Below are 267,564 nucleotides of genomic sequence, written 5' to 3'. Positions count from 1 at the left end.
GCAGCTTTGTTATGAAATTTTCCCTTTTCCTTTTGCAAACAGTTATAAGCTATAAGCACTTTAAATCAGATAACTTGCAGAGTTTGATTTTCAATCACAGCTCAATACCCTGAATAATCAATACCCTCAGAATGAATGGGACTCATACTCTCGCACCCTCCAGTTGCTCCCATTCCCTGGTCTAATGCTTTAGAAACCTGAGTTCTCCAACCTATCAAAGTGGAGCAGAATAAACGGCACCTGACATTAAGTTAAAAGTTGGCTAATCTAAATCTACACTATGTGAGTGTACATAAGAAAGCTTGTCAGTGTTGGTCAGTGCAGGTTTTTAACTCACCACACTGGCAAATACGCCTGACCCCCAAAACCACATCTGAATTAAGTGTCATTTCTGACAACGGACTCTCTCCAGCATTCCCTATCCTCCTTCATATGATTGTCAATTCTATTCTTACAAAAGAAAGTGACGGTCAAAGGTAGTCATGTACTGTTATTATTGCTCTGTTGGAGTTACAGACTGTAACAACCATGTTGTTAGCAATAGCTTTACTAGCACATAATAATATTCTTAGATAACATTGCACCCAGTGCTTTTTTTCTTTAAAAAAGTTTAGGAGTACTCTCATTTTGACTCAAGAAAATCACCATTTTATAGTTCGAATCGGGGAAAATAAATGCAGTAAATGGGCAAAAGTACAAAGATTCACAAAATGTTTAGGGGTATGCACCCCCCTGCATCCCCCCAGAAAAAGCACTGATTGCCACCATATAGCACAGAAATCCAATGTGGTGTTCAGGACAGAGTGCCAGTCTTGGATCAAGCAGAGCTGGGTTTAAATCCCTGTTCAGTCATGAACTTCACTGGGTGAACTTGAGAGTTGCTATCTTTCAATTTAAGTATTTCAGTGGGTTGTCATGAGAGGGAACATTGTGGGGAGGGGTGGACTGTGACACTACCCAGAGATCCTGGAGAAAGGGCAGAACAAATGATGACAATCAACAAAAGAATGATGTGGCAGATAAAAAAAGAACAAAAGTATTGTCTGTGTGGCATTAGCTCTCATGGACCAGAACCAGGAGTGGTTCATCTGGTGAGGTGGAGTCGCAATAATAGTCTCCTAGCAGTGCTGGTGCTGCTGCCATTGATCAGGAAGGGGAAAGGCTAGGCAGTGGCAAGGTTGGGGTCAATCTGGCTCTCCAACTGGTGCCCACACAGAGACATAACATGATGGCTGCCTCACCTTTCTGGTATTTATGCACAATAAATCTTAAATAAAATTTATGCACAATAAATCTTAAATAAAAATAACATTATTGGTTTCCAAAAAACACAATTTGAAAGAAGGAATAAATGCTAGTTATTGTGATAGATTTCTCTCTCTCATATTTTTTAACAGTTGTTATTGTTGGTTTTTGTTTTTTGCAAAAGTTTTAAATAAACCAACTATCTAATCTATAACTGTCCAATCAATAACCCTGTTAAATCAAAGGATTTTCAGACAATTTAATCCCATGAAAGTCAATAAAATTGGCTGAAATTCTACTACTCTGCCGTATATGTCTTATGAATCGGGGTATACACATCTCAGAGAAACAAGAGTCCCTAAGTACTCAGTCACCTCTGCGAACGATTTCTTTCCTTCCTTCTTTCTCATGGCACTAATTACAACAACACCCTGGAGAAAAAGGTCAATAGCTAATATTTAAATATCCAGCAAATATACTCATAATGTTCTTTTCTTAAAGCTTAGAAGATCTTTTCAGGGACTTACTTGTTTGCTACCTGTAATATAAATTAAGGTTGGTTGTTTTGTGAAACTATCAGTCTTTGGGTGAAAACACTGTCCTGAAACAAAAGATAATATCAAATAACTGGATTGTTGATTTTTAAGAAAAGCAAATGAAAATGAATTTTAAGTGTAAGACAGTAACAACCAATTGAATAATTACCAAGGGCAAAGAAAGAAAGGGCAAATTAACTAATAAACCATAGCTAATTAAATATGGCCCAGAGGCTCTTAGTACAATCCTGAGGGCCTCTGTAATCTTTAAAAAATATCAATTTTACATTTAAAAATATATCCCTGCAGCCATAAGGTTTTTAAATCTCAAGGCATGGTTGGGGGGTAATTTTTTAAAATCTAGTACAAGGCTATATATTTAGGACATATTCTGTAGTGCCCCATGTGGTTGGACAGAACTGTGGATTCTGAAGGACAGCTGTGTTTTGTTTCATATATTGCTTTGGGAAGTATAAATTCAGTAGATTCATATTAAAATGTGAACTGAATGAATTTCTCCCCAATCACAACCACTGGATTCTATCTATCCCTATACACATTCGCAAATTTGTCATATAATTCTTATATGTGCTGAAAAACAAAAAGCAATATATCATAAGACTTATCTTCTCATTCACTACACCAGTTTTGGGACATAAATAACTCCTTTGCCATTTGATTATCACATGGCATTTGGCTTCTATACTTTCCAGGAGGGGAGATTGATAACATTCTGTGAAACTATTTGTGGCATATGATGCATTCTAGAAAAAGTCTAGCCAGGAACTGCTCCTTAAATAAAAATAAGAAATTATAAGTAGCGAGCCATATTCAAAAGCCCACTCAGATCTGTGCTTTTAATTTGTTCAAGGAGTTATGATGAAAGATAATTTCTTTTTAAGAGCTTACTGAATGGTTTTGCTAACGCATGATGTAATTAAGAAAAAATAAAGCCCTCTTCAATTTCCCTTTTTATATTAACTGATGTGCTTAGCTTAGCACACCCAAAGCATGGGAATCAAAACACTGAAGCCTATGTTCATTCCTCAAAAGCTCAACTCTGACTGAACTGTATTCATGTGCTATTAGTCCGGTACTATGATGAGGAAACAAAGCTCTGAATATATATTAGGCTTATTCGTGCTAATTTCCTGACACATTGAAACAGAAAGTGTAAATGGTACTGATGTGAGAGAGAATGTAAATGCACCTAGAGACTAATCTCAAGGACAGCAAACAGGCTGAAGTAGCAGTGAGATTTATGTTACTGGTAATTAGTCCTGAAGGCTGGTTCACAATCAACTCAGCCCAACCATTCCAAGTAGCCATGGATGCCCTTGGCTCTCCTGTCAGTTCAGCACCTGTGAAACAGGAATTAAAACACCCACAGCTTTTAGTCTTTCAGGAGTGAATACACAAAGGAATGTACAGTTCCGAGTACTTTTAAGTGCCATTTGAAATTATTATAAATAAGAGCAGATTATTATATCAGGAAGATTTAGCAGAAAAGAGTGAATTGTTAGGACTTTTGCCAGTAGATAAGGCACATGCCTATTATTCATAAACCACAACCACATACTGTATTACAATTGCCATTTCTAAAGGTGTGTCCCTTGTTAGCCTTGGAAGTGTATACTCTAAATTGTATGGTTGAGGCCTTAGAAATTTTGCATTTTGACAACACAGTCCATGGGTTGAGTGAGCTTAATATTACAAAATACCTGGTACCAGTGGATTTCCTCTTATGGGCAGAAAAGCTTGTGGGGTGGTGACTTTGAGTGGAATAATACATAGAAGGTCATAGGGTAAGCAGGGCACTGTTATACAGTGGTTCCGCTCCTTCCTCCTGGGTCTTGTCCAGAAAATGTTGTCAGGGAATGAATGTTCAGACCCCTGGGCTCTCACTTGTGGGGTGCCTCAAGGCTCTGTCCTCTCCCATGCTTTTTAACATCTATATGAAACCGCTGGAAGAGATCATCAGGGGGTTTGGGCTGGGTGTTCATCAGTATGCAGATGATACCCAGCTCTACCTCTCTTTTAAACTAGAGCCAGTGAAGGTGGTGAAGGTCCTGTGTGAGTGTCTGGAGGCAGTTGGAAGATGGGTGGCGGTTAACAGATTGAGGTTGACTCCTGACACTACAGAAGTATAGTTTTTGGGGGGGACAAGGGATGGGCAGGTGTGGAGGACTCCCTGGTCCTGAATGGGGTAGCTGTGCCCCTGAAGGACTAGGTACGTGCCTGGGAATCATTTTGAACTCATAGCTATCCATGGAGGTGCAAGTCAATTCTGTGTCCAGGGCAGCAGTCTACCAGCTCCATCTGGTACGCAGGCTGAGACTCTACCTGCCCACAGACTGTCTCTCCAGAGTGGTGTATGCTCTAGTTATCTCCCGCTTGGACTACTGCAATGTGCTCTACATGGGGCTACCTTTGAAGGCAGTGGCGGAGAAACCCTCTCAGGCACCCAGGGTGGCTCATGTGCGGCACCCCATGCAGACTGCGCATGTGCAGCATCCCGCGTGTGGACACTCCATACCGAATGCCACACATGCGCAGTCCGTATGGGCTGCCGCTCATGCGCGGCAGCCGTATGGATGGCACGCGAGAGCAGCAGATGCCGCACCCTCGGCCACTCTACACCTGGGGGGAGGCAGGGGCCACCTTGTCCCCCCTCCCAGAGTGGCACCCGGGGCGCTCCACCCCCTCTACCCCTTCCTACGCCACTGTTTGAAGGTGACCCAGAAACTACAACTAATCCAGAATGCGGCAGCTAGACTGGTGACTGGAAGTGGCCGCTGAGACCATATGACACCGGTCCTGAAAGACCTACATTGATTCCCAGTATGTTTCTGAGCACAAGTCAAAGTATTGGTGCTGACCTTTAATGCCTAAATGGCCTCGGCCCAGTATACTTGAAGGAGCATCTCCACCCCCATCGTTCAACCCAGACACTGTGGTCCAACTCCGAGAGGTGAAGTTACAGGGGAACGGGCAGAGGGCCTTCTTGGTAGTGGCTTCCGTGCTGTGAAATGCCCTCCCATCAGATGTCAAGGAAATAAACAACTATCTGACATTTTGAAGGCACCCCTGTATCGAGAAGTTTTTTATGTCTGATATTTTACAATTTTTTATGTGATATAAGCCACACAGAGTGGCTGGGGAATAAATAATATTAAATTGTTGTTGTTGTTGTTGTTGTTGTTGTTGTTATTTCTTAATCTCACAACTTGTTTTTGTTTAAAAAGAACATACAAAAAAAGATTGTTGCACACATTGGCATATAATGTTTCAGCCTCAGAAATGAATGTCTTCTGTACTCTCATTCATGTTATATTGTTTCTTTATTTTAAAAACATATTTAATACTACCTTTTGGCCCTAACAAGTGCTCCCAATGTGGTCTACAAGAAATGACAAAAGTAGTATAAACAGCAACAGGTTTAAAACATAACATTGAAAACAAAGACGAACATTGTTAAAATATTCAATCTCAAATTGAAATTGAAAGCCAGGCAGAATAAAAATGCTTTTGCTGTCCATTGGTCTAATCTTCCTAAGGAGGGAATTCTGCTACCACAGAAAATGTAATTTTAATGTTGTCCATGTGTCATAAGAACCTTCTTCCCTCAATCATGCAGTGCAGCTCATCATGTTAGGGTTAAATTTAAGGAGCACCTTTGTAATTTTGCACTAAAATAATGGGTGACTTGGTAATATGAGTCGGATTTGCCAAATTTGGAATCTAGTGTTGATTTCATGGGGCTTTCATACAGAGCTGGATGTCACATATTATGATCATCCATCTAAATATACGGGAATGGTTTCAGTACATGGCAATGGTAAATTTGCAGAACTGTAATGTGCATTCTTGCCCTTAATGATAGCAATCTGATTTTGCATTCCTCCTCAAGCCTTACTGTTTAACCAGGCTTTCTTTGACTTCTTTTCATCCTGCTGTCCAGTGATCAGCCATTTAAAAAGTGGACATGAATGAACAGTGATATGCAAATTAGCAGGTAGGGCATCTAAGGTTACTACCTGTTTTTTAGTGTGTGTGTGTAGGATCTTAGCTGCTACTCATTAATATATTATATAGCTCATTCAAACATATGTTTATTTAACTGACAACTGAAAGAAAGACACCCACAACAAGCTAAACTGCAAAAGAACACTAGTTAGGAACTCTGTCAGAAAAAGATTACAGTCCACTTTGTTTAAAGCAGAGGCAGGAAACATGGTTTGGGTGATGGTAGTTGTGTGGGATAACCAGCCTCATATCACCAACATCCTTAAGAAACAATGCCTTAGGAGGAACGGCTTAGGGAGCTGGGTATCTTTAGCCTGGAGAAGAGAAGGTTAAGGGGTGATATGATAGCCATGTTCAAATATATCAAAGGATGTCATATAGAGGAGGGAGAAAGGTTGTTTTCTGCTGCTCCAGAGAAGCGGACACAGAGCAATGGATTCAAACTACAAGAAATAAGATTCCACCTAAACATTAGGAAGAACTTCCTGACAGTGAGAGCTGTTCGGCAGTGGAATTTGCTACCAAGGAGTGTGGTAGAGTCTCCTTCTTTGGAGGTCTTTAAGCAGAGGCTTGACAGCCATCTGTCAGGAATGCTTTGATGGTGTTTCCTGCTTGGCAGGGGGTTGGACTGGATGGCCCTTGTGGTCTCTTCCAACTCTATGATTCTATGAATTAATACATGAGGGGTTAAAACCATAGAGTAAGCTCCCAAGGTGGCATAGGTCACCTTGGGAGGATCTAGGTAATCAAGCCGTCCCCGCTCCCCGGCCCCAGTCTACCAAAGAAGCTCAACGTGTGAGGAGGTCTGAATTGGTTGCTGCAGCTCAGACCACATGACACTTACAAGCCACTGTTGAGATCCTATAATTATAATTTAGGAACTTTCACCTAACCACACTGTAACTAAGCCAACTTGCTTCTGCAACTTTTTCTGAATGCTGTATGAAAAAGCGCACAAATCTGACCTTTGGAAAGTTTGCAAGTAAACTATTTTTAACTTACCATACGTGTGGTCTTTTTCTATGTTGGGGGAAGAGGGGAACTTTGGAAGGAATTCAGGTGGGCATATTTTAAAGGTCCAACATCCTATATTTCCAAGCTTTACTTTGCTGCATATTTTGTGATTTTAAATCTTTGCTGGGGTTCTCTCACCAAAGAGTACTTTGCCTCAGACTTGAATCTTGGCATCCAGGAAGGAATTCTCTTTTTTTAACCTATATTTCCCCCCCTTGTACCAACACATTGTAGCTCACAACATCTGGAGGGCACCACGTTGCCCACCCCTGCTTTAAAGTGTGGCACAAATGTTATTTTCTCTGGGATAATCACACAGATTGTTAGGAGACAGACAGGAATAATATTTCAGTATTCCTCACATTTGTAATTCACCTTATGTTTAAAATTGAAAGTTTGCCTAGAAACAGGGAAAATGTGATGTGTGGAGTGGCTCACATGTTCTATAATCTGGGCGTGGTGGCTTTAGCCCTTTTAGCCCTACTTACATAGCTGGATGTCTAGATGTGTGCGTTCTTTTAAGACTGTCTGTAATGAGTTCACTTTCTGTTTTTGAAACAGTATCATGCAAGATTTCCAAGTGCCCCCTGGTGGAAAATTCTAAATCATAGTGTTTTGGTTATCACTTTTAAAGTGATCAGTATTTATGACTATCACCTAAAGCTTATTTAAAATGTTTTTATATTATTCAATAAAATGTCCGTTGTTACTCCAAAAATAGTTTTGTGAGTTTGGGAGCGGGTTAGGCTGTATGCCAGAGTCCCTCCTAATTCCTGAATCTAGCAAGGATTCAGTTGTTGGAATAGCCAGGCTATCTTCTTGGTAATGGTTGCCTAAGTATGGTTTGTTACAGTGCTTTAAAAAAATAATGTTTAGGGGTACTCTCATTTTCCTACTCATACTGAAATACTGCCCCTCAATGAGGTCAAACTTAGATTCACAAAATGTTTAGGGGTATGTGTACCGCTGCGTCCCCCCAGAAAAAAGCACTGGTTTGTTAAGGTAACAAAGGAAGCAGTTATGTGCTAGATAGCAATTAGGTGGGCCTCCCCTTCTTCAACTAGTTGATAGTTAGGAAGACAGAAGCAAAAGTCAAGTTGTGTGTTTGTGTGAGAGAGCTAGAAGCAGGCTGTAGGCTGAAGCCTGAGATGAAGAGCCATGCTTGATTTCTGCTGCAATCCAAGGCTGTGGTCATAGGAGAAGAAAGACCTTCTGAGGTGTTAATGCTGTGAGCCCTTCCTCTATCATAGGCTCAGGTTGCATATAAGTGTAAATAAACCATATATCACAAAGACACCACAGTCTCCACTGTCCCTCATTCTGGGGAAACTGAACCCTGGGTTAGCACCGGGAATCTTGCACCAGTTGGAGATTGGGGTGGCATGCAACAATATGAACAAAAATAAATACAGATATAATTGAACTGAAACAAGCATTAAATGTCTGTCATTGATTGGCATTTGAAGGCAGAAGAACTTTCTAGCTCTATTTAACCCCTCCTAGTAAAACTTTTGCAAATGAGCTTTCGCTAGTGGAGATTCAGTTTTCGCCCAATTTGAGGAGAGTGACTCTGTGTGGTCAGCCACATCTTGCCTATTTCCATCCACAAAACACCTGAAGTGCCTCCTTGCCGATGTACTTACTGCTGAGAGGGTGAGAGGGAATTGTGTTTCCCCTTGAATCTGCAATGAAGCAATTGTTCAAGTTCTTTCCCACAGACTGCAACTGGATGTATTCCTTGTGCCACCTACATTATGTGAGTTGTGTGGTCATGCTGAGCAGTGTGTTCTGTACTTAGGGTACAGGACACACCAGTCAGAGGACTTCAGAATGGATTCAAAGGCATCATGAGTAATCAGACTCCAGCTAGCTGTTCCAAGGGTTGTCCCTTTACGTTTACGTTTACCTTTACCTGCTTTCTAATTTTACTAGAAGCTTAGCTTCTAAGGTGAGCACCTGTCCTATCTGACATAGGACAGCCCACTATTTGAAGAAGTATTCTATTTGAAAGGGTGTCCAGTCCAAGTCCAGTTGAAGATGGGAGGTCAGGGGCCCCAAAGTTGCCCATCAACAGTTAGCACCTGGGCAGCAGATTGATCAGGCACACAGGTCATAAAGCTACTAGTCAGGAAGCGTACTTTATCTCTAGTGTCAGAGGCAGTGTGTCTCTGAATACCAGTTGCCAGGGATTCAAAGTGGGAGAAGGCTATTACACTCATGTCCTCCTTATGGGCTTCTCACAGGCATCTGGTTAGCCATCTTCCTTTTCTTCCTTCCACCACTCATAATAATCAATAATCAGGATACTGAAGGGCCCCCCCTCTCTCTCTATATATATCTATCAGGGCTTCTTCATCACTTCCTACCCACTTAAATCCTCAACTACCTGGCCACCTCTTGTCCTAACAGGCTTATCCTTTTCCTTTTCTCTTAAAATAATACAATCATAGGACTGTAGAGTTGGAGGGACATTTAGTCCAACCCCCTGCAATACTGGAATCTCAGCTAAAGCGTCCATGACAGATGGCTATCCAAACTCAGCTTAAAAACCTCCAAGGAATGAGAGTTCACCGTTTTCTGAGGTAGTCTGTTCCACTGTTGAACTGCTCTTACTGTCAGAAAGTTATTCCTGATGTTTAGTCGAAATCTCCTTTTTTGTAACTTGAAGTCATTGGTTCAGGTCCTGCCCAACAGAGCAGGAGAAAACAAGCTTGCTCCATCTTCCATGTGACAGCCCTTAAGATATTTAAAGATGGCTATCATATCTCCTCTCAGTCTCCTCATTTCCAGGCTAATACCCAGTTCCCTCAACCGTTCCTCATAAAGCTTGGTTTCCCAACCCTTGGTCATCTTGGTTGCCCTCCTCTGCACACGTTCCAGCTTGTCAATAACCTTCTTAAATTGTGGTGCCCAGAACTGGACACAGTATTCCAGGTGTGGTCTGACCAAGGCAGAATAGAATGGTACTCTTATTTCCCTTGATCTGGACACTATACTTCTGTTGATGCAGCCTAGAATGGTATGTGAAATTATTAAAATACAACTTCTCTTTAACTGTGAAATAGCTTCATATTCACTAATTTACCGACGAACATGCCTTTTTTTAGTTTTGAAGGAAAACATTGTTGTGAACAAAAATATAGCTAACTCTAAGACTTTTTTTCAGCTGTGTAGCTGCTGTGAATTAAAGAAAAATAAGCTATGTCTATTTCTATTCCTTTTTGGCATTATCATGTAATTACAATTTGTTTTACAGCATAGATTTTGAGACTGCTAGCAACGCACAACGTTAACCAAATGCTGCCCAGCAATTCATCATTACTGTAGTGTGATTTTGACCTGCACTACTTATAACATATTTACAACACATTTGTGTCTTGTTTCTTGCACCACACTATTTTTTATTGCTGCTTTATTCACATGGAAGTATTTCAAGGTGGAGCAGTATGCTGGTAAATCTATTGTACTGAGAAAGCAATACCTGACCCAAATATTTATCTAGTATTTCTATCAGATATTCAGATATATGTGAGAGGTCAGGGCAAAGCTAATCAATTAGGTCTAGTCCTATCAAATTTCAGTGGATAAAATGTAGGTACTGGGCATTATCCTCTCTCTCTCTCTCTCTCTCTCTCACACACACACACACACACACACAGAGAGAGAGAGAGAGAGAGAGAGAGAGAGAGAGAGAGAGAGAGAGAGACGTAGTCCAAAATCTGAGCACTGCCTAGCATGGCCTAACAGAACAGTTGGTCCACCACCACAGCCCAGATGTGCACACTGGCTGGGTGAAAGGCATATGAAAATATCTGTTCCAGTCTGCAACTGGCATGACAATGGGTGCAGATTGGGCCTGATACCAACAAGTACCAGGCATTCCTGGTCCCCAGAATGCCCCATTTTCAGACTTTCTGCTGGCTGCTGCAACCAAGGATCCTGCCAGCAGTACTTCTACCTGCCTGCAGGCAGGAAGAAAGGGGGAGCTCTGCACTAGCAGTTTCACAGGCATCACTCCCCTGGCATAGTTTGGTGAGGGCTGACAGGGCAGGATGGAGGGACACCAACACCCAATCCAACCCCCTCAATTGAATTGCACTCTAAATAAGGTCCCAGGTGGTCCATGTACAAATTCCTTTTGGATAAAAAGGAACCATGCTGGTCAAATTAATCAAGTTTTTCTTAAGACCAGCTAGAGTATGAATCTGTTGTAGAGTCACCATACCAACTTGAACCACAAGATCCCAACAGCTTTTATCTTGGTGACTGGGTGGTGCCACTACTACTATCAAGAGGTATTCATCATGATCAATTGGTTTGAAAATCTAGACATAGACTGAGTGGGTTGCTAGTTTCTTAAAATCCTCTAGAATACTTTTTGTTCCTACTGGCTAGTTTGATGTGACACAGAACAATAGCTAGTGTTTTTGAATGGACCATCAAGAAAGTAAGGTCAGGGGAGAAAAGCCAGTTTGCAACTGCTGTTGAAGCTGCTGACAAACTTTTCCTTGCAGACCTCTGGAATAAATCAAGATGAAGCAGAAGTAGAAATAATAACTGGTCCTTCCTGGAAGCTGGACAGTATTCTTAGAAAGGAATTGATCAAATGATTAATAAACTCTTTTGAACACAAGGTATATCAGGCATACCAAATACTACAAACAATTAAATTGATTAAACAAAAGTATTTATTGGGGGTGGGGGAAGAGAATGATCAAAATACTTCAGAATAAAAAAAAATACTAAATTGCCCTGAGATTTCTTAAATGGCACGTACCAATGACTGATATTGGCAAGAGCCCAAAACCAGAAGCATCAGAAAGCCTAGATCTATCAGTATACAATGACATGGCATTCTAATAGGTGCCCTACTTCCGCAGAGTTGTAGATCATTGTGACCCTAAATCTTACTAGGTAACAATTTGTCCAAGGGAAGGGAACCAAGTTAAATTATTTCATACCCAGATCACTGAAACTGATCTACTGAGATTTTATTACCTGCCAGAGACTACAAATCCCTGAGCTGCACCAGAAATTGGCGGTCCCACCATATAAGTTGATTTGTCAGAGTGCTGGACAATGGAATCTTCAGGGACAACAGCAAACCCCTTCCCTAACTGTTGGGTCTGTGCTTCTATTGCACCAATAAACCTGGTGTGTTATATTGTGAAAACTAAATCCCAAGCCTTTTCATATATCCACGTTTCAGTGATGCATGTGAGGTCAATGTGCTTATCCTGTATGATAGCCTGGATGCTTCCCTGTTTCTTTGCCTGGCTTTCAGCAACAACACCTAGAGAGACCAAATGGGTTGACGACGGGACAATCAAAGGGACCCTGGCTGAAAGACTAGAAGCAGTAATAGCCTTCCAACTGCCTAACCTCTCTTCTCATTACCTGGTGTGTCAATCTCCCACTCCCTCTGCCACTGTCATTCAGGATAACACTTCATTGCATCTGGTGCAGTTCACTGTAGTCCATAATAGTTTATGCATTAATAAACCAAAGTTAGTCTTTAAGGTACCAAATGTATCTTGGTCTTTGCTGCAACAAACTAACATGGCTACCTCTCTCTGGAAACTCTTAACTGTGGCATCCAAGCACATTACAAACTAGGCAAGAGCGGGGAAACACTGCACCAAAATAACCCAAACCCCAAGGGACCAAAATGGAATGAAACTGCTGAATGGTGTTATCTGGAGATTTGGAGTGCAATGACAGCAATAAGCAGACGACATATAACTCTATCTCACTTTTCATCTCAGTGGATATTTCATAGGGGTGCTGAACGGGTACGTAATTGTAGCAATGAATTGAATGGAAGCAAAAAAAAAAAAAAAAAAAAACCCTGAGGATTAATCCAGATAATGCAGAGATACTATTTTTGTGGGAGTTGATCAGTTGGAATAAGTGGTGTTGAATCAATATTGGAGGGTATCCATTGTGGCTGCAGGTAGACCCAGCAGGGCATGTTGCAGCCGTGGGAAAGCTTGGCAGAGCCTGTTGTGGCCGCAGGTCGACCTGACAGGGCCCATCATGGCCGTGGGAAGGCTAAATGGGCCACAGAATATTGAGGGGGCTGCCCCCTGCATGAAAATTGGGGGGGGGGGCTCATACCCTCACCCCCCCCCCAGATGGTGCACCTGGTGTGTGTGTTACTTTGCTATGGGATTCTTCATTTATTTAGTTTTCTTCAATGGAATGGTTGCTGTTTGCTGTTTAATGAAATGTAATTTTGTGTTTTAAACTTTGTTTTTGTGATTTTGGATGTGATAGCTTACCTAGAAGCTGTGACACAGGTGACACACACATCTGATAAAATGAAGATACAATAAAGGTCATAATTTTCTGAATGTCTGACATTTTCCATGGGCTTCCTAAAACTGCTTTAACACTCATCATGTTTCTGATATTTACTATTCCATAAACAGCGTTCTACCTGTTTTATAATCCTTCCCCATAGTTTATACATGGAATGATCAGATGTCTAGTACTGTCAGTCTACTTTTGCAGGCATTGCAGGTATTGCAATGAATGACAAAGCTCATGTATCTTTGACCTAACGTTGTTTAAATTCAGCTGCTGAGAAAATGTTACCACAGTGCATTTGATATGCTGCAATTGAATTAGATATGCTGCAATCTTCATACTGTGGTGGTGTAAGAGTGGTAGACTCGTAATCTGGGGAACTGGGTTCGTGTCTCCGCTCCTTCACATGCAGCTGCTGGGTGACCTTGGGCTAGTCACACTTCTCTGAAGTCTCTCAGCCCCACTCACCTCACAGAGTGTTTGTTGTGGGGGAGGAAGGGAAAGGAGAATGTTAGCCACTTTGAGACTCCTTCGGGTAGTGAAAAGCGGGATATCAAATCCAAACTCTTCTTCTTCTTCTTCTTTTTAAACCATACTTCATGTTCTACAGAAGATTGTAAAAAAAAAGGGGGGGGTAAAGGTAAAGGACCCCTGGACAGTTAAGTCCAGTCAAAGGTGACGATGGGGTTGCAACACTCATCTCTCTTTTCAGGCTGAGGGAGCAGGCGTTTGCCCACAGACACCGTTCCGGGTCATGTGGCCAGCATGACTATACCACTTCTGGTGCAATGGGACACTGCGACAGAAACCAGAGCGCACAGAAACACCATTTAGCTTCACGCTACAGTGATACCTATTTATCTACTTGCACTGCTGTGCTTTTGAACTGCTTGGTTGGCAGAAGCTGGGACAGAGCAACCAGAGCTTGCCCCATCATGCAGATTTGAACCGCCGACCGTCTGATCAGCAAGCCCAAGAAGCTCAGTGGTTTAGACCATGGCGCCACCCACTCCCACACAGAAGATTGTAATGCTAGTCAAAAGTGGTGGATGAACTGGACATTAGGAAATGATGTTCAGCAGTAAAACCTAAGTCTGGTGGCTTAATTTCTTATACCTAGAACCTAAGCAAATTTTGTTGGAAGGAAATGCCATTGATTTCAGTAGAATTTTATTTCTAATACAATGTAGTTAGTTATAACTGTTGCTTTCTTATCTGTGGAAATGGAGGAAAGTAGGTATGATGATGATGATGATGATGATGATGCACTTTCAGGTGTCTTAAGTACTTCACACGTATGATCTAGTTGTACTTCTAAAATAACCTTGTAAGGTAAATCAGTATTATTCCACTTATTGGACATGTGGGGCAGGGACTGAAGCTGATGATGCATGGCTTGTCTGAAGTTATTGAATGAGTTCAAGGCAGACATGTGATTCAAACTAAGAACTTCATGATTTATTTCAGTATTTTAGCCACTAAGCTTTCATAAACAAAAGACATTGAATAGGAGTAATGCAACTGCATTACAACACCTTTTGCCACATTTACTTTTTCTGTGATAATCTGGAATAACATAGGAATAAGCCTTACAACAAAATCAAGGTAAAGGACCTTACCTGCTTGTTTTTCTCACTTGGATTAACTTCTTCCATTGGCAAGTCCTTATCAATAATGAAAACAGCTTTACAAAACAGGCCATCTGAAAACTTATATCTGGCTACAATATTCCTCCTCCCTCCAAGTAGCATTGCTCTGCTGTTCAATTTTGAAATGGATCATAGTGACAATGAATACAGCATCACTCACAGATATAATGTTCCTGTTTTTCTCCCGCCCCCCACACTGTTCTGTGACCTCACGCCTGTGTCAAAAATAAAATGATAACAGTGTAATGTAGCAGTGTTGAGAAGCTTCCAGTTAGAAATCATTCTTGGTAACAGTTCCATCAAAACACTGTAGATTGGCAGCCAAATCTATTTTGCGGCTATAGAAATCACACCGTACTGTACTAACAGTGGTTGAAATGGTACCTTATTTACAGAGAAATACGTTTCAAATGGTGGGTGGCACCACACTTTCTAGAAAACAAAGAAGGATTAACTTTCTGTTTCACTGGAAGGTGCAGGATAGAGAGAATAATTGCTTCAGTCACATGCGAAAGGATGCAGCTCTTCCAGAGAAATGTGCCACTCAATTGGATGGTGATTATAACTTAATAATTTTTCTCTTGTTGAGTACATTTGCCGGGACTCTGTATTTTCCCTTCTGATTCCTTAGGTTGCTGACTTTGCAGCTGAAATGAAATGACAATAAAAGTGTTCCCAGACCAATCTAAAATTCATGTAGGCCGACTTTGTATGTTATGTAGTAATTTTCATCTTAGCTGGATATAATTACAGTGGTGTTAGAGGGGAGGAAACACATGGCTCCTATTTTTAGGAGTTTAGCATAACCTCTACTTTGACCTTCAGAGTCCACAAGGGGCGGACAACAACAAAATGTTTCAGTGTATTCCTGATGCATAAAGGATAACACCAAGAACAAAATGCCTTCTCTTTCTGGGGTGTTACTTCATATGCCAAAGATACTGTTCACTCTACATGCAAGTCAATGGAATATGAGACATCCACATAAGGAAATGGGAGAGAAATGGAGCAAAGACAGTGGAGGAAGAGCCACAGATATAATGACCTTCCACCATCACCTCCCTTACGATCCTTGACTTGGCTCTCAGCTAGCTTCTGTGGGACATTCTTACAGTCAAACCAACAATTCATGTTTTGCCAAATACAGTAGGCAGATGAAGGAGCTGAGGCTCACAGAACTTACCAGAAAAAATTGCTAGAGAGAACTCTGCGAGATCACTTTGTCTGCCTTGGGAGGAAGCTGTAACACTATAGTGGTACTCCATGTTACGCACGCGATCTGTTCTGGATCGCGCTATGTAACATGGGCGTGCGCAACATGAATGCCCCCCAAAACCCAGAAGTAGCGCGATTTGAGCGCTTCTGCGCATGCACGGAGTGTGCAGAAGCGTTCTGCACATCTGGGGGTCACCCATGGGTCGTGCGCGCTCCGAAAACGCTTCCGGGTTGTGGGCGTTCTTAATTTGAACGTCCGTAACCTGGGGTGTGTGCAACCCGGGGTATGACTTACATACTTCCTGCCTGCCTGAACATCTCTCTTTTTTCTTCATCATGCCTCCAAGCTGACCATATGTGCTTGTTTGAGCTCTGCAGCTCAGACACCATTTGAATTTAGATGTTATACTTTTGTAACTTAGGTAGTAGTTATAACCTGCCTTCATTTTGCTACTGTAACTGCTGCTTCAAGACTGTCCTAGATTATGTAAGTAAATGCTACTTTTACTTCTTCACAAAACAAAGTGTGTGTGGTTGTTATTTTTAAGAAGGATAAAAGGGGCAATACCGGAGAAAACCCAGTCTGCCTTAAAGAACCCTGGATTATTGTTTCTAGAAGGAAAAGAACTTCCAAGTTTAAAGCTGCAGAGGATGGTACTCTGCTGATCTCACTCCTGTGAGCAAGGAAGTATAATAACTAAATAATATATCCTCTCCTAGTGCCTACAGCCTCTAGAATATTGACAGGATTCCACAGTGTAATTGTTGAAGCTCAGATCTTGTCAGATGTAGCTGCAGCACATATATTTAGTTAAAACCCCCCACAAAAAAACCAGGGCCTAACTACTGCATATTTAATTATGTTAAATACAATGCCTCTCCAAAAGGAAGCAATGATAGCTCCAGCAAGCAAGGAGCCCATTTCTTTCCAGCTGGCTTTTCTCAACCAGAATGGGCAAGATTCCATGGCACAACTGGCCACTCACTTCCTGCCAAATGTGATCTCTGCATTAGCTGATGGCTTAATGATCTATCCTCACTACATCACAGGCTAGCAAAATCTTTTTATAGCATCCCTTTGGAGGGAGAGGACCAGTGCAGCTGAAACAGAGGATTGCACTGGGGAACATTTTTTTTTTCCATTTTCTGTTGCATGAGATTTTTCAACTGTTCTTATATGTTCTTTCAATGCTGATTTCAAATCTGAAGTCAGTTTTGCTCTGTAAGCTCTAGGGTGTTTTTTTTTTTTTTGCAATTCATGTTTTTCACTTTCCACCATAAACTTCATTTTTCACAATGCAAGAATTCAATATTTTATTAAACATATAGCCAAAGTAGTACAATATGAGTATAAATGTAAGTGACTTATATAGCATTGCAACTGACATGTATAGCATTGAAAATATCTAGGTACAGTTGGAGGCATGCAAAAAAATTTATTCCCTTGGGATACACATATCTACAAGCTGTTGTTATTCAGGTAAGAATTTGCACTTGCAGCTATTGCATTTGTGGACTTGCACAGGGGATTCTCGTTTGATGGTCCAACAGTAGTCTGACATCATAGTTTTGTCCCATCACCCTTGATAATGCTCTTCCATTGTCCTCAGGTGTTGATGGAAGCGCTCTCCATGTTCATCACTGACTGCTCCAAGGTTTTGGGGGAATTGATCTAGGTGACTGTTCAAGAAATGGAGCTTCACACTCATATTGCACCCAAGATTGTGGAAAGCCAACCACATTTTTTCAACCACAACCTCATAGTAGTCTGCTTATTTGTTGCCAAGGAAGTTTTTGATAACTGCCACGAAAGACTGCCACGCTTTCTTCTCTTTGCCATTCATCTTCCTAACAAATTCCTCATCTCGAACAAGGGCAATAGTTTGAGGTCCATCAAACACACCTGCTTTGATCTTCTCAAAAGACAAAGCGGGAAAAGCTGCAACTATATGTAGAAAACATTTACCTTCAGTATTTAATGCCTTCACGAACTGTTTCATCAAGCCATATTTTTCTATGTCTCCTATGTCGCTTTTCAAACTCCTAATTAATTCTTTTAAATCCATCTCAGAATCAAATCCAGAATTCCTCCTTCCATGTCACAATCAACATGGAAGGAAGAATTCTGGATTTGTTTCTGAGATGGATTTAAAAGAATTAATTTGGAGTTTGAAAAGCGACCTAGGAGACATGGAAAAATATGGCTTGATGGGACAAAACTTTGCAATGGGACAAAACTATGATGTCAGACTACTGTTGGACCATCAAACGAGAATCCCCTGTGCAAGTCCACAAACACAAGAGCTGCAAGCGCAAATTCTTACCTGAATAACAACAGTTTGTAGATATGTGTATCCCAAGGGAATACATTTTTTTTGCATACCTCCAACTGTACATAGATATACATGTCATTTTCAATGCTATACATGTCAGCTGCCATGCTATATAAGTCACATTTATACTCATATTGTACTACTTTGGCTATGTGTTTAATAAAATATTGAATTCTTGCATTGTGAAAAACGAAGATTATGGTGGAAAGTGAATTCACTTTTTAACATGAATTGCAAAAAAAAACTAGAGCTTAGAATCATAGAATCATAGAGTTGGAAGAGACCACAAGGGTCATCCAGTCCAACCCCCCTGCCTAGCAGGAAAAACCATCAAAGCATTCCTGACAGATGGCTGTCAAGCCTCCGCTTAAACACCTCCAAAGAAAGAGACTCCACCACACTCCTTGGCAGCAAATTCTACTGTCGGACAGCTCTTACTGTCAGGAAGTTCTTCCTAATGTTTAGGTGGAATCTTCTTTCTTGTAGTTTGAATCCGTTGCCCTGTGTCCGCTTCTCTGGAGCAGCAGAAAACAACCTTTCTCCCTCCTCTATATGACATCCTTTGATATATTTGAACATGGCTATCATATCACCCCTTAACCTTCTCTTCTCCAGGCTAAACATACCCAGCTCCCTAAGCCGTTCCTCATAAGGCATCGTTTCCAGGCCTTTGACCATTTTGGTTGCCCTCCTCTGGACACAGAGCAAAACTGACTTCAGATTTGAAATCAGCACGTTGAAATTAGGTTAGAACAACTGCAGGTGTCAATGCAACCAAAATTTTGTTCCCCAGTGTTGTCATCTCTTTCCCTCTTATTGGCCTTAAATACAAGGAGTTGGGGGTGGTACCTCACTATGTGAATGCAACCATGGCTAAACAGCTTTCCTGAATTGGAAATATCAGTCAATTCTTAATGAGAAACAATTTTTTTTTAAAAAAAAAAAATGCCACTCCATTGATAGTCATTCTTCAGTTATCTCTACAGTACTCTTCTTTTGCACAAGGCTTCTGTGACTTTCCTGGTTACAGGATGTAGAAGACAGCCACACAGATCATGGTACTTAAATGAAAAATCAGACTATAATGTTTATTTATAATAGCAACACATTGACTACTGATCCTGAACATGAAATCCTCAAAAATTATGAGCGCTCCAAGGTTCCTAGGTTGAATTTAAAGAATAGAATATGAACCAAAACTGTATCAAACTGTAGTGGAAACTCGCGGAAGATCTTTGTAATCATGAGGAGTCAGGTGGCATATCCTCCTCCCTTTTCCATCCTCAGTCTTGAAATTAGCAAAGTAAAGTTGCTGGTGAGGAAGATACAATTAGTTGAGAACACCTTCAGCTGCCAATGACCTTAGCCAAGCCACACCCAGGTGCCTGACCAGTCAGGAATGGTACCTGATAGCCAGGTGGAATCAATCAAACCTATTAAGTTAACTATATAAACAAAGGAATGGAGGGGACCGATTGGGCTTTGCCACAGACCAGGTGCTGTGGGTTTCCTGGCGTGAGGGGTCTCTCTTGCCGCTCCTTTGGGGCCCTGGGCGGCAGAAGGGGAGATTGTGCTTGGGTTTTTATCACGTATGCTACATTTGTCTGCTGCTGATTGTATCTAGGAATAAAAGCATATTTGTACTTCTTCCATTGGTGTGTTCATTGGATCCAGATCCCAAAAGAACCCTGCTCCTTGGCAGGACACAAACCTTTATTTGTTCCCAAACTCGAAAATAACACAACACACTATTTTATTTTTATTTTTTAAAACTAATATTCAAATGTGAGTGCATTTATATCCAGCTTTTCAGCCCTAGAAAAGGGCACCAAAGTGGCTTACAAAAAATACAATTACACAATTGAAATACAAGAATTAAGCAAAAAAAAAAAATACTGTTGAGAGAGCAAAACAAAACCACTAAAAATACATCCAACCAACAGGAGGACAAAAGTAATTTTGTTTATTTCAAAGTTTTTCTTGAATGCAACTTTTTGAAAAAGTCAAATTACTAGTCCAGAATAAGGTTCAGTTAAAAAAAAAGAGAGAGAGAGAGTGAGAGAGAGCAATTTTAGTGGTGTGTTCAGTCACAAAGCAGAATGAATCATAAACATACAAAAAGGAAATCTGGGAAGATTTTTGATTAGGCTGTCTGCTAAGTACAGTACTGATTAAATTTAAACAAACAAACAAACAAACATACAAAGCCTCTAAGCCCTTTTGAGGATGTCTTGAATGAAGTGTGAGAATTTATGGGGAAAACCTACCACATTGTTAGAATAAAAGGTACCGGTAATTTTAATTCCCTATTCCAGTATAACACCTGCACCAGAAAAATAATAAATAAGTGTGCTTTCATGCTTTATCATGATTAAAAAATATTTCTTAAAAAGTGAGCTGTATTTATACAGAGAGGCTGTATTTATGTTGCAGAATCCCAGACAATATAGAATGAAACCATCAAATGTTAAAGTTCTGAAGGAGATAATAGATCCACGAAAGCAACAAAGAAATCTTGAAGAGAGGATTGTGTGTGCATGAGCTAGATAATGAGTTTGCTTTTTAAATTTTGTGTGTTTTCACAGCACATTTCATGTTTTAACATCGAGTAATAATCTGGGATCAACAAAACATTTTCTCAATGTTCCCTGTTCATTTTACTCCCCACTTCCTATGTACCAACATCTTGTATAAGTTGTAGGTTTTCCTGACTGGTGTGTTTAATAATGTGATAATAAGATAGTAATGAAGTATCATCATATTCCAAATCAAGTTTTTATTTGCTCATTAGCCAGTTAGGCCATTCACATACACAGACAATAAACTTAACAAAATAAATGCATACAAAATACATTAAATACTAAATTATAATTAAAATTTTTACCATTACAATAACTCTTTGACTTATATTAACATATATTATTATATGAAATAGTAAGTGAATTGGGTATCATAATATTAATCATTGAATATTGCCTGTGTGTTAAGATAATATTTGGAAGCCCTTTTTCAGGTGTCTCCAACATCACAGGTATGGTGAGACTGTGTCTCTCACCTGGCCTCCAATCAGCTGAGTGACAAGCATGCCAGGATGGAGAGGAACAGAGGTATATAGTGTTGATGACACAATGCAAAACACACTGACTGAGATGATCTGGCACTCCTGCCACTGTGTTTGCACCACACTGACCTCACCACCATGCCCCTCCCCAACTCCATCCAGACTGGAACATCTTCAACCACTGATGAAGCTGGTAATTACATAAAAGTGGCATACACCCTATACTTTTAAATACAGACCTTACCAAATGATCCTCAGGAAGTCAGGTAAGATTTTAGTATGTGATGTTGTATTGTGTTTTTACTGAGGCAACCCAGTCAGATGGGTGGCATAACAACAACAACAAACAACAACAACAACAACAACAACAACAACAACAACAACAACAACAACAACAACAACAACAACCTATGTGGTCATTTGGGATTCGAGTGGCACTGTGGTCTAAACCACTGAGCCTAGGGCTTGCCAATCGGAAGGTCAGCAGTTTGCTCGGTCCCAGCTCCTGCCAACCTAGCAGTTTGAAAGCATGTCAAAGTGCAAGTAAATAGGTACTGCTCTGGCGGGAAGGTAAACGGTGTCCATGTGCTGTTCTTGTTTTACCAGAAGTGGCTTAGTCATGCTGGCCACATGACCCGGAAAAACTGTCTGTGGACAAACATCCGCTCCCTTGGACAGTAAAGCGAGATGAGCGATGCAACCCAAGAGTTGTTTGTGACTGGACTTAACTGTCAGGGGTCCTTTACTTTTACCCTTTTTTTAATGTGGTCATCATCTGAACACTAAGCCAAACGTGTTGTTCTTCTCACACTCCAAAGCATATTGAGCTCTAGGACTTTCCACATCCTCATTGAGTAGCTTTGCCTCACATTTTCTCCCTTACAAAAATAATTTTCATCTTAGGCATGAAGTGTCCCAAACGGATACTGAAGAGTCCCACTGATACCAGAAGAATTTACTTGTGAGGAAAATGTCCATAGTTTTTGGTTGCATGGGGAAGCTCCTTCCTAGTGCAAGAATTGCAACTCTAAACAGCTTTACGGGAAAGGCAGGAACTGAACTATCTTCGGAGTTCCCTCCCAGCACTTGCCAGGTGAGCAACATCCTTGTACCAGAAGGGACATCCTAATGGAGACCTCCCTACAACACACATCAGATGGCATTCCCCCCCCCCACACACACTGTCAACAGCAAGTGTGCATTAGCTCTTGGAGAGGGATAACTGAGCACGGGTCCATTTGAAGGCAGGACTGGTCCACGTGCTTTGTTTTTGCAAAGGTAACCGCTAGCGGCAACAGCAAAGGATGCCTTGGCTGTACAGTACGGAGGCGGCGGCGGCAGCCCTTCATGCCTGCGGGCCACAGAGGGGTCCACGGGGGCCAGATTCCCGTCAGATGCATCGTCTTGTCCCCCTCTCTCAGTCATCAACGACAACAAAAGTGGCAAGGAGGAGGAGGAGGACGGCGGAGCAGCGGAGCTGAGAGCTTGCAGGTTGCTAAGGGGGCGGCTGCGGCTGCGGGAGGAGCCCTACAAGTTAACAAGAATCCACTCGGGACTCTTGGCTCACCGGACTCCGAGTGGGGGGAGCTGCCTCCCCCCCCCCACACACACACGCACACTGCCAGTCTCCTGCAGCTGGCCTTCTCGCTCATTTGTTGCTCCAATAAGCAATAATTAGGTCCTAAGCTAATGACGTGTCAGCTGATCTGATGGGGGGGAGGTGGAAGGTGGCGGGGGGACTTAGGGGAGAGAGAGGGAGGGAGGGAGGCTAAGCTAGGCTAGACCAGGAGAAATCTCCATGGAAACGCTCCCCTCGCACGCCCCTCCCCCTTCCCCCCACCTGGCTGTGGCAGGGAGGGTGGTGGAGCGGCCTCCTCCTCCTTCCGCCGGCTCCCCTGCGCCACCTTGCCGCCCGCTGCTCGGGCCAGCCCCGCCTGCCTGCGCGGCGCTCTCCAACCTGCCGCCTGCCGCCCGCAGCATGCGCGCGGCCCGGCATCCCTAAATGGGACAATTCTGTCCGTCACGTCGCCGCTCCGCCGTCTCCACAGAAACTTTTGTCCCGCTGGCCAATCAGCGGAGGGCGGCCAAGGAGCGGGGAGGGGAGGCGGGGAGCCGACGCGGGAGAGAGGGCTTCCGCGAGGAGCTTTTGCTCACGCTCGGCTCGCGCTGCCGGCTGTCAGTCCCGGTTCCTGCGCCGCGAGACCTTCTAGTAGAGCCGCTGAGCAGAGAGAGCGGCTGGCAGCGAGGGAGGCGGGGGAGGGAGAGAGAGAGACTGAGGGAGGGAGAGGGGTGGGGGAGGAGGGGGGAAGAGGAGGAGGAGGCGGGAGAGGCAGGCGGGCACTGTCCATTTCGCAAGTGCTTGCCTGGGACAAGGCTGAGGCGCGGCGCGCGCGCAAGGTGCCAGGCGGCCCATTCATTTACCTTACGGCGCCTTTCGGGTGGAGGGAGAGCCGTTCGGTGCCTTCCCCTCACCACCCCCCCCCCACGGCAACTAGCCATAGGAGGGTCTGAGAAAGGGAGCTGGGATTGGCGTGTGAGGTGACCAGAGAGAGAGAGAGAGGAGCCAGGACTGGACGGGTCCGGGAGCCATGAGAGAGAAGACGCGCGCAGAGAGACAGAGTGGGAGTGTGTCTGGGCTCGCGCGGCGGAGAGGAGGAGGCGGAGGCGGAGGAGGGGAACTCCCTTTCCCGGGCGGCGAATAGGTGTCGGATGGAGCAGCTGCCGCCTGCCTTCGCCAGCTCGGAGGGTCGTCGTCGCGAGGCGCTGGCAACTGGGCTCCCGAGGAGGAGAGGGGGCTCGGCGGCGCGGCCCACAGGCAGCGCGGGTTTCAAGGGGTAACGGAAACCGGGGCCAAGGCAGGGACAATAATTGATGCTGCTCTGAGCAGGGAGGGAAGCAGGCGGCGGCGGCGGCGTGGAAACGGGCGGCGCTGGTCCTCCATCAAGCATCCGGACGCCAAACTTCCCCGAAATCCTCGCAGCCGGGGGAGACCACCAGATACCTTCGGTTGGACGAGTCGCTAAATAGGCGAAAAACCGTTTTTACATGCGCAGCCCCACCGACGACCGCCATCCGCTGGCCAACATCCTCCCAGGACTCAGCTCGCCCTCCTTTGGTCCCAAGACTAATTTTTGTACCTTCAGAAGGGTCGAGGTTATTATCATCATTATTCTTTTACTCGGTTTAGTGGGATTTCCCCACCCCCCAAAAATAGCTAAATAAAGCCTGCGAGGATGATCTGTCAAGATTTCTCTCCGTGATGCACCCTGGATTTGTTAGGCAGGAAAGAACTTTCTATCCCACCAGCAGCTTCCCACCCAAAGCATGGAGCCCTAAGATGGAATAAAGGAGAGCAGAAGAAGAGAGACCCGTTTGCCCTTCAGCGTTTTCCTCCATCCTGCGTGGAGAGGCTGCTTGTGGGAGAAGCAGGGTCCTCCCGGACAGACACAGGAAGGCAGCCCAGGGTTGGCTGGCTGGGGTGGAGGGTGGGCTTTTCTCTCTGCCCCCCCCCCTCCAACCTGCACCATCCAGGCTGAAGCGGATGCCCGGGAGAGAAGAATCCGACTCCATGATCTGTCCTTTCGCTCTCCCTTTCCTTTTTTCTTCGCGGAGCTAGGGTCCATGTCTTCGGGGCCATAAAGGCGCAACCCTCGGGGGTTGTTGGAGACGTTGGGATAGTCCTGCCGGCCACAAGATTAAAGGGACGGATCACGTACTGGGGAAGGAAGGGGAAGCAAGACCTGGTCGCCTGGTGGATGTGGGGAGGGTGGGTGGCGGTTGGGATGATCAAGTTGAAAAATGATCAGGACTGCTGAGCCACTCTGGAATTGATCGCCCAGCCCCTCATCCACCCCGATCGCTCCTCCAGCAAAGAAAGGGGGGAAGGAGACCCCCCCCAACAGACACACACGCGCACACCCCAACCACCCCTCAGCCCTCTCTAGGGTGTGATTGTCGCGGGACCTCCTTCTCCTGGTTGCATCTTCCTCCTCCATGAGCCCGGGGTGAACAGGTGCCCCGGTCCGCTTTGGGGGTGTGTGTCTCGCCAGAGGACGATGGAGAGCGGCGACCGGGACATGTACCGCCAGTTCCAGGACTGGTGCCTCCGGACTTACGGGGACTCTGGCAAAACCAAGACGGTGACCCGCAAGAAATACGAGCGGATTGTCCAGCTGCTGAACGGCTCCGAGAGCAGCTCCACGGATAACGCCAAATTCAAATTCTGGGTCAAATCCAAAGGCTTCCAGCTCGGCCATCCGGACGAGGTCAGCGGGGCTGGCGCTGGTGGCGGCGGCGGAGGGAAGCAAGTGCTCTACGTGCCGGTCAAGACCACGGTGAGTCGAGAAATTGCCTGCCTTGTTTGGGAGCCGCACCGGGGAGGGAGAGTGGCTAGCAGCAGCAGCAGCTGCCGCCCCATCGCGGCCACCCGTGGGCTCCGGCTGCTCGCCTCCCTCCGCCCCCTCCTCCTTCCAATCGCCCCCCCCCAATCTCCAGCCAGCGTTGCCTTTGCCTGGCACCTTCTGCACGGCTCTGGGCTTTGTGCGCCTCCCTTCCCTTTCCCTGCACGGCCAACACACCCTGAGCGCGATCGCCCTCCTGCCTTTCCCTTGCCATGATTCCCTTTCTGTCGTTGTTGGGGGCGGCCTCTTCCCTTCGCCTCCCGGGGCTGAGAGGGGGCGTCGTGTGGGTGGGGGCTGTTGGTGGGGGGGGGGCGGCGTGTCCTACGCCTCCGCGCTTCCCATCTGAGACGAGTTCCGAGCGAGAAAGCACCGCGAGTCCTTCTTGGCACAAAGCGGGGCGGCCCTTGGCTTGGGGCTTTCCCTGGGATAGCAGCTTGTGTTTCCCCCCTTCATTGTTAGCCCATATCCCTCTGAGCATCGGGGAGATGTGCTCGGCTCACTGCAGAAAGCGGAGGGCAGGCAGGGGGGAATCAACAAAAGAGCTGTAGGCTTTTGCACATGACCAAATGGGGGAATTGGTTAGTCTCTCTCTCCCCCCCCCACCCTCCCCGCTTGTTCAAGTCTCACTTGATGCCAGCCCAGAAGTATTGTGACTGTGAGCCTTCCAGAGGTTGGAGGCTGAAAAGCTAGCTGCAGATCTCACAGCAGAAGTGCTATTATGCTGGGTTGTGGTAGTAGTGGTGGCGGCAGGAGCAACAGAATTTCCTGGTTCAGAAGATGGGAACTGTTGGTTACAAGTAGGTTTGCATTCTCCTCTCCTTCCTTTAGTTTTTCTTGATTTCCAAGCTTTACCTTTTACTCTGGTTTGTGGAAGTGTGTGCAATAGCAAAAACGTTACCATTGGCATTCAGAGTGATTGAAACACATTTTTGTTGTTTGACTAAGAAAAAGTGTCCTGGCTCTCCTTTTTCTTTTTCTTTTTTTTGACACAGTGGAAGATTTTGTAGAATGTATTTAAGACGTGGGTGTAGAATGCTAGGATTCCATGTGCTTTTTAAATCACCAGCAGCAAATCAAGATACAGTATTTGTATGCCAGTGGCCATGGTTAATGAAATAAGTATGAAATAATACTAAATAACTGTCTTAAAGTAATGGTAAATAATTTATACAGTGTTTCTTATTTTATGGTTTCTGGATTTCAGCTACCTATTGGGATTACTTTGTAAAAGTTTTGTACCTTTGGGACACTCCACTGAGCACTCCTGCATAAATCCATTTATTTCAAAAGTGGATTTTATCCACTATAAACCTGCATCCAAACTATTTACTATGGTTCAAGTACCTAATCCCATAAAAATAAAGTATAACCAAATTTCAAGAAAAGCTCTACTAATATACTTTTGTATCTATGCTGATTAATTCAATTAACGCTGATTAACTGGAATAGGGTTGTGGGAAGTATCCTTTATGTCTCATAGCATCTTTCTTGGAAAGCTACAGGTAAACTCATGTTTGAAGGAAGATGGAATTTATGGATACCCATAGAAAAATTAGTTTCGCTGTAAAGATAAAGCACTATTCTGGGACTTTATGGCTTTATTCCTATGCACACTTATCTGGGAGTAAGTACCACTGAATTCAACAGAGTTTACTTCTGAGTAGGTATATATAGGATTGCATTATATAAATGACATACATTTGCATTAACTAAGTCCATATTTGTGCTGTTTCTAAAGGGTTTTGCATATCCTCACTCTTTTGGCTCATGCTTCTTTCACAATTTGATGCCCATAATTTTTCTTGATATACTCACCTACTAAATATAGTTTCACCTAAGCATTTGTCTGCTTGACTCAGAAAAGCACAGAACAATCCTACTCAATCCTTTACTCAAGAGTTCAGTGAAACCTTCTCCCAGGTAAGTGTGTGTAGGTTTGCAGCAACAATGTAGGAAATGATCACCTCTACAACAGTGCAATAATGGGGGAACAAAACTATAAAAAGGACCATCAAATTTCTATATTACATTAAATGGCCCAAATCCAATGCAGGTTGGTATATGCCCATGTATGTCTGTGCACTGGACTGTGCCCAGTACACACTACTCTGTACTGTCAGTGGCACAATGGGTCAGTGTGTCTGGCTGTTAACCAGAAGGTTGGTGGTTTGAACCCACCCAGGGACAGCTGTGGGCAAGATTCCTGCATTGCGGGGGGTTGGGCTAGATGACCCTCAGGGTCCATCCCTTCCAACTCCACAATTCTATGATTCAAATCTAACAGCATTCCTTGCACTGGTAAAATATTCAATCTTGAGTGCATGCAAATATTTAGTTTCCTAAATCTGCTCCATAACAGAAATTTCAAACAGCATGCAAACTACATATCCCCATTCACAAGGATGCATCAATTGTTTAAGGACAACTTCAGATTTTTTCTAATGTGCACTTAGTGCTCAAAGTGGAAGTGAAGTGAAGTGGAATAGTTTCATTTCAAATTATGCCAGACTCAATAACATCCATTGGAAGAAATGAGGTGGTTTGGAGGCAGCCTGAAAAGATGTGGGATAGCATCTTACTCCATTTGAAGCTGGATACATATCAATGGTTGGCTTTGGAAGTGTTTTCAGTTTCACTTTGCTATTAACATTTATGTGAAGTCATTCAAGTTTACTCACTGGCACCATGGACAGAAGCTTCACTCTGTTTCCTAGCATTTCATTCATCCCAACATATCCAGTGACCATAGAAGAGTTTAATCACATACTATCACTCCTTGTTAACTCTTCTGTCTGACTGCTGCATACACTTGACAATGTTGTCACATATATCTGCTGCTACAGTGCACAGAGAAGTAACTTCCATACTATATAATAATAAAAAACTTTTCCCACTACCAGAAAAGTCATTGTAGTGTACAGTATTTCATTTAAAAAATCAAACACCATTGATAATTCTGGTCAGTACAGAATTAACAGTTGCACAAAATAACATTTTTAACATCAAAGCAATTGGCTTGATGAAAAATTAATATGCAAACCACCTTCATTGTCCAGAATTATTCTCTCCTTGAAGCTTTAAGGTTTGTTACTCAGCTTTGCTGTCAGGCAGAGAGATTTGCTCCTGAAGGTTCTGTAATCCACTGCTGCTGGTAATTAGACATCATTACTGCTGCATTAAAGGGAAAGAGAGAAGGGGAGAGGACAGGCTGGGGCTAATTAACTACTTGATTTTAATGAAAGAAAGAGAGACTGATAGCAGGTGGGAGTTTGCACCGGAACAGACCAGACAAGCAACACAGACTTCATTGAAGCAAGAATAACTTGCAGGCTTACAGTAGCAGTGCCCTTATCTGTTTATTAAATGGCATGGACAGCGAATGAAATACAAAGGCCTGAACATATATTATATCTAGTTTGCTGTTGCATATGGGTGAACACCTCAGGCTCCCAGGGCCTCATTCAATTTCAACAGCATGCAGAGAAAGGGAATATTTAGCTTGTTGAATGCTGATTTAATTTATTTCAGTATCTCAGTCTTCTGGAGAGCAAAAGGAGCAAATCAGCCTCCCTGTTTTCACATCCCTCTGTGGTGTAGGAGATGCACTCTTGGTCACCAGGCAACAACATCCTGCAATACGGCCATTTTAGGTCTACAGTGGGACAACACACAGTGGAGTATTTATATGTGCAGCTCAATGAATAATATACTGTACCTCTGCTAACTCTTCCCACTGTTGTTCTTTTGTCATCTGCTCTCTTTCATTAAGCCCAAACTGCAGTTTATGAGAACAGTGAAATGATGCCTAATCAAGAGGCTTTACTTGAAAGCATAAGACAGAGAAATATGCCAAATGGCTGACAATAATTAGTTTAAAGTTTTTATACTTGATATTCACAGTCACTTAGGAACACATAACACTCTCCTTAGTGTGACTGGTGACTGAAATTCTACAGATAATTTTGTGAACAGCTTCTATGAGATTTCTGACTAAATTAGTATTTATGTTTGAAAATAAAAATGGAAAGAATGAAAAACATCAGTGATGTTATGTGGTAATGGTACAAATTATAGTATCCAGCTTGAAATCAAATGTTCTCATGTGTACAGAATGATGTGCCAAGGATGTGAATTCAAGTCTATGGTCTAGAGCAGGCATAGCCAAACTTGGCCCTCTAGCTGTTTTGGGACTACAACTCCCATCATCCCTAGCTAACAGGACCAGCGGTCAGGGATGATGGGAATTGTAGTCCCAAAACAGCTGGAGGGCCAAGTTTGGCCATGCCTGCTAGAGTTCAAACATTTGTGAATTAGTTAGGGGTGGGGCCCAGAAATCAGCAGTTAAGGATAAGCAATGAGGGCCAGGTGAAATACTATATGAAATATATCCCTATTTGAGAGAAATATGTGTATCCTGCTATCTTTTGTGTAAGTAACTATGTGGATGTTATGCCGCTAGTTCAGAAGTGTGTGCTGATGAAGGTCTAATTAATGGATTCCACAGACCAATATTTTGGTTACCCTAACATAAAAGTTGTTGGGGTTTAAATTACACTTTAAAAGGAAATTAAGTTGCATATGATTCAGTGGTCCACTCCTGACTTGCTGCATCAGTTTGCAACTGCTTAGGATGTGTGAAAAATTATGCCAGTACAACTACACAAGAGTTGTGGTGATATTATGATGCTATTGCAGACACACCATCTGCAGAAATGCATAGAACTGGACTGCTAGCCATGCTCCTTTAAAAAAAATGTATCTTTATTATAAACTCTCCCCTTTAACTTGCAGTGATAGTGGTAAAAAGCCAAGAAGTTTGTGAAATACTTATTAAGAAAACTATTTAACATGCCACAAGTGTCAGCACAACAATACAATTGTGGAAATGTTATTGAAGGTTTGTAAATATGCATCTTGGGGTTCCTATTATTTTTCAGCAATAGATCAGTAGTAAAATAGAGGCACAGTTCCAGGTCAATTTCTGGCATATCCTGTCAGGGATGGGAAAGACTCCAGTCTGAATCTTTAGAAAGCTGCTATCAGTGCACAAGGCAACTTCCTAATAATTACCACTCTCTTTCTGAGTTCTTAATAATAATAATAATAATAATAATAATAATAATAATAATAATAATTTATTTGGACCCCACCCATCTGGCTGGGTTTCCCCAGCCACTCTGGGTGGCTTCCAACAGATATTGGGATACATTAAAATGTCGCAGATTAAAAACTTCCCTGAACAGGGCTGCCTTCAGATGTCTTCTGAATGTAAGGTAGTTGCTTATCTCTTTGACATGAGATGGGAGGGTGTTCCACAGGGCGGGCACCACTACTGAGAAGGCCCTCTGCCTTCTAATGTGCGTTAGAAGAATCAATCCTCATGACAAGAGTAAAATGTGCCTATGTGCTACTTGTTAACTAAAAAAGTTAAAGCATTAGGATATAGCTACTCTGTGTTCTGCAAACCCTCTATATAAAAGTTATACTTTTATCTCAAAATTCTATGGAATAATAATTTCACGTTGGCTATGCTTTATATCTTTATGTCAAACTTGTTCAGTTATGTAAAACTCTTCTAAATATTGACATGGCTTATTAACTGCTGATTTTTAATGTAGATTTTTACAAATAAGAAAAATCCTTCATTACATGGCTAAATTATAGCCACAAAACTATTTCTGGCAGTACTTAAAAAATAGGGTAACTGCAATATTTTAGGATGTACAGGTAGCTTTTCAAAGAATGTTAGAAAACAAGGATAGACTTTTTGTAAATACATGTATATACTAAATTCCTCTTCAAAGGTTAGAAATTAGCAGTGAAAGTGAGTAGGAATGGTCAGAGTACAAACCAATATGAAGATGTGGAAATACAGTCAATATTTGCCACTGAACTTAGAGCTTAAGTGGGTTCTGGAGAGAAAACACAATACATTTACCCCATGAAGAATGTGTATATTGCATTTAGCAATTAAATGACTGGCAGCAGAACAGAAGTGTGCATACATGTGTATATATTTTTTGTTTTTATCTACATGCATTTTTACATGTGTTTTTATTTACACACACACACACCCCACACACATTGGTGTATTTATTCAGCTAAGTTTTACTCAAAGCAGGCCCATTGAAATTAATGAACATGACTAAATTAGCCCTATTAATTTCAATGGGAGTACTCTGAGCAAAACTTAGTTGAGTACCACCTAGTATGCCAATGAATACTAGCTGCACTTGGATCCATAAGTATCTAGTTGGCCATTGTGAGAACAGGATGGACTAGATGGGCCTTTAGCTTGATCCAGCAGCCAGACTCTTCTTATGTCCTTCATAAGAAGCACTTTACTAGTGTATATATTTCAATGTGCAAATCACCATCAAAGCATAACTTCTGGACTATACTTGAGACACTCAGTGGCTCTGGGTCTCCAGTGTAGTGACCAGCAAAGGGAGGGGAAATACTAGAGGCAGGGCTGTGGTTATACTGGTGGTGGGTTCTCTCAGCTAATCTGCTCTCAGTGCCCATTTGGAATTTCCCATCAAAAACAAACCCCTGCCTCCAGTGGTTCCAGTAATCCCAGACTTTGAGAATCAAACTGCTCATGTCTTTGGTTAGAAGTGTGATGAAATGTTGGGAACTGAGGAGTGGAAAAGGTAGAGCTATACTCACTGCCGGAGGAACAGGAGTGCGGAGGGAGCAGACCGCCCCGGCACCACTATTCCAGTAGGGTGCCATCGCGATGGCCCCCCTGGACACACGCTGCACGCCCCCCCCCCACATACTGGGCACCATACCCCCACAGGCAGCACGTCATGCCCCCAGAATGCACACCACGCCTTCATGGGTGGTGTGCCACGCTCCCAGGATGCATACCACGCCCCAGGGGTGCTCACCACACTCCCCGGGGGGCACCAGCCATGCCCCCGTCTGCTCTCCACTCCTGGTAGCAGAGCATGCAGCTTCACCACTGGCTATACTTCCCTTGCAGGAGGCAGAGCTGATCCTTGCGGCTCAGCTCATTCCTTCTGCCTCCATTCACATGAGAAGAATTGCTCTTGCCATGGAGGGAGGCAAGGAAGGTGATAGATTTCTGAATGCACAGCCTGTGAAACCCTCTTCAGATGTTCAAGTTGTCACATGATTGCAGTCATGTAAGGCGGGGGCAGGATCACACTCACTTGCCTTGCCCCCTCAGCACATCCTCAATGGCCTGGCCCTGCTACTGTCCATGTGTTGGGACTAAAGTCAAGTCAGCTATATGCATGTAGATTCTCTGAATTATTTAGAACCTTGATTGCATGGGCTTCTAAATCCCATGGGGAGGCTACACATGCACATCAGGCTCTCTACTTCAGACTTTCAGCTTTAGTGTGTGGACAAGCAATGCAGCCAGGCCACTGACGCTACAGGGATAAGGCTAGCAGGCATACCACCAACATTATGGCCCATGCAATTGTAATCACATTGGAAGAGAGCTTCCTTTCACTTCGGCTCAAATGTGTGTAAGCATGTGCTCCACACCCAAAGCACCATAAACCACCAGTTCCTGTTCTCTCAACCTGTAGACAGAGACGGTCCTTACTATTCCAGGATTCCCTTTCACTTTCTCACTGAATAATAAGGCAGTGGCATTCCTAGCATCATTCACCATACTTTTCTTCCCAAGGGGCACAGGCCTAAGCAGAAAATATGGCTTGAGGGAGTGAGCAACAAGTTGGTGATCAGTGAAAAGGTTAAGCAGAAGGAAAACAGCCTAGAGACAGCAGTCCTGTGCTACTGATGACATCATCACCAGAACAAACAAGTGAAATTATTCATCTCTGTGCTTTGGTTTACCTTTTTTCCTTCTCCTTGTATTCATTTTGCCATACCTAGTTACTTGTAAAAACTTGTTAAAATAAGCAGATTTGTGCAAGAACACCACACATCTACAGTGGTTACTCTTCCAAATGAAAGGAACTTTATCAAAACCAGTATTGCTCAAGGAAGAGGAAGTGAGTGTGGAGTTATATCTCTTCTACTTAAACTGAACTAGTGTTCTGTCAGTGCAGAAAGTTGTGCTTTTGTGTCTATATTATGGTCCCAAATTAATCAATTGTGCAAACTGAGTTCTTATGGGTCCTGTTCTCTGTGATCACCTGTGAATTCTGTTCATTGACTTACTGACCCAAATATTTATTCTCTCTCCGCCCATGCTTTTCTACATACTGCCACCAAAGAAAGCCAATATTTAATTTTTCTACAGAACACCCACAATTATCCACAAATCACTTGTTCTAGATCATCATCAGTGTTTACAGAGGTTTAGTGATACTGTAGGCCAGGAATGACTAATTTATGGCCCCCAGGCCATATCCAGCCCCCAAAGCCTTTTGTTACTCCCTGCTTCACAATTTGGTGGTGGTAGCAATGACAGGTCCCCCACCACAACCACCTGATTCTCTGCTGCTTCCTCATTGTGGAGCACCTCTGCAGCATTCAGCAAACACTTCCTGAAGGGCTTGAGAGAGATTTGGATACAGATCTTTCCCTCCCTGGGAGCCAGTGTGGTGTACTAGTTAAGAGCGGTAGACTCGTAATCTGGGTAACCGGGTTCGTAATCTGGTAACTGGGTAATCTGGGTAACTGGGTAATCTGGGTAATGAGCGTCTCTGCTCCTCCACATGCAGCTGCTGGATGACCTTGGGCTAGTCACACTTCTTTGAAGTCTCTCAGCCCCACTCACCTCACAGAGTGTTTGTTGTGGGGGAGGAAGGGAAAGGAGAATGTTAGCCGCTTTGAGACTCTCTTGGGTAGTGATAAAGTGGGATATCAAATCCAAACTTTCTTCTTCTTCTTCTTCTTCTTCTTCTTCTTCTTCTTCTTCTTCTTCCTCCCCCATGCTCACCAGATTCATCCGTTGTATGTAATGTACCTTTCTCTGTATGTACATGTGTGTTACCTAGTATGTATGCAATATACATGTGATTATCCTGCTGGGATAGCTCAGTTGGTAGAGCATGAGACTCTTAATCTCAGGGTTGTGGGTTTGAGCCCCATGTTGGGCAAGAGATTCCTGCATTGCAGGGGGTTGGACTAGATGAACTTCATGGTCCCTTCCTACTCTACAATTATATGATTCTATTGTTCTATGTGTGCTTGATCTGCTGTTTATGTGATGTGTATGCAAAATGTGTGGGGGTATGTATGGCATGCCAACTGTGAGGTGGCCACACTCAATTTTTGACCATCCATCAAGTTAGAAGGTAGCAATGTAGCCACTTCTCTTGCAGGTGGAGGTGAGGTAGGGAAATTCAGGTGCTTGGGTACCTAGAAAATTGATGATAGTACAAGAATGTTGTAAAACTTACTTGATCTTTCTTAAAACTTTAGGCTGAGTTTCTAAAATATTGTGCTGGTTCCTGGGGATTTTGAATGACTTTTGTAGCTATCTTTTTAGAGTTGATTCCACACTACAACCCTTGAGCACTGTTGAAGGGCTCCTTTTCTACAACTGCTGTTTGCTGGGCTCATTTGGAGCAGCAACACTACCAGGGAAAGGATTCTACCTGCCTCCACCACTGCTTCACCTACTTGCTGCAGAGTGCCAATTTCCCTCCCCACTGTTAGGAATGTAGGAAACTGCCTTATACCAAGGTAGACCAACATCTAGCCAGTATTGTCCCATGCTGACTGGCAATGGCTTTACAGGGTTTGAAAACAAAGTCAAGGTGGCTCATGAATAAAGTCCATACAGTACTTGCTTTAAGGCCATTTTGCACAGGGACTGGCTGCACTACAGCAGGAGTGCCACCTTGGCCCTGTGGGTGCCCGGGGTGTGGGAGTTATGCAGCGTACATGGCCCTGGCACCAAAAATTGTGGGTGCTTGGCCCCTTCATGGGGAATTTTGTGGGTGCTAGGGTTCCCAGGGAGTTGGCACTTGTGTTCCCAGTCAGGAACTCCATAGCACAGCAAATCTCAACTAGGGTTGGTGTCACCATTGATCAGTTGATCAGTGCTGACAGCAAGGCTTGCTTGCCAAGAAACAATTAGAGGTTCCCAATTTTTCTGTGGAAAAGCCATGTGTCTACCTGCCTCACACCTGATATCACAAATGATGTCAGACATGGGGGAGATGGCTGTGGTTTGGGGGAAATGGCCTCATAGTCAAACTGGGGCCTGTATCAGGTCCAATTTGGCCCAGAGGCTGGAGGTTCCCCACCTCTGGTATCAGGGATGGAGCAAGGGGCAGGGGGGTGGTCCGCCCCGGGTACCGCCTGGGGGGTGACACTCAGGGCGGCACCCCACCCCCGCGATCAGCGCCGCCGGCACACAGCAAGTTTTAAGGCTGCAGCGCCTGTGCTGCTGTTCGCGCACTGCACCCTTAAAACTTGCCGTGCCACCGCACCGAAGGGGGCCAGCCGCTCGCGCCCGCCATCCACCCAAGATGCCGGGCACGAGCGGCTGGCACCCCTTCCGCCGCCGCCGGAAGTTAGTGGAGACAGAAATAAATGTTGAAATTTCAGAAAGAGCTTTTACAACTTTTCAAGTCCTTCTTCGTTCTCAATACACCCATGCAATAGCACAGCAGTTAAGAGAATGAGCTGAGAACTGCATGCCCTTGATTCACTTTAACTCAACTGAATTCAACGGGTTGGAAAATAGTAGTCCTTCATCCTCATGCCTAGATTATGAGACCTACTGTACACGAGTATTGCAGTGATTACTGGGAATGTATTGATGTTTAAAAAGTCAAGGAAAAAAATCCATATAAACACAAATGGGCCTCCTGCCATCTATCTATCACTGCATTTAATTGTTATTACTGTGGATTTAGGTGCTTAATGTTTGGAAGTTAGTAATAAAATGTGTCTGCCATTACAGAATAAGAATTTCTATTTGGTACATCAAAACAAAATTTTGCATAATTTGCTTTGCATTTCGAGAGACATATTAAATCTAATACAGATAGAACATGGCTGTGAAACAGGAATACATAACCAACAAAGAGCCTCGGGTAATAGCCCAAAGACACTGAACCCTGCACAGCTACTGGCTGTTAAGAGTTCTAGCTTCAGCATACTGAAACAAGATCTTCCTAGAAATTAGTTCAGCAATTTCAATGCTATATAAAATGCTTGTGAACATTATAACTTCTCACTAAGTTTAGAAGCAGATGGAACTGTTGGTGGAAAGGGGTGCAGAGAAGGCTAGAGACAGCACCAACACAATGATACTCAAACGAATGTGTGAATGCTATAGATTAGACAGAGTGGGACATGAATGGAGTGTGTGAATAGTGTGAAATGGTTTGTGAGTGAGAGAATGAATAGTGAATGGACCCAATAGATGTTACAAACAAAAGCCTTATCTGCAAATGTATATAGGTTCATATCTCTTCTGCCTTTAGCTTCAGACAATGTAGTCCAAACCATGCCAACTCAGAAGTCAGTCCTAATGATTTCAATGAGCCTATTGTAAGACAAGGGGTGTTACATATATTATCATACATGTGCACACACAGTAATAATAGTTGTCCCTTAATACAAAGCAAATGCCAGGATACAAATCAACAGGCAGTAAGACCAGTCTTTCAATAGTGCTAGCTGAATGCTAATTGTTAAATCATTGCCTGGGGGGACATATTAAGTTGCAACTAACGAGATGTAATCTAAACTGTCTATGAGGGATTTTTTTTTAAAAAAAAATCTAAATCTAGAATACAGTAAATTAAACACACTACTTATTATATGATCCCATAAGGTCCAGTCCGCCCACAGCAATCTGTAGCAGTATTTCATCTTTCCCTTAGCAAAACTTTAGATGACTTAAGAAAACTGTAACAGAGTAATCAAATTATTTTATTTCTGGGTTATTATTGAAGGCTGGGGCCAGAGATTAGTGAGGATGAGAAGAGAGGGAGCTGAAAGTGGTAGGACAGAGCCATGATTGTTCATAGTATGTAGACAATTAATTTTATTCTGATCAAGCTGGGTATTCATGTTTTTTATAGTGCTTCCAAAACCTGAAAACCTCTTTGACAACTGACAATAGCAAAGCAAGAGATATGCTGTGTATACCAGAGGTGGATTTAGGGTTCTGCCACACTGGGTGCTGAACATAGTGGGTACCACAGGGCATCATAATTATGACATGATGAATTGAGCCAAACAGAAGGTGAGAGGCGAGAGGGCACCAAATTTTGGCCTCACGTAGGGCACCACTGAAATTTGAAAAACCAAATACTGAATAAAGAAATAACTATTCTGGTCAAATCATAGACATGGTGATCCCAAAGCAGAATCTTGAATGAAGCAAAATATTTAATCCCAAACATAACCCACAAGTATAGGCATTTACATGGATTGAGGCAAGATCAAATGCTTGCTCATCAAACTTAGGGGTCAGGCAAAGCTTGCATGTTGTCTTTGTCTATGGAGTTTTCTTGGCAGAGATACTGGAGTGGCTTGCCAGTTCCTTCTCCAGGTGGATCATGTTTAGTCAAAACTCTCCACTATGACCTGTCCATCTTGGGTGGCCCTGCACAGCATAGCTCATAGTTTCTCTGAGTTATTCAAGCCCCTTTGCCACAACACGGCAGTGATCCATGAAGGAGACCATAAAGAAGGCTGATCGCCGAAGAATTGATGCTTTTGAATTATGGTGCTGGAGGAGACTCTTGAGAGTCCCATGGACTGCAAGAAGATCAAACCTATCCATTCTTAAGGAAATCAGCCCTGAGTGCTTACTGGAAGGACTGATCCTGAAGCTGAGGCTCCAATACTTTGGCCACCTCATGAGAATAGAAGACTCCCTGGAAAAGACCCTGATGCTGGGAAAGATTGAGGGCACAAGGAGAAGGGGACAACAGAAGACGAGATGGTTGGACGGTGTTCTTGAGGCTACCAACATGAGTTTGACCAAACTGTGGGAGGCAGTGAAAGACAGGCGTGCCTGGCGTGCTCTGGTGCATGGCGTCACGAAGAGTCGGACACGCCTGAACAACTGAACAACAACGAAAGCTTGCATAGTGCTCAGGACCATAATACCTCAAGAACTGTCTCTCACCATATAAAGCAACCTGGACTCAGTGATCATCATATGAGGCCCTTCTTCCTCCATGACAGGTCTGGAGGGTGGCAACACAAGAACAGGCCTTTTCTGCAGTGGCTCCCTGTTTGTGAAACGCTCTCCCAAGGGGGTTTGTCTGGCACCTTCATAATACATCTTTAGGCACCACACAGAAATGTTTCTCTTCAACCAGGCCTTTGGCTGACTTTGGCTGACTATCTCTCTCACCCTGATCTGGCCACAGTGATCCATGCGACGGTCACCTCCAGACTTGATTATTGTAACTCGCTCTACACAGGGCTGCCGCTGAAGCTGACCCAGAAACTCCAGCGGGTGCAGAATGCCGCAGCGAGGCTCCTCACAGGGTCTTTGCCACGGGACCACATTCATCCAGTGCTCTATCAGCTGCACGGCTCCCGGTGGAGTACAGGGTCAGGTTTAAGGTGCTGGTTTTGACCTTTAAAGCCCTATGTGGCTTAGGACCCTCGTACCTAAGGGACCGCCTCTCCTGGTATGTCCCAGGTAGGACCTTGAGGTCCTCACATAATAACTTTTTGGAAGTCCCAAGCCACAAGGATGCTAGGTTGGCTTCAACTAGGGCCAGGGCCTTCACAGTACTGGCCCCGACCTGGTGGAACGGTCTGTCACAAGAGACCAGGGCCCTGCGGGATTTGGCATCTTTCCGCAGGGCCTAAAAGATGGAGCTGTTCCACCTGGCCTTTGGGTTGGTTTCAGTTTAACCCTGATGTTTCATTCTTTTGGTGTGATTGGTGGGCTACTTAAAAATGAGGCTGCAGTCTAAATTAAATTTTAAATTGTATTTTAATCTGTATTTTAATGAATTGTTTTATGTTTTTGTTGTGATTTTATTGGTGTTAGCCGCCCTGAGCCCGGTTTGGCAGGGAAGGGCGGGGTATAAATAAAATTATTATTATTATTATTATTATTATTATTATTATTATTATTATTATTATTCTAATATTCTATGGCTTTTTAAATGTGTTTGTGGGAGGTGGGGGTTATTGCTTTGTTTTAGCTATTTATTTTGTGCTTCTATCCTGTGTTTTTTTTTAATCTTCTGAGCTGCCCTGAGTTCTTCAGATGAAGGGCGGAATATAAAATTAATTAATTGTATGGTCTGGTCTGGATGTAATGGTAATCTGGGGTTCAGGAACCTGCGGCCCTCCAAACATTGTTTGACTCCAACTCCCATGAGCCTCAGTCAGCATGGGCCTATTGGACGATTGGAGTTGGAGTCCAATAACATTTGGAGGGTCACAGGCTCCCTGCCCCCTATATTAAATCAGAGTTAATATGCATAGACCTGATCCCTTCTCCTCCTCTGGTGCTCTGTGCTGGTGCTGCTGGGACTGTGAGAAGGAAATCAGAAGCAGCCGCTTCCATTTTCAATCAACCAGTTTGTCATTTTGTCTGAACCAGGAAGTGTGGATAGTTTTCATCATCAGCCACTGTTTGATGTATGTTTGTTTCAACAAGCCCTAATTATAACTAACCATAGTTTGTCTGAATCTGGATGAAGCAACAAACTGCAGTTAGTTGAAAACAGTATTGGATGTGGCATCAAGATGGCAGCTTCCCGCACTGCAGATTGTATGCCTGGGAAATGTGAGAAGTCTTATCTTCCCACCCCCACCCAACACATAGAGATTAGTGTCATATTGGGCAACAACCCACAGTTTAGACTGTGCCCCTTGCAATGATAGTGCTGACATCTCAGATCTACTCTTTGGACTACCAGGCAACAGCACAAGGAATGACACAAATGACTTTTCTCAAATTATCCTTCTGGAATTGTTCATACAGGCACACATAAGTAATCCTTCCCTCCTCCTTCATCTGTACCAGCTTGATTAGGGACTGTGTGGAACAACTCCAATAATATATTTGCTGCAGAGACTGAAGGCAAGAACAGATTTCCCATTTCCCAGACTGCCCAGCGGCACTCCGGGGCCAGGAAAACCCCGGAGCCGGAAGGAGGAGGAAAGGAGAAGGAGAAGGAGAAGGAAGAGAGAGAAAGAGGAAGGAGAAAAAAGAGGGGAGCCCCGACCTTGCTGTGCTGCTGTCGCTGGCTGTCGCAGCTGAGGAGGAGAGGTAGGAGAGCACCAGGAGGGCAAGGACGCGTGGCCGAGCCCAGGCCCGACCCAAGCCTACTCCATGGTGATTAGTGCTCCAAGAGAGCAGGTCAGAGCCCAGAGGAAGGTTGCGCGACAGAGGAGACCACAGAAGAGAAGATATTACTTCTTTTTAAAAAGCAAAAACTTTTTTTTTTACTCTTTAAAAAAAGAAGTGTCCCCGGATTCTTTGAAAAAGAAATCTGCCTGCCTGCCTGCCTACTATTGGTTTTGCAAGTGGGAGACAATTCTCTCTCCACCCTCAGTCAATAAGCCATATGCTGTAACAACAACAACAACAACAACAACAACAACAACAATCCCAAAGGGCTTTCAACACTATAGTTCAGATAATTTGTTGGACCTCCAATTTCTATATGATTTATCTTGCAAAAAAATTGCCTGTCTCCCACATCTCACCTGTTCTGCCTAAAACATTAAAATAAATATGTAGAAAAATATCTCACACACCCTGAGCTTAGCATACACCTTGGGGGAGATTCACAACAGGATGAATCAAAAGGCTTATTGCTGGCAGCTTAGAAGGGGGCCATATGCTGTGCTTGGATGCTCTAGTAGTTTCCCTAGGCCAGCCTGACCCACTGCAAGCCTCCCAGGGGCCTTGGCAAAACAAAAGAAAAAAAGATGGCAAAAACGAGATCTGGAATACTCTCCTATATGAAGTGTGCAGCGGAATGAACGAGAAAGAAAGCAGCCTTAGTGGCGCTTGGAGGCACAAATTGACACAAACCTGGCCAGGCATCGTTTCATCCACGAGGAATTAGGGCCGGCTTGCGATGCTGTGCAGCACACTGACTCGGGAGTAAGTCCCGTTGGCCGGAGTCAAGAACGAAAAATACTGCACAGGATCGGACTGTAGGGAGTTCGCATACCGCAGGGCGGGGGTGTGTGGGGGGGGTGGAAGATGCCCATGCCACCGGGGGGTGCGCGTGTCTCTCTGTGTGACAGCACTGTGTGCCTTTGCCCCCTTGGCACCCAAAATGCCACCTCGATGCCCTTTATTAGATGCGACTGCCCCTTCTTCCTGCCCGACGCTCCCTTTTCCCTCAAGGCCAAGCTGTAGCTCTGGTACCCGCAGGGTCCGTGGCGTTGCCAGGCTCCTCATCGCCCAACTGTAGCATCTTTCCCGGCACGATGAACAGAAGCACCCTGGGCGGAGAGGGAGGGAGGAAGGAAGGACCGAGAACAGACGCTCCTCATCCGCCTCCCTCCGCCACCGCACCCCCTCCCGCCCTCGCCTCTCCCGCCGCGTGTGCGTGTGGCGCGGCAGCGGGTCTGCGAGGAGTAGTCCCCAGCCGCGTGCAGGGCAGCAAGGCTCTGGGGCTGGGACGGCGCGAGGAGGATGGCGGAGGACAGGCGCTGGCCCGGCTGCCTCCTCCCCTCCCCCTGACTTCGCAGCCGCTCCCTCTGATTCCGGGCATGGAATGGCACCTGACTCGGGGCATTGGGAGAAGGGGCGGCATGGGAAGGATTGGGGTGGGGGGTTAGTGGCAGGGTGTGTGTGTACACACGCTGGCGAAGGGGGGCAGCTTTCTCCCCCTTGCCTTCATTCTCTCCCTCTCCCTTCCCGTTCCTATAGTAACCCTGAAATACCTCCAGGACACACATAGCTGGCTCCGAGGCTCCTCTCCGGATTGGTGGAGGCGAGGGGGGGGGATGGGGAAGAGAGCCGAAGCGAGGCGAGCAGGAAGAAGCGCGCGCGGCGCTGGGGCAGGCCCGGCAGCAGAAGGCAGAGCGCGCCCCCTCCCCCTCCGCCCGCCGAGTTCCCATGGCGACTGGGTCGGCGAGCTGCAGGAGCCAGCTGAGCGGCACCTGGATGGGCAGCGAGCGAGCCGGAGCCAAGCCGCCACAGGCGCTGGCTGACAGGAAACACGCCCACGTGCCGACCCAAAACACCGAACAGAACAGGCCAGCACGCGGTCGCCCCCCTCCTTAATTTTTCGCTCTCTCTCGTGCTCCCCCCCCCCAACTGGTGATGTTGACACATCTCAAACCAGAGAATGGCTCTGAAACTGGATGAACTGACTCAACCAGGGTTTGTGGCACAAACAGAGCACAAGCCGACAGAATCTGCGCTGCGTCACAATGCATGCTTGGGCAGCATGGAACGCTCTGACAATCGTTGTGGGGGGGGGCGGGCGGGGAGGCGGGACAACGAATCATAGAACTGTAGAGTTGGAAGGGAGCACGAGCATCATCTAGTCCAATCCCCTGCAATGCAGGAATCTTTTGCCCCACGTGGAGCTCGAGCCCACGACCCTGAGATCAAGTGCCTCATGCCCTACCGACTGAGCCATCCCACGTGTTCCTTGTCCCATATGCTGGTTGTACATGTGTGTAATTCACAAACATCTGTATGCCCAGCAAAACACAAACACCTCATGGGATAACCTGCTTGTGGAGACCTACATGGAAAGGCAGGTATGGACATGGACATTTGGTGCTCAGAGGCAATGATGTACCAGAGTACCAGATGATGGGAGCAAACAGCAGGAATTGCATGTCATCTTCATGTACCGCTTGTGAGCTTCTAGGCATCTAGCAGGTTGCTGTTGAAAATGGAATGCTGAAGGAAACTGTTTCACATCATGTTATCCTCATATTCAGAGATTATGCTGGTTTCTCCACCCTTGATGATGTGCAACCCAACCCCCAACATTGACATATGGACAGTATCTGAGCAGGGAATCTGACACATGTAGAATTCTGTGTGCATGCACTCTGGAACCATGTGGCATTAGAGTTCCAGTTTGTGTAGAAGCTTACATGCTTCTACATGTGTAGAAGCTCTATGTCAGGAGTGAAGAACCGGCAGGCCTCCAGATGTTGGACTACAACTCATCAATCTTGATCATTGGTCATGTTTGCTGGAGCCACTGGGCATAGGAGTTTGACAGCATTTCATTTAAAAGATTGCAGGTTCCCCACAATTGCTCTCCATGCATTTGCTTCCTTCAGGTGCTCATGCTCAATGTGTGAACCTTGGGGTTTGGAGCATGTGGATAACTTGGGAAGGGGTTAGGGTTGGGGGGTCTGTGGTCTAATTCAGCAAAGTGCAATATGTGAAATGGCTCTTATTCTAACACAAAATGATGCTGGTACAGACTGTGTTGGGCATACACATATCTATTGATGTAGAGATATAAACTACATGTGTCAGCGGGAAATCCCCTCAATATACTCTCATATGCATTGACCCTGACATGTCACCACCCAGAAAGGCACTGGAACACAAACACAGAGAGAAAACATGCCCACTTTTTCATTGGAGTCCACTCTATCTTACTAATGTGATACAAACAAACATGACTTCGTGCTACTTCTCTCATTCTTTTGCACACTGAGAATTCTAACAGCAACCCTTCCTCACAGCTGTCGGTTAAGGCTCCAAGCTACTGTTAAACTGACTTTCTCCAGACCAGACACACACATCCAATACATTACCAATGTATGTCACGATACAAAATGTAATAACACATTACACGATACCTATTAAAACTTAATTCAAATAAACAAGATTTCTTCCCACATCCAAAGTAATGCCTTCAAATTACGATAAACAGAATTTCAACCAAATGTTAGGAAGAGCATCCTGATTTTGAGCTATTTGATAATGGAACAGGTTGCCCTGAAAAGTGGTGGACTCTTTTTCTTCCTAGGAGGTTTCTAAGCAGAGGCTGGAGGGGCTAGGCTACTGATTAGCAGTAAAGTTCTTGCATCAGCAATGGATTGGACCAGATGGTCTTTGAGGTCCCTTCTAACACTACGATTCTGTAAACACAGAAGAGACTTGATACTATTCACACCAAAGTTTTCTCACTGTCTTAGTGTTGTTAACTTTTTTTATGTAGATGTACACACATCAAAAATGCAGATCTATATGTTGGTACTGCTGATACATAGACAAACACACAGAATACTGAACAAAGTGAAATATCTTCTCAAAGTTAAAGCATTTAGAATGAATAAAAAAGGAGTTTCGGTCACTTCTGTTGCACTGGAAGTGCTTGATTTGTGACATAAAAAGTGCTAGGGCAAGTTTGCTTTTTATTTTAACCTGTGAACTGGAAGACCCCACCAAACTAAGATGTGTGTGGGAAGTTGTGGTTAATCAATAGTAAGGAAATAGCATTTTACACCTGCACAAACTACTATTCCTTATTAGATCATCTGCTGAAAACAGCTCCAAGACTCAATCTTAGTGTAGCATGACCCAAATTCAGTTTATAGTCTGAGCACAACCTCGGACACTATCCACAAAACTGCCAATTTATTTATTTTTACTGGGAGCACAAGGTTATTATGAAGGCAAGTCCAAGATCTCTCTATTAATTCAGAATCTACTGTGCTCTGACAGGAGAGCTGAACTATAGAATTGCATACCAGAAAAAGATGGCCCCAAGTACCATAGCAGCTACTTCAATAATTATTAGTCATCTTAATATGGCAACTATTCTATACATGCCTATACAAAAGTAAGTTCCATTAAGTTTAGTGGGGCTCACTCTCAGGTTAAGTGGGTATATGATTGCACCATAAGCCATTATTATTATTATTATTATTATTATTATTATTATTATTATTATTCCCATGTGGTATGTCAGAATCTCAGTTTCATACTACTTTTACTGCTACTCTCACTATCACCACCGATTTAATACTTTTACTCTAAAGTGCTATTTGTATAAGCCTAATCGCTTCAGTTAGAATTGCACTAAAGGATAAGGCTTCCCACCAGCAATGGTTCTGATAGAGATTGTTCCTATCTCTCAGATTTCAGTGTCCATCTTATAATTTCATCAATCACATACCTAATAGCTTGAGGAACAAGATTTGTTCCCATAGTTCTTAGACATTTCAACAACATGTGCTTTTAAAGTTTGGCTGGAAACAGGTGTGATTGACATTACTGTGACAATTCTGATATCACTGGACTGCTTGTTAACCTATACCTATTGAGATTCCAACCATATTTTCATTTATTTGTTTGTTTATAATAAAAAATCGATTTTATGACACATTTCCAAGTTGATTTACAGTGTTAAAATAGGAGTATTAAAGCATGAGATTCTTTATCACATGACTGTGGGTTTGTACCCCACATTGGACAAAAGATTCCTGGAATGCAGAGGGTTGAACTAGATGACCCCCGAGGTCCCTTCCAGCTCTACAGTTCTATGATTCTTTTCTATGTCTGTAACCCCCTCCCAAAAAGGCCCACAAGTAGGTATGTGTTAAAACAGGGGGATGACGACGACTTCTGACTTGTGAATCCCAGTTTGACCCATGGAGCTGTTTTCCACAAGCCCCCCCACACCACACACCTGATATCCTAAATGATGTCAACTGCAGAACAGGTAAGGAGGCAGCTGCAAAGGAACAGCTGGAAGCATGAAACATACCTCTGGTTGTCCCTTGGCAAACAGGGCTTGTATTTGGAACATTTTAAATCTGGCACCAAATGCAAGCCCCACTTGGATTGGTTTCACTCTGGAGCACTCAGCCAGAGCTCCTGAAGAGTAGCTGATCCCTCCTGAAAGCAGAACATGAAGACAGTGCCAGTCAGCTGGGACCACAGAGGGCAGTCCCTATTATTTCCTCCCTATATGTGGGAGGAGACTAGCAGCACCTCCTATTCACTGAGAGGCCGCTGTAGAAGTGGAACTGGGGGCTGCTGAGGAGGAGGCAGATCTGGCTCCAAGGAACACATTGCAGTCATTGCTGCAGCAGCAAGCAAGCAATGCAGTCCTTGGAGGCTGGATCTGCTGTCCCTGTGGATCTTGCCACCTGAGGCATTTTCCCCACATTGCTTCATGTGGTAACCATTTTCCCCACTGTCCTTCAGGTAACCATGTCCTAAGCCACAAAGAACTTTAAAGATAAGTACAGTATAAGGACTATGAATTGTTCTTAGAAATTGTTTGGAAGCCAGTGCAGCTCCTTAAGCACATGCAAGGTATGTCCCCTATGTTACATCCCAGTTAGTATCCCAGCAAAAGGAGAGAGACAGCAAAAATCCATCTGAAAGTCAAACTAGGCATTCCACTGTTCAAAGAACCAATAATTGCATGAATTAGGTATCCCCCCTCCCCCCCAAAAAAATGTAAATTGCAGGTGTGAGAGGTCAGGAGAAGCCACCCCAGGATTCTGGAAGAGCTGGCATCTTTAATCCTTTGCCCTCCTGCTATAATCCCAATCTGGATTGGGTCCTCTAAATCAATTTACATTGAAAGGAATGCTTCCATGGGTACAACTGGAGCTTTTTATCCAATGCAAGGAGCAGGTGCAGGAGGTCAGCTATGGCTTGGGACCACAGCAAAAGGAGGAAAGGCTAAAAAACAGAAAACAAAACTCAGCCTCCATCAGGGTCCCTAAGAAAGTATTTTCCCATCTTCCCTCCACATAAGCATTGCAACTTTCTCATGCTGATGACAAGGACTTGGGGGCCTGCCAGGTGACAGCAATCAATGAAGGCAGGAGTGTGAAAATCCAGTTCAATAGCTGTAGAGTGATAAACAGTATCTGGAAGAACAGACCATTGATGTCATAATCACATCAGCCAACAGGGAGATGTTTTCAATATGCTTAGCCAAAAAGAACAAATCCCCCTATGAGTAATCGAGGGGCCAAGCAAGGGAAGTAGATTCACCTGAAAAACTTTCTTTTAAAGGTACTTCTATATGTAGTCCCTTACAGCCTTCAATTCTGGCACTTTATATCCCAGATTCTGTCCACTGGGAGAATAGTAGGATCTGTTGGGAGATAAGGGTCCTGGGTTTGAAATCTTGATGCTTCATTGATAGAATGTCAGCTTATGCATAGGCAAAAAAGATGGCAAAAGAAGACAAAGATTTTGTAATGTTTGCATATATTTTTATGGTTCAAATAGAATTACATTGTATTTCACCATTGTAGGGAAGACTATGACCTATGTGCCTGCTCAGTCTGCTGTCCAGGTGTTTACTGTTGATGGACAACTTCAAGACCCCTGCTCTGCTTATACTGTAGTTCTTTATCTTTAAACTAGAGTTGGACCAGACACCCCTTCAAACAGAGGACTCCTTCAGGCAGAGAACTGTCATCTATAAAGTAAACCACATGGCCACACTAGCAGTTTTCGGGTAGTGCAACCGGTTTGGCCACACTGGGTGCTGTGCTGCATGGGGAGCCACAACAATGCTGTAGAACAGAGTGTGAGAGGTGGGGGTGTCAAACTTTAGCAGTGTACTGAAATTTGAGAGCCCCCAATCTGCCACTGACACTAGGCGAACACAGACCTTAGAGTGTTAAAGTGGTCCTGAGTGTGGAGACAAGCTTTAGGGCAAAGGCTATGAGGTGGCTTCTTCCAGAACTTCAGGGCGTGTGGCTGGGCAGCATTTCATTATATATGTTCTGAAACAGGGGTAAGCACTTGGGCAGGTGGGGTTTGTCCATATGTACAGCTGTCAGCCACTCATTTTATTCAATGCATCATTCTAAGAATCACAGGGCCCTGGACCATATTGATGCCCTCACCCACCATACTGACGCCCCATTAACACTGGACTTGTCCCTAATACATAAGCACATTGTGTCCCACTTGTGACTGCCACCCTATACATGAAATAAGTCTATACATGAAATAAGGATTAAGGATCAGCAAAGACTGTGGCAAGTTTAAAGTAGTAATGCTAGCTCAAGGAAATTACAGGCCCCTAAGGGAGAGATGAGCACTGTTACATCCTCCCCTCCTCTACAGACAATTTGCTCTCTTCCCATAGAGAGTATTCCACTCATTCACTTCCACAGTCCTTAATCCCTCTAATGTGCTGGTCCAGGGTTTAGATCAGTTAGCCCTTCAAACATCCATTGATCTCATTGATGATTAGGTGTTAAAGAATCATGCTATTGACCTACTCTTGTTCCTGGATCGAAACATTAACAAAGTTGTGTGGAGGAAATTGCAAGGAACTGGCTCCCACATTGCAGTGGTTAATGCATCCATTTGCTTTATGTCGCAATCTCATGCAGTTAGTTAGGAAATAAGCCTCACAGAAGAGAATTAGGCATACTCCCAAGTAAACATGTAGAGGACTGGGTTGTTGATAGACTGCAAAACATTTAAAGCAAGGTGTAGGTTGGAGTATATATGGCTTACCTTGCATGTGTTTTATCTTGTGGCACTGTATTTAAATGGCATTCAGAAAAGCATTACACTTCCACACCCATTCCCTTGCTGATCTGTGGATCTTCATCACAGTGACAGGAAAACTCCCTCAAAGAAATTTCAGTAGAAATGTCCAACTCCCTCTACTGGAAGTTTCTTGTAGGATAACAGAGAAAAGGTAAACTCTGCTGTTATGCATCTTGTAATAAGATCAACTGAGTGCTCCAGTGCAAAATCAGATGAAACAGCCCTATGAAGCCCTTTCTTGTACACTACTTAAAATTACTTTTCTTTGGTAGAACATTTTCTTACATTTCCTTATCACCAATGCAGCTTGGGTAAACTAATAAAACAGTATTTGGGCAAATATTTTTTAAGCGAACATACACATTGACAAACTAAGTTGCACATTGTATTTACAGTAATGCTGCAGGTTAGTTAACTGCCTACTTACAAACACACCCCTTTCTTTATTCAATCAGCATAATTTTTTGTTTGTTTGAATGAATGAATAAATGAATGAATGAATAAATAAATAAATAAATATCTGTATCGCTTTACAGTATTTAAAAGAGACTTCTTCTGAAGCTGGCCTAATGTGGTATCATTCAGAACTGGAGGTCACAAAGTTACCAACTTTCAACACCATCTATTGAAAATATTTAATTATTTCCTTGTGAAGGTGGTGTCTTTCCTTGCCATTACATACACCACCTGCTTAGTGCCACCTGCCCAGGGTCTAAAGTATTATTTTGGGTGGCAGGTGTGGGTCATTAAAAAGATGCAGTATTTTCACACTGTGCAGACAAAGTGTTCAAAGAGATAAACAGTGGAGGCTGGTCTATTAGAATGTCTGGGGCACTGCCCCAACAATCTCAGGCTGCCCCCAGCCAGTCCCACCTGCTTGCTTCTTCTTACATTCAGTCCAGTGTGTGGAACTGTTTTCCTGCTTCCTCATTTTTAGTCTTAGTGTTACCCTTGTACAACTCAATAGGGAGGAGAATGAGGACAAAACTAGACTAAGTTGGCTCTGCCTGTCATTGGTTGTGGTTGCATCAGTCAGTGGCTTTGACTGCACTCATTGTTGACTTGCTGCCTTATGCCCCACCAGTCCCAATGGACAGCACCCACCACTGCAAACAGCATTTGCTAATATTGATGGTTTGTTATGAATTTGAGTTACAACCGATGGCCTTCAACTTTTCAAGAGCTAGCACCCATTTGGAAACCCAAAATGTTATCTCCAAACTGGGCAGGGTTCCGAGCTCCTCTTCCCCTGATGAGCACATGCTGTTCAGCTCTTCCTCCTGCCTCCAGGTCAATAGGAGGAGTTGAAAGAGCACACTAGCAGTGTGCACTGAGTACTCAGGTAAGAAGAGGATATTGCATGTTTTCAGGGTTGCCTCCTTGAAAATGTATGGATTGAGGTGTGGGATGAGGACCCAGAATCCTGGACAATACTTGTGGTGGTACTAATTTGCCCTGCAACAAGTGAAAGAAAACACAGGACAAACTAAAGTGTGGATATGCCCCCCAGTCGTGCCAAAGCTTTGAAACTACATTGTCCTCAGAGAGGTCATTCCCAGCCCAACTTGGAGATCCCAAGGATTCCACTTGGGACATGCAGAGCATGTGCTCTATCACTAAGTTATGCTCATTCCCCAGTTTAGCATCCAGTTTTGGCTCCTGCTACTTTAATTTGTTTTATATAATATTTTAATCTTGGACAGTTGTTTGCATTATTTTCATTTATCTTCTTAGTTGCTTTGGATACTGAGTGTAGAAAGGTGGGAAAGTAAAAAATAAAATTCAAATTATAAACAGTCAGATTCAGTCACTTCTGGAGCAGGGTGCTCTAGCCAGTATCAGCCTGCAACCAGAACACTGGCAGGGCTTTGTTTGACAAAGGAGTTCTCTGAACCTTCTCCTCCAAAGGAGTTCTCTGATGCTCTATTTTTTCCACCAGAAACTACTTCTTAAAGCCTCACATACATATGATGCATAGTGCACACTGTATAAATCATATCAGATATGTGAGGGGTGTCTAGCTTCAGAGTTTCTGACAACATGTGTTAGAGAAGGACAGCACCAAAGTTCCTAATAGCATCTTTGTTAGCAACATAGCAATATATATCAATATATATCAATACTGATTACATTAACTATGAAAAACCATAGCTTTTCCATGCAAAATGCCCAAGGTGACTAGCAATAATAAAACTATGAAATTACAGCTTCACTCACTCACTCTCTCATACACACACAAAACACTAGCCAGTTAAGAATGAAAGCCAATGCTGTTGGCATCCATCTGTCTTGGGAGGCAATGGAAGAGTGTGCCTTTAGGGGGTGAAGTCAGTGCAGCAGGGTACAGAATATATAACTCAACAGGCCAAAGGCCTGCTGAAATAATGTCTGCTCATGTAAGTGGACTGCCATCAAAGAGGGACAGAAATGGCAGAGCCTGTGCACAGCCACAGAGAAGGTTCTCTCTAGCATCTATACCAAATGCACATCTGATGTGGGCCGAATGCAGGAGAGCTTCTCCCGAACCTTTTAATAGGTGGGTTGGTTCATACTGGAGAGAATGGTCCTTCAGGTAACCTGTCCTAAGTATTTAGGCTTTGCTGTTTATTGCTTGTTAATGTGTCTAAATATGCTGTGGGCAAGAGGGGAAAGATTTGAGATTCCATGTCTTTTAAAAAATGGCTATTGGGGTGCCTACTTTGACGCTCTATTTTTTCCTTCTGCACCTTACAATCAGGATTTTGTCCAGGATGTGCTGTGATTTGCCAGTGATTCCTGTTTGTCAGCATAGTCCCATTCAATTTGCAGCTGAGTGCAAATCACCACAACTGATCCATGTTGTATCAATGGCAAAAAAAGAAGTGTGTTGGGGGTGGGCTTGAGAGGGCCAGGATCAAAGATGTACAAAGTAGACAAAAGGTCATCAAGGGCTTTTTGCTTGCCTGGAGCTTCAACTGCCATTGGTACAGAACTGCTGGACCTAATGAACTGCCCTTTGCTTTCTTTGAGACTGCTAGCATAGGTGCCAATTAAGAGTTTGTTACTGCAATGGTTTTGGGAAAGAGACGGTTGTCCACTGGGAACAGAATGGAGACAATGAACCTGTTTACAACAAACTGCTGTACAGCTGCTGCATTTCAGAATCATAGATGTAGACGATTAGGTCATCTAGTGCTGACATTACAAGATTGATGCCTGCAGCACAGTCACAAGTTGGAAGAGAAAGAGAATCAGCTCAAACCTGTCATGTAGAAGTTTGAGACCTGACTTGCTATTGCCACAATCTGGTTCAGAAAGTTGAAGTTATTTAGCTATGGTACTGGATCAGAGGAGAGAATCTGATACCAGTAACAGAGAGTCAGTGCCAATGCATTAATTTAAAATGTAATTTATTGTCTATGATAGGAGACAAGAGGACCAGTGCCTCAGTCAAAGGTCTTCTGCACTGCCAATTTGACAAGCAGCTGTATCCCTCTCTCAAACTTCTGATAACTTTTGAATAAAGAATGAACTAGCTGAATTGAGGGTGCGCACATCTTGGTAGGGTTTTTTTTTTTTTTAGCAGTTTGTATATTTTGTTCCTACTTTTGGTGTGGCCATCTTCTAACCCTTTTCTTTTAATAAAACATTTCAATATTACCTTAAACTTTTATTTATATTGATTACTCTGTGCAAAACTTTTATGTATTTTAAATTCTTTTTTCACATTGTTATTTTTCTAAATTGTTAAATGCTTTTCTGGAATGTTTGTCACTGCTTTCTTTTTAGCTCACATGGTTTCTGTGTTTTCGCTTTCAAAAATTTCATTTTTCATTTCTCCTTATTTAAGTTCCTATATTTGTTTTATTACATTTGTAATTATAACCGTTACTTTTCTAATTTATCATCCTATATATATATGGTTTTGTACCTGCCAGTGGTTGTGAGGTGCTGGTTTTTAAATTAAAGTGTTCTCACAATCTGAGAAAGAAATCCTGACTAGTGTGACCAGTTTTCTAGCATTCCTCACCATAATCATATAATGCAGTGTTTTTCAACCTTTTTTGGGCAAAGGCACACTTGTTTCATGAAAAAAATCACGAGGCACACCACCATTAGAAAATGTTAAAAAAAAATTAACTCTGTGCCTATATTGACTATATATAAAGTAATTTTTTAATTTTTCCCACGGCACACCAGGCAACATCTCGCGGCACACTAATGTGCCGCGGAACAGTGGTTGAAAAACACTGGTATAATGTACAGTGGTGCCTCGCAAGACGAAATTAATTCGTTCCACGAGTCGTTTTGTATTGCAAAAATTTCGTCTTGCGAAGCACGGTTTCCCATAGGAATGCATTGAAATTTAATTCCCATAGGAACGCATTGAAATTTTCGTCTTGCAAAGCATGACCATAGAAAAATTCGTCTTGCGAATCACCTAAAAAAATCGCAAAACCCTTTCGTCTAGCGAGTTTTTCGTTGCACGAGGCATTCGTCTTGCGAGGTACCACTGTATCTGTTTTTATTCAGGCATGATATGCAGAGAAAACTGCAGGGCAAACAGTGTTGTCATAACAAGGAAACAAGGTCTGTAGTCTGAAAATAAAATATATTATTTTCCCTAATTCTGTCAGGTCATCAAGTCAAGTCCCAGTTTAGAAGGTCTCTGATTGAACCAAGGATGAAAACAGGTGATGCTATCTAACTGGAGAACCTCAAGGCTGTAATCTGGATGTACAGGTCTAGTTTATCTAACTGCCACAGGCGAAGAGACAGATCATGAGTTGTCAAACGCCATTGATTTCCCAGGGTACTTTGATTCATACCTACTGAAGATCTAACAGTAAATGCATAGTTCTATCTATGTGTTATCTTTGGGGATGGGTTATACTAATATAAATCTGATAAAATCCTAGACTTATCACATTTATTATACAGTTCTGATTCCTGTGGAGAGTTATCACTTCACAAGTTTCTCACCTCATTCAGCATATATAGGAGAAATAAAATCCTAGTTAATGATGGTTTGATGTTTTGTATTCCCAGCTGGATCAGCTTTGGTATCAATACAGAGGCAGACAAACATATCCTTTGGCAAACCTGCTTGACTTTTAAAAACTGCAATAAGCGATAATTTATAATTTTAATTTTAGTTTTGTGTACTATGTTACCTATACCTTGAGAATTCAGTCCATCAAAGTGCAAATAATTTTAAATGACACTTTGATTGTGGAAAGGTGAGATTGTTAATTCTGCAGATCAGTGTAATGATTTTGTGTGTCAATATGCTTACCTGCACAATGCTATGGATGTTTATTCAGAAGTAAGTCCCACTAGGTTCAATGGTGCATACTCTGGGAAACTGTGACTAGGATTATGACCACAATAAAGTTATTAAATGCTTTATCTAATAACAAATACATCATCTTTTCGTGCTCAGTGCAATGATCCTGCCATTGTGTTTCCTGCCAATGGTGTTTCCTGCTTGGCAGGGGGTTGGACTGGATGGCCCTTGTGGTCTCTTCCAACTCTATGATTCTATATGAAAATATTATCTTCTAATATAGAGAAAACATGCTTGCCATTTATATTTTGCAGTGTAAACATTATATGGATGGATTAGTGAGCTTTCTGGTGCTCTTATGCTGCAGCTGACTATTTTTTAAATATGTAACTTCAGACCTGAAAATATTATGACACATAAGAATTCTGAAATTAACAGTCCAATTTAACCCTTAAAAGCAATACATGATTTTTTAAAGAATATAGTTTGAAACCCTACAAATGTTTCCAAAATGACATTTATGTATGATGATAGAGAATTTTCAAGAGACCTATTTTCAAACAGACATGTAAGGAGTAGATAGCATTATTGCTTCTTTTTAATTTTATTTTATATATTTTTTGAAGCAAGGGAAAATGAATATACATTATTTTCACAACTTTTTTGGTTCCAGCACTTTACTGAAAATGCTGATGGGTTACAAAACCAAGATGGCATACTGAAAATTTTCACGTCCATAGTTAGACTAGTTTTTGTCTACTCTGGATGGAATAACACAGAATCATAAAAAAAAACACAGAGCTGGGGGAGACTTCATAGGTTATCAGATTCAGCTTGTAGTAGCATATTGTAATTAAGGATGAGCAGATCCCCTTCCCCCAATCACTGGTGGAGGAAGAGGAGTGGGGGGGGAGCGCACCGCCCCCGGTAGCACAATCCTTGTGGGGTGCCATCATGGCTGCCCCCCACCCACATTGGGCGCCACGCCTCTGCAGGCGGTGCACCACACCCCCAGGACATGTGTCATACACACCAGCCCCACCCCTGCCTGCTCTCCGCCACTGCCCCCATTTCCAGTTAGTTGGGTTGGCTTTGCTCTATAAATGTCACTCTGCCTGCCTTTTGGTTTAGCTTGTAAAATTTCAAAAATTAATTTCAGATTTGACACATGGGTAATATGCTGTAGTTTTCTATTGTTGGATAAGTGACCAAAAGTAATGGTAAGATGTCCTCCAATTCATCTTTTTGTCTTAGGGAATAATTCACCTAACTATACAACCAGTGGTTTTTTTTCTGGGGGGGAGTCAGGGGTACACATATCCCTAAACATTTTGTGAATCTAAGTTTGGCCTCATTGCCTCCTGCAGTTTTCGTCAAATTCATGTTGGTAGTTAAGGACTGTCTACTGAATAGTTCTTCTTCTTCTTCTTCTACTACTACTACTACTACTACTACACTATTTAAGATGTTTAAATTGGCCTGCTTCACACCTCAAGTTAATCTATAGTTAATGTTTAATGGGGTGTATGGGGTGTTAGGGGAGGGGTATATGTCATTCTCCTTCTGGGATAGTTTGTCCATCTTTGGTCCCCACCCTGCACTCAGCTCTCAGCTGTGTCTCCTAGAAGCTGTCAGCATGTGACAGTGGTCACACACTGGGAAATGGATTCGACTGGATGGCTAAAGTAGACGAGGGTAGTTGATAGGTCTCAAACCCTTGGGGAGTTAGGAACTTTCCCTGCATGCAGACAGGCTCCAGTGGATTGAGCAAACAAGACCCAGAGTGGGTCCACTGGCCAAGATGGTGGTTTCTGCATGTGCTGCAGAGGGGAGTGAGGCCCAGATGGGGCTTGTCAACCTTGGAAGGTAGCCCATCTAGAAGAAGGAAAACTCTGGCCCTAAACCTCTGCTATCTTGCAGGACATCTTCAGAATAAGAAAAGGATAAGGAGTAAACCCTACTCAAATATGGAGTGGATTGCTAAAGTGATTAGCTGATGTCTTGTACGCCTCCTTCTGGCAACTCCCACAGCCAAGCTGGCACCAAACATATTTCACTGCTTTCCTTTGGACTCCATCAGCAAGGCCAAGATGGGGGGTGCTATTGTCTGGGCAGCCCAGGACCTCCATACACACTGCTCAGACTTGCACCCTGGGGACGTCACTTTGGTGCTGCTAATGCAGCAGTTTGACTTCACTGGAGGTGCACACCATTGTCTCTTGAGACAAGGATGCCAACAACAATGATTAAGGGTATACAAAGCCATTGTCTATTATCAATAGATGTTATCTTCTCTTTGTAGTGTATGAATGGATTTTTAAATTAATTTTAGATCAGTCCAGCATATGGTTATATAGGTTTACGAGACCCAGTGGCCAGATTTTAAATTCATATGCTTTGAAGTAAATCCAACTGACTTTGATGGATCATATTTTGTAGTACATAAACCATACCAGGCACAAGGGTAGCCCCACACGCAGTAGTCTAATTGGGAGGTTACTGATGTATGGACCCCTACAGCAAGGCTATCCCTGTCTAGGAACAGTCAAAGTTGTCACACCAGCCAGTTAGCAATGTGCACTCCAAGCCACTCACGTCACCTGGGTCTCTAGTGATAGTGGTGGATCTAGGAACAACACCAAACCATACACTTGCTCCTTTGGAAAGAGTGCAATGACATACAGGGCAAGTATGCAAGCCAATTCCTCTACCTGGGAACCACTGATTCATAGGGTGTGTCTGTATTGTCAAGATTTAGTTACAGTTGATTAGCCCTTATCTAGCCCATGATTACTTCCAGGCACTGATCATGGATTAGATAAAAGCAGTGCTTTTTTCTGGGGGTACGCAGGGGTATGCATATCCCTAAACATTTTGTGAATCTAAGTTTGGCCTCATTGAGGGGCAGTATTTCAATATGAGTAGGAAAATGAGAGTACCCTTAAACATATTATTTTTTTTTAGAAAAAAAGCGCTGGATAAAGGACAATGGTTTGGAAAAGTTACTTATTCCATTTCTTTAATGAAGTAAGTACATGCATTTGTGTGTGGGGGGGGGGCAGGGAGCACAAACTTTGCTCACTTTCTGTACATGTATTAGCCAAACACATAAAAATTTCCTTATCTGGAACCGTCCATAGGGCTGGACAGCTAGAATTTAGCATATATGTGTAAGGAATGACTGAATAAGAGAGCATCCACAAAGAATATTGTCAAATGGGACCATTGTTTGAAGGTATGCACCTTCATCCTTGCATGTTAGCCAGCGCTGTGAAATATGGATGAGATCTGCACAAGCGTATTTAAGTCACAGAAAAACAAGTTGTTTCTTTCCTAGTTGGTTAGCAATGATGTGAACATCAGTTGCAAGGTTTTGAGATGTAGGTGGCACTGTTAACTATGGAATCTATAAAGTCAAATTCTCTCACACAGTAAAAGCAACTAGTGAATACTTATAAACACTGCTTTAGTGAGACTACTCAGTGGAAAAAGTAGGCTAGATAGGTACTGTGAATGTACAGGTACATCAACAGTCTGTTCAAAATGAGAGTAAGTGAAGGAGGTTTGCTGAACATTGTGTTTATGCATTTATGAACTTGATTTTTAAGAAAGATTAAGCCAGGGCTTAATTTGTGATTAATGACAAAGAGTCCTCCCACACCAAGGATTTGGGAAGAGGGCTTCCAGATCAGAGGGTGGTGTTTCTATATTGATCTAAGCTCCAGTATCTACCTGAGAGTTATCTACCTGGGATTCTAGGTTACCTCTGGCTCATTTTGTATAAACACAGATTCATGTATCTTTACCTCTTTAACTTTCCACTGACATCAACTCAGAATGCTTTCAAAAACCTAGCAACATGAATTTCAGGCATAGGCATAAAATAGACAGGATGAAGATTGCTGGTTTATTAAAGGGATACCATGTACATAAGGGAATACTGATACATTGGGATCTTAAAAGGTGCTTGTTGACAGTTTCTAAAGACTCAAGAGACATTGTTGCCGACAGCAGCCTCTAAGTGGCTTTCATCTCAAGCCAAATCCCCTAAACTTCCATCCCACAAACCCAGTCCTGCTACAGCCGATAATCTGTCCCTGTACCCCCAAAGCTAGGGTTGCCATACACCTGGATTTTCCTGGATATATCTGGAATACTGCAGTTGACAGTAGTGTCCACACAGGAATGAAGAAAATGTCAGGGAAAATGTATGGCAGCCGTGTCGGCAGTGCGATTGTGTCCAAAAAGCTCAACAATTCTGGGCAAAACTGGAAAAAGCTCAACAAACGGTATTGGTATCCATACCTCAATTATTTCCCTCAGCTATTCCTCACAACTTCCCCCCTGCAGCCCCTCAGCCATCAAAATCCCAACTGCCTCCCTCTCACTGACAGTTAACTCTCAATTGATTGGAACCTCCAACCAATCAGGGACAGGCCCAGAATTACAAAAGCCATCCTGGCTTCTGTTTTGATCCCAGAATGTCCTGGGAATATTTCCCCTGCGACCCAAACCACTGCCAAGCTTGGGGAGGAGGATGAGCCTCTCTGTGGCCACTGCTACCAGCCTCCTCCCTTGGGTTGCTCGTATTGGCTGTTGGAGAGCAGACAAGGCGGGGAGGCTGCTGCCACTGAGGCCTGGCCCCACATGACGTACCAGCTCTGAGGGGCAGGCAGAGGGCTGGCTTGTCCTGTGCAAGAAGAAAGGGGGAGCAGAACGGAGTACAAGGAGTCTTGATATTCTTAAAAAAATATTATTGGTGTGTGTTTTTCTTTTTGTAAATCTACCAAAGAAATCAAATAAAATTGAGAGTAAGGGGTTTTTCTCAGGACGGTGGGGGGCGTGCATGCTGTGTCCCATTGGTGGTGTGGTGGTGGTGTGGTGGTGACACTCACCTTTCTTCTGACAGGAAATTCTCTTCCGGTAGGGGACAATAAAAATGGGGGGTTGAGGAGGGTCAGTTGTTGGGGGAGTGAGAAATGTCCCTATTTTCATCTGAGGAATGTTGGAGGGTATGAGACCACATTATTATTTCAAACATAAATATATGTGCAGCATTTCTGCATACAAACGCTAGATGAAACCTTCTAACTCCTCTTCCTTGTGAGAATGTGGTTATACATAGGCATACTTTACATTTATTCTGGTCAGAAGTTAAGATGCAGTCTCTTTTCTTTAACTATATCTTTTCATAACCAGAATGATATTACAAATAGGGTACTGGGTGTTTTTTTTTTACAAATTTGTGGCCAGAGCTCATTGTAACTGAAGCAATTATTTTTCCACTTAAGAATTAGTGAAAATGTTTATAACATAGTTTTAAAAATGCTTTCTTGATTTTGTATCAACCTCATGGAAGTTTGAAGTGCTTTAAATGACATGGAAATCACCATCAGTGAAAAGCTAAGATAACCCAAATTATCCATTTTTGAAGGTTTTCCTCCCCACTTGGAATCTTATTCAGAGAATTCTTTATTTATTGTGCAATTATAATGTTGCTGTCATTGATTGAGCTGCTAAGTATTACTCTTGGATGGGGATCTTTAGATGTCAGTGCCAAGGGTCTTTATCTAATCAACTCTAAGTAACAGGATGTGTTTTCCTGGTAGTTTAATCTATTCATCTTGTGCTCCCTATCATTTTTTCCCCTAGGATGGAGTTGGCGTAGATGAGAAACTGTCTTTAAGACAGGTAGCTGTTGTTGAAGATTTCTTTGACATAATCTACTCCATGCATGTGGAAACGGGGCCCAATGGAGAACAAATCAGAAAACATGCAGGACAAAAAAGAACTTATAAAGCAGTAAGTAAACAACCTTATAAAACAAAAGCACTTGTGCAACTCTAATCTGTTATCAAGATTACTTTGCTAGAACTGTAATTTGTCTTCTACTCTTAGCAAACCATGTATTCCTAATAACATATGTTTCTATTAAAACATTTTACAAAAGCTATAAATATGCTCTAATATCTCTGGCTACTTACCAATTTGTGTTGTTTGTGGACAAACGCCGGTTCCCTTGGCCTGAAGTGAGATGAGAGCTGCAACCCATAGTCACCTTTGACCAGGGCCGGTGCTAGGGTTTATTGCGCCCTAGGCGAGATCACCTTCTGGAACCCCCCCGGCCAATCCCTAGCACCGGCCCTGCGGAGAAGCCCGATTTTGGGCAGCTCCTCCCTCCCCGCCACTTTGCCACTGGCGGAGGGGGGCAGAGAAGCCCGATTTCGGGCTGCTCCCCCAGGCTCCTCCGCCACTTTGCTGCTGGCGGAGCAGCACTGGGCGGCAGCAGGGGGCGGGGGGCAGGCTGGCCAGCGCCCCCTCCATTTTGGCACCCTGGGCAACTGCCTAGTTTGCCTAAATGGACGCGCTGGCCCTGCCTTTGACTGGACTTAGCCATCCAGGGGTCCTTTACCTTTACCTACCTACCACTTTTAGGGGGAAATTATATAGGCTACATTATGTTATGTCCAAATAGTGTGTGAGTTACCTGACTTTGCTTCTGTGGTGGAAATTATGAGGACATACCAGGATCAAAGCAGATTAAAAATAATTGGCTAAATATATTTCAGTATTGTTTCTTATACATTCTCATGTGTTCAGGAAGGCATTATATGTCATGTCTGTGTAAGTGATTGAGAAATAAATATATATGATGCTCATACAAACCTATGTGCTTACATCTAACTGATTCCTATGGGTTTTAAACTTTATTTTTATTGAAGTTTTTGAAACAAAACTTATTTGTGGTAGCAGTTAACCAAGAATATATATGGCAAAATCCTTTCTCCTTTTACTGATGAAGTAAACGAGGTTCAAATAATCTCCCTTGTTTTAAATAATATAGAGGAAAATAATCTTAAATTAAGATAATGGGGTTACATTTTCAGTGCATGGTTCTTTCATTTTCCAACTAGCAAAGGACCTGTTCAGAAGGTGGCCTGTGACCCTTACTGAACTTCATTCCTGAAGGTCTAGCTTTAATGCTTCAGCTTTCCTCTTCCCAATCACAGTCTCTTTCTTGAACTCTGTTCTCCCTACCTACCTCACGCCCACACTCTGATGCCTCTGAATGATGTATTGTTACATCACAATGGGGCTTTGTAGGCAAGGGTGAATAATAGGCTGCCCTTGGCTTAAAAGCTGTCTAGAGTCTGACCAGCCTGAGGCCAAACAAGCTGAATGCTTAGGCAAAATACTAGGCTCTGAACATCAATCCTCCCCAATTCCCCATCATCAGCTGTCAAACAAACAAAGGAGGAACAGCAAACAGCAGCAGAACAATATGGCAGCAGTTGTGCTGGAGAGGAAGAGGCAGGAATTGGTCAGAAGACCTGAATCCAGAAGAGCAGAGGGAGACAAAGCCATGAAGCAAGGTAGAGAGTATCCTTTTTAATCTTAACCACCTGAACTGGAGCTCCCCAGTAATGATGTGCTGATCACCAGGTGTTGTGGAGACTTGTGGTTACATGGGACTTTTCAAGACCCAACGACCAGCTCATCAGTGGTACTTGGGAAGCCCCATGCATAGCACTTCACAAGACCTGATGATGATTGAGTGCATAAGCTCATATAATGCCACACCATGATTTGGTTTCAATTGTGAACAAGCTCAGCATGAATTCTAGTTCTCCTATAAGTGTCACAAGGCAAATACAGCAGTTGTTCCACATTATGTTGTACACACTTTCCCGCCCATAGATACCATTATAGGTGCTGGTCTTTAGTCTCAGCCCCTCAGTACCTTCTGATGTGATTCTGTGCTTACAAGTATTGTGTAAAATGGGGGAACTACTTGGGAGAGGAATCTATATGTCATAAGAGTACAGTCACTTCAAAGGTGTTACTCCTGTAGGGCAGTTTGCGGTCAAACAGATGATTCATAGTGGATGCTGCTTGTGACAGGTAAGTTGTTGTATGCCATCTTTCCTGGCATCTAGCAATTTACTTGCTATATTCAACAGCATAGCTTTTCTGTTTGTGCAGCCAAAGTATGAATAACCTGCCTTCTTTTTCACAATACCATCTAAAGCACTTCTGTAAAAATTGTATTTGACAGGTTCAAAATTGTTTCATATGAAAAAGCAGTTCTTAAGAAAACAAAAAAAGCTTCAGTTTTGTGGATACGGTCTTTTGCATAATCCTTACAAAGTCATGAAAAGCTAAAACCTCGTTTAATATCCACCTACATGCTTTATTCTTGTTACTTGCTAATTGCAGATTTTGAAATCTACAAATATTAAACTTCTGTCATTTAGTTGCTCCTCCCAAGAAGAGTCGACTCCTTTCAATATATTTGTGAGGTTGCTGCAAGGAGAAAATGAGGACCAGTGTGCACATTTTTGAAGGAACTTTTTTTCCCTTTTCGTTTTTGAGAATACACAGTGCATTCAAAAACCACAGTGCCTTTCCTGTAAACATGTGTGGTGCTGAAGCTAAAGATATTTGCAGCTTAGCTATGGCTGTTGAATGGAAACTGTTCTAAATTGCTCCAGTTGGCTGTTATCATATGCTAAGCTGTTTATATGGTGTCACTCACTGCATATTAGGGACATGTTCTCCAAATGAACACAAATGTTACAAGATAATATCTTGTTCTGGTATGGATAAATAACTCCAACTGCAAGATGAGCTGCTTCTTATGGTCAGGTTTACCATGCAATAGCAATTACCATATGTACCACTTTAAAGTGGCAGAAGAATTTTAAAGATAAGGAAAGATATACCCTTATTCTGGGACAAGTTTCCTTAATGGATCACCTTGCCCCATATGTGTCTATTCAACCACTTCAATCTACAGAACTTGCACTTCTACAAGTGCCACAGAATGTTGGGTCATGTGACAAAGACGCATGAGAGCAGGAACAGCTGTTGGAGTCTTAACTGCCATAACTGCCATTCTAGTCTGTAACTGTCTTTCATTGCTGTATGAGTTACTTACCTTGACTGTGGTGACTAGTTTCTCTCAGTGTGCCAGTATAGAGAAGATCCTGTATTCTATATGTGATCTATTTTTAAGAAGAAGTTTATTTTAAGCTTAATAAAAGTTTTTTATTTGTTTCAATGAAAACTCTGCTTAAATAATTCCCGCTGCACGTCAGGTTATGGTGCCCAGAGTTTTATGGATGGCGAATTGCTAAAGCTGGAGAATCAGGGTGCTGTCGGTGAGGACCTCGAGGGGATTGACAGTCCAGTGGTGAGGCCGCGTACCGAAGAAACAGACCCAGTGCAGCAAGGAGCAGAAGCCATGTCCATTCAGCAAACTCTGCAGTTTATTAATCTTGGCAACACTGCCCAGAAAGAACGTCTGAATGATAAAAACTATTTGACTTGGGCTCTCAAGCTTGAATTAGTTTTAAAACGTGATAAACTTTGGCACTGTGTAAAAGATGGTTTGAATCCACAACCCTCTGAGAGAGAACGTGATGAAGATGATAGAGCCAGAGCGCAAATTTTGTTGGCTCCAGGGGAACCACAGGTTCTGCATATTGCATATTTAGACTCTGTCGAACAATATTGGGATTGTCTACGTCAGATATACCTGTCTGACAGAGCTGGTTCAATAATTGGACTAACTAGGAGACTGTACAGAACTGTGCTACCTGAAGGTGGGTGTTTAACCACACGCCTCCAGACTTTGCGCATGTTATTCCTCCAGTTGCAAAGGAGAGGTAAAAGTTTTCCAGACCTGGATCAAGTCTATATCCTGCTATCCAGTCTTCCACCAAGTTTTAATATTGTGATAGCCTCTCTTGAAAGCATGAGGCAAGAAGATTTATCAATGGCGTATGTAACAACCTGTCTACAGGAGGAAGCTGAAAAGCGTGTGGAAAAGCTGAGTGAAAAGGCTGACCGGGGGAGTTCCAGTCGCACTGCCAGCCAGAGACCCAGATTCTCAGGAGGAGATGGGATCAAAGAACGCTCCACGGATCATGCCATGTTGGCAAAGAAATGTTTTCGGTGTAACAATTTTGAACACATGAAGAAAGATTGTCATGTGAAAATCCTAGCAAGAGTGAGTGGTTCACGTGAGACAGAAAAGCGGACGCATTTCGTCTCGGCCACCGCAACAAAAGAAAAGAACATTTTTCCACACAGCTACATTTTGGACTCTGGTTTTGCCAGAATCATAATGAACAGCCCTGGCTGTTTTACAACACTCAGCAAATTACCAAAAGGCAAGGACAGCATTAGTCTTGCTGATGGACGGCATTGTCCAGTTTCAGGTATAGGTACAGTATATCTACCATGTCTAGATACAGAATTGAGCGATGTGTTGTTTGTTGAAAAATTAGAATTTTCTTTATTGTCAATTTCATGCCTTACAAAGGTTGGTTTTGCATTTATTTTTGAGGGTGATGAGTGTTTTATTAAGAAGCAGGGCAAGGTAATTATTTCTACAAAAATGGTGGATGGTTTGTACTATTTACAGCATTCTCCACCCAGTGATGGGGTCACTAATATATCTAAAGCTGGAGAAAATGATGTGTTGATAACTGAACTATGTCAGCAAAACTCCAATTGCCCGCATAAAAACTGCATCCATGCTTTGCACAGAAAAAATGGGGCATGCAAGTTTCAAATATCTGGTGAACATGCAAGAAATATGTAAAGGTTTAAAGGTTAAACCTTTGTGCAGCACATACCTTGATTGTGCTATTTGCAAGCAAGCAAAATCAAAGTTGCAACCAATACCAGGTAGAAGTGATAGAATTTCTACACATGTTCTGCAACTTGTTCATTCTGATTTAATTGGTCCTTTCCCAGAGAGTGAGGGAGGATCTAGATATGGTCTAATTATTGTGGATGATAAAACAAGTTATTCATAGCTATATTTGTTAAGAAACAAATCAGAATGTGCTGATGTTTTTAAGTCCTGGAAGGTATGGGCAGAAAAACGTTTTCAAAGGCCAGTTATTCAACTCCAAAGTGACCGAGGAGGTGAATATTTAAGTAATCATTTCCAGGCAAGGCTTAAACGCCATGGAATAACGCATCGTCTCACATGTTCAAATGGTCCTTGGTCAAATGGAATTGCTGAGAGACGCATGGGTATCATACAAATTGTTAAGGACAGCTTGTTAACAGATGCTGGATTGCAAAAGGATGCAAAGCTTTGGGCAGAAGCTCTCCTGTCTGCAAATTTTTTAGTGAATCGTACTTTCACTACTGCCACGGGTGATATTCCATACAGAATGCTTTTTGGGAAGGGACCAGATTGTGCAGGTTTACATGTGTGGGGGAATTGGGCTTTTGTTCATATCCCCAAGTCTCTAAGACATAAAGGTGACCTAAAACTAGAAAGCTGCCCTACGTTTCATCGGCTATCAGGGTTATTCCAGCAGACATTATCATTTTGCTTTGGGCCATCGCCGAGTACTAATTTCACAAAATGCTGAATTTGCTGAACAGGATAGGTGGGAACAGGTTCATGCCAATCCTAGTATTTTAGTTCCTCTATCAGCACAAGCACAGGAGCCTCTCAGGCAGCCAGCTGCTGAGGAAAGGCTAGAAAGTGGGGGAAATTTGCTCTCAGGCACTGACATTTTGCAAAGTGCCACAAGCAGTGAATCAGAGGAACAACAAAATGATGAGCTGGAGGAGCAACAAGAGGAGGAAAGTCTAGTGGTTATCCCTAGGAGGTCCACAAGGACTACCAAGGGTATTCCCCCTGATAAATTGACTTTTGGTGCAACAAAAGTGTGTTATGTTAATTGTTCAGAGCCACAGGATTTTGCTCAAGTTCTGAAACTACCTTCTAAGGAACAAACCCAGTGGTTTGATGTCATGAAGGAAGAGTTAGAATCATTCAAAGAAAATAAGGTTTACACACTAGCCAAATTGCCACCAGGTGAAAAGTTAATTTCTAGCAGGTGGGTCTTTAAAAGGAAGACTCAGGTATCAGGTGATACACATTTTAAAGCTAGACTGGTAGCAAAAGGTTTTGCACAAAAGCCAGGAATTCACTATGATGAGCTTTTTGCGCCCACTGCCAAGGCAGAATCAGTGAGGCTTGTTTTGTCAGTTGCAGCTGACAAGAAATTGAAAGTGAGTCATTATGATATTACTTCTGCATATCTAAATGCTCCTCTGGACCATTTACATGCAACAACCTCCAGGGTTTGAGGAAGGGAATGATTTAGTATGGAAATTAGACAAAGCTGTCTATGGTCTTAAGCAAAGTGCTAAATGCTGGAATGATTGTATAAACACACAATTCTTAAATCTTGAATTTAAAATAAGTATTGCTGATCCTTGCTTGTATACAAAAGGATCAGGTGATGATTACATATTGGTTTTGATTTTTGTAGATGATTTGATGGTGGCAGGTAGTTCCACAGGCAAAATTAAAAATATAGCAAATCAGTTGGGGAAACATTTCCAAGTGTATAAATAAGTTTGTTTTTTATGTTTATGCTACTGCTCTCTAGACCTTTGGAGGAGTGTCATGTGACAAAGACGCATGAGAGCAGGAACAGCTGTTGGAGTCTAACTGCCATTCTAGTCTGCAATTGTCTTTCAGTGCTGTGTGAATTACTTACCTTGACTGTAGTGACTAGTTTCTCTCAGAGTGTGTGCCAGCATAGAGAAGATCCTGTATTCTATATGTGATCTATTTTTAAGAAGTTTATTTTAAGCTTAATAAAAGTTTTTTATTTGTTTCAATGAAAACTCTGCTTAAATAATTCCCGCTGTGCGTCAGTTTGTACCACATTTGTGAAGAGTTTATCTTTAGTGTAGCAACACCTGTGCTTTGGAATTCCCTACTTATTGACATTGGCATATGCCCTCACTATATTGTTTTAGATGCCTACTGAAAACTTTTTTATTTCAGCAAACCTACTCAGACATGTAATTTAGCCACCAATATTTGCCTTGAAAAGTGCTACTAATTTTTCTGTGTTTTAATTATAATTATTTTATTTATATATTTTAATAGGTTTGTGCATATTAACTGTATTTTGTCTATAATATTACTATGTATGCTGTTTAGAGAGTGTTTTGATTAAGCAGTTTATAAACCTTCCTAAATTTAAATATTTGGGGGTTTGGGAAAATAATACTGTCTTTATTTAGTTTCTTATGCTCCCCGTGAATTGATACAACATCTTAGCTTGATGACCTAAGACTAGGTTCTATATTTCTTTTGGTGAAACGCATTAAATTGTAGGGGGTTTTTTGTTTTGTTTTTTTGCAAAATTTGGCTTTCCCTGTTGAAGGCATTGACACTCGTAACTGTTCTGAATATAGGCTACACATACAGCTAATTGTTTCCTTCCTGTTGTGAGCAGGAACATGATCATTGATCTCCAGGTCTTACCCAATATACAAAATGAAAAGGGTAACATTCCTAGAAAACCAAGAATAAAAGAAACAGAAAATAAAACAACACGTGTTCTCTTGAGTCCTTTTCAGTATAAGATTTCCTCAAATTAAGAAATAAGAAATAGTCACTATTCATGCCCAGAGTGAAAGAACAAAGGAAGGCCTTAGTTGAAAAGATCACGCCAGTAATTAAGAAATACAAAGTTAACAGTACATAGGTAGTTTAAAAACAAAACAAAACAAGATACTGTATTGAGATTGGATAATCAACAGAATAACCAATTGGACCAACCTTCCATGAAGGCCTCTGGGTTTCTCATGCTCATGGTTGTCAATCCTTTGTAGGTTCAATTGTCGTGGGGAAAAAATAATATATGTTCTATACTTCAGCCAGACCATGATCTTTAGTAGGGAGCTCATTACCTTGCCACACACTGGCAAAAACTGTTTTCGCTGCTGCTAATAAATATATAACAAGAAACATGCTGCTTGCAGTGCAAAAACATTTTCAGATTTATGCAATAAGGTCCCTATCAGATCTTCTGGGATAGGATGGCCCACAGTTTTATAAACTTCAGTCAAAAGAAGTTTTCAGATGTACTTTCTCACATTCCTACATACAGTACATCTCTTTTTTGTTTTGTTTAGTTTTTTAGTCATGTCCGACTCTTCATGACCCCATGGACACCAGGCACTCCTGTCTTCCACTGCCTCCCACAGTTTCGTCAAATTCATGTTGGTAGTTTCGAGAACATAGTCCAACCATCTCGTCTCCTTCTCCTTGTACCCTCAATCTTTCCCAACATCAGGGTCTTTTCCAGGGAGTCTTCTCTTCTCTTCTCTTCTCATGATGTGGCCAAAGTATTGGAGCCTCAGCTTCAGGATCTGTCCTTCCAGTGAGCACTCAGGGCTGACTTCCTTAAGAATGGATAGGTTTGATTTTCTTGCAGTCCATGGGACTCTCAAGAGTCTTCTCCAGCACTTCGAGAGTCCCATGGACTGCAAGATGATCAAACCTATCCATATTTCTTTAGCCACATCCTTTTCAACACATTTCCTAGGTCTGAAATGTGTATGAGAGTCTGTAGGTTATAAAATACCACATGTTCACACCTTTTAATTCAAGTTCTCTAAAGATTAGACAAAAAGAATTAGAAGGCTTAGCCATCCAAATGCATTTCCATGGGTCTTGCATAATTTTTGCCATAATATCATTTCCCCAATGCTGTAAATAAACCACTGTATCTTTCAGCAATGAGTGAAGATTGTATATATGCTAAGAACCAAACATCTTGAGGGCTGCATACCTGTATGAAGGGATATAGTCAGACTGGAGAGGATTTTGAAGACTGCAGTAAAAATGACACCATAACCGAGAAGCATGGCACCAAAGAATAGAATAAAAAGAGTGCACATGCTTTAAACAGCACACTATAGAAGATAAACACAAGTTTACTGAAGGCAGTATGAGTAGTCGGACAATAAGCAATGGGTTCAAGTTGCAGCAGAGCAAATTTAAAGCAGCTATCAGGAGCTATTTGCCCAATTTTTATAATGGCTTGATAGTGGTTCAAGTTGCCTTGTGGAGCTGTGGAATTTCCTTCCTCCTCCTTAGTTTTTTTTTTTTTTTTTTTTTTTGGTTGCTGAATCAAGTGAAAACATTTTCAGCATGATTGTCCTTTATATGTACAACATACACTCCTCTTTCAGTACACCATGAGAGATATATGCCCTCTTATTTTCTCCAGGTCAACAATATTATAAATAAAATATTGTAGCAGCATTGGTTATGGATAAGAAAAGGCTTAATTTGAAAGTACCAGTATGTTAGTGCAGTCTACAATGTATCCAAATAAACCACTTGAAGCCAGTTGAGTACACAAAGGACACTGCTGTTCTTAGTACAGTTGTAGACTACAGAATGCATTTGGGGAAGCATGCTTTTCTAAGGAAAAGCACAACATGTCTTTATAGGCATCCACTTCCATGGCATGCTAGCCTCCTGCAGTGGAATCCCTGTATGCTTGGAGAGGGCCGGGGGGGGGGGGAGAGAGAGAGAGAGAGAGAGAGAGAGAGAGATGCAGGCATGACCTTGCCTCTGCTCCCATTTTCCTCCCACCACTCTCTTTTCTGGTGACTAGCACTGCTAGCAAGACTCAACAAGCACATCTTGTACAACTGTACCTGCTGTGTTGAGTGTGGGTGGAGAGTTGAGAAATGTCACTTCAATTCTTGTTACGTATCCATATCAGAATGATCCAGGGTTTGTTAGGTTGGTTGAAACAAAGCAGGTTATGTCCAGACATACTCATGCTGAAGACATACTCAAATTCCACTGGCTGCCTCTGTAGCAAGCAAATATGCTATGCTATGGAGAAAGTAGTTAGTGAAGGATAGCAAAACAGCCTCTCTTGTACCGTTCTCAGAGAATCAGGTGTAATTGTTCTGCCATGGAGGAAAATGTAATGTGCATTTGTGAAATGTGAGATCACATTTCAATGAATTGGATGAGAATCAATTCAGAGACTTAGTTCTATTGCTATCCTACTTGTGTGGATTGAGAACCCAACAGGAATGTTCCATTAAAATAAATGAAGCATTCTCTTCCAAAATCCAGACTGTTAATGAATCCAAAGGTATGCTCCATTAATTTCGGTGCAGCCAAATTCTGAAAAGTGCTGCTAAAGAATGTATAAGGGTTCTAATTATTTTCTCTATTTTAAATATTCACTCATTTAGTCTTCCTGGCAGCAGCTTGGCAGCATCTAGTGTAATTGTTACTTGCTGCAAAGTGTGGAACTCGCAGAGTGAATGGGTGCATGACTTCTACCTGCCTTCCTTCTGTCTGAGTGCCACAGCATCAGGATGGCAATTGCTTGCTTGATGGGTGGCAGGGGCAGGGGGGCTCTCTGCTGGAGTGGGGTCCAACCATGGTGGATGGGTGCCTTCCTGGCTGCTATCTCCCCATTGCTATGCCAACAGCAGCTTCAAGAATGGTGAATGAGATTGTCAATGCTGCTGGGTGAAAAGTGACAGTCTCCAGTTTTGAACTTTTACAGTGGAATATATAAAGAGGTTTGTGTAACACTCTTATTTTATGAGAAAAAGCACTCCCTCCAACAGGGGCATTATGAGGTACTTAAAAAGACACTGCATGAGTTTGCATAATATTTGCATAGTTTAAATTATATGTCTAGATGAAAATTTAGGCTGGCTTTCAGAAAGGATAAAAAGGATAGAGATGAGGGAGAAATTTGACTCAGTGAATATTTAAAGCCAAGCCTACTTAATTCATACTTTCATGGAATATGGAAACTGAAACATAGCCTTTCTTTGAAATTCACATTTCCCTGAATTTAGCAATGCAGTTTTCCAATCAACTAATGTGTACAAAAATGAATATACTAGGGTAAATGTATACATTATGCATTTAAAAGTACATGTTAGCTAAAAGAGCACACAAAAATGCATTACATTGGGCAAAAAGCTTTGCAAAAAATGTATATATCAGAAAAAATGCATAAAACAAGTCTATTACAAGAAATTCACACTAAAATACAGATTAATTTTCATGAAGATATTATTATTATTATTATTATTATTATTAACTAACAAATGTGGAAATGTGGAGAATCCTAGACTGGAAAAATGAGAAACCAAGAGAATCTGAAATTGACATCTTTGCCTATTGCTAGTCAAGCCCTACTTTGAGGTATGGTGTACCAACATGACTTTCTTGTTCTGGTACACTGTACGTTTATTGAGCCCTCCACCTGAAACACAATTGACAAGAACTGCTGCTTTTGAATATATTAAAAGTAAAATAAATGCCTCTGGGAAAATTAAGATGATGGGTGGGTATGGGATTTCAGTGGCAGTATGTTGCGACATGCTCAGTTATAATGTTTTTAAAGAATTGTTTTAAGTATACATTTTAAAAAGAGGGAAAGGGCCAGGAGTTCTGGGGCCTGGCACAAAAGATGCAGGCCTGGGGCTCACTAGGTCATCCTCTAACAATGCCCCTGCCCTCCAGTTTTCACAGGTGAAAATCTATGCATCCTGTTCACCCTCTATTCCCATACCAAAGATCACTTTGCAAGCCCCACACCTTCCCCCATTACACACTGTGAAAATCTGTACTTCACCTGCTACATTCTTTATCCAACTGTCCATCTCATTGCTTTAAAAGCCATGGTGGTGAGGGTTCCCTTGGTTAAAGAGTCAACCTACTAACTATGAACTGCTTCTGCAACCATGGATCCTTATATAACCGAACAACAGCATCCACTCACAAGACGAAGGTATCTGAAGGCTTGGAAGAACCCCAAATTTTGCTTAAGTACAAAAAAAAATCTTTAGGAAAACAAACTTTTAAAAGTATCAACTCCAAAGGTAGCCCCATGAGGAATGAGCACAAATAATGTTGTTTATTGGGGTGCAAAATGGTAGGAAGGGGGAAATGGATTGGCCTATGCTAGAAGAAGGCATGGCTGGCTGTAATTCAGAACGGGAGTACTCCACATGCCAATATTCTTTTGAAGATCCACAAGTAGGCTATAAAACGTAATTGCCCGGCATTATGCTATTAAAAGTTCAAAGTATGCTGTGTGAAATCACACTGTGCATTGCATGATGGCACCTTAGTGTTCATTTGTTGTTCAGTCGTTCAGTCGTGTCCGACTCTTTGTGACCCCATGGACCAGAGCATGCCAGGCACCCCTATCCTCCACTGCCTCCCGCAGTTTGGCCAAACTCACAGCAGTCGCTTCAAGAACACTGTCCAACCATCTCATCCTCTGTCATCACCTTCTCCTTGTGCCCTTAGTGTTCATACAAATCCATTTAAATGAATGTGTGCTAGAGACTCCCACACAGCAGTTTTAACTTTAGACACTTGTACGTGTGTGTGTGTGTGTGTGTGTGTTCTTGTTCTGAACCCTGAAGAATGATATCACTAGCAAGTCATTTCCCCAAGATCTGAACAAGGGGCCCTTGCAGATTGGTGTTTTATTGCAAGTATATTCTGCCACATGCTCTTGCCACAATAATAGTGCATCAGTGGTGGACTTATTCTGCTTTATTAGTTATTAACTTCCCCAGGGACACTACATTATTGCTGTCTAGAGGGGCTATAGCACAAAAAGTGGGACAAAATTAAAGTGGAACATTTGTGCTATTAAAATTACAATATTTCAGCAGAAAGTTACGGGATATGCAATAAATGAAAAAGAAGCAGTGTGACCACCCCAGAAACCGTTACAGGTGCAGACAGTATTGAAAGTATATGGCACCCTGACCCCATAGCATCATGACCACAGATCACCACGAATGCTCACTAAAGAAGATGTCTGGAAGGGTCCAAGCTATCCCCAGTGGTTTTCTAGGGGTAGCTTCCAGAAAGCCCCCTATTAAATTGAAATAATTCAACCAAAACTGAATGCTTTGTGAACAGCCAGTTTATCAACATATCCTTATTTGATAAGCAGACAGATTAAATTGCTGCGGTTTTTTTTTTTAAAATGTGTAGCGCATGCTTTTATTGTACTTCCAGCAATTATGATATGTACACTTTATTCAGAAATACAATGATGAATTCTGTTATATCGTGTTCAATCAACTTATATGATGTCTATATTTTGCTATTCATTTCAGATTTCAGAGACCTATGCCTTTCTACCAAGAGAAGCGGTGACACGATTTCTAATGAGCTGCTCTGAGTGCCAGAAAAGAATGCATTTAAACCCAGATGGAGCAGATCACAAAGGTAACTTTAGTGTCAAATAGTGGGATGTAAAGTAATTTTATTCATAATGCCCATTTATATTTCCTTGGTTTAAATGAAGACTCATAAAACATTGTACACTAGAACAGTTCAACAAGTCATATTATCTCATTCACTTAAGTCAGAATATAGTAGTCTTCTGCATTCTCTCAAATGGTTATGTGTAATACCATGTTCCTGCTAAAAAGGTAATTTTACCTGAGGGAAACATTCTCCCCCCTCATCCTTTTTGTGTGTCCACTTTTGTGTGTCCAAGGAGGAGATAGCGGCATGAATAGTCACAATGTTTTGGATTTATAAACTCAAAATATTTATCTAAAAAGATGCATGTACCTTCTGTTAGGGTAGCATGATGGAGCAACTTAAAATACCAAAGATAATAAGGACTACAGGGACCTGAGATGCCAGCAAATGAAGCTTGTACCACCCCTAATGTAAAGGCCTTCACGTGCTCTCATGAATGTTGATGCCCCTTGGCAGGGTGAAGATCAGACTAATGTAGTTTCTTACTCATTTTCATTTGCTGCTGCTCATTTAACAGGGGGATTGTTTCATAAATTGTTTATGTGACTTCATGGACATTTTTTTTGAGAAGCAACTTGTGGGGTGTGGGTGTGGGTGTGGGTGTGGAATGTCCAGGAAGGCAAGATAGAAATTATTTTAATAAACAAATAAATAAAAGTAAAAATAAGGGCTCATTTAAGGTACCAAGGAGCCCTATACTGAATGTATATTTTGAGACAAAGGACAATACCCCCTTCTTAATCTTCTATATAAATATTATTATTATTATTATTATTATTATTATTATTATTATTATTATGCACACACACACAAACCTATACATAGTACTACTGCCATTAGAATTCCAACTAAAATAAACATTTTAAAGCAATGAGGCAATTCCTCCTCAGGAGAAATTTTGAGGGAAGCCCCAAGAGATTTGATAAATGAGCAAATTTTCTCAGAAGCCTTTTCTCATCCTTGAACGACACAGGAAGCATTCCTTGCCCCTATCCATTCCATCACACTGGATTTGATCTTTGGTGCTGGCATAGATGTGATCATGCTCCCCTCTGTGGAAGTGCCATGGTCTGATCACTACGCTCTGAGAGCCAAGATTGACTTTCCGCTCCTCCCCTGCTCGGGTGGCGAGCCTATTTTGGCTCGCCTGCGAAGGCTGATGGATCCAGATAGATTCCGTCAGGCTTTGCGGGACCCTGCCCCCCCTGGCGACTCATTAGATGACCTTGTCGAAGACTGGAATAACCGACTCTTGACGGCCATTGATGAGATCGCACCTAAGCGCCCTCTGCGACCCCGCCGAAACCGGACCCCTTGGTTTACTGAGGAGCTCCGGAAAATGAAGCGGGAGCTCAGACGGCTAGAGCGAGTATGGCAGCGTGCTCGCGACGGAGCCTCAAGAACATCTTATAGGATGTTTATGAAAACCTATGAGATGGCAATGAAGGCGGCAAAGAAGTCTTACTTCTCAGCTTCCATTGCATCTGCTAGCTCTCGCCCAGCACAACTCTTTAGAATAATTAGGTCTTTAACAACCCTAGAGGGACAACCAAATTTAAATACAAATTCGACTCATAGCTGTGAGGCATTTGCGAGCTTTTTTGCGGACAAAGTCTTGCTGCTCCGCCGTGACCTCCCTGCCAATTTGGATACAATAATGGAACTGGAGGCCCCTCGACTGTCCTCGGGTCCAGTATTGGACCACTTTGATCGGATACTCCCTGCCGATGTAGACAGATTCCTCCAAGCTGGAAGGCCCACCACTTGCCCCCTTGACCCGTGCCCGTCTTGGCTGATTAGAGCGTGTCCAGACGAGGTACGGGCCCCTCTGGGTGAGATCATAAATTTGTCCCTTGGCACGGGGACTTTCCCACAGGAATTGAAGGAGGCAGTGGTGCGTCCGCTCTTAAAGAAAACATCCTTAGATCCTTTAGATCTATCCAATTACCGCCCAGTTTCGAATCTTCCGTACCTGGGTAAGGTAATTGAGAGAGCGGTTGCTGAACAGCTTGGCGGATTTCTGGATGAAACATTGGCTCTGGATCCGTTTCAGTCCGGCTTCCGCCCTGGTTATGGGACCGAGACAGCCTTGGTGGCGCTAACAGATGATCTTCGTAGACAGCTGGATCGAGGCGGTTCGGGCTTGCTGATTCTTTTAGATTTGTCAGCAGCCTTCGATATGGTCGACCACGATCTTTTAGACCACCGCCTTGCCGACGTGGGGATTCAGGGCACAGTCCGACAATGGCTGCGCTCCTTTATCTCAGGTCGGGGACAGAGAGTGGTGCTAGGGAGGGAATTGTCGCCGCGACACTCCTTGGTGTGTGGAGTTCCGCAGGGCACAATCCTTTCCCCGATGCTTTTTAATATCTTTATGCGCCCTCTTGCCCAGATTGTCCGGAGTTTCGGGCTGGGCTGTCATCAATATGCTGATGACACCCAGCTTTTTCTGTTGATGGACGGCCGCCCTGACTCGGTCCCAGACACACTGGCCAGGTGCTTGGAGGCTGTGGCTGCATGGATGCGTGGGAGCCGGTTGAAGTTAAACCCTTCGAAGACAGAGGTCCTCTGGCTGGGTCGGGACGACATGGGGTTGGGAGGCCAACTCCCATCTCTTGCGGGGGCCCAACTAGTGCCAGCGCCTTCCGTCAAGAGTTTGGGCGTAACCTTTGATGCCTCTCTTTCTATGGAGGCACAGGTTGCAATCACAGCAAAGGTGGCATTTTTTCATCTCCGCCGTATTAAGCAGTTGGCCCCCTACCTCTCTCGCCCTGATCTGGCCACAGTGATCCATGCGACGGTCACCTCCAGACTTGACTATTGTAACTCGCTCTACGCGGGGCTGCCCCTAAAGCTGACCCAGAAACTCCAGCGGGTGCAGAATGCCGCGGCGAGGCTCCTTACCGGGTCTTTGCCGCGGGACCACATTCATCCAGTGCTTTACCAGCTGCACTGGCTCCCGGTGGAGTACAGGATCAGGTTTAAAGTGCTGGTTTTGACCTTTAAAGCCCTATGCGGTTTGGGACCCTCGTATTTAAGGGACCGCCTCTCCTGGTATGTCCCATGTAGGACCTTAAGGTCCTCAAGTGATAATCTTTTGGAGGTCCCGAGCAACAAAGACGTTAGGTTGGCCTCAACTAGGGCCAGGGCCTTCTCAATATTGGCCCCGACTTGGTGGAACAGCCTATCACGGGAGACCAGGGCCCTGCGGGATTTGCCATCTTTCCGCAGGGCCTGCAAGACGGAGCTGTTCCACCTGGCCTTTGGGTTGGTTTCTGTTTAATGTTTATGCTTCATCTTTTATTGGTGGGTTATTTTGAAATTGAGACCTGCAGTTTTAATTGAATTTTAAATTTGTATTTTAATCTGTTATTTTAAATTGATCGTTTTTATGTTTTTGTTGTGATTTTAATTGATGTTAGCCGCCCTGAGCCCGGTTCTCTGGCTGGGAAGGGCGGGGTATAAATAAAATTATTATTATTATTATTATTATTATTATTATTATTATTATTATTATTATCCAGTCTTACCCTTTGCTGGACTTATTCTCTAGCACAAAATGCTCGTTAAATCAGGCCTTTCTGTTATTCTGGCACATAATATGGTGACCTTGCAGATGCTAAAGGTATCTGGATTGACTTGTAGCTGGATGAAACAATGCCTAAAAACCCCGTGCTTGCTGCTTTGAATATAAATATAATAAGTAAGTGCTAAAATCCACCAAAACATGGTCACGTAGGACTTTTGCAGGAGACCCAGTTCACACATCATGACGGCTGTAAAGCAGTGTTCCTTGATGAAACACACCCAGAATAGAAAGTACTATATATCATTTATTTGTAATTATTTTGTTTATAGAAAACTCCATAACCATAAAAGCATACATAATCTATGTTTATTCTTACAGATAATGGGAAGCCCCCAACTTTGGTTACCAGCATGATTGATTACAACATGCCAATCACAATGGCCTACATGAAGCACATGAAGCTACAGTTATTAAATTCCCAGCAAGATGAGGTAAATATCTAAGACTAATTCACAGTAACAGTAGTGGTGGACTATGTTCATCTACGGTTACCTTATTACATTAGCAATTTGTTTAGTTTACTATTAAGAGTAATTTTTAAAGCTACAACTTCATTTGCTCTAATGACACAGGAGGAATGGAAAACATTCACTTAATCATAGGTTTGAAATCATACCTTGCTATTTATAGTTTATGATTCTACATAGAGTATGTGACATATTCAATCTTGAGAGCTGATCATATGGGGTTTTCTACAGTTCTGTTTCCCCATGTTCAAATAATGAGAGAGAAGGGGAAAGGTAGTTGGGAAGGACATTCTTCTCGATTGTTCACTTCACTCCCTTCTTGGGCTTGACTTGACCTGCTTTTTCTTAACAATACTCAAGTTTGGAAGAGCTATTTTGTTGGCTCATGTTAATGTTTATTCTTCAAATATTTTAGATGACAAATTTTCAAGAGTTCAGTTTTAAGGCAGAAGTGGGAGGTCAGGAAGGCAATTGTGGCCCTTCGGGATTCTCCATCTGATCCTTGGGATTCTCAGCATGTCTTCCGAATGTGGGGCTTAGCTCTCTCCAGACAAACCATGACCTCTAGCCAAGATTTGTCCAACTTTGGCATTTCTGGGAGAGCTAAACCACAAGCCCACATTCAGATGACCAACTAGCTAAACCATGACTTAACTCAGCACAGTGCAGCAGCAGCAGAACTAGAACAGATACAAAGCAGCTGTGACCTCCTCTCCAAGCATACATATTTACTCATTCATGCTAAGTCATGGTTTGGCTTAATATTATGTATAGTGAAACCGTAAAAGCTATTGCTGGAGGCAGTACAGAAGCCTGGGAAGGGTATGAGAGAGCATGTACATTTGGGAGTTATTATCAACAAAGTCTAACAAAAATTTCTGTAGATGTCTTAAGAACTAGTATGCTTAGGTCTTGAACCTAGTTTGTTCAATTCACATGGTTTGTTAGTGTGTATGTTAGTGTGCATGTGTTTAAATGATCCCTGCCAAATAAAACACTTTAGTGCAGCTTCAAAAGTGAATCGCTACTTAAATTTACAGCAAAACCCTTGAGTCTGGGCTTATGCAAGTGGGATTTCAGAATATGCTTAAAGCTAAGCATGCTTAATAGCTTTTCTGAGTAGGGGTTTTCTGAGTGGGATAAGCAGAAGAAATATAACAAAGAGTTGATCTGGTTATCTGGGAGAATTAAAGGAAAACTGATCTAGTATTTTTGCCTTTTCTCTGTTTTACATTAAACCACCTGACAATTTTGTAGAATAATTAGATGGATAGGGTCACTTGTAGCTTAGACAGGGTCTCAAAGGTCATGTAAGATACTTGCAGCTATTAAGATCATATTGAATTACCGGTATGTAATGTTTTCTGTTCAGTTTCATGTTTGCAAACTAGTTGATGAAAGGCTTAAGCTGAAATCCTGTACCTGCTTACCTAAGAATAAGTCACATTGAACTTAATAAGACCAGCTTCAGTGTAGATGTGTCTAGGATTGTGCTACATGTGAAAGAAAGGCAAAGTAGACTGGCATCTTCTAATACCACTACCTTTCCTTCTATTTAATATGTTCAGGCTTTGAGTGCAATTGCTTATGTAGTTAAAATGGCACCTTTCACAGACAACAGGGAGGTACCAGCAGCTTCCCAGGATGTGGGAGAAGTGCAGAAGTAAACAAAAATATCTGAAGTAAAAACTTGAATGGGGGGATCTCAAGAATAGCCACAAAATACTGATGGTCAGAAACCTTGGTGGATTGATCCACACAGACTTTGCACTGCCTCGCCCCCCACTCCTCTCCATCCTCGAATACTGGAATTCTCCATCCTGGAATCCATCCTAGAACTCAGCCAGAGGGAGGTCAGGTGAGCAGCACAGGCCAACCATACTGGCTATCCCTGCTCTATTTCCTTCCCTTCCTACCAGTAGCAGACAATGTGATGCCCTCCAGATGCTGGACTCCAGGTCTCATCAGCCAAAGCAAGCATAGTGATTCATCAGAGAGAGCACCCTGTTGGCGACCCCTAGGGCAGATCACTGTGGAGGAGTGCTGATTAACTGGACCAGTAAACAGGAACCGAATAATAATAACAAGACTCCATACTGCCACTGTTAGCTGCAGGTCCTATTTCTCAATTCTACTGGCTAAGCTCCTGCATCCTATCATCATAGAGTACATTTAACAACTGAATACTGCTGGTGGAAGAGGGGAGTATCAGAGAAATGTGACTCTGAGTAGAATACAGTTGACTGGACACCAGTAACCAGTAGCTGTTTTATGCAAGAACTTCTGACCTTACTCACTGTCTAGCAGGAACAATCATCCGGTATGTGAAGAGAAAAAAGTCAACTCTTTATTTAAAAATATGCCGCCATTCTGAACAAGGCTAGTTTCAGGTTTCAAGGGGCCTCTGGTAAACTGGTAGGTTGCCTCCAATATTAGTGGGGCTCCAGATATGGGCTTACTTGAAAACAGCTACAAGCCACTTCCCTCTGTGAGTAGTGAGTATAGTAGTGTCCAATGTAGGTGTCTTTTTCATGGATGGGGTGATTGGGAGTGGAGCATGGCCACACCATTTTGTGATCCTTTCTCCTTTTTTTTGCTCGTTAGATGTGGCAGCCATTACACCAGCCCCCAAGTCATTTTGTGTCATGCCATGCCCCAATAGCAGCCCTTCCCCCCTCCCAAATGTGCACGCTGGCCCAGAAGGCTTTTGTGCGTACAGAGCCCGTTAACAGCTCAGTGTAAATTAGGCTAATCTTTAGGAATTTTGTCCCCTTTGCCAGGTTGCAAACATCTGTAATCGTGTAAAATACTGTTACTGATGAATCAGTTTCCTTGGGCTTGATTCAGAAAGGGCATACTTAAAAATGAATAAATTTGTCCTTGGTTCAAATTGGACTGAAAAAATTGTTCCTTTGGATTGGGGGGCTCTGGGTTTGGCATGCTCCCAATAGTGTTATTGGGGATTGACAAGGCCTTCACACCCCGGAGGAATATAACAAGCACTGCAGGCCTCCACAATCTCCAGATGAGTCCCAATCCACTCCCTTCCTTTCTTCCCCACCCACCACAATTTACTTGGTAGATGCAACAAAGGTCTACTGTTGTGACCTTGATTGCAGCAATAGCTGCATGATCCCTGGAGTAACACCTTGATGGGGTTTCTGGGTCCCTAGTAAGGAGTCATTAGCTTAAAGAAACTTTGGCCTCCAGGAATCTTGTTGAACATGTTTTTGGACTCCAGTTTTCTTGGGCCCAGAACATTTCACTGTGCTGCTGCAGAGCCTAAGAAAGGCGGCGGTGGTGGTGGCGGTGGCGGCAGCGGCGGCGGCGGCAGCAGCAGCAGCAGCAGCAGCAGCAACCCTTCTCATCACTGTTGATACTGCCACAACATAGGTTTCAGTGGGAAAGTGAAGAGGACTGTGGCAATAAGCAGGGCTGGTTCCAGGCGCCAAGCCTTTACTAATTATGAGCAGAGCCCAACTTTTTTTTAGAGGTTTAAGTTCAGCTCATAGTTAGCCGGGAAGTTCTTAACAAGGGAAATTTGGACTCCAAACTTTGCCGTTATGAATTTTGGGTGGGATAAGCATCTTGATAACCACATTAATTTTGGAAGGACTTATTTCACATAGGGAAGCAGAATTCCTCTTGGAAGCTCTCATATACTGAAAGAGTGCAACATGTCATTATGCAGTGCAAAGAGAGTTGTTCGGTACAGAGACATTATCTGGAACTGTTCTATTTTGCCTTTTTAAACTCAGTGATTATCAATCATAGTATCTCAGTTACTTATAGAAACTCTGCTTCTCTTCACTCAAATTCCCATGTCCTTCTCTGCAGCAGCTGTAATCCTGAGTCTATTTACACTCATCAATTGGATTTAAGCACATGTAACTGGGCACAACAGTCAGTTAATTACTCTTGTATAGATCTTTTAGTTTAATAACAAAGAATCAAAGCATTCTAGGTTGTCAGTTCTAGGCTGAACAACACCAAGTAATTGCTTGGTAAGCCCTAATCTATATGAACACTGTGCCTGAAAATTATCTTGACATTTGTTAATATGCTTGTGATACAGAATTTTATATTTTCAGGATGAAAGCTCTATAGAAAGTGATGAATTTGATCTGAGTGACTCCACCAGGATGTCTGCTGTGAACTCTGACCTCAGTTCAAATCTCGAAGAAAGAATTCAAAGTCCGCAGAATCTCCAGGGCCAGCAAGATGGTAAGCTTACTTTTCAGCAAATGAAGCTGAGTTTTGTTGATCAGTTCCTTTTTTCTTTTGTTCATTGTCAATGATGTGGGGTAAACAAAGCCATTTCTGCTAGTATTCATTCATTATGATGCTTCTGATCTGTACACATTTATTGTGTCTGTAGACAACTTTAAGTACTGTTTTGTGTCTAAATGACTCACTTGGCTCACTTTTGTGCCACTTCCCAAAGATGCAAAAATATTCAGCCTTATATATAACATATATTATGAAGAGACAATGGCATCTCCAAATGTGCACACCTTTAGTTTCTTTCACAAAAGTAAATTACCATTCATTTTTATGGGAAAATATGAAGTACTGCACATGGAGACATTGCAGTACATGGAGGCAAAACTAGCCATACATAGAGGCACTGAATGTACATCAAGGAATCTGTGGTTTTCCAGATGTTGTTGAACTACAACACCTGTCAGCCCCAACCAGCATGGCCAATGGTCAGGGGTGATGGGAGTGAGGGTCTAACAAAATAATGAGGGCCATAGATTCCCCACAGCCTGTTGCATATACCCATGAGTCCTCAAGGTCACTGAAAAATATAGGTCTCCCTTCTAAACACTAGCGAAAAATAAAGAAGCAGGACTTCAGCAAAAAAAAAAAGGCTTGTAGTAGCAGAGATGTCAGACAGAGGACTTTCAGTCTTGCTTCTGACATAGAGTCTGCTTTAGTAGCGATGGTATCCACAATATACTGACAACAATTTTATTAGTCTTTTTCGTGTAAAATTGAGGTTGGCATGGAGTGGATTAGGGTTCATTTTAAGTAAATGGAAGCAATTGTGGTTCCAAGTCTGTGATCTAAGGGAGATGAGTGTCCAAATTGGAGGCAAGATCTTGCCCCCCCCCTCCCAGTACTAAAATATAGCAGTCCAGCATCTGACTACCATGCTGCCCTTGACTACATCTATTACCCTTTTGAACTTTATTTATCCTGCATCCTAGCAACATCCCATATCAGAGATAGGCCAAGACCTGAGAACTATATGAATGAATGGGAAGCTAGTATATGTGTGCCCCCTTCACCTATCACACTGAATGTGTATGGAGGGAAACAAGTGAGGTCATTTGTGTTTCAGGTTCTCTGTAATGCAAAGAAAGCCCTACATGCAAACTCTTTTATGAATGTAGCATCCATGCAGAAATTCAGCTGAATACATGAAGGTTGGGAAGGATAACAGCATGTGCCATCCCACTCCCTAACTCAATGCACTTAATGCAATGCATGGGAATGGCTATTAAATGCAAGGATGCAGTGAAACCTTGTAATAAAGCCTAAGACTACTTCTCTAAGTATGAAGGTTTAAATTCTTTGCTGTTGTACAGAGAACAGTGTAACACAATTTGTTAAGACCAGCGTACAGATGCACTCCACTAGAATTCTTTGTTCCATTTCCTAGTGTTCACTTAAAGCTGCCATCAATGTTTTTCAGTGCCATAGCTCTGTCAGTGCACCCTTCTATACTTCTGCCCCTCTAGGTGGCAGGCACACAATATGCCCACTTCAAGAATCTACTTAAATCTTTGACTATTCTTTGACATGGGTGGCGCTGTGGTATAAACTTAGGAGCTTAGGGCTTGCTGATCAGAAGGTTGGTGGTTCGAATCCCCACGATGGGGTGAGCTCCCATTGCTTGGTCCCTGCTCCTGCCAACCTAGCAGTTCGAAAGCATGTCAAAGTGCAAGTAGATAAATAGGCACCGCTCCGGCAGGAAGGTAAACGGCATTTCCATGCGCTGCTGTGGTTCACCAGAAGCAGCTTAGTCATGCTGGCCACATGACCCGGAAGCTGTCTGTGGACAAATGCCGTCTCCCTCGGCCTATAGAGTGAGATGAGTGCCGCAACCCCAGAGTCATCCACAACTGGACCTAATGGTCAGGGATCCATTTACCTTTATTCTCCTTGTGGCTTCCTATCCTGCTGCCCTAAACTAATTCATTCTGATATAATTCTCTGTCACTTACTCACAAGCTGCATTCCAGCCTAGCAGCTGGGGCTCTGTTTCTCTTTTCTGTTATACCTTGGGGGATTCCAGCTCACAATATTAGTGTGTCATACCCACTAGGGCTACCTGAAAGTAAAAGCTAAAAGTAGGTTCAGTAAAATTCCTTGTCTGAAAACAAAGTTCTTTACTATATTGTTTTTAAATGGAAAGTTACTAGACTTGCTATATAAGGTTGTTTTTTTTAAAAACACACACACACAAAAACCCCTGTGCTTTGAGAGGACAATTCCCTATCCAAGGGCTCATTTCTTAAAATATAACACTTTCTGAGAGGATTAAGATTAAGAAGTGGGACCTAGCTGTGCTTGCAAGAATAACAATTGTGCATCTCTTCCTAGTGATGCAGAGATTTTTGTTGTTGTTGACTCACCTGGTCTGTGGGTGCGGCGGTGGCAGCAGGAGGCCTGATTAGCTAAAGTGGTACCTCAGGTTAAGAACAGTTTCAGGTTAAGAACGGACCTCCAGAACGAATTAAGTTCTTAAGTTCTGACTACTTGTTATGGCAGGCACAGCTTATTAACTCCTTGGAACCCACAAAAGATGTTGGGATGATTCTTAAATTCAGGGGATGAACAAAGGGCAGTAGCCCTGCGAATAACTAGAAGTAGAAAATTCAGTCAGAGGTTCCTATTGTTATCTGAGTTCCAAAGAAAGCCATAAAATTGAAAAGTGATCATACTGGATTCTAGACCTTTCAGGAGAAATCCTAATGGTACTGAAGTCACCAGTAGCATGAGACCCGTGATGCACCTATGATTAGAGCAGAATGGTAACATGTGCTGCTTGTTATAAAGAATCACTAATACCCCAAATCTAAACATATCTGTGTGCATGAAAATGCTATTACGTGTATGAAAGCGTGTTTAAGGCTGGGTATATGCAGTTCCTAGATACCTAGTTTTAGGAAGTAATCCAATTGTAATAAATGAATGAGTGCCATATGAATTGTGATATAACAGTTTGATCAGCACAAAGCACCATTCTTACACAGCTTTGGGGGTTCTTATGCATCAGATAAAAACTCTTCTCCATTGAACTGAAGAAAACCTCAAAACCTGAGATCTACACAAGTGTTCTATACAAATCAGGTACATTTCAGATTTCCTATTATCTGCTGCAGTTGTATTTGTGACTGCATAAGTAGTGCAAGCACTAAAAATTGAGCAGGGCGGGGGGGGGGGAGAGGAACCTACCTAAATAACATGTCTTACACTGACAACAAACTATGGTGTGTGTCAGAATTTAAGATAGTTACTTAGGCTTTCTGCTGCTTCTGTTGCATTAAAATTTGCGGGCCAGACAATCTAGTTTATGAAGTGCCTTGGCTAAAGTAAGCTGGCAGAATAATGTAGAGAATCTCCCTGCTTCTATTGTGCAGCACCAGCTCTGAGAATAAAAATACATTCTCTGCCTCCATGATTGTCAGTCTGCCACCTTTCACAAGCACTGAATTCTTTTGTCAATAAAGAAAAAGAAATTGAACATTTACATCTGCATGTTTCAGAATAAGCCTTAGGGCTGAACTGAAAATTAATTGAAGTGTTATCTTTTTCATGGCAACATCACAAAAGTTTCTTCATACTGGGAGTAAATAATATCACTGTGTCGAAGAAAATTAATGCCTTTGTCACCTGTGAATAATTTAAGTGAAGCTGGCATATATCATTACTTCACTGACTTAAATTATATTCAGTTTTTTCAAAGAAATGAGTAGTGTCCATTGAGCTTTCTGAGGTGCAGTGTGAGTTTCACAAATTAATATCAACTGTAAAAGAAAACATTAAATAACTATCGCCTACCAACACAATTGTAGCACATGTTGCAGACACTTTAACTATTTCTTTGTGGCTAATATAAGGGAGTTTCAGTGACAGTGGAATGCTTGTTCAGCTGAAGACAGATAAAGTATTACTGATAAAGCATTAGATATTGAAGTCATCGGATAGCCTGCAACATTTCTAGCTGGTGACAAAACACTAAGGATTGTCTGTAAGGAAGAGTGAATTCTTCTTTGAATCAGGTCAGTTGCCATAGCAGGAATAGATGCTTGTCCTTAGAGATAAGTAGGACTCCTGAGATGCAGTTTGCTATCCTCTGGCCTTTAGTATATAGAAATTTCACTCCAACCTCAACAGAAAAGCTTATGGTAGAAAGGAGATCTGCTGATACTTCCTTTCTTTTGAGGTTCCCATATTCTTACACTGTGCTCACATGTGCTCCTTCTTACATTTCTTCCCTTTTTACTTTTATGCCATTATTTCCAAGGGTTGCATTCCCCAGCTCTTCCAAGTTTGCAAGGATGGTACTTTCAAGGCCAATAAACAAGTACTTTGACTGCCACTTGAAACAGCAAGTTGAAGTTCTTATTCACAAGAAAAATGTCCCTTGCAATCTCTAAACATAAAGTATAAGAAGCATTGCTTGGATGTTTTTACCTCTTTAACAAAGTACTGACTTCCCCAGAACAAAATCAGAAGTGGATCCCTCATCAGGGATACCACATAAGCAGACTGGTAGAGTCAACCAAACAGGCAGCACCAGCTTGTTCTATTATATCCTGTAACATATCCTAAGAAAAACAGACAGCAGAGTCAGATACTCTGGATAGGGGTTTAATTCAGCCTGCACCTAGCCTGTTGTGGGAAGTGAATTACGAAAATGGGTATTGTGATAGATGGCATTATGTGACACCGCTCAGATATTCAGTTATCATGTTAATTTCTAACATTTTCATTTGTCTACACATTATCTTGCCCAGATCTGGAAATTTCTGTTCTTGGGCAGGCTTTGGTGCTGCTTCCGATCCGTTACTGTTACGGCTCCCAAGTTGCTAGTTCTTTAGATTCTGCTCAGAGGTTATACAGCCAAGTGTGCATAGCCTTGGGGCTCAGGGAACCTGCCCATTCACTCTCCATGCAATCAGTGTATGTGGGGAAAAATAAGCTAGATAGAAAAGCAGAAGATCATGTGTCAAGATCCTAGTAGCTAATGAGTTTTGGACAAAAACACCTGAGATCAAAGGTCTAGTTGATCATGAAGCTTACGGACAGATAATTGAGAATTCACTTTCAGTCAAGCCTGCCCCACAGAGATTTTGTGATGCTGCAATTAGCATGGGGAGCACTGCCCTTCCCTGCTGAGCTTCAGGTGGTGTAAAAGTCTAATAAAACAAATAAATGTAGGGTAATTTTTTAGATGATCTTCTTGATATATCAATACCTAGATCGGCTGCTGCTCCATGCAGTTTGAAAAGTCATAAAAATAAAAATAAAACATACACGGAAAAAGCTAATACAGTAATCATACACTTTATAAATGCACATACTTGTTGATCCCTTTTCCAATTGGTTTGGGATTTTTTTTGGTGGGGAGGAGGGAGGTGTGCTTGTTTATGTTTTCCTTTCCTCTGTAATTTGCTTTCAGTAAATGAAAATGTTATTAGACAGGAATTATGTATTTAGCAAATGCAATGCTGAGTTGTGACTGGTCCAACGTGAAGAGGGAACAATCACATTTTCCACACCGCTATCCCAGCTGCACAACTGTCACTTTCTATTACTCCTGCCCTGAACAATTGAATGTGGCTTATAATGACAATAATTGCTTCAAAATTGTTTGTCATGTTTGACTTGTTAGCAACAAACTACCAAAGGTTGGTTACAATCAACTTCTTCTATATTACTGCATAATTACCTAAGTGAATATTTTAACCAATAATACCCCAGAATGAAAATTATCTTCCCCTCTGTAAACAACACAGAAATATTTTTGACACTTCAGCGCAATCACTTTCCTCTTTTTACATTAGCTAGGCTTAAATGAGTGACTTTATCCCTATTGTCCAGACCTAATGCAATAGCATGTGTTACCAAAGCTAGCAAAATGCAGCTAAAAGAAGGTTTTGTGTTCATACTCTCATCAATTTCATTCACTGTAGATCCAGAACCAGCAGTTGGTGAGCCAAGGGCTCCAGGAGCTTGGAAGGCACCTTCACTAGTCTAACCCATTTGTGGCTGCAACCTGTTAAACACGTGCAGACACAGAGGGCTGAAGACTGGGGAGGGGAGAAATCTAAGGTAATGTAATTACCTAATATTTAGAGACTGCAGGTAGCACTGTGGTCTAAACCACAGAGCCTAGGGCTTGGTGATCAGAAGGCTGGCGGTTCGAATCCCCGCAACGGGGTGAGCTCCCGTTGCTCGGTCCCAGCTCCTTCCAACCTAGCAGTTTGAAAGCACGTCAAAGTGCAAGTAGATAAATAGGTACCACTCTGGCGGGAAGGTAAACGGCGTTTCCGTGTGCTGCTCTGGTTCGCCATAAGTGGCTTAGTCATGCTGGCCACATAACCTGGAAGCTGTACGCCAGCTCTCTCGGCCAGTAAAGCGAGATGAGCGCCGCAGCCCCAGAGTTGTCCGCGACTGGACATAACAGTCAGGGATCCTTTTACCTTTTACCTTTGAAGAAAAAATAGTAGGCAGTCACAGTGACCCACCACCACCAAGCCAAAAAACTTGTCCTAGCTGTGCATCAAACTTCTCTCATGTTGCTGGGGGATATCCTTGGCTGCAGAGGACATTTCCATAAGAAATACAGATTGTTCTAAGCAACTGTAGAATGTGAAGTCATAAAAATCCATTCTCAAGTCACAGTTTGAGTGTAGCTCTCACCTGCTTGTCTTATAGTTGAAGTTTAAGGAGCTGTGAACAGTTTTAGCAATACACTTCTCCAGTTCAAAGGGAGGAATTCAACCTTGCACTCTTCTAACCTTTCATCTGCATAAGCACGAGGGGCGTAGCAAGGTAAATTGGTACTGGGGGCAAAAAAAAATTTGTCACCCCCCAGAGGCATAGGAAGGTCACCCCCCCCAATTGATTTCCCCCCCCCCCGCAAAAATGGTCTTACATTATTTCATATTTTCTTACAAAGAAATAATAACAAGTAATAATAATAATAAACTTTTATTTATATCCCACCCTCCCCGGCCAAAGTTGGGCTCAGGGTGGCTAACATCAGATACATAACATTGGTATAAAATCAAACAATAATTAAATTACCTCCTAAAAACATCTCAAAATCAAATTAAAGTCTAATTAGATGGCTTTCCACAGGGTTAGGGTTTGGAACAGTAAGTGCTCCACTGAACTGAAATTTCAGCCATCATGACATGGGAAACAACCAAGTAAACAGCTATTTTGGTGGAGGAGGGTCAAGATATTAACCGATATGCATGAAATTTCATGTATAGCTATATAATCCCTAGTATAGTAAGATAAGACCTTTGGAGCAAGCATTTAAAAAAGTTCTTTTTATGACCCGCCCTAGTAGGGCAGTAATTGTTCCTTGATAATTTGTCACCTCCTCCATTATGGAACCTGGGGCGGACCGCCCCCTATGCCCCCCTTGCTACACCCCTGATAAGCATTTCTACTTGCCAGACTGAATGGCTCCACTTTCCTACCCCTGTGCAGTTCTGAGAGTTCAACTGGCCCAACAGAGTGGGTTTGAGGGAGGCATAAGGGCATGCAGGGGGAGGAACCCTGTTGTACTAGCAGGAGCTCTAAGCTGTTTAATGCAAACAAGGACGCTACAGGGAAAACAAAAAGGGAAATGTGGCACCATCAAGCTTCAGTAGCTTTAAAAACAAAATAATGCAAATGGCACTGAAATAGCATAAATGTTTGCTAAAATGAGTATTTTGTGAAAAACTTGCTGGACTCTTGAATGTGCTACTTTTGAGGTGAACATTGAAATTAGAGGATATTCTGCATAATGCTAGAGGAATGTGAGGAGGTGATAAGCTGTGATCTCACTGACTATCCATGAAACAACTAAATGTACATCTTGCTGCTGCAAAATTTTCACGGTATAAATATTAAACACAAGTTAGCTGTGGTGTCTTTTATCTTGCATGGAACAGCTTGTACAAACTTCCCTATGTTCTACAGAGGAGTTCACTCATAGGTGCACATGTTCCTGCAGGGACCTTTCCTGCTGCCTGGAGTGTCCCATCCCTTTCTCCCTTCCCCTGCTGAAATTAAGCTTGAAAGAAGTGCTCTACTTTAGCCAATAGAATACGTTGTGATGTGTGTTTCATTGCGGTGTGTGTGCTCATGATAGTTCCTCTGGTTTGCAAATGAGAACAACATCAGAGGTCTCATTCTCTATATGTAATGTCCACTCAGAGTCATACCTAGGATGAAATCATGTTTGCCTCCACAGAAAAGAGAAACAGAACACTGAAATCAAGGGTGTGATTGCAAGAATCTCCTTCATGGAGAACCACACACAACATTCAGGGACACTAGCCACCCTCTTCAGAACTGACTCAAAGTCACCTGCTGAAAGTGATTGGCAGTAGAATCTACAAAATTCAGTAGGAAGTAGTTTAGATGGCTTTTTAGAAATAGATAACCCATCTATAATCATGTCCTATAGATTTTTAAAAACAATTAAATGATGACATCAAAATGGATCTAGTAAATAGTTCAGTGCTACATTCCACAGAATTTTCTGTCTTGACTATGGATTCTATAACAGGAATGCTGACGCAGCTTTATCTACCACACTGGAGACAATGCTATAATAGCATTATTAGAAACGACAGGTCATTAAAAAAACAAAACAAAAAACTGAACTCTCTTGTGTTGTATTTCCACTGTGCAAACTTGAAGGGTATGACCCAAACTGACAGGCTGCATGTTGACCACTGATCTATGCAATCCACAATCATTACATTTCAAATCTGTCTAAATTGAAAATGAGAAAATAAGTTGACTGCACTTGTCTTGAGTAAGAAGAGGCGTCTGTAGGTTGTTTCCATGGAGCTATCTGCTTCTTGTTTTCATCTCTGTATGAAGGACTGTTACTCACCTGCCATTTTCTATCGTAGAAACCGGGGGGGGGGGGGGGGACGGACGGACACAAATGCACACCATTCGGAATAGATGTGAGGCATGTGCTTTTTGAAAGCTCCAAGGAATAGTTGTGTTCAATGATATTACAGAGAAATAGGTATGCTTTACTTTTGTCAGATATACTAATGTTTATATAAATTTACGGAACAGGACAATCACTTGCAAAACAACTGGGAAACATGGCCCCTGATCCACACTTACAGCACTATGTATGTGCTGTGCGCACCTACCAGCCCAGCCCGTTCTTGCCAATGTCAGCTTGGGCAGTTGCTTGGAGAATCAAAGCCTGAAGCCTCTCACCCCTCATCCCAGACAGCTTGATTTAATTCTCCACTCCAGAAGGCTATTATTTCTGCCAAAGCTGAAAAATTGAGGGTATCGTTTCACCAAATATTCTCCATTAGCCTATGTGGGAGTGGGAATTATTCAATATTTTATTGGGGAAGGGCAGCACAACAATAATGGCACAGCTTCTTTCCTTTAGCAGCCTGACCACCATTTTGCACCCCTCACAGTGCCCCGAGGCCTTGCATTATTAAGAGGCATTGTGTATTAGAGGCAGAGACTATTCAAATAATAGCCCCTCCCCCCCAAAAAAAATTGTCCTCCATTTCAAGAAGGGGCAAAAAATATTCTCAGATTTTCACTCCAGAAAAATCTCTTTTGAGAAATTTTGGGCCAGTTCTGAATTCTCATTTTTCACATCTGTAGCTTTGGTGATGTTCTAGAAATTCGGTTCTAGGAAACGACTTTATGACTACTAATGCTAGTGTTGAGCTATTTCAGAAAAGATACACCAACGTGAGTAATTATTGAAATGATCTTTCAATATGATATTTCTGAATGAGTTCTTCCTTTTCTTTGTAAACCTAGCAGCCTTTCTTACATAAAATAGTAAAAAGATAGAAATCAACATTTATATTAATAGCCACTAGAGGTCTGCTGATATCAAAACTTAGGCAATGTGAATTTATTTCTGCAAAGTGAACTCTAAAGTATTCTTATACATATTTTGGTTTTCCCCCTTAGCATTACTCATAATCAGAGGTGTTAACAAGGACTTGTGTTTTTTTGATAAGTTGACTAATTTAAGATGTAGACTTTTGTTTCAACTTTTGCTTCTCTGTGAATTAGAGCACATGGGTGCTTTCCCTTTCTCACACTGATGTTTGTGGCAATGCTTATATTCCATCACTAGGTGCCATTATAATGCTATTTGATTTGGTTCAAAATTTGGCTCCTCAAACACAAGCCCTGTTTCTGCTTAAGACATTCACACATACAGTTTAATGTCTGCCTACAACCTACATGTGTACAAGTACACGTGCATAGGACTCTTTCCTAACAGACACACCATTCTGTGTTTTCAAAATTCCTGATCATTGTGGATAAAACCCTGTTTGCAAACAGGTGTATGAGAGATAATTCTGAAGGCTGGGTACTCTTCTCCAGCTTGCATTTTCAGGGCTTGTAAAGTTCATTTCCTCTTTGAGACAGTTTTTACATGCCCCTGAGGTTACTATACCAGCATCTCTACTTTTATGCAAGTGTTATAATGAACCTGTAAAGAGATCTGACAGGCTTCTACACTAGGCACACTTCATAGGCTAGATCCTAGATACACTAGATACACTTTGTGCTTGTGCTTTATGTGCACATAAAAGGTAAAGGTAAAGGACCCCTGACAGTTAAGTCCAGTTGCGAACGACTCTGGGATTGCGGCTCTCATCTCGCTTTACTGGCCGAGGGAGCCAACGTTTGTCCGCACACAATTTTTCCAGGTCATGTGGCTAGCATGACTAAGCCACTTATGGCGAAACCAGAGCAGTGCCCGGAAACGCAGTTTACCTTCCCATTGGAGCGGTACCTATTTATCTACTTGCACTTTGACGTGCTTTCGAACTGCTAGGTTGGCAGGAGCTGGGACCGAACAATGGGAGCTCATGCCGTTGCTGGGATTTGAACCGCCGACCTTCCGATTGGCAAGCCCTAGGCTCAGTGATTTACACCACAGCGCCACCCGCATCCCCTTATGTGCACATACATGCAGCAAAAAAATTCATGCCCAGTGTAATTATCTACATTTCCTTGATTTGTAGGTTTTGAGGCAGCCCTCACTCCTATATAATTGTGAAACACAGGGAGAGGGAGAGGGAGAAGGGTGGGGCAGCTCTATCATTAGACAAAATGAGGTGACCACCACAGGTGGCAGGTGCTACGGGGAAGCTGTGGCAGTGCTCTGACTGTTCCTCCTATGTCCATTTCCTCCTACAGTCGTACCTTAGTTGCCGAACGCTTTGAAAGTGAGTGTTCCGGTTCTCAAATGATTTTTTTGAAACCGAACGTCCAGTGCAGCTTCCGATTGGCTACAGGACGCTCCTGCAGCTAATCAGAAGCCACGCCTTGGTTTTCAAATGGTTCCAGGAGTCAAATGGACTCCCGGAACACATTCTTTTTGAGGACTGTGTATGTTGCATGCCTGTCCTATTACCAGCACAAACTGTAATATATATTTAGGACCCACTCTATTCTTTTGATTATAACTGGTTTTAACAGATTTTAATATTGGATTTTTCATTTTTGTAGCCCAGCCTGATATGTTACGGTGAAGGGTCTGTAAGGAATCTGAACAACAACAATTGTCAGCCCAGACACATTCTGTACCTGTAAAGGGGCACCATTGTGTCCTTAGTCCCAAATGTCTTCCACTTGCCCCAGGGTCAACAAATGGAGCATAAATACAATTGCCATCCTATGAACTCAAGAAGAAAGCCAATGGTCCTGGATTCTTGGGTTAGCTAGACTGCAGGTTAACAGGGCTCAAGGATTAATGCAGAAATCTCTGTTGGTTTTGTTTGCACTAAGTTCCTGGAGAAACTAAGAGAAAGAAACATTAGGGCTATAAAAGAAGTGACAACAGAGTTCTCACACTTTGCTGTAATACTGAGTGTTGGCCATAGCCTATTAACATAATTTTATTTAAAACATTTCCCCACCACTATGATAGCGTAATAACATGTTTGTATAACTGTGGAGTATTCCAACTTGATTGAGTGCCCCACGTTATATTGTTCCTCTTATGCTAAAGGATGGCAAGGTTAAGACAGTATGATTACTGTCCTCCAGGACGTTAATGAAGAGAGGGAATATTTCCACTCAAGAGCCAATTTCAGAGAGTGATATATTACCTAAATGTATTTTCATGTAGATTCTTGAGAACACCAGCTATTACACTATTATATACTTTTACTATACCATTAAATAGCAATTTTCATGTAAAATTTTGGACAAGTTTGATGCAAAATTTTGGATAATTGATAGCATATTTTCTGTAAATCAAAATTGCACTGATTTCCTCACTTTTAGTTCCGCTTGAGGTGCCATTCAGCTTTCATATGGCAATTTTCTATATCTGAAGCAAAGGTCAGATGGAACACTTCCACTGATGTTACTTTATAAAACATAGTGAAAGTGAGCTATATCCAGCAGATTATATCTAGCTATGTCTTTTTCTATTATATTTGTGAAAACAGCACCACACCTGACTTCTTCTACAATTTCAACTATTTATTGCTTTCAACTTACTGATAAAAACCCATAGCAGAATACCTGGCTGAAGGGTCCAGCTTAATGCAGAACTGACCCTGGCTAGTAGTCCATCTTGGCCCATGATTTTTTTGCCCCGTGAGGGGATAATGCTACAAAAATAAAACTGTTTCTTGCTGTTCACTCACATGGGCTGTAGCAACCCGGGGACTCTTAGGATTGGCTCTTAAAGAGTCTGTACACATTTTCTTTCTATAGATATTATACTGAAGTAAAAATTCAAAGGAGCTGAAGGCATGCTGCAACTTTAACTGTGTTGTTGTTCAGTTGTAAGCAGAAGTGGGCAGGCTGTGTTTTCCCACATCAGGTTGTTCTCCAGCTCCCATCAGTCCTAGCCAACATGGTTAGTGGTCAGGAATGATTTTCATACAGTTTTAAAAAAACTGCCAACTCATACTGTCTTTCATGATTCCAATATTACTATTGCCTCAAATCCTTATTTTAATATACTTACACTCAAGGACAGGCGATTGGCAGGTGCATTTGCTAAATTCTGCTTATTATGCCCTCTAACACCACACAGTTGTTTTTTTTTACACAGCCAGGTGTTCAGAAACCTGCTGCATTATTCCAAGGCCTGTACTCTCCCCCCCCCCGAGAGAGAGAGAGGGTTTTATTCCTGTTCCAAGTAACATTTTTACAGATAGTTTCATTTGTTGAGACATTAGTGTTACATTAGGAAGAAAAGGGGGAGAGAGGTGTAGGGGGGAAAGGTGAGTGGGGGTGGGGTCGGCTGGCGATGTTTCTATTTTACTTAATATATGTGTGTGGTTTTGTGTTAGCGTCACCTGTGCAGGTTCTCTGCTATTCGCTTGTGCTCCTTTGGTGGTGAGAGAGGTTGCAGGTGGCCTAGGGCAGTGTTTTTCAACCACTGTTCCGCGGCACACTAGTGTGCCGCGAGATGTTGCCTGGTGTGCCGTGGGAAAAATTGTGTTTATTTGATTCCTATTCAAGAGAATTACTTTATATATAGTCAATATAGGCACAGAGTTAATTTTTTTAACATTTTCTAATGGTGGTGTGCCTCGTGATTTTTTTCATAAAACAAGTGTGCCCTTGCCCAAAAAAGGTTGAAAAACACTGGCCTAGGGTGTGGTTGTTAGTTTGTGATTGGCTGTGGTGAGCTTTGTTTTCATGTGTGAGTGGGGTGGGTGGGTGTTTTGGATCAGGTTAGTCATATTGATTTGTATGCTGTTGGTGGGTTCTTGTCGTCTTGTTGGGCTGTGTATGTGATAAAGGGGAGCCATACCAGGGTGAAGCCGTCTTCTTCTATTTGTCTCTGTGTCAGTTTCAGTTTATTGGTTAATTTTTCTAGTAGGGCTGTTTCCCATACTATTTGGTACCATTGGTCCATGCTTACTCCTGACAGATCTCGCCAGTGTCTTGTTATGATGTTTCTGGCTGCCGAAAGTAGGTGGGTTATGAGTTCTTTGTGATGTAAATGGGCGTTATTGTCTTGGAAGATGTTTAGGAGGTCCAATTCTGGGGTGATTTCTACTATTTGCTTAGTTATTTTACACAGGCATGCACTTTTTCCTGACTTAAATTTTTCACCATCTTTCTTCCCATTTTCCTGTTCACTCGGTGGGAAAGTCTCTGAAGTATTCTCATGCTGGCTAGGCAATTTACTGCAAAGTTTGAGATAGGATACAAAATAGAAGCTCTCAGCAAATGTTTCCTCCTGTTCCAGGTAGCTACATTATGAGGATTTGCTGAGCTAGGATTAATAGTTGCCTCCATCTTGACAAATTTTTTTTCTGGGTATTTAATCATTTGTAAAAACAAAAGCAACTTCTGGATTTATATTAATTATACAGTATCGTACAGTGGTGCCCCGCTAGAAGAAAATAATTCGTTCTGTGAATATTTTTGTCTGGCGGTTTTTTCGTCTAGCGAAGTGGCAATGCAAACCGTGGTTTTCGCTAGACGAAAAAAAAAATTCGTCTTGCGAGGCAGCCCCATAGACAAATTCGTCTTGCGGGGCAGCCTTCCGCTAGACGAATGCCTTTGTCTAGCGAGTTTTTCGTCTAGTGAGGCATTCATCTAGTGGGGCACCACTGTATCAGGATAAATAATCTATTCCAATGGATAATGTTAGTTAGGAGATTCACTCAAGTGATTTCATCTTCTCTCAAGTTGAATAAAACCATCTATTTCCCCCAGCTATCTACAGTCAAGCTTGAAATGTCAAGCATTAGACAAATAGGCAAACCAAATGCAGGCTCTGGCATCTTTCTCAGGACTTTTAAGTCTCTCTCTTTTCAGCTCTCTGTCATAAATTTTTCACCCCACACCATTCAAGAAGAATTATTTTTGTTTGAATTGTCCCTGGCCTTTCAAAGCTGCTTATAAATGCAGCTTTTGCATTAGAGACAGCCCTGTGGCATGGGATACCAGTAACAGAGGGACCCCCGTTTTCCAACTGCTCTGTCACAAGTTGCTGCATATAAACTAATTTGCTAATGGAGAATGGACTGTCACTGACAGCATTTATGAAGTCTTTAACTGATCCTCAACACATGGCCAGTAAACACAGCAGTAATACAATCTTCTGTTCATCAGTCATATATACAAACATATTGGCCACAGAAAATTAGCATCACTTCCTGGCAAATATTTATCAATGGATTATTTGAGGGATAACTGCAGCCTCATTTAAAGGGGGATATATGCAAATGAAAAAATCTGCTATTTTCTTTGCAGTTGTTTTCTGCCCAGTTTTAAATTTTACATTATCTTTCTAGAACACTAAATAATACATTCCACTATGAATTTATTTTTGTGGACAATAGAAAGTAAAGTTACACTCACAGCTCAATCCTAAGCATGTCTCCTCAAAAAATAGGTATAGTATTGCACAGTCACCACTGTAATTTTCAGTGGGACTTACTCACCCATTGGTCCAATATATGGGTGTTGCTCCAATACATTTTGCTGCCTGAGGTAAATGATAAGATGTCCACCCCATTGCCCACTCCACTCCAGTTGCAGAGCTGGCTAAATCATGAGTTGAACCTCACTTCAACAGTAGCAACAGGGTAGCAACCTCCACTGCATCTGAAGCAGTAGGCTGGTTTAAGGGGGCCAGGACAGTTTGCAAAGTCTACCCAAGTCTGTCCTCCAAGCAGAGAGGCCACAGAAATTGCAGGCAATTTCCACCTGGCCTGGAACGGGGCCCTGACTCACTCCATCCACAAAAAGCTGAGGCTGCTAAGGAGACCAGATACCACCTTGCTGTGAGTCCTGGAGGACCTGCTCTCTGCCTTCCATCTGAAAGACAAATCAGAAACAGAGAAGTGAGTGATCAGATATGTAGAGTACAGCTTGATTACACAGGCAACCTGATAGGAAAAGGACATGCTATGAATTGAATTGATTTTTTCTTAAAGATTATTATTTTGTTTCCTTTTTGAGAGAGGAAGGTGGAGAGCTGTAGGCCAGCCTTGTTTGGGGGTAAATGAAGTAACAGTAACAAGAAATGCAAGGGAGTGGATGGATTTCATTATTTTTACTTTATTTTCCTTTGTATTTTCAGGACATCCAATCTTAATACTTAGGCAGTGGAGACAGGTGGCGGGAGGGGGAGGGGGAGGAGAAATATTCTGTTTAAAATGTTAGCATTTGTCCTGAACCCATGAAATATAAATCAATATTTTGTTAGCCACCTTGAATATGGTATTTCAGAACAGTGGGGTAAAGTACACCAAATAAGCTAATAAATGGCCCTGTGTCTTTTCCTGTGCTGACAAGGGGGCTCGGCAATCTTGATGGGATTTGCTATCTGGAGCAGAAGAATTCTTACCTGTTCCATAAGCTTTCTACAGACCTTGTTCCACAGTATTATATCAAAATTAACTGACCTCATGGTCAGTGAAGATAACTGATGCTTCAGTTTGCACATGCTCAGCAGTTTCATTGTTACATAACAACAACTCTTGTTGCCATGACAACAACCAAGTTCACAATGTTCACCTTATATTGTCAATAAGACAGGGAGCAGCTTTCCCACTTTTGACTACAATAAAACTCAGAAACGTTGTTTCCATAAATCATGGATACCAGATCAGGGAAAACCACAATGGGCCTTGCACTTGTATTATAAATGGATTCACAGTGTTTTTCTCTTTGTCTGCCTTATGTTCTAATAAGGTTTTCATCTGATAGCATCAGCACAAACATTTTGATGCTACAAAAAACTACATGGCACTCTTTTCCTGTTTCTCCCCCCTTCAAACTGCTGTACCGTTTAACATACAAAAGGGGAAAGCAGGTGGTGTTTCTGCCAAACTATAACCTAATTATAACCAGCAGGCCAAGAGGGAGTTCAGTATCTGTGTTGGTTGAGGCAGGGAGACGAAAGGAGACCCTGTTGTGTGGAAAAGGACAGAGAAAATAATAAGGAGATATTAAGAGATATTAAGAGATTTGAGACTGTGCTGAGAAAAAAATGCTTTTAAAAATTCCTCAAGCTAATTAAATTTAAAAAAACCAAATGCAGGTGCTATAGCTGTTTTGTGAATTATACTAATCTCTTTGAGACAAACTCTGGGAATACAATCAAAGCCAATATTTTTTTTTTAAATGTTGTGTGTATGCCTAGTATGCAGGCATGCCAATTCTCAAATTAAGGCAAATCTAAGAGTTTGGCATAATTTTACTGATGATCTATCAAGGCTCTGAGAGGACAAACTAAGCAGTGTATCCCAAGACGGAGGGATATTTTCGTGTGTGTGTGTGTGTGTGTGTGTTACATTCATTCATGATTCTGCCTTCCTCCATTCTGGAGTTTAGGATGGTGAACAATCAATAGATAAGTGTTCATTTGTTGTTGTTGTTGGCGGCATCTGTCTGTCTCTAGAGACAATGGAGTGTGCCTCCAGGGGTGAAGTCAATCCACTGGAGAATCACAGCACCTGCTGTGACTACAAAGACCAATAACTCATAACTGCTGCCTCCCACCTTGTTTTTGATACACTAGCAGCACCAAGGTGACTTCCCCGGGGTGCAAGCCTGGGCAGTGTGTATGGAGGTCCTGGGTTGCCCAGATGACAAGACCACACTCTCAGCCTTGATGTGGTCCAAAGGAAAGTAGAGCAATACATTTGGCACCAGCTGGGCTGCAGGAGTTGCTGGAAGGAGGCATACAAGATACCAAACAACCATCTCAGGTACTCCACTCTGGATTTGTGTAGGGTACGGATTTTTCCTTGGGGTTAATTCCTGAAGCCTTTCTCATGAATGAGTATAGCCACAAGGCTGTGAAGTTTTAGGATCAGAGTGTTCCTTCTCCCAAATGGGCTACCTTCCCAGGTTGACAAGCCCCATCTGCCCCTCATTTCCCTCGACAGCACATGCAGTAACCACCTTCTTGACCCTTGGACACACTGTTGGTTTCAGCCACTAAATCTGCCAGACTCTGTCTACACATGCAGGGAAAGTCCCTAACTCACTGAGGGTTTGAGACCCATTGGCTACTCTCACCTGGTTTGGCCAACCAGTCAAATACATTTCCCAGGGTGTGACCACTGTTGCACGCTGACAGCTTCTAGGAGCCACAGGTGAGAGCTAAGTGCAAAGTGGGAACCAAAGGTGGACAAACTATCCCAGAAGGAGCATGATGTGTCCCCCACCTGAAGTATTACCTCTCCTCCAACACTCCATACACCCCTAAGTATTCATACAAAATAACAAAACATTTAAGGTATAAAGTCACAACAACAACAATTCAGCAACAAGTACAAGTCACAGAGGGACCTGAATCAAATCCAATGTTTGATTTTTGGAACCTCACATTGCCAGGAGCTTATTTTTATTAATAAGAAACAAAAACTGTTTCAGTGCTAAACTATGGCGGTTCACACAGACTTGCTGTTTTATTTCCATTATGATCACAGTAGCACGTGCAACACACATTAGAAGGCAAGAAAACTTAGTGGCAATTTCAACATTTAGCATTAAATGAGGAGATAAAGGATAGCTAGATGCCATGGTAGAGGGATTGTGCATGATTTACACTTCTGTTTCCTGATCTCATGCAAAGTAGGATCATGCAGAATCCCTTTCATAGACAGAACATGCTATCTTGCCAAGGTGGATATAAACATGTTCCATCATTGGCACAAATCCCAGAAGCAATCTTAGAGGAAGCATCATGCTTCATTAATTACTGCTTTCAGTGAATGCCCAAAGCCACCCAGAAAGGCAACAAACTCTATGGTCACCCATTCTTTAGATGGCTAAAAGCTATTCAAGTCAAATGAAGATGAAAATTCTGCGGAATGTGCTCTGGGAGGCAGGAGCACCAGAAATCAGCTAAGCCATTTTTGAATATTGAACAAGTGAAGATAGTAAAGTGGTCTAAAAGGATCTTTATATTTGGTGGGGACACACACCCAGAACCAGTTTGTTTCTCTGGAAGTTAAGTGTCGGTTACACATACAATATGTGAATGATTGGATTTCTTTTACCCTTGCTGTTGGAAGGCTCTCTTAACCTTTTTTGGTTTGGCTTATAGTAGCTCATGTAAAAAATGAAGCATTTGTTGGCATTTGCTGGCCCTGCCTAGAGAAATTGTTGCAGTTATAGCTGTTATATTGAGGACTTAGTATAAGAGGCAAACTAAAAAAAGAAGGTTATGGAGGAGGCAGGTGCTAAAGGACTGGGCTTGGCATGTGTCTTCATTATTCTTTCACACAGAGAGTCCTTAATTTGGAGAAAAGATGTAGAACTGTATAATGGTTTATAAAGTGGCCACATTTTACTCAGTATATAACACACTGAAAAACAACAATTTTCACTGAAGTACTCTCTAATAACTCAACCATAGTCTTAACTAGTTAATCTCCAAATGACAAAATTCATAGATAATTAGCATCCCAAGCTGTCAGTAAACATGGGAGAATTAAATCCTAGAGGAAGGAGCCCATAGCCCTGGAGGAAGGCTGAGTGCATGTCTCCCTGTCATCTTTTCAGCTCATCCCAGTAGTCCCACTGCTAGAATGTGTTGTCATAGCAACACCATCTCTTGCTTCATGCAGGAAAGATTAGCTCTTACTGTGCAGTGGAGAGAATGTAGGGGAAGTCAAGCTAATCCCTGGGTGCACTGCAAGAAAAAGGTTGGACCTCGCCCGAGGGATGCTGTATCTGCAATGATAGAATTGGCCTGCCACAGACTTTGGTATTTAAGTTGAAGAGCAGAATTCACAGTAAGTGTCAGCTCCTCCTGAGTGGAATATTGAATCAAGGTTTTCTAAGTCTTGTTGAAGAATGTCCCATGACCATGCTCAAACAAAATGACACCAGGCACCTGCATCTGAAATACCAATATATCCACTAGTTAAAGTGGCATTTTCGATAGCAATGTAAAACTTTATTTTATCAACAAGCATAGGGAAAGCAAAAAAAACCTTAGCAATGCTTGCTTAGTAGCAGCAGTGAGCATGTTTTACAAACTGGTGTGAGCATTCAACACACTGAATGCTTCACTGTATCTGTTGAACACTTGGAAATTCCTGAAGTTCATGAAGGCTGAGAAGAAAGTGAGAATGCATGTGAAAAGCTATTTGTGTGTACTGAAGCAATTCCCACTTCTCAAAGTGCTGAACAATTCATTTTGAACATGCAAGTTTATACATTATTTTAGCATTGATTTATTATCTTCCTTGCCATTTTTAAATGAAAAAGGGAGAAAAAAGTACCATAAGATTAAGACAGTGTGACTTATGTGATGTTTTTGTGACATAATGTAAACATTACTGCAGCTCTCCATTATATCAGTGGTAGGAGAAAAAGCAAGTATTTTAATAGTTGGTTTTTAAAAAAATGATTGGTTGGTTGGCTGGATTTCTTATCCACCCTTCACCATAAGATCCCAGGGGAGGTTGCAGAACCTTCATTTTAGTTTAAAAAACCAAATAAAGCCACTAGTCCCCACGTTAACAATTTCCTGGTATGTCATTTAAAAAATAAATTCAGCTCAGTCTAGGCTAAAGAGGTGCCTTATGTTTATCTGGTTTTTTTCGCTATTCCCAGAAACAGTTTTAGTATTTTGGCATTCTGCCATAAACCTTATAGCAAGCTCTGAAATCAATACCCCCCCCCAATTATTTTTCTAAAAAAGATGTGTGTAAACCACCAAGCATTATCCAAGGCTTTGGCACAAACCACCTTGAAAAAAGAAATGTTTTGAGGATTATTATGATGTGTGTGTATTTTGAATTGAAATATTTATGAGCAATACGAGAGACATGAAGGATTTAAAATACAACATCTGGATTATGAGCTGATTTTTGTTTGTAGTGAAAAACACTAATTATATTGTTGCAATGTGCATTATATTGAATTTAAATTCTGTTATAATAGTAAATGAAGATTTAGGCAAGATTGCATGTTTCTTTTTACATTCATTATGAATAATTTACAATATTTATTAAATTCCTTCTATTAAAGGCTAATATTGGCAGTATTAATTAGAATGCCAGTTTAAATTTCTAAAATATATTTTGGAGCAATAAACACATTCCATTTCCATGCAAACAAATTGCACGTGTTCCGTTGATACATTGTCAAGATGCAGTTTGACCTTTGCAGAGAAAGGATCCAATGGTGAATGTTTAAAAGCTTAAGAACTCTCTGAAAGGAAATTAGGCACTGCCATCAATATGTTCCAATAGGTGTTCTTTTTCTGCCTTATGTAATTCACAGAACACAAATGACATGGATAAACATAGGAGGAAGCATTTTCCCCCTTCCACCAGCAGTCACATGCCCATTCAATAGTTTTTTTTGAATAAATAACCTTGTTAAGGTTAGTATTCTATTAAATGGAATGTTCTTTCATCAAGGTGGAAAGAATCTAGAATAGTGGCTTATAATGAAAAAAATGTGAATTTAATAATTTGCCTGCAATGAACACATATTCCTTGTGTAAAGCAAATACTTGCGACTATCTGCTGATTCTTTTAATTGAAGGCAGAGTGATTCTGAGATCTGGCATTTGCAAAGTCAGTTCCAGGTTCTGGAAGGTTCCATGAGGCCCTCAGCGCAGCAGGTCTAGGGTACTTTTGCCAGGGCTGGCTGACTCATCAGGCAAGTTACAGGTAGGTAGCTGTGATGGTCTGCCATAGTCAAAACAAAATTTAAAAAATAATAATTCTTCCAGTAGCACCTTAGAGACCAACTACAGTAAGTTTGTTACTGGTATGAGATTTCGTGTGCATGCACACTTCTTCAGATGTTATCTGGCGAAGTATGCATGCACACGAAAGCTCATACCAATAACAAACTTAGTTGGTCTCTAAGGTGCTACTGGAAGGAATTTTTTATTTTTTAATTTTGTTTCATCAGGCAAGGTGAGGCAACATCCAGTGGGATTCACGGGGGCAGCAGATCCAGCCCCCAAGAAATGCTACTGCAGCTGTGGTGCATACCCTGCAACATTTCTCAGATGAAAATAGGGACGTCACATTCTTTAATGATAATTTTACTATTTATACCCTACATATCTTATTGGGTTGCCCCAGCACTCTGGGCAGCTTCCAACATATATAAAAAACATTAAAAAGCATTAAACATTTTTTTAAAACTTCCCTATACAGGATCCCCTTTAGACGGCTCGGGGGTTAGATAATGCCACACCCTCAAATATTTCTCCAATGAAAATAGGGACATCCTAACGAAAAGCAGGACATTCCTGGGATCAAATCAGAAACTGGGGTGGTTTCTCTAAATCAGGGACGTCCCTAGAAAATAGGGACACTTGTAGGGTATGTGCGATGTGCTCCTTATAGGCCAGATCTACCTTGGCAGCCCCCTTCCATACCACCTCTACAGAAGCCTCTTGGCAAATAGGAGGGACTGCCTGTCCCCCCCCCCCACGCATTCCTGATGTCAGAGGCGGATTTAGGGCACAAAGCCTCAGGGGCACCGCAAAAGGTGCCACAACTATGAAGCAGAATAGAAGGCGAGAGGTGGGGGCACTGGTTTTTGGTGTCATACAGGTTGCTGCTGACATTTGAGACCCTAAGATCTGCCACTGCTGATGGAGATCTTCACTGATCCCTTCTTCCCTAGCCAGGGGGCTTGTGTGGCATTTTGTGGTTCTCCTCAGGTGCCAAAATGTCTTGGGCCAGCTCTGTCAATAGGCTCCTTTCTAGGGTGTGGGCCCTCAGCTGGTGCTTGACTACATTGACTGTTGATGCCTGGGCAATGGAGATCTGTGCTATTTTTATTGAATCCCAATTCTCCTGGCTTTACTGTCTCTATCCAGACTAATCATGCTGCAATAATGTGGTGTTAATGAGATCAGGGCCTATTTATTTTTTTATATAATGAATATCATGCACCTTCAACATAGACTTATGTTCCCAGGGTGGCTAAAAAGAAATGATGATTAAAATTATAAACAACAAGCTAAATTCAGCAACAGCCAATTTAAATAGATGGTAAAACCATACAACTAATTTAAAGAATGCTTTCACAAGCCCTTCTTAAAATCAGAAAGAAAAGTGGCTTTTTTGTATCTAAATGATACTAATGTGGTCTTTAAGTGAGCCACCTTAGGGAGAGCATTGCAAAGGTGAGGAGCCACCACAGAAAAGGCTCTCTCTCCATATTTAGAATACAGCAATTGGTCAGAACAGAGCCAAAACACTTGCAGGCACTTATCTTCCTTGTCCTCAATCCTCAAATGTGCCCATTGTTCACATTGCCACCACAGACAAACTTTTGTGTTATTGAGAGCTGAAGTGTTTGGTTCAATATTTTGTAACTCAGCCAAACACATCAAGCTTTTATTTGATATTCTTATTCAGATTTCTTTTTTAAAGTCACTATTAAGATTCTACTCTACATGAGCAAGAAATTTGTTAACCATATGAAAGTATCATTTATGTTGTCACATACTGTATTACACAACAACAAACTTACCAACAGTTGCAGCTCAGGTACATTAACAGGCAAAGTTTACTTGAAGTAAATAATGAAATGTGCTTTCAATCCAAACTGTCATGTGAAATACACATTCCCATTTGCCAGATAAAATAGATTGTAACATGCAGCTACAGGTTCTATGACTATTTTTGAATTGAGGCCAAAGAATGGTAAATATTCATTGTTTGAATTGAATGAATGGAATGAACAAGTGCTGTTTCAGTAAATTGGGGGACAGGGATAGGTGAAACTGTGAATTTCTAGGATGTGAGTATGAGATAGGGGTAGGGATTGGTTTACCTTGTGATTGAGGGTTTCTTGCCCCATTTTTTTCCCTTTGGCATTCCCCCCCTCTCCAATTAATGCAAAGTCTCATTCCAGCCTCTTACTAGCTCATATTCCTTGAGACCTAGGCTGGAGAGATATCCTTGTCACCCTCTACAAATACAGTATGAGTTTTTTTGGGGAGGGGAAACTGTAACATAAAAAGATGGGGGAAAGACTAATCGGCCTCTCCATAAAACTGTAGGGTAAGTCAGCCTCCTCTAAAATTTCTTAGAAATTCACGCACTGCGCCTAAAAGCTACAGAAACTACTCTTCCATGAGCAGCCAAAGATATTTTGCAAACTGGGGGAGGGGGAGAAAGCACAGCTTTAGAACGTCTCATCTTGTAAAAACAAAACAAAAGCCAGACTATGTCATATGTTATTAAATGGTGATTCATTTTTATTCATATTACATAATTCTGTATACTAAAATTAGTACAGCAAGCAAAGTTAGCTCAGCAAAAGTACGGTTCTGATTTGAATAACTGCTTGATTTCAGAATCTTAACAAGAGCCTGCTTTTTGAAATTAAAACCAATAAAATGAGAGAACGGAAAATCAAGTGGTGTGAATTCCATGCATGTGCCGCCTTTTCTCACTCATTCTTTCTCTGTTGCTACTCTGTTCCACATTATCCTGGTTGCTTAGGACTTTGGCGATATTTTTTAAATTTGTTTTATAATCCACCCAGATTTCATGTGCATATTTTCTATATACAGGTTATAATTAGTGTAATGTTAACATAATCCAGGCTATATAGGACGTTTTATACCTGAATGTTAGTAACTGCTAACTGCTGGTGTCCCTATAGAAACAGCCTTAACTGTTTCTATATTGTGCAGTTAGAAACTGAGTCATGGTTTTTAGTTTTAGGTTTTTTTTAATGTTGCTGTTAGGGTAAAGGGAGTAAGAGACTCTTAATCTCAAAGTTGTGGGTTTGAGCCCCATGCTGGGCAAACGATTCCTGCATTGCAGGGGGTTGGACTAGATGACCCTTGGGATCCCTTCCAATTCTGTGATAGAACCTTGTCAAAACAATCCCAATGCATTTTCATCACTATTCTGTTAAAAGCAACAAAGTGTTCCTAATTTTATGTTGGGACAGTTCGTAAACTACTTTTGCTTTTTGGTCAATAATCAAGCAATTAATAACATAAATACTATTGATATTACAAAGCAATGTGAAAAATATTAGAAGGCTAACAATGACTGGCAGATTGACTTTACATTTTATTTCAGCAGCACAAACAATTGATTAATGGTTAGGAAAACCATATTAAACATATTGATAGAACTCAGAATTCCCAGTTAAGGTCCCAATAATCCTCACAGCCCCAGACTATCCTAAACTAAAGGTTTGGATCCAATCTTATCACATTCTATTTTCTGTAACATAGTAATTCACTTCCTCCACCACCACCCCTTTTATTTTCTTACTGGCTCATCACTGGGCTTACCAACCCAGAATTCCTTTCTTACTCTCCCTTACCTCTCTGGCTTCCCTTGCAGCCCCTTCTCTTTCTTTCTCACCCTTTCTCACTATTTTCTCACCCTCTCCCTCACTTGTAAATCCCTGTTCTGTCCTTCAGTCTATTTCCATGTCTGACCCTCCAGGATCCCACCTTTTATGCAGCTGCTGTGATTATTGCTGTAACCGTCCTAATGCTGTCCTGACACTTCTGGTCTGGCTGGGGTTTTTTATTTGATTGACCTGGGAAAGGATTGGCATGAGAGCCAGAAGTAACCTGCACTTTCTTTTCATACCATGTTTATTTACAGCAATGCCTTCAGAACAAAAAACTTGTTTAAAGGACACAATTTTGTTTAAGATACTATAGTTTCCCATTTCAACCAAACAGGGAAACAATAGTGGAAAACTTTGTGACAAGCCTGGGTATTAAGGGGTAGGCAACCTAAGGCCCGTGGGCCGGATGCAGCCCAATCACTTTCTCAATCCAGCCCACGGACAGTCCAGGAATCAGCGTGTTTTTACATGAGTAGAATGTGTCCTTTTATTTAAATTGCATCTCTGGGTTATTTGTGGGGCATAGGAATTCGTTCACACACACACACCCCATATAGTCCGGCCCACCACATGGTCTGAGGGACGGTGGACTGGCCCACGGCTGAAAAAGGTTTCTGATCCCTGGTTTAAATACTGTAGTCTGCTTTGCTCCAAAGCTGTTAACCCTGGGTTCCCCAGTATGGATGGAACAGGAGACTATAGTTAATGGAAGACTTCCTGGTTTATTCCTGCCATGAAGGGAGGAGCTTTGTGTGAGGCCAAAAGGCTCATCCATAGCTGAGCTATGACCATCCAAACTTTCCCAACAGGATGAATATAAAAGTTCCCTCCTTCAAACTGATGGAATGAGCATTATCCTCTAATACATGGGTAGGCAAATTAAGGCCCTGGGGAGGTGGGGGCGGATCCGGCCCAATCACCTTGTAAATGCGGCCTGCAGATGGTCAGGGAATCAGCGTGTTTTTACATGAGTAGAATGTGTCCTTTTATTTAAAATGCATCTCTGGGTTATTTGTGAGGCCTTCCTGGTGTTTTTACATAGAAGGTGTGTTTTTATTTAAAATGCATCTCCAGGTTATTTGTGGGGCATAGGAATTTGTTCATTCCCCCTCCCCAAAAATATAGTCCAGTCCCCCACAAGGTCTGAGGGACAGTGGACCGGCCCCCTGCTGAAAAAGTTTGCTGACCCCCTGCTCTAATAGAAGCAGTCTTTTCAATGGAGGAAGTATCTTTCCATCAGAGGAAGGGAACTTTCTATTCTAATACTGTATATTTTGCTGGTTTAAATAACTATAGTTCATAATAATTGGAATATGTAAAGATTCCCCCCCCCCCGATATAACTTAAGCAAGTGAGCCATAATGTCACATATAAAGTGGAAAGAGAAGCCCTTCCTTTTCCACCTGCCTAGGTCATTAAAGAATCTGCTTTGGCTGAAATTTCCTTTACTGTTCTGTGATTGTTAATAGTGACTGGTAATCACACAAATATTTTCAGCTGAACTGTTGGAAATGTCGTGTGAGTGGCAGCAGGTTGTAGGGTTTTTTGTAATTTTTTGTTGTTTGGGTATAAAGATAATGTTGATGACATGCCATTGAAAAACTGTAAATCCATGTGTTTCATAGATGATTCAGCTGCAGAGAGTTTTAACGGCAATGAGACTGCAGGACAAAGTTCCAATGCTTCAGGGGGAACACACTGCAGGGAAGTGGCAGAAGCCAACAGTAATGGCAAAGCACCTCTGGAACCGGATGAACAGCCGCTGAATCTAAGTGACAGTCCCTTCTCTGCTCAGCTCACGTCAGAATACAGGTTAGATGACCAAAGCAGTGATGGAAAGAACAAGTACAAGAACATCCTAGTATCTGATCTTAAGATGGAGCAAGAGGCAAAAGAAAATGGAAGCAAGGTAAGATGCTTCCATGTTCACAAGATATTACAAGAACATAGATTAGGAAGAAGAAAAGTCTACTGTAACGGTTCAAGGGCTTTGCAAATTAGGAAATTGGAACAGTTGTTGACACCTAGTTGTTTCTGCTATTTTGTGCTCACACTGTCTATTTCTCATGTGCATATTAGTATACTAACAAATACCAATATTTTATCAACCAGAAATACATTCTGCAAGTTTTTCATTTGTGATTTGAAATACAGTATTTTGAGAAGACCTGTGAAATCTTCCTGTTGGACGAATCACACATGTAGTTCATGATCAGTATGTATTAGTATCCTTATTGTGTCAACAGAGTTGGCACTAAAGCTTTCATTGCCATCTATAAACATGTACGAACATGTCTGAATTGAAACCAACAACTTTGCTTTAAGAAGTTGACATTTCCAAATGACTTTCCCTCCAGCCTCCTTGGTTGTTCCTATTGTATTAGCTGGGAGAGAATAAGGTGACTATGTGTAGATAAAGACAGATCCAGCAGATTAGATAGCTAGCCTGATAGGAAGGCAGTTGTCATGAATGTGTATTGTAAGAAGAATGAAGAGTTGAAGTTAATCTAACAGAATTCTTGCAATTATTGTTTCTGCTGCTATCATTGAAACTCCAGCCTTTTAAAATCTGATACTACACACAGGATTATTATCTTTATACCACTGAAATTGAGTACTGGATCCAGATACTTCCAATGATTTTAATACCAGCAGTAAAATATCATAAATTACCCTGACAGTACTTTGAGTGCCACTGTGTTCTGTTGTTGGTTTGGTTTTGCATTCCCCCACCCAACATGAATAATGTGAGAACTCCATGAGTATTCTGAAATGATCTTGAAATCACTGTAATTTGCTTGATGTAAATATGTTTAGAAATTGAAAAATATATTCTATCTTTTTATTTTAAAAAAGTAGCAGAAAAATGCTTTCAATGCTGGACTTAATCAAGGACTCAATACTCAAAGTGTCAGAAAAATCAAAAGGCTACAATATGCAGACTAATATGAAAATGGGAGAGGGCCTAGTGATGGGCAGAGCACTATCAGGAACTGCATTCATGGGGAAACATGGTCTCTGATACAGTAATCAACAGTATTCAATCCAAACTGCCTGTCTTGGAAGAGCTAGATTTCCCTCCCTCCCAATGAAGATTGTCTTAAACTCTCAGACATGTGGTAAAGTCCCAGGACAGGACGCAATCTCCATAGAAATGCTGAAAGCTGGCCTCAATTCCTCCCTCATGACACACCTCCACGGCCTCCTCTTGCAGTATTGGAAACAAGGATCAGTGCCACAAGACATGTGCAACCCCAGCACTGTGAACCCTCTACAAGAACAAAGGTGACCGCCATGACTGTAACAACTACTGTGTAATCTCTCTGCAGAGTACTGTGAGGAAAGTGTTTGCCCATGTAGTTCTCAACAGATTGCAATTACTCACTGACAGAGTTTATCCTGAGTCACAATGTTCTGAGGTCAGCAGTTGACATGATTTTCTCATTGCGTCAGCTGAAGAAGAAATGCCCAGAGTAAAGATGGCCCTTGTACATTGTCTTCATAGACCGTACAAAGGCCTTTGACCTGGTCAGCTGAAAAAAACTCTTCAAGTGTTCAACAAGATAAGATGCTCACTTCTTGCTCTCCTATGCCTTCAGCTTGATGGGGACAGGGTCTGCTCTGCTGGTACTTCTCCGCACCAAGACAAAAGTCTGTAGGGTTCTAATCCAAGAGATGTTGTTTGCAGATGATACAGTCTGGACAGCACATTCCAAGGAAGCTCCACGGAGACCCATAAACCATTTTATTCATGCCTGCATGGAGTTTGGCCTCACCATCAGCCTGATAAAGATCAACATCCTGGGTCAGGATACCAGCAGCACTCCATTCATCAGCACTGGTGACCTCACACTTGAGGTGATAGAAGATTTTGCCTACCCAGACTCCACCATAACCAGCAACCTCTCTATCAATGCTGAGCTGAATGAGCATATTGGCAAAGCAGCTATAGCAATGACTCACCTCTCCAAAAGGGTGTGGGAACATGTGGTGCTAACAATCAATGCTTTCCATATGCACTGCATCAGGAAGATTTGGGGCATCACATGGCAGGACAGAGTCTCAAACAAATATGTATTCTCCCAAGCCTACATTCCCACAGCATGTTCGTGCTCCTTTCTCAGTGACATCTACACTGACTTGGTCATGTACACAGCATGGAAGATGGCAGGATCCTCAAGGATGCGCTTAACAGGGAGCTGGTACTAGGCCTGTTCTGTCTGCCAACCAACTCTGTGTTACAAATATGTCTGCAAACATGACACGAAGGTTGGAAGCATTAAGCCCACCATGTGGGAATTCCTTGCAGATGATCGCAGTTCCTGGAGAGAGATAGTCAGGCTGCGTGTCAACAGCGGTAACCAGAGAAGCAATGACAGCTGGGAGTAGCACAGAGAGAAGAAATTCTCCAGCAGTTTGACTTTACCCTCAAAGGCACACTCTTCATTTGTCTCTTGAGACAGACAGATGCCAGCAGAAGAGAGGTTCTTCAGTGGGACCCAGGAATTTGTTCAAGTGCATTCGTTCTTTTACTCAGTATCTGTTATGGTTTTCACTTTTAACCCTACACCCCAAAACAAAGATGACATCTATATCTCAGGTCCCACTATGTTCCAAATGTTATTGATCATTAATATTTGGAGATTTAAAATCACCCACTCATAGTTGCTTAACAATTAACGATGGGCTGATGGGAGTTTTACTCCAACAACATCTAGAGAGTTCCATATTGACTACCCCTGGTGTACCCCAAGTGGCTAGAGTTTGAGCAATACTGAATGGTTTGGAATAGCAGCTGAGAAACAAGGGGAGAAAGAAAAACTACACATTCCATTGTATCATAAACCCAAACCTGGGTTTATGCAGTGCATGGTGGAGGATCCAGATGAGGTTCCGGTCACTTATTCAGGAGAATAACCTATAGTAACTTATTGAGGGATCTCCTGGCCAGAGGACACAACCCTACCTCCATTCTCTGATGCTCTAACTGTTCTCTAACAACTTTTCTCCATTACCTCTGTTTCCCCAAGCCTCACAGGTATCAAAGACTACAAAACAATGCAAAGGCCTTTAACCAGCCATCTAGCTCCTCCAGGCAGGCATGACTTACCCCATCAACCCTGCATATCCTGAGGGTAAAGTCAAACTTTCTCAAAGCTACTAACATGAGTTTGCCCAAACTGCAAGAGGCAGTGAAGGATAGGGTTGCCTGGCATGCTCTGGTCCATGGGGTCACGAAGAGTCGGACACGACTGAACAACAACAAAGTCAAACTTCAGTTGACTCTGTCTTCCTGTAGAGACAATTTCTCTTGTAGCTGCATTAGCAAGCAGGGACACTTTGGAGCTGTCTAAGGTCCTGTATGCTTTAATGCCTGCTTTCCCTGTGAGCCTCAAGTACCTGAATAACTGACCATACCTGTATATTTTGTCTGATTTTCTAGAACACAAAACATGGTTCAGAGTTTACAAAGTTAGCACAAACCATAGTTTAATATCATGTCTGATTATGACTATCCATAATTATCCGAAGGAAGCCATGAACAGGATGGCTAGAGTAGAAGAAGAATAAGAGTTTGGATTTGATACCCTGCTTTACCACTACCTGAAGGAGTCTCAAAGTGGCTAACATTCTCCTTTCCCTTCCTCCCCCACAACAAACACTCTGTGAGGTGAATGAGACTGATAGACTTCAGAGAAGTGAGGGTAGCCCAAGGTCACCCAGCAGCTGCATGTGGAGGAGCGGAGACGCGAACCCGGTCCACCAGATTACGAGACTACCACTCTTAACCACTACACTACACTGGCTCAGAGATATATCCCCCACAATATATTCTGATTTGTATTCTCTGGACTTTCAGAGAACTGCAGCACTAACATTCTCTAGAATTACAAAATCCTATTGAGCCAAGCAGGGCTTAGATGGGGCACCAGAAAATGATCCACTTAAGTTGGGGTTTAGGCTTGGTTTCAGCACAGAAACAGCTTTGGTTGCCCTGAATGATGACTTCTGTCTGGAAAGAGATGGGGGGAAATGTATCCTTGTTAATTCTCCTTGACCTCTCAGATACGGACAGCCTAATTTCTGTTGTTTATGCTCTGGGAGCCCTCTGCTACTGTTGTTCCCCAGTGACTGGTATTTAAATGTATTCAGTTACCAGTTGCTAGAAGTGGGAGTGTGTTATTGCACTTATGTGCTGCTTGTGCACTTCCCATAGGCATTGGTTGCCCACTGTGAGAACAGAATGGTGGACTAGATGTGCTTTGGGTTTGATCCAGCAGGGGTGCTCTTATGTTTAGAGGTGTAGTGACACTAATCCTGGAAATAGTATGCGGCCATCATGACTCTTGTCATGTTATACATAGGGCTGCCCCTGAAAACATTTCAAAAACTTTAGCTGGTGCAGAATTCAGTGGTCAGGTTGCTCACCGAGGCAAGACAGTTTGAGCATATTACACTGATCCTGGCATGACCACACTGTTGCCAATTAGTTTCCAGGCCCAATTCAAAGTGCTGGTTTTGACCTATAAATCCTTAAACTGCTCAGGACCACAATACCTCAAGGAACACCTCTCCACATATAAACCAACCCAAACACTGCAATCATCATCTGACGCTCTTCTTCATGTACCTCCTCCATGAGCAGTCCAGATGGTGGCAACACAAGAATGGGACTTTTCTGCAGTGACTTGCCATTTGTGAAATGCTCCCCCAAAGGAGATTCATCTGGCACCTTCAGTATACATCTTCAGGTGTCAGGCAAAAACATTCCTCTTCAACCAAGCCTTTGACTGGATAATAATCTATGCCCTTTTAAATGTCTTTGTGGGAGGGGGTGTTTTTGTTTTGCTTTTGTTTTTATTATGTTCTTTGTGGTTTTATTCTGTATTTTATTGTGTGAACTGCCTTGAAATCTTTGGATGAAGGGTAGTTTACAAATTTATTTAATTAATTATGAAAGCTTCTGTGAAGATAGCCCTATAGTTGAAGTTTAAAAGATATCTACTGCAATTCTTTAATAATTTAGATACTAGATCTTTTCATGCTGACTCTCCATGCAAGTTTTTCCAATTCTCATCTCCCATGTGAGCCTAAAAATGCATTAAGGGAACTCTATTAAAATTAAGGGAACTCTAAAAGACATTCATAAACATTTGATGCTTAGTGAGCACTAAGTCTGATTTTCCTTATGCATGATGGACCAGCTTATTTGGGTGGATTTAAAAAATATCTTACCATATTTGCTTATGAACAATCATAATGATAATAACAAATATAAATAGCATCAACGCTCAGATCTGGGCAGAGGGTATTTTTGGTTGCAGTCTGATATCTTTGCACAGTTTTGAGAATCCAAAGGGGCTATAAAACTTCAGCAACCCTCCAGCTATAAATTGCTCAGATACTGGGAAATCCATGGCAGCTTGGAACAAGTTTCTATATTTCCCAGAAATATCTGGAATGATCCAACTCTCTGCCACCATCTTCAAAATGCAGCAGAGTAGTCTGCTGCCACATCAAACCTCTGCTGTTGGCAGATTGCCTCATTTGCATTTTATTCATGGCTGTACTATAAAAGCAAATACCCAAATTAAAATTTTGCACCCAGGCAATTAAAATCATGCACTAAGCAGAGCCAAATTCTGTGATTCGTAAATTCTGCAAACTGGGTGCATTTACATATTTTCTCTTATTTTGCATAATCTATTCTGCAGTTTTACTTTTCTTTATTGTGTTGTGACTTGTCATGGCAAGCATCCTATCTGTTCAGTAATGCTCCTAGCAATTTGTCACTTGAAATGAAAAGCAAAGCCCAGCTAAAATATGTACTGTGATATTTGGATGTACAGTACTTAAAACAAACGAGAGGAAAAATAAACTTGCTTATTGGAGGTGGTAGGTGGTGGAGAGAACATAACACAGAGAGTTCAAGAAACTATGACCTATGCTGGTCCTAAAGGGAGTGCTAGACATTTGCAAGTGCCTGCAAGGCCTTCAAGAACATACACCCTTTTTGATGGGAATTTGGGGTGATGGAATGGGCCATATTTGGGCAATAAAAAGTTCCTGTAGTTCTTTCAAGCATCTAAATCATCAGATGCATGAAGGAGTCCAAAGGCCAATTCATAATTAATCTGAAAAGTTAGGCTCCAGTCTTGGATATCTATGTCTGTGTTTGAAAGGAAAGCAACTGGATCTGAGAGCACATTTGATGTGGGAGGAAATATGATCCCAATTGCGGAGGCAAATCTGATCAAAAGATAAGAGTTATGACTGATTTCTGAAAGTTCCAGAATCTCCTGAAACAATTTCAAGATACTAAAATGTAGCTTAAGGGACTACATCATAAACGCTACCATTATGCTGAAGGGGCAATCCCAGTTGATGATGCAAAAAAAAGGGGAAAGGAACAGTTTCCGACTACGAACAAGCTTGCCATAATCTGTTTTACTTGCCATAATCTGTTTTCTTAAGCAAAACAATTATGCACATGTGTTCACCTATGAATGGTTTGTGGGGATTAACCCGCTTCCTGTGATCCTATCAATGCATGTTCTTAGATCCCAGTTCCATCTTTGTTAAATAGCTTTTTAGGAATATCTTTTTAGGAATGAGGTCCAATCCCTGTCCTCAAATATACATTGGTCATATTTTTGGCAGTTCGAATCCATGTGACGGGGTGAGCTCCCATTGCTTTGTCCCAGCTTCTGCCAACCTAGCAGTTAGAAAGCATACCAGTGGGAGTAGATAAATAGGTACCACTGTGGCAAGAAGGTAAAAGCCGTTTCCATGCACTCTTGACACTTGTCATGGTGTCCTATGTGCCAGAAGCAGTTTAGTTATGCTGGCCACATGACCCGCAAAAGCTGTCTGTGGACAAACACCGGCTCCCTTGGCCTGAAAGCAGAGATGAGTGTCACATGGCATTGTCAAATTTTACTGGACTTAACTGTCCAGGGGTCCTTCACCTTCACCTTCACCATATTTTAAAAGTGTCATCAGTGTACATGGCACTTTTCTTTATGTATGTAAGCATTGCTGAATCAGACCCAATACTTTTCAAGGCCTGTATTCTCTTTCCCACGCTGTGTGGGTGCTAAAGCCCTCTGCTACTGTTGTTCCCCAGTGACTGGTATTCAAATGTATTCAGTTACCAGTTGCTAGAAGTGGGAGTGTGTTATTACACTTATGTGCTGCTTGTGCACTTCCCATAGGCATTGGTTGCCAATTGTGAGAACAGAATGTTGGACTAGATGTGCTTTGGGTTTGATCCAGCAGGGGTGCTCTTATGTTTAGAGGTGTAGTGACACTGATCCTGGAAATAGTATGTGGCCATCATGACTGGTAGCTATTGATGGCCTCTTTTTGACTAATCTCATTTTAAAGCCACCTGATTTGGTTTCCATCACCCTAACGTGTGGCAGAAAATTCCACACTTCAGCCACTTGCATAGTGGCTACAGGAAACCAGTTCGCAAGAAGATCCTAGGGATGATCTTGTAACCCAGAGACAAACTCTCCAATGTCCTTCTGCTGGCAGTTCCAGAAAACTGGATATTTCAAACATTCTGCCAGTACAAGCTGATCAGCATGCGAAAAGAAACGATCCCCACTCCCTTCCTATTGCACACTATTCTGGAGGGTCTCCGGACCCCACCCAAGATCAATTTCAGGAGGTACAGGGGGGAGGGGAGCCCCATTGCACAGGAATAAGGCCTTGCTGATAGGTTTGTTAGGTGAATCCCATATTTTGGACCCATACCCAAGACTATGAAAGTCAAGACCAGCACTCTGAGTTATGGAGACAGACAGCCAATATAATATTTAAAGTTAGGTGTTAGGTGTTCTGTGTTCAGGCATGCCACCAAATTTTGACCCACCTGGAAGGACCATCTTCAAATAGATCAAAAAATGGTGAATGACATAATGATCAGCAACATGAATGACTATTGTCAGATCCAGGTCTTCCACTAACATGTGCATACAAGCAGCTGCCCTTTCCCTTCATGGTTCACACATTACATTCCTCCATGCAACTTCATTCATTGGGTGGGATCCTAGGACAACAACATGCTTGCTTTTTTTTAATTAAAGATTTTCTTGATTTTACAAAAGTGTGTGCAATGTCGCTCTTCCCTCTCTAATGTCTCAACATGCTTGCTTTTTCAAGCTGTCATCGTCTCACACAGAAATTGGGAACTATTTTCAAGGTTGCTGAATAAAAACTGGTGAGGTACTCCTCACTTTTGCATTCTGCCCATCAGAGATTTTTCTTTCTACAGTCTCGAGTGATAATCCTCTTTTACAGTTATGTTACAAAATACCAATACAAAAACTTTTGAAAAAGAAACCAGAAAGGCAGTACTAAGCAAGGGAAGAAGCTTTTGCTCCCCTCTTGGTACATTTTGCACTCAAGAGTTTCCGATCCTCTTTCTCTTGGGAAACATCAGGTTAAACACAGGGAAAATTTAATCACCTCTGTCAACATAAAGGAATGCTGGGTTATAAATCAGAAAGTTAAACCAGCACCAAAGTCCTTCTCAAACTTGAAAGAATTGCATCAAAATGCCAAAGGGAGTTGAAATCTCAACTCTGTTTCAAAAGGTTTTATCTACTTTAAGCGAAAGTGATGCTAAAGATGACAGAGAAAGAGAGAGAGAGAGCAATTTTTCCTGTTAAATCCTACCATTCTCAAATACTTACAGGCTACGACTGTAAACAAGGGGTGTGTATGATACCAGTAATGCCATTACTGTATCTTGCTCTGTGCACTATTAACAGTGTGAACAAGACATGCATTTTGCTGACCCACCTGAATGCATAAGCTTGTTAGGATTGCAAAGGTGGATCTAGGGGAATGCAACTAGTGTGGTCACACCGGGCACAGAGCTTCTGGGGCATCTGAGGAGGGACCACAACTATGACATACAACAGAAGATGGGGGGTGGCACTGGATTTTAGCATCACACATGACACCACTGAAATTTGAGATGTCAAGGTCCACCACTATGTGATTGTGGACTTTACAAGGAGCAGTTTAACCATTAATCTCAGTTAAAATATGATTTGAGCATTGCTTTATTTGTCTAATTTCCTTTATTAATTTGTGTTCAAATTAGTACTGGGAGAATTCCAAAACTATGCATACATTCATATCTATTTTTTAAACTACCAATTGAATTATTTAACTGAGAGTGGATATATATTTTCTTTCCTGGCCTCTCCTATGAAAGGAGTTAAGCTACCCACACCCCTTATAAAGACAGTTTTCCAAACTGTTAAGTACCATATTCCAATTAAAACAAACCACAAAATTAATAGAGCAGCAAGATAAAAATGATTCATAGCCCTTGGTGATATGTTTGAGAGATGAAGTCTGCAGTAAATCCCATTGAGCTCAGAGGGACTTGCTTCAGAGTAAACATGCTCTTAAAATTGTGCTGCATATTACTACACAGAGACTGTGTCTTTTAGGAGATTATACAAATTTGTCTGTTAACATAACATTTTTTTCCAGTACCCATCAGTAATTGGCAGTTGCAATTAATTATGTGTCAACCAAAAAGCTTCCCCCACCCCTATTTAAAAAAGAACATTTTAGCCAATGGCAAAAATGTACAGAAACAAAAATGCATTAATTTTGCATAAAATGGCCTGAGGACAAATATGTGACCCTGCAGCCATTTGTTTCGTGTCTTCTTTTCAATGCAAAAGAGTTTTGTATGAAGAGTAAAAAAGCAGAATGAAATGAGTATTATTTACTTTGCTGGTGCATGAGACTAATGGGGTCTTCTGTTATTTCCACTGATGTCACTGAGAGATTTGCTTTGGGCTTTCTTGCAGTCAGGTTTTGGTTTAGTCTGTGTAGAACTATGGAAGAGAAAAAGGAAACGGTTTTTAAAATTCATAAGCAAAGGAGAAAGAAGCAGTTGGTAAAGCATAACTGAAAAGGAGTCTGAGGCTAACATTTCAGAATCTGCAAGAATTTACAAAATGTATTACTTGGAACTGGGGCAGCAAGGTTTTGGAAGAATAATAAAACGGTTGGTATAAGGCAAATACTAAGATTAGAACCAAAATTTGCTAATTAGGTGAGAGATCTGGGAGAAGCTCTTCTCTTCTCCTGCTAAGTGCTGTAGGCTCTGGAAACACCTTCACTCACACACACCCTACAACACGGATGTTTGCACTCACACCTGGGCTGCAAAATTCCCCGCTCCAAAATGTATCAATGGGTGTGGATAGAAGATGCGGAGCCAAGCTACTCTTAAAGGGGCCATTAAGAGCAGCTTAAATCTGAACTCTCCATGACGAAATAAGAATCCGCGATTCCTCAAGGGTTTTCATGATGGTCCCAGCAATTTCAGGACAGTTGGAGGGTATGCAAATACAGTAAAACACTTGAAATAGTAATGTTAAGAGAAGCAAGCAGCAGAAAACTTGCAGCTAAAAGAACGTTTTCACTGTGCCCAACACAAGTGTCAGCACTGCTGTGCCTACTAGGGAGCTGGGACTTTGGCAGCTGCTTGGAGATTCCATGTGCTGTTGCTGGAGATGGGGCTGTGCTTGCACTCTGTGCTACGCTGTTCCGTGTGCAGTTCTAGTATTTTTCTGCAAACCTAATATATCCCTTCTGTATTCAGAAAGAAGAAAGCTGCTTTGCTGCCATACTGGTTGGTATAGGGCCATTCACTTTGCTATAAGTGCAAATAATAACACTCACCATTGCACATGGATACTCCCTGCAAATTGCCTCAATGAGTTCCGTGAAAAGGCCTTTATGTAAAATATAATTGGTAGAAATTTTAAACTGAAATATACATACACGTGTTTATAGTTTGATATAATGTTGTAGTCAGCTATTATCTTATATCACATAGAATACAGATTTGAGCACTAGCCATCCATTGTGAAAGGGACAAGGATTAAATTAGTAGTCATTCTGAATATATTAAGTTCTTCAGTAGAGAACTGTGTGTAATTAAAAATCCTGGTTGCTTATAATATCACATGACTAGACATGCAAGGAAGCTCTGGATACCTGTTGGTCTTGATGAAAACACACTCAAATGCAGTCATATTGCTTTTCCTAGAAGATTTGTGTTAGTCAAAAAGAGTCTTTTAAAAAATCCCCCTATCAAATCAGTTTCATGAAAGAGTTATTTCATGCCTTGAACAAATTTTATATAACCATCACTTTAGCTTTTCTGGCCTTCGATCAAGCTGTGAAGTGAAATTATATTAAATAAATATGGAAAGATTATGTTTCAGTCCTGTGTTATATTGTGCTCTGCATAAAAATGAGAAGGCACTAAAAAAATCACATTATCAGATATTTCTGGAAAAATAAAGGGGCACATTTTCAGAGTATGGTAATTTATCTTAATACAAGCTGGTGTTATTGGGTCAGTTTGGGGCCCTGGGGCAGGGGGCAAGACTACACATAGCCCTGAGAGTAACAAATTACACCATCCATTCATAAATCTCAATAATTTTTGGTTAGTTAATTTTGTTGCCCAGGAAAATTAAGAAACCAAAAATTCTTAATTATGTTGCCCAGGAAAATTAAGAAACCAAAAATTATTGAGATTTATGAATGGATGGTGTAATTTGTTACTCTCATGGCTATGTGTAGTCTTGCCCCCTGCCCCAGGGCCCCAAACTGACCCAATAACACCAGACCATAGCTGGCCCCTAATCAATTTGGGTTTGGGGCTAATGTTTAATTAGGGTTTTAAAAAACCTAGGGGGGGGGGAAGTGCTGGTACTCACCACGCAAGGACACTCTGGCCCCACAACCCAGACTCCAGCCACAAAAGCTGAGGTCTGCTTAAGAGGCCAGAGACCACCTTGGCTTGGACCTGCATCTTGGATGCCTACAGAATGGCTCATGATGGTATCCAAGCATAGAACAAACCCTGATTCACAATCTTGGGAGCTGTCAGAACAAACTGGGCATCAAAATCTCCCAAGGCACCTAAATTGGTGAAGTGTGGAGCACTTAAGTTTGCCACCTTGGTTCAAAATGGTGCCTGATGGCTCCCAAATGTAGGCAAAAGATATCTCTTCCACCTCAGGAACAGTCATGCATAGAGAACAGAGAGACAGACAAACAAAACACTTTCCAAAATATGTAGCAGAAGTAGAAGTAGCAGAAGACAGTACAAGTCAATAGTACGTAGAAGTAGATAGTAGATAAATAAGCATTAAAGTATGTTTCATACAAAACCTCTCCCCATAAATTTATTTTGACAGTAATATATACCATGATATTATCAAAGAAATGTTGTCTTTTGCTGTCAGTGGATACTGTTTACCCAAGAATATACAAATGGAATTGGCCAAAAGGCCAACTAATCTAAACCCTCGAGGATTACGCTGTTAGAGAAATCAATTGTAAAATTCAAACTGTTCACTGCATATCATATAAGATCTGTTTAATGATCCTCCTTTGACTGTGCAGCACTCTTTAAGCCTCTGGACTCCTCCCAACTTTTCCCTTTGACCAGGCAAAATCCTGCTTGTTTATTTCAAGCTGTGTCAGGCAATTGTAAATTACCCTTAAGGTGGCTTGAAGCAAAAGAGGCCAGAGAACCTTTACCTTTAATAGTTGTGTAGAAGAGGCCATATGAGCAGATATGGATTGCATTATAATGAGGCACACCTGTAGGTTTGCTGGCCTCACTTCCATCTGGTCAGCCTGTTTAATAAACCTGCTGCATTACCAGCACCTGTATGGAGTCCGACTGAGTACTGAAGTTTAACAAACAAAAATAGTGCTTCCAGTTACTAGTCTTAGGCAGGTGTAAGCAAGTAAAATCTCACATTCCTTCAGGCTCCCCATATCCATTTGTGTTTTAGTGTAAACAAAACTAGGAGAACTGCCTACTGTTATTCTGATTCGGCATAGTTCACTTTCTGCTGTTCAGGAGGAGGATGCAGAGCAGACACAATGCCGATAACTGGTCAAAGGCTAGAAATGGGAGCAGAAGGAAAACATGATAGTTTAGTCTGCTAAGCATGGGACTCTTAATCTTAGGGTTGTGGGTTTGAGCCCCACCTTGGACAATTCTGTGATTCTATGAGAAAGAGGGTTTAAAAATGAAATGCAAAGAGGCAAAAAAGAAAAAAAAAGAGAAAAAACTGAATGGCTTTTATGTCCCGTTTCTGTCCACCCACAACCTGTCTAACCATCCCATTCTGAGCACTTAGAGACTCCTCATTTCCAGATGCCAAGTATTCTGTTGTTGTTTTTTAATAAAAAAATTCTCTTTACTTAATCTGTTTCTGTGCCTCCTACTCTTGCCTTTGAGCAGCAAGAAGTGGGAGGAGGGCTGAGAAGATGCATCATACCTCCAACTAAAGGAATGGCATAGTACTGTACAATACAAATAGGCCCATTACAAATTAGTCACAGGGAGACTGCAGCACAGCCTTCCAGAGCTGGTTCCATTCCCAAACTCACAGAACTGAAGTGGAGATCCTCCATCTTGGTTCTACATCATCACAACTTACCCATGCTGATGTTCATATCTCATATACTGGCGGAGATGCAGCCACTTTATATGTTCTCTAAACACATCAATTGGTAGATATGCATCTTTTAGCTATATTGACAGAATTGAATGTGTGTTTTGGCTTGTATTGGCTTGCTGTGCAAAATATACAGAAAGAGTATCATCCAAAATCTAAATCTGTTAGGGGGAAACTGTAGTATCTGATTCTGCTGGTAGTTGCCAAGTTTTGGGCACTCTGAGTGAGTAATTGTTTAATGAAATGGACACATGTGATTTATCCAGCAAGCTATTGATTCCATCCTAGAGGAAATTATGAATCCTGATGAATGAAAAGCTTTGCAGAGAAAACAAAATGTTCTACTTTTTCTCTCTCACAGCTTTAAAAATTTGTTTTATTCAGGATATTTCTATATTGCTTTGTATATAAAAATACATATATGCGGTAAAGACAAAACTAAAACAACAGTCAACTTAAACAACTACAAGTGTTACACAAATATACACTGTTGGCAATTTGAAGGTGACAAAACTTCTAGTACGGTATTTACAGTCCTTGGTGAATTTGGTAAAATGAAAGGATCAACCTGCATGTTACAATTTCCAGAATCAAATGTAGCTTACAGAATGTAGTTTACAGAGACTACATTTACATTTAACTCTGTGGGTTAAACCACAGAGCCTAGGGCTTGCTGATCAGAAGGTCGGCGGTTTGAATCCCTGCGATGGGGTGAGCTCCCGTTGTTCGGTCCCTGCTCCTGCCCACCTAGCAGTTCGAAAGCACGTCAAAGTGCAAGTAGATAAATAGGTACTGCTCCAGCAGGAAGGTAAACGGCATTTCCCTGTGCTGCTCTGGTTCGCCAGAAGTGGCTTAGTCATGCTGGCCACATAACCTGGAAGCTGTACGCTGGCTCCCTCGGCCAGTAACACGAGATGAGCGCCGCAACCCTAGAGTCGGACACTAGTGGACTTAATGGTCAGGGGTCCCTTTACCTTTACAGAAACTTAAATAACTGTGCATTGTCATTAGCAATTGACTTACTGAATGGCTTCTCTTCTGCCTTGTTTTTTTCATGTGTGTAATTGGCGCACGTGCACACACACACACACACACACACACCATTAGTATTCTGGGAAAGCTATCAAAACAAACTATTCTGTATACTAAAAGAAAACACCTTGTGAAATTGAATTAACATAAAAATAGTACTTATAAGTCAGTTTTCTCCACGATATAGTTGGTTAACTGTACATAAAGGGAAATTACTTATGAAAAGATTTCTCTTTGTTTTACACACACCTGTTTAAGAAAAAGAATGTTTGTTCAACATGACAACTATTTAACTTTGCAGAAAATGAAATAATATTAACTCTAAACTTTGCAGTTATGTAGAGGAAATTGCAGCTGAAATGAAGACATCTGAGGCACTTTTCACTTTTATTATATAGGAGGAGAGAGAGAGAGAGCTAAATGTAACTGGAATGCCATTTTTACAGTATGCATTGTAATAAGGACCCTTTTCATGAACATGAAACCCAGGCGTATCATGCCAGTTATGAAGAGCACAGGCATGTATAAATTTTGAATATATTTTGAAGGTAAATCCAGCAAACAACAATAAGAGCAACTGGCTATAAGAAGAATTCCCAGATACTGTTTTACCTTAGGCTGGACTCTGATTCCATGGCAGAACTGGAATATTAAACTTAGTTCTTAACAAGTCCAAATTAATCATCCTGTCCATTGGATCACATCGTCTCTCTTCTTCCCAACTTCTGAAGTGAATGTTATGGCTAAATTGTGCTTAAAGAAGAAGAAGAAGAAGAAGAAGAAATTACTCATGAACTGTACAATTACATGCTGCCTTACTCTAAAGCCCTATACAAAGAGTTGAATAGAACACAATTTCTATTCAAAAAAATCCATTTGGGGAATCTGTTAGTATGTAGAGAAGGCAAGGATTTGTTGAGGTTGAAGCAGGTGATTTCCTCAGACACGTTTTACAAAATGGCTTCCTTTATTCCTAGTCACCTGCCCATAGCTATTCAAGCTATGATTCTGGCAAGAATGAAAGCATGGACAGAGGTGCAGAAGACCTCTCCCTGAACCGTGGAGAAGAGGATGAGGATGATCATGATGAACATGAAGATGCTGAGAAGGCCAATGAGTCAGATGGCGTAGAAGCTGAGCGTCTGAAAGCCTTTAATGTGAGTTATATGGAGCTCTATGCCCTTCAGAATTTTGTTTTCTTATTTGAGTCATTTATTATGGGTATATGTGGCAGTAAAAGAGGTACACTAACTTTATTTTATAGAAGGGGAACCTCCCTCCCTCCGCACACATTAAAACACTTGAAAACTGACGCCAGTTCACCAGATTTAGAGGTTTAATGTATATTTACCTCAGTTGTGTGTTTTGTGTGTGTGTGCATGTTTGCTCAGTGGACAGCAGCAGAGGGGACTAGGGGGATGCAGTGTAGTCCAAAGAGTGTATTCCAGTGGCCAGCTATTTTCTATTATTTTCCAGATTTATATAATTTTGCATGACAACGTATGCAAAAATTGCTCACAGCAGGGGAGGAGTAAGAGACACAGTTCAGTATAACAATGTAGGCATCCTACTGCATTGTTAATAACAGACATGAAAACAGTGCCTATTTTCACAATCTGTGTTTTATTTCCCTCACAATTTCTATACACTACAGCCTAATCTTTTCTTGTCTTTTTTTGTCAATCCTAAAACAAAATCCTTGCTTGCTTAGCATTTCTGACTTTCCATTACAAAGCTCTTCGCTGTGTAAACTAAAATAAAAATAAAAATAAAGAAAATGTCTTCCTCTCTGTAACTGAGCCAGGAAGCTTAGAAAGAGAAGAGAGCACCACCCCTCCAAAACCTTCTCCTCTGTCTCCCTCTTGCCAACAGATGTTTGTCAGGCTGTTTGTAGATGAAAACTTGGACCGAATGGTCCCAATCTCTAAGCAGCCCAAAGAAAAGATCCAGGCTATCATTGACTCATGCAGGCGACAATTCCCTGAGTACCAAGAGCGTGCCAGAAAGCGTATACGTACTTACCTCAAGTCCTGCAGGCGGATGAAAAGGAGTGGTTTTGAGATGGTGAGTTTTGATCTAAAAAAAAAATCCCAGCCCTAGTTTCCATCAAAAACCCCATATGTAAATCCATGACACTATTTTGTTTTCATCTTAGTGTCTCTTTTTATTTGTATTTTTGGTAATGTCAGGTCAGAGGTTATTCTTCCTCCTTTCATATTACCTGGATCCCCCCTCCCTTTCTCCAGTGCATTTGAAATGCCTTCAAAAATGCAATTCGCAGTTATTTCAAATAGAAATTCATTTTTTAAAAATGAAGAGCTCCTCAAGATGTAAAGGAACAAGCAATAAAGAAATAAAGCTTGTTTTTTGGGGGGCGGGTCATCATTCTGACTCCTATAGAGATGATATAGTGGCCTGAATCTACAGGTAGTAGTGGGATGCATATGTGAAACTGGACATGCCATGTACGCATGGCTACCTACTGATTATCTTTAGGATCAAATGGGAGTCAATGTAGGCCTTCCTCCCAAGCATATGATATACACAGTCCAAGCTGACAGATCTGATCATGTGGTCAGGGATCTGCACATATTTCATGATGCAGCAGTGAGAATGATGGGTTCAGCCATTAGTGGTGGGTGAGTCAATATAGAAAGGGAATCTTTCTATATTTTGGAATGGGCGTATTAATTGTTGCCCTGTTGTCATAATTACCACAACATTTGTGAGAGACAAGAAAACTGCTTTTAATGGTGCTTATGCTACAGTCACACATACATTTGGCATTTTACCAAATTAATGTAACCTAACCAATGTAAGACTATAGAAAAAGACTACGGAAAAACACTTATGAACAAATTAACACGCATTCAGCATTTCAAAATTGTTTAAAATTACTCATTTTTGTCACCCTGGGAGGAAAGGCAGGATATAAATTTACTAAATAAAGTTTTGCTTTAGAGCATTTAGATTTTTAGGGATCATTTCTTAATTGCAACATTAATATCATGGGGAGCTTTTTTAAGCTTTCTAATTTCTCAAAGAAAGTGAGGGAAAAAAACAAAAACATTTTTTGGTGCCATGATCAAACGCCAACTAAATGTTAAAATACCACACCACATGCATCTTTTCCCATTATAGTAGAAAAGAAGTGCCCCTTTGAAAATTATCTCAGCATTTCCATAAAAAGTCCTAAAACAAACCTCAGACTCTCCCTTTCATAACTTTCAGACATCATATACCTTTTAAATATCATTTTAAGAAATTCATCCAAAAAACGTATTTTATATAAAAGCAATCAAATCAGCATATATTTTGTCGCTCCTTCCTTCCTTCCTTCCTTCCTTCCTTCCTTCCTTCTTTCCTTCCTTCCTTCTGATGTCCATTCATTGTTCCAGAACCTTAAATGACTGTGTTCAAAACAAATTGCCACATCTGCTGAAATCACTAGCTTAGGACAAGAGTGAAAATGCAGGAAGTCATATTTGTACAATTGATACAAGTCAAGTCAGCTTATGAACAAGGGAACTATAGATTGAAAGGGAGCAGAGACCAATGAAAAATATCAGATGTGAAAATCTGATTGTTGAGTTATATTGTGTTTTGAAATATTTGACGGGCAATATATTATTGAAGTCTAGTAAATAGTGTAGTTTCACATTTGTTTTGTTTGAATTAAGTTATTTATAAAATGAAAAGTCTTTGTGCAACTGTCTGATCTTGGTAACTTGGATGATTTTTATCTCACGACTTTGTACACTGCTCTGATATCGGTACAGATGGAGTGTAATATATATATATATATATATATATATATATATATATATATATATATATATATATATATATATATATTTACAAAGAAGTAATATTTTTCCTCTCTTATATCACCAAATTTCATACACATGTTCACATCACTGAACAATTACAAACATGAATGATCTCAAAAAGGCCTGTGCTTTTTTTTATATCTCTACATAACTGTCCAAATAAAAAGCATGTATGGGTAGCAAGTTATTTAGGTCTGCTGTTGGCCATGAAAACCCAGGACTATTCTCCTTCCCTCACACATGTGGAAATAGCTGTGTCCAAAAGCTGTTGCCATGGTTGAGTGAAAGCAAGCAAAGTCTTCTCCTGGGCAGAGTGTACACCTCCCTGTCTTACGTTCCTTATTTCAGCAACATCACTGCGTAACAGTAGCAGTTACCACTGAGGCTGAGAGAACAGATCCTCAACAGTGGAGACTATATGAGAAACCAGAGTTAGACCTTTGGTTTATCTAGCTCAGAATCATCTACTCTGATTGGCAGTGGCTCTCCATGATGCTTCACAGAGGTTTTTCATGGTCATGCTGTCTGAAGTTCTTTTAACTGGAGATGGTAGGGATTGAATTTGGCACCTTCTGTAGGCAAGATGCATTGAAATATGGTCCTTCCCTTAAGATAGACTAGTGGAATAGAATGTGAATGGTCACTTCCAATTTGAAAGATGAAGATGGGCAGGCATTTCAAATGGTAATGAAACCTAGTTTGAACACACATTCACTGCATCCTGAGGCATTTGCTGTCAGGACAGAGAGAGCATGTTCAGTAAGCCCTATACCATAGCTTATAAGCTGATTGGGTAACTTTGCTCCTCTCCTCTGTGCTGTGGAAGTTTGTCTTGGCATGATATGTGAACATGGCCTCCATAGCCTCTCTAGGTTTCATAAAGACTTTTTGGTGGTTTGCTTGAGGGGCTTATTATTTGAAGGGCATTACACAAACCCTCTGCATAGGTCAGTTTCAATTTGATAGATTTGGCTGTGCTGCAAAGACAAAGGGGAATAGTGTTTCTTTTCACTTGCTATTCCATTTCATCAGCTAAAGCTTATTTCAAATCCTGATGATTAATATATGTCAGTATGAAGGAATAAAGAATTAAATGGCCTCCATGCTTGTAAAACATATCATTTTGAAATGTCTGATGGCTATCTAGATTGTAATCTAAATTTGTTTCACTGTAATGACATAACTGAAAGGTAATTAGAATACAAGGAGCAAAGTTGTTTAACTGACTGCTTATTTAATATCACTTAAAATGCAGGAATGGTGACTATAGCACTGTATCATTATGGTGGCAAGGTGTTACAGTAAAATTTCTACAGAGGTCTGGGCATAAATTCAACTTTTCACATGATTCAGTTGATAAATCTTTCTGAAAATGTAGCAACAATTAAAATAGTTTAAAGGACTTGTAACATTTCAGGTGTAATTATAGAACAACCACCATGACTTGACGCTCTGGAAGATGTAACTATATTAATTAGTGGAATGTGTGTCTTGCTCTGATCTACCAAACCATATCATGTATAGCAAGTGTAGTGGAAAAATATAAATTTTTCTTTTAGTTTATGAAATACAGTAGGGAAAAATAATATAAATTCTGAAGCAACTTCTTTGGGTGTCAATGTATATAACACAGCAACAGGTTATCATACTGCTTTTATTTTGAATGGTACCATTAGGAACACAATGAAAAGGATGCGAAAACTATCTGAAGAAATGAAACAAACTTCTGCAGAAGCATTTGTCAAAGCACAGGTTTCAGATCATCATGGTAGACCAGGGATGGCTAGCCTGTTTTGCCCTGAGGGCCATGTTCTCCCTTGGCCAACTCTTTCAGAGCTGCAGACCAGTGGTAGATGTGGCAACCCCACAACCTCTCATACACACTTTTGCATGTGCACATGCACGCACAGGCTATCACACAGAGCCCACCTTCCTCAGTTAACCCACACAGATCGGCTTAGATGAAAGGACTTATAGTTCCCTCACCGTTCAGCAAACTATTAATCTAATGACCAGGCAGGGGGCAACTTGCACTTGGCCCTACTGTCTATGGGGTTTGATCCCATTGTTTGGTCCCAGCTCCAGCAATTCAAAAGCACATCAAAGTGCATTTTGATAAATAGGTACCACTCCGGCGGGAAGGTAAACGGCGTTTCCGTGTGCTGCTCTGGTTTCGCCAGAAGCGGCTTAGTCTTGCTGGCCACATGACCCAGAAGCTGTCTGCGGACAAACGCCAGCTCCCTCGGCCTATAGAGTGAGGTGAGCGCTGCAACCCCAGAGTCGTCCACGACTGGACCTAACGGTCAGGGGTACCTTTACCTTTACCTACTATCCATCCTTAAAGAAATCAGCCCTGAGTGCTCACTGGAAGGGCAGATCCTGAAGTTGAGGCTCCAATACTTTGGCCACCTCATGAGAAGAGAAGACTCCCTGGAAAAGAACCTGATGTTGGGAAAGATGGAGGGCACAAGGAGAAGGGGACAACAAAGGATGAGATGGTTGGACAGTGTTCTCCGAGCGACTGGCATGAGTTTGGCCAAACTGTGGGAGGCAGTGGAGGATAGGGGTGCCTGGCGTGCTCTGGTCCATGGGGTCATGAAGAGTCAGACACGACTGAACAACTGAACAACAACTGTCTTTACTTTTATACTTTTTGTTGCTTCTGCCAAATTTGGGGTTGGTTGTTTGGTGAATAGATCAGTGCCCCAAACTGGGGGTTAGCCACTCCTTTGGTAAGCAGAAATATCAGTAGCAGGTTCCATAATGGACCAAATATTGGGGCTAGTACTGGCCATAGTGTGCATGGCTTTATCAATATTATAATTATAATTAGACAAAGGCCTGGTTGTTGCAGTCTTGGAAGGTGTATTTACTTCTGAGTTTTTGTATGTCCAAACATTTTTTTTTCCTTTTTAAGAAGAGGCAACCTACATTAACACATTAATCAGACTATTTTGGTCAAAGATTCCTAGTAGAGTTTTATTTATCATTCTTCTAATAGTTATTAAGGAATAGCAGTTTCTGTGCCTGAAATATCTAGCTACCATATCCATTCAGATATTGGTGATAAATATATGGTTGTTCTGAGAAAGGAAATGTGTTCATTTGTTCCTGTTCTGTCTCAGGAACAGAATTCAAAACAAATAACACAACTTAAACCTTTCACTCTTTCTTCAAAAGCACCTTTCAAAAAGCAGCCTAGAGTTCAAACATTCTCTATCAAAGAATGATCCTGAAATCTTCAGGTAACTAGGGAGAAATTATTTTGTAACTCTAAAAAAGATGGGATTCTGCAACTTATTTTCAACTGGTAAATAAGATCTGGCCTTCAGATAATAGCCTCATTATTTGTTCCCTGCAGGGGGACATCTGGAAGAGAGTTCTTAACGAAAGGCCTTCTTTCTCATTAGTATCTGCCCATCTCACAGGAAACAATTAAGGCAGTTGATGGGGAAAATGACTAAAAATGTCCCTTTTGGATGACATCTGCTCTAAGTATCTTTAAAGTTTTGTTGCTGCTATAATTTCCTGCCTAAAAAAAGAATGTCATGTTCACACATTCATATCTGATGACCATCATTGATATGAATCTCTGCTAAGAGAAAAAAAAACTAGTATTGATAATACAGGTGAAACTCGAAAAATTAGAATATCGTGGAAAGGTTCATTTCTTTCAGTAATTCAACTTAAAAGGTGAAACTAATATAGGAGATAGACTCATGACATGCAAAGCGAGTTATGTCAAGCCTTTATTTGTTATAATTGTGATGATTATGGCGTAGAGCTGATGAGAACCCCAAGTTAACAATCTCAACTTTGGGGTTTTCATCAGCTGTACGCCATAATCATCACAATTATAACAAATAAAGGCTTGACATATCTCGCTTTGCATGTCATGAGTCTATCTCATATATTAAACTCCAGTAGCTAATGAAAACAATTGCTTACATAAATGGACTTTTCCATGATATTCTAAATTTTTGAGTTTCATCTGTATAGAAATTGTAGGCAATGAGGAAAATAGATATCAGCCTAACGTAAATTCATACTCACTTCAAACTGTGCATTTGTGTGTGTGTGTGTGTGAGTGAGAGAGAGAGAGAGAGAGAGAGAGAGAGCGCACATGCATGCATGCACTCACACACTTATACCCAAGGATGTACCTAAATCTCATTTAACTTAATGAAAGCATGAGGAACATGTGACTTCTGGCTTGCCTTGGGAAGACTCAGTTAACAATACAGTACAGACCTCCATACATACAGTATTCTGCATTCATTTACCTGTTGACGATGGCTGCTTGCCAAGCCCTTTTTCACACTTCCCTGCCTTTACAAACCACCAGCCTTGTCTGAACATCTGTCTCATGAAAAGATCACATCAATGTATTATGAAATCCTAAAGCACAAATCTCAGGAGATATACCTGGCATATTATCCAGCCCTTGCCCTGTCAGATTGTGCATGTCTTTACTTTTACAAGTCATCCTACTCATTTCACTGAGGCAATAATGTATCGGGACAGGATTTGGCATTATGTACATGCACAGCAGCAGGAAAGAGATTACTAATTGGCCTGAATGTTTTTGTTGCCTCTTTTCCTTCTGTAACTACATTTTTTAGCTGGATGGTAATCTTGAGTAATTATTGCTGCTGTACAGTCATATAGAGCCTAGATAATTGTGCTAAACATGGTGTCTATGGCAAATAGACACAGACACAGACACAGAGACACCCACACCCACCCTTTCATCTGTTATAAATAGAATACTTTCTGGAATGAGAACATTAGAATTATAAGCAAAGTGGTTTGTGCGTTAAACAGAATTTCTCTTTTTGAAAATTAAACGTGTATTCTCTAATTAATTTGCATTATAGGTCCTCCATCAAACTAATGCTATGACCTATTGTGCCTCATCCATCCCTCCACACTCCCTGGCTGGTTTTGCCAACAGTTACTGGAATTTTGCTTCCTCCCTTTATTCTCAGACAAGAATGAATGAAAAGCATTACAACTGATGTCAAAATGCAGTGCTGCTGCAAGTCTTAAAATGACAAATCCTTTTATATATTTACTGGGGATATGAGAGCCTATTACATTAGAACAATATCAGGACATCCAACAGAGTGCAGTGCTGTTCTTCAGTTTGTAATGCAGAATGTTGCTCAAACATGCGCATTGTGCTACTTTACATTGCATGCTTTACAGTATGAGAGAGTGTTTTAATATGCCTTGATTCTCAAGAATCCTTTTTCAATCTTAATTCTGTAACAAGATGTTGGTGAGTATATTCATGTTCTGCTTGAGGTATTCTGGTTTCATTGACAAAATATTTTATTAGACCTTTGAAGTTGTACTTCTTATGCATAAAACAGAAGATCCACTGTGTATTCCATAACTAGAATCACCAAATATCTGTATTTTAAGGACAAAATGTTCCTTTGAAGAACATGTTGGTGGTTTGAGAGAAGGCTTAGATCCCATATATACATGTGGGAGAAATAATGCTTTGAAGTGGATGGTGCTGTTTGGACACAAGCACATTTACATATAGAACTGAAAAAGAAATGCTTAGTATTACTTGTAGAAATTTGCTGATGATTTTATACATTCAAGCAAATGAGGTAACACATGCCGTATAGGCTTCACTATTAAAACCAGCGTCTGATGTGCAGCACATGAACCAAGGGGTGCCCTATATGTAATTATTTTATTGCAACCCAAGGTCAGTTGTATCTATGTATTTTCCCTTATGCCTTTGGAAATAAGAAAATGTTTTATAGAAGTTTCCCTGGCTGCCATTTGAGAGACTTTTATATAAAAAAATTATTACACCCCAATCTCAAGTATTTTTACTAGGAAGTAATTACCACTGCCAAATGAATAGATCTAGAAGCTCAGACTGACCCTACAACATCAGGCAAAATTGATTCTTTTTAGGGGGAGCAGGAAATTCCCTGAAACAAATACCCAGTTTACAGCATTTTTATAATTTTGTATGTGTGCCATTCTATTTAGATTGAGAGACCTTTTGTCAAATTGGCTATAACTGTTTGTTTCATCTGTGTTACTTTTGGCATATTATTTAATGATCCTGTGATGCAAATAGATGTCTTTGGATGAATCAAAGTACCAGCTTTTTATAGTATTATTTGGGTTTTTTTAAAAATAATAATAATTAAAAATACTGTTTAGTGGACTCAGCATGAAACGATATCATTTGAAGGATGCAACACATCATTTACTGTGCGGCCACTATAATGTAATACCAGAAAATAAAACGCTGTAAAATCGTGATCAGCCACCAGAGTCATATGTTCTTTGAGACTGGATTCCAGTGTCAGTCTACAATGCTCAAGGCTGATATTTGTGATGGGCATTGACAGTAAGAAGCTGGAGGGTGCCATGAAGATGCTCAAATCTACTATAGTACATACAAACCTGGGAGCACATCGAAGATATAAGACTGAAATCTTATTGGCTATCTTCATTTTAAATGAAAGTAATGAACAAAAAGTAGAGAATACAACTGTTTGTTTCCCTATATGCACAACATTTCAACAGATGCTGTAAAATTGATAGATTTTTTTATGGGGGAATACATGGACTTTCACTCTCTGAAACATCTGCTCCAATTTAAAAAAAACCACAAAAATATTTCAAAGTTATAGAATAAAATTGAAATACAAAAAAACTCATATGTCCTGTTTAAATTTAAAGCAGAAATAAAAGGGTAGCTACTAATACTACTACTGCATCAGATTTCTTACCTGCCCTTCACCATGAGTCCTCACCATATTGCAATATAGTGCAATATTTGTATTTAAAATATAGAATTATTTTGCACACAATCCAGCCCAAGGTGGATTAAGCTTCAGTTTAAATGAGTATGTTAACTACATGCTTACCTCAAAGGGCCTTAAGAGTATTTAATTTGGACTGGTTCTTATCCCACATATGGTATTTATGAAACCAATTTCCTCTATTTACAGTATAAACTGTCCCAAACTTTGATAAGCAGTGGTGATTGTACCCTTCCAACAGCTCCAGCTTGTTACAAATTGGGTTTTCTATAATTACTATTTAAAAAAAAGATATTATTTCTACATCATGTTTCAATAGTTAAGTGTAATTTTGATTATTGATTTACCATCATTTATGTCCAACCAATTATTTTAAACACTACTTAAGTTCACACACATTTCAGTGCCCTTTGGATCAGTTAATTTACATTTTAATGTGAAAACTGACTCTTTCTTGAAGCGCAAGTAGCAGATACAAGACAGTGTCATTTGTGAGGCAATGGGTCTACATTGAATATTTCACTGGGTGGCTTAGGGGTGACTGAAGATCAACTGTGCAAAATATAAGTATTGTCAAATCAAATACTGGTATAGGCCTACTGTAATTGGACGAATAAACAACAAAAAAAGAATATTTATTCTGATTTTGTATTTCTTTACTTAATTTATATCCTGTATGTTCAACATAGATTTATGTTTGCAGGCTCACTAACTGAGCAAAAATCAAAAAGTACACTTTAAATAAATAAATAAATAAATAAATAAATAAAACAATGGAGAATGTGTAGATTGTATAGATCATTTTTAGAAGTAAAAGCAGGCTAGGTAGATTATCAGTCAAGTATATCAGTCAAGTCAATAGTGGAATGATAATAAAGATGACTAGTACTAATGCACACACTTAAATTTTTTTTTTGGGGGGGGGTGTTAATTCTTCTGAAGATGGGGAAATTCACAGCCAAGTGGGTGAATAAACATTACATACTGCTTAAAAAATAAGGCTCTCATCATTGCAACCGACCAGGTAAAATACAAACAAAGAATACATGAGAATGCTTTGATATCCATTCAAGTAAAAAGGATAGCATGCTTTTCAATGCCAATATGATTGTGAAATAAGACTCAAATCAGGCATGTTCCTATAATGGGCCAAATTCAGCATTGTGCTCTTCCAGTCATTCGTCTGTTGCAAACATTCCAGCTTGCCAGATGAAAACATGCCACCTCTCCTTCCCTGGCACACCACTCTGGGAGTTCTCATGACACACAGACATCCCAAGGCAATTTTAGGGGACATATGTGGGAAGAAGAAGGGGGAAAGAAAGCCCTACAGTATTTCACAACTGGAAGTCCTGGCATAGGGCTTCTGCCGCTGGTTAGGTGAATCCTGCCCAATGCTTCTATATCACTTACGAGTGTTCACTTCACATTCATTATCTAGTTGTAATGCTTACAACAAAGCTGAAAGGTAAGTCAGTAGTTGTGCCACCCATAATTCATAAGGTGGCTGGCTGCGGCTAAGAGAGAATAGCTTACCAAAGGCCACCTGGTGAGTTCATGGCAGAGGTGAAATTTTAACCAGGGGCTCCTAAATTCGTAGCTCAGTCTCATATCCACTATATTACACCAGATCTTGTCTGTCTTGGGAATATACTGGTGTTTCTTCAAAATGCATCCTTCAGAGTAAGGATGGCTAAACCTCTTTTGGCCCCAAGGCCATATGCAGCTACCTCAGCACTGTGTCTACTTGAATTCCATGCTTTCCCGGCAGCTGCCAAAATCAGTGAGGTGGTGGGAAAATAGGAAACTTTGTTGAGTAGGGCTGGAAGGCCGCCCAAACAGGGTTAACCACCCCGGCTTAAGAATACCCACGTAAAATATTGGTGGAAGGATGTAGTTGAGGATCAGTGGCTGAACTGCGGCTTTAGTCTCTAACTAGTTTTCATTTTTCATCTTGATAACCTCCATTTCCACTTTCTGTTGAAACAAAATACATTTCAATGAACCAACTCTCCAGTCTATGTGCTGCTTGTAAGCACTGTTGTTGACCTGGCGATGATCCTAGTAATCCTTATTATTCTCTTTCTCTTTCTCCCTTTCTCTTTCTCTCTCTCTCTCTCTCCTTCATAGTCACGGCCTATTCCCTCACACCTTACTTCAGCAGTAGCAGAGAGTATCCTGGCTTCAGCCTGTGAAAGCGAAAGCAGAAATGCTGCGAAAAGAATGCGCTTGGATCGACAGCAGGTATGGGCGTGGGGAGTGAAAGACTCATGATCCATAGCCAGGACTCAGTGGACTGAGCAAGCAATAATCACAGACTTTGTAAAATGTGTTGTGTGGAGAGATAAGAGGTTCTCCATAGCGGCTGCAGAGAGAGCAGGAAGTGGTAGCAAGGCAGATGGGCTTCAAAATGTTTGTTTTCTGGCATGCACAGCTGTCAGTTTAATTGTGAATGCCAACGTATAGCATGGCTGAAGAACATGCTGTGAGCTCTTCTTTATATCAGATCTGCCTCCAGCCTTCACACTGATCGTAGTTTATATAAAAAGGTAGAATAAATAAATAAAAATATTATATGAACTGTTAATGAAGATAAATTTGTGTTCATTTTATAATGTTCATCTTTTGATGTTTATAAATACCAGTTTTTAACTGTTTTCATCAATAATTTTAATGTTTTGTTTTATATTTTTGTAATCCTCTTAGAGGTTTTCTTACAAACAGGTATATAATTTCTGTTAATTATATAAAATAATCATAAACTTACATAGTGGACAACTATAATATAGCAATAATAATGTACAGCATTATTAAGAATAAAACTCTCAAATATGCATTTGTATTTTTGCAATTGTAGCAATCCAATAATTCTGAAGAGAACAGTTCCAGGATATTTTCAGCTATATCTTAAACCCCTTTCCCCTCAAAATTACATAATTCATAATGAGTTGAATCCAGTCTTGTGATTGATGGAGTTCTGTTCATGTCCAAAAGCATGGGGGACTATTTTTTTCCAGTTCCCTCTGTTCTGGAGGAATATGGCCTTCTTGAGTAACATAAGAAGATCGAAGATGCGAGCCGAGAGAAAGCCTCCTGGCCCGCGCCCCTGTTTAAAAGGATCCTGACCATGCCCCCAGCCCGCTGATTGGCTGGCTGACCGATGACGTGGCCAGGATCCCCCGGGCAACGGGGACAATGTCCCCGCCCCCGGAAGGGAGTGAGTGAGTGGCCACGTGGTCCACCGCAACTCCTCCACACAGGTAAGTGGAGCGGATTTAACACATTTATAACACTTTCCTGCAAATAAATGCCATTTAAAGCAGTGGGACTTACTTCCAGGTAGACATGCATAGGATTGTGCTATTAAACACTTCAGCATCCCAGACATAAACCAATTGCAAATTCATAATATAAGGCCAATAAATGTACCTGCAATGCTATCAAAATATTTTAGAGTGTGATGTTCTGCTCTTTTATTATGCATTAATTGTTTAATCATTTGTTGCACTTCTAAAATGTCTTTCACTCCAACAAATCCCAGAGCAGTTTTTTATTTTGTTTTGACTATGGCAGACCAACACGGCTACCCACCTGTAACTACTTCTAGCTTGATAGAAAATGAGAAGACAAAACCACTGCAGGGGTCAGCAACCTTTTTCAGCCATGGTCTGGACTATATTTTGGGGGGGGGGTGAACGAATTCCTATGCCCCACAAATAACCCATGCGAGATGCATTTTAAATAAAAGGACACATTCTACACATGTAAAAACCATGCTGACTCCCAGACCATCTGCGGGCCAGATTGAGAAGGCGATTGGGCCACATCCAGCCCACGGGCCTTGGGTTGTCTACCCCTGCACTAGACCTCCAAACCTATGAGTACAAGTGGGCTAATTGCATGATATAAAGTTTGCACTGCAACCAGAACAAGTGTGATTTTGCTTGGAAAACTATTCCATCTATTCACTTAGGGTATGTAGCAAACTCAATTTATGTTGGCTCCTCAAAAAAAAAAAAAAAAGAGGGGAGGGATGGGGCAGATTTTACATGGGTCAAAATATACTGAGTTATTCAGTTTAACTGCCTCATGATACTGTGGGGTTAATGCATTTTTATTCTGGGAGCAGATAATGATCTCAGAACACTTAGTGTTAATGGGGTTTAATGAACCAAAACAAGAGCCAAACAGCATCTAGTCCCTGTTTAGAAATAAAAATTTCCATCACTACTGATCACATCAACTCTATAACCTTATTGAAATTGAAAGGAATTCTTGGGCACTATGATATGCCAAAACACTATTCCGTAATTTGAGCTTTCAAGTTTATTGCTCATAAAATTTAAACTAGGTCAAGCCCAGAAGAATTAAAACTAATGAAAAACACAAGATTATCTCAAGATATTTTTACTAGTTTATGTGCAAAAAATGACCCCGTCCAATGAGACTGGGAACACTAAACAGAATACACCCAATCCTGTCCCAGTCATACACAGCTAGTAACATGCAATAATTGATTGAACTGTAAGAGGATATGCATTCCCACCTACATGAAAAATGCATCCTTCCAGTTCAATTCTTGCACCAGATGTTCTTTCTTTAGAATTCCTAAATACAGTGTCTCTTTTTTGACTTTCGAAAACAATACACCACACTTCCTCTAATGATACTGAGTGGGGAGTCTATTCTGGAATCTAAAATAGAATCTAAAAGATTTCATTCAGCTGTTAATAGAACAGATTCAAAATTAAACTATGTAATAAATCACTTTAGATCTTTTAGAGCAGGTTATACTGTTACTGATGCAATTAGCTTAGGATGGTGTATGCACTCACTGTGGCCAGAGAATTGATGGAAGACCTCTTAAATGTTACCACATATCCTTCCTGCCACATATTCAAGGGTATCAAAAATTAGGGTGAGTGATCTTTGATAAGGTTAGGTTTAGGCAGGAAGTTGGACTTGATGGTGCATTTTGTCTATTCCACGTTTCTATGACTCCCTGTGGTTTAGTGGTGGTTTCTTAAGTGCAGGAGATCATAATGACAGCCCCATAGCCATATGTGCAAGGAAAGTTCATAGCCATGCTCCCAATGGAAGTCCAGAAATACATGCAGGTGTGTTGATCCACACATGCACATGCACACAAACACAAACACATGCAAGTGCATAATTTATTATGATCAGCTGACAGTCAGAATGGCGAACCTACAAAGGATGGTATAGTTGTAAGCATATTGGAATTTTGCTATGGAGATATAGATTCGCATCCCTGTGTATTAAAAATATCAAACTGTAAATTCAAAAAAAGCCGCAGGTCACACCTGAAAATCAGTGTAGCTGTTATGCCATTAGGAGCTGTTCTCTTGTGTGGTGTTATGCTGTTTTCATGAGGAAATAGTTCCTTTTAACAAAGTAAAAAATATGCATACAGTATATATATGAAGAGAAATTTGAATGGTGGCAATGATAGTTGATATGTGTTGCCTGCATAGTCTTAGTTCAGGAAGCAGAAACAGATGGCATCAGCCTTCCCCTTACAGGTAACCCAAATCTCAATAAAAAAGAATGCTTATGTAAGTTGCATTGTTTGCAGGTTACTATAAAATATGAAAAAGGGAGCATATTACAGTGGTACCTCGGGTTGAGAACTTAATTCGTTCTGGAGGTCTGTTCTTAACCTGAAACTGTTCTTAATGTGAAGCACCACTTTAGCTAATGGGGCCTCTTGCTGCTGCTCCGCCGCCAGAGCACAATTTCTGTTCTTATCCTGAAGCAAAGTTCTTAACCTGAAGCGTTATTTCTGGGTTAGCGGAGTATGTAACCTGAAGCGAATGTAACCTGAGGTACCACTGTATTACTACTATATAATTTAGCACATGCAGTGATCTCAGAGTTGCCAAAAACAATACTTCAGCAACCAAATATCTAGGTAAACAGGAATGCTTTCTAAATCCTCCTGAAAGCTAATAATGATAGAGACAGGTGCACCTCACTAGGGAGGGCATTCTACAACTAGGGAGACACCACCGAGAAGGCCCTGTCACAGGTCAGTGCCAACCAGGCAGCCCCCCAGTTAGTAGCACCACCAACAAGGTTACCTGCCAATGGAATGCAACTGTAATGCAACAATATCAGACTATAACCCACCATAGAAAACAATACCGATGGCATTATTGTTTACCAAAAGCTTGTCAGAAGCCTTTACACCACCTTCAAAAAACCATCAGAGGTTGGTTACTTACCTCCTTAGGGAAGAGAAAATATAGGGTGGTTGCTGAAAGAGCCCTTTTTTAAAGTATTTTTTGTTAAAGATTTTCTTGATTTACAAAGGTAGTGCAATGTCTCCCTCGTATTTTTTCCATGTAACATCCAAAACTGTCTCAGACATGTCACAGACAGTATGGCCTGCTAACAAGTCCAACTGGTGAGTGGGTTTATACAGGAAGATACACTCCTTAAGAAGTCTTAAAGTGCAAAGCTTTCAAGACATGGTGGATTATATTCACTCCAGCTTTATGTTTATGACATATGGAACCATGAGGTCCATCTCTATGGGCATTAGAAAGAGCCTTTCCACATTCAATGAACATGTGGGAGAGGGAGCAGGAGAATGTAGAGAATTGCCCTTAGTGAGATGGGAACTCTTGCCCTTTGTCAGGCACAGAAAACATATAGCTGAATGTGGGGGGCAAGGAGGTGTGATCCAGCCCACATAGTCCCTTCACAAATTCACTGAACCCTCATAGCAGGTTGGTGTGTCACAGGGCATGAGAGCCAGATCATTTCAAGTTCCTTACAAACCCATGATTCTATGATGACTTTCCTACCGTTATTTTCTACCACTTCTTAGCACCCATGGGGATGAACTCTCTAGCTGCCAAAGCAATTTTTGCTTATCCAAAGAATCTCAATTGATTCTTCCTACAAAAAATAAGATAATATATATATTTTCTTTGCCTCCCACTTATATCTGCATTTACAACTCAGTTTCCCATGATACAGGACGTGGGTGGTGCTGTGGTCTAAACCACTGAGCCTAGGGTTTGCCGATCAGAAGGTCGGTGGTTTGAGTCCCCGCGACGGGGTGAGCTCCCATTGCTCGGTCCCTGCTCCTGCCCACCTAGCAGTTCGAAAGCACCTCAGAGTGCAAGTAAATAAATAGGTACCACTCCAGCGGGAAGGTAAACGGCGTGCGCTGCTCTGGTTTACCAGAAGCAGCTTAGTCATGCTGGCCACATAACCCAGAAGCTGTACGCCAGCTCCCTCAGCCAGTAAAGCGAGATGAGCGCCACAACCCCAGAGTTGTCCGCAACTGGACCTAACAGTCAGGGGTCCCTTTACCCATTACCTTTTTTCCGATGACACAAAACATAGAGCAGAAGTGGGGAACTGGATTGGTGGGCTGAATTCTGACCTCCCCAGAATTGTTCCTACAGGGCAATTTGATGGTGTGTGTGTGTGTTGAATCTACCCCATGTCAGCCACCTGACATCACCAGGTGAAGCATTTCCCTTTGCCTATGTGGTTTTGAAATCAGTTTGCACGGACAAATGCACAGTGCTTTGCAGGCACCAATAATCAGCTGATTGGTGATGCCTGCAAACCTTCCTTTGCCCGTTCAGTTCGAAATCAAACCACATGGGCAAAGGTACAGGACTTTGCAAGTGTCACTGGTCAATGTCTGCAAAGCCCACTTTCAACATAGAGCCATATCATATGACTCATCAGGTACAGGGCAGGCAGGTGGGGCTTATGGAAAACAGCCTTGCAGGCCAAATTAGGAATCCTGCTGGGTTCAATCAGGCCCACAAGCCAGAGATTCTCCACTGTTGCTTTTTAGAGCAAAGATTGTGGGTATTGACAGGCTGAATAGAGCTGACTATACTGTTAGCTACACCTGTAAATGACAATTTCTGCTACAAGACATGTATAACCTGCCAGAGTTCTCATGTTTTCTTTCCGACAGATAAAAGTGTCAATTAAAAAACTTGTATGTACTTGTTTCACATTTTCTTTAACCTGTTTTCAAAGTAGTGCAAGGAAAGTCTATTGAATAACAATATAATGTCTTCTTCATTCAAGGAGAAAAATGCAGCACTGATTTGACACTGTCCACTGAACCATTGTTCTTGCAGGATGAGACTACTCCAGCTGACAAACCATATAAACAGGAACCAACCCAGGTCACTTACTCAACCTCAGCTGTTTCCAGCACACAGGAGGTGTTGTACATAAATGGAAATGGGACCTACAGTTACCATAGTTACAGAGGGTTAGGAGGAGGTTTGCTAAATCTCAGCGATGCTTCTACCAGCGGTGAGTTTTATTATTATTTTTTACCAGATTTCTGCATTTATATTTGCATGCATGAATCTTGCTCCCCCCCCCCAAAAAAAAAAATCCTGGCAGCGTTTAAGATGAAAAAATTGCATGTTTTTGTTACAGACTATCAATTATCCAATATATTCCATATCTGTGGACTTAAGTACTCCTGTGCTAATACAGTCTTAATGGGCCCCTAATTACTTCAGGTGATTTTAACCAGCCATTCCTTCTCTGAGAGAAAAAAAAACCCTATCTCTATATAATACAGGATGGAAAGTACTAGCTTAAAGATATTGGATATATTTAGAGTAAGCATGCACATAAAAGAATGCACACATCGAATTGAAAAGGAATAAGCATTGCTCCCAAAAGATGTTTTGATTCTTTTGGAACTCATGGAGCAGGGAGTTCCACTTACGGGGAACAACCACCTTAAAGGCCTTGTTTGTATGCTTTCATTAATGCTTCACACACAGAGAGCATCATGAAGACATAGGCCTGATTGGCACAGGATCAAATATAAGTGATTATAAGTGGTGGTGGTGGCTACTTGCATTATAGCCCACCTTTTTCTCCAAGGAGCTCAGTGTAACATACATGGTTCTTCTTCTCCTCATTCAGTCCCCACAACAACCCTATGAAATAGGTTAGGCTGAGAGTTACTTGCCTGAGGTCAGCCAGTGAGCTTCATAGCTGAATGGGGATTTGAACCCTGGTCTCCCAGGCGCTAGTCTGATAGTTGAAGCAGCAACGTATTAGAATGACTGCTGCATTTCATCCTGATTCTCGTACATGTTTATTCAGAAGTGAGCAGTTAGTTTATTGGAACTTCCTTCCCATCAATTATGCTTAGCACTGCAGTCCTAATGGAGAAAGACAAATGTATTAGACCATTGTTTCAACTGGTAAAAACAACTATAACACTAAGGCAACACTTATTAATAAAATTTCATCTCTAAGGATTACAAATGAGTGGCAGTGTAATTTGATATGGATACTGTAACTGTTAGTATTTTTAAACTATAGGTAATTACGCTGATTTCAAAATAAAATAAAAGCTCAGTTTAAAAATCATTTTTGCAGCTTTACTGACTATAATAGATATTCTTATTTCCATTAATTGAGAAACTGATTCAAAAGAAAACACAAAGTATACATACTATGCAAATTTTAATGAAAAGCAGCTCAGGACACTGTGGTTTTTAAGTGGAGGCGTGGTAGGAACTGCTTAACCCAACCCCTGCTGAGAAGAGGAAGAAACGTGCCAGTTTTTATTATGGTTCTTCCTAGCCTGGCCAGTCCTGCAAAGATATTGACAGCAATGCAGTGAGTGGAATCTTCCAGTATTATTCTCCATAGACACAGTGAAAGGTGGTGGTTGTGATTCCCAAAGCATCCTGAAAGCATCTGACAGGAGGTGAACCCAAACACCTGCTTGTCTAACATTTTCAGCTGAAAGTAGAACACATAAGTAACATGCATCTTTTTCAATAACAAGGAGGCGCCTTCATCTCCCAAACTGTATCACAGCCATTTAAAAAACAAACAAAACAAGTATCTACTTAGGCTTCTGCAAGGGGCTTCCAGATGCAAAACCTTTTAATATTCTTCCCTTTCCAAGCCGAGTCCCTGCTCACAGACTGTTTCGGAAAGACTTCTCCATTTCAGAAACAATATTCCGTGCAACAAATAGGGGTCTGCTTCCCCCCCTTGTTTTAAAGAAAGGTGTAAATGGACCCTAGTTTATGAATCCATTTTCATGGTTCTTTGGATCCTGGCCACAGTTAATTCCCAGAACCAAAAAGTTATTTCACATCTTATCACAGTGTCTAGACATCCTTGCACTTTTTAGAATTATCTATTGCTGTTATAAATTATTGTCTATAATATTAATGATCAACTTAAAGGTAATGGTTGGATTTACCAGGGCCTATTGTCTCCAACAGACTATTAAGTATCAAACTGGGTGTCCCATTCTAGGAGCTGAGGTGGGTTATTGCAGAAATAATTCACATATGGCTTTGCTACTCATAAGCCATCAGTGCTTTGATCAGTGAAATAAGCTGCCGTATCATATATCTGACCTGCATTTTAGAATTCTAAGTAATTGATGCTGCCAATGAGTAATTTATGAGGCAATAACTACCTCATGTTAAATCTTGCAAGTCATTTGTCCAGCAGTGTATTTAATGTCAGATTTACTCAGCAGCTAATATGATAAATGAACGTCTAGCTCTTGGAGGAGATTCGCAGTGCTTGTAGCATTTTGAATGATTTAGTTAAAACAAGAACTACTTAGCTTCCAAAAATATGTGATGTCTATGCAACTTAAATGAATCCATAAACCATAGTCAGTTACAAGTTACAAAATAAATGACTGTCTGAGTCACCTCACTGATGGCTAGAGAAATGATATCCAGTGAGCATTGGAAATGATGTGACAGGGAAGATTTTTTAACATCAGGTTTAATTTGCTGCTCTAGAAGAAACTGTACTTCTGTACACATGAGAGAGCAAGCAGTGCTGACTCACAAAAAATGTGCAACAAACACTGGCAGCTGGTGACTTTTGGAGCTGATAGAGCTACAGATTTTTTACCCCATGCTGCCAGCTACAACAAAGTTCTCTGTCTGCACACCCATACACATTTACCAAATAGCAAGGGAAAATAAATTCAAGTGCCACTGAGAGCCATGCAAGTGTCATTATTGACTTAAACAATCTCCAGACCAGCGACCACACACACACACACCAAGAAGGTAAGGCAGAGACAAATTACTATGAGTTGTATCCAATGCTGTCTGTGCGTGCACCCTCAAAATTTGCACTGAAGGGTAGGAAGACTCCCTAGAACAGATTTTGCAGGTGCCCCATATTTCTACTATTGTGTCAAAACTCACATTTGAGAGGGGAATATTTTTTAAATAAAAAACAATAAATGCAAACCATGCAAAAATAAAAACTGCTTTACATTCTCAAAACACAAATCACAGGCAGCTATACTAGAAGCCACGTGGGGCTACTTTGTAAGACTCCAGGAAACTGTGCATTCCCTGAGGTGGCCCAGAAATTTATTGCTTGATGAAACTGGGGACCCTGTATCAATCCTCTGGATGCTATCTATTTAACATTGCCTTTGTTATTATGATGGTGCACATCATATCCCACTGTGCCTATGGAAAGCTCTAAATAGTTTACATAGGGTTTCCAGGCATTCTTCTATATAGGCACACTGGTCAGGCTGAGACCCCATTGCCTTTATAAATGTGGCATCATACGCCCTCTGGCTCAGAATACAGTGGGTGAGTGTGGGCTAAGGGTGAAGGGGAGCAAATGTCTGTCTATACACTGCCATTTACTTTGGTGCTATGTAAACAGAGCAGTGGCAATGATGTAGAGTGCATTACTTAAGTTTGTTCTTGGGTATGACAATACCCCCTCCAGACAAGAACCTCCCCCCCCCACACACACATGCATGTTTGATTTATTGCCATCTATTTATGGTTTAAACATTGAGACTTCTGGAACTAGAAAACCATTTTGTACACAACCACATTAGCACCATCACTTTGAAAACAGAATTGTAACGGTAAGGTTGGGTATTCATGTAAACGCTAAATAAAGTAATATATGAACTAATGAAACAAGTCACCAATTGCCATTTACAGAGGAGTAGCCATGCTAGTCCACTGCGGCAAAATGAGCAAATTCTTGATGCACCTTTAAGACTACAGTGTACCTTGGGTTACAAACACCTCAGGTTACAAACACTTCGGGTTACAGACTCCGCTAACCCGGAAGTCGTACCTCAGGTTAAGAACTTTACCTCAGGATGAGAACAGAAATCATGCGCTGGTGGCGCAGCGGCAGCAGGAGGCCCCATTAGCTAAAGTGGTACCTCAGGTTAAGGACAGTTTCAGGTTAAGAACAGACCTATAGAACGAATTAAGTTCGTAACCAGAGGTACCACTGTAACAAATTTATTATGAAATAAGTTAGCATAATAAATGTGCCAATCAAGCAGTCACTAATTTTAACCTTCAGTCCTTTGTCAAATTGTCTCTTAGTACGCATGTACACAACTGCACCATTTGTCTCTTTTTTGCTTGTACATTTGGTCTCTTATTGAGATGTGTCTGGCAAGTAGCAAGTCATGATTAGGATCGCCTGATGTTTCACCAGCTTCCATTTGTCAATTGCAGGTCCAACTGATCTCAGTATGAAAAGACAGTTAGCAACCACTTCTGGATCTTCCAGCAGTAGCAGTTCCAGACCTCAGCTGAGTCCAACTGAAATCAATGCAGTACGGCAACTGGTTGCGGGATACCGAGAATCAGCTGCATTTTTATTGCGTTCTGCAGATGAACTGGAAAACCTTATTTTGCAGCAGAACTGAGACATCAGCATCCTGCTGACCTAGTTTTATCACAGAATTTCCACTAATGACATTTTGATCTCCCAGAGCAGATCTTTCAATTACTGCACAGTCTTGTTGACGAGTTGATTACCATAATGCCACATTGTTCTTGGTGTTCTTGGTGTGTTGGGGTTCTTCAAGTGAACTTGGACCTCTGATATCTCTGAGGTATTTTTAATATATCCAGCCTATTGCTTTATGTTTGTTTGTTTTTGTGTATCAGCATCAACAGCAAAAAGTGGCTAAAATGCTAAACTCGTTCCAACACGGATGGAAGTAGAAGAAGCTGGGGGTCCAAAATTGGTCCAAAATCCAAGTGCAATATTAGTGGAATGTGCTATTGACTCAGTGGACTCAAAGCTGCATTATATGGCAAAATGTTGCCAAATGCCCTGTTGTTAACAGGATGCAATTGCAATGAAAAGGATCTTGTATTTTAAAGAAAATGTAATTTTTATAGGAAAAAAAACAAGACAAAAATGTTGCTTCTCATTCTAAATTGATCATTTTTACTTTGGTAAATTTTTCACTGATTTTTCAAATAATGTTTTGAGGAGTTATTGTTAAGTCCTCTTCTCTGAAATCTCTGTCCCCCTCTCCAATCCACATCTGTTCTACAGCAAGTACCTTTTCGTGCTGGGCAGCCCATTCCCTGGTGGATCCCAATATAAATATCTCTGGAATGACTTCCCAAGGAAGTAGACAGTTCCTGAACTTAAACCATTTTTGCCTCCATTTCATAATGAGTTGCAGCTTTATTAGCAATTAATAAAGATGTGAGGGTTGTTTTTAAAAAAAGACATATCATTTTTAAAAATTTCTTTTTTTAAAAGTGGTTTCCTACAAGCTAGCTCACTTAACTCCAGGATTGCTGCTGCTGCTGTCTTGTACAAGTCCTTCTAGTAGTGAGTGGATGTGGATGATTGAATGTGAAGAGGTTGCAAGTGACAATCGGAAAATTTGCACTCTTGTGTGTATTTATTTCTTTATTTCTTTTTAAATGAATACATAACTGAAAAGGGCCATTGACACTTCTGATGTGATTTTATAATGTTAACACTGAACTAAAAACTGTACAAAAATTGTAAAGGATGCAGCTGCCACTTAAGCAAAGTCCCCTTCTCCTGATTTCCCCCAACCCCTAATTTCTTATTTTATGATGTCAAATACACATCAATTGTGTTTTTGTTGTGAGCTAAGGAAAGCTTATTTTTATGTATTTAGAGAAAAGTATTTCAGTTCTTGCTTATTGTAATATCTGTTCTGATGTTTAGCTTTTGTTAAATAACAAGTTTCTTGTGCATTCCTGAATTTGCCTTATTTTGTGTACAATTTTTTATGTAATTTGGTTTTTGACAATGAGTTTAAGGCATCAGTGATATTTTCTATCTACTTGTTACATATAGTTTTTCAAGTAATGACTGTGATTGTGACAAAGTAATGTGCACTTTTTCTTGTAACTGTGGACATTGCTATGCTTTTTTCCCTTTAGTGTTTCTAGAATTACTGTTGCTTACAGTTATGTTTTAAAAAAAAAAACTTTTGTGATACTGTTGGTGAATATCAATGTGAAAAAGCCTATGGAAATGAGTGTTTTGGAGATATCTAAACACACAAATCTTTCTTTTAAGTTGTGGACTTTGAGTTCACAAATTTAAATGAATTTTTTTTTAAAAAAAAGAGGGCTGGGAAAAATTCCTCTGTTTTTGTTTGGATAAATAAACAAACATCTGTGTTTCAATACAGGCCTGTGCAACAATGTTTTAGCATACTGAAAGGCTGAACACTGCTCTCTTTTAAAACAGGAAACTGCAATTTAAAATCCAATTTAGATGAGAAGTTGGAGGAAATCGCTAAAGAAATATGTGTCTGAGTGGGTAAAGTGGTTAGTTAAGTACTATTTAGAGGCATGTTCGGCATAAATCTTGCAGCCAGTCTTGCCTACATTTTAGCTGAGGTCAAGACCACTCAATCTGGCTATTTTGAGTTCCCCTTCTATGTGCCAAGAGCGTGGTGTAAAGAGCTTTGCTGCAATATGCATTTATAACACACTCCAAGCATCCTGGTCCCTGCTGGCTGTTCCCTTACCACATTAGGAATACTGCAATATTTTGGCGATTCACAGTAAGCCAAAACTTTCCTGAGCTTTGTCTACAAACATGTTGTTGTTTTTTAGTCATTTAGTCGTGTCCGATTCTTCGTGACCCCATGAACCAGAGCACGCCAGGCACTCCTGTCTTCCACTGCCTCCCACAGTTTGGTGAGACTCATGTTGTCTACAAACATACAGCAACACAATTCTCTCCAGACCCCTGTGACAGTGACCACTTGCAAACACAAGACCCTGAGGGAGAGTGGATTGGTGAGTACATTTGGTGAGCAGAGGAAGGCCTCTGCCAATCGTGAGCAGAACAATTATCATAAATCAGATAGGTAAACTAACTTATCAAAAAGCACACTGCCACTGGTAGCCGCATCACAAATGATAAATCCGCATTCTTTGGCCTCCTTATGGAAAATATATTGTCCCCTATTCTACATTTGCAGCAGTCAAGTTACATTCTGTGACTCAGCCACATAACCAAGTATAGAAAATCAGTAGGAAGCAATTCTATGCTTTGGGGTGAGCCACCCCCTGCAGAAGTAGCTACACACACCAGAGACATATGAGCATAAGGCTCAATGAGAACCTCTTCTGTCTCAAGCTTGCCTTCTGCCATGTATGCACTAACCATTATTTGCAACAAGAAGTCCACTTCCTCCTCCAGGTGACTGGCCTGCAAAGTGCTTATGCCTCTAAGCTATCAGTTATAGAAAAGAGTGTGCTATGGAGGGAGGACAAGTGCTGTTGTGCTCAGGTTCTACTTGCCAGCTTCCCATAGGTATCTGACTAGACACTGAGAGAAAAGGATGCTGGCCAAGATGAACCTTTGGCTTCCTCCACTAGGGCTCTTCTAACAAGAGGCAAAGGTGGTGGTGGTGGGGAAATACTGAGGCCAATGCAGATCTTCCCCTGTGTGTACAGCTTAAAGGTAAAGGGACCCCTGACCATTAGGTCCAGTGGTAGACGACTCAGGTTGCAGTGCTCATCTCGCATTACTGGCAAAGGGAACCGGCATACAGCTTCTGGGTCATGTGGAAAGCATGACTAAGCCGCTTCTGGCGAAACCAGAGCAGTGCACGGAAACGCCGTTTACCTTCCCGCCAGAGTGGTACCTATTTATCTACTTGCACTTTGACGTGCTTTCGAACTGCTAGGTGGGCAGGAGCTGGGACCAAGCAACGGGAGCTCACCCTGTCGCGGGGATTCGAACCGCTGACCTTCTGATTGGCAAGCTCTAGGCTCAGTGGTTTAGACCACAGCACCACCCACATCCCTCATGTACAGCTTACCCCTTGAATTATTGTTGACATCATATTATTTTCCCTTTACAGTATCATGATAAAGAGAAACAGTGGTTCTACCTTCCCAAGAAAGTTAGTCCAGGCACAGGAATCTACTGTGCAGTGAAGACAAATGCAAAGACAGTAATTCTGGCTTTCTGCAATCGTGTGTGTGTGTGTGTGTGTGTGTGTGTGTGTTATGTCTGACTGGCTGGAACAATCTTTGTTCTATTATACTTTCATTGGCTACTTCTAGAAGTTTATTTAAAGTTATGTTCTGTGCATTTCCAAAGGTCAGTCATATGCCAATTATACTGCAAGAAATCTCTGGCCAGTTATTTCACTTTCTACTGAAGTCAAGTGAAGCACCATTTTGTGAAGTTCTACATGATTAGTTCTGTGTAACCAATGTCTTTTCAGCAGCTCATGGCATATGTGGTGTACCTGTAGCTTAAAAATTCTTAACTGGTGATAGCCTGGAGTCCTGTACCCTAGGTGACCAATTAAGTCCCACCCAGAGGCACTTAATGAGGTGGAGGGACTTGTTAGTGGCAAGAGAAGGTAAAAATTGAAGAGGCATGTGAAGGAAAAGTTTTGGGAGAAACAGACTAGCTTCTTCTGCCTTTGCCAAGGGGTGGGGGGGGGGATGAATGGAAGAAAGATATTTTAAAAATTCTACAAAGACCAATGCTCTCCACATGATTAAGGGGCAGTGGTGCTGCAATGCTTGTCCTGCTCTCAATATTGTGTAGCTACACCCAGCTCCACCTTTGGCACAAATGAATTAATCATGGATGTCTGCAGGGAGGGAATCCTAGAAATCTATGTGTATAGGCTCCCCACAGGCCCTACATGTAGACATTCATGTCTAATATTTGGACATCAATGGAGGGGCCAATGTGACCCAAAAAGGTGCAGCCAGTGGCATAATCCCACTCCCGCTTGATCATGTAGAACCCCTTCAAATGCATAAAAGGTCTTAAGGGCTGGGTCAGATGTTGTTTACTTCATGATGAAGAATCTCTAACCCTTGGTTCCTCCAGCCAGTTTTGGGTAGCTAGAGCTTTCCTTCCCCATGTCCCGGTTAGAAACAGAAGCTTAGACACAAGCTTCTCCTTCCTAGTGGAAGCAAACAAATCACCCCACCAGATGCTTTCCCTTTTATCTTTCTGGTGGTGGAAGCTGCTCATCCCCCTTTCAGTTGCAGACTTTGAGAAGGATGAGCAAGTTCTGCTATGTATATTGCTGAAAGCCACCTGGCATAAATAAAAAGGCATGCATGCCTCTCTTAATTCTGTTGTGAGAGTCCAGGAAACCCACTTTCTGCACAGTGTTAATAAACTGATTATGTGATGCCTACTCTGGAATCTGCTGCCAGTATGACATTTCCCCTTGGTAAATGTGGACAGTCACTCGAGAACATTTCATTGAGTGACAGGTGTGTGGGTAGGCCTGAATTGTCTCAAGTACTATTTGAATGTTCTTAATCTTTCAACACTGCTTCTCATATCCAGGATTCTCATAGACATGGAGGACAAGGCTGTCAATTGCTGCCAGTGATGATGGCTATGCAGTGATGATGGCTATGCACACCCTCAATTGTCGGAGGTGGTGTGCCTCTAAATGCCAAGGAATACAAGTAAGGAAAGTACTATTACATTCATGTTATCTGCCATCTGGCTGGCCACTGTGTGAACAGGATGCAGGATTAGATGGTGTAGTTAGTCCACTTTTGGTCCCCACCCTGCACTCAGCTCTCACCTGTGGCTCCTAGAAGTTGTCAGCATGCATCAGTGGCCACACTCAGGAAACAGCTTTGACTGGTGGACTAAAACCAGGTGAGGGTGGCCGATGGGTCTCAAGCCTTTAGTGAGTTTGGGACTTCCCCTGCATGCAAAGACAGGCTCTGGCAGATTGAGCAGATGAGGCAAATAGTGGGTCCAAGAGTCAAGAAGCACAAGCTGTAGAGGGAAATGAGGAGCAGATGGGGCTCATCAACCTAGGAAGGAGATGAAAAATTGATCCTAAACCTCCACTGCCTTGCAGCTAAATTCATTTGTGAAAAAGGCTTCAGGAATAAATCTTGAGGGAAAATACATACCATATTTTCCGGCATATAAGCCGACTGGGCGTATAAGACGACCCCCAACTTTTCCAGTTAAAATATAGAGTTTGAGATATACTCGACCACGGATTCTCCACCTGGCATATAAGACGACCCCCGACTTTTGAGAAGATTTTCCTGGATTAAAAAGTAGTCTTATATGCCAGAATATACAGTACCTGCTGTCTCGTGGGACAACTTTGGGAGAAGATATGGCTAAGGAGCAAACTTTACACAAAGCCAAAGTGGAGCCCCTAAGATGGTTAGATGGCATCTTGTACGCCTCCTTCCAGCAACTCCTGCAACCAAGCTGGTGCCAAATATATTGCTATTCTTTCTTTTGGATCACACCAGCGAAGCCAGGGTGGGTTGGGGAGGTGTTCTCGTCTGGGTAGCACAAGACTTTCATACATGCTGCCCAGGCTTGTGCCCCAGAGAGGTCACTTCAGTGCTATTAATGCAGCAAAAACAATGTGGGAGGCAGCAGTTACAAGTTGCTGGCTTCTGCAGCCACAGCAGATGCTGTGATTCTCCAGTGGTTTGACTTTCACCCCCGGAGGCGCACTCCACTGTTTCTCGAGATAGACACATGCCAACAAAAGAACCTTTCCCAAGCAGTGAAAGGTTCTAGAGGTGTAGCATTTCCCCAGGTTTCCTTTGAATGGAAGAGTCTCAGAAGACCTCCAGTGGATTGGAATATTTGAAAATATTTACAGTGTACAAGTTGAATATAAGTGGAGACAGACAGACTATTGAAACACTCCAGCAAAGCAAATCCCATACAAAAGAATAGAATTAGCTTAATGAAAATGACTCACACAATGCAACATATGCAATGATTATATGCATAACTGAATTACTGGGGTTTCTGAATATTATTTTATCTAAAGATGGCAGTTCTGGTAAACAGAATGAGCCAAACTAGTCCACCAAGAATTGGCTTGCTAGGGGTAATTTATGAAAAAGAAAGCTACTGAAAGAACCGTAAGTGCAAATTAATTTAGAGCAAAGGCATTCAAATGCAGAACTAGACTCATTTGAAGCACGATTCTCTCCCATTCCTTCTTCTCCTGTACTGTAAATGTGGGATGACAGGTTCTCAAAGACCCAAATTTGCAAATAAGTATACCAAGTTTTCTCATGTCATTTGTATATCACAAAAATAGCACAATAAATTATTCTTGTTTATAAAACCCAATAAAATAGAATAATAATATAAAAAGACCCAAATTTGCACATCTAAAGAAAACCTTTCTTAGAAAAGCTGACCTAAACTGTATACTACCTGGCTAACGGGAAGAAAAAGAAATATTATCAGCTGCAGAAGAAGGTGGCCTCTCTTTTTTAAAATCACAGGATTGTAGTACCACTTTCAGTATTCATACTAATCATCTATATTAGAGTTTCAGAGCAAAAGCCAGTATTAACTTATATCACATGTGCTCTTGGCCTTGCTCTGTTGAGCCAGTTCAAAGAAACATTCAATCAGATTCCATCACATTTCAAGTTTAAAGACACAATTGGATTTTGGCTTCAAAATTTGACATCAGATAGCAAACTGTTGATTTTCAAATGACAGTTTTGGCAAGACGTCATTTTAAAATTAAAATTACTTTTGACTTGACAGGCAGCTATGAAAGATACAACTAAGGGCAATTTCATTTTATGCTTGACCAACTTTCCCATAACCTTCTCCTGAGTTTCAGGAGTGTTGCTATGGAGATGACACCTTGTGACATCACAGTTGCATCATAATAAGCAGGATGGTGCTCACTAGCTGGCTTTAGCACAACTTCATTGAAAGCAGTGAGGCCAGTGTCCAAGACCTGGAGAAGAGTGATGATCTGGGGCATCAGAGGCCAGGGAGATGCTAACCAAGAGGCTATGCATATAACAGATACTGAAATAAGACAAACAATCTTTGATCCATGGAAATGACAAGACAGCAACTTTCAGGCATGAATGAACTGAGCAGAACTTAAATCAAAAGCACATGGTAAGAGGCTTGATCTTCCTTCATCTTTGTCTTTGATGCCAAATGCATGTAACAGTGTGGCTTGCTTTAACCAAACAAGAATCATAGAACTGTAGAATTGCAAGGGACCCCAAGGGTGAACTGGTTCAACCTCCTGCAATTTAGGAATCACAGCTAAAGTATTCCTGACAGATGGTTATCCAACCTCTATTTAAAATTCTCCAGTGAAGGTGAGTCCACCATCTTCTGAGGTACTCGATTCCACTGCCAAACAGCTCTTCCTGTCAAAAAGTTCTTTCTGGTGTTTAGTGGGGATCTCCTTTCTTGTAATTTGAATCCATCGGTTAGGGTCCCACCCTCTGGAGCAGCAGAAATCAGCCCTTTAGGTACTTGAATATGGTTATCATATCCAGGCTAAATAGACCCAACTCCCTCAATCATTCCTTGTAAGGCTTAGTTTTCAGACCGTAGATCATCTGGGTCATCCTCCTCTACCCATGTTCCAGCTTGTTGATATACTCCTTCAACTGCTGTGCCCAGAACCAGACACTGTATTCCAGGTGGGGCCTGACGAAGGCAGAATAGAGCAGTACCATTACTTCCCTTGATTTGAGTACTATGGTTCTGTTTACTCACTTTAAGCTTGTGATCTACTGAGACCCTTAGATAGTTTTTATATGTACTGCTGTCAAGCCAGATGTCCCCCATGCTATATTATCTGTTGCAAACATGACCTGCACATATATATATTTGAAGTGAGCAACTTGTCTTTAGACTTCTATCACATGAACAAACATGGAAGATTGTGGACATGTGGGACTAGTTCTGTGGTATTATTGCCGTTAATAAGTTCTGCTTAAATGTGTAAAAGGTGAAACTGTCCTTGGAAAATCATGATACAGACTTGAAATTGTCACTTTTTAAGAGCTTTTCAGTACATTTGCAACAGATCTGGGATTTGAGGTTCAGCTAAAACCAGATCAAATTTCTGTGTGTAATGTAGGAGGAAGGGGGGGAATTCTGCCAAGAGGCTACTTCCTTTGAGGGTCTGCCTGCTGGCAATGGGTGGGGCCAGAGCCAAAAGTAGGTCAGTTCACCTCTTTTCTCTCTGACACCCTCTTGTCTTTCTATCTCTTGCTCCCAGCAAGAGCAAGCTGTCAGCAGAGGAGCAGATTACTCTTGGCAGAGGTCCTCATCTGCTCCTGATGCTAGGACTGTGTTCTGCCAAAACTATAGCCCATTTTAGAAGCCCCAGAGGAACATTGCAACTGCTAACAACCAGCGCCCTCTCCTTTCATTTCAATTTTTTGCAGGCCTTGCTGTCAGCCATGCTGATATTCTCTGATGGCTAGCTTTTACACCTGCCAGTGATGGGGTGTGTGTGTGTGTGTGTGTGTGTGTGTGTGTGTGTTTTGCTGTATATCTTAAACATATAGCAGAGTGGAACTGACGTTTCCTTCTGAAACACCACACATTTCAATCAACCATGAGAATACAAACCTCCAAGAAAAGTTTCAGATTTGACCTCCTCAGTGCTGAAAGGCCAATTTTCTTTGATTGTCCAATTTCCATCCTTCCTACAGAGTTTCTCTCACAATTAGAAGTAGAGCTTCCTTCCTCCTAAAATGAAATGCCCATGCTCAAATGCCTGAAGTGAAAATGACAGCCTAAGTCTGCCAAGCCGCTCAACTGAGAGCAGACACATTGCATGCCATTCCTGAAGCTGACAGTTGTACATCTCTTTTGTAGCTAGGGTGGCAGAAGCAGGGTATGCAACATTTACATAGAAAAGTGATTTTGGTCACAGTGCCAAATATCATTTTAGCTGTGTAAATTGTGCACTGGAAGCACTGCCTCTTTACCTCACATTTTCTTCCCTAGATATTTCAAAAGGAGCACTTTTGCATATTTTTTCTTAGAGCTCTGCAAAACATAATATGCACTGGATCTTATGTACTTTGATGGTAAATATATATTGGACTGCTTGCTGCTCTGTGCAGAACTCAGAGACATGCCCTTTTATCTGTGGAACAGGTCACATTTGTTGTCTGTGCAGTCCAGGGCATGCATACACATTGCCCAGGCTTGCATCCCGGGGAGGACACTTTGGTGTTGCTAACACAGCATTTCAGCTTAGCCCCTTGAGGCACACTCCATTGTCTCTTGAGACAGACAGATGCCATCAACAAGGTCAAGTGGTGTGCCTGTAAGAAAGCTAAATCCTCAGTAGTGTATAATTAATGTCACAGAACTAGAAAAAGCAGGAAGCAGAAAGGATCTCATGGGTCATCATACCTAACTCCCCAATCCCTGGAACCAGGAATCATTGTCAGAGGATACCCAAGCTCATCTCCAGTGATAGGGGGCATTGTACATACACCCAGAATTATAGTTTCCTACACCAAGGACTTAATTCATGGATTAAATGCTTGTTTAACCTGCTCTTAGACAACTCATTGCAAACGAAAACAGTTCCTAAAATATAACTCTCCAGACTTTATATTTTGCATGTCTGAATACTCTAGTTGCCTCACAAACAAATGTCTGTTTTGTGGGGAATCTTCCAGAAAAGGGCCTTTTTTCCATTCCAATGCCCATCAGGTGGAATGGTCTCTGTACTGAGATTAGGCTGGCAACCCAGGTGAAGTGTTTCCACCATAAAATTAAAATGGATCCGTTTACCTAGGCTTTCTAAAATCTGCTAGTGCTGGTTCCTATTGCTTTTGCTTTTGGTTACTGTGATATTATTACTAAGATTTGTTGAAATATGCTGTGTGGGAACCTCTTTGGTATTTTCTGGAAAATTCAGAGTGGTATAAGAGTGCTTTTAATACGAAATAATAAATACATGCAATAAATCAATTCCCCTCTTGGAAAATCCATATGTCATTGGGTTTATTTATACACATTCACAATCTCTTTACGTGATTTCAGGTTTTAAAAGTGGTCTTTCTTTCTTTTTTTAATTAACACTTTTTTATTTTAAAAAAAAACATTCACACAATTCACACATCCAACACATCCAACAAATATTACTACAATATTACAAAATTAATGAAAGCTTCAAAAAACAAAAACACAAAACAAAGAAAAAACAAAAAACAAAACAACACAAAATAAAACAATACACAATACATTGAAGGAGACAGAAAAAGATTGTTCAAATACAAATACAAAAACAGACAATACACAAAAAATCTTATACAATCCTAACACTTTTTCTCTAACATCTTAGGGTGACTTCCCCCAATCCCTCCCTTCTGAATTTCATTTCCAATCTTCATTGGCAATTTCATAGATTAACAAATCATCCATTATTATTTACTTAAAACATTTTAATTTTATATTTAGAAAAAGATTGTTCCAATTTGCATGAGCATATTTGTTTTGTAACTAACGTCATGGATTTGAAATCTCCCAATGCCAAATACCAAAAATCTGGACCTTCACAATCTGTTGTCAAGAGTGAGCCAGCAGTAAATCACATGGAGTAGGTAAAATTAACTCTTTATTAGAAAAAATAGGATCTGCAAAGGAGTGCCAGACCTAATGAAGTATTGCCCTTATAGGCAGTTATAGAGATTGAAGGTCCCCAACTTCGCACAACTGCATAAGTGCCCTCCTCTCCTAGGGTTTTCCCAAGCAATCTGAGACTGCGCCTGTGTGCCTGTCTCTGCTCCTCCAGCTTCATGCGTCTCAGGGTCCTTGGAGACCAGGGAGGAGAGGAACTTGTTGCAGCAGGAGGGGGAGACACCCCATGCTTCCTCACCAGCCTAACTCATATCTACTTCTTGGCCACCCTCATCCCACTCTCTTGCTTCTGCTTCTGGACTTCTCTCTGCCACAGACTCTCCTTTCCCACCAAACCTTGTTACCTCTTCAGCTTCCAACACCCCTCTGACAACTCATCATAATCCCACCACCAGTCCCCGGGCTCTGAGCCTTCTTCCCTTGGGGGTTCCCCAGCTGGTTCCTCCCACCATTTCCTCTGCATCCAACCAGTCTATGACATCTGTTGATGGACTGCAAATTGCTTTGGGGGCATCTGGCTTTAAATTTGTGGTGCTAGATTCATAGTCTTTGCTGGATTTCAGATTCTGATGAATAACTATCATTACACTGAGCTAAAACAGGCCACCCAAATAGCAGTGGCTGAATATATTCAGGAGACAGCAGTTGTATCATGCGGGGATTCTTTGCTGGAGCTTCCCGCGTGTAGGTCTACGCCACCTACACACGGGATTCCAGTTGCCTGGGATCTGCGGCCAGCACCTCACATGCGTTTCCGCACGGGCGCCGGCCAAGCCTGCGAACGGAACGGCCGATAATTCCGGAGCATAAACTCGCACCGTGCCGCTGTCCGCCAGGCTAAATCTGAAGGTGTGTGAGTAGTTCGGATGAAAATGCCTCGTGAAAGTATCTACAAACACTTGTGACCTCCTGAGTTACTCTAAAGTTACATACCCAAGCAAATAATGGCTAAATAGACCCCAAAAATTAAATTAAGATGAAATAAAGACAGACAACATTACTTCTTTGAATGGCTTTGGCTGACCCACATAGGCTTTTACACTTCCCTATACCTATCACTATTCTAAGCTTTTCCTAAGCTAACAGACCCTGCACCGCCAAATCTTCCGCAATGCTAAGGCTAACTAAATCTGTACCGCCAAATCTTCCGCAATCTAAGCCTATGCTAAAACTAAAGCTATCTAAACCTTTACCGCCAAATCTTCCGCAAGCTAAGACCTAACTACCTCCTGCACGCGCTTCCAACCCATCCAACCCACTCCCCAAAAACCCCGCTAGCTAAACGACTGATAAATTCTAACTATCCGCCCAAGACGGGGAGCCGCAGCCTTTTATTGACAACCAAGTGCAACGTCATGATCGATATATTTACCAATAGGAACGCTGTTGCTGCCCCCAAAAAAGGCGGGAAGCAGAATAAACGATCATTGACAAATTCAAACCTCTGGAACTAAAAGTTTAGGCGGAGGGATCTCAGTGGCAAGATGCCTACTGAGCCCTGCTTTCGCTTTTGCATGGAAGGATACATAAAATAGTGCATAAATAACATTAACTTAAACAAATAATCGCGGGTTCAAAGGAACCCACGAAGTGTATTCCCACAGTATCACATTAGTACATCCAAAGATTGTGCAAGCAGCAACAGTATACATAATGAATATCTGCATCAAATGTTGAAATCAAATTTCTCTTGCTGGAATTAATGACATTTTCTTTAATTGGTGTGGTAAAAACATTCTGGTATGTTTAAGTAGCATATGTCACAAAATTATCTTCTACTCTTATCAGCTACTTCTCCATGGTAAAGGTAAAGTTCCCCTGGACTGTTAAGTCCAATCAAAGGCAACTATGGGATTGCGATGCTCATCTCTCTTTTCAGACCAAGGGAGCTGGTGTTTGTCCACAGACAGCTTTCCGGGTCATGTGGCCAGCATGACTAAACTGCTTCTGGCGCAATGGGACACAGTGACGGAAACCAGAGTACATGGAAATGCTGTTTACCTTCCCACCACAGCGGTACCTATTTATCTACTTGCACTGTTTTTGAACTGCTAGGTTGGCAGTAGCTGGGACAGAGCAACGGGAGCTCACTCCGTTACGGGGATTTGAACCACCAGCCTTCTGATCGGCAAGCCCAAGAAGCTCAGTGGTTTAGACCACAGCACCAACTGCGTCTCCCAAAGGTAGGGCTCGTCTGGGATTTGAACCCGAGACCTCTCGCACCCTAAGTGAGAATCATACCTCTAGACCAACGAGCCATGCAGCTCATCCAGCATAGGAACTGGGCTGGGATTGGGGAGCTGTAGCCAAATACACTTTATTGTGCTCCATTTCTTCTTAGCTGGTGAGTGTCCCCCTTGAGAACAATTATCTGGCAGAGTGCAGAGCAGCCTTTAGGCTGTTATAAACATTTATAGAGACAGTAAAGAGCCAGGTATGGCACTCTAACTGTTCCAGTGCTGTTGCAAATTATATCAGCATATAATTTGGGTTTGTATTTAATAAAGTTTTTCAGTGACACATATAGATTTCTATCTCATAGTAAGCTTTGTATATTTTATAGCAGTAATTTACAAGTGGTGGTTTGAGTTCCTACTGTGGGTGATGTGGAGTGATAATGAATAGGAGTCAAAGTTTCCCTTGGTGTTGCCCACAGGAATAAATCTTAAGTTTTCAGAGCAACTACATTCTCTATGTCAGGCTTTCCCTCCTTATTAGAATGTGCTTTGTCTCTGAATCTGTTGGGCAAGCCCCCAGACTGCCAGGAGACAAAGCACAATGAGTCTTCAGGCTAATGGCCTCAGTCTTAGCACAGTTCGTATTTGTTTGATTATTTATGAAATTTCTTACCCACTTTTCACTACTGAAGTGAGATACTATGTCACTAAAATACAATCACATTATCAATAAAACATATCAGCATAAATAAAGTCAGAATATGCATTCAGCAATGTGGTGACCAAAGGTCTGTGTGAATAGTTAAGATGTCAATTGTTAGCTCCAGTTCTTTTGAGCTTTTGGTGACATCTGTAACTGGGTCGGAGTGGGGGGAATTGCATAATCTGTGTGCCTATCTGAAGTTTTTAATCAGGTTTTATAGTCTGATAAAAGAAGCTACAAAGCAGGTATTTGGTAAGGATGTGTAAAATGAAATGCATGAAATCATAAATCCCTGAAGAGCTGATCAGCTGAAGTCCAGCTCATTTGCTGGAATACAAAGTGATCTTCCTCTGATTTAGGCCGAGGAATCATGCACACAGCTTTGATTTGCTTTCATGGGTGTATAACCTTAAACTGGATTTATCAGGGTTGATCTGGATGAACAGTGAATGTCTACTCCAACTACACTAACAGCCTTTGCAAAATAGTCCCAATAATCCCCAATGAGAAACCAAAGTGGGCATAAGGCTGTGTGAGGCAGAGCTGCAAAGGCACTCTCCTGACTCTGGTGCCACTACAGCTTTGCTCAGATGGAGCTGAGGTGGCAGGCAGGATAGAGGCAAGGTCAAGGATGTGTGGATGCACTGTACTGGCTCTTCAGGTGCACCCACACAGACACGACACTGACACCCCACTTCCCCACCCAGGTAAGATGCAGCCACACCTGTGTGGGGAGAGTAGCTCCACAGATCCACCCCAACTCATGGATTCCTACTACTTTCATATTTAATTAAGGAAGGTGATAGCCTTTCAGTGGAGAGAATAATTGTAATAAATAAGTAGCTGTATTGCTATTTACACGATCTTTTAAAAAGTGAAATGCAAAACATAGAGTGCAACAAGGACTGAGAGATTGTGGGGGAGGGGGGCTCGTTTAATCTCCCTGTAAACATGTGGTACAGTGACAATAAAGTATTTCTATTTCTATTCTATTCTATTTCTATTTCACAAGTGGAGGGGGTAGTCTTATTGTTGTTATCCTTTTTTAAGGCTAGATGAGGGTTATTAATCACTTTTTTAATGTTCAAAGCTCTTTACTTACATCAGTTCAGAAATAAGTGCTACAACTCAGTGCCACAATTTACCTCATAATGCAGATGAGCAGCTGGGGCTAAGAGATTATGTCTTTAAATGTGAGCATTTGGAGAACTATGAAGCAGTAAGAAACAATATCTGGTCTGCAAATGTTTTTTTGGGGGGCAGAGAAACTGATCTTAGTAGAACAAAAATTAAGAAAATGGCAGAGAGCCTTAAGTCTAGCTGCTGCCAGACTTAAGAGATGGGGTAAACTGGTGTCGTTCCACTCCAGTTAATGGTGTTTGGCTGGCTCAAACCAGCTGAACATCTGTCTTCATCACACCGAAATGGCAAAGTCTACAATTACCATGGGATTTCAAAACATTCTCCTCTCACACCTGTTGAAAAATAAGGAAACCCTTCACTGCATATCTTATCTTTTGAAACTTTTGACATGACAGCCAGTGAACTCACAAAGCTGTCAGCTAAGCCCACAAATGGTTTAATGGCAGGTACATAACAGTCCGTTAACTGAGGTTTGTCTGGGATGCTGGCAGGTGTTTACATGAAATTTTGGCCTGCTTGTCATAACATACAGGACAGCTGGCACCTGGCAACCTCCTCCTGAACATATTATTTAATTGCTCTGAGCCAGCAGCTGCTAACCTTGCTAAGTAAACAACAGCTTCTGCACCTGCTTGAACAAACCCTGACCTCACTCTCTACCAAACAGGTGACAGCCAGGTAACTCTGCTTCCCTGCCCCAGCACACAATGGCCTCAGGGATTAGTAGGAGTCTATCAGCATTGATTTGTCCTTTCTCTGCTATGATTTTCCCTGCCTCTCTCTTGAGAGAAGCCTATTCAGGCAAGAGAAGTGAAAACACCACTAATTAGAATTCTGCATTATGGCCTATTACACACACACACACACACACACACAGGCTGAAATGGTAATAAGGACAGAAACAATATTTAGCTGCAAATCTTCCTAAGGATCCTTATCCCACCTATTTCTCCAAGGAGCTCAAGGTGGCATACATTGTCGTCGCCCCCCCCCCATTTAATCCCCACGACAACCTTGTGAGGTAGGTTGGGCTAAGAGGCAGTGACTGGTCACCCATTGAGGTTAATGGCTGAATGGAGATTCAAACCCTGGTCTCTCAGCTCCTAATCCGGGCCACTACACCACACTGGCTCACAGTGTAGAAATTAGAAATGTTGCCAGAAAGATATTGCAGTATTACATAAAAGCAAAGCAAGCGATAGCCTTGGATTTTAGACAGCATAAATTAAATCGGCACTGAAGTCAACAAAACAAGAAACACTCACTTGCATCAGATTAAGATCTGCTCCTAAAAAAACCTACTGCTTTAGCATTGCATTGAGAACCACCTTGTGAAATTTCAGAGCCACATAAAGGCAACTGAGCTTTGCTGACAATAAAACTATGATTCCTTCAGAATATTAGAAATGTCAGATTAAGCCCACCTTGCCCAGTGCCTGAAAACTGATCCTTCAAAGGGTGCAAAAATCTGCAGTAGACGCAATAAGAAAAAGGTTATCTGCTAGACAGATAAATGCTAATCCCTACTTGCTAGCTCCTGGTTGAATGATATATAAAACAAACTTGTAACATTAAGCATTACAGAAAACGTAGGAGCTATATTATTTGAAATATTAATGCTTTACTAATGCACCGCCCTATTCCTTCTTACAGTTTGTTTAATCCTTAGCAACTCTATACGTAACAGGAGACGAGTGTGAAATATTCTGAGTAAGACATGTGTATAAAAACACAATCCAATACTCTGGTGGATATTATTTGTTCTTTATCATGGAGTATGTTAAACAAGTGGGAGAGTGATCCAGCTAGTGGCAATATATGGCTAGAAGCAGGCAATGCTATGTGAAAATTTGTCCTGCAGTTTCACAGAAGTTTTATTCCTTGTTAAAAGAGCTTTCAGTGTTTCTGCTTCATTCTCAGGGGGCATTTCTTTAGAATGTTGGTGGGTGCAGGGTTTTAAACTTGCCTTATTGTTGTGAGCAGTGCTATTTTTCTAGAAAAAGAGGTACCGGAACTCAATACCTCCCTTGTTCTCTTGGGGCTCACCTGAGAGGTGCCGGAACTGAGTTCCTGTGAGTTCCCCTTGTGTATAACTGAAATAACAGTATATTCTTCTCCAACTCAGTCCTGCTATCACTTTCCTCCCCTTCTTCTGTGGTTTCTGTAGGCTAAACCATCCTCACATAACCAGTATGCTTGAATCTTATTAATCCATGAAGGGGTTAATACCATAGAGTAAGCTGTTCTACTAGGCTTAGCCTATGTCACTTCCCCTCTCCTTGGGAGGAAATGGGCAATCAAGCAGCTGTTCCCTCAGTCCACAGGTGTGAGGATCCTTGAGCTGCTCCCTCCACATAGCCTTAACCAGCCTCTTTTGTTTCAGACAAGAATGAAGTCTGAAACTAGCATTTTCCTATACCAATAGTTTAGGAACTTTTACCATTCTGCAGCCACGCAACCTTTTACTGTCTGCGCATCTTTTCTGACTGCTGTATGGAAAAGCACCCAAACCTGACCTCTGAAGAGTTTGTAAGTAAGCCATTTTTATAACTTACCAAACCTGTGGCCTATCTGTGTGCTGGAGGGAGTTGGAAACTTTGGAAGGAGATTCTAAAGTGGGATACTTGGGAATTTACTGGAAAAGGCTTTTTTTAAAGCCAAATTTTCCATGCCTTTCTTTGTTGCATGTTTTGCCATGTTAAATCTCCGCCAGGATTATCCCACTAAAGAGTCCTTGCCTCAAACCTGGATCTTCGCTTCCAGAAATTTTTCCCAACAGTTTACCATGTTTTATTTTCAATTGCAACCTGTTTAAGATCGGAACTGTTGAGTACTTCCTCTTCAAGTAGCAAGCCCACAAGTCCTCTGGCTAGCAGGCCACATGAGAAGAACAGGAGAAAATGCTTTCATTTTGGGATGCAAAGCCTGAGTGGGAGGTTAGATACGCTACTCTGCTAAAAAAAAGCCCAAGTGATTCTCACCCAGAGAACCAGTAATCAGGACATTGTTTCAGTCAAGTTGTTTGTGCTGCTCTTAGAAGTCAAAGATAGCTCTAGTTTGCATCTGCTTTAATTTATGCTGTGATACGCCTTGGGTCCTACACTGGGAGAAAGGTTGGACAGCAAATAAATTAATGAATCTGGTGAGTCCTGTTGTTTCTCACATACAAAAGGAACCTGTGCTCTTGGAACATGCGCATTGGTATAATTATCAGCGTAAACATAGTAAGCAACTTAGTATTATTATAGTGTTGCACACCACCTGAACCTACAATGGAAGGGCTCACAGCATTAATACTCAAATAGAAATCAGGCATGATTATCTTTCTGGCTTCCCAGCCTACAGCTTTTCTTCTATTTTCTAGCTTACACACCTCAACTCTGGCCTTTGTCTTTATAACTACCAACAAGTTGAGAGAGGGAGTGCTGCCCATTAGCCCTCTGGCATTGAGCCACTTACTTTGGTACTTTAGCAACCAATACTTAGGCCATTACTTCACCAGGAAGCTAGCCTGGCTATTCCAAGAATTGAATCCATGCTTGATCCAGGAATTAGGAGGGAGCTCAGGTATACAGCCTACCACCCCACCCCCCCACAAAGCATAATAATAGAAACAAGAAAAGCAGAAATGAAAAACCTTTTTTTAACTGTTGGGAAAGGGAATAGAATTGCAGCAGGAAATCAGTAGCAGTAGTAATATCAGCCAGAAAATCATTATAGGAATATAAAACGGATCACCAATTTAGAAAAGAGAAGAAAAAAAGTGATAAAGTGAACTTTAAGAGGCCTGTTTCAAGACAGCCAAAGAAAATTAAATGATAATTGTAAGAGATATGAAGAAAGGCAGTAAAATTATACAACTTTCTGCTTGTCACTGCTCACATAATTTCCCTCTCCAGTAAAGATGTGAAGCCCTTCATTGCTATCTAACCTATGACTCAAAGACCTCCCTATAGGTCCTTATTGCAGACCATTTGTGTCTGTTTCAGTCTGGGAATCATAATAAACTTTAATGAATATGGATCCATGCAGAAGTTCTAGATAGAAGGAGGAATGGAAGTGGGGTCCTGCAGTTATCCAATTGAGATTTGTATTGCTGCTTTCTGGTGAGAAGCTATGCAGGCTTTTGTGCTTATCTAGAAGACTGAATCCTCTTTAGCCACATAGCCGCATTAGCCTCAACACAAGGCCTGTTGTGTGAAATCCTGTCCTTACGCTTTGGATGGGTTCCTTTGCTGAAGACAGGGCATAGTTTTACAGCTGAGGGAAAGCCATACTTGAGATCTGTACACTAGCAATTGTGAATGCATTTAAATACAGTTGCTTTTTCAAAAATAAAGTAAGAATTAAAAGTTGCATTATCCAGAAGACAGCCTACATAGCAATATTCCCATTTTTGCTTGAAAGAGAGAATCAAACCATTTGAAATTCCTTCTGGATTTTCTTTTTTAATATCAGGATAATGACTAGTGTCCTCCTCATCACTCACACTGAGTTGAAATCTTCATGCTTTCAGCTAGATATTTGAATAGATCCTTTTATATTGATATTCATGCTCTCAACATTAGAAACAATCCAGTCAATAATACCAGGCCATATTGATTAGTTATTTCTATGGCAAAATACGAATGTGAAGCCTCAATTGATTAACATTCAAACAAGCGTAAAGATAATTTAAATTAATGTGTTTTGAGACAGCACACATGCTATTATTAGTGCCACACAGGGCATTCCCAGTGGATAAAAAGCAGAACAAAGTTGATACATTAGATGAGATTAATCAATAAAAGTTTTAAATGTGCACTTATGATCAAAACTGGTGCAGAGTATAAACGTTTTAAGCGCAGCAAACTACTCTGCTCTCTTTTCCTATAATAGCATGGATTATTTCTTCATGTTACAATATAATGAACTTTCACATGCAATAGCATTCAGACTGGGCAGTGGGTCAGAAAGAATATTTAGCTACAACTTATGCTAAAAAAACACCCTAATGTAACATTTCATTTTCCAGGCTATTTGACAGGATACCCTGTCATTCTTAGGCTATTTCCCCTTCCATTCCTCTAACTCCATTAATTTTATAGCTTGGATAATGGTAAAATCAGATGTGTTTGCAATTATAATACAGAATTCATTCTTTGGTGTTTTAAATCTACATATTTTCTCAAAGGAGGATTAAAGATTGAGGCAGTAGTCTTGAAAGAGCTAAAATGAGCCAAGATTCCTCTAGTTAGGGCTAACTCAGATGCCTTTTACAGCTTGCAAAGACAAAGTCAGCATATTGCCTTGGGAATTCCTGCCAGAAACGGCAGAAATTGTGGGGTGGGAGGAGGATGCCCTAATACACCCAATTCAATTTTCCCCTTAATTTCCATCTTAGGCAGCTTCAATCCTCTAAGCCTGGTATGAATTTTAAATTATTCATTAATTATTGGCTAACTTGACACATAAAAGTGGTTCCCCAGAAGATTAGTGTCTGATCTTTATTTCAAGTTGGAAATTATACAGTGATTTCAAAGTCACCAAGCTTTTCTGTCAGTGTATATACATTATTCAAGATATGAAATGCTATTCTAATTCAATATTAGCCTACTTAACTGAGAGCCAGATTGGATGTGATGAGGGCAGCCATGTTTGTTTATTCACATGCCTACTTCATTCGTATATGGAGTGATTAATTTTTACACCATGGGTGAACAGAACAAATTCCACACATACTCCTTATCTTGCCAGTTTGTTATTTCAGACATTTCCCTCAGAGCTGGGTTGCTGGAAAAATGCCTGGGGCTGATGGAGTGTAGGGAAGTAAAATGGAAAGCTCCCCACCATCCACAAAATTCTTTTCAAGTAAAAATGTGATCTTCTATTCTCTCTCCTCTCACTCTGTACACGAACAAGACAACCGTGGGAACAAAAAACACCCTCCTCACATATAATTTGGCCCTTAGAAAGTGCATATTTATATTGGCAAACAGCTGGTTCAGAGAACCTAACATCCATTCTAGCTATCAGGGAATATTTCATGGTAGACAAAAGAACAGCTATTTATGAAAAAAAGAAATAGTACTGTTAGAACCCAGCCGGCTTGGTTTTCAATATATTGGAAACCTGCCTCATATTAAAAGACCAGAACAACACTGAACTGACTTCACTTTAGTCCAGCATAGGCCAACTGTGCCTCCTTCTGATGGGAGAGAAATAACCATGGAACACTTTTTCCAGTGGAATCACAGAGCTGGGGGACTGTCTCGCTAGAGTGGCACATGCCACTGTAGTTATCTCCCACTTGGACTACTGCAATGCGCTCTACATGGGGCTACCTTTGAAGGTGACTTGGAAACTGCAATTAATCCAGAATGCGGCAGCTAGACTACCAGTAGTGACTGGGAGTGGCTGCCGGGACCATATAACACCAGTCCTGAGAGACCTGCATTGGCTCCCATTATGTTTCCGAGCACAATTCAAAGCATTGGTGCTGACCTTTAAAGCCCTGAACGGCCTCGGTCCAGTATACCTGAAGGAGCGTCTCCACCTTTATGGTTCAGCCCAGACACTGAGGTCCAGTGCCTTCTGGCAGTTCCCAGGGAGGGTGAGGTTACAGGGAACCAGGCAAAGGGCATTCTCGGTAGTGGCTTCCACCCTGTGGAACGCCCTCCCATCAGATGTCAAGGAAATAAGCAACTATCCTACTTTTAAGAGACATCTGAAGGCAGCCCTGTTTAAGGCAGCTTTTAATGTTTAATGCTGTATTGTGTTTTTAATAGTCAATCGGGAGCCGCCCAGAGTGGCTGGGGAAACCCAGCCAGATGGGCTATGTATGTATGTATGTATGTATGTATGTATGTATGAATACTACTACTAAAATGGCCTAGTTAACCTTTCCTACCAGAGCAGGAATTACAGAAAACATTGCAAGCAGCATATAAGAGGGGCCAGTGAGGGGTCTTCAGCTATGACCCACAAACACTGGTGGGGGGGCGCACCGCCCCTGGCAGCGCAATTCTGGTGGGGTGCCATCGCGGCTGCCCCCTGCCTGCGCTGGGTGCCACACCTCCACAGGCACCGCGCCACACCCGTGGGCGGCACACCACACCCCCGGGACGCGTGCCAGCCCCGCCCCGCCTGCTCTCCGCCCCCTGGTGCCAGAGCATGAAGCTCCACCACTGCCCACAAAGACATAAGCTATTGCCTTATTACGTTTAGGGAACTCGTAAAACACAAGATTTGTGTGCGAAGCTAAAGTGGTAGTAATAAAGCTAGGATTATACCTCAGTCTGTTTGGAGTTAAACAAATGCCATTAGTCTCACTTTATTATTTCGTTCTTGGCCTCAAAACCATCCCACTGCATCCCTATTCTTCCTCAAAGCTCCACCCATCTTCATGTACAATCATGTAGATGGACTAGGGAATCGTTTCCTGAGCTTGTTGCCACACAGCCACAACAGTTAATCTTGCACTTGCTATTTAAAAAAAGGGGGGAGGGGAGTATTCTCTATTCTTAAACTGCATAGCTGGCCATAATGTAAAAACTGGAAAAACAGAAACTTAAATTTAGAACACTTCCTCTCTCTTTTTGGAATAATTTGTATTATAATTTTCAAATATATATTTCAACATTCATACATTTCATTATAATAGTCCATTCAACCACTTCCCTCCTTCCCCTTCCCTCTTTTAATTTTCCCATAATTCCTGCCTATTCTTATATGTCCATTTAATGCAATTTCTCCTTTTTCCCCCTCCTCATTAATATACGGTTGACTTTACTTTAGTCCTGCTAGCTTAAATTTAGAACGCTTCCTGGTTGGGCTACTCCATCTGGTACAAAATGCCGTGGCTAGACAGCTGATGGGGACAGACTATCCCCAGCACATAAGCTTGCATTGGCTGTCCATAAGTTACCTTAGCAACTTGGGTCCAAGATATTTTAAGGACTGCTGTATCTTATATCCCTACCCAATTAATGAGATATTTGCAGGAGTCTCTCTTGGTGTTCCCCCATGGGTCAGATGCACAATGCATAGCTAATGGGAGCTGGGCATTCACTATTGTAGACCAAAGTCTGTGCAACTCCCTCTCGAGAGTGAACAGGCACCCTCCTTGCTGAACTTCAGATGCATGTCTAAAGGAGTACCCACACTTTCTTTTTGCCCCACTCTTTCCAAGTACAAGTCTGTGCTTTAAAGCTCTGTTTCTGAAGGTGCTTTTCTTCTTCTTCTTCATTTTGCTCTGGAGCTCTCCCTAGGAAAACCTGCTCTTTAGCACTCAATTGCACAAACATCAATTCAGGTTTTCTGCGGATTACTGTTTGCTCAGATTCAGCTTTAAAGAGCAGATTTTCACAGGGAAAGCTCTGGAGAGGGGAAAAAAGAGGGGGAGGCACTTGGACATGTAGAGCTTTAAAGCACAGATCATGCCTGGGAAGCATGGAAGTGTGTGGATAAGCCCCAAGACTTGTTCCAGCAGACATTTTAAGGTAGTGCTACGTTTTATAATAGTTTTTATTCTGTCATTTTTGTTGCTGTTTCAATGTACAATGCTTAGAAATGTGAATGATTAAGCAGTATATAAATGTCTTAAACAAACACTGGCTGAATAATAATAATGTTAGTATAATAATAAAATGGACAAATTTTAATTAACTTTCATGTAGGCAAACAAAATTATTTTCTTACAAGCTGTTCCATTTTTGTTAGTGGAGCAGAGACCACCATGCTACAGCAATGGGTAACAATGTACACAGTCCAAGCAGTTAAGCACTTTTAAGTTGAGTTGATTTTAAAATGGGAGAGTTTTTCAACCCCATGTTTGTTTTCTCAGAAGTGAGTCCCATTATGTTCAATGAGGCATACATATGATTGTTGCTTGAACATATGCTTAACCCTCCCAGTGTTCTTAGTAGGACCAAAGTGATAAGATTTTCAGACTCTCATTGTGTTTAGGTTGTTTTGCTATTGGAGCAGACATGGAAAGACCTGGAAAATAATGGAACACACTGAAGAGCACTCCCTCTCCCTCCCCCCCTCTCTCTCTGTGTGAGAGACACACACAGAGAGAGAACACACTGGTGTTATTTCACTGGATGTTCTCCAATATATTCTTCATCATATATCTAAAGGTAAAGGGACCTCTGACCATTAGGTCCAGTCGCAGACGACTCTGGGGTTGCGGTGCACATCTCACTTTACTGGCTGAGGGAGCCGGCGTACAGCTTCCAGATCATGTGGCCAGCATGACTAAGCCACTTCTGGCGAACCAGAGCAGCGCATGGAAATGCTGTTTACCTTCCCGCCAGAGCGGTACCTATTTATCTACTTGCACTGCGTGCTTTCGAATTGCTAGGTGGGCAGGAGCTGGGACCGAGCAACGGGAGCTCACCCCATCGCGGGGATTCGAACCGCCGACCTTCTGGTCGGCAAGCCCTAGGCTCTGTGGTTTAACCCACAGCACCACCCGCGTCCCTTCAGCATATATCTAGCTGACCTTAAATCTGTGTGGATGTGACATGACTTCACATTTCAATTCATTTTGTGTATTTCTGTAGCTTATTATAGGTACGTAGATCCATTTCGTGTGCCATCATTTTACAGCACAAGTTAATTTGGGGCTATTTTTGAGAACAGGAAAAAAAGTTTGTACAGCATTGATGCAGATGATTACCAGTTCGAAAATGTGCATATTTCCCCCTTTTTATGGTTTATATCTTCCTCATATACAGTAGAATGAATAACTTGTTTTCATATAGCACACTATATAAAGGCAAGGGAAACGAAACAAACAAACCATGTTTATTTTTGTTTTTATTTTCTTTAGAATATTTCAGTATTGAAGCCCAAATTGTTATTTTCAGGGGACTGGGAGGGTAAAGAGCAATAATGTAGACAAAACAAATATTTTCATTTGCTTACTTTTGTATGCAACAAATGGTTTTCTTTTTTAAAAAGAAAGACAAACAGCACCATTGATGAGAGAGCATGATCCCTGAATTCTAAACCAAACACTGCCTCTTAAAAACAAAAAGAAAAAGTTAAAACTCCCCCCCCCCCCGCACTCAGTCACATTTAGTCAGGTAATAAAGCAAGCATAACAAGTAAACTATAGCAATGCCATTGAAATCAACTGCTCCCCCTTCTGAGAATTTGAAGAACTTGTCCTATAGGAATAGTTTTCTTTTTCTTTGGTAGAGGACTGAAAGGAGGTTTTATTTTTCTTTATGCAGATGAAAAATATCTATGCATGGCAGGGATTTCCTATCACACACACAAATGTATGTTCTTCATGCAAGACAGATATGGGTTGATTTCACATTGCTGTTATCATGGGCAGGAGAAATACTACCCTAAAAAAGGCATTGAATGGCTAGTGTCAAAGAGATGTAAACATTCCAAATACTGACAAAATTAAAAAAATAATAATAACATATACAAAACCCGGTACCAAAAATGGCAATTGATTTAGGTTTTTGTAAAGCAGGAAAGAATAAATTTTACAGCAGTACAAGAGAATTATGGCAACAAAGTAAAGCACTTTTCTTGTAACATTCATGAACAGTACAAATACAACAAAGTATTCTACAGGCTAAATTATCTTTTAACTATCAAATATAGTACAAAGCGAAATATGTGCTATAAAAGAAGCAGCTCCTTTAAATTAGACAAAAAATACTATTTTGTTGGTTTTACAATGATGAAGCATGATGACTGAAGACAACAGGATTTCCCCCTTAGATTCAGAAACATTTAGCTACACAGGTCCATGATAATCCACTGAAAAAAGTGTTGTTGGCCTTTCCCCCAGTGTTGTAGAGAACTGAAGCTGTCACACATAGTCATTCAGTGTCTAACATGGCCTCACATACGTGAGCTAAGATGATCCCATTAGGTGCCATTTTTTAGCTGTCTTGAGTGTTGATCCTGGGCCTTCATCATACTATGCAAAACCAGAGACTATAACAACTTCTCTGAAATTGTGCGCGTGTTTCTAAGGGCTGCAGCATAAGGTAATTTCACTTTAGAAACTGCATTATAAAGCACCATATGCACCAGTTTAGAAGAAACTGAGCAAGAAATTCCATGGTCCTGAAATAGAATTCAGTAACTCACCCTGACAACACATACCACTTTTAGAGGGAGATTTATAATAGAGGAATTACATCTTTGCTTTATGGCTCAACCTCCCCCCCCCCCAGATTAATTTCATGCACTACACCATAGCAGGTAAATGGAATGCAAAATTGGGGAGTGCCTACTTCACCAAATCTTTACATTATGTCCATAACAGGACAAGGGTATTTCGGTTTAGAAAACTCTTTGTAGGAACACAAAATGCATTACGTACAGATTTCTGGGATATGTGTAAAATGTATGAGAGTACACAGAAAAACACGAGGAAGATTCTGTCCTTCAAAAAGTGCTGAAATGAAGGTGAAAAAACTTGGTGGGTATTTACCAAAAAACTTTATAAATTTCATTCCCCATAATGGTTAATACATGATTATTATTTTTTTGCACAAGCTCATTTTTGCAGTCATGGAAAACAGCAAGAGAAGTTAACACAACCAGTGCCCTATCCCATTTCCTTTCTCAGTTTATTCCTGGGTTCTTCAAGTGAAAGTCAGAAGCTCAACATTTTATGTGGCAAGTGCCTTTTCACCCACTGTAAAGTATGAGTGACATAAATGTGTGCATGAATGGCCATAGATATGTGCTTCAGAACCCAAACTGGATTGGGTATGCAGGTGCACTTACACAGATATTTAAAGATGTAAACATGTTGCTCACAGCTAACATATGTGTTGCCCTGTAAACTAGTGCCACACTGGAATGGGATGGGAAATTTTGTGATCATTTCCTCCCACAAAATGCACCCTTTGCATAACATGAGCTAGATAGGAGTAAAAGTATTGGATAGCTCAGTCGGTAGAGCATGAGACTCTTAATCTCAGGCTCATGGGTTTGAGCCCCACCTTAGGCAAAAAAATCCTGCATTTCAGGGGGTTGGACTAGGTGACTTGTGTGGTTCATTCCAACTCTACAATTTTATGATTCTTTGAACTGCAATGATTTGAGGCCTGGATATGTGAGGACAATGTCTTTGCCCCCAGTGGCATCATCCAGTAGCCAAATCTGATTGCCTACATGGCACCATGATATTCTAGTATTCACTGTAACATTTCTGACTAGCTGGCATCACCCAAGTCCTTTCAAGTACAAAAAAAGGATCAAAGCAGCAGCAGATGGGGAAACAATAGCTTTGAACAGGAATTATAATATATGCATAAGACTGGACAATAAGGGTTTTTCACCCACATATATTCTCCCCTCACCTCAAAACAGCAACTTTTTCATAAAAGCAACAAACTTAACATTCAGTGCAGCACTGGTATGAATTGCTAAATGACTTGTAGAGTTGATAGAGATGTTAATGAAGCCGACTAACCTCATGCAAACAATCTACTCAGCTGAGCAGTGTTACATCTGGGGAGAGGACCCAAGGAAGATCTATGGTCCTCTGCAATGGGAGAAAATCCATCTTGATTTCCCCCCTCTTCTAATTATGAAGATGGGGGTTCAGTTTTCCAAGAGTCTCTTCTCTGATACTCAAGGAGGCTAGTCTGAGCACTGCCAGTTACTTCGGGGGAGCTAGGTAGCTGCATCAACATCTCGACCAGTTAAGTATCTAATTAAATGAACTGAACTCTTTTTTACTTAACCTTGGGCAACTCCCACATACCATTCCTTGTCTCATGCCACCTCAACATTTCAGGGACAGCCTGTCATTTCTACCCCACCCCACACCTCATTTGTTTTTGTTCATTGTTTTAAAATGAGGTGTGTTAATTGCTGCATGTATTTTTTTTTTAAGAGCCCATAATTCTGAGGGGAAGGATCCATATACGTAAAAGAAATGAACAAAGGTTAATACTGGGACGATCTGAAATAAAATGTGGCGAAAGGTGCTCATGCAGGCATACCCAAACATAGCCTTTATGCACAGAGTTGGGAATTTTGGAGGGTCTTGTCCCATCTCAGATCCAATGCATAAACCTTTCAAACGTCATGCCAGAAACAGCCTGATAGCGGGAGAGTCCAGTGCTATTGAAATTTGGGCAAAAATGAGAAGGAAGGCCAGAATAACAAAAAATTAACAGAATACCGGTATTTGTTTTCTACTAGATAAAATATATATTATAAACCACTACTGCCACCATCAGGTGTTTCTAAATAGTAAACCAAATGAGTTCTAGGTGGATCATCAGGGAATAGTGGCTTAATCTCCACTAGGGAGAAGATTTGAAAAACATGTAATAATGTCTAGCACCATTTTGTCTCGTGCCTTTTTTTTTTTTTAAAGAACGCTTTCTCATATGCTAAGTAAACCAACCACAGCCATCCTACCCTCACACATGCATCCATGCAGACCCAAGGAGAGGAGTAAATTTTCTGTCATTAGCCATATCTTTTGTGCCAAACTAGATTCAACAGTAGCAAATCTGTGTGTATAGAGCCAGATTTACTGCACTTATGCAGAAAGCAGAGGTGTTTTATCTGCCAAAGGGGCACAATAGGGAGGAATGCTAAAACTTCCTTTGTCTGCTTGTCTCCGAAGCACACATGTACTGTAGCACCTTTCTCCTAGCTAGGCATTTCTGGTTAAGTAAGCCTGGAAGCAGAGGCTATGGGAAGGTAAGAAGCAGAACGGCGGGGGGGGGGGGGTTAGAGATCCTTACACATGTGCCACTTTTCCTGCCCCCAAAGCAGACCTCTGTATAATTGAGGAGTATCTAGGTTTTAAATAAAGACATCTGCTGCAGTCTTGTCCAACCTGGTCCTTGTTTCAACATTCATAATTGTTAGTACAACTCCTTTCAATATTAGGCTAGCCACAGCATAGATTAACAAAGGATGTAGTCAAAATTCCATGTAAGTCTAAGAGACCTGTGTAGGTTTACTTGGATGTATTCCTCATTGAATTAAGTTGGGTTTACTCTCATGTTAGAATGCATAGGATTGTAGCTTTAAGTGCTTAACTTTCACTGAATGGTGCCCAGATTTCCTGTGGTATATTTTCAGAGTAAATTTTCTTTCTTTCTTTAGAGTTGCCAATCCTTAGGACAGGTAGAAGACATTCTAGTTAAAAGCTGATGTCCATGGTTATTTTGATAAAAGATAGACAGTAACTAGACTTAACCTTTGCTCCACTGCTCCTAGGAATTTACTGGAACTGGGATTTCATCCAATGCATTTAACTAGGATATCACAATTCTAATGTTAAAATCTTCTAAATTTTAACTAAATATGCAAGCACATGCATGTTTAACAAAGGCCCCATTTAGCCATCTATTTTGAACATTACAAAAACATGCTTTTAAAATAGGTATTTTAGAGGCAAAATCTCTTCAAGGGTACCTGAAAGTGCTGAAAATCTGCATATTATTTATCTTTTACAAATGAGTGCTTTTGATCTACACTATTCCATTACTTGGCCAGTTTCCCGTAAGGCAATTATGATTATCTATTCCTTTCATATTGAAGAGTGTCAAGACAATCTGTTGGACTTGCTAGGAAAACAAAACAGGAATCTAGTCAAACCATATAACCTCTGGTTTAAGGAATGTTAAGCCCTGCCTATTCCAGTTTATTTAATAAAAAATAAAAATAGGGGAATGGCAGATGTCATGTTAAATGTGGTCCAATAAGAAAATAAATACAATTTCTAAACAGCTGAACCTCACTAACATGCAGATATGCCAGAAAAGTTTAATTTATTCTTTAGTAACAAAAGTTGAACTCATGCAAAACAGAAAAGTATGTCTTAATTTTATATTTGTTTTATTTCCCTTACTAAGTTAATACTTTGGAATAAAACATAAATGTAGCACAATTTATTTCAAATATTTAAATTATTTGTTCTGGGCAGAATTTAGTGTAGCAACTTGCCATTATAAATCTGTCATGAGGAGTAGAAAGGAATTTTCAATTTTCTTGCATGGACAGCCAGGCATTAGGTCAGTAAGTTTATACTGTGTGGGTACGTATGACATATTTCTCCATGGTAAGAAAGAAAAACAATTTTCAAGATAACCAGTAATCTCCTCTTGTCAAACTCCACATTTGTATCCCTTTAAAATATTTTCCTTATTCATAAAGAGAAGTAAGCAATTTGCCTCAGCTCTTCTCCCCTAGTTTGGTGGCCAATATGTCTCAAATATAACTATCAACATAAACCACAACTAAATACAATACTGAGAGCTAAAAGATGCAGTATCCCTTTAAAATCTCTTCATTCCTCTAGCCATCCTACAAAATATTTGTGGTGTGAACTCTCTAACACAAAAAGTGATTACAAGTAAATTTAGTAAAATATTTAAAAATATATCAAGCTGTAAACATATTTAAAAGGACTGTAAATCACGCATTATTTTTGCCTTTTTTGGATCTACACAGAGAATCAAAGAAGATTTAGTTTTAGGCTATTGAAATGATATTGCTCAGAACATGCTTGATGCTTACATAATATGGTCCATATATGCATATAAGCTGAGTATCTCCCTTCGGGATAAATGGATAGATGAGGTTTGGGGAAGATAAATGGATTAATATATTATAATCATTGTAGTTATTCTCTCTCTGCCCTTCCCACCCCACCCTCCACTTCCAAATTTCTAAAATCATGCAAACTCCAATTTGTTACAGGTAACCCTCAACACATGGCTTAATTAAAATTTCCTTCAGTACAGCAGCCTAAAGGGACCAAAATTACCAAAGTGTCTCATTCCCTCCCCCTCTTTTTATTTTTTTTGCTGCGTATTAAGTCAACCATGGTTGGCAAATGTGGCCTCAGGAATGTAATTGTTACAAAAACTGCCAAGTTGCAGTAGCTATAATGGCCTGCTAGTGATAGCAGAATATTATTCCTCCTGCTTGTTGTCACTTCTTCGTCGATTAGTGTTCTCTTGTATTTTTGCACTGTTCCATGCACAGAAATTTGGAGAATTATGGATCTCGTAATTCTTTTACTGGAAGAATATGTTACATTTATACACGGGGGAAAAATAATGTTCAGCACTTTGTGCGCATAAATAGAAATGAAAATGCTTTTTTCTTTTTTTCTTTTTGCTTTACTTTATCAAAGTACTTTAACGAAAGTGTGGTATGTTTCAACTTTTTTTGTGCACGTTACTCCAAGGGGTCATTCTCACTAGGATGAGCCATGCAAGTAGGTATAACTCATTTCTCAACAAAGCTTCCCCAGAAACATTTTGTATCCAGATACAAAATGGCCTAAAATATTCCAGTTCTTCCTTTTCTTGCCTTTGCCTTCCCCACTGCTAACCAGGGATACCGCATCTCTACTTTGGATCCTACCGAACCACTAAACAGGCTACACACAATTTTGAAGGACCTATGCAGTCATCATGGCAGAAGGCTCCACAGCCTTTGCACACTATCATGGCTTTCAGCCTGCAAGAGCATTTCAGTTCCAGCTCATCTGCACTGCTGCTGTCAGCAAATTTCTGAACCGGAATCTGAGTGTTCTGAATAGATAGGCTTGGGGCTGTATTTGAACTACTTCCTAAAATTCCGATAGATTTTTCAATTGCAGATGCTGCCCTTTTGAAGCTTGTGCTACCAAAGTGTATCGTAGGGTAATTTCCGCAGAGCTGCTGCTGCTGCTGCTGCTGAGTCTGTATTTTCTGAGCAGTTAATTGGGCAAAAGGCTTTTGCGGCTCAGAAAGTAAATAGGAAGGGAAGTCGGCATTTTTCAACGCAAAGGCTTTCAACTGTTCTTTTACTTCGCTCTGATCATAAGATGCTTGTTTCATGCCCAGCTCACAGCTGCTGCTTAAACCTTCCTCAAAAGAAACGGGTTCAGATTTTATATTGCTACAGATGCTTGCCGGCTGAGGCCAACTAAGTCTTTTAGTGGTTTCCATGGTAACTGCCGGTTGTTTGTGATCAGATGGAGCTTCTGCACTGGGAAGAGGAGGGGGCGGTGGGGGCGGCGGAGGGGGAGGAGGTGGGGGCAGAGGGGGAGGAGGATGCACTAATGTTTTACTCTGCAGAGTCTGTGAGGCACTAGAAATGTCATCACCTTCCTTAATTTGAACGTTAGGGGAAAAAACACTCGCCAGCCTCAGTTGGTGAGGTGCTGCAGACATGTTGACCTCTCCCAAAACCTTCTGCTCCAGGTGCCTGCTGAATGCAAAGGCGCTGCAGCCAGATGGTGCCTTCAGCGTTGCCTGCATCAAAGCGGTCGTAGGAACAGGGCCTCTTGCGGCCATTGGCATTTGGTAGAAATGCTGCCTGTGTGAGGTACCTGCTTCTGCATGGAAGCTGCCATTTTTGTCGATGTTAAATAAGTTCTGCTGGAAACTGCAGGAGGGCAGAGGCCTCTTCTGCTGCTTGATCTCTGGGCTATGTGCAATTCTGCTTTGAATGGCATGCTTGCCGGACCACTCTTGTTTAAACAGCTGGCCGTGCCCAAGTTGGCTCATGCTGGAATTGATGATACAGGGACCCACTGCATCCATTGATGGCTTCCCAGGCTCACACTTAACCTCCCCCGCTGTTCTAGCCATCCTCTTTTTGGGGTGGTTCTCACGCTTCCTGATTTGCAGTGGGGCTATGGTGGCTGCTGTAAATCCTCTACCATCTGTATTTGGAGAGTTGGAAGTGTTTTCAGTTGCATTCCTCTCAGATGTCACCGATTTACATACTGAGGTAGCTTGCAAAGGCAAGGGAAGCCTGTTAATTTCTAGCTTGGCTCCTAACCTGGGCTGTGGCAACACTTTCTCCAGTGGCAGGTTGCCTTGCAATAACTGTGTCACCAGCGGATTGTTGGCTTCCACTGAAGACAAACGGCAGCTAGAGCTTCCAGCGCTTGTAACTCTTTTTAGTGTTTCTGTTGTCAAGGACAAAGAGTTTTCCATGGAATCTGTAACAGATGTCTTGGAGTTTTGTGTTGGCTGTGCACTTGTGGCTATTTCTGCACCCTGGAGAGGCATTTCGGGCCTTGCAAAATCTTCCGTGTCCATCCGAAAACATTTGTCAGATTCATTCACTTCCGACTTAACAGGCATGGTGATGCTTGTCACAATATTCCTTGAATGCATCTCGTTTAGATGTGCAAAACCCAAAGGCTCTGTTTTGACACTTTTTAAACAGTTTTGCTCGGTATATTCTTTATGCTTATTTGGATTAAGATGACTGACCAGAGACTGGTCCGTGCTCATTGCCTCATCATCATTCCAACAGATTCTCCTAGTAGGGTTATATGGGTTGGCACAGACATTGTCTGATTCACTTTTGAAAGCCAATGGACCACGTAACTGTTCTGAAAAACCTTGGCTGGGAGGAACAGCTTCAAGTCGTTTATCTTGAGGCATGAGAGGCACTTCTCGAAGACTGGTACATGGTGCTTGCAAACGTTTGCCCTCTTGCTTTCCTGTAACAGTGTTAAAGCCAGTGCTGTGCTCCAGATTTTCATTAGTAAGTAGCTCTGGCCTGCTTATTACAGACACTTGAGGACATGCTATATTTTGTGAGGCAGTTTCTGTCCTAAGAGGCCTGCTCTGCATATCTGTGCTGTTTTCTGAGTTTTCAACAGAAATACCCAGTGACAAGTTTGAGTTCATTGTTGTTGTTGTATGGTCAACAATGACTTTGCAAGGTATAGATCTATTCATGGGTGCCTGTGCATAACCCACTGAAGATTTACCAGATAGATCTAATCGGCTTCTCACTCCAGAATTTCTCTCCATACCATCAGCACTCATTTTGGTGGGGTTTTCGTAAGAACTTACTGTCATCATATTACTGGCAAACACTGAAATGGAAGTTCTGCCAACAGAATCCACTACTGGAAGTGTCTCGCTGCAATGTAAAGCTGCCCTAATGGAATTGCTATTTGACAAAGAAGTAGGGTCACCACATCCAGTTATGGCTATCTTATCAGAGTATCTATTTGTAGATCCCACAGGAGGAATCAGAACAGAGCTGCCAACCAGGTGATTTGGCAAATTACTTGCAATGGAGGAAGCTGGCACACTGGTGTACTGGCTGGAAATGGCACTGTTTGCATTGTTGCTTGGCAACCGTTTCTCATCTATGGAATTGGACAAGATGGTGCTGTCTACTGTGGTTGGTGCAGTGGGGTTCTCAACGCATTTTGGCATGATGGCAATGCATGGAGTGTCAGCCCCCTGGATGGATTTCAGCATGTTGACATTGCAAGGTTTTGCATCCGTGCTTTCAACAGACATGGAAACAGAGGACTTATCCAGAGAGCCTGCAAAGGGAAGTTCCTTAATTGCTCCCGACATAGTAGTGCTACACACAGACATGGGAACTGAATTTTTATTATATAGCACTGACACACTGTTACTTTCTGTAGAGGTAGATGAAAGCATTTTCTCACACAAATGAGAAGCAGATATATTTTCATCAGAATTGTGAACAGAGATGTCAGTACTAGTTTCCGGTAAAGTAGGGGCGTTAAGCGACTGCTGCAGTACAGCAGTAGCTTCACGAAGATGAACAGACTTGTTGCTAGGAGACCTGCAGTTGGGATTAACTATAATTACACCAGTAGAACCCTCAATCTTTGTTTCAGAAGAAGCAGAGATCTCCAGGGCCGATGGACCTTCCTTACAGGCATGCTGAGACTTGGCTTCTTTGTTGTTCTGAAGCAAGTGGGCTCTTGCTTGGTGCTTTGCAAACAGTTTGGCCTTGGTCTGTTCCTTGATGTGGGCCAATGTCCTGGTCTTCCCCCCTTCACAGGGGCTCCCTAAACCTCCAGAGACAATGCTTGCTGCTGCTGCAACTGCAGCTGCAGCAGCTGCCTCCCTCTGAGCTCTAGCTTGCTGGGCTCTTGCTTTGATGTCTGCAAGGGTTCGAGCCCCCGTGTTCCTCCCACTGCTGGCTGATGTACTTGGAGAAGCCCTTGGTTCTGGTTTGGAAGCAGGCTGGCTCTTGATGATAAAAGGGGGGCCTATTTTTGAAAGCTGGATCTAAAAGGGAGAAAAAAAGAACTGTCATACATACATACATACATACATACATACATACATACATACATTTAATACTGTAGGGATGGAAGACAAATTAATTTTGTCTGCATTTTAAAGTGAAGCAACCCAATTTGCCAGACCTGGGTGTATAAATCCCAGATGACTGGACCTATCTGCTTCTCCAACTTTTTTGATGAAGTTTTGGTCCAATAAATAGGTACAAAGATATGTGTTTTGCAGGAAAAATGCATACAAGAACGCATATTTATGGGGAAATGTAAACTTTTAGTGCTTTAAATAAAAAGCCACTAAAAATGGGACCAAACACACCTGTGAAACTGAGCACAAAACTGACACAGATTTGTTAGTATAGTATAGTACAGTGGTACCTCTAGTTATGGACTCAATCCATTCCGGGGTGCCGTTTGCACCCCAAAAAGTCTACAACTAGAGTGCCGCTTCTGCGCATGCACGCGCAGCAAAACCCGGAAGTATACACTTCCTGGTTTGCCGCGTTCGTATCCTGTAAAAACACAACCAGAGACTGATGTAACAAGAGGTACGACTGTGTAGTGTAGTGTAGTGTATAGTATGGGTGGGTGCAGGGATCTCAATCTACATACAGTGTACCAGACCATTGAAATGTTGCTGGAATCATTGTTCCACTGTGTGCTGGTTACTTATTTTTGTATCTTCAGCTTTAAATATAAACTTATAGAAGAAAGAATGCACTAGCTGGAATTGTTCTATTGAATTACCTAAAATTAGGGTTGCCATATTTCAAAAAGTGAAAATCCAGACACAAAAGTTGTTGAGATTTTTTTTGGGGGGGGGGCAAGTTGTTGAGCTTTTGCCATATGTCCAGATTTTCCAGGACAGGACATCTTGCTAATTTCCACCTGGACACTGCTTTCAACCACGATATTCCAGGGATGTATGACAACCCTACCTAAAATCCCGGTATACTCCACAGAAACCTTTATCTGTCAGTTTTGTTTCATTACATGTTCCCCTATCAGTTTACCTTAAGAGGTGGGACTCTGGGCTCTTCTCTGGGTGGTGCTTCCCTCTCAGATGAACTTGCTGATGTATTACGATGTACCTGGTCATCTTCAATTCTCGCTCGCTTCTCTTTGCAGATCCCAAAACCATGGTGTTCAGCAGTCTTCCTCTTTGGAATCTCCAAGTCCCTATTTTCACCTCTTACTTCAGGCGACTTTGTAGGCTCTGATGACTTTGTTGAATAAGAACTTTCAAACCGACTCTGTGCAGTCCCTTGAAGTTTGTGAGACTTACTTCTACCCACTTCCGAGAACAACTTTTCTGTTGAGGATGAGGTATATATTTTATCATGTGATTTAGATGGAAGAGATTCAGTATTTTTGCATCCTGCTGTTTCTGTTAGAACAGAAACTTCTAGCTGAGAGACAGTGCTTTTCTTTTCAGTTCTTTGTAGAGCACCATGATTTCTAATTTTTATCACTTCTGGAGAAGAGTGTTCTGCCACAGAAGAAATGAAAGATTTTTCTATTTCAGTATGTGATCTACATGGTTGGTTAGTAATGTTTCTAGACTGGGACTCTTCCACTGTTGAAGCCTCAGGTGTGACAGCTTTCATGGCCTCAGGTACACCTTGGATCTGTTTCTGTTGTGAAGCAAGGTCATCTTCTTGAGAATTATTAGCAATGGTAGACACTTCTTCTTTCAGTGGTGACAGGGATTCTTCAGATGAACATGGTGATTTTCTCTGCTGACTAAATCTTTCACTCACTGGGGAATCTGAAAGCGGAGATGTTTCCAAAGGTAACAACAGACTATTCGAATGAGATGTTTCAGAAGCTAGAAGGACAGAAGACACTGAGGAGGTTTCAGATGTTAAGGGCACATCAGACATTGGTGAGGTTTCTGATGGTAAAGGTAAATTGGAAACTGGTGATGGCTCTGAAGTCAGAGGCAAATTTGACATCAGAGATGCTTCTGAGGTTACAGGTGAGGCAGGCATGGGAGATACTTCAGATATTAAAGATGTATTTAGATGATCATCAATAGGTTTTTGTTGACTATCAGCTTCAGTGTTTTCAGTGCAAGAAATGTCAGATGAGCATGCTGTTTCCAGAGATACTGGTGTGCAAGGTTCCTCTGAAATCGACTGTGTGTCACCCCCAGGAGATGCAATACTGACACATGGTTCCTCTGGACTTTCAGAGGAAAATGAATTTTCAGAAATACAAGCATTTTCAGAAGACTGTTCATCAGGGTCACTTTGCAGCTCCATATGTACAGCAACACTTCCACCAGTGAATAAGGAACCATTGAGGATAGGGGAATATTTCCCATGAGGACTTAGCTCTTTTCCACATTCCAGATCCTTTTCTTCCATATTGCTGAGAGAGTTTGCAGATGAAGCAGACTGAGAAGGTGATAAACTGTTTTCCAGCTGATTGGTCATGACTGACATTTCTTCCTGGGGGTGTTCCAACCTCTCCTCCACCTTAATTTCAACTTGACACAATGTACTTACTACATCAGAGTTACCTGAAAGTGGCAAAGTTTCTGTTTCTTCATTCGTACCAACTGGGCTGACTAGTTGCTCAGAATTCATATGCCCCGCTTTATGGCTCTCCTCTTGACACTCGCAGATACTTGTCTCAACCTCCTCAGCAATCTCCTCTTGAATAACAGATTCTTCAGGTATCAAAATGCCTTCTGCTTCTGCTATTAGATCCTTGGAGGGAACATGTTCCATGTTGCAAAAATCTCTCTCTGGCAATAGTGGCAGCTGGTTGCTTTTCTCCTCATGATCATCAAATGCTGACTCTCTTGAAGGACCAGGCAATTCTGAAGACCCACAGAGGGAAGGCTCTTCATTACTGCTTTGTACAGATGTGAGCTTCACAGATTCCTCTATTGACATTCCCAGCCTAGTCAGAAATCACATAGTTAATTATGCAATCATCACATTTCAGAGAAAGCATTAATATCAATCCATGCTACAAAAGCACAATCTCTAGATGACAACCTGAAATCCTCATCTACAACAAGTACATTTGACTCATAAAACTACAGAACTGCACCAACCAGGAGGAGGAGATAGGTCATCAGCTAGCAAGCACCAGCATTTCCATTGGTGGATATCTGATTAACGGGCTGCCTTCTCTTCATTCTAGTTGGTTAGAGATGTGCAGGAGCAGGCTTCCCACTGGACACTAGTGCGGCTCACTGCTCCATCACATCTCTGATCAACCAGAACAAAAAGAAAGTGGGGCATGGCTGGATATCCAGCTATGGAAATGCTGGGGCTTGCTTGCTGCTGCTGAACGCCACCACAACTATCACTACCTCCTCCTTCTCCTGGTTGGCCTTGGCCCACTTTTTGTTTTCACTCCGGCTGGTTGGAGCAGCATCTCATTGGGCAGTTTCGATAAGAAAATATGAAAGAAGGTGGCTTCACTTCTCAGAGCTACTGCCCTGGAGAGACTCAACAAAGGGGAGACAACAGAACAAAAGAGTGGAGAACATGCACTGTGACCCACAGTCACTACTTTGGGGACCCCAGTCTTATGGATTAGAAAATAATTTAAAACTAAACCAGAACGCTGTTGACTTCATGACAACTTTTGAAAAAATGATGCATGGCAATGATTAAACTTGCGTCAAACATGTGGTATGAGTGTTAAACGCCAGGGCATGATATGTGAATTAAAGTACAAAAGGGGTACATGGGTGGGAGATGCCGATAACAGAAGTGAGCAAAGCTGGCAGAATAGCAATGAGGGCAAAAAGACCGTGGGGAGAAAAACTAAGGGGGAACACCAGCAGGTCAGCCTCCTGCCCCCTTTATGCTTTAAACTGCATGCTCATCCCAACTTTAAATATAAATGGAGCAGACCTGCATTTCAGGAAACTGCTGACATACAGCAATAATTTTATCCACTATTTGCAATACCAGAGCTGCTGCCAGTACTGTAAATTATCTACAATTACACTTCTCTCTTCACATTTATCTCCAACAACCTGCCTTGAAATATAGAAATGACATTGTCCCTGCTCGTAAATTTACAGTTCAGATAAAGCAGATGGTTTGATAAATGATTAGTGGGGGACAGAAGTTCAGAGAGGATCGCTGGCATAGTGAAAAGCACAGGCAAAAAAAGTTGCAATGGTCCATGCAAGGCTTTTCTAGATTTGTGGGTTTTGAGGGAAAGAAATGGCAGGAGATGGGCAAAAAACATGTCACAATCTAATAATAATGTGAGGCTAAAACCATTGCCACAATTAACTAGGCAGTTTATTTTTAAACCAAATAACTGATCTCTATGTGAAAGAAATACATATTAATGTATTTATACATTAATATATTAATGTAAATCTCAGGCCAATTTTTTAATATTTTTTTTTTAACTTTGAGACTTACTTTTCCCCATAAAATCTTTCAAAGAACTTCTCTTTCCAGTGCTCTGTTTTCTTCTCCTTTTCAACCTCTTGTCTGATGCGCAGCTGCATTTCAGGAGTAAATTCTCCTAAAAGATACAAAGAGGGGGGTTCAAAATATGGGTCCCCAAATATTTGAATACAAGTTCCTAAGGATTTTTACAAGGGTGCAGTTGGGATTTGAGTGGGGAGTCTCTGCAGAAGCGCCATTGAACAGACGATGTGCAAACATTGCTTGGACATTTGTGTTGTAAGATTTCATAGACGAGACAAGTTTCAGAGATTCCAGTGCACATGTACCACAGCTTTCTCAATATCATCATCCAGTTCCTTGTACTGTATCGGATGCTGCTCCAGAAGGTCCCCCAACCTTTGGGAGCAGCTTTTCAGGAGGCATGGATGGCTGCAGTAAGGGGGGCACTTCAGCTCTCATAGAATCATAGTTACAAGGGACCCTGAGGGCCATCTAGTCCAACCCCTTGCAATGCAAGAATCTCATAACAGATCGCCATCCAACACTCTGCTTTAAAACCTGCAAGGAAGGGGTGTCTACCACCTTTTGTGGGAGTCTGTTCCACTGTCGAACAGCTCTTACTGTCAGAAAGCTCTTTCTGATGCTTAGTCTGAGTCTTCTTTCTTTTAACTTGAATCCATTGGTTCAGGTCCTAGCCTCTGGAGCAGAATTAAACCTTTATTTGTTCAAATTTCAGTGCAAAACTAATCTGAGAGAAACCAAGAATAATATTTTATTTGCAGCACTACCTTTGGCATTTCTGAAATATATTGGCTGATTTAGTCACATGCATTTAGGTTTCCAAAGTTGACACTGATGAAAATGCTTGTTCATGTTTTTAAAAAGGCTGCCCAAGTGACCTCCCCTCCTCAGGTGCAATAAACAGATGTGCTTAAATCAATTTGAAAATGAACTAGAGTGTATAATTTTAAGTCCTGTCACTTTACATTTTATCTTACAAATGTATTTTGAGTGTGTGTATTCTTGGCCATGACACAAGAAGGCATCTCTTTGGGGGGGGGGGTCACTATTTTGTTAAATCTAATAACAAATAGAAAATTACCTTCTGCCAATCGCTGTTTCCACCCTTGTGCTGCATATGCAAAGAATTCATTATTTAGAGCGGAACTACTGAGGCGCAAAACTCCATCACTTCCCATCTAGAAAATAAGCCGGTGGTAGCAGAAGACACTGTCAGATATTGCTTCAACTAAGAGTACATAAGAATAGAGCTCCAATTACGTGAAACAGGGAAGGATAGAAAGTGGGAATAACAAGAGGGATAATTAATATTTAAATAGCATTTTCATTATAGTCATCATATTAAATGCAAGTGGCCTAACCCAGCATCTGTGTGCCTACATGAAGGATGATCAAATACTACTGAATCTAACAGCATAATCTGATGCATGTTTATTCAGAAAGAAGATGCATTGTATTCAGTGGAGCTTACTCCCAAGTTAGTATGTTTGGGATTGCAATCTAACTCAGTTTCTGATCCAGCACATATTTTCATGACATTAGTAAGCTGAAACAAAAACTGTGGTGAAAAGTAATTTTAGCAATATCAGAAGTTAATATGGTGTGAACTGTTCGTCTGTATATATATAAAAAATGATGTCTAACAGCAATTGTTACTTAATTGTAGCATTTTCTGTGAAGTTTTTTTTTTTAAACAAACAGCAACCAATCGTGAGACCAACACTTTAGAAATCTTATATAAGAAACCTTAAAAGAAAAATCAATTCACAGAATTGCTTAGGGTAGAAATTCCAAGCCAGTAAAGCAACACAGTACTAGGAACATACTATTGCTCTCTGTGCCCCTGCTTGATCAACTTTCCAGTAAAGATCCTGCGATGCACAGAGAAATCAAGGAGACATCTTAAGTGTAATGTGACTTTCAGAAAGTGAGTCATGGAAAGGAGGCAACAACTGATGGGACTTAGAATAGTTACTCTTGGAACCAAAGAGAAGAAAGGAAACTCTTGATGTATTTGTTAATCATATATTCTTGGGAATACCACAATGACATCAAGAAAGTGGCAGATCTATCCCCTAGCTGCCAGGCCTTGGTATCCACCAATCTTTCTTCTTCTACTGAGGGGGCAATGAGAGCCATCCCACCATGATAACAACTGTTCAGTTGGTCTGCCAAGGAATGAAAAGAACAATAAGGACTCCAGCAAATGAGGGAACTATAGAATGCTGACCTCCTCTAGTAGGGACATCTGCAATGTGGAGATGCCCATTTTAAAAGGCATACCAAATCAAGTTTCTCACTTTCCATTTCCAACCATGCTTAGTCTCTCAAGATTTGTTCTAAGAGGAGAAGAATTGCAGAAGGATAAACCAGATTACATCCAATTGAAATCTGTTCTACAAAATTCCTACAAAGAATCAAAAACCTGTAAGATCAAAGAGATACCTTAGAGGGGGGTTTCCCCAACTTACATCTCCAGCTGTTGTTGGACTACAACTCCCATCATCCCTAGCTAGCAGGACCAGTGGCCAGGGATGATGAGAACTGTAGTCCAAAAACTAATGGAGACCTAAGTTGGGGAAACCCTGCCCTAGAGGATGGAATGAAATAGTGTAAAAAAGAGAAAAACTTAAAATTCTTAGTGTTAAAAGTAGGTGTTTTACTTCAACAGTCCACAGCCATAGAGATGGTGCAATTAACCACTAAAGCTAAATTAGTATTTGGAGAAACATGCTAATAAAGCACTTTTAAAATACACTATTAATTTTTATGGCCTTCAGGAAGTGCTGTCCAACAAAGGCAATGCTTTAATGAGCCAGAACAACAAATGTTTTTGAAATGCATTTTATTATTATTATTATTATTCTGTTGGGCTTGGAATTCTGGTTTTGTCTGATTAAGCACAATGGAGGTGTTAATTCCCAAACTCAAGCAATTATTTTACAAAGAATTCACACTAGAAACATTTTAGCTATTGTTTCTGTTCTATTTAATGGGGGGGGGGGAGACATTTGTCATAGCCCAGTGGCTATTTTCACAAGCCATGAAAATGTCAAACATTAGTAAATAGAGCAGCACCTGGTCAGTTAATTTCCTACTGATGCCTAAATTAACTCTTGTTACCAGAGACCACTGCAGCACCAGCATGCTACAGAATTTGGCAACCTTCTATATAATTTCTACTAAAATCTTAATGTTCTTCAGAAAGGATGTATCATTATTTTACAGGTGTTTGGGTTCTTCTACGTGGCTGATATATTAAGAAAAACTCAACCATTTAAATCCATTATTACTCTCCCCCTTCACCCTGACCAGTATTGCTGTTGCTCTTATATAAAAGCTACTGTTCAAGCATCCTACATAATTAATATTTAGATGGTATATTTCTCAAATAAAAGATTTTGTTAATACAGGCAGTGATTCTAGTATTAATACAGGCTGTAATAAATTATATATGGTTTTATTATACTGTTTCACAATGGTAAAGATTGAGTTTCAGCACACTAAAAGCTTACCTCAGTAAGTTAGCAATATATTATTTAATATGGATTCTTCATTTTTAATAGAAAGCATTAAACTTCTGTTTCATTTTTACATTTTTGAAGAAATATGCCATAAAGAGAAATTTAGATAATTTCCTGAAGATATTTGAAAAGGGAGGGTTGTCACTAAATACATTTAATGTCAGAAATATAGACAAAACATTGGTTGACAGTTTTTCAGTTTACAATAGATATAAGAGTTTGGATTTGATATAATAGTACATACAAATTAAAAGTATATGTACTATTAAGATATAAAGGAATAGCTTGTAAAACAATGCTGAGCAATTACCGTGTATTGGCTTCAGAATTTGGACAAACCTCTCGGGAGCCAATTTATCAGATGTGTGAGATGTGAGCTCTCCATGTCATACAAAAGTGTGGCTGTTACAAAATTTAATTTAGTGTATCCACATCAGAAAGAAAAAAAGGAAAGATATGGAATAGCTCTACCACACTTTTGCTACTATTAAGCAAAACAAACTATTTGGCTCGTGTTACATCCCTTTTCTGCCTGCCTATCATTTCATCCTGAGGATTCAAACAGGCAAGAAATAAAATTACCAAATTAAAAGAAAAGTGTTCATAGCTGGCAAGTCCAGAACAAAAAACAGTCCCATATAGCATGTGATCTAGAAAACTCAGGTTATTATAATATGCTAATAGTTCAATTGAGCAACTTCCACAAAGCTGAAGTTTTTCAATGGAGTATAAGCTTTGGGGGGCATCAATGTCCAAGCTGCTCTGTAATTGCTTGATGCCAAGGCACATTTCATAATCATGCATTGGACTGGTTCATAAATTGTCTTGAATCCTGAAGGAGGACTGTGCAGGACCATTAAGAAGGAGGTTTGATGACATTCATAACGTTGTACTGATGAACCTTTAAGCTAGTTTTACATACCAAATGGGAAATGAGAAATGATTTTCCAAGTCAAATTAAAATCAAAAGCTGTTTTTCTTCACTGTATTAAACTGAGGATATATATCAAGTCAGATTGGAAACATAGAAGTGTATGTCATGTACATTAAACACACCATATCTAATGTTCATCTTGCTTTGTAAGACAGCTATATTGGTCATGGTACACTGGTGTGCCAATAGGAACCCAGTACTTTATAGGGTTGGAAATGCCAAAAAAGAAGGATAACAAACTATGATATAGAAGGTAAGAGGAAAGTAGGAACACTAGACTATACAAGGACAATAAGTTGGAACCAGAGGAAATATATTAGTCCCTCTGAAATCAACAAGATTATCTTGCTCACTGATTTCAATGAGGCCTAAAACATGACTAATTACCGTAGATCAACCCCAAGTGTAAATGTACAGAAACTAGGCCAAGTACAACAAAAGAACATTTTCCTATAGGCATACAAATATAACTACCAAAATAAACATGGTGCAAGGTATAAGCATGTACTACCAATCAACCAATCAAATATTGAGATTTGGGTACTCATAGAAGCTTTATCTCATAGAATCATAGAGTTGGTAGGCACCTTGAGGATTGTTCAGTCTAACCCCCTGCAATGCAGGAATATGCTGCTGTCCATTACGGGGATCAAACCTGCAACATTGGTATTGTCAGCACCATGCTCTAACCAACTGAGCTGCAAAGCCAGAAGCTAGTGCTGATCATCTAGTTGTTAGATCAAGAGCTGTAGATTTAAAACTGGCTTCAGAAAGAAATGTAACAGTAGAACCTAATTGTACCCTGGTAACCATCTTATGTTATCTTAGGCAGGTTAAGAGTTGGTGTTCCAGTTGTTAACCATAGGTAGCAAGCTTATAAAATGCAGGACCACCAACAATGAGAATGTAAAGAATAAATATGGTGTTTTAAATCAACTTCAATAATAATAATAATAATAATAATAATAATCTTAGCTTTGAAAATACAGTGGTGCCCCGCTAGACGAATGCCTCGCAAGACGAAAAAAATTCCGACCCCCCCCCCCCCCGGTCAAACTGCTCTTCCCCCGTTGGTGCTTCGCAAGACGAAATTTTCGCTATACGACAGCACTCGCAGAATGAATTAATTTCGTCTTGCGAGGCACCACTGTATAGAAAGGCTAAAAATGCTGAATTCATCAATACTGTGGGCCAATTCACACACTGTGCACACCAAAATGATATCTGAAGAAGTTTGCATGCACACGAAAGCTCATACCAAGAACAAACTTATTTGGTCTCATAAGGTACTACTGGAAGGAATTGTTTTATTTTTTATTTTGTTTTGACCAAAATGATGGTCGAGGTACACCAAATTAGGCACCTGCTGAAATGGGTAGTTTGACTGCAGCAACACTGCTGTCATGCAAGGCACAAAAGTGAGTGAAAATTAGAAAGTAACTTAGGTGAAATGAAAGCATAAGAGGATGCCTTAGAGTCAGACCACTGATCCATCTAGCCAGTACCATCTACTCCCAGCTCTTCCCACCCACAATCCTGTTCACTCAGTAACTGGACCTGAGTTCTTCTGCATGCAAAGCATTGTGCTCTATCTCTCAGCTGTGATCCCTAGAAAAGCAATGTAGTTGTCATTCCCTCACCCCACAGCTCACTGCAGCACATACTTAGTTGAACCTTAGCAGCAGGCACAGAATGCAAACCATTCCCAAGGTACTTGCAAATGGAGAGTAAGTAACTAGATGTGCCTAAGAATATTTGCAGGTAATCACAACTACACCTTATCATGAGGAACAAAAGAAGACTGGCTTTCAAACCAGTTTCTTAAACATAATGACCTTATGCCAGTCACATAATGACCACAATCCAGAAAAGCGTTGGCAAAAAAATTCATCATCTTAGTCGAAGGGAAGTTTACAGTGTAGGACAGGCAGAGAGGAAGGAGCTGCAGCACCAAAATAAAAGGGCAGAACCCCTCTGGTACATTCTGGATTGCAACTAGCACCTTAAACAATTTGTCATTATAGATGGTAATGGGATGATTTATTAAAATATCAGACATAAAAATGGCCTTTCAATATTACCTAGGCATAAAAGCACTTAAGAAGTCACTGTTCCATTCCCACCCACCCCTTTTTAATGGAAGGTTGACTGCTTCGGGGGGGGGGGGAGATTGGGATGGAAAATGTATCTTGGTTACTCATATTGATTTGTAGTCATGTGGAAGCCTAAGTGCTTTGGGAAACCTTGCCACTTGCCCATTACATTAAGGGAACAGATTTTATGGTACAGTAGAAAATTTGGTTAAAAAGCTGACAAGATTGGACTTTGTGCCTTTTATTACAGTGTGGTCTAAAAATAAGCCACCCAAAGCTCTGCTGCACTGCTTGAGAAAGTAGATTCTATTGAGCAAAATGTAAGGGCAAGGAAGCCAAACCATTCAACCCAAAGGCGTTTCCTTGATCCTCCATCTGTAGAGCTTGCTTAGCAGGTGGGTTTATCCAGATGTGCCTTTTGCTCAACATTGCCATCCGGGATCAGACTAGCAAAGGCTTCAATATGTGGAGAGGGAAAGTCACCTGCCCTTTCTCCATTGCTTGCAATGCTATAAGATAAACACTTTCACTTCTCCTGTTGCTCAATTAGCTTCTATTGTCGGAAAGACTCGGCTGGCTTCCTGTAAGAGAATATCCCCAAACAGGTGTGACTCTGAGGTCCACAATCTGAAGAAGTTCTGCACTTGGGTGGGACCTGGATGTCTGGGTTGAGACTGTTGGTGTTTTGAAGCTTTGTACCTCAAGAAGAATGTGTAGCAGTCTGGAGTAGAGTTTTGCCCAATGGATGGAATCTAGACTTGATTCCATCATTAACAGTAAACTGGCTAGAGACTGAAAATGAGATCTGGATTCACTGCACAGGTGTTTTTCTGGAGCCTTCATATAGATTTGTTGGCCAGGAGGCAGAAAAACCTATGTGAAAAGGGTGTATAATGGAAGAAATGTACTGCTAAAGAAAACCCATGGTGTTACCCCATCAATAAGATCACAGCTGTGTCTTGGAGCTACATGTTACGCGATGATGATCAGACTAGGAGATTGCCTAAATATGAATAGATCCTCATGCCTGTGCTTCTGGGGAAAGTCACTTGGTTTACCAGGATTTTAATAAAGATCCTGGAAGTGGAGGCGAGTCCAAGCAAAAGGGCTCAGAATTGTGATTGTTCTTCCCCATAGCTGAAACGAGGGGGCCTGTAGTCCTTCGTCTGATGGGAAGTGTAAGTAAGCCTCCATCAGATCTATCAGTGTCAGATAATTCCAATTCCTAAAACAGATCAGGATGGATCGCAGGACTTGAACTTTTGGAGATTGCAGTTGATCCATTTGAGGACAAGTATGAAACAGGTGTCATCATTTTTTTCTTTGAAACAGATGAGATAAGACATAAATATCCCTCAGATATAATGGAACACCAGTCAGATTGCCTATATTTGAAGCAAGTGTTGCATAGCTAAGTAAAATCCTGCAATGTTTTGCGGAAGGAGTTGCTGCTTCATTCTTGCACTGACAGAATGATCCTCTTAGTGCCATGCTGAATACAACAAAAAATACTGGTTCTTAAGAACTGGTAGGGATGCAGGTGGCACTGTGGGTTAAACCACAGAGCCTAGGGCTTGCTGATCAGAAGGTCGGCGGTTCAAATCCCCGCAATGGGGTGAGTTCCTGTTGCTCGGTCCCTGCTCCTGCCCACCTAGCAGTTCAAAAGCACGTCAAAGTGCAAGTAGATAAATAGGTACTGCTCCGGCGGGAAGGTAAACGGCGTTTCCGTTCGCTGCTCTGGTTTGCCAGAAGCGGCTTAGTCATACTGGCCACATGGCCTGGAAGCTGTACGCCGGCTCCCTCGGCCAATAAAATGATATGAGTGCCACAACCCCAGAGTCATCTGTGACTGAACCTAATGGTCAGGGGTCTCTTTACCTTTACCTTTTAAGAACTGGTAAGGAGGAGTTATTCCCTTTAGATGTTACAGCAGTAACACAGGAGGCACTTTCCATAGTGTTGCTGTATTATTTGAAGGCCTTACATCATGTGGATGGGGACAACTACACAAGTCCATACTAGAGCTGAGCTGAAACATAGTTTCACCCATGTGACTATAGGCAAGGCAGGTCCAGGGCAGGGCTGCTGCCAAACACATTGCTCTGGGAAAGGGGTCACAGAAAGCATATAAAGGAAATCTGCCTAGGCTTTGTTCAGCTGGTTGCAGAGCATCCCCTAGTTTGCTGTCTCTGAAAAATTTTACACATCACTTGGGAAGACAGGTGAACTAATGCCAGTGTACTGGAAGAAGCAAAGATCACCAGTATCAAAGCAATGATTCTTCAACATCAACTTCGTTGGACTGGTCATGTTGTGCGGATGCCTGATTATCATCTTCCAAAGCAACTACTCTATTCCAAACTTAAAAATGGAATGCGTAATGTTGGTGGTCAACAAAAGAGCTTTAAAGACTCAAGGCAAATCCTTAAAAATGCAGTATAAACACAGACAACTGGGAAACACTGGCCTGCGAGTACTCCAATTGGAGAACAGCCTTTAGCAATGGTGTCACGGGGTTTGAAGGCACTCGAACCCAGGACAAAAGGGATAAACGCACTAAGAGGAAAGCATGGTTGGCAAACCCTCACCATGATCAGCTCCTGCCCTGAAACCTATGTCCCCACTGTGGAAGGACAAGTGGATCCAGAATTGGCCTCCACAGTAACTTACGGACTCACTTTTAAAACCGTGTTTATGGAAGACAACCTTACTCAGCTACGAGTGATCGCCAAAGGAAGAAGCAGCAGCAGCAGCAGCAGCAGCAGCAGCAGCCTGGTCAGGGAAGCTCTGACTGCCTTGTTTCCAAAGCTCAGGATCTTCCCTGAGCTGTTCTCTGTGTACTAGCTCAAGGGCTATACAGTTCCCTGCACCTTAAGAATCAGACTCTGTGGCTTTACACACCCATATCTGACATGTAACTGATTAGATATCCAAACAGCAAACAAATTATTTTGATTTTTTAAAAATTTGCTTAGCTGTTCAGCAAGAAGTTCTATACAAAGTGGTACCTCGGGTTAAGAACTTAATTCGTTCTGGAGGTCCGTTCTTAACCTGTAACTGTTCTTAACCTGAGATACCACTTTAGCTAATCCACCCCCCTGGCCGCGCAATTTCTGTTCTCATCCTGAAGAAAAGTTCTTAACCCGAGATACTATCTCTGGGTTGGCGGAGTCTGTAACCTGAAGCATCTGTAACCCGAGGTACCACTGTACTGTATTGTCAAGCACGTGAATGTTGACATGAAAGCTGAAAAACACAAACATTTATCTCAGCCCTACTCATGTGCTAAGTAGTCTTTAGATGATACAACACTGCTGGGGGATGAATCAATGGGGGGGGGGGGCCCTGCACCACTGCTATAACTTCTATAAGACACCACAGCCTGATTGAGATTTCATAGTTTGCTATCATGGCTAACAGCCTTTGTTACACATTTTCTTCTGGAATGTGTCTAATCCTTTTTAAAAACTACCTTTGCTAGTCCACTTCATGACTTCCTCTGATAATGAATTCCGTAAGTTAGTTATGCATGGTGTTGGGAAGCACTTACTTGTGTCAGTGAGTCTGAACAATATGCATCATGTTAAGCTGTAGAAAAGCAGCAATTACAAAAGAATGCCCATGAAAGCAATTATTGTATGCTTTTTTTATAAAAAACAAAAAACAAAACCTTACCTGTCTATCTACTTCTGGAAGCAAAAGCAAGAGGTATTGTTGAAAATGCTGAGGTAAGGAAAGAAATGTGTGTTTGTTTATTAAAGCCCTCAGGTTAGTGTTCACAAGTATAGATCCTGGAGTTTCTATGTCAATATCCTCGGCTTTGGTCCATTTCAAGTGTCCTGGATTAAACACACAAAACACACAAATTCAAGAACATTTTTTAAAAAATGAAAGTTTAATTTATATTTGTTATAATACAGTAGTTTTCAATGTGGTGGAGAGGAGTGCAACCTTATCCAAAAAAAATATTTTGCCTATACATATCATTTCCTCTCTTGCATTTCTACAGCATCCATTCTTCCTTGCATATTTTAAAGGTAATGCTTTCAAAGATGGAACTAACGAATGAACTAACTAACTAACTAACTAACGGGAATGAGCCAGTTTCCATTCTCATTATTTCATCAAACTCTTTTGTTAAAACTTCAATTGTTCTGCAAAATTATGTAGAAATGAACAAAAATAAATGTAGTTTTAAACAAAAATTGCTTGAGTGAATTTCCAACCTTGCTTTCATCATGGAATTCAAGGTGCCTTATTTGAGATTCCCAGATCTCCCATGGAGACACTACCCAGACCCAGACATGCTATGCTTCAGTCAGATGCATGCATAATATGCCCTCAGACCATGTCCTTGGGTAATTTTAAGAGGGCCAAGTCTGAACACATTAATTTACTCAATCACTGGATAGCCTACTCACATCCCCACTCCTTTAAAAAAAATTATGACAGACACTACCCACATACTTTCAAATCTACATTCTTTCTGCAGCTGTTGTGGCATGAATGGGGAACCTGTGACCCTCTAGAGCTGAACATCCAACTCCCATCAGTCCCAACTAGCATGGCCAAAAGTCAGGGTTGGTGGGACGTGTACTGTAGGCTGTAGGTTCCCCATCTTGTATAAAGAGCTAGAAATTTGCTCCTTTTAAATTTTAAAATGAAAGCTGAGATTCACTGGAAGATAAATTCTGCATAGAATTGTGCAATGAGTGGAGGTAGCTTGTGTGAGTGGGAAGTTGCTTGTGCCAGCCACCTCTGCCCAAGTTTGGGTGTATTCTCCACTGGATTCCCCCATGGAGGATCTCATACTCTCTGAAAAAGTACTTAGGGGTATACAGGGATATAGGAGGATAGGAGGGGAGGAGAAAGATTGATTGCACAAGTGGCCTTCTGCTTACCTGACAGCTAAATACAATCCAGAGCTTTCATAATGGAGATAGATCTCTAAGTTCAACTATTTTAGATGCTCAGCTTAGTTGGTCTTTAAAACATGCATCTAACTAGGTCTGAAATAACATTTTCACACACACACAAATATCCTTGCCTTCCAATTTAGACTTTATGAAGTTCCTAAGAATCAAAGAGGACACACAAAAGAATACTTGATTTTGCAGAGAATGCCTATTCAATAAATAACTTCACTTAAGTATTTACTGTTAGGAATAAGAAAGCGCATTGGAGCTTCTCAAACATCATTTCTTGTTACTATTTCAGCCAGCAGTAATATATTAATATGCTAAAAATAATATCAGAAGACAGAATTAAAACAGCAACTAAACAGAGTTCTGTAAGATGTTCATTCTAGCCTTTTGAAGGAATTTATGCTGAAATGCTTCACATTTTAAACAACTGATCCAGAAGAAGAAAAAAATGATGGAAATATTTGATGCAATGAAGCATTTCAACTACTGACACAAAAAGACTATTTCTTCATCCATTTACAATCCCTTCTTAAAGATTCCAGTTCAAAGCAACCTACTTGAGCTAAACAATGAATCAGCTGCACTCCAAATATTGATTATGGGTTATAAAGGCCTTTTTGTGGGAACCAAATGAATTGGGAGAACATTAAGTACTTTAATAAATGGTATTTTAAGAACATTTGATAATTCTTATCAGGGAAAACATGTATGCTTCAGAACACAGGTGTTACCTTGGGTATATAATTCAGAATGAACTTGCAAAAATAGGAAATTGATTTTTTTTAAAGGATAAACAGCCTCTTTATAAGTCCATTTCTAACTCAGCTAAGATGGCCACTCGATTAAATCATTACAAGTCAAAGCATTCAGTGGCGTACTAAATGTAGCCATCACTCTAAGAGGTGAGGAAAGAAAGGAATAAATCCAAACACCTATTTCTTAAGGGAAACAGAATCATTCCCCCAAACAGAGCAAACTGCTTTCCTTTCCAAATGGTTTATTGAGACATGTGATCACCTAGGATAAATATCTGCATATAATTGAGCAATAAGGAAAAAAGGGGGGGACACTATCCAACATGGTGTTTAGATGTCTAACAACAGGCAATGAATAATATAATAGTTTATAAATAATGTGGTCCACCAAGGGAAATACATAATAATATATTATCCCGTACAGGAATAAGGGGAAAACGTAACGGGGTAATAATATTTCCCTGTTAGAAGAAGATGAAGCAAGAAACAGCTGGCTGCAAAATGGCCAATTTAGGACAGCTTGGGTCTGTCAGATTGAAAAGGTCAACAGCAGAAAGGCATGCTGGGGGAAAGGTCCCAATAAGAGGGAACTCCTGCAGAGTTCAGAGGTATGAAGGAACAAACGAGGAAGACACACGTACAGTGAGAAAATCCAAAACATCAGAGACACAATATAAAACTTCCTCTAGTGAGTTTGCAGAATGTATATTATTTTCTATAACATAATGCAATGAAGTGACACCCCCCCCCCCGACCTTTTAGAGACATACTCACCTAAACCAGATTTTTTTAATCTCTTTAAGTGCTGGCTCATTTGTTTTCCAGTTGGAGATTTTTGCCCATGTTTCATTTCTTTATCAGAACTGTCTGCTTCACCATTTTTAGATTCAGATCCTTAAAAGAAAGAAAGAAAGACATTACACTGAAGAACAAAAACAAAGGTAGAATTTCTTTCCTGGAGAAAAAAAAAATCAACATACCCCTAAGAATGACATCTTCATCTGCTACACTATTTAAAGGTAATGTTTTCTGCTTGACAATTTGATTCCCTGTCACCAGAACCGACGAAGCAAAAGCTCATAAATCCATTAAGTGGTGAAAACAAGTTTCTTGAATGTAGCAGTCAATAAAGATATTTGCTAATCCATTACAAATAAGCCCTCTTCTGATAGCTGAGGGACGTCTTTCGAAATAATCATACACCCATTATAGGGGGACAAAGAAATAAAAGGAAGAAAGGGAAACCCCTCCCATTGCAAAGTTAATTTTCTCCCATGTCCAGGGAATCTACAATAAAAAAGTGACACAGATATCTGTACAATCTATTCACAGTAAAGAATGCAGCAGCCAAAACTAAAGGTCAGGGTTGCACAGTGGTGATTAGGATGGTGCCAGAACACAAAATCTTTTTTTTTTTTTTTAAGGACAGCTGATATTGCAAGACAGAACTAAGAGAGTAATTCATACTCTCACAGGAGCTGTGATGATTATTTATTTTACCCCCTGATGGCACTGCATGCCAGTATGTAGTTCTCTCATTAGGAATCAGCATCCAAAAATGCTTCTTTGCATTCCTTTAAAGAAGCTCTTTGTAATGCTGGCTGGTTTTTATTTTATTACGTCTTTTTCTCCCCCCCCCCTTAATAGACTGGAATTAAGTTCCTCCCTTGAATTAATAAAATTGGTCATAGAATGAGAATAAAAATCCACTGTGTGAGAATGACATCATTATTTCCACCCATCCTAAATTTTGCACGTTATAGCTCTCGCCCACAGGGAGGGCTCTTTTACTAGAAACTGGTGTCCCAGACAGTCCTTTAGCTATTTACCTGAGGGTGAATCAGACTGCTCATCAGACACCTTTAATGGTGTCAAAACAACACGAGGAACAGTCTTGTTTACCATCATTGACACTCCATTTCTTCTTTTCTGCTGCTGTCTCAGTGCCTACAAAGGAAACAATAAAACAGAAAAATATAACACAAATGTTGTTTACAAGTGAATTACACAAAACATTTGCCTATTATTCAAATCAACCCCATAATATATTTATGTAGCTGCAAGTTTGCCAGGATTCATACTAGTTCCCCTTTATGCTATTTTTTTCCAATATTTTATATACAAAAATACTATATATTGTTATATATCATATGCTACACCGTGAAATAAAAATGGAAAACAAGCTTTTGGCTTTAAAGATAAAGGAAGATGCACCTTAAAATCGTTTTCCAGAACAATTTTGACAACAAAGAAGCATACATAAACTGTTTGCTCTACCTTAGCAGCAGAAACATGAGAACCCATGGAATATGAGACTTAAGGCTTCCAAGTTAAAATAAATGTAAAATAAATATTTCAAACCCAGGCTAAAATGTGTGTCTGAACATCTCTTGCAGGTGCATCTTCTCCCGTATACTGCTCAGTCAATCAAGTTAACACAGTGTCATCAGTATGTACAGCATGTAAGGGCTACAGTATTGATGCACTCACTCAGCCGTGAGTAGTGCTGCACAAAATCACTGCACATGGCAGGAATCATTTATTTCTGCGAAGGGAATCGGTCCTAATCTTGGAAAACCTTGCAGCACTTGGCTTCTGTCTGCTTGACTTTGGGCATTAACCTTCAGAACACGAACATGATGGTGTTCTGGCAAATCTGGGAGAAAATGATACAAGAATAAATATCTACAAATGGGAGGGGTTTTTTCCCTGTGTGTTTTATAACTGGATCGGCTACGGGGATGATAATGCAATACAAAACATGAGCAGAAACAGAATAGCTGCCAGGATATTTTGTACAGTAAACGAGCCCAGACAGGAAGGTCAGGAAATATATTAATGTGAGAATTCGCCCATTAAAGAATTTACAAGCACAGATATGCGAGCCGAGCAAGTTAGAACAGATCAGCTTGCTGCTAATACCTGCCTAAAATCTTCATTTTACACTCTCATCTTTGATTTGTCTGTGGGTTTAAGAGAAAACCCTACGCTTCACCAGCGGAGGTCATGCCTAGTATGAATTAATATCCTTTGTTTCCTTATGAGCACTAATGTCTTGTGAGGTTAATTTTGTAATTGCAATACAGCTGTAGTCTGCTTAGACGATAATGCTTTGCACACAACACTTCAAAAGACAAAAGAATTAAAAAACAATTACTTCCTATTCCATTGAAAAATACTCTGCAGCACAAGCTCAGTTACAATGAAAAAAACAGGTGGGATTATTTTATGCATATTTCAGTTAATTAGAGGCACCTGGGCAATGTATAATAAAGAAGAGTTGCTTTAAAAAAGAAGCCACTGTCAACCTTTTTGAATATATTCAAAGAAGGGTACGGTTTCTCTTAACTGCAAGGAAATGTAAACATTCAATGAACAGAAGCTACCACTAATTAGCGAAAAGAAAGGCTACATTTAATATTTATTTTTCATCAGTTTGGAAGCCTGAAATATATTATATTCCTCTTAAACTGACCTAACCCTGCATCAAATGTGAATGTTCAAATCCTATCAGTATTGTGGCAGACCCCGATTTAAAAGATATACTGACATTGATTGCAGCTGAGCACTGTCAGCTTCAGTTGCCTGTGGTTGTTATTGCTAAAAGAAAAATCATAGTGTTTTCTCCCTGAAATGCAGAATATCTACAAGTTTTAGATACAAACTGAAAGGAAAGGCCATCTTTAACTTTCTTCTTCATTAGAGCCACATCCACATCAGGCATTTAAAGCTATACCATAGCTCCCTCGCTCCGGTCCCTACTGCACAAATACAAAAATATTGGGAACTGTAGTTTGTTAAGGGTTCTGAGAATTATTAGGTGTCCACTATTCCCTTCACAGAGTGACAATTCCCAAAGTGGATTAACAATCAATTCCTCTTCACAGGGAACTCTGAGAACTGCAGTTCTGTGAGGGAAATAGTTGTTTCCTAACAACTCTCAGGCCCCTTACCAAACTACATTTCCCGGAATTAGTTATGGGAATGATGCTATTTGACTTATTTATACTGCAGTTCCATGTGCTACTATCACTAAAAGATTACACTCAAAAACATTATCAGTCCATCCCAGGTCCTCATTAACGATTCAGATCATAGAAGAAACAAATAACAGTTTCCTGGACATAAAGGTGATGATTACTGGGTGTCAGAAAATACTTTGCAACCTAACTTCAATCATGTAAAATATCAAGTGTTATGTCCGCAGAAAATACTGCCCTGACATCTGGATTTGAAAAACAAGACAATCCTCCCGTTCTCCTTGGTATTTACTATATCAAAGCAGCATGTACATAAAATGAAAATGCATACATTTCCATTTGGGACATAAACGACAAAATAAAAATAGCCGAATCGCCATTCATGTGGCGCTTCATTATATTAAGCAACAGCAGCCTGCATTTGCCATTTATGTACTGGGACAAGATCCATAGACATCAAGTCTACGTGCATAATTTTTTATGCAGTATTGATCACTCCCCGACACACACACACCACGAAAACCCACCATTTGCTATAGAAACTCTGTCCCACCAGAAAATGAGGCTTTGGCCCTATGCACACTTTATTCAAATTCAGGGCATACTTGAGTACAGATTGAACCACAGCTCCACTTTTAACCCCTCCATAATTCATGTCTTTTAGCAACCACGTAATGAACAGAATACAAAAGCCAATGTGTGGACTCCTCACATGTAGGGGGTTCTGCACAATCAGCAAACCCACACAACCAGGTGTCCCTGCAAGGAGCTCCTGTGCTGGCCTCTCTGTACAAACATTCATGTGCAATGTACAGTTAAAAGAAGAAGACCTGACATCAGGGGTGGGGCTAAAACCAGGCCCCCACTCCAGCCTATAGTTGAGTATTCCCTACATGTAAATAGAATGTACTTTGGGCTAATTTTGTTGTTCAGTCGTTCAGTCGTGTCCGACTCTTCATGACCCCATGGACTAGAGCACGCCAAGCACGCCTATCTTTCACTGCCTTCTGCAGTTTGTTCAGACTCATGTTAGTAGCTTCGAGAACGCTGTCCAACCATCTCATCCTCTGTCATCCCCTTCTCCTTGTGCCCTCCATCTTTCCCAACATCAGGGTCTTTTCTAGGGAGTCTTCTCTTCTCATGAGGTGGCCAAAGTACTGGAGCTTCAACTTCAGGATCTGTCCTTCCAGTGAGCACTCGGGGCTGATTTCTTTAAGAATGGATAAGTTTGATCTTTTTGCAGTCCATGGGACTCTCAAGAGTCTCCTCCAGCACCATAATTCAAAAGCACCAATTCTGCGGCGATCAGCCTTCTTTATGGTCCAGCTCTCACTTCCCTACATTACTACTGGGAAAACCATAGCTTTAACTATACGGACCTTTGTCAGCAAGATGATGTCTCTGCTTTTTAAGATGCTGTCTAGGTTTGTCATTGCTTTCCTCCCAAGAAGCAGGCGTCTTTTAATTTCATGACTGCTGTCACCATCTGCAGTGATCATGGAGCCCAAGAAAGTAAAATCTCTCACTGCCTCCATTTCTTACCCTTCTATTTGCCAGGAGGTGATGGAACCAATGGCCATGATCTTAGTTTTTTTGATGTAGAGCTTCAGACCATATTTTGCGCTTTCCTCTTTCACCCTCATTAAAAGGTTCTTTAATTCCTCCTCACTTTCTGCCATCAAGGTTGTGTCATCAGCATATCTGAGGTTGTTGATATTTTTTTCCGGCAATCTTAATTCCGGTTTGGGATTCATCCAGTCCAGCCTTTCGCATGATGAATTCTGCATATAAGTTAAATAAGCAGGGAGACAATATACAGCCTTGTCGTTCTCCATTCCCAATTTTGAACCAATCAGTTGTTCCATATCCAGTTCTAACTGTAGCTTCTTGTCCCACATGGAGATTTCTCAGGAGACAAATGAGGTGATCCGGCACTCCCATTTCTTTAAGAACTTGCCATAGTTTGCTGTGGTCGACACAGTCAAAGGCTTTTGCGTAGTCAAGGAAGCAGAAGTAGATGTTTTTCTGGAACTCTAGCTTTCTCCATAATCCAGCGCATGTTCGCAATTTGGTCTCTGGTTCCTCTGCCCCTTCAAAATCCAGCTTGCACTTCTGGGAGTAGGTCTATTGGTGTTCTAAAATCCCTCATGCAATGAGGGAGTGAAAGGAAAGGCATGTTAGATCTGCCACTCATTGCTGTCTCCATCACCTTCCACTGGCTTGATAGGTAAAGTCTGCAACAGGGAACCTACTCTCTACTCAAACAGACCCCTTGCTGCAGAAGTCATCCTTCCAACTTGTGGAGGATGGCGCTAGCACATGCACACCCTCGCTCTCTTGCATCACACAAATGATTTAGAATGCATGGACACAGCTACTATCATTCCTACACAACCCAAATTAAAACTAGTATCTTGATTCATCATCAACATCACCAATTTATTCCACATTCTGGAGCTTGACTTACCAACATCAATTCAAGCCTGCAAACCATTAATTCCCACTCCTCCCTTAAAACTTTCTGTTACATGTTTCATGCAACAAAGAATCAAAGTGCTAAGCATAAAAGCTGAATATGTCTGCAAGGCTACAACCATTTTATTTAACAGAGAGTAATAAAACATGCTGACCTACAAAATTACTAAAGCATCTGTATCCTTGACTACATTTCATAAAATCCTCCCACACACGAAGCTCAAATCCCAAGGAAATAAGATGAATTTGTTTATATTAACCTGTATTAGATTCAGCAGCCATTGGCTGATATTTTATATTGAGGAAAATGGAAAATCTCAGGGGTGATGCACACTCTGGGCAAGACACACTCAATAGCAACTCAGGGGATGCAGGTTCAAGTTGTTATTTCTATCATAAATCCGCTATGTTAAGGTTACCAGACACCTCCATTTCCCAGGGACAGTCCCCGGATTTACAAATCAGTCCCCTGACAAAATTCATCTATTTAGTAGGAAGTTAAAAGTGTCCCTGGATTCATTGAAAAAAAATCTGGTAACCTTATGCTATGTTAACAATCAGTTTACTCATGACTTTATATACCCTAACTTTCATTCCTCAAGTAATCTTGTTATGGTTGAAGCTACAGTTCTCAGAGCATGGTACTGATAATGCCAAGGTTGCAGGTTCAATGGGACAGCTGCATATTCCTGCATTCCGGGGGGTTGGACTAGATGATTTGACTGCACTTAACCATCCAGGGGTCCTTTAGCTTTTTTTTACTTTTACTAGATGATCCTCAGGGCCCCTTCCAACTCTACAATTCTATGATTCTATTAATGTTGTGGCACAGGAACCTCTGTAGCACTGCTTGTTGTTGCAGTAGAAAGGCAATGCTGATGCACTCAGCTCCTGCTTATGGGCTTTCCATAGTAACTGGTTGGACAGTGTGAGAACAGGATGTTGGACGAGATGTACTTTTGGAAAGATCCAGGAGGGCTCTTCTTGTGTTCTTATATCATGTAATGTCAAAGGCCATAGACAAAATGGGAAGAACACATTCTATAACTTTTCCACGGCACCAGCATTATTCCTGCTAGAAACTGAGACAACAACGCCATAGGAAAGAGCCACAACATGAACATGCGGCCTAGCATATATGACCCAGGGCTTCTGATGGTACCAATACTGTATGACATGGGAAAGAGCAGTTATGGTCCCTGGACCATTGGTGTATCATGCCTTGGATTCTAAGAACCATTCTACACATACAGAATGAGACTGGAGTGGTGGGATTCTAGACTGTCATGGTAGAATTATGGACTGCACCATTTCAGACCGAAGGTAGGGGGGAACGTCACACTTTTAACAAAGAGGACATTTTAAAACTTTCAATGCAGTTCCTGAGGTTCGTATAAATTCTCAAGAAGTAGGAACACTACATAATTAGTGTATAGTATAGGCCTCTCTTGATGTGCTAGTTTAATATATGTTGGGAGTGTGCTATATTGTGACATGCCCCTCCAGTAGCGGTTTGAAATATTACAGTTGAGAATTATATAATCTCTATCTTCTTTTTAAATTATTTGTAATGTACAGAATGATTCTAAGTTATTTAATGCAGGGATTGCCAATGTGGTGCCCCTGGATGCCAGAACCTCCTAGCCATTAAAGGTCTAGATCAGTACTCTTCAACAATTTCAGACCAGGTATGCATATTTAACCCAAACAGGCATTTGCCCCCCCCCCCATTTATTTTATTTTCCTTTCCTTTTGTTTGTATGGTTGCAGTGCTTCTGTTGTGATCTGCCTTGCACCAAGCCACCATATGAAGGCTGATTATCTAAGTAACTGTTCCCTCCAAAATGCACAATACATAACAGACTCTGTGGTCTTCCTGATCAGTTCCTTGTGGCACAGACTCAGCCTCTGTACATTGCACATGGCCTCATACATTGCCTACATGGCACTAGATGCCAGGATTGACATACATCATCCTATATATTTGGAGCACAGTAGAGGTGCAAAGAGCTTCTTTCTGTGAGCAAGCGCAGTGGTGGCTGAGGTTGGTGCCTTCCTTTTCCATTGATGAGGGAGATAGGGGGCATCTCCACACCATACCCTAGCCCTCTCTCCCTCTGCTCTTTCTGATGTGACAGTCATTTTGTGTTAGACCATGCTCTCATGGCAGCCATTTTGTGGCTGGCACCATGGCACTTTCTCAAAACTCCAAGGTGCAACCCCTGATTTAATGTATAGATTTATCTCAACATGTTCCCAAAGTATCTACCAACAAGTAACCCAAAGTTTACAAACATTGCTAGCGCTACTTTTTAACAAAGTTGTATTAACTATAAAATAGCTAATCTGTAAAACATGTACAATCACAATTGTGAAGGAATATATAAACATCCAAAAGTTTAAGCTGCAATTTCTTTATTTCTTTCTTATTTCTTTTTCTACAACAGAAAAAAACTGATCATATGTTCACAGCTACAAAATCCCTCATATCTTAATAAAAATGACTTATTGGTAGCTTTCCAACAGTGCAAAGGAAATGCAAGCATAAGCTTGGATGTGCAATTTAAGTAGTCATGCCAACTTTCACATCAAGGGAGGCAAAGTATATCAACTTCTTCATATTTTCTTTTTTCTTTTAAAAGGACAAGCATTCACTTTTTTTGAGGGGGGGTGTTAGTATGAAGCTGTTAATGTGGTCAATTGAAAAATGTCCTGTAGGGAAATATTATCTCTTCCACCACAGCACAAAAGCAAACAAACTAACTAGGAAGCAGATTGCACCCTGCTGCTTTTAATGGCACTGCTGTTTGTTATTTCAACAGTAAAACAAGTTTAGAATCAAAACAGCATTTTTCTGAATCCAATGCCGTCAAGCAAGTGGTGCAGAACACCAGAGAGCTACCATCTAGTTTCTCTTTAACATGTGTGCTGAACCAAAGTTCAGTAAACAGGCTGGGTAGCACATTTTCTGGTAAGGAGGAATGAGTGAACAATATTTACCCTAGACATATTGCTAGGGTGGTAATTTTGTAAAAAACCCTTTTGCCTATTGAACACATTCTCAATTCAGACATTACACCAATCAGATGTTTTACATTAACCAATCAGAGAACCAAAGCCACTGTTTCCAAACATATAGACAACCCATTGTTTAGAATGGTTCGTGGGCTTTAATTTTCTATCTGCCCAGACTCCTTTTTCTTCAGCCTCTAGAGCATGGGTAGGCAACCTAGGGCCCGGGGGCTGGATCCAGCCCAATCGCCTTCTAAATCTGGCCCATGGAAGGTCCGGGAATCAACGTGTTTTTACATGAGTAGAATGTGTCCTTTTATTTAAAATGCATCTCCGGGTTATTTGTGGGGCTTGCCTGGTGTTTTTACATGAGTAAAATGTGTGCTTTTATTTAAAATGCATCTCTGGGTTATTTGTGGGGCATAGGAATTCGTTCTCCCACCCCCCAAAAAAAGTCTGCCCCCCCGAAGGTCTGAGGGACAGTAGACCAGCCCCCTGCTGAAAAAGTTTGCTGACCCCTGCTCTAGAGGCTGACTAACAGCAACTATGGTTTGTCATACAAAAACACTACTTGGCGAAAATCATGGTTTTTAAACTCACTTCAAATATTGGCTTCCCACGTGCAATACCATGGTAAGATTTCAAAATGGAAAGCAAACTTACAGAGATTATGACTAGTTAATTTTCTGTTCACCTGCCACAAAATGTTACATATCTGTAGATTTGGCAAGAGGCTGAAGCTGTTATGGAGCAGCTCTGTCTCTTTCCACTTTGACTCAATATTTGGGACCAAATTTGATTTATTAAAAATGATGTTCTGCCCTGACCCCATTTGCTATAATGGGTGAATCTGAAAACAGCTATACCTCGTTGAGTCACCAACAGAAAAGGGTTTGTCTGTATCTTGTGTAATATAATTTGGACGTTAGTGTTGTTTGTATAGAAGAGAATAGAAAGAGGCTTGTATCAACTTCAATCAATTTTATTTGAATACTTGAATATTTATTCCAGTACTTTTACATATTTAATGTACCTCATTGGTTCAGCAACAAGGCTAGGGTCTTTGGGATTATGAATGAGGAAAATTGTTGGGAGTTATTAGGTATATTTTTGCAGATGTATAACTGAAAAAGCAAATAAAATGAAACAGATAAATACTGGAAATCCATATTATTTATCAAAGAAGAAAGTTTTTTATAACAGTAAGCTCCTGTGAAAAGTTCTATTAACAGAGAAGCAAGTTTTGTAACATAAAAAGCTCCTGTAAAAATAACAAGATTTTTTGCTGTTGGAACAAATCTCATTGCAATACCCCCTGTAATTTATAATCCATTGCCTGCATGGGTTGTTTTCATTCTTTGCAAACCAAGAGGTGGCCAGAAACACTTGTGCAAACCTCCAGTTGTCATAACTGACAGCTTTTGTGTTGGGCAGAAGCATACCTAGCCAGGCTAAACCCCTGAATATGTTTTTTCCAAAGCCTCGGAGCTTTGCTATGGCCTGAGCAGCTGCTTTTCCAAAATGGTGGGTTACAATCCATGGCATCTCAAGGTATGCCTCAAGGTGTGTGGGGGCCCTCTCTGAAACCCTGCCACTGAATATATACAATGGGCTGGTTAGGTGGACCAATGGTCTGAATCAATATAATTAATGGTCAGTTAGATGAACTAATGGTCTAACTCTCATTCTGTGAGAGAACTGGGTAGCAGAAAGGCTCCTCTGAGTTGGTTCATGAACTCCAACTGTATCCTTCTCCCAGCCAAGAGTCAATGGCCTTAAAGAATGCAGCTGGGTCTCAGGAAGGAACTCAATGAAGCATCTCTTGCCTGAGGTCATGGTTACTCCATGAATCAGCCTAAGCCCTAATCCAAAGCAAAAGGAAAGGCAAAGAGAGGTATCTATAGCCCAACCACAAAAACCAAGCAAACTACAAACAAGTTAGAAAATCACATGTATAAATGAGGGCATAACTGAAATACATCAAATTTTATAACCACAGGTATTTTAAAATCAAATACCCAATGCACAAACAACAGAAAAAGAGAAAATACTTCTACATGACAAACCCCCAATGTACAACAAATACCAAATGCATTTCAACCAAGCATTGCTCTACTTGATGAAATGCCACCGAAAGCTGAAATACAAACAAAAGTCTGTGACTACTCCACAAATCAGGACTGCCACCTTCCCTAAGTGTGTGAGCTTCAAAAAAACCAGAAAATCCTTCCTTGCATCTGCTGTATCCCTCTAGCTGAAGGATGGTCCCACCTGTAACCCTCCAGGTATTGTTAGACTCCAGCTCCCTTCAGCCCCAGCCAGAATGCCTATCATCGGGGATGATAGGAGTTGGAGTCCAGCAACAGCTGGAGGGCCACCAGTTCCCCATTCCTGCTCTACCTGCTGCTCATGGTGCTGTTGCTATATTCTGCAGCACTGGTATTGCTGGGGGAAAGGCCAGGAAGAAGTCTGCTGCCAAGAAGGAGACTGTGATATCTACTGTATCTCCTTCCCCTCTTACCATCAGTCTCTATCTCCCCACCCCCATCCCTCTTTCTAGGAATAAGGCCTAGCAGCAGAGCTGATTTCCTTGTGTCTTCAGTCCCGTTGTGTTTGCTTCTGATTAGGATAACCAGAGAAACATTTATTTATATGTAGGCCACCATTCTTCAAGGAGCTCAGGGTGGTTGCTCTATCCTCACAGCACATCTACAAAGTAGATTACGGTAGGTTGAGAGACAGTATTCAACCCCAAACTACCAAGTCAGCTTCATGGATGGGAAGGGACTTGAACCAAGGCAAAAGTCGACACTCTATGTACTAGCTGCACTGTTTCAAAGACAGTGTGAAGTATGGATAAGTCTATTTCTGGTCTGATTCAGTTTTGCAAGTGCTTTTTCATAAGGCCATTCTGTCCTGTTTCTACACTACGGTAACCTGTGGTTTACTTATTTTTAAATTCCATATGAATTTTTTATTTGAATATTTAGCCAAATACATTTTTTATCACAAATTACACATTTAAATGCATATTTTTTACCTCAATACACACACCTACAAACATATATATTGCTAACATATGCATTTTTGTATGTATTTTGAGACAAGAACTATATCAGACAAGCGCTAAATGCTAAGAACATGTTCTGACCTGTGTATTCATCTGACAGGTGGAAATTAGATCAGCTTGCTCAAAAATATGGCCCAAGCAAAATTCTCCTACATTACTACTTTGAAGATAACTACTACAAAGCAGGAGCTTGTGAAGGGAACTACCAGTAAAGAGGTGGATCAAGTCTAAATCACCTTGTCTCCTGTTACGTTTCACCCCAATCTAACACTTTTTAAAAAGCAAACATAAATATCACTAGTGTGAACACCTGGAATAGTTTGCCTTTGTTTAACATACTGAGTGGAAAAGGTTTCTGATTCCTTCAAAGTTATTATACTGCAAGAAATCCATATGTTAAAGTCAAAAGAAGAAAAGAAAATACAGCCAACTCCACATTGCTTCTGGCACTCTACAATGTAAGCAGTTTATTCCCAGAACATGTTAAAGGTTCAGCTCCTGTTATTGCAGAACAGATCCAGTAAGTTAATATTGGGTGGTGAGTGTCACATACAATTGTTTAACATCTCTGTGTATTCAGAGGCACTGTAGGCTATTTGTAGTGGAATGGAAGCACATTATACCCCCATAAAAGCAATAGAAAGTCTGGAGAGAGGATATACAGTAGGAGAACTAACTCCCAACAGCAATTTTCTGAACAAAAATTGCTGCTTAAAGTTCATTCACCTATCAGATAGGATTTACAGTTTTGCATTAAATCAAATCCAGCTGCCTGCATCTGGTAGTAATGAATACCTGTAGCACAAGAGGAAAAGGGTGGGGAACGAGGGAACCTCCTTAGGCCAAAACACAACACATTGACTTAAGCATTCAATATTTGCGTGTACAGGGAAAGGATTATTTCCTGAGATCTGTAATAATCATAATTTCAGACAACCAAAATCATTTTAAAATTGAACAACTTTTCATTGATTTCCTTACCATGTGCACTTATCCTACCTATATACAAGTATTTGCAGCTGCATCCTGAATTTTTATGTTAACAAGGTATCTGTAATTGCATTTATGGATTTCTCTTGCAGCCGATTTTGTCATTTTGTCTTGCCTGGCACTTCCTCCACAAACAATTTATGCTGTGTGGCTTCATCTCATCGTTAAGATCCCTCTGTAATGCTTCCAACTATTGCTCTTCTAACACCACAAGCCTCAAAGTGAAAGGCAAGCTCAGATTATTCAACGGTTCAGAATCCTTTCTAGAGCACCTCCCTGCACCTTTTCCATAGTGAATCATGGGTTGGCCAGGACCCTCTCTTTATAACTATATTTCCATTAATGTTTAAGTATCTGGCTCTTCACTGCTAGAGGAAAAGGGGGTGACTCTACTGCACAATAGCATAACTGGAGATACCCCAGTATCCAGACCCAAACCAGATCAGAACTCATTCAGCACCTCAATGCCAGATAAGCAAGGTAGGCAATAAGCTTAGCTATGGTACCATAAAATCTCACCACCTTTATTCCCAATACATACATACATTCATACATACAGGATAGCTTAAACACCCTTCAGAAGAAATCTGACTGATAGTGAAGCCAATATTAGCTTACCTGTTTAAGTGCCTTTTTGGTGTGCTGTTGGAAGGAAGACACTAGCTTGCTTTGCATTGGTGCATTCGTAAGGCTTGAGTCCCGAACGGAAGACATTTCTTCAGGTGCTTGCTTAGTACAAACTAAGGATATAGAAATAAAACAAAGCACTGAGAACTGAGGAAAATCAGTCTGCAAATTTTAATTTAATTTAGAGATCACAGAACTACCCTAAGAAATAAAATCTCTGGGCTGATCTGCCATATGTGAAAGCTGTTGCATTGCAAAGAACATGGAATATCTTCAGGGTGGTTTATGGAAAAACGTGACCAACTGTGAAGTAAGATGCAACCAGAAACAGCCATTCAAAAAGTCACAGATTTGCCTAATGTTAATTCAGGGGAACTAAAGACCTGCTAAAATCATTTTGATCCTTTCTTGTTCCAAGTCGAATCTGGGCCTCTTATCTACAAACAGCATCTGCATGGCCACTGGCAATGAAATCACACAAAGCTCCATTTTGTCGAGACATAAATTTTAAATTGTGTACTGCCAACACATGCTAAATCCAGTGAATGACTTGACACATACAAATTAACATCTGTGAACTGTCTTTCACTGCAATTTGAAAATGTACTCTGCTCTCTGCAACAAAGTTCAGAACTAAGCAGGACGGAATAAGGAGGGAAATGGCCAACTCAAGAAGCAAAACATGAAGGTTTCCCATCATCTTGTGGAAACATTAAAGAACTTAATACGATACTAGAATTTAACAGCTGTAAGAGATCCCCTGACCTAGCAGGTTAGCGGTAAAGCTCAGCCAGGAGGAAAATGGGTAACAACAAATAAAATAATTTCTGCCCATTGTTCAAGTTCCTAAATCAAATGGCAAGGACATTGTAAAGTTAACTATTCCTAAATCTTGTGAGAGTGCCAACTAGCAATTTGAAGAAGTGTGCATGCACACGAAAGCTCATACCAGGAACAAACTCAGTTGGTCTCTAAGGTGCTACTAGAAAGAATTTTCGATTTTCTTTTGACTATGGCAGACCAACACGGCTACCCACCTGTAACTGGAACTAGCAATTTGATTATAGAGCGAGCACAGCACCTTGAAATGTTAACAGTACTTCATGTATGTTGTGTTATGCGGGGCTGGCTCACCCATAAGGTGGGGTGAGGCAGCTGCCTTTGGTGATGGATGCCATAGAGGCAGCGCCCCTGTGAGCAACCCCACTCCCCACTTCACTGTCCCTGGAGCAGCAGTGCCGGCAGCAGTGCCAGCGGCCAGTGAGATTTTGCAAGATCCCACTGAAAACTTGCAAGATCTTGTGGAGCACATTAAATCTTATGAGATTTTGGCAAGATACCAAGAGGTCTTGTTGGAAGTCGCTGCCACCGCTTCACAAACAGCGCCACATAAGTCAGGTACAGGAGGCTGTGGGGTCATGATTTGCACTCACGATGCTATTGGGGTGGTTGTATGCAATCCCACTATCAATACTATTTGCAACTGCAAAGGTTTGGGGGAGGTCATTTTGCTTCACTTCCAGTCAGTGCTTATCTTGTAGCTTCTGGTTGAGATCCCATAATTTTTCATAAACACAAATATTTGGGGTTGTTGTTTTGTTCTGCTTTGGTTGCACTATAGCCCCACTCCCCAACAGCAGTAATGTGGTATCATCTGGGAAGCAGCACAATTAATAGAGCAGAATAAATCCACGCACTATTATTGTGTCAAGAACACGTTGCAGAATAAAATGCCAGACTGGAAGGGCCTGCAGTATCATTCTGAAGCCAGGCAGAGGAAATGCAGTGTTTTCTTCACACTACCCTCTGCCAGTTTGGGGGGCGGGTGGTAGCTGCGAAGATGTACTACAGTCACCAGGGCTACAAATATGTGGCAAAAAAAGAGAAGGTAACAAGGTGGATTTTTTTTAAAACACACACACACCTGTGAGCTGATTCAAATATTGCAACCAGTCTCTACATAAAGGTCTGGCTGTTAAAAATGTTAATGCATGCTACATGATGGCTGCATACATGACCTGTAACATTTACAAGTTCCTTGCCACATGAATCATTTCATTTTGTATTCACATTACTATCACACATTTTTGGATGCCATTGACACGAAAACTCTCTGCAGGATTGGAACCTATTTCAAGTAAGCAACTTGTAAACATTGCAGCTTTCCCACAGAGCTGGTACAAGGCGTAACGAAACAGCATATAACTGCTACCATTATATCTAAATTGACTGATAGTTACTGCTAAGTTCCAAGGGGGAAAGACACCAAAAAGTAGAAGAATACAAGAACCAAGTAAATTAGAGTAAGAATGACAACACCAACCTCGCTCAGATTTCATTCAATCCTGTCAAGATGGCGGAGGGGGCTTGATTCCCTATGACTCTAGGGTCTATGGTATGCTGTAACTTTATGTTAGATATTCCATATTTTATGTTTTTATGGGCTTATAGCCGCAATAAATTTGAATTTGGTGGAGGGGGCTTAGAGACATGTTTTATCCCCCCCCCCCAATCATCAATGCAGAGACATACAAAGCTTCAGGTTTTCCAAAGCAAGACTCAGCTTCAGTCCCAGGGTGAAATGGTGCAGCACACCCCAATCAAAGCAGATTCCAAAGCAAAAAAAAAAAAAAAATCCTGTTCAAACCCCACATTTTATGAGATAATTTCTTTCAGTTTTGTTTTGTTTTGTTTGCTATGAGAATCCTCACACTTATTCCACCATAGTTTACTTCATAGCATGTAGCTTCATAGCCCACAGTATGACAGTCAAAAATGAATTAGCAAACAAAATGCTCATAGTTTCTGTAGAGGTTTTTATATATTAGCTCCAGTGTAGCTAATTTCTCCCATGACAAAAGGATTTCTACTTGCTCAAATACATAAAGGAACTAACTACCCAATATCTGTAACAATTAGTGATTTTAAATTGCATAACTGGCAATTATAGTTTCTAAGGAGACATCTGAGTCTACCATGTAAATATTGTATACAATGCATGTATTGTTTTATTTAACCATTGGACTAATTTGCAGTGGATGGGGATCGCATGTCAGAGAAAAAGATGATGCTAGCTTAATTATACACGAATAATGAATATTACAGTATTTACTTTAAGCAGCTATATTTATGTGAATCCGCTCTCCTCTCCCCCAGTAAACCATGGTTTCACATTCAATGTACAGTGGTACCTCGGGTTAAGAACTTAATTTGTTATGGAGGTCTGTTCTTAACCTGAGGTACCACTTTAGCTAATGGGGCTGCCGCACCACCGCTGCGCGATTTCTGTTCTCATCCTGAAGCAAAGTTCTTAACCCAAGGTACTATTTCTGGTTTAGCAGAGTCTGTAACCTGAAGCGTCTGTAACCCATAACCCAAGGTACCACTGTACATGGTCAAAAATCACATTTAGTGTAACTAGAGATTGAAAACGCGGTTTCAAATGGGTTGTATGTTAGAGGGAAACTAGTTAGTAGTGCAGTGGATGTAATGCAGAACCATGGGTGATGTTTTGATGGTGGGACAAGGGGATTGTTCCAGGAAAGGGAGGGGAGAAGTATTCATTCGGAAATGTTGATTCCAGTTTGAAAACCATCTATCTGAGGTGGAGTGACGATGTTTCCTTAATATATGTATTTTCCTTAATATATGTAGGGTTTGGTGTCAGTGTTGTTTGTGTAGGTTCTCTGTTGTTTGCTTGTGCTTCTTTGGCAGTGAGAGAGGCCAGGATTGGCACAGTGGTTTGATTGTTCATTTGTGGTTGGCTGCGGTGGTCTTTGGTTTCCTGTGTGAGTGGGTGTTTTTGATCAGGTTAGCCATATTGATTTGTATGCTGTTGGTAGATTTTTGTCATTGTCTTGTTGGGCTGTGTGTGTGTGATGAAGGGGAACCATACCGGGGTGAAGGTGTCTTCTTCTGTTTGTCCCCCCATCCCACCCCCCTTTCTTTCCCCCTTTTCTCCCTATTGTCTCAACAACCAAAACTGATTTGTAAAAATGTTACATGGAAAAAATACGAGAGAGACATTGCACACACTTTGGTAAATCAAGAAAATCTTTAACTATTATTTAAAAAAAAACCATTCATCTATCTGCTGAGAGGCAGCACTACACTTGCATTGAGCCACTAAGAGTCAATGCTACTTTAATGGATAACAACATTAGGGGATTTTAAAAAGTTAATGAAAGGTGTTTTCTTCTGGGACCACAGTGCATGGAGAGAGTTGTTTAATTCTTGGGCTTCCCATAGACCAGTGTTTTTCAACCACTGTTCCGCGGCACACTAGTGTGCCACGAGATGTTGCCTGGTGTGCCGTGGGAAAATTTGAAAAATTCGAATATCAGCTTTGTGTTCAGCCAAACAGACCCAGGTTGCGCACTGAATAAAGTATTTTATAATTTTTCATATTTCTGTTTACTTACTATTTCATAATAAAGTAATTATAAAATACTTTCTTTGTGTTTATTTGATTCCTATTCAAGAGAATTACTTTATATATAGTCAATATAGGCACAGAGTTAATTTTTTTAACATTTTCTAATGGTGGTGTGCCTCGTGATTTTTTTCATGAAACAAGTGTGCCTTTGCCCAAAAAAGGTTGAAAAACACTGCCATAGACCAATGTAAGAACAGGATGCTTTCCAGATGGGTCATGGGCCTAATAATCCATCAGGTTCTTCTTATGTTTTTATTAAGCAGTTCATTGGATCAGGGAAGGATCACTGGGAGAGAGTGTGTTTTAATCCTTCCCCACTCTGCCATTTGCTCAATCTGAAACATTCCACTGATGCTACTTCTAGGTACTTTTATTTTCCCATCAGCAGGGGAATCAGTGAAATAGCTTGAAGGGGGTGGGTGGGTGTAAATGCCCGCTCCCTCGGTGCCACTTCCCTAATCAAATTAGCACCCTCCCACACCTACACTGAGATAAAGCAAAAGATGTGTAGGTAACTTACACACATTTAACTTGTGCACATTCAGATTTACGCACTTGGCAAAAAAAACTTTTTTAAAATTAAAAGGGGGCAGAAAGGGGGTGGATGTCCAGGGATAAAGACATTGGCAATCCCACCCGCCATTGAACCCAATACATTATTTTGGCTTTACGTGCTATCTCCGGAATATAACCCCCACATAATTTGAGAGTCGCCTGTACTGAGTTTTTGTCAACTGTGACCAAAATGTAAAAAATAAAATAAAAAATAGAAATTGTAATATACATAATGCTTTTTTCTAGACAAAAATTAATAACATATATATATTTCTAAGTTTTGCAGTGGTTGGTTTTTTTTTAAGTAGTCTGAAATGTGATTTATATCAATAACCGTTCTAACATCAGAAGCAGCTAGCATTACTGGAAGATTTATAAAGACAGACAAAAGGGTTGTAACTAAAAATATATGGGAATGTAGTAAAGCAAAACATGTTCAAATCTTCCTCCAACATATTCTCAGCCAAGCTCTTTCTCATATGCTCACAAAAGGCTGCCAATAATAAAAAAGAAGACGAAAACTTGAGAGAAAACATGGAGGTTCCAGCTTCCAATGAATATGCAAATTGCGGGTGATGTATGGAAGAAAGCTTGAACCATTCCATTCTTCTCTCCTCTAAAAATAAATGTAACAGCACACTTGTTTTCAATTTCAAACCAAGCAGATTTGAATAAGATGGGAAGATGCTTTTTCCTTCATTGTTGTAAGAGGAGGGAAATTGCCCACAAGTGGTTGTGTTACCAAGCAGATATTAATATTTATTTCCTATTCTTTTGCCTTATCTAAATCTGAAAAAACATACCAATATTCCCAACAAAATAGTAATGCAACCCTCCACATATCTACTCAGAAGTAAGCTCCACTGAGTTGAATGGGGCTTACTCCCAGATAAGCATGCTGAGGACTGCAGCCTGGATGATACAAATGCACCCATAGGAACAGAATGCAAATATAAACCTCTTAAAATATCTTACAAACTCAATACTTTTGCGGTTTCAAATGGGTTGTATGTTAGAGGGAAACTAGTTAGTAGTGCAGTGGATGTAATGCAGAACCATGGGTGATGTTTTGATGGTGGGACAAGGGGATTGTTCCAGGAAAGGGAGGGGAGAAGTATTCATTCGGAAATGTTGATTCCAGTTTGAAAACCATCTATCTGAGGTGGAGTGACGATGTTTCCTTAATATATGTATTTTCCTTAATATATGTAGGGTTTGGTGTCAGTGTTGTTTGTGTAGGTTCTCTGTTGTTTGCTTGTGCTTCTTTGGCAGTGAGAGAGGCCAGGATTGGCACAGTGGTTTGATTGTTCATTTGTGGTTGGCTGCGGTGGTCTTTGGTTTCCTGTGTGAGTGGGTGTTTTTGATCAGGTTAGCCATATTGATTTGTATGCTGTTGGTAGATTTTTGTCATTGTCTTGTTGGGCTGTGTGTGTGTGATGAAGGGGAACCATACCGGGGTGAAGGTGTCTTCTTCTGTTTGTCCCCCCATCCCACCCCCCTTTCTTTCCCCCTTTTCTCCCTATTGTCTCAACAACCAAAACTGATTTGTAAAAATGTTACATGGAAAAAATACGAGAGAGACATTGCACACACTTTGGTAAATCAAGAAAATCTTTAACTATTATTTAAAAAAAAACCATTCATCTATCTGCTGAGAGGCAGCACTACACTTGCATTGAGCCACTAAGAGTCAATGCTACTTTAATGGATAACAACATTAGGGGATTTTAAAAAGTTAATGAAAGGTGTTTTCTTCTGGGACCACAGTGCATGGAGAGAGTTGTTTAATTCTTGGGCTTCCCATAGACCAGTGTTTTTCAACCACTGTTCCGCGGCACACTAGTGTGCCACGAGATGTTGCCTGGTGTGCCGTGGGAAAATTTGAAAAATTCGAATATCAGCTTTGTGTTCAGCCAAACAGACCCAGGTTGCGCACTGAATAAAGTATTTTATAATTTTTCATATTTCTGTTTACTTACTATTTCATAATAAAGTAATTATAAAATACTTTCTTTGTGTTTATTTGATTCCTATTCAAGAGAATTACTTTATATATAGTCAATATAGGCACAGAGTTAATTTTTTTAACATTTTCTAATGGTGGTGTGCCTCGTGATTTTTTTCATGAAACAAGTGTGCCTTTGCCCAAAAAAGGTTGAAAAACACTGCCATAGACCAATGTAAGAACAGGATGCTTTCCAGATGGGTCATGGGCCTAATAATCCATCAGGTTCTTCTTATGTTTTTATTAAGCAGTTCATTGGATCAGGGAAGGATCACTGGGAGAGAGTGTGTTTTAATCCTTCCCCACTCTGCCATTTGCTCAATCTGAAACATTCCACTGATGCTACTTCTAGGTACTTTTATTTTCCCATCAGCAGGGGAATCAGTGAAATAGCTTGAAGGGGGTGGGTGGGTGTAAATGCCCGCTCCCTCGGTGCCACTTCCCTAATCAAATTAGCACCCTCCCACACCTACACTGAGATAAAGCAAAAGATGTGTAGGTAACTTACACACATTTAACTTGTGCACATTCAGATTTACGCACTTGGCAAAAAAAACTTTTTTAAAATTAAAAGGGGGCAGAAAGGGGGTGGATGTCCAGGGATAAAGACATTGGCAATCCCACCCGCCATTGAACCCAATACATTATTTTGGCTTTACGTGCTATCTCCGGAATATAACCCCCACATAATTTGAGAGTCGCCTGTACTGAGTTTTTGTCAACTGTGACCAAAATGTAAAAAATAAAATAAAAAATAGAAATTGTAATATACATAATGCTTTTTTCTAGACAAAAATTAATAACATATATATATTTCTAAGTTTTGCAGTGGTTGGTTTTTTTTTAAGTAGTCTGAAATGTGATTTATATCAATAACCGTTCTAACATCAGAAGCAGCTAGCATTACTGGAAGATTTATAAAGACAGACAAAAGGGTTGTAACTAAAAATATATGGGAATGTAGTAAAGCAAAACATGTTCAAATCTTCCTCCAACATATTCTCAGCCAAGCTCTTTCTCATATGCTCACAAAAGGCTGCCAATAATAAAAAAGAAGACGAAAACTTGAGAGAAAACATGGAGGTTCCAGCTTCCAATGAATATGCAAATTGCGGGTGATGTATGGAAGAAAGCTTGAACCATTCCATTCTTCTCTCCTCTAAAAATAAATGTAACAGCACACTTGTTTTCAATTTCAAACCAAGCAGATTTGAATAAGATGGGAAGATGCTTTTTCCTTCATTGTTGTAAGAGGAGGGAAATTGCCCACAAGTGGTTGTGTTACCAAGCAGATATTAATATTTATTTCCTATTCTTTTGCCTTATCTAAATCTGAAAAAACATACCAATATTCCCAACAAAATAGTAATGCAACCCTCCACATATCTACTCAGAAGTAAGCTCCACTGAGTTGAATGGGGCTTACTCCCAGATAAGCATGCTGAGGACTGCAGCCTGGATGATACAAATGCACCCATAGGAACAGAATGCAAATATAAACCTCTTAAAATATCTTACAAACTCAATACTTTTGCTTTGGGTGACACAGATCTATATACGCATTGACATAAATGGTCATGCACTGTCAACACACATACACACCAAATAATCATCTAAATCACTGATCTCTAGAGCTTAACCTGCAAAATCAGAACACTTTTACTCCAGCCCAGGCATAGGCAACCTTTGGCTCTCCAGATGTTTCGGACTACAATTCCCATCATCCCTGACCACTGGTCCTGTTAGCTAGGGATCATGGGAGTTGTAGGCCAAAACATCTGGAGAGCCGAAGGTTGCCTATGCCTGCTCCAGCCAGTCAGCTTGGCTCTTTTTAAAAGAGAAAGAGAAAGCAATCAGGGAGCTAAACTGTACTACAAACAGATGTATGCACCTGGGACCAACAAGAGGCTTTAAACAAACTATGTAGCTGTTCTGTAGAAGCTACTAACAGCTTAATTAACAACATTCAAGTGCCCCTTTGGGAAAAATAATATGGATATATCTTTAAGATGACATGGTTACATTAAAAGAAACCAATGTAGCAGAACAATAATTCTGTAGCATGAAAAAAGAACAGTGGATTTTAAAATGAGCAAGATAGCAGATAACCTACATACTCACTTCAAGTTTGAATCTTAGTGATGGACCTTTATTATAAATGGTAGAAAATTGTACTGGAAAGGGAGGCACTGCTGGGCATGAAAATAGTGGTGTCATCCTTCCCTGACATTTGCTAGCACAAGGATATTGTTGGACTCCAGTTCCCACCACCCCCAACCACTGCTCATACTGATTGGGGCTGATGGGAGCTGGAGTCCAACAATATCTGGAGAGAGCACCACACTCTAACACGACATGTTTATCAGTGAGTACTTCTGGCTGGATTATAGACCACCATTCACAGTGACTTGCATGCTGCCACTGGAATCCAAAGAACTACTTCTGGCAAGCCACAGGTTAGAGGCATACTTAAGTGGGATTTTTCCCCCCACTTCCTCCCCACACCCCTAAAACATCAGACCCAGCCATGCCATTATCACAGTAGCAGTGGTTCCCAATTAGCTTAAGTACTGTGAATCCCCTATTTTTCAAAAGCCAAGCCATGGACCCCCATTTCTGAAAGAATTGACTGACTGACGGATTGACTGAATTTACCGTATATACTGCCTTATACCTGGAGGTCTCAGGGCAGTTCACAGAATAAAATCAAAATATAAAACCACAAAATACACAATCAAAACAAAAACAACCCAACAAAAACCGCAAAAGCCCCACATTTTAAAAGGGCATATGATGTCAATCAAATCAACCAAAGGCCTGGTTAAAAATTGTTTACAACATTGCACCGAAATTCTTTTATCTAACAATTCACATTTTCTGCTCCCCATTTACCCACTGCTGGTGTCAAAAAAAGATGCAGGATACTGGAAGATGCAGAAAGTTCATGACAACAATTTATCTATTTACACCAGTGATGGGGTAACCTGTGACCCTGCAGATGTTGCTGGAGTGCAACTCCCATCACCTTTGACCATTGGCCATGCTGGCTGGGGCTGATGGAAGTTCAGCAATATGACACCATAGGCTGCATCCTACACTGTGAGAGGGAAGTGAGGGAAGTAAACTGGCCAAAACTACATTTCCTTCTTGTTGCTGTCAACATTGCCATCAGGTTAATATCCTGGTTTTTTCCTGGCTGATTCCACTAAACAGCTGTTTAACCTTCTGAACTTTAATTAGTCCAGCCTACTCCCTTTACTGGGTAGAGTAGTATGACACATGGGCATGGGATGTATAACAAGGTATCTCCCCCCCCCCCACCCCGCCCCAAAGAAAACTATGCTTTTACTTAAGGTTTTAGAAAGACAGTAAGTTAAACAGTTTTTTGTGAAAATGATTTTGGAATACAGCAAATTATACAATTTGAGTAGCTATTGCTCACATGATCAAATAAAAAAAAGGGGGGAGATGAATCCATCTGGCTATACCTTTCTATGCAGATTTCCTAATGAAACCAATACTTATAAATATGCATCCCCTAGTTTAGCTTCTGGATTCCCCTTGTAGTTTTCTCAAGGTCCTTGCCACAGTGCCCAACTACATTTTTCAGTTCTCTTAAAGCATTTCAGCACTTTCCCTCTTCTTGCCAAGTTTCTTCAATGAACTATTGACCATCCTGTGCAAAGCTTCTACCCACGGACTTCTGCATGAGAGCCCCTAAAAAGCACGGGTAGGCAAACTAAGGCCCGGGGGCCAGATCCCGCCCAATCGCCTTCTAAATCCGGCCCGCATATGGTCCAGGAGTCAGCGTGTTTTTACGTGAGTAGAATGTGCCCTTTTAAATAAAATGCATCTCTGGGTTATTTGTGGGGCCTGCCTGGTGTTTTTACATGAGTAGAATGTGTGCTTTTATTTAAAATGCTTTTCTGGGTTATTTGTGGGACATAGGAATTCATTCATTTTACAACCCAAGCTATACAACCAGACAGAACACAAAATGGGGAGCAGTTCCACTCCTTCACAAACAACTTCTGAAGGGCAAAAGATTTGCTAGCCCTGATTTACACACACACACACACACACACACACACACACACACACACACACTATTGCGTATGGGTGCTTCACTTACTGTAGATTATTGTTTCCAGTTTATATATTATCAAAACTACTTCCTCTGCGAAATTTCCTCATTAAATGCAACACCCTAGTAAATAAAGTAAGCACCCAAATATTTCCCAGTCTCTCCTATAAAACAGAATTAATGAACTGCATGCTAGTAGGAAAGAAACATGTTTAAAGTATTGTTTCAGTAAATTTATGATAAATATTGCACTAGGTAATTAAAATTATTATTATTTATTAAAGCTATTTATATACAACTATATACAGAAGTTTCTACAGTGTTGAGTGATTTAGAAGTGTTTCCAGATCCCTGAAGGCATAGGGAGCTGGGAACTTCTACTTTTTAAGGTCAGGGTTAAAATGCAAATAAAGCAATGGAGTTCCATCCAGAATGATGAATGTGTTAGTATGAATTCCCCATCTTTAATATCTTATAGGCAAGCATCTTTTGCAAACTGTAGGCTTTTCCTAGTATCCTGGAAATTGTAGAAAACTAAACTGACATCCTATTTCCAAAGAGAAATTTAATAACATGCTGTCAAAAAGATGGGCCTGAAGCATGAAACTTATTTTTATATGTCATGATTTCCAAATCCTTGCCAATAATTGTATCAGAGCCTAGGGCTTGCCGATCAGGTCAGTGGTTCGAATCCCCGCAACGGGGTGAGCTCCCGTTGCTTGGTCCCTGCTCCTGCCAACCTAGCAGTTCAAAAGCACATCAAAGTGCAAATAGATAAATAGGTACCGCTCCAGTGGGAAGGTAAACAGCGTTTCCATGCACTGCTCTGGTTTGCCAGAAGCGGCTTAGTCATGCTGGCCACATGACCCAGATTTATTGGCCAAGGGAGCCAGCTGTCCGCTGGCTCCCTTGGCCAATGAAGCGAGACGAGCACCACAACCCCAGAGTCGTCCATGACTGGACCTAACGGTCAGGGGTCCCTTTAACTTTACCTATTCTTATTTGTAAAACACACACATATACACACATCTTGGGCATTATACCCTACTTTAATAATTATTGCAATTGCAAAATATGACAAATGAACCCAAACAATTACCGGTACACATAATTAAACCAGCACACAAGCACTATAGTAAGACAACGACCAAAATACCTACCTCCATTTTCTTCTCCATTGCTATTGTTTGTTTCAGCCATTTCAGTACCATCCAACTCAGATTCACAACTTAAATCCAATGTCCCATCTGCTTGGCATGTAGAGTCTTCCTTCTGTATATGAAGAAACATGTGATGGTGTTGTTTGACACATTTCAAAAATGAATCTGCATCTTATTTCTGTAAATCTCTCTTACATAAGTAAAATGTGATTGCTGACAATCTGAAAATCAGAAAGAACCATTCTGCCAAGTCACAATGTATATTCATCTGGAAAGTTTATACATAAAAATGCTACTGATTACTTCACATCTTTGTGTGTAGGCAGCAGAAACGAGCTTGTTTAAAAATTCCAGCCACAGAAAATCCTCATATCCTTTCTTAAGTTCCTCTTTTGCCATTGGCCATTGCCTGAATTCCACAACTTGGAAGTCACAGGAAAGAAAAGCCTTGCCTAGACTGTAAACAAATCTAAATATAGCAAGAATGGATGTTTATTTTTTTAAACCTACCTTTGAATTCTGTTACCTTGTATCAAAAAAGCACATATTCTTTATTCACAGAAAAAGCATGAGGAATTCCATATTGATTGCTGCACGTCTATGTCCTATTGTATCAATTTCAGAATTTATAAATTTAAATTAAAAATTGTAAAGTAAACCTGCTCCATAAAACTCATTATCTTTTCCCCCTTTGCCCACACCCCTCTTTACTCTTTCACACACCAGTTATCAAATAAATGAATTTGATTAAGGATCTCAGAAAGGAATTCTATTCAGCCTGCATAAAGTCATTATTTGAACCACAGCTTTACAATCTCAGTTCCTTAGGATGTGCAGGATTGTAAAATGTAGTATGTGAAAGCTCCCTAAATGCAACATTGGCAAATATTGTTCTTTTAAACGCAAGTCCAATATGTCTTAAGAACATCAATCATCCTTTTGAGGTTAGTGCATATAAAACAAAATACGTTTTCTAAGCTTTGAGAAGGTAGTATTTTAACCCAGCTAAGCACATAAGGGAGGGAGAAATTCAGGAACTCATATACTTTTGTTATCAGAAGACAGCCAGCATTTAACTGAAGTGTAAGTAGCTTTAAATGACATCTGAACAGAGCTAGAAAGAACTTTCAGATCTTTTCCTCATACAGCCTCCCCAAATTCAACTGGTTTACTTTTGCATTTCATTAAGATTTACATAAAATGCTCTTCATGGCTTTGGGTACTTTCATCACTAAAAATGCAACTTACTTTGAGTGCGTAGAGTCCTGCCTTGCCAGGAATTTTGAAGAATGTCCCATCACCTACACGAGTGTTAGTATGAAGCATTGCATTCAGACAAGCTAATGGAGAAGTGCCACTGAAAAACAAAAATGGGAAAAAATGAAGCAGGCTGCAATGGACTGTTTCGTGTAACACTCTTCCCTCTTTTTATTTCTTTCTAAACCCATGCTTCCCTTAAAAAAACTAAAAAACCTCCCAACCCTGAAAACATCTACATTACAATAACAGGCCAGTTGAAACTTAATCATATGCATCTGTCCCTCCAGCTTCAGGCAAAAAGTCTGCAAATTATAATTATGCTATTTTCACACAGTAAACAGCTCTACATTTAAACAGAACTACAGTCCAAATATTTATGTGAAATTACTTTGCAAATAACACAATGAAGCCTCATTTTTAGAATGTTACAGACAATGTGGCTTTGCACATGAATGATCAAAACAGAACCAAGTTCAAGGGCAGCTGCATCCCATAGGATGGGAAAGCAACAAAAGAATAGCAAATACCCCAGGAAGAACACATTTAGCATTGCAAGTGTGAGCTATGAACAAGTATGAACAGCATTTCCTTAACACAGCCAATGCAAACATGCATGTCTTGTATGCTTTAGACAACGTTACAGTAATCTGAAGCTTTTTACGTGATGGGCAACTTTCCTAAGTACACTTGCTGGCAATAAAGTTCCTTTGATTTCAAAGGAATTTACTTCTAGATTAAGTGTTGAGGATGGATTGCTGCTCAAGAGACAGGCCAATCTGACAAAGCTCTACAGTTCTATGATTCTATGTTTCTATGGTCACATAGTATAAGACACAAATGAATCTTAAGGACATTTCTAAGCACAGGAGAAGTCAAAAGATTTCCGCTCATGAAATCTGGACAAGAAGATATAATGAAGCATAATGCCCTGTATACTCTTCAGGAAAACTACTCGCCTCCCCAATATGTAGATAATTTGGGGAAAATATTTGTGGAAAGAGAACAATTAATTTGCAGCACTCCATTTCTATCCGTTATGACTGTAGTCGTTCACATTTAATTAAACATAGGATTTCAACTGTTTTTCTTCATGTAAGTTCTAATTAAATAATGCAAATACCAATACATAATGAATGCAGTTAAATCAAGGTAATAGTTTCATTCAATAAACAGGCATGTCAATTACAAGTCTTTTTGTCATTTTGAATCATTGTTGTGTACTGATAAAGTGTTAATCAGAACTCAATATTGCTGTTAGACAATATTGTTCAGCGGGCTTGTACACACTGCTTCTTCTATTGAGTTAAAATAGAATTACTGCTGCTTAATTTAATAAAATTAGCTAATGGTTGGTTGTTTTGCATAATGTGTTTTTAATAGGTATTTTGGTTTCTGAGCTGCTTTGTATGTCCTTTTCAATCCAAAAGGCAGGATATAAGTCTTTTTAATAAACACATGAATAAATAAAATACTGTTTACTCAAACATGCATGAGCGAGTGTTAAGACAGATAATTTTATCAGGAATCACTACAAAGCAATTTCTAGGGCTTTTTAGTTATCATATTTGTACCTTGCATTTCCTTCAAAAATCTTAGCTTGGCATACACAGACTATTATTTAATTCCATCTATGCAACCATTCTGGGAGACGGTTAGGCTGAGAGATGGAGACTGGTCCAAGGTTACCCAACGAGTTTCAAGGTACATGGGTATTAGAGCTTAGGTCTCCCCAGTCTTAAGTTCAACATTCCTTGCATTTATGATTATTTATTGATTCACAGCATTCATGGTGTGCAACTCAGTGGAACATATATTTCTTTTGGCAAGCATATGCAATTTCCATTATAGACCACTGAACTCCTCATGCAAGATATTATGTGAAACGTCTTTAAAATTCATTTGTAACAAATAAATTTGGCTTTTCAAGGGGAAAAACACTTGAAGAACGTATCTGACCTCAAATAACCCTTGAAGAATATTTATGAACTCAAATAACACTAGTTATCAAATTAAATTATTAATGTAGTATGCATAAGAAAGATGCACTAACATGTATTCTTTATTTAAGCGTTATAGTAGCATAACTCAGAATAACACATGATTTCCTTCAGAATGTTCTTCGTGGAGTGAGTATCTGACATGTAGTATTTAGCAGCCCAATATATACTATCTCCCTCACCCCCTTCCCTCTCTCATACATATATAATCTCAAATGGAGTTGGTAGTCATGAAGTCAGATTCTTGGAAATGAATCAAATGCTGTCATAGTACAAGTGAAATTGGATGAAATATATAGTTTTGATTGTCTCAACAGCATTAAAGATTGCATTTTTTCCTTCATGAAGGGTAAGGCTAACAATGGCTACTAGTCATGATGGCCCCAGAATCAAAGACAACATGCCTGCAAATACCACTTGCTGGGGAGAACACTGGGATAAAGTGCTGTGTTGCTTCACATCCTTCATTGTGAGAACAGAATGATTGACTAGATGCTCTGATCCAGAAAGGTTCATTATTTTGGCCTTTTATGCAGATCTATCCCAAGGGTCAAGAATTTGTTACTGAACTCCATAATCCACAGCCACCATCATCCGTGTTTGGGGATAGTGAGAGTCATAGTCATGGGCCACTGGTTGCTCATCCCTGTTCTATCCAGAAGCTCCATGCATGCAGTTGCCATAATCTCTTTGGTCAGTATATGAACCCATTTCCCTGCGTCATCTTTCTATTGCTTTAGCACTGCTTTCCCATTTGTCCATTGAGATCATTAAACAGACCCCAACTTGAGTTTAATAAGCAGTTTGGAACAGCAGGTGCAGGAAGATGTCTGGACTGCATTACCACCCTTACTAGATTAATAGTTAAAAGATATATTTTTCTGGTCAGACAAAACAAAGCAAAATGAATGGACATAGCAAGATATGTCTCATGGGTACCAATATGCTCATCTACCAAAAATTGATATAAAATTATGAACAGAAAACAGGTCTGCAATCTTTCACAACCATTAACTTGATATGATGACTTAAGAACTATGCATTTCCTTCTCCATATAAATGATATCTTGCAAAGAAGCAGAAGTTTTATTACCATCAAAAGGAAGAGCTCTAGTAGGCACTATTACAAAGCTTTCAGAGCATGTGCAAAGCAAAATCTAAGAGTGTAAAGAGCAACACAAATCCAAAGAGTTGATGATGCTCTGCCATAGCAAACAACACTACCTAAAAGCAGAAGGGGGGAACCAAGTGCTTGTTTTCATGAGCAGCTGTTGATTCAGGCTTGTTAACATGAAATAGAAGCCTCACCAATGGCAAAAAAATACCAGGTTCTTCAGCTCCTGTAAGTTGGCATTGATTGTGAATTCCTGCTACTCTGCACATCAAATAATCACGGCATTGCCTACAGGGGCAGCAAGGTATGGTACAGAAAGCTTTGGTAAACAGAAATATATGGTAAGACCCTATTTAATATCCAAGAGCTTCTACTTCAACCTCGAACCCTCTGATTATATAAATTAGAGATTGAAATTGGTTATAGTACAATTGCATTTTATGTGATTTTAATGTGCGCAATTTCAACATCATACATGGCTTAGAACCCGGATATTTGTTTGGCAATCTGTTCCCATATCAACTATCCTACCCATTCTGAAGCTGCCAAAGCTGAGAGCTGGAGAGAGCATTTCCTGTGGTGGCTCCTGGTCTTTGGAATGACCTCCCCAAGGAGATCTACCTGTAGAGCTTGGTAGTATCATTTAGATGCCAGGCAAAACATTTCTGTTTTCCCACATTTTAGAATCTGCTAATGTGAGCATTCTTTAAAAGCAGTCTGATTTCATCACCTATTTAAAATTGGCTGTTGCTGTTTTAAGTTTATTGTTTTTAATTTGCCATGTTAGTTGTAAGCTTTGTACAGCTGTACCTTGGTTGCCAAACGCTTTGGAACTCATATGTTTCAGCTCCCAAACAATTGAAAGCTGGAAGTGAGTGTTCTGGTTTTCAAACGATTTTTGGAAGCTCAATGTCCGGCACAACTTAAACGGCCTCCGATTGGCTGTAGGAGCTTCCTGCAGCCAATCAGAAGCCGTGTTTTGCTTTCCAAGTGTTTTGGAAGTCGAATGGACTTCTGCTCGACTTCCAAAGCACGACTGTATTATTATTATTATTATTATTATTATTATTATTATTATTATTATTATTATTAACTACTACCAGTACTACTATTACTTTTTGTTTCTTACTCCTATGTTAACTTCCCTGGGAAAATAAATATATGTGAAAGCATGGTATATGAATTATGTAAACAAATAAGGAAAGAATGAAATCCATATAAGAAAAAATCACCACCCCCTCTTTTCAATGCAGCTACTATGCTCCTCAAAGATCCTCTCTGGAGTGTGGATGACTGTCCTGAAGAAGGTGGGATGTGCTGTGGAAGCTGCTGAGGGAGTGGGGGATCAGCCCAAATAAGATGATGGCATATTCCATGAGCAATGCCTCAGCCTATATTTGGCAAATTTCCCCCTCCCCCAGCACGAACACACACACACATAGTTTATATATTTCTACTGCATAGTTCTGCAGAAAAATACTGTTTAGCACACTTCACTGCATTTATCAAATCCATTATCCAATGCCAGGTGACCCACAAATATATTTTAAGGACTTCTACAAGAACTGTGTAAATGTGTTGTTCACACACACACACAAAATCAAAACAAAATTGTATCCAATAAGGTATGACATACATTAATACAAACTTACTTTCTATAATGAAGAACAGTTGCCAGAACCCCACCAGATGCAAAACATGGAAGAAAACAAAAAACAAAAAAACAAAAATCTAGTTAGACAATATTTCAGAATTCCTTCCTAATTTTAAATAAGTCATCAACTTATCTGCTGAAATCATGTATATCTCAAAACCTGTTTTAATTCTGAACTCTCTTCCTTTTAAATGGTCTGCATGCTGGGTTCCTACAAATAAATGCGCTATTCTTTTCAAGCTTTTGTTCATGCTCCCTTGCAGGGAAAAAAGCCTTTAGCATCTGGTGCCTTTGAGCTCCCTCTGCTGGGCTGTGCAGCAGGAGCTGATTAAGGTAATCAAAACAGAGAGCAGGGCAGGAACCAAGCTTCCTGAACACTGCATTTTTTAAAAAGAAAATATAAAAGAACTGAAGGAAAGGAAATCAGTACAAACAGAACTTATTTATATGGGTTACACAATGAAAAACACTGTAAGGAAATCAGGACAGAATTTTGTTCAAAGGTGCTGTAGTACTTTTAATTACAGCATCCTTCTTTATCCTAATGGGCACTTAGCAATGTACCCAACACCTTGTTTTAAAAATTATCAGCAGATTAAAATCTTCTTCTTAACTGCACTGAAGACACAGCTTTCCAGAAATTGCACTGTCCTGTGCAATACAAATAATGCTCCTCAGCTCTCTGTACGCAAGAGATCACTTACAGAGCTTAGAATACAATCCTAAACACATGCTAATGACACAAAGAACACAGTGGGACTCACTCCCATGTAAATATGCATAGGATTGTTCTCTAAGAAGAGCTTGTGGTTCACGAAATCACTGAATGCTTATCATTTTCTAACAAAGGCATTGACATACATATGATGCAAAAATAAGGGCTTTCAAGTTATTTTAAAATAAAATTAATGTTAAAATCTATCAAAACTAAAATATTTTTATAATCCTAATATTTCCTGAGAATTATAGTTTTACTAGTTGGTCAGGAAGACTACGAATAGGAGCAGGAGGAGAGGCCGTGTACACATCTGTAGACATAAAAATGCACGGTGATTGTGGACTTTGCTAAATATACACATAAACACACTAACTTTAGTATTACAATTATGATTAATGTGTAAAAAAGGGGTCGTCTGGGATGGTTCTGCCAGCCACTAGAAATCTTTCAGGGCTGATCTATGCTCACAACTGAAAGAGCGGGTAGTTCACACCATAGCAAATATTCTGTAAGATAATTGTAAGCAGGAAGACACTGTACTCCATACCGTGTTTGGATTTCTTGATTATTATTTTTTTATGTGTGTGTGTGGTTTGTATTGGTCAAAAATCATCACAGTAAATGATATTTAAACAAAACAGGGACTGGATAAGCAGCCTGTTTTTTTTTGAAAATCCCTAGCGAGGCATAATTCCAATTGGCTTTCTGAATAATAGTGCTTTTGCATTTGTGGCTATGTATCACCTCCATACAACAATAACCTCTATTTACAGAGCGATCGTAAGTGGAATTGGGGGGGATTGGCATGGCAGATGTGCTGCTATTGAAACTCCTGCTGCCTCATGATCAGGGCAGAAGTCGGTGGTGGATTTTGCCAAGGGCGTAAGAAGAGACCTGCTGGACTAGACCAAAGGCCCTTCTAATCCAGCATTGCTGTCCCTTTGCACTCAAGCAGGAATGGATTCCCCCCTCCCCCCCGTCCCCATCAAAGTCAGAATGGCCACTTGACAGGGAACACATTGGCATCCCCCAATACATGGAGCCTTTTGGTCCATTAGGTGGGTGGCAGCGCTTCGTTATTTAAGGCCAGGCTGCCTGCCTCCCACAGCTTATTTGGAGCTTTGCACAGACAACGTTGTCTCTTACCTCAGTTTCATCCTGAGATTAGTTGGTTACCTTTTTTGGAGTCAAGCTGGAATTTTTGGTTGAACCCATGACTAGCTTTTCAGAGAGCTATTACCTCTGGTGGGTAATATATATTGAATGTGCAGGAATGTTGGGAAATGATTTCACAATTATTTCTACCTTGCTCTTTTGTGAGCTTTTTGGGGAAGTTCCATAATGAAATGTTTGGGCTCTATGCCTATCTGAATGTGACTCCATATTCTTATCCACACCTGGAAGATATTAACTCTCCACATGAACAGAGATCATTAACTTCACTGAGCCATGCATTTCAAATATGTTTTGATGTGCTCTGATGTGCCATGGCTCAAATTAAACAATCTTTTTTTTTTTTGGTGTGGGGTGGTGGTGGTGGTTTGGAATACTAAAAAAAATACTAAAAAATAGAAACAGAAGTATGTTGGATAATGAATAGTTAAATTGCTTTTGGGAGAGAAGAAAACTATGCAAGTGGAAGCAAGTTTTCATCGCATTTTAAAAGTTTTAGTTTTTTGGGCAACAGATAGATAAAAAAAACTTATGTCATATGGTGTGGCTTAATTTCTAAACAAGAGGTATGGAGTCAATCTTGTCTGAAAATCATACTTGGGCCCTCTTTCATGAAAACTCTTTACCTGTCCACAGAATTGCAGAGAATAATTAATTGGGGGGGGGGTAGAAAGGAGGAGACAATGGCACTCTGTAACATGTGTAATGGCACACTTTCCTAAATAAGTGCTCTTGCGTTGAAAACAGCAAAGTGAAAAATTGCAGCCTACCAAACCAAAATGTTACCAGCCACCACTGCAGCAAACTATTGTTTCTTGTGACGGGACCTCCAAATCATCTGAACTGAACCAGTGCAATCTCTACTGTGAAAACTGCACTAACGATGCTCTTGAATCTTCTGGATTTAATATTAGCAAGTACACGGTCAATTGTAAGCTAATATAGGTAGAGGGACCCCTGACCATTAGGTCCAGTCGTGTCTGACTCTAGGGTATGACTAAGCCGCTTCTGGCAAACCAGAACAGCACATGGAAATGCTGTTTACCTTCCCGCTGGAGCGGTACCTATTTATCTACTTGCCCTTTGACATGCTTTCAAACTGCTAGGTGGGCAGGAGCAGGGACCGAGCAACGGGAACTCACCCCGTCGCAGGGATTTGAACTGCCGACCTTCTTATCGGCAAGCCCTAGGCTCTGTGGTTTAACCCACAGCGCCACCCGCATCCCACTGTAAGTACTGTAAAAAAGGCAAAGGGACCCCTGACCATTAGGTCCAGTCGTGTCCGACTCTAGGGTTGCGGCGCTCATCTCACGTTACTGGCCGAGGGAGCCGGCGCACAGCTTCCGGGTCATGTGGCCAGCATGACTAAGCTGCTTCTGGCAAACCAGAACAGCACACGGAAATGCCATTTACCTTCCCGCTGGAGCGGTACCTATTTATCTACTTGCACTTTGATGCGCTTTCGAACTGCTAGGTGGGCAGGAGAAGGGACCGAGCAACGGGAGCTCACCCCGTCGCGGGGATTCGAACCGCCAACCTTCTTATCGGCAAGCCCTAGGCTCTGTGGTTTAACCCACAGCGCCACCCGCATCCCTAAGCTAATATACATAATGCAAATTTATCAAGGTGGATTTAGGGCAGCACTGAGCGCTGAGCCTAGAGGGCACCACATGGCTTTGCAACCATGACATAGTGAAGGGAACAGAACAGAAAGCGAGAGAAAGAGCCGCACTGAATTTTGGCCTCATACAAATCGCCACTGAAATTTGAAGGATCAAAGTCCAGCCCTGCTAACTTATGCTGAAAAGCAGAGTATATGTTTTAGAAATAAATAAGTAAAAATGTGGTTTTGGAGATATGCCCATTTTTAAAATATTTAAAACATCCATTCTATTCACCTCTCTCATTCTCTGCTTTGGGAAGATCCAAGTGATAATTTCCACAAAATGCTATTTGTGTTTGGCATCGTTTCCAGAAAAAGCACTATAAAAGATATGGCAGCCCTTTTTTGCCAGAAGGTAAAACAGAACAAGGGAAAATAAATGACTATTGTTGAGATGAGCACAGAGAACCCTTTGACAACATAAACTCTTGGCAGTCAAAAGTGTTGCTATTATACATAACATGGAAAAAAAACAGTAAAGAGTGCTTTACAGTGGCCATTTGAAAATTAAATGAGGTTTTATAGAACAATAAAGTTGAAAAGTCCCCAAAGGCTAACGCTTTGCTAGCAAAACAGTAAAAGGCACTGTTTGTCCTGCTGAAGTAACTTCCAAGCATCTTTTCTTGCTTTTTTAAATAATAAGCAAAATTAGAAATTACTTTCCTAAGCAATGCTTAAAAATCATCCATGCTTTCATTTCAAAGGCTCCATTTTTAATTGCATAACTAGTTTCTGCACAGAACGTTTAGAATACCAAAGGTTACTGCACTGCAATCCCACTGTACCAGAGGTATTTTTGTGAAATGCTTTTGTTCACATTACCAGTTAAAAAAGCAGCAGCAGCAAAGCTGTGGAAAATGGGTAACAGCACTTGCCCGTATCAGCAATTTTTCATAATAAGCACCAGTAGAGTAAACTGTAATAGGGAGCATTTAATCTTTTACATTAAACCACAAAAAGATTGTGCAACATGTACCCAACTGCAAATGCACCTTTATTTTATCTCTTCTTACCTTTTTCTCAGAAAACATTAGGCTGAGCTAAGGGAAGCCCCCGCCAGCATTGCCAACCCAGCAAAACATTTTGCTACCTAAAGCAAGCCCAAATGCCTTGCCAGATGATAGACAACGCTTTAGAAAGCCTCGTTGCACCATTCCGACACCACTTTACCTCTCCCTCCTCATGGTGCTGCCTAAATCAGGTTGACTCATCCTCCTGTATGGCAGGGTCAGCCCCGCAGCACAAATTCTAGCCCACTTCATACACAACACAAAGCCAAAACCCATGTTTTGTGTGATCATGCAAACATGCAGGTTTTTGGAAATAAGATCATGGTTGCTTTCCTCTTCCTCAAGTCCTGTTGCTGCCACACTGCTGTGAGTCAAGCCATGGTTTGGCTTAGCATTGTGTCCTAACCCAGGCACTTGGCTTATCTCCCCCAGACAAACCATGGGAGGTAAGCCATAGAACAAACCTTTGTTTGGAGCAAGATAAACCATGAGCCTGGATCCTTGTGTAATGAGAAGGCAAACAACAGCTTAGCACACAAGACTAGAGAAAGAGGCAAGCAGCTGTGATCTTCTCTCTAGGAACCCATATTTTTGCCCATCCACACAAAGCCATGGTTTGGTTTAGTCTCACATGCAAATCAGGTCTCTGTCTCCCAAAAAAAATTCAATGCTCACCACTGCAGAAAAATAAACTGGAGATAGTCACCAAAACTAGAGCTGCTTCCTGCATAGGCTTTATAGTAATCACTTCTGCCTCATCTTGATCTTTGCCACAGGCCCACAGACACATTTTGCCCTCATCTTCCAATCTCATCTCTAATCTCCTGGTCCCCTGACAAAGCTGAGACCGCTCCCTGAATCTCTTCTCTATTGTAATGGAACCAGCTGATGGCATGGTGAGAAGCAAGATCAGCTGTTCCTTCCTGTCATTTCAGCTGTATGTAGCCCCTCATATAATGATGCAGAAAGTACCTTAGAGAAATATACCTCGAAGGGATATATTGTACATTGGCTTTTTTTTCTTTTAAGTGTTGATATATTGAATCTGCCTGTAATGAAGTCACTCTGCTTGCACAGCCTAGCCTGTTATTAGTACTGTACTGTATGGATTAAAATCAGATAAGGCATTTAACATTTTCCTAACATCAGAAGAAAACATGCCAAGATAAATTCCCTAAACCTTTCATCATTCTGAATCCTATTAGTTAAGATAAGTGCTTTACCTGGTGAAACAGCATTTTGATCTAGAAGGTTATTCTACCGATTTCAAAACCAAACGTTTTGAAAGCCCAAATGCGGGAGATGAAATCAAGCAGATTCCCCACCCCCTTTTGCTACACTGCTCAGCTTAGCAGCCCATGAGAAAACAGCTGTTCTGTTCTACCTTAGGTTTACAAAATTTCATTCTTTTTTCTTAACCACCCCCAACCCCCAGGAAAATCCCTCTCTTTGAGAAATATAAAGCATTTCTTTTGTCTGGAGTATTTGGAGTCCTAACATCTCCAGGAATGCCTGGCAAAGACTCCTATCTGAAGTCCTGGAGAGCTGCTTGCAAGTCAGCACAGCAGTAATGGTTATGTATAGATAGACCAATGGTCAGCCTTTGTACAGGGCACACCCCTATGTTGCTATGTTGAGAGACTTGTGTGGCTGTGCCCCTACTGTTTCATTTTTTAAACACCATGTAAACATCTTAGGGCTTTCAAAAATCAGAAAACCTTGGATTCATTTCAGGAGGGTTGATTTAGAGTTTTTAGCCAAATTTTCTGTTTACCCGGGCATATAATCCACAATGCTTTCCAATTTAATCTACGCACCTTGCAACACTATATTCAGCTATGCTCACGTCACTGGGTGCTTCACTGTCTTGTGAAGCACCCAGTGCATTCATTAGTTCACACCTAAAGCAGCTGGCCATTCTTTACATGAAACTAAGAATATTCAAGCAGCACAAATACTTCCTGAGATTAACCCAAACTAGCAATACTACAGAAAGACTTTTAAAGCAAAAAGCAACAACAAACAAACCCTTAAAACTTGCTGGGCTTCCTTTAGACACATACATAGATAGGCAGGCAAAGAACTTTGAGCTAGTAATATTTCTTATTGTCTGCAAAGCTGAACAAAGCAACCCAATACAGTGGCTACTCATCATACTGATTAAATGAAGCTGATTGAGGGGCAGCCCTGGGTTGGTATGCATCATACTCAGAGTTGAAATCACTGGGCTTGAGTAACTTCAATGGGTCTCATCTGAGCAGGATTTAGTTGACTATCACCTTACTGATCCATTTACAAGGCAGAACCTTTGTCGTTCTACACACATAAAAATGCAAGAATGCTGTCACGCTGCACTTTGCTTGACCACAGACAGGTGGCACTGCAAACTACAGAGTGACAAGACATGGTGGATGGGCAGCCCAGGTGAATCACAGAGGGAAAGCAATAACAGGCTGCAGCAGCCAACCCCATCAGCTCCACTGGCTTCTCAGCCTGCCAGCCCCGGGGCTCCTGCCTCCAGGATCCAGATCCCCAGGCTGGACAGTGCTACTATTGGCCTTAGAGGGACATAGGTGGCACTGTGGTCTAAACCACTGAGCCTCTTGGGCTTGCTGATCGGAAGGTCGGCAGTTCGAATCCACATGATGGGGTGAGCTCCCATTGCCCTGTCCCATCCTAGCAGTTCGAAAGCATACCTGCGCGAGTAGATAAAAAGGTACCACTGCATAGGGAAGGTAAAAGCGCAGGAAAGAAGGTGGGCAGAAGCAGCAGCCGGTCAGTCTGGTCATCCACTGCTGCAGCTGCAGCCACCTACTTCCTCTGACGGCCTCCCTTTCTCCCCGCACCTCCTCCTGCAAGACTGACTCTTTATTCTAATCAGCTGGCACAAGAACATCTAAGCTTTTCATGCTCCTCCCTGTGCTTCTCCTTTACACTTCCACATGGGTAAGGGAAGAAGCAGGAGGATCACAAGAGGCTTTGGGTAACTCTAAGGGGAGGGAGGTAATTTTGGCAAGAGGGCCAGATGGGTGGTTCAGGCAAGCAAAGCAAACAGGAGTAGCAGCCCTGAGTGGTGAAATATAACAATACATTAACACCATGTTTCAGCACAATGAGAAAGATATGATTTACTGTAGCATCTTAAAGACTCATGTTGATACAAGGTTATGACATTATAATACAGGAACAAATATTTTCAGATAGCTATATGAACAAGGCCCCTGAAGTTCAACTCAAATGAATAGTATGCATGCATATGAAAGTAAGATATCTAATTCATATTCCAGTTCAACAAGTTTTGTTTGACTTATCAGTAGCAAATATATTACAGAGTCTTTTAAACTTAATGCAATGCCCTTAATAACATCTTCCCCATCCAATGCTAAAACACTCCAATAAGCAGTAAGCATAATAAGCTATACAGTGGTACCTCTGGTTAAGTACTTAATTCGTTCTGGAGGTCCGTTCTTAACCTGAAACTGTTCTTAACCTGAAGCACCACTTTAGCTAATGGGGCCTCCCGCTGCTGCTGCACCACCAGAGCATGGTTTCTGTTCTTATCCTGAAGCAAAGTTCTTAACCTGAAGCATTATTTCTGGGTTAGCGGACTATGTAACCTGAAGCGTATGTAACCTGAAGCGTATGTAACCCGAGGTACCACTGTATATTTCTTTTCAGGATTAGTGAATTATTGTTTCTAAGGCACATGAAGTTTGAAGCAGCTATGAGTGTAGAATCAAGGATTTGTATCATCCAGCAAGTAAGGATGTTTTAATTTTTGCCTGTTGGACTAACCCCTTTGTTTCCCAAGTACTTTTTAAAATTAAAAGTTCAGACTAAAATAATGCAACAGGTATGTCAAACTGTTCACTGTACATGCAAGATGGAGATTTCTACACAGTTCATCTAAAAATTACTTGCTTCCAATAATATCCTGCACAGAATTAAGGAAAATTGTTCTCAGCAAGTTACAGCAATGCTTTCCCGCTCCAGAATAAGCAAAGAGAAGCTAAAGCAATTTGATCTCACAGCAAGAAAGAAAACCAGCTGTAAAATTCAGGGAGTAATATGAATATCCCCAGTAGCAAGCTTTAAATGTAACAAGCATTTAAAGTGTCTCATTTACGCTGAAAGTTGGAACTGCATATGATCCATATTAGTATCCTTTTGCTGAGCAGTTCTGCATCCATTTTTAAAGTTAATTCTGTAAAGGAAGGCTTTAAACCTTTAAAACCTTTAAAATGAGCTAAATTTTGTTCCTTTTAGTTTTTAACTTTCCTAAATTTCAGGGGGGGGTCATGTTTATATATTTAAAATATCAAGTTTATTCACACTAATCAGTTTTACTGTTGATTGATCTACAGATTAAGGAAATCAAGTAGAAGTTTATTTTAATTAATGAATATTGTTATCATACCTAAAAGCAGGCCCAGCCCAACCATAAGGCAGGGTGAAGGCACCGCCTTAGGTGGCAGAAGCCCTTGAGAAGGCCCACCTGCCCCGCCACCTCTACTGCAGGAGAAGCGGGGCTGGTGGAGAAATGGTGCCAGTGGGAAAGCGGCACTGGGATTGGCGCCAATTTCCAGCAAGATCTCGTGAGCACCGCTTCTCCAAAGGAGGCAAAGGGAGTGCAGTGGTGGCAGTGGCTGGGCAGGACGGTACTTCCTATTTCACCTCAAGCGGTGAAACAAGACACAATACCCTTGCCTAAAAGATTGTCTCACCTCTTATATACCCAACTGATCACTGTACTCTGCAGGACAGCATTTCATAAGGAGGACCATTCCATATAAGAGGGGTCACCAATGTGGCACATGCAGACAACAGTGTGTCCACCACTGGCTGTTGCATTCACCATAAAACTTCTGTAAATATCATCTCAAAAATCTACAATGCACTGTTTCTTCTTGCTGTTTGCTCTCCCTGCTCAGTTCCTGTTTCCACTGGCTTAGCCTCTCCTACATGGTACACAACCCTCTGAAATATGTCCACATTTCAATGGATTCCATGATTGGTCACCCACCCTGCTTTCCATTATGAACCAAGGAGAGATGCAAAGAGCTTCTCTTTCCGAGTGTGGCAGTGGCTGGTGTAGCTGCCTTATTTACCATTTGTTGGGGGCAATAAGGCTGCCATCTCTTTTTCTGTCCTTTTAGGTGTGGCAGCCATTTTGTTTCATTTTGTGACTGGCACCGATGTGCCCACTGGCTAAAAAAGACTGGCGACCTTTCCTGTACAATTTAGGAACTGGGCATTTTGTGTGGGGACCCCTGCCATTTGGAACTGCCTCCCATTTCATATCTTGCCCCCCCAGCCTGCACCTCACAACAACACCCCCTCCCATTGCTTTGGAACTATCTCAATGGTAGTGAAATCAAGATCCAACACAGTGTTTATCTACATTTCCATTCATTGCATTAAATGTTAGGATTTGGTGGGGTTTTAGTATCTTTTAAAATTCCTTCTATTATATTACTAGGCTACTTTTAAAGTCACATCTTCACAATGCAGTGTTGTGTGTGTGTGTGTGTGTGTGTGTGTGTGTGTGTGTGTTTGTGTGTGTCCTATACATTTACTTAGGGTGGTATTCAATGCTAGTGTTACTCACAGTAGACCTATCAAAATCATTGGCCATGATTAAATTAGGTCTAGGACTCCTTGTCCTGAAATCTGGTCAAGAGGAGAAAAGAAATCTGCTGGGGCAGCATTGCAAATATTCCCACAATTTTATTACAGTGGTACCTCAGGTTAAGAACTTAATTCGTTCTGGAGGTCCGCTCTTAACCTGAGGTACCACTTTAGCTAATGGGGCCTCCCACTGCCGCTGCGTGATTTCTGTTCTCATCCTGAAGCAGAGTTCTTAACCCAAGGTACTATTTCTGGGTTAGCGAAGTCTGCAACCTGAAGCATCTGTAACCCGAGGTACCTCTGTAGTCTACAACTGGGGTTTGTTTTGTTTTTGTACTGCACCACTTCTCTATATATTTGTAGATTTGAAAAGCGCATTAAAATAAAAGCAAGGCCTTTCTATCTTCTACATAATATTGTTGAAAGTTAACTGCTCTGGGATTAGTGATTTGTTTATTTTTTAAAAAGAACATAAAAACACGAGAAGAGCCTACTGCATCAGACAGGCATATGCCAAGCTTGTCTGAGGCCTGGAGAGTGTCTTGTTCACGAGATGCAGCACCGCAGCACCACCACCTAATCTGATCAAACGCTGCACACTAGTATGCAATAATGCAGGTCCAGATTTTACTAGCAAAGCCTTGCAGTACATACAGACAAGCATGGGCATATCGCCCATGGCCATTTCACCCATTAAGTCCCTGGTTGGCTGGGAAGCATGGGGCATTCTTGGCACGACAGCATAAATCCAGCAGGCCCCTAACAGCACCCCCCCCCCGCCAGCTTAGTCCTCCAATGCCTGGGGCAAGTGTACCTGGCTGCTCTCACCTCTGCATGGGCCTAACATCAGTTCATGTAGTCCCACAACAGCGTTAAGAGCAGGGTTGTATACCACCATTATGAGACTGGTGTGGTCTCTTGCCTCACTGCTTTTCTACATCTGTTTTCCCCATACAGTATTGGCAGTTACTGGTCATGTTTCCCTTCCTGCTCCTTCCTCCTTGTCAAGTGAGTAATCTGCATCCCCATACAAAATATTTGCTGCCATCACTGCCCAGCAACCGAATCACCACTGTCTCCCAGCTCTTAGCACCAAACACTCATTGCTTGCTTGAGCATGCAAAGGAGGGCTGGTGCCAGTGAGTTGTGCAGCAGCTGATTCAGATCATTCCTGGCATCAGGAAACTGAAATGAGGCTGGTGTTTGGTTCTCACATCATGCTAAGCCAAGGCCATGGCATAGCACTAACACACAAAAATATAGTCTTCAGGAGCAGTGCAGTTGCTGCACTCTTCCCCTGGTCCTGTTGCATTGACATAAGCTAAACATGTTTTGTATTAGCATGCTGTTAGAACCCAGGCTCATGGTTTGTTTCACTCCAGACAAACCACAGCTCATGGTTTGTCTGGAGTAGATAAAACATGAGCCCAGGTTTGGATGACATACTAAGTCAAATTATGGCTTAGTTCAAGGCAGTGCAGCTACAGCAGCAGCAACAGCAGCAGGACTGGAGGAGGATTACAACAGCTGCAATCTTCTGTTCAGGAACCCTCTTGTTTGAGCTAAACAGTCTTTCTCAAATCATGACCTAGTGCTAGGTAAACTGGATCATTTATGCTGCTGTCTTCAATAGTTCCTACACAACAGACTGAGTAATCATAAATGTGGTAAGTTTTCTTCAACTGAAGCAATTCTGAAGAATTTCTGCTGCCCTGAATGTCAAGAAACATCTGAAACAAATAAAAGCTCAGAAATAAATCAATGATTAAGCAGATGGGGCACAGAGTCCCCAGCCATCCTTAGATTCAGCAGCTGTATAAGAACTGGTAATGAGATAAAAGTCTCTGCTTTCTTGGGTCAACCTAAAACTTCTTTACACTTTCTTTTTCATGCAATTATCTCAAAACACAAACACTTTAACTTGCTCAAACTTGTCACATATCATGATTCTTCCACATGACACAAGGAGCCCACATCACTACAAGCTTTAACACACATACCCGCCCCACCGTCCTCATCTGAATAATAGACATGGCTTCCAAAACAATTCCACGCCCCCCTTCAGCAAGCTCCAGAGTTCTCTCGTATACAGAATCTGGATGGCAAACAATCAAGGCAAGAGCTGACTGTGCCCAGCTAAGTTACCGCAAACAAATTGCAACTCTTCCAACTGAACATTTTCCTGCCTTTGCTTTATATGAAATGGAATAATAATCAACACTGGAAGTCCATATGTCAAAACCTTATAGTTATTACTTTTGAGACTTGAATTCTGCTCTGACCAGCGACAACTTCGGGATTGGCTCTTCTGGATAGAATCCAGAAGGGATTTGCACTTAATCAGGAATTATAGACTCTTGCCATGGTTCCCATTTCTGAAAATAGAGCATTTCAGAGCATGTTATTTGAACAGACTCATGCCTACTGCATTAAGAAATGCCTTTATGGAGCACATATTCCAAGTGATGCCCACAGCATCTCGGATGGCTGCTACAATAAGGTTCCATATGATGACAGACTCTGCATATGTGGCCAACCTCAAGTGGAAGACACCATACATTACTTGCTAATCTCCCCATTAAATGGGGATCCAAGAGATCATTTCCTGAAACCTTTGCTAATTCCTGGAAGCAGGCTTACTATGGCAGAAACACTTTCACTTTCTTTTGTGCGACCCAAACAGATTTATGACACATAAAGTGGTGCTTAATGCTCTGGCTTTAAGAAAGATTAGAAAGAGAGAGCAAGATGATATTGCAATAAGTTGCGCTGGAGATTCAGAAGCCTAATGGTAGTTAAGCTAGGTATGAGGTAGCAGACAATACTTATGAATTCTGACTCCCTTTCTTTAAATCATTGATGCCTTGTATTATGTAATTGCTGTATGCTGCATGTTAAGGTCTGCAGTTTGGCAAATTGTAATGAAATTGTTGTCCCCTTTGGTTAATACACTCTTTGGTTGGTTAAAATAATAGCCCTTAAACCCAAACTCATATGTTCACTTATGTTGCATTGATGCCCCCAAAATTAAACTGTGTGGGAGGATAATGCCATGGAGAAAGTGTTTCTGTGAAGCAGCTTCCCACATGGAACAGCATTGAGGTTCATTTATTGCATCTTATCAGGGCAACTTGTTCCAAGATTCACTGAACCAACCAGGTCACCTTATCACCTGATATTTTGCAGACTGGGAATATATAATCCTTAGGCATTGCTTATCTCTTATGACCACTCAAAAGATTATATGCTAGTGGCCAAAATTGTGGAAACCTTTTTGAAAAAGTGTATTTCTGAGGTCTGATGGATCATAACACCAGCTTCTGATGAAGCAAGTTGCTTAAACCTTAGCAGGTCTGAGTTTGGTCTGTATGTGGAAGCCCATATATGCTGCCTTGAAATCCACATGAAAAATGTGTAATCAAATAGGAAGTAAATAAAATAAATATTGTGCCTTAAGTACCTGAGATTTTGTGCCCAAATAATATACCACATGTGCTATATCCACCTGACATTGGCCCATCAGCACCGTACAGTTATTAGGTTCTCTTCCCCTCCTTCTGAAGTATATATATTTTTTAAATCATGAAACAACCCATCCTTGAAAGGAGCAGCAATAATAGTAATGGTAGCAATTTGTGCTGCTGACAATTACAGGATTCATGAAATGCCAGTATTCAATATAGTTTTTTTTAAGCACATGATTGTTCTTTTGCTGCTACAAATATTATTAACCAAATGCAACCCAAAAAAGTGAAAGTCACTTAAAGAGCATGGATATGAAGTAGCCTAATAAGTCTACAAAGCTGAAACAGAAATCAAATCACTCTCATATATAAAGGACTATATATCAAAATTTTATTTTACACACACACACACACCTCTGAGACAGATAGATACATATAGATTCATTATACTCCATACTATAATATAGTCCATACTTTCAGAGCTGTGCGTTTTAATATTTGCACAAGAATAGCTACACAACTATTCAGTGTGGTGTAGTGGATAAGAGTGGTAGACTTGTTATCTGGTGAACCGGGTTCGCGTCTCCGCTCCTCCACATGCAGCTGCTGGGTGACCTTGGGCTAGTCACACCTCTTTGAAGTCTCTCAGCCCCACTCACCTCACAGAGTGTTTGTTGTGGGGGAGGAAGGGAAAGGAGAATGTTAGCCGCTTTGAGACTCCTTCGGGTAGTGATAAAGCGGGATATCAAATCCAAACTCTTCAAATCCAAACTCTCCTTCTTCTGCCTTTTCCACCACACATAGAAATACATGATTGCTTCATATCCATAAATCATGCCACTGAGGTGGGCCTCTTGCTGCTTTTGTTGTCACAGAGTAATGGCACAAAAAGCAGCAGCAGAGGTCCTAGGAATTTATTTGTGTAGTATCTAGTGGTCCTTTGGGTCCTATCAGAGCCACAGATGTCAGTGTAACCCTGCTGTGGTCACATCCAAATGAATATGGGCTGAGGAGCTTCCAAGCACACAGGCAGACCGGCCAGTCTTCCACCACTGCAACACACTGTTCGTAGCATGCTAGTTAATTGTGACAAATTCCCATTGAAAGCAACGGAACAAGTCAGTTACAACTAAGTTCTTCAGCTGGTCTCAGCAGGACTTATGATACACATTTGTTTGGAAGTAAGGCTGTCTGAATAGCCTTACAGCTAGGTTTAGCGGGATTGGGCCACTGTATACTTTGTGCCAGGTAAATTACCAGCATTTCCTTTCCACAGCTGAACTCTGGTAGATCTGAACCTGATATATAATTGTTCTACAAAGACCGTTCTTCATTCTTACCATCTTCTCAAATTCCAAGCACATTTTTTGCACAGTTAAAAAAGAGCACCAATCTTTTACAGTCCCAAAGCTGGTTACCTTAAAAGCTGTTTTTATTTCCATATACTGAGAAGAGGATTGGCTAGATGAGGATCTTTTTACAACTATTGTCGCAGCAGGAAATACATTAAAAAAACAAAAACAAAACACAACCTGAAACGTGTGTCTCAGACAATATAGATATATCATGTGTGTGCACTTTCCAACAAATATTATGTTCATGTTTTATTTTGGCTTATAGTCTTTTTCTTTATTAATTTTCTCTCTGCTGCACTTCATATTTGAGGCATGTGGAAAGAATCAATCAATTGAGGAACTGAATGCTTTCATGATATGAGAGAGAAACAAACTTGTGAACCATAAAGTCTGGCAGATTCATACTACAATTTGACTTTGAAGAAAAATAATATAATTTCTAATATCTAAACCCAATTATTCTAAATTAGGATTACAATGAAAGAGACCTTTAGCATCTTAAAAATAATTACAGTGAATAAACTTTAGCCAAGATAATGTATGGTTAAGCAGATTGCTATTGTACGAGTGAACAGAAGTACCAAAACCTATTATTAGTATTGATAGATGAAGCCTTTCAAATCAATGCAAACCGAAAGCTCTTCAGAGATCAATGACAAGTTGGTGATCACCTTCCGCTGCTGACAACAATTGGGCTGGTTCTCACAAAATTCAAAACCATGGTTTAGTGCTTTGCAGATAATACTTGGTGAGACCAAGCAAAATGTTGGACTCATATAGTCCTCATCCCCTGTCCTTAACCTGTGTGGATAGGAATAGGACATCTATCAAAATTATTTCATTTCAAAGAATCTCAGCTTAGCTTTACACACAAACCAGGAATCCTGGTTTAACAAAACAAACAATGGTGAGTCGCTAAACCAACTTTAAGTTCTCTTGTTTACCTAATTTTTGTTTTTTTAACTAGGATTCCTATTTGCAAATAATACTAAATCAAGATTATCTGAAACTGAATGCAATCTTCGCAGAAATCCTCTTCCTAGCTGCATAGGAGGAGGAGGGAGGAGGAGGAGTGAACAAGTCTGATGCTTCGCTCAAGCTCACTGAGGCTCCTCCACTTAACACCAAGCTATGGTTTATGTGCAAACAAGCCAAATATGTTCAATGCATGCAGTCTTAACCTTTATGCATTTTTCACTACAGCTACTTAACTAACTATAGAATGGTGAGGTTGCAATTAAGTACTAAATGGAGGGAGGTCTGCCCCAGAAAACAGATGCAACACGCAAAACATTGAGCTTTGGGGATTGGCAATCCACCATTTTTCAAAAAATAAATAAATTAAGAAGCCTTTTAAAAACAGAATTTGAATTGTGCTAGGATCTATTTTCATTTCTTTAGATCTAGTGATTATTTTGTTACTGCAACAAGGGCATGTTCATTGCATGTCTTATCTCTAAACTCAGTTTCTCCTCCTTTGCTTCACAACCAGGACAGCAAATGAAGACCTTCAAGAGATTCAAGTAGTTGTCTGTTCCCCAAGAGGAGGTCTAAGATATTTTGCCTCCTAAGGCAAAGAACAACATGGCACTTCCTTCTACCAGTTCCACACACATAAGCCAACTGGACTGACATGTGAATTGTACTTCAACGCGGGTGATGGGACAGCATCCTGCATCTCACCCAAAGGCAGAAGGTGGCGGCTATAAAGCACAGGTAGCTCTGTCTCCCAACACCTTATCACTACTCACTCAAATAAATATTAAGAGCATAATAACTGCAAATTCCATAGTTTTAACTAAGAATTACGTCTGTTCTGAATCTCCCAGCATTCGGCTTCACTGGATAGCCCTGTGTGTGAGGGGGAAAACTTCCCTCTATCTATATTCACCACACTCTGTATAATTTTATGCACCTCTGTTATATGTTTATTTTTATAAGATTTCAGCAAAAGGTTCCAGGGTTACAATAAAATATAAATTATAAAAGTAGATAAAACCATCACAATTATAAAACCACTCAAAATGGAACAGAACAATATAAATTTAGCAAAAGAGATGTCTCTAGCTTAGATGCTTTCTAAACTAAACACCCCCAAATCTTGTAATCTTTACTCATAGAAGAGTTGCTCCATCACCTTGATCATTTTCTGTCCTTTCCTGAACAATATCCTTTCTCAGGTAAGGTCACCAGAACGATACACAGTATTCCAAGTGAAATCTCAACATAGATTTGTAAAATATCTTTATAATATTGGTAGTTTTGTTTTCAATTCCTTTCGATCTCTAGCATAGAATTTGCCTTTTCTGCAGATGCTGCACACTGGATCAAAATCCCCATTGAGCTATCCACTACTGTACAATCCAAAGGTCACATTTCTTGGTCAGTTACCACAAATTCAGACCCTATTTGCATGTTTGTGGAGTTAGAATTTTTTGTTCCATTGTGCATCACTTTGGACTTGCTTACACTGAATTGCATTTCTAAATATTAAGTCAGAAATGGGGAACCTATAATCTTATAAATGTTGTTGGATTACAGTCTCCATCAGCCAGCATGGCCAATAATCATCAATTATGAGAGTTATAGTTGTGCCCTTGGTTATTTTCACTGCCCTCTTCTGAACCTTTTCTAGCTCTACAATATCCTTTTTAAGGTGCAGGAACCAAAACTGTACACAGTATTAGAAATGTTGCATAATGACACTATCCCTCTGGCATTATCACATTCAGCATACATCATGTCAGTACATTAGATGACCAATGTAAGGTAAGGTAAAGGGTAAAGGACCCCTGGACGGTTAAGTCCAGTCAAAGGCAAATATGGGGTTGCGGCGCTCATCTCACTTTCAGGCAAAGGAGCCGGCATTTGTCCACAGACAGCTTTCCGGGTCATGTAGCCAGCATGATTAAACCACTACAGGCACAGTGACAAGTGCCAGAGCTAACAGAAATGCTGTTTACCTGCCCACTGTAGCGGTACCTATTTATCTACTTGCATTGGCGTGCTTTCGAACTGCTAGGTTGGCAGAAGCTGGGACAGGGCAATGGAAGCTCACAGCATCGCACAGATTCTAACTGCCGACCTTCCGATCGGCAAGCCCAAGAGGCTCAGTGGTTTAGACCACAGCGCCACTCACATCCCCCTATGACCAATGTACATATACATGTAGTGCCTCCTGGAATGAATGATCTGGAATAGCTGCTTCTCTGCCTGTTCACTCAGACAGCCAAGGACAACAAAAAGCAAGCATCACCACTGCCAGCACACAGCTCAGGATGATGATAACCAATGGAGGTGTAACACCACCACCCATCTCCTAGTATTTACCACCAAAGGCAGCTGCTTCACTCTGCATAATGGCAGGGCTGGTCCTGCATAGTGCACAAGTCATTCCTCCCTCCCTCAGTTTTGACTTTAGTGTGTAAGCCAGTGGCATTACTCTTTGAGCAGAATGCGAATATGACATTCAACAACAAAGATGTAGAAGCAATCATTTCTCAAGGTTAATTTCTCCTCCCTCAAAAAAAGGAATCTATTGCCTCAGGATTACTTAATATTCTCATACAGACAAATTCTAAGCTTGCATTCAGTGTGAATCCGAATCTCATATCCGTGTTGTATGAAACCAATTGTACTATGGAAACCATAGCTTTCTTTGCATCCCTGTTTAAAGTCTTTCTGTAGGACAGAAACAAGCAAAAAACAACAACTGTCCCCCTGTTCCTTCAGTGCATTTATTTCTTCGAAGTGTAATCCAGCTTTAATTTCCTAAAATTCTACACACATAATGCTTTCACATATCTTAATTACCTAACAGGCTGCTACATTTTTGCTTTTTAAAATTTTAAGGGACTGGTGTGGATGCATGGCACCTTGGGGACCGCTGTGGAGAGCCAGTGTGGTGTAGTGGTTAAGAGCGGTGGACTCGTAATCTGGGGAACCGGGTTTGCGTCTCCGCTCCACCACATGCAGCTGCTGGGTGACCTTGGGCTAGTCACACTTCCTTGTGTCTCAGCCCCACTCACCTCACAGAGTGTTTGTTGTGGGGGAGGAAGGGAAAGGAGAATGTTAGCCGCTTTGAGACTCCTTCGGGTAGTGAAAAGCAGGATATCAAATCCAAACTCTTCTTCTTCTGGCCTAGTTGCACCCTTCTGAATTCACACCCAGGGCTATGAACCCTGCTGCCCCCCCACTACACATGTGTTTGGGGGGAGGGGGTTGGTGTGTGTGTGTGTGTGTGTGTGTACACACACACACACACACACACAGAGAGAGAGAGAGAGAGAGAGAGAGAGAGAGAGAGACAGACCGACAGATGAGTATGTGCTAGGCAAAATCTCCAGGAAGTTCTGAAAGATTTCATACATATAACACTGAGCAAACTGAAAGGTAGATTTTATCCTTCTTGCACAGCAGAGTTGTTTGCAGGCCCATTCCAGTCAAGAGTCTGCCTAAACCCACGCCTCCTTACAATCAGCTTTTTGATTCCTTCCATACAATTCACTTTTTGAGGAAGCAAAACATTTTGTTCTGTAGCATTTTTCCTTTGAGACCTACTTTCTGAGAGCTACCCAGTGCCCACAAGGACTGCCCCAGTCACCCACTAGCTTTGCTGTGGGCAGCTTTGCTGTGCAAAGAAAACTGAATGGGGTGCTGTGATTTGAACTGGGGATCCTCTTCCAGATAAGACTCTTGTAGGTTCCCTTGCTTGACCTTAGCTGTAGACATGCATTTCTAATACAACATAGTTGTCTTGCTGCATGGTCATACTCCTCAGACAGACAAATGTCAACCTGTAGATTTCTGGCCAGCTTCTTAAGCTCTGGTGCCTCATTTAAGGAACCCTATTACTGCTTTCCTTCCCTGCTGGTAAGGGACCTGAATCAAAGAGGCTGAAGTGGGTGCGAGTAGACATCGACATCTACTTGCACCCACTTCAGTCTCTTCGATTCCAGTCCCTTTGATTCATTTTTGCTCCTTTCTTCAGACGCATTTCTGAGAGTATGGCCAAGTACACCCTCAATATTGCTTGCTAGCTGCTCCAGATGGACTCCAGTGATTGAGCTTGTACTGGATTTTGTTACTGGGGCAGATTCTAAGATCTTGCATTAATTTACAAGCGCCTTGGTCCAAGATATCTTAAGGATTGTCTGATCCCTTATATCCCTGCCCAATCAATGATATATTTGGGAGAGTCTCTGTTGGTAGTCCCCCAAGGGTCAGATGTACAACTCAAAACTACTAGAAGCTGTGTATTCAGTGTCGTGGGGCCAATCCTGTGGAACTCTCTCCCAGCTGAAATTAGACAGGAAACCTCTTTGCTCAACTTCAGGTGTATGATAAAGACTTTCTTAGTCCAGCAGGCATTTTAATGTAGTTTGAATTTATGCTTGGCTTTATGATTAATTTTTAATGTTTTATTCCCTGCATGGTTAATTTTTATGCACACTACTTAGAAATGCTACTGATTAAGCAGCATATAAATGCCTTAAATAATATAATGCAATCGTCATCCTTTATTCACTCACTTTTTATATAGAATCCAGACAAAGATATGGACAAATAATTGTGTTCCACTGTTTCTTGCACTGGCCTCCTGTGTTTTTTTCAAACTTAAGTTTGTGATTTTTTTAAATGCAATTGTAGCACCATCCTATCCTGTGTAGACAGACAAAGGGCTATTGAACAAATCTTTCAAGGCTTTTGTACCTTTAATTAAATGTTCCCTGTTTGTAGGTTCTGCCGGCTTTATTGCTTCTTGTTAGGTGCAGAGTAAGATTACTGCTGACTAGCCTGTTAATTTCCTATTGAAACAGCTCTCTTAATTCACCCTTATAATCGGTATCTGTATTAGGGCAAGGGGGACAAACTTTAATTACTTATATATTAGTAAATATTTTTCCATTTAATTATTATATTGCAAAATACTGCTCTTTTATTTTATAGAAATGAAAACTAGTAAAAAGTAACTAGGTGATTACAGCCTCCCCCAACCACAGGAATGGAAACTGACAAGGGGAAGCAACTAAGAAGTTATGCTTCCATAATTCCACTGCCACACCCAACATGAAACAATCAAGTGGTCAGACCATGCAAGCAGGTTACTTCTAATTAATGTTGGAAGGAGCCTTTGTTTAACAGGACACTTATGAATAAACACCATAGAAAGATAGTAGCCATAGACAAGGGAATTTTTGAATAATATAGCACTATTTAAAGTGCTGTGAATCCTCCATTTTAACCAGCTCATTGTAGAAAAGCACTGCCTCAGCAGTGCTAAAGCATTCTGGTATAGCAACAACCTCATTGCTTCTTCAGTTCAAACATAAATCTCTCCATTCTATCTCGCCTTCAGAGTTATCTAGCAACACCATTTCTTAAAGTAAGTGCTGAACTTTAGAGATACATTTGTATACAAGTTTACAACACAATAGTGCACTATAATACAATTCATGCAAGAGTAAACAGTTTTTCCTTTTACACTTGTCACTGGCAGTTTATGCGTTTCCACTGCATTGATTTTTATCTTTCATTTTTTACAGCACAGAATGGGCCATTTAAGCTAGCTGCGGTGTTTTTTTTCTAGAGGCTTTTTCTTCGGAAAAAAATTTAAAGGAGGTTTCCTTTATTTCTAATTCCAATTACTTTGTGTGTGTTTTTTGCCATTTCCCATTGCCCAGTCTCTCCAATGGTACAATAATCTGTGGGAATAAATATGATGAAGACTGTATAATCATCAAGGGGGCTGTTTTTATTATGAATAATAATAACAGTATCAGAAGTCAGAGTTCAATCACTTCAAAAGACGTAAGAAAGGAACAGCAGCGGAGAAGAGTTCAAAACAATTGAAATTATTGTAGCACAACATTTGATTTTCTTGTCTGCTTATTTATAACTCAATTTTATCTTTGTTGTTGTTTAGTCGTTTAGTCGTGTCCGACTCTTCGTGACCCCATGGACCAGAGCACGCCAGGCACTCCTGTCTTCCACTGCCTCCCACAGTTTGGTCAGACTCATGTTGGTAGCTTCGAGAACACTGTCCAACCATCTCATCCTCTGTCGAGAAGTAAATTTTATCTTTACTTCTATATATAACAACGGTGACTTCTTACAGTGCTTAGTTGCCTTCTAGGAACTCACCCATTATATTTTATTACACACACCTATACTGTATACAAGGAGAACTGCAAATGACCTGCATTCTTTCTTAGAAAGTGGTGCTATATGCCAAGTAAATGCAACACACTTTTTCTCTCTACCTTTCTCTGTTAATTTCTTCTGGTTAATGAGGGAGGGAAGTCAAGCCTTGAGAAGAACTGCCCAGGTGGTACAGAATAGGTTTTTCATGTAGGCCATCACTATTTACCCAATGACATCTTCAGACAGGACTGAGAAAGATCCAGATCTGAGCTGTAAAAGGCTGCACCCTATCAGAGCAGAGACTACTGAGTTGGATGGACCAATGATTCAGTAGAAGACAGCTTCTTATGTACTTCTCTGGCCCATGAATGGGGCAACACATACACACAAACTGAACTCTGCTGGCTTCAACTAAAAGCTATAATGATTTCTGGAAGACATTAATTGCCAGATGCTTAAGGGATCATCCACTGTGGCTCTAATAAGGATTTCACAACCAACTGCTGTGTCTGAAATAAGGTTGCAAGCAACAGATGGACAGGAGACCCTCCTACCAACTTCAACTGGTGGTGAGGTTGTGATCCTTTCTTTATCGGGATCTGGAAGGAATCCCATATTCTTCCATACGTCTATAAAGCTATCAGGACCCCTGTTCAAAGTAGCAGCCTACACTTAAACAATGGGGAAATGGTTGGGTCTGCTGGCCCCTGGAGCAGCAGCCTGGGTCTCGACTCTGAGAGCCAATCTGATACAATAGTGCAGCAGCACCAAAAGAGAATCCATCCCCCCATATCATGCCAAAGGCTGAGTCACAGCCTAAGCCCAACAGAGCAAAGGCTCTGGAGTCTGAGACCACAAGAGGCAGGCCCTCTGGAGTCTGTAACCTCTGTGCCTGCACTCCTTGAGAAACTGACCGTCTCCACATCTGAAGCTCACATGCTCAATTCACCACATCAACACAAGCAGCTCACATGAAAAAACTTGCCAGAAAGGAGGAGTTCTAGGCTCCAAACAATCCGGCTCTGTGAGCATAAAAGCTTTTCAGTTCACTCTTGACTTCTTTGGAGCAAGTTGTTCACTCGGAGCTATCCTTGGTGCTGCAGCTAATGACCCGTCTTACTTCATCATGCCCTGGGCCAAGGAGAAGACAGGACAAATACTTACATAGTTTTTATATGAAGTTGGCTTTGCTGGGTATGCACAAGTAGGGCCAGTAGTTCCATGAGAGAAACTGGGGCAAATGTATCAGGCAGTGAATGTAAAGGATTAGCACTATATGGGTTCCTGTTCACTAATCTCACTCGCTGGCTACTGCTGAGGCTGCTGCAGCCACACAAAACTCTTGCAGGGCTTTCCACCTCTGTCCTGTAGAAGAGCCACAGCTCATTGGTAGAGTAGTTGCTTGTAAGCAGAAGTTTCTGGCATTTCCACATAAGGCTAAGGGAGACTCCTGTCTGAAACCCTGGAGAGCTGCTCTCAGTCAGCGTAGACAATACTGATCTAGATGTACCATTACTAGTCCACTTCCTACATTCCTCTCTGTCTTGCTCTGAGCAACAAGGGTCCTTTCTCAGAGCGAAACAATCTGGGCATGGTGGTCTGGGAGAGTGCTTGTGTCATTGATTTGCTATGGTGGCTATAAATTCTGTTTAAATTAGTTTAAATTTACAAAAGTGGCAGAATGTTAAAAATGGCCTAAGTGTTGACTATATTGGAATCTGGTACGGTGACAAAATAAATGCTTCTCCACCCCAATGTGTAGGATTGTAGCCATATTGTCCTTTTTGATTTCCCCTCCTAATATCTATTTATTCTATATTTAGGTTTCCTCTGCAATAATAGGCTCAAACACAGAATGCTATTTACTGCATTATGAACAACATACCACCCTCAATTTAGATATTTTCCTTAAATTTTGTTTCTGTAAAGGCAAATTTTGTAAAAGCAAATATCATATAAATACTGACCTTGTTTCTTTCAGCCCTTCTTTCTGAATAACTTCCAATATCTGCTTTGCAGTCATTGGTGAGTTGGGATGTTTTTCCAGTGCCTAAAAAGAAATATATGTGTAAGAAGGTAAAAAAAATCATTATTGCATACATTTAAATGATTGTGTGTCATTGATCATGCACTTTGCATAATTCTGTGTAAAAAGTGGGAAGTTGTCATGTCAAGACTGAGATCTTTTATCAACTGCCGAACAAGCAACCTTAGCTAACAACAGGTTTAAACTGATAATCATGGGTGAAAACCTCACAAAATGCACAAGAAGACTCTTACATGGCAGAGAAATAGAAGAACAAGTCCTATTATTTATTATTACAAATGCAAGAAACAATTTCCTGTAAGGTGGGGAGAGAAGGGTGGTAAATCTTGCTACTGTTTGGACTGTTTATCGTCACTAATAGTGCACTTTCAGGGAACCCTTCCATTTGCAGAGCTCTTAGAAGAACATGATAGGTTTCAGAATGTTAAAGAATGAAAAATTCTTAACATGGGAAAATGAAGCGTCAGAAACCATCATAAGTGGTTGCTGAAATATACTTTCCAGTTCAGCTAAGTTTTCCACTCCTTTGCCTTTTATGAAGTCCCAATTAATATTATTCCATTTCGTCTAACTGGTATGAAGGCTTCTGCCTGTTTTTACTATCCTTCTAGTTGGTACCCTCCTCCATATTTTTCTTCTTAGTCATATTTCCAGTCCTAGGAATTCAGTCAACCAAGTACAGGCAATGGTGACAGCACACAGACTGTATCTAAGGATATTACCAACTTAGCACTATTATAACTTGCCTTTCTACAATGAGAAATAGGCAATTAGCTCATCATCCATACCCAATCACTCCTAAGCTGCTCTCCCGGGAATGTCATGACAATCATTAGAACAGCTGCCCACCAGGAATAAATGGTGTCATACCAAAAATTACTGGACTTTAATAACTGGAGAAGAGGTCAGGGATTTCTTTAAACAAGTACTGACTATGACTCCCCAATTACTCAAGGAAGTACTGCTGATCCACCACAACCACCAGATTCCAGGTGTCATGTCTGTTGTCCCTGCATGGCAGGAGATGCAGAATATGTGTTCCTCCCATCATTCCTGATCATTAGCCATGCTGACTAGTGCTGATGAGAGTTGGAATGCACAGGTCCTCCACTGCTGCCCTAGTATAACAATTTTACAAAGATGCATGCCAATCATGCTGAGCTTTTGCAAGTGTGTCATGTTGCAATACAATGAATTCTTAAGGCTGCAAATGCAATTCCCCAGCAACAGCTGTGCTCCAAAACTTAAAGATCAGAGACCAAAGAAATTGCAGATGAAAACAATACTTCACCCTTAATATTGGCTGTGGTAAAAGTCGCCCCCCCCTCCACAAAGCAGTCTCATTCCATTCAGATATATAAAGCTATTCTTTTATTTTTCAAAATTCCCTGTCCTCCCCTTTTCAACTCACAAGACCACATACCAGTGCACTGCCCATCGTAGTATCCCATCACAGTTTGGATCCTGACCCATAAGAGGAGTGAAATCCAGAGATTAAAAACCACACAGAAGCTTTGGGAGCCAAACCATACTTCCAAAGAAACAAATTTCAGATAAAATGAAACAAATCAAAAACAAAAAAGGTTAGTTTCAGATTGGGCAGTAAACATATAAAGTGGATTTAAGACCTCAGTAAAATTTAAAAAGATAAAGCTTTATTTAAAAAAAGAAGAAGAAGAAGGAAGATGAAATGGAGGATAAGGCAAGAAGAAAGAAACTCAAGCTGAACTGGAAATATTCCAGAGTTTAAACTGAATAGACTTCAAAATGGTCACGGAGAGGAGGGAACTATACTGTACTGGACAAGGCTACGAAGGATATTGGGTACACTCGAAGGTGGGGTTACTCACTGTGGAGGACTCCCTGTTTCTCTTCCCGCGTATGGGCCCTCAGCACACCTGGGCAGCTCCTCCCTGAAATTGAGAGAATTTGGGTAGCCCTGTCCCCTTCTCTATGACATCACAGCCTATTCTCTAGAGGAAGTTGTAATGTGAGGTGTTACAGCACATTTGGATGGAAAGGGAAAGGCAATCTCATGTCCACCTTGACCATGAAAAAGGGAGAAGTAGGGTAGAAGCTGCACAGAACTGGTGCAGGAAACAGTGGGTAGACACAGGGATGGACACGGAATAGCGTCATTACAAAAGACACAGCACAAAACAAAAATCAAGCTGACAAAGCAACACACACAGCACACAGATTTTGATCAAACAAGGCAGCATTACAGCCACTACAGTAGGAAACAAACAGGGCAGGACTCAATAGTATCCCAGGATGCACAAGGGCTGAATATGAAAGAGCAAATTAATAGCTTGCTGCGTCAATTACTTGTTACGGCATACACTAGTGTGGGCAGGAGTTTCAAATATCTTGCTGAATTGAGAATTTTATTCATCCAATCTTTTAAAAAAAGTTTCCACATACACCCATGCCAAAGAAAGAGAGAGAGAGAGAGGGAAGCATTGCTTTCCCACAGCAAGAGCCATTTCTTGATTCTGAACATTTAAAAAAACAACCCGGAGTCATGTAGTTTCTTTGGAAAGAACAAAGCTTACCCAGTTTGCACATAATGCTAAGCCAAAGCATGACTTAGCTCAAATATGGGAGTGTGCAGATTCTTGGAGAGGAGATCATACACTGCCCTGTTCCCCCAGTCCTCTTGCTACCAAGCTATTCAACACTAAGCCCAGACAAACCATAAGTTATAACCAAATTTTGTTTGGTTTGCAGCTCATTGTTTTATCAGAAGAAGATGACATACTCAGACAAACTATGGCTTAGTCTCATATAGTGAGGCAGCAGGTAAACCACTGGGAACCCTTCTGAGAATCTTCCTGGGAACCTGCATACTCACATGTTCAGAAAAAAAACCATGGTTTGTTCAGTGTTGTGTGTAATCTGAGCCAACGCATATAATTCATTAAGTGAGACAGTTTTTTTTAAAGAGAACTGAAACATCTATGTAGCTTAATAAGATGCTTATGAAAGAAAATAAAAGCTTAAGACATTTCAGTGACATTTCAAACGGTGTTGAAGTGGACATGATAGACTAGGTCACTAGGACAATATTGGTCAGATGTCTGATAAATAATCTACTAAATATTGGTCAGATGTCTGATAAATAATCTACTAAATAATCTACTACTACCTCCCCCTTTCCAGCACCCTTTCCCTTCAATTTTATTGAATCTAAAATGAGGAATGACAAGCTAAAATGCATCACATTAGACTACAAAAACTGGTGAGATAAAGAAAATGTTGCCCTACATTTAGTAAAACGGAGTGAAAAAATATGCATACTTCCATTCTGAAGGCTTCCCTGTCAGATTGAGGATATAAATGAAATAATGATAATCCTGGCAATGCTGAAATATAACTTTTATAAATAAATAAAAAGTTTCAAAAAGCAAGACAAATTAGTACCCTCACAACTTCAAATCTTGTCACTAGCGTTAAAGGGTAAGCGGTAAATATAATTTTCCCCTAAGGGACAGGAGATGGCAGTTTCAGTGCTCATGTTTGTGCCCTATATGTTCTATAGTCAGGGGCGGAGAAAAGGGGGTGTGGTGGGTGTGGTCCACCCCATGTGTCACCACTGAGGGGGGGTGATGAAATGCCGGGCGGCACTCACCGCAGGGCCTGCACCACGTCCGAGCCATGCATCTCTCCTGGGAGAGACGTGGTGGCTTGGGTGCACGCAGGCTCCGAGCTGCCCAAACTATCTGCCCACTGCTTCCCCCTCCCCCCAGCTGTAGGGCAGCTGAGTACGAGGACGCAAGCAGACTCCAGAGGCCCTGCGGTGCGCCCCGTCCCTATGGGTGGCTCGCCCCGCCCCTGGGCGTGCCACCCCAGGCACCCAAGCAGCTTCCTCCGCCGCTGTCTATAGTACAGTGTACTACATTAAGTAATTCCTGAAACTTCAAGGATGTCCCTACCAAAAGACTCATTAGGTTTCAGGCCTTTCTTGAAGAACTGGAGGAACCACAGTGGAGAACAATGACTAGAAATGCACGACACCTTATATTTAAGCCACAAATGCACTGCCATGGCATTGCTGCTGCACTATTAAGAGTTTGGGTCTTGCACCAAAACGATTATATTCAACCTCAATAGACTTTATTACTTGGATGTTTAGCCTATTCTCTCCTGAAAGTCATATATCAGGAAACAATTAGCAGCATGCTTATCCAAAGCCAAACACAACATCTCATACAAGAAACAGAAAAGATACTAAAAGAAAACCCCCGCCAACTCCCCAATCACCCCCACAAAAATGTTCACATAGAAGAAGAAAAGATGTTATATTAATTCCAGAAGACATTCAGCGTATGACCACAGGAATCTGGGGCGAGGGTGGGGAGTGGATTTGAGAACAGACTGCTGCCATTCAGAAGTTACCACTGAGGTGTCACTTTAGTATGGGAAACAAGGAAGAGGTCAGTCTCAAAGGTATATTGGGTTCAAGTTGTTTAGGATTTCAGAAATTTAATCTAGCACTTAGAAGTGTGGGCCAAATACCATATGAAGTCAGTGCAGTTTCTGGAGCAACAGTGCAATGTGCTCCTGCCGAATTAGGGCAGCTGTGTTCAACATTATCTGAAGCTTCTGAACAGTCTTCAAGGGCACTCCCCACATTAAGAATTTTGCAGTCATCAAATCAGAAGGCATCAAATGCATTAATGATGGTGCTGAATATGGCAGAAAGGGTCACAGGCCACTAAATCAGAGGATGCCTACAAAAATTATTTCTATATGCTACTACTTCCTGAAGATTAAGGACAGCAATGGAATCAGGAGTACAGCAATGTTCACCTGAGTGGCAAGTGGGGGCTGACAGCTGATCATGGACAGTAATTGTGGAATATATTACATCTCTAGATCATAGAATGTAGAGGTCAGCATTAATGTAAAGCTGCATAATTAAGGTTTGTAATCATTATAAAAGTACACAAGTATAAATTACACCTTTACTCTTCTGCATACATGTTAGCAGGGGGCCCAATCCTTTTGTCTACTGTTTCTCTGCATTTTCAGTAGAGAAATGCTATTCATTCTTGGCTTTCTACAAATTCACCTAAAGTTAAGCTAACACATCTGTAGTTTACTGTGTGTGTGTGTGTGTGTGTGTGTGTATAGTCTACAGAGATCTATGGATGAAGGACAGTATACAAATATATGTGTGTATATATATATATAATAACCAGCAATTGGTGGAGTTTCCACCCCTGCAATATTAAACAATGCCCTGCTATATGCCCTATTTTGGGTGTTCAGTTTACTCACTTGTGAACAAACAGATGAAGGAGAGTGGTGGAGTGCTACTAAGCACCACCCATTAAGGTGCATGACCTTCACCCTCTTTTCAGTATTCCACAGATTTGAGGGTGAAGGTCTGAAGCAGGAAGCATCTTCCATCCATGGAAATTCCCTATGCTGTACAGAAGAACCGTGATTGTACAGAATTCTAAATCACATGGGGAGCCGGGGCAAGCAGGATGTGGCTCCCTGCTTCAGACCTTTGCCTTAGCCTTGTGAAGGGTTGAAAAGTGGACCAAGAGGGTTGGGTCTTGGCAGTGTGCCCCCACTCCCCCTTCATGCGTTTGTTTACACATGTACAAAATGAACGTTCCAAATAGGGCTTGTGAGTTCTTTTGTTAGAATAGCAATTCTGGACTGGGGTTACTCACTTAATTCATAAAACATGGCATGTTCTGTGTCTTGATCAGTTCTAGCAGGAGTATTGCTAGTGAACTGTGAAGAAAGACTTAATTTTAACACCTCAGAAAATACTGATATCCAAGGCATGTTTGCTGTCTATATGAAAAGCCTAATTTACATATGAAAAGAGTGAGGAGAGAAACTGAAACTAGGAGAAGGAAAGCTTCTTCCTGTTATTAATAATGATAATAATAATAATATGTTTCATTTTTCATTCTCACAGACATTAGCCAGTATATTTGGGGATCATGAGAAGAAAATAGGAAGATCTGCTCACAAAGAAATGAAATCTTTGCCTCTGGTTTAAGAAAGGGTGTTGTTCTATTTTGGAATACCAGCAGGAGGGAATACTTTTGGTTTCTCTCTTTATAACATACAACATGAATGCTAGACAGTTGTTGAAGTGATCCAGATGCAGACCTGGCAACTGCTCAGGCTATGATGTTCCCAGACCCTCAGGATAAAAGGTGCAGGGTTCACAATCACTCTGGACTCCCTTCCCTCCTTTTGCCTGGTCCAAGTATTCTCTGGGCATCCAAAATGAGAGAGAGGTGGCTGCAAATGGCCAGTATTTTGTGGAAGGGATCTGAGCACACAAAATTTTTTTAGAGACCCTTCCACATGTATAATATGTAGGGCTATAGCTGCTGTTTTCCCACAGATTCTTCGTATGGTTGCACTTCTGCTTGTCTCATCTTGTGAGACAAACATCTGGGTTTCATCTCCAACCAGATGTGTTGAGCTAAGGCTGCGCCATGATTTTGCTTACTATGGAAGCCTTACCTCTGATGTCTCAAAAGCACAGACCCACTGTTCTCCCCTCTCTTCAGAATCCTAGAGTGTCTTCTCTCTAATTCTGCCCTCGAGCCACAGCACCATTAAACTACAGTGGTACCTCAGGTTACAGACGCTTCAGGTTACAGACTCCACTAACCCAGAAATAGTACCTCGGGTTAAGAACTTTGCTTCAGGATGACAACAGAAATCATGCGGTGGCGGCGCAGTGGCAGCGGGAGGCCCCATTAGCTAAAGTGGTACCTCAGGTTAAGAACAGTTTCAGGTTAAGAACGGACCTCCAGAACGAATTAAGTTCTTAACCCGAGGTACCACTGTATTGGTCATTAAGTAATATAATTGTAACACTGTATCACTGACTCAGACCAAATCTATTACCGTACTTAAAAGTATTCCAGAAACTAAATATGACAAGTCAGGGTTCTGAGCTAGAGGCTCAAGCGGCAAGAACACTCGGCACATACACAGATGCTCTTGCTAGCTGTCAGTGATATTTTTTGCTACGTTTGTTAAATGTTATAATGGTTAGTGTCATAACAAAGATCAGCCATCATGTTATGACATTTATCTTCATAAATGAGGAGAGGAAGGGCATCTGCAAGTTATTCCATCGCTTGCTATGAGACGATTAATGTCATAGGAGATAAATCAGCATCTACAGTACAAGAAATGAGAGACAGCATCCCAAAGCGTAGCCATACCCTCTAAGTATCTATGTTTGCAACCAATGCATTACCCACAAACACACAGCTGTGAACTACTCAGATTAGTTCTCAAGCAGGAATAAAAGTAGCATCTTAATTTATAAAGTCAATATATATTGGCTTTGCATTATTGTGCAGTTCAGCTCTTTTATCCCTTCATGCTTCTTCCAACCTTTTAAATGTTTTTTGTCATAGAAATGAGGGCCATTAAGATGTATCATTCTAAGGACCCTACATAACAAAACATGCATCATTCTTTGTGTAGAATGGCATGGCACATAAAACATGGGCAAGGACTGCAGATTTTGGGAAGAAATCCATTTATAGCCAGATTCTAAATGTGTTGAGGATGGATATAAATGCTTATGGAGGTAGAAGTTAGCATGCAATGCATCCACACAACTAGTATTTTTCTAGGATTGGATTGATAATTTAAAAGGCACTATATAAAATGATTTAAAAAAAAAAAACTCAAAGGGTTAAACTGTTGTGTACATTAAGTGTGTAATTGCATTTCCATCTCTCAATATTTCAAAACTGTAGAGGGGGCCAGGGGCCAGACTGAGATCACAACACTAAGTGTGTGTTACTTTTTCCACCCACGTAACTTTTTGTACACATTTTCTCAATTAATTCCTCCCTTCCCCCAAAAAAGCTGTTATTTGCCTTACACTGGAACTGCTATGGGCCCAAACAGTAGATTTCCTTATGAAGCAAATAGTACAGGTGAAACTAAAAAAAAATTAGAATATCATGGAAAAGTTCATTTATTTCAGTAATTCAACTAAAAAGGTGAAACTAATATATGAGATAGACTCTCGACATGCAAAGCGAGATATGTCAAGCCTTTATTTGTTATAAATGTGATGATTATGGTGTACAGCTGATGAAAACCCCAAATTCACAATCTCAGAAAATTAGAATATTAAATGAAATCAACAAAACAAGGATTGCAAATAGAACAGTATTGGACCTCTGAAAAGTAGAAGCATGCATATGTACTCAGTACTTGTTTTGGGCCCCTTTTGCATCAATTACTGCCTCAATGCGGCGTGGCATAGATGCTATCAGCCTGTGGCACTGCTGAGGTGTTATGGAAGACCATAACAATAGCGGCCTTCAGCTCTTCTGCATTGCCCAGTCTCGTGTCTCTCATCTTTCTCTTGGCAATGCCCCATAGATTCTCTATGGGGTTCAGGTCAGGCGAGTTTGGTGGCCAATCAAGCACAGTAATCCCATGGGCATTGAACCAGGTTTTGGTACTTTTGGCAGTGTGGGCAGGTGCCAAGTCCTGCTGGAAAATGAAGGCAGCATCCCCATAAAGCTTGTCTGTGGGAGGAAGCATGAAGTGCTCCAAAATCTCTTGGTAGATGGCTGCGTTGACGCTGGACTTAATGAAGCACAGTGGACCAACACCAGCAGATGACATGGCTCCCCAAATCAACACAGACTGTGGAAACTTCACACTGGACTTCAAGCATCTGACATTGTGTCCCTCCCCATTCTTCCTCCAGACTCTGGGTCCTTGGTTTCCAAATGAGATGCAAAAGTTGCTCTCATCAGAAAAGAGGACTTGATACCACTGAGCAACAGACCAGTTCTTTTTTTCTGTAGCCCAGGTAAGATGCTTCTGACGTTGTTTCTTGTTCAGGAGTGGCTTGACAAGAGGAATACAACATCTGAAGCCCATCTCCAGGATCCATCTGTGTGTGGTGGCTCTGAATGCACTAACTCCAGCCTCAGTCCACTCCTTGTGAAAGTCCCCAACACGTTTGAATGGTCCTTTCCTGACAGTCCTCTCCAGACTGCGGTCATCCCAGCTGCTTGTGCACCTTTTTCTTCCACATTTTCCCCTTCCGCATAACATTCCATTAATGTGCTTTGCTACAGCACTTTGGGAACATCCCAACTTCTTCTGCAATTACCCTTTGAGGCTTTCCCTCCTTATGGAGGGTCTCAATGATGGTTTTCTGCACAACTGTCAGGTCAGCAGCCTTTCCCATGATTGTGATTCCTACTGAACCAGACTGAGAGACCATTTAAAGGCTCAGGAACCCTTTGCAGCTGTTATGGATTAAGTAGCTACTGCACCTTTTCACAATATTCTAATTTTCTGAGATTGTGAATTTGGGGTTTTCATCAGCTGTACGCCATAATCATCACAATTATAACAAATAAAGGCTTGACATATCTCACTTTGCATGTCATGAGTCTATCTCATATATTAGTTTCACCTTTTAAGTTGAATTACTGAAATAAATGAACTTTCTCCTGTAGTATGGAGCAGAAATGACTCTCCCTTCCCTGTACCACAGCCCTAATTCAGATCATGGTCCCTGCTCCTATTTTTAAAAAATCAACGATACGGAAATTTGATCACACATTTAACATATCCAAGACCAGGAGCAGAAGGAAGTAGCATTTCTATTATAAAGTTTGTTTTCTGTTTTTTGTTTTAATGCACTGCTTCATTATGTTTTATGTTGATGGTTTTTATGGGTATAATCTACTTTGACTTTTCTGCTTGGATGGAAAATTGGAATGCAAATCTTGTGCAATAAACTACATATAATACTTTGCACCATCCCTGGAACTAGTGTGTGGTGGAGGTGCTTTTTAGAGAAGGGCTAAAGCTCTGTACAGTGGTACCTCAGGTTAAGAACTTAATTCGTTCTGGAGGTCTGTTCTTAACCTGAAACTGTTCTTAACCTGAAGCACCACTTTAGTTAATGCGGCTCTCGCTGCCGCTGGGCCGCCGTGCCACAATTTCTGTTCTCATCCTGAAGGAAAGTTCTTAACCCGAAGTACTATTTCTGGGTTAGCGGAGTCTGTAACCTGAAGCGTCTGTAACCGAAGGTTCAATATCTGGCATCTGCAGAAAGGGCTGGGAAAGATTCCTGCCTGAACTGGGGCATAAAGCAGGGCAGATTCAAATCCCTTCCCACTCTTTCCAATCAGAAGTCCATTGGGGCTTACCCTGGTTTTTTTTGGGGGGGGTGTTGATCAGACTGTTTCCTGTGATCCCTCATTCATGTTCTTTTAATCATATGGAAAGTCCACAGGATCCAATTCATTATCTTTGCTTTCAGGTTGCCAGCCTCCAGCTAAGGGACAAATGTGAACTTAGCCAGCTAATGAGACATCATTATTTTGCTCTAGTTATTCCCCTTACCAGGGTACTTCCTCCTCTAGCTTAAAATACCACAGGGTTTCCCCACCCCATTTAACTGAAAATGGTTCACTACAAGAATGGTTGAGAACTACTGTTTCAAAAAGAGCCATACCTACAGCAGCATCTCACAAATTCATACAGAAGAAATAGGACATGATCTGATTATTTTCTGGAAGGTGAGTTTTACCCCGTAAAGATCTGGAGCGCATATACAGATGACAAAATTCAATGGGCCTGCTACTTACATGTCAGATTTCAGATTAAATATCTACAAAACATCACAAACCAAACTCAATTACCATAAAACAGGAATTTCTGTCTTTCTTCAGCTATGCATTGTAAAGAAAAAACACACATACTACCATGCCAAACAAGTACAAAGATAGCCTTATAAAACAAATCTGAGGAAACCCTGAGGCAAAAAATACAATAATAAAATAGAATACAGCTCTTCAAAGCTGCCTTGATTACGGATCAAAGAGAAAGGCCATCAAAACCTCCTAAAGCAGCAGCGTTTTTACATGTCTAAAAGAGAATTAACTTAGAACAAATATGGAAATAATGGAAGGTCTGTGTTAAGCCAGCCACAAAGAAGTCCTTAGTGTAGTTAAACAAAGTCAAATCAAATCCCTATTTTATAACAGCATGAAACTATTTTACTATAGTTTAAATTCTATTTATAGTAGCAAGAGTCAACACTTGAGATAAAAGTCAAAGGGATTAAAGTCAAAGCTCTAGCTATACATAAGTTATGATACTGATTTTTGGTGTCGTTTGTGGCCTTCAAATATGAAGACACAGCGTGAAATATTCCCTCACTACTATATGATTTAGTTCAACTGTACTATCTCAGCAAAACAGAGAAGGGAGGAAATTGCATTTGGGTTTGAAAAGCTAGATATATTAACCGGTAAATGTGCAGTTCTCTGTCTCTCTGTCTTGCAATTAGTGCTTCTTCTTTTTTACTGCTTATCAACCATAATGGGCATCTTTAAGTTACAGGTTTCTGTATTTTAATCATGAATGAAAATCACATGCTTTCTGCTGTGTTACATAGAATGTTGCTCATGGTCTACTGAAGGAGATACTATTGTTAGTATGTACATCAAGATTTGCCACAACTGAGCACAGTGCAAGGATAGATCTCAAGGTGTGGTGGGCAGAGGTGGAGGCACATGCATGCATACAGCCATTCATAGAATCATAGAGTTGGAAGAGACCACAAGCAGGAAGCACCATCAAAGCATTCCTGACAAATAGCTATCAAGCCTCTGCTTAAAGACCTCCAAAGAAGGAGACTCCACCACACTCCTTGGCAGCAAATTCCACTGTCGAACAGCTCTTACTGTCAGGAAGTTCTTCCTAATGTTTAGGTGGAATCTTCTTTCTTGTAGTTTGAATCCATTGCTCCATGTCCGCTTCTCTGGAGCAGCAGAAAACAACCTTTCTCCCTCCTCTGTATGACATCCTTTAATATATTTGAACATGGCTATATATATTGGTCTGTAGATCTTCATTGCTCTACCTTGTAGGGATAGATAAGTTCACTGGACGTCCCCCAACCCATTTCCCTTCTTTTCTTCCTAAATTGCAAATCCACTCATAACAAAAAACAAATACAAATACAACCCCCAACCTAGTTTTAACTCAAACTGTAATCGTTCATGTTACACGTAGGTAGCCGTGTTGGTCTGCCATAGTCAAAACAAAATATAAAATATAAAAAATTCCTTC

General features: G+C 41.1%; 2 protein-coding genes and 1 non-coding gene across 10 annotated transcripts in view; 1 reads left to right on the top strand and 2 right to left on the bottom strand.

Annotated features, from left to right (window-relative positions):
- Window positions 1–24,302: 24,302 nt before the first annotated feature.
- On the top strand, window positions 24,303–148,803 carry NOL4 (nucleolar protein 4). Of its 3 annotated transcripts, XM_033155127.1 has the most exons (11): window positions 24,303–25,722; window positions 60,084–60,233; window positions 73,407–73,518; window positions 77,468–77,580; window positions 81,708–81,840; window positions 108,816–109,099; window positions 124,733–124,912; window positions 125,628–125,819; window positions 136,519–136,632; window positions 142,527–142,707; window positions 146,919–148,803. In XM_033155127.1, exons 1-11 carry the CDS (start codon window positions 25,444–25,446, stop codon window positions 147,110–147,112), a joined length of 1,932 nt encoding a protein of 643 aa, XP_033011018.1. In that variant the 5' UTR covers window positions 24,303–25,443; the 3' UTR covers window positions 147,113–148,803. The 3 variants fall into 3 exon arrangements, with proteins under 3 accessions (XP_033011018.1, XP_033011019.1, XP_033011020.1); XM_033155128.1 differs by lacking the exon at window positions 125,628–125,819; XM_033155129.1 differs by lacking the exons at window positions 24,303–25,722; window positions 60,084–60,233 and adding an exon at window positions 61,587–61,804.
- Window positions 148,804–160,313: 11,510 nt separating this feature from the next.
- On the bottom strand, window positions 160,314–160,385 carry TRNAP-AGG. Its single transcript has one exon. It is a non-coding gene; the product is annotated as a tRNA-Pro (tRNA).
- A 17,882-nt stretch (window positions 160,386–178,267) lies between these two features.
- Window positions 178,268–267,564, bottom strand: part of ASXL3 (ASXL transcriptional regulator 3) — a 98,185-nt gene continuing 8,888 nt past the window's right edge. Inside the window, exons 2-14 of one of the 6 annotated variants that reach the window (XM_033155122.1) lie at window positions 257,292–257,354; window positions 255,362–255,444; window positions 251,602–251,604; window positions 226,464–226,572; window positions 225,216–225,327; window positions 212,968–213,089; window positions 200,652–200,769; window positions 199,597–199,716; window positions 196,818–196,981; window positions 187,673–187,769; window positions 186,580–186,685; window positions 183,190–185,086; window positions 178,518–182,165 (exon numbers count right to left, since the gene is read on the bottom strand). In XM_033155122.1, the coding sequence (XP_033011013.1) occupies window positions 178,518–182,165; window positions 183,190–185,086; window positions 186,580–186,685; window positions 187,673–187,769; window positions 196,818–196,981; window positions 199,597–199,716; window positions 200,652–200,769; window positions 212,968–213,089; window positions 225,216–225,327; window positions 226,464–226,572; window positions 251,602–251,604; window positions 255,362–255,417 (6,552 nt within the window). In that variant the 5' untranslated portion in view covers window positions 255,418–255,444; window positions 257,292–257,354. Of the gene's footprint in view, window positions 182,166–183,189; window positions 185,087–186,579; window positions 186,686–187,672; window positions 187,770–196,817; window positions 196,982–198,043; window positions 198,203–199,596; window positions 199,717–200,651; window positions 200,770–212,967; window positions 213,090–225,215; window positions 225,328–226,463; window positions 226,573–251,601; window positions 251,605–255,361; window positions 255,445–257,291; window positions 257,355–267,564 lie in introns of those variants that run through there. The other 5 variants (XM_033155120.1, XM_033155123.1, XM_033155121.1 and 2 more) reach the window with 5 other exon arrangements.

The sequence above is a fragment of the Lacerta agilis genome, chromosome 7 (assembly GCF_009819535.1).
Source record: "Lacerta agilis isolate rLacAgi1 chromosome 7, rLacAgi1.pri, whole genome shotgun sequence".
NCBI lineage: Eukaryota > Metazoa > Chordata > Lepidosauria > Squamata > Lacertidae > Lacerta > Lacerta agilis.
The sequence above is the reverse complement of the archived record's forward strand: the minus strand, read 5'-3'. Positions and strand labels throughout refer to the sequence as shown.

What these genes read in the sequence shown, in the direction of transcription:
- NOL4 (XM_033155127.1), top strand. Translation starts at nt 25,444, where the DNA reads ATGGAGAGCGGCGACCGGGACATGTACCGCCAGTTCCAGGACTGGTGC. An exon ending in AAAAAAGAACTTATAAAGCA is followed by an intron (nt 60,234 to 73,406) that starts GTAAGTAAACAA and finishes TATTCATTTCAG; the next exon opens with ATTTCAGAGACCTATGCCTT. An exon ending in AAAGGAGTGGTTTTGAGATG is followed by an intron (nt 125,820 to 136,518) that starts GTGAGTTTTGAT and finishes TCTCCTTCATAG; the next exon opens with TCACGGCCTATTCCCTCACA.